Source organism: Osmerus eperlanus, chromosome 16 (genome assembly GCF_963692335.1).
Source record: "Osmerus eperlanus chromosome 16, fOsmEpe2.1, whole genome shotgun sequence".
NCBI lineage: Eukaryota > Metazoa > Chordata > Actinopteri > Osmeriformes > Osmeridae > Osmerus > Osmerus eperlanus.
The window spans coordinates 6,105,372-6,325,955 of record NC_085033.1 but is presented as its reverse complement, the minus strand read 5'-3'; the positions used below and the strand labels follow the sequence as shown (position 1 = coordinate 6,325,955).

General features: G+C 41.1%; 10 protein-coding genes and 3 long non-coding RNA genes across 25 annotated transcripts; 5 read left to right on the top strand and 8 right to left on the bottom strand.

Moving 5' to 3' along the window:
* Positions 1-23,279: 23,279 nt before the first annotated feature.
* LOC134037083 (uncharacterized) lies at positions 23,280-25,060 on the bottom strand. The gene is made up of 3 exons (XR_009932485.1): positions 24,712-25,060; positions 23,472-23,584; positions 23,280-23,402 (listed from the first exon to the last, which is right to left on the bottom strand). It is a non-coding gene; the product is annotated as an uncharacterized LOC134037083 (long non-coding RNA).
* Positions 25,061-25,407: 347 nt separating this feature from the next.
* Positions 25,408-27,806, top strand: klf2b (Kruppel like factor 2b). Its single transcript, XM_062482387.1, has 3 exons — positions 25,408-25,749; positions 25,859-26,795; positions 26,973-27,806. Exons 1-3 carry the CDS (start codon positions 25,678-25,680, stop codon positions 27,146-27,148), a joined length of 1,185 nt encoding a protein of 394 aa, XP_062338371.1. The 5' UTR covers positions 25,408-25,677; the 3' UTR covers positions 27,149-27,806.
* Positions 27,807-28,893: 1,087 nt separating this feature from the next.
* LOC134037081 (epidermal growth factor receptor substrate 15-like 1) lies at positions 28,894-42,406 on the bottom strand. Of its 6 annotated transcripts, none has more exons than XM_062482381.1 (25): positions 42,247-42,406; positions 42,035-42,153; positions 41,528-41,569; positions 41,338-41,427; positions 41,109-41,156; positions 40,918-41,013; positions 40,636-40,746; positions 40,424-40,549; positions 40,281-40,340; positions 39,902-40,156; positions 38,832-38,989; positions 38,386-38,555; positions 38,177-38,283; positions 37,603-37,688; positions 37,345-37,417; positions 37,055-37,216; positions 36,745-36,942; positions 36,364-36,528; positions 35,931-36,036; positions 35,527-35,657; positions 35,367-35,433; positions 34,123-34,205; positions 33,880-33,943; positions 32,178-32,359; positions 28,894-30,909 (listed from the first exon to the last, which is right to left on the bottom strand). In XM_062482381.1, the coding sequence occupies exons 2-25, from the start codon at positions 42,059-42,061 to the stop codon at positions 30,763-30,765; spliced, it is 2,754 nt and encodes a 917-aa protein (XP_062338365.1). In that variant the 5' UTR covers positions 42,062-42,153; positions 42,247-42,406; the 3' UTR covers positions 28,894-30,762. The 6 variants fall into 6 exon arrangements, with proteins under 6 accessions (XP_062338365.1, XP_062338364.1, XP_062338369.1 ...); XM_062482380.1 differs by having other exon boundaries at positions 42,035-42,148; XM_062482385.1 differs by lacking the exon at positions 32,178-32,359 and adding an exon at positions 31,386-31,402 and having other exon boundaries at positions 42,035-42,148.
* Positions 42,407-44,058: 1,652 nt separating this feature from the next.
* LOC134036539 (uncharacterized) lies at positions 44,059-46,451 on the bottom strand. Its single transcript, XM_062481531.1, has 7 exons — positions 46,348-46,451; positions 45,950-46,004; positions 45,754-45,866; positions 45,564-45,666; positions 44,829-45,410; positions 44,553-44,684; positions 44,059-44,439 (listed from the first exon to the last, which is right to left on the bottom strand). The coding sequence occupies exons 2-7, from the start codon at positions 45,983-45,985 to the stop codon at positions 44,059-44,061; spliced, it is 1,347 nt and encodes a 448-aa protein (XP_062337515.1). The 5' UTR covers positions 45,986-46,004; positions 46,348-46,451.
* A 1,234-nt stretch (positions 46,452-47,685) lies between these two features.
* faim2a (Fas apoptotic inhibitory molecule 2a) lies at positions 47,686-55,918 on the top strand. Its single transcript, XM_062481176.1, has 12 exons — positions 47,686-47,738; positions 50,662-50,854; positions 50,952-51,073; positions 52,005-52,069; positions 52,195-52,248; positions 52,717-52,767; positions 52,858-52,897; positions 53,089-53,126; positions 53,212-53,299; positions 53,704-53,799; positions 54,101-54,154; positions 54,250-55,918. The coding sequence occupies exons 2-12, from the start codon at positions 50,686-50,688 to the stop codon at positions 54,394-54,396; spliced, it is 924 nt and encodes a 307-aa protein (XP_062337160.1). The 5' UTR covers positions 47,686-47,738; positions 50,662-50,685; the 3' UTR covers positions 54,397-55,918.
* Positions 55,919-61,672: 5,754 nt separating this feature from the next.
* Positions 61,673-73,817, top strand: LOC134036296 (myosin heavy chain, fast skeletal muscle-like). Its single transcript, XM_062481172.1, has 39 exons — positions 61,673-61,879; positions 61,963-62,106; positions 62,374-62,530; positions 62,681-62,708; positions 62,888-62,984; positions 63,222-63,314; positions 63,430-63,493; positions 63,624-63,722; positions 63,887-63,990; positions 64,227-64,365; positions 64,478-64,596; positions 64,743-64,892; positions 65,091-65,261; positions 65,393-65,696; positions 65,864-65,934; positions 66,107-66,194; positions 66,368-66,485; positions 66,563-66,686; positions 66,903-67,039; positions 67,240-67,495; positions 67,783-68,025; positions 68,112-68,288; positions 68,469-68,614; positions 68,721-68,811; positions 68,993-69,382; positions 69,589-69,715; positions 69,843-69,961; positions 70,218-70,414; positions 70,571-70,754; positions 70,866-71,031; positions 71,097-71,221; positions 71,380-71,688; positions 71,865-72,068; positions 72,224-72,349; positions 72,688-72,858; positions 73,002-73,106; positions 73,187-73,282; positions 73,472-73,603; positions 73,785-73,817. The coding sequence occupies exons 1-39, from the start codon at positions 61,673-61,675 to the stop codon at positions 73,800-73,802; spliced, it is 5,796 nt and encodes a 1,931-aa protein (XP_062337156.1). The 3' UTR covers positions 73,803-73,817.
* Positions 73,818-74,523: 706 nt separating this feature from the next.
* On the bottom strand, positions 74,524-82,284 carry abcf2a (ATP-binding cassette, sub-family F (GCN20), member 2a). Its single transcript, XM_062481379.1, has 15 exons — positions 82,052-82,284; positions 80,632-80,822; positions 80,117-80,329; positions 79,456-79,638; positions 78,624-78,795; positions 78,184-78,279; positions 77,828-77,930; positions 77,549-77,644; positions 77,228-77,347; positions 76,727-76,816; positions 76,491-76,601; positions 76,199-76,261; positions 75,848-75,976; positions 75,496-75,699; positions 74,524-75,102 (listed from the first exon to the last, which is right to left on the bottom strand). Exons 2-15 carry the CDS (start codon positions 80,774-80,776, stop codon positions 74,986-74,988), a joined length of 1,842 nt encoding a protein of 613 aa, XP_062337363.1. The 5' UTR covers positions 80,777-80,822; positions 82,052-82,284; the 3' UTR covers positions 74,524-74,985.
* A 489-nt stretch (positions 82,285-82,773) lies between these two features.
* On the bottom strand, positions 82,774-97,527 carry smarcd3a (SWI/SNF related, matrix associated, actin dependent regulator of chromatin, subfamily d, member 3a). 3 transcript variants are annotated; one of them, XM_062481174.1, is made up of 14 exons: positions 97,266-97,527; positions 93,035-93,225; positions 91,951-92,040; positions 90,736-90,778; positions 89,932-90,054; positions 89,409-89,531; positions 88,831-88,926; positions 88,469-88,570; positions 87,899-88,060; positions 87,197-87,294; positions 86,563-86,698; positions 86,171-86,293; positions 85,428-85,529; positions 82,774-84,695 (listed from the first exon to the last, which is right to left on the bottom strand). In XM_062481174.1, exons 1-14 carry the CDS (start codon positions 97,275-97,277, stop codon positions 84,642-84,644), a joined length of 1,455 nt encoding a protein of 484 aa, XP_062337158.1. In that variant the 5' UTR covers positions 97,278-97,527; the 3' UTR covers positions 82,774-84,641. The 3 variants fall into 3 exon arrangements, with proteins under 3 accessions (XP_062337158.1, XP_062337157.1, XP_062337159.1); XM_062481173.1 differs by lacking the exon at positions 97,266-97,527 and adding an exon at positions 95,793-96,091; XM_062481175.1 differs by lacking the exons at positions 91,951-92,040; positions 97,266-97,527 and adding an exon at positions 95,793-96,090.
* A 394-nt stretch (positions 97,528-97,921) lies between these two features.
* Positions 97,922-101,369, bottom strand: tmub1 (transmembrane and ubiquitin-like domain containing 1). The gene is made up of 3 exons (XM_062481839.1): positions 101,244-101,369; positions 99,406-100,116; positions 97,922-99,026 (listed from the first exon to the last, which is right to left on the bottom strand). The coding sequence occupies exons 2-3, from the start codon at positions 100,065-100,067 to the stop codon at positions 98,675-98,677; spliced, it is 1,014 nt and encodes a 337-aa protein (XP_062337823.1). The 5' UTR covers positions 100,068-100,116; positions 101,244-101,369; the 3' UTR covers positions 97,922-98,674.
* Positions 101,370-105,669: 4,300 nt separating this feature from the next.
* Positions 105,670-132,574, top strand: asap1a (ArfGAP with SH3 domain, ankyrin repeat and PH domain 1a). 6 transcript variants are annotated; one of them, XM_062481649.1, is made up of 29 exons: positions 105,670-105,746; positions 106,881-107,007; positions 116,384-116,456; positions 117,891-118,057; positions 118,348-118,422; positions 119,170-119,219; positions 119,552-119,681; positions 119,981-120,066; positions 120,219-120,294; positions 120,494-120,580; positions 122,089-122,189; positions 122,310-122,379; positions 122,936-123,023; positions 123,430-123,478; positions 123,680-123,846; positions 124,830-124,963; positions 125,272-125,363; positions 125,726-125,912; positions 126,071-126,156; positions 126,281-126,396; positions 126,564-126,631; positions 126,762-126,869; positions 127,070-127,304; positions 128,874-129,026; positions 129,717-129,792; positions 129,988-130,052; positions 130,233-130,747; positions 130,879-131,001; positions 131,620-132,574. In XM_062481649.1, the coding sequence occupies exons 1-29, from the start codon at positions 105,685-105,687 to the stop codon at positions 131,692-131,694; spliced, it is 3,441 nt and encodes a 1,146-aa protein (XP_062337633.1). In that variant the 5' UTR covers positions 105,670-105,684; the 3' UTR covers positions 131,695-132,574. The 6 variants fall into 6 exon arrangements, with proteins under 6 accessions (XP_062337633.1, XP_062337631.1, XP_062337632.1 ...); XM_062481647.1 differs by having other exon boundaries at positions 128,874-129,041; XM_062481648.1 differs by having other exon boundaries at positions 120,494-120,598; positions 122,098-122,189.
* Positions 132,575-134,756: 2,182 nt separating this feature from the next.
* On the top strand, positions 134,757-151,968 carry fam49ba (family with sequence similarity 49 member Ba). The gene is made up of 11 exons (XM_062481653.1): positions 134,757-134,922; positions 144,269-144,358; positions 145,037-145,158; positions 145,977-146,082; positions 147,706-147,842; positions 148,736-148,813; positions 149,754-149,870; positions 150,074-150,153; positions 150,421-150,547; positions 150,769-150,839; positions 151,269-151,968. The coding sequence occupies exons 2-11, from the start codon at positions 144,286-144,288 to the stop codon at positions 151,336-151,338; spliced, it is 981 nt and encodes a 326-aa protein (XP_062337637.1). The 5' UTR covers positions 134,757-134,922; positions 144,269-144,285; the 3' UTR covers positions 151,339-151,968.
* Positions 151,944-172,589, bottom strand: LOC134036643 (uncharacterized). Its single transcript, XR_009932428.1, has 3 exons — positions 172,129-172,589; positions 166,883-167,039; positions 151,944-153,155 (listed from the first exon to the last, which is right to left on the bottom strand). It is a non-coding gene; the product is annotated as an uncharacterized LOC134036643 (long non-coding RNA).
* Positions 172,590-209,139: 36,550 nt separating this feature from the next.
* Positions 209,140-215,846, bottom strand: LOC134036766 (uncharacterized). The gene is made up of 6 exons (XR_009932444.1): positions 215,718-215,846; positions 215,311-215,395; positions 211,918-212,023; positions 211,724-211,769; positions 209,905-209,977; positions 209,140-209,811 (listed from the first exon to the last, which is right to left on the bottom strand). It is a non-coding gene; the product is annotated as an uncharacterized LOC134036766 (long non-coding RNA).
* Between the last annotated feature and the right edge of the window lie 4,738 nt (positions 215,847-220,584).

Genomic DNA, 220,584 nt, shown 5'->3' with positions numbered 1-220,584 from the left:
GCGTCGACCCAAATAACACCACACTATCGCACTGTGCAACGTTGGCGTCTGAATAGGAATGTGTTCATTGTCACATAAGATGGAGAGCCAGAGAGGGCTGGCAGGTATTTGTAAGGCCATATTTGAGGGCCTCCTTGCTGAGTGTTTACCTTCATGGACAAATGAGTCCATTGAGTTGGCCGAGAGCTGTGAATGAGCTCGTTCTGTACACACAGGCTTTTTGATTTGCACTTCAAAACAACCTCAGCAGTCCCGGGGACACATACCACAGTGCTTTAATGGGAGGCCAAATAGGCTGCCACTTCAGTAAAATACCTCACGGATAAAATTGCATAAGTCAAAAAACGAGTGGCGATAGGCTTTCCCTCCATTGGTCGAAGTGGAATGAGAGGTTGAAAGTTTACCAGTGTCTCTTAAAAGTTTGTTTGAGGAGCTGGATATAGTATGTTAACGGTTTTATGTTGCATATATACCACAGGTATGTACTGTACAGGTACTAAAACATAATTCAAACAACGTCGGCCATTACTATTAGTGTACACTCACTCACTGTGGCCTTGATACAGTCTTAGACTATATGGTAAAGTCAACTTTGGATCATAAAGCGCACTACTAAAAACGTATCAAGTGTTCAAAAGTTTCTCTTTTCACAATAAGGTTGTGAAGTCTGGAAGTCCATTCATGGGTTAATGCATTCAGCTCAAACGTCTCCTTAACCCCTATTTTTACACTACCATCGTTTTGGGGTTTTATACAATAACAAGTTGAGGCTGGTGAAGGCCATCCTATTTTAATTATATTATACCATAACTAACCCCCAGCCCACCCCCTCCCTTTTCACAACCCCTTCCCTTCACAAACACACTAAAAAGGCATCACATTACACACTAACATCCCCGCTCCCCGCTATGTAATTATACAATCTGCAGAAAACATTTTTATTTTTAGGGTCAGTAAATGTTTGACTTCTGTCAGTGTACAACACAAAGAGAGCCGGCAGTTGTTTTAGCTTTAAAGTTGTTTAACAACATGAGTCTCATTGTCCAACTAGAAGAGTTTATAGCCAGGGCGAAGTCGGTGAAAATATCTAAAACTCAATTTGAGATGGGGATGTGAAGAAGCGTCTATTTTTCTTTTCATGAAGCTTGGGACATTTTTATGGCCATTGTATCTGAAGTACAATATTTTTTATTACCTATCCCTTTCCGTGTCGCTAACTACATTTCCCAAGAATGCAAAAACCCATGTATTATACCTTGAATTATGAGTCTGTTGTGGTAACTAGTGACTTCAACCAAGAATGCAGATGGTGCTTGTAGTTCAGTGACAGAGTGAGAATAGATGCTGAGGAGTAAAGGGACTGTGTTGTAACATGTTTTCCTCCCAGTCCATATCACGTGTGCTGAGATGAGAGATGCAGCTGGTGCGCAGCTCAATGCACAACTGATTGTTTGCCAGTCTGATATGAACTGTAAGGCATGTTAACAAAGGACACAATAAAGTAATAAGCACATGTTCCACCCATGAAGTTCATGTGACTTCTGTGTGTGAGTCCTGTTGTCCTGTCCTGTTACCACACTTGTTTTATTTGCCAAATCCATTTGGGCACACTGTGTAGTTGTTCACCTTTGTCTTTATCTTTACAAAATAAAGGCAACACATGCCAATGTTGTATCTAATCTAACAAGACAGAATATTGGCGGAATGTCAAGAAGTTTTCCAGTGTAAATATGCTCCGTAAAATCTCTAACATATCTTATCATGTTGTTTGTTTGGTTGAATTGGTTGTTTGGTTTGGGAGGATACTTTTCTCTACTTGTTTAAAATGAGCCCATGTTGTAAAACCGTTGTTATATGCTTTAAAAGTAATAGAGAGAGAGAGAGAGAGAGAGAGAGAGAGAGAGAGAGAGAGAGAGAGAGAGAGAGAGAGAGAGAGAGAGAGAGAGAGAGAGAGAGAGAGAGCAAAACATCAAAACAAACAGGCTGAACTTGCGGGACCGATTTGAACCAGCAGACCTACAACCTCTAGTATCCATGCTCTCTCATCCACAAAGCAAAACATGATGCCAGACAATAGGAGGAGGACACCACCCTCGGATGTTCAAGGTCACTCATGCGTCTGACATGCACCCCTATGCCAGTGTCGTGGAGATCAATAACAAGGTGCAAACCAGGGAGACCACCTCAGCTTATACCAACTGCAGACATAACACATGTTTACTGACTACTTTCCTTTGTGGTGCTGATAATGTTTTCAGTGGCTGTTGTTTCATTTGCTGCCATTTCATGAAGGGAAATGATGTCACGTGCTGATTGAGCAACTAACTGACCTTTGAACTACAGCTGGAAAAGTGCCCTTTGAATGCCCTTGAATGCACACGCTTATTGTTTTGTGTACTCTGCAGCTAGGCCCACTGGTAAAGTAGGCAGTGGAGTGAAAGAGGAAGGGTGTAACTAGAACTACTAGGATTAACTGCAAACACAACTTCCTTCTATTCCTGTCCAAGATTCTCATGCAGCAGACTGAAAACCAGTGTCGTCCATGATCATATCCCTTGGAAATAATCCAAACAATCATGTTGTTTTTTAATGAAGAAGTCATTCAGAAGGTGGCACTGTCTTTAATAGGTGACAAAAATCTAAGTAGTCGAAAAGGTCATTATTGGTTATTCATAGAAATGTGTGTACTCTAGTTAAGCATCAGCAACGTTTTCAATTGAACATTCAGAATGTACATGTGTAAATGATGTCCAGAGTGATGTAAACACTCCCCCTTGCCCCCTTCAACAAGCTTGAATTGTTGCACCGTTCATGCTCTATCAAAAGAATGCACATCCAAGTAAGAATTAAAAAAACTCTGATGAATGAGAGTCTCCTGTAAGAGCATGTGTACTTCATTACCCAGGTGTCTGCGACAAGGAAGTCAACAGGCCATCCGGCCCCTCAGCAACCTGCATGGGTCAACCTATAAGCTACAATGATGTGGATCCCCCTGGCAGGAGGCTAAGACACGACTGACCACTTCAAACAATCCCTACATATATCCTGATTAACTTTCTAATGGATTTTTGTTTGGTGTGGAGACAGTGGTTAGACTTGGTGGGGGCTCTGAGGTGGAGGGGGGGGGGTGCAATGGTCAAAGAGGTTGATAAAAGACGTTGTCTCTGTGTCTGACCCGAGGGGAGTAGAGGGGGGAGGGGTATTCTGGCTAAGAGGAGATGCTATCAGGTGGCCGAGTGTTTACCTACAATAGGGTTTTGTCTAATTAAAGAGGTCACCTTAACTAAACTCCTCAGACCACTAATCACCTCAACCACTCTTGTTCAGGTGTCTCTAAACAACCGTGCAGAGGGCCTGTTCCTCAAGTCTAGTTGTTGGGAAAAATAAACAAACAATTGTTTCAAGCGCATTGCATTGTTAAACAATGTACTGTTTGAATATTTTAAAATGGGAATGAAGGAATTAGGGTTAAAAAATACCTAAAGTTGAAATAAAACGTTCAAGGCAGATATTGTTCAGTAATCACTAGGTGATAGACAAATCCCTTTGTGTTGTAGCTCAGGTTTACATATAGTAGAAAATATAATATAAATCAACATGCAGAATATAGAGATATTACCACATTAAACTAAAGCATTTCAAGCTCCCTACACTATCACAGTATCTGGCAGGAGCTAGCATACAACTACCTCTGGGTCAGAGACGTAACACAACAGCAACAAATGACTGAATCAGTCATTTTAATTTACTCCAACAGCAAAGGAATGCAGTGTGTCTGGGACATAAAGGCTGGTTGAGCTTTGAAATAGGACTCCACCACTCCAGCCTGCACAACTGGCTTAGGGTCCATGAAGCCCTGGACGTGTTAAGCAGGCCGGCTTATCTAGAACACATCTTCCAGGCCTCAGACTACCCAGCTATAAGATGACATGGATGTGTGAAGAGGTGAGGAGGTAAGGACAGGTGCTGGAAGGGAATGGTTCTAGGGATGAATGCATCTTTTTTGTTTTTTACTTAAAACTTGTTTTAAATGCTTCCCACAGGCATGTTCATTGCTGTGTTACAATGCAAAGAGGAATACATGTTCTTTTGGGAATCTAAGTGTTACATTCAGCCATCCATCTCCAATATTCACCTTCCCATAAAATACAGGTTGGCACTTGTTCAGCGATGGCATTAAAATGTGGCTCTTCTCTTACAAGACTCAGGCAACTCATTTGCATCCACTTGTTTTAGATTTTTGACCAGTGGTCTGGAAAGGGTCTGATTTATTCTGGTCTGCACAGGGGTCGGGTCTATCATGGTCTGGTTCATCCTGGTTTGGACAATTTTGTCCATGTTGGTCTTTCTTGGTTTTGCTAATCCCAGTCCGGCACATTAAAGTCTGGTCTATTCTGGTCTGGTTCTTCTGGTTTGGTCAATCCTGACATGGTCCTCTTAAGTCTTCCCGGCTAAATATTTATTCACCATTACTCCCTCAAATAAAAATAAAAATATGTGTAGAGTACAAACACTTACTTAATACTTACACCATACTTAAGCAACAGTTTTTTTTATTGTGTCAGTAAAATGTTCTCTCCAAAACCAGTAGTTACGCAACTTCAACACAAACATGTTGAAATGTAATGGTATGATGGCTAGCAATGGCTAGATATAGGTTATCTCTGATGGATGTTCAGAAATTCGGCTTCAGACAAACAATATATGCCAGAAAACAGGGACAGCTGTGAAAACATGGGTATTGTAAGATGATAGCACAACAGTCAGAACAGACACAATAGGTAATCATATTCTGATTCTGTCATTTCCTCTGGGAGTTGAATTGTAAATTAGACATCATTTGGAAGATTACATGCTGTCTTATGTTATGTCTCAGTACATGTCCTCCTAGTGCCCTTTCATGTATCTGACTCTATTCCCTTAAGCATAGCTGTTTGTCTCGTGTGTATGATGTAAACTCTACAGTGCGTGTGTGCTCTAGTGTTGAAAGTGATAACACCAATAGTGAGGTCAACAAAGGATAGGTTTCCTGCTGTCCTCATTCCCATGCAACACAATGCTGCAACACAATGGGACAGGCCCATTCACAGCTATTGTCCAATGACTCTCAGTGTTTCTCTGTGTGTTACCTGAGCACTTCAGATTTCTCATGGTCCCACCAGCCAGTACTTTTATTGTGAAGGGCACCTACAGACTCCTCTGGATGATGGGCAGCGTAGAGTTGCATATCAACCTGTCTTTATTACAACCGATGGGCTCCCTTTACGTGTTATAGCATCTTTCCGTAAGACCTAGCATGCCAATGCCACCTTTAGTACCTTATGAAACGCCTGTCAAAAGCAGAACAAAATGACTCTAAGGATTCTTATTGGCTATAAATATGTTGAATCTTTGACTGCAGTTTCCAAAAAGGGTAACCAACCGAACAGAAAATGAGCAGCGTATATTTTGACTCTTGGTCAATAAATAGCTGGAAGGATAAGATCTCTGCATGGAAAGCAGCAGACAGCAGACTCAAGCTGGGCAGACTGATAGGGCATCCTGCTGAGAAACATTAAAAGACTGTCTGATTTGATGTCCAACAATTCTGTGATTAGCTCAAACAATGGGCTAGCAGTAAGACAGCCTTTTTAAATAAGGCAGGCAGAGTCACAAGGATTGAAAGGTTTAATCACAGCATCCTGGGCTGAGAGATTGGAGTCAAAACATGATTGTGCTTGTACTGTGTGTATGTGTCTCTCTCTCTGTTTGTGTGTGTGTATGTAGGCCCATGTATAAAAACTGTCTGTTTTTGCCTGTGCGTTGTTTTTTTGCAAATTCAGCAGAACGGTTTGTCACAATTACGGGAAAATCTGACCGCAGTACCAGAGGGGGGGAAACTCGAAAGTGTGACTTGTGGCATACAATAGTTGTGACAGAGGCTACATGAAAAAAATTATGAGAGCGGATCTTGACAGCGTTGCACATATACTATAGCTGAGAGAATGTGACACTGCAGAAACTGAAGGAAGTAACCAAAACAGAAAATGTCTGGTCTCTGCTGCCCGCTACAATCTTGACTATTGTGCCCTTGAACAAAGCATTACAAGCACAAATTGAACTGGTAACCGAATTGAACCAAGACCATGGCTTTTCATCTGCTGCTCTCAGGAAAGACATGTATTTGCTACCTCACAATGAATGACTCCCTTCACAGTTAAGGGACTACCCCCTCCCCCCTCACAAATGACACACACACACACAAAGACAACACAAGACTCTCCCCACAATACTATCCCAGAGAGGTGGTGAGACTGGTGGCAGACGTCTGGACTGGGGATTATGCTGCAGGTAGGCCTAGGGCCATCATACTTGACTAACAGGCAACCCAAGATGGATAGGAGGGTGGAGGGAGGGAGAGGGGGGCATAGAGAGGGGAGGAAGGGGGAGGGGTGAAGGGTGGAATAGAGAGAGTGGAGGGGTGGAGGAGGGGGGAGGGCATGAGGTGTAAGGGGGGGGGGGTGGCAGAGGGTGGACGACAAGTAGAAGTCAGGCTTTTACAGCCAAAAGGAAGAGCTAACACTATCTAGACCTAATAATAAATCAGTAAGCTTCGGGGGAAGATATTTGGGTCATTCGGTCACAGACATGGCTACTCACATGAGTGATGTTCCAAACCAACTCCACTGGATCCACCCCCCCCCACACACACACACACACACACACTTTGTTCCTCCCTCACCAGAAAGGACCGACCTTCCTTTCAGACAACAGGTGACCTAAACTGGGCCTTAAAATCCGCTGACCTTCCTACATCTCAGATCCTTATCTACTGAAACATCTACCGCAAGACGGCAAAGGAATTCATTGCTACGCTTTATTCATCTCTGCCTTTACATTCACTCAATCATCACACACTATCATTTCATTGTGTCTCTGTCAATGCAAGATGTGGAGAAGTACTTTGACCTGGCCGTGTGAAGGTCAATCAACTACTTTAACCACCATGTATTTAAATACATATCTGGAAAACAACATAGAGTAAATACAAAATTCCCTTAAAGATCAGTTCCATAAAAAAACATCCGTTGTGCACTACGGACTGTCAAATGAGTGTCTTTAATTACTCGACTATTAATCATATCGCAACTGTGTCAGAAGTGGCCATGTTAATATTTACCAAGCGAGTGTGCCGGTGTCAGAGTAAAAGCTAACAATTCAGATGATAAAATAATAAGGTGGTGGGTTCAGGGAGCTTGAACACAAAGAGAAAAGCAGTCAGCAAATACAATGAACAAATATGTACAGAGAAAACTGTTTCTTTGTTTAAGGCGCTGATGCACTTTCCTAAGAAAAGGAGGTATGACAAGTTATTTAACTTTGTCAGTCCAGCCCCATTCCAATACTGTTTCATGGCACAGGTGGCACATGAGCATGTGTGTGGTAGGGCATGTGTGCGTGTGTGCTAGTGTGCACGTAAGCAGTTGCAGCATGTGTCGTCATCTCTGTGTTGAACCCACTGCCAGCTTTCACTAAAGTGTTATCACCCTGCTTATGCCTGCAGGAACATTGACCAATGGATTGTTGGAATTGTTGTTTGTTTTCATTGTTGTTCTTTGGTTTACTTTTATGCTTTGAATGCTAATATTACTAATAGCCTACCAGTATATCATTTTTTTTTACAAAATCGTATTTTCTTAATCTTTTTTTTTTTTGCGTGTGTCTGTGTTCATGTTCTCTGCATTGTGTCATGTATTTTACTTCAAGCACACACACACACACACGCACACACACACACACACACACACACACATAGACTGTACACACAGACATAAACACACACTGCAACACCTCAGGTGATTTAAAGAGCACTTACTCCACATCTCACTCCAGCAAAGACACCTCAGATGCATTATCAGATTAGGGACCTTAAGCATGAAAATACCTCATCTCACCCTGAAAGCCTTTTATACCCATGAAAACTAGAAGTATATCCCTTAAGCAGTCTGTGAACTGACCTGCCACGATTAGGTTAACTAGGCAAACCGTATCAGACGTGTTCACAGAGCACAAAAGCTCACTTCTCTGAATAAGTCATTAAGATTTCATTTGGTTTTGACTGACAAACTCCAGCATCAGACTTAACAAAATTAAACATGCCTTTGGGAGTAGGCTCACTCTATGTTCAAGTCAAAAACATGTCACTTTGCTGTTAGAATAATTTGTTGTTTGTCAAAAGCATAGTATTATCAGTGCTCTTGTACACAAGTGGGAGTGCGTAGCTTTTGTCTTCCTTAACAAGCGCCGAATCATAGGTAAAGAAAACGTCTCTCTCTTTCCTCAGTGGGGAAGCCTTCAATATAGCCCTGTTCCACTTGTATGGAATCCATTGCTCTATAATGGCTATAGATACTGTGGTGCTGTCCATATGTTATGCAGGTAAGCCATGTGCCCACGAGGATTTCCTGGATGTCACCTACAAAATAAGCAGTGATACAAGAGTGGGGGATGTTTGAAATGGACAGCATGTCCACATATTACTAGACTACACTGCATCCATAGGTTGCATCTAGGTTGTGTCTTCAATGCTTTTAATGACTAAATACATTTCTTTGAATCATACCAGAGCCTCGAGTGATTTTGAACTGTCCTTTAAACAAAGGCATTCCAAATACAGAGTCTACATCAAGCATGGTAATTACTTATAGGATCACTTATAGTTACACAAATTCCCCCACCCATCTCTTTGTATCTATAAAAAACACTGTGGTTAGGTGGGGCTTAAAATGAGACAACCTGAACCGGCAGGTAGCAGATGGAGAACGTGGAATGGGAAGATAGTTCATGTACACACACACAAAACACATGTTATTAGTCATGAAGAACAAAAAGGCACATTACTTTCTGCACCTACAGATCCCGATAATCTCACCATAGGTGTAAAGAGCAAGATTTACATTCAAAATCCGTCCAAATTGGTAAGGATTAATGCCTGTATTGCACAGAACTATGAGTCTTATAACTCATAGGCATAGGAGTGGTCACCAGAAGGTCACACATGCACATACATACAGTGCATTGCTCAGAAACGATCGAAGTATAATAGGGTGGCAACATTTATGAATTCACTTATATGGCGATAGAACATTTGTCTTAATGACTCACAGCATTAAGCGCAGCACAGCTGACAAGAGTCAACCGTCACTTCTTCACGCCGGTCTCTTGGCCAGGTGAAGTCACTGCATAACTCCAGGGTCAACCGCAGGTCTCTCAGAGTCTCCAGGTGAGAAGAGAAACCTGAAGGCCCTCCAACCCGTCCATCTAGCACTTGAGAAGGCTGCTGAGTGAGGTCAACGTAAACTAGGATTAAGTTCCTCTCTGGTCAACCTGGGGTCAGGGCTCCCTCCTTTCTCTCAACCCCACCACTTTGTGTTTTCTTCTCTTTTGTTTGGGGACAGGCATTTGAAATATTTCAGTCATTTAAAGAGCTTCTTTTTTACATGGGGGTGGGAGGGGATGGGGAGCCAAAGCAGCTGGCGCTCGATGCTCATTGGTCAGAGCCGGGTTTGTGGTGGATCCTACTCGTGAGAGCGGCTGAAAGAAGTGGAGGTGTGTGGTCAGGTGGGTTTGTGAGCCCTGACAGGAGAAGATTCTAAAGCCTACGCTATTCCTTAGGACACTTGACGAAATGAAAGGGTGAGAACTAGTTTAGATTCTTAGTATTTGTCAAAGAAATATGCCGTCTGTCATACCTGCTTTCTCGGTTCAACTACAACATACTTGACTCACACCAGTGTGTTGCACACCTTAGGCAAGACACTTGCTACAAATGCTATGGATAACCATTGCTTGCTAGTTGCAGTACTGTAAACAGAATACTGTAAATCATAGATTTATATAATGTGTTTTGTTTACTTTGTACCGTTACTGACCTGTCTGGATGGCGTTACTACTGTAACAGTGTAATATTCCCCCAGGGATCATTACCATACTTACTGAGTAAAGAATCCCCTTCTTTTCAATGATAACTAACATTTACATTTGTGCAATCTTCTACATAAAATACAGGTCCCCCTACCCCCTTTTTATCAAACGACAACAGAACATGGCTGAGGGTAAGCTCCATGTGGACACTGCGCCCTCCCAAGTAGTGTTTACTTTCCTAGCGTCCATAACATGCTTTCACTGCATCCACAAGGCTATAAAGTGCGCTAATTAAAGGGGATCCTCATGCAGAGTGCAGTTATCAGTTCAGCCATTGCTCGTTTATGACAATCCTTTCCTCTTTAGTCGTAAACTGGTGCTGGAGTAGAGGCAATGCTGTCTCAAGGAGAGGAGCCAGGCAGGAGATAAGCGACTGAGCTTCATATCTTGGCTGCTGTCTTCTGTGGGTTGCATAACCCTTGGTCGGACCCAGACATAGTTTAACCACCCACACGTGCACACTGTGTTTTTTTGTCCAGACGACGAGGCCTTGCACACACAAACACACCATGCAGACGTTGAGGATAGAGTCACGGGCTATTTATGCTGAGCCCTTTCAAGCCATAGTGACTCGTTTTTTTGTAAGCACTCCAAAAAAAGACTCACATTCTCACTCCCAGTGTCCGGTTAGACAGGTACAGTCTGTTAGGAGAAAGTGAATGGCAGTGATACAGTAGGAACACTCCGAGTTCTACTTCACCCTGAGTCACTGCTGCTTGGGTGGATAGAGCTGTCAGAGTGACTCAGTCTCATTGGCACATGGACGACCAGCACAGGTGGATAGGGAGCACAAGCCCAGGCGGATAGCAGATTGCAGATAGATGTAAGACAGTTACACCCAGCTCTCGATAATCAGTTGTTGGCTTCAACGTCCAAACATGTGTATCCAGCTTTATCCATGATTTTTAGGCATGTGTGCACACATATTGTGCATTTGGAAAAATGTTCTGAGTCATGCATGTAAACACATACACCGCTGCCCATCCACTGTCGAAAGGGATCATTCGACAGGTGTGTGTACTGTGTGATGGATCTTGTTATCTTTTATTCTACCTGCAGTAGGATCCTGCCCAGCCGCCTCAGTCACATGGCCATGCCAATTGTGTGCAAACATGGACCTGGTATGGCGGTGAGTCACTCTGTAAACATCAGGCCTTACTTCACTTGCTCCCAACGGTGCATATCACATCGTCTGGGCCGGGTTCCTCCGCACACACGTTATAAAGGCTTTGCATATCCTGTGTGTTGTACATTTGGATATTAACCTTTTTTTTCTGAATGTCATAAAACATCAAACCATCTGTCTTTTTTATCTGACAGGATGACATGTTATGTTTCGAATGTGCCAAGTATCGTGCTGACTGATGTGGTTAGTCACACAGACCTGAGGACAAGGTGTACCAGACTAATTAGACTCCTGCTCCTTTGCATCTCCAAAATCGATGAGCACACCAAACCGCATTTTCTGTGCCCAGATAACTGGTTGTATGGATTTGGTAATCCCATTTGTGCACTGTGGCAAAGTCAGGCTGGTGCATTGGAAGTCACAGAAACGCTGCTTATCCTGGACCGTATATTTGCATAGTTTTCCCACATCCACACACAACTCAAAAGAGCAGTTGATGTGGTGAGACAGACAGGTCGGCCTGTACACAAGAGTTTGGTGAGATTGTTCCTTTTAGATTGCTTTGAATGTAACTTTATTGATCTCTTATAGGAAATTACCCTCAGAGTTGAAGTGGAAAAATGTTTTGTAACTAAAAAGGTCATGTGTAGCCTGGGTTTTGTTTCGCTCAAGGTTTCTGTTTACAGTACAGGAAGATAAATGGTTATGGGCGTAACTTGACTATTTTCTATGACAAAGTGTAAAAGAGGCCCATAAAGAGGATGAAAAGTGGCTAGTCAACTTCCCAACTGGAGACTAACAGCAACTGAAAAACATACAGTGGCTGAAAAGATGCATCACTCTGATCCAGAAGAGCACAAAGACTTGACAGGACCCAAATGCAGTGCAAACATTCTGACAAAAATGTTGGTCTTGAGAATGTTTTGTGTATGAAAATCATTGACCTAATGAAAGAAGCACACATTTTTCAAGATGCCACCTTTTCCTTTTACAGTGCTCATAAAAAATAGGAAGCGAAAACAGAGCCAGAGCTGACAAGTCTAGTGGCTTCATGTTAACCTGTTTCTCTTAAGCTTCAGCTAACATTGAGTCAAAATGCTTCAGCGGTGAGGACCTTCCTGTGGTCAACCTGTCAGGGTCCGGGGGAAAGAGAATGAGGATCTGGGACAAAGGTGGATGGAGATGAAGTGTGCAAGGATGACGTCCCTTCAGCCTTGACTGCCGTGTGGTTTCACCCAAAGAATGGAAGCAGATTGTTCTTAGAGGCTGTGTAATCTCCATCTCCAAACCTGAGTGGGATCAAAGTAGTTATTAAAGTAGCCCACAACCCTGAGAAATAGCAGCCCATGGTGGCGACCAAAAAAAACTATATTTGTAACAAGGGCACACATTCATTTTCCCAGGAATGGGGTGTCTGAAGCAATTGGGATTGAGCAATGACAGTTTTTTTTTTTAAAGCTACAGTATCGAGTGGGAGTTACGCTTTGCTTAATAGAGGGGGGCAGTGTTAAGACCTGGGACCAGAACCTCCATACACATTTGAAGGAATATTAAGTTTCAGACAGTTGAAAATATGTTGTTTTGTGGTAGCTGGCGATGAGTTATTTATCATCATTAAACAATGTTGTGAAAAATCATAGTGAGAAAAAATTAAGGACACAAAACGGTTACTGTTTTCATTTAAATAAATTCAAGGTAGTTTATGAATCGTTGTCTGTCTTTAATATTGAACTTGAAGGAAATGACTGATGCCTTACAGCCAGAGTGCGAATTATACAATGTCAATCGGGGGGGTCAACTTCTTCTCCAGGGCGTAAAGTAATATTTACGATTACAGGTAAGAATGATATATAAATATATCGACCCCACGACTTGTTCTTTTTACCTATTTTGGGGTGGTCCAAGTCTTAATTAGGGGGGTCAAACCCCCACAAGCCCCCCCGTAATTCGAACCCTGCTTACAGCAAAGAACTCTGAAAATGTGTGCATTTGTATGATGACTATTACCCCTGACACAAAGTATATCAGAGTTTTCAGGAAAAATACATCTCCTCTGAGCAGAAGTCACAAATGCCAAGATGGGAGTGACTTTTGTCTTGAACACGCTGTGTTCTGAGTTTCCTCTGAAGAGTCTGATACAAATGAAGAATGAGTCATTTAAATGTGAACAAGCCCTATAGTGGTATTGTTTAATTTCAATAGATGAAGGACTTCTTTAATCAATATACTGTCTCCATATCACACACAACTAAAGTCTTATAATTAAAGTATTATCATTATGTTATGCTATGACGTTGAAGACGATTTAAATAAATTATAATCTAGAATGTGAAAAATGCTCATATCTGACTGCAGTTTTTTGTAACTGCAACTCAAGCACGATCAACAGGTCTATAAACAGGAAAGAAAATGGAAAGAAAATGTGTATTATGTCTAATTTTCATACCTCCAACATGCCAGTTTCTGCTCACTTAACAGTTTCCACCAGGCAAAAACAGTGGGCATGCTGCGTTCATGAGAGAGAAGCACAAACAGTAGGGCGTCTGTTCTGTGCTGGTTTAAAACTACAGTGTGGTATTCATATACAACTTAATTATCTTTTAGTCTCTCTCTCTCTCTCTCTCTGTTCCAGTACAGAGAGAGGAGAGGGAGGGAGGGAGGGAGGGAGGGAGGGAGGGAGGGAGGGAGGGAATGTGTGGAGAAGCCTTATGGGTCCCTCACAACACTGAGATAAAGATATTCCCAGAAGAGACTTAAAAAACATTCACCTCCCACAGATCTACACAGACCCCTCTGTTGTGTCACATGGACACACAAGGTGACCTCTTGTGCCACAGACCCAAGTATATAAAAACAGAGGAAAATAGCTGAGAAAAGGTGGCATTTCTTAAGTGAAACTGTGTACAAAAAAAGAGAGAAAGTGCACGAGAGAGAGAGACGGACAGAGAGTGAGTGAGTGCGTGTGTGTGCGTACATATGAGCAAGTACGATAACTGTAAATCTGTCAGTGTGTGTGTGTCTAACTGAGTGTGTGTGTGAGAGGAACAGAGAGGAAGAGAGTGAGAGTAGAGAGTGGGAGGGAAACCTGCCTAATATGCTAACCTCAGCTGATTACATTTTCCCGTCCAGACGGTAGACATTCCTTTCAACCTGTGGCTACTACCATAGCCCCTCTGCTCTGCTGTAGAAGAAGAGTGTGGGGCGCTAAAGAGTGTGAAGAAGAAGAATTAATTGTTTTGAAGAGTTAAACAACTCACTGTTATCACTGACAAGACACATTAGTATGAAGTAGTAAAAAGATAGCTAGGCAGAAGTGTATTACTTAAACTAACCAGAGACACCTGGTGCCTCATATTCACAGCTTTTACACACGTCAACATATCTGTACAGGTCTGATGCTGACCATCAAACCTACTACAAGAGACCCTTTGGGAGAGCAGTTGTTTGCAGTGAAGGGCTATGTGGTGTGGTCTGTTTGAACTCTGTCAAGAGGAAAGTAAGAGTCACCCATAAGAGGAAAACTGAAGCATCGTCAGTTAGACACGTACATGTGAAAGACAGCGCGATATCGAGAGGGGCGGGGGGGTGGGGTGGGGGGAGACAGAGAGGGAAACAGCAAGAAGGAACGTTTTTTTAAGGCAGCTGAATGACATGACAGAGGTAGGGATTGTTGCCATGACATGGCAAAAGTGACTCAGACCAACAAGCTGGTGGCAGATGTGTGTTTACATTTTGACCCCAACAGTGTTTATCATCAGGCCTGTGTGTGTGTGTGTGTGTGTGTGTGTGTGTGTGTGTGTGTGTGTGTGTGTGTGTGTGTGTGTGTGTGTGTGTGTGTGTGTGTGTGTGTATGTGTAGCCATATGCCTGTGAACACATACACCTCACTTAAACCAGCAGCATCACATTTTCCGCCAGTGCCGTAAAGGTCAGGGAAGCACTGGCAGAGTTTCAACAGGCCCCTCTTTCTCCGTCAGCTCCAAGCTTACTATCAACAGGAAACATCTTTCACAGAACAGGAAGTGTTACTTGCTAATTGGTCCAATGCGATTCAATAAGAGTTCTGCTCTCAGCCAATGGGAGTGGGCTTATTTCAGGAGGTGGTATAAAAGGAAAGCAAGCCCTCTGCGAATGCTCAGACCCAAGTTTTCACTGCTGCTGCTGCCACAGTACAACTTCTGCATTTCTGTGTTTGCTGACACTGTTGTGTAGAAAGGAACATCTGCTTCGTTAGTTTATAGATTTCATGGCAGGGTACACCACAAAACCAATTAGTTAAGAAAGAGGACATGAACACCCATAGTAGAAAACACTGACCTCACTGCACCTCCCATCATTCCTTGAGAGTTTCCATTTGTAAATTTGCAATCGTTGTTTTCTTATTTCTAGTTATAGAGGATACTTTTTCTGAAATACAAGAAATTGTTTTTTTTGTCATATGGCCAGAGTACAAAGCAATTTAGAAAATCAGTTGAATTGAATTATGATAAATAAAGATGTATGGGATTGGAACGAGGTTCCTATAGTTTTGGTGTTTCATCCAGGTGCCTATATTTGGAATAATGCCCTGGGAGGGCACAAGTGATTCGTTATTGCCACAAGCTCTCTTTTTAGCCTCGGCATTCCGATGGAGAATGTTCGTGCCAACTTTGTCATCTTTTGCTTGAATGGGGAAAAGCATGAGAACAGAGCCAGAAATACCTTATGCGCAGGGTGACATTACGAAAGTGCGGGTGAGCAGTAGGAGCTCTGACGGAATTCCGTAATTAGCCAGCCATGAGCCAGAAACAAAGGCCAGTGTGGAGTCGCAGGAAAGAGAACAATCAGAGAGCTTGCGCACATTCCGTGAAAAGCAGGGGACCAAAAGGACGTTCTGGAACTGACGTCTCTCATGGTAGATCACGATGACGGCATACTGAAGGTTCAGCAAAATAAGAACACGTTAAATCATCTCCCCATACATATTTGGACCCTATCCTACACTTCTAAGTACCAAAGTTGACCAAAATGGAATAACTTGAAGGATGCTTTTTGAACTACACCACCACAATTGCAGTCAAAGTTCCTTCCCCACATCTCCTTACAAAATGGCCGCTATGGTCCCCTAACATTGGTTTGCTGGATTAGAACTGATCTCCCACCACACCACCATTTTGTGGATTCCTTGTAAAGGGGCCACACCCAACCATACATTCCCAATGGGAGTTAATTTTGGTCTCGGATGAGGAGAGCAAGGAAGAAATTATCTAAGAGAATGGCCATTAAATGATACTTTAGAGAGGCAGAAGATTGAGGCCTTGCTTGTGGAAGCCACATTTGCTAAAGGTACAGAAACCTCATGCAACTTGAGTTTCTCTGTCATTTCTGCGCACTTGATACCAGTCAGATTCAACAGGACTTAAAATACCACTGCAGAGATGATATGAGGGACTTCTATTGTGAATGTTAAGTACTCTCTAAAACCAACGGGGACACTTTCTTGTGGTCTGTGTGGGTTACCTTCGGGTTGTGTGCACGTGTTGAGCTTTTCTCTCCTTCTTCCTATTCCTGTCTTTGTGTGTGTGTGTATCTATTCTTTTCTCTCTGTAATCTCAAGTTTCTCTCTCTCTCTCTGTAGTTGCTGGACTTCTCTCTCTCTCTCTCTCTCTCTCTCTCTCTCTGTTTCTGTGCGTGTATCTGCGTTTCTCTCTTCTCCTTCACTCTCACTCTCTCGATTCAACAAACAACTCAGGGGGCACCTACAACCCAAATGATTCGTATCTTACACCCAGTCTCTCCGACACTTAAGACTGACAGATTCGGAACAACCCACAGCCACCCAGCTGGCTCTGACGCTGGCTGGACCGATACAGATAGGGAAAGTCAGGAGGATGCCAGATGAGTATAAATCTTCAACACGGTCCAACTCCAAGTCTGCAACAACAAATTACGCTTGGCAGTTTCCCTGGATTTCTCCCTGACACACTGTATATACACAACTGGTGTACATGTGGTCCTGCCAATCTCTGATTTGAAAAACAACAGAGGGGCACACACACATGGGATTTCAATGGAGTGGTGTTAAAGCTGCCTTGGACTAGTGGGAGGTCTCATTCACTATCTGCAATGAGATCCAAAGGGGGATATGAATACAACTGGCATGGTATTGTTCAGGGAGGGGAGAGCAAGGGTGAGGGTGAGAATCCAAAATGTTCCAGAGTGTGAGGCAGAGGATGTTGGTTTGCTGGCAGTGGAGGGGGGGGGGGGGGGTGGCTAGAGCATCAACACAGGACTATCAGACACACAGGACCATGCTTCTTCCATTACTACATCACTCCGCAAACAGATCCACCGTGAGACAAAACACACGCACGCGCACACACACACAAACATACAGATGAACAAACACAGAGACACAAAAAAAGACAAATGGCTCGGAGAATCAGGGAGGGACTCTGATTGCCGGTTGCGAGCACACAGAACACATACGAGGCTTTAAGTGGTGTGCATATGACCACACACCACAAGGGCGCCTGCATACAAAATCGAGGAAACAATAGTCAAACTGTAAAATGATTCACATGTAGAAAAAAAAACAGGATGTGGTTAGCGAGCAGAGCACACCTCTTAACTACTCCAAGAGCTGCAGATAGATGAAATGTGACACTTTGTGCCTACCAAGGCCTACAATAATAGCCCATGCTGATGTTCAAAAGGCATGCCTCTCTCCTCTAGGTATGTCCTCTAGTATATGCTGGACATATTATATTATGTTCAACGTCACTTAACTTCCCCCAGACAATTATCCCATTAGTTATAGATGTGTGTGACATGTAATCATGTTCAAATTAAGATGTATTTAAAGGCAAGACCAGTTAATGGCTACATTTACCAGAAGCACATCTCCTCTGCTGACTTCTCCCTGGCCTGGGGTCTGATCAAACAGCTGCGGTACAGAAAGTCGAATGTCACCCAGAGCTCCGGGGGTCGCTCAAACAGTCTGCGCTTATGTCCCGTCCCCCCCCCCCACCACCACCACCACAATCCTGCCTCAGGTTGAAGAGTACGATCTGTCCTGCATTCCAGGGGAGAGACGCCCAGACATGTTATAATTTACCCCACTTAGGCCAACAATAACAACAACTCAGGGATGAATGTGAGTTGGGAGTTATTATGTGCCACTCCGGCGTGGCTTGAAGCTCAAGTGAGCAGCAAGTGAAAAAATGAAGTCTGACAGTTAGGCTAAGACCCTGGCAAAAAAATTGAGCTAATTAGTGGTTACGGTAAGTGCAGGTGGGCCCTTACGTGGACAGTCAAGGTCAAGAAAGGTCGCTTTGAGACTCTGAGAGGTCACAGACATTTTGGCTCCCTTGAGCTGCCAATTTTGACCTTTGCCCCTAAGCATGAGGTTAAGATATCTGCCTCTTTTTTTTAAGGTGGAGAAGGTTGTGCATTTCTGTTGCCATAACGATGCAAGCTGGTATGGTTTCTTGGAGGGCTTCACACAGAATGCTTTGCACTTTTGAAGAACAGGAAGAGCTTTTTGCTGAAGTGGCTGTATTTTATTGGTGTTCTATAAAAACGGAGACTGTGTCGACGGCCTATGTTGTCATTGCCATATAATGCTAAAGAATGACTACGATATCTGTCCTCCCTAATGTCCGCCCCATTGCGTGCTGTTGCTAAGCACTGGCAGTGTGTGTGTCCGACACACACTATTCACTGTGACAACATGCGATGATCACATCTTGGGAACAGTTGGGGGATGAATAAGAAACCCAGTCATGATACATACACACACACCATGGTTCATTTCCATCAGCACTGCCTGGTGTGTGCAGTAGCCTGACCTTGACACAATAAAAAAATCATAGCAGGTCAAAGAGAGAGAAATAAAGAGAACGTGTGAGAGAGATAGAGAGAGAGAGAGAGAGAGAGAGAGAGAGAGAGAGAGAGAGAGAGAGAGAGAGAGAGAGAGAGAGAGAGAGAGAGAGAGAGAGAGAGAGAGAGAGAGAGAGAGAGAGAAGAAAGAAAGAAAGAAAGAAAGAAAAAGGGTGAGAGGCTGTTGTATTGCCAGTTGGATAATGCTATGTCTGAACCCAGTTTAAAACAACAGCAAAAAAAATTGCTGGACCTCTAAGTACGAATACATAATACAAAACAAACATGAAGCAACGCACAGACCGATTTTTGGCGTCTTAAGTCAAGTAAACAATTTGTAGTAAATAGCCATCCTACTCTGACCACTCAAACTAGCCTGTACCCCTGCAATCAAACAACATCCTCTCAAAGACTCAGTGAATGACACCCTATTGAAACTAGATCAATGAGGGGTTTCTTAGGCAGAGATAAAAACAAGAGATAAAGGTTATTAACAAGCGCTGGGTAAAAAACTAACGAGGTTGTGATTGTTTTAAAGATCGGCAGTTAATTGGGAGAGTCATAATGGTACAATAATTATACCTTTTTGAAGACCGATTGATAGACTAGCCTGCTTTTCATTTCTTATAGGGACTAGGTGTGGTACATGTACATCCATTATTGGTGTGTTGTCTTTGTCGAGTATGTGACATGTGCTACTGCCACGCTTACACTGCAGTCTGGTGTAGATTGAGACTAAGATTAAGAAAGATATTTGTGACTGTTTGTGTGCGTATTTACAGCAAAACTCTACTGATCTGAACCCTGTACCACTGTGTTAGTTTATTCCAAATTGCACAGTGTATTTCTACTTATTTAGTTTGAATGACTATTTAGTTTTAAGCACATTCACTTTGTGTCTGTATACAGCAGTTTTTAATCTCTTGCTGACTAATGATTTAGATGATACAGCATTGGCTTGTGTGTGTACCCGTGGAAAGTCTGGCCCACATAAGTAACAGTAGAAAGTAAGAGAGTAAACCAACTTGTGGCCCCGTACAAACCACATTCTCTGTCACCGTATACACCCAGATAACAGTTCACTGCAATGACAGTTCTGCACACTTTTATACTTGAAATGCACAAGAACGGCCCTGGTTGTAGCTCAGTTGGGTACAAACCACACCACAGTATACACCCAGATAACAGTTTCAAGAAAACTGAAGTGATTTGTGCATTGTTGAAGCCTTAAATGTAGAAGACTTCCCCATGTGATCAACTACCTAATCATACTGCAACCTCTTGTCGTGTGTTGGGGCTCATAATGAAAGCTGGTTACATTAATATCTGAAGGAGCCTGTGCTAAAATCATGACCGCAAGCCGGATCCCGTTTGTCTGTTTACCACACTGTGACCATATACTCTACGGTACGGAAGACAAGCGACTGCAGAATTACTCAGTCATAGTTACACCCTATTGAGTTAATCCCTCCTTAAAACTGCCCTAACTGTACAATGTTTCTCCCATCTAACTGGTGTTACCTGTACTGGAGGATGAAATCAAAATGAATTTGACCTGCTGCATGTACCCATTGCTTCTTCTAATAAGACTTGACAAAATGAGTCGCCCTGCAGCTCAAGCACTGCATTTTGAAACACTTCAAAAGCAAAGGACACAAACACACAGCAACAGGGGGTATGGCTGTTGGCTTGGGGTTACTGTCTTTGGTTGATACACCTTGCTCCCTTTGTGATAACATCTGAAATGTGCCGGGGGAACCTGCCTGACCTGGAGGAAGAAACGCTTTGTGGCGGTGTTGACAAATCAGTGGGGATCGGGGGAAGCTGGTGGCGTTAGACCCATAGATACCAGGTTTCCTGCTGCCCTGGGGACAGAGAGGGGAAATGACATTAGGACCGGCCTAGGCCTTGATAGTAGTCCTGTCAAGACAAGTGGAGCCACAAGTCACCAGCCACTATAACCTCCTACCTTCGAACCTTTGAGCGAGCGTTTTTGTGGTTTGAACGTGACCTCCTTCTTTTGAAAGCCATAACTAAAAGTCCACACATTAAGTATATATTGTTTGATTATTTGGAAGATTTAAAACCCAGAACTAAGATGTGAACAGTTTAAATGCGAGGTGTGTTAGTTCATAGTTTCAACGTTTCTTTCAGGCATGTGTCCTTTAGAGGACTTGATCAATTCGATCTGATTGGAGATCTTCTTTTTGAAAAGGATATTTAACCTATGCTATATGAAATGGTTATGAAGGTTTATTGTATAGTAAGAAATTACATTTTAAGACACACAAAAGATGTATTGACTGGTTCATAATATCACTCCCTTCGTGTAAAGTGCAACCAAATACTATGGGTGGGTCCCAGTTATTTAGAAGTAACCTTAGCTTATTCACCAACGAGAGAATGACAAACCGACTCCAAGTGTTTTCAGAATATGCTTCCATGGAATATAATCCAGGTGTAGTGGAGGAAATACCATTTGCATTCCTTCGTAAAGGAATGTTTTCATTCGTGTTTCACAAATGTCGCCATTTTGAGGTGTGTACGTTATAAAGTGCAGTGCAGACTGGATCACTCAATCAAGCAGGGCATGGCCTCAATAGGTAACCTGTGTAGGAGCCAGGGAGATGGTATTTGAACAGCTGGCACAGTTTAGTCCGGCATGTTCAAATGTGCGCAGGTTTCTGGTTGTCGTCGTCCCATCTAGAGGGGCTGAAACAACACACACACACACAGGTCCCTCATGGCTTTGAAGTGACTCCACTCTACTTTCCACAGTAACATGGAGCTGACGGTGTTTATCTGTCCAATGCTTCATCCTTGTCAAATCCACGTGTAAATCTTCTGAATAGGTTATTAGGTGTCTAGAAGACACAGTCGTGGTCCAATCGGGCTGTTTCTTGTACACACACCCCTTGGTACATCTTTTGGTGGTTTATTTCTATTTCTGAAGACATGGAAACAGAAACTGACCTTTACACTTTAACGATATACCAAACTTAAGTCATTCAGTGTGCAGTGCTCAATGACAAGGCTTATATTGAGTCAGGTCAAATCTATGTGTGTATGTCTAAAATACCACATGGAATATCTTGAAGCACTGATAGACTCCAAAGCCATGAATACCCTGGGCCAAAGAGTCTGTCCATTCTCATTAATCAAATAAAAAGCGCCTTTCTTTGCACTTTGGAGAAAGAAAACATTTTCATAGCCAGCACAAGGCATGCAAGTGTGTGGTGTGTGAGGAGGTCTGTACGATCCCCAGTGTTAACAGCTAATAAATTGAGCCCATCCCCCTCACTACTAGGCCTCAACTCAATTATATCCACATGTAGCCAGGACTGCCATGTTAGCTGCATATTTTCAAAAGGTGGGTTTTCCATAACACTTTCTGAAAGCTAAGTTGGTTGCTGAAACATGTGTTTGGGTTTGGTTCAAACCAGACTCTGGTTTTGTTAACATAGATGTAATGTGGAATGCAACGTGACCAACCGGCCAGTGTAGCCACTGTTTACTAAGCTCTGTGTGTCGAGACTATAAACTTAGATGTTTACCTGTAGTGCCTTATATTAAACTTAAAGAAGGGATTATTGTGTGCTTTTTCATCAATGTCTCCCAAATATTTAAATGGAGTAAAAACCTTTATGATAACACAATGTGAGAGTAAATAAATGTTTAATATTAACTTTTTGAGTAGAGACTCGAAAATTCATGACTATTTTGGATTTTTTTGTTGGAACATTGACTCATTGTTTGGTTGGTGACTCTCAAATGTACCTTCAAGTCTGCATCCCATTTTGGATGACTATGACAAAATGTACCCAGTACACTGTGACTAAAGCAAGGCCATACTCATGTTCCCAAAGCTAAATTTAGTGCTTTGTAGCCTTAGGACTGTATTGTTTAGTGGTGGCGTTGTATGTTAATGTGGTGAGTTTCTAATGGCCAATCAACAGTACTGTTGTGGAATACTGGACACACAATATCCACTTAAATCAATAAATAGTTGCTTATAGGCAAACCAGATTATTGTGGCTGCTTTTTTGTATTCGGTCAATTTGTTTACAATGGATGTCGGTCACTGCAACATACTGGATCCTTACACTAAACTTGTATACTAAAGAAACAAAACGCTCCTTGGGTAAAATGGTCAAAAAGTGAGAGGAAAAGTCTAGGTCGATTTTTTTTTCCACAAATATTTGAGGTGCTCTGAAATTAGAGCAGGACAGGGGCCAAGTCTTTGAATCTCACGGCACTGGCACGTGCTAACCTTTTCTGTTTAACATTTCGTCCCCAGCATCCCCCCCCACCCCCCCACCACACACACACACTTCTTTTCCTAACAGGAGATGGTGAGACTCAATGCTATCATTCTTTGATTCTGTTTGAATCTGGCCGCGTGTGAGCAGGAAAAGGAGCCCAACGTGCTTCCTGAGTGGTCCAGGGAGGAAACGCTGTAATAAGCAAGGAGTATGTGGTTAAAAATAACCCGGTATATAAACCCAGAGCAGAATCCCACTCACTCTCAAACTCGCTCTGCCTCCCGCTCTGGCTGGAAGTCCCATGCTGCTCCTGCGCTCTGCATCCAGATTGGGTTTTCCATGGAAGCTCCGCACGCAGCCAAAGGCGCGTAGCCCTTTCCATAAGGAAAGAAAATGTACACCTTTGTGACATTTGTTGTTAATACTGTAAAGCAGTCAGTCACTGTGGAATCCTGATCAGGGAGATCAGAACTCTAAAGATTGAACCCCTTGTGCGGATTAAGTTATGAGTAAATATAACATTAAATGTTTACTTGACCACAATTGAATGAAAAGTTGAGTGAAGTCTTCCTTTAGATACATGATGCACTTGCGCTTAACTTATTGAATTGTGAAATGTTATTTTGAATTGCCCAATGTCACTATTGTGTAAATGTTTCCACATACTTTCCCATATATCGCTCACATGACAGTTCCTCTAATGTGCACCTCTTAAACCTGATTACCCCTTTAAAAGTTACCTGTAGCTAAATGAAATTAAGAGATTTCATCTCCTAAGAGTGATGCTTCTAGGTAAATCCATGAGGAGCATTTAAACATAAATACATCCCATCAAGGGGGCTGCACTGATACCTCCCTGCTTGCTACTGAAACCAAAGGTACGCTATCTGTTTCAATCTCCCTTCATTTCTTGAACAATGAATGCATTTTCTCAATGCTATCTTACCCACTGTCATAGTTATATAATGCCAAGAACATTATCTAACTGGACCTTATCATTCCTGATCTTAATTTTTGTTCACATAATCCTAGACACCAAAGTTTTGACATCTTGTGTGTGTGTGTAAGCAGGTCAACTGTGGTTGTGTCTTTGTTGGATATCTATTTGACCCTGCTAGGCAAGTGCTGTAGTTTATGGACACTGTTTGAACACATTGCCCCCTATAACAGTTCAGAGTGTTAGATGCAGACAGTGTGTGTTTTACAGTTTGGATGAGGAAATGGTTTGTGGGGACAGGGCCAGGGGTTCACTCTAACCAGTTCTATGTCCACTCATTCCACGCTTCTCTCCAATACTAGAATTCACACTTGTGACGCATGTTCCACAGAACTGGCATAAAAAGCAGAATAAGCAAGTCAAGGGGAAATGTATTTTGGCCGTAACAGTCATTGTGGTATGTTTAATTGTTTCAATAAAGCAGATTTTAAAAAACTATTGTCAATACTTGTAATTAGGGCCGTTATTAAAGTCTACAAGAACGTCTAACGCAAATAGGCCTACCGTTTAATGATTCTGGTGGAGGGAACAAAAAAATGGCTAGAAAATCTCGACTGTTGTGGGTGGCGTATCTCAACATGAACGAAACTGATGCTCCTGAATGAGATGCAAATTTTACACGTCTGCATTTCAAAAAAACGCCTTCAACACCCGTTATTTACACCTGAATAGAATGCTAAATAGCGCCAAAATTCCGAGTTTTGAAACTATAAGTACCGTGAAAAGAGTTTCAGACGACCCTGGCGCCTGGGAGCCGCGTGCGTTTAGACAAGCCTGCTGCGCAAGAACAATAGTCACCCTTTTACAGTATGCCTAATGATAATGACTGGGGGAGATGTGCGGCAAGCAGGTGTAAATGTCTCTCCGCGCCTCTATCTCTCCCAAACAGTTTTAATCTGCTCAGTGTCACGCACAACACTAAGCAATTTAAGATATTGGAAATCATAGTGCCAGTATATAATTTCAAGCTTTTTTCAAAACGATCATTTTGGAACTTTGTCCTAAGGGTATAGCTTACATTACGCAATGTAATGGTTGCCTACTGTATATTTCATTGCTAGTGTAACCTACAACTTCCAACTGTAGATGGTGCAGCCCCTTTTTTTTTTTTTACATAGGCGGAGCTATTTGCCACATGCGTCACCGTTTAGGAGGGAGGATCCAGTGCTTTATAGGCTTGTAGGATCGACCGTGAGCGAGTGAGAGGCAGAGCGCAAAAGCTCTTCGAACTTAAAGAGGGACCCTTTATAAACGGCTATATTTACTTATCCTAGACGTATTTCCTGGACTTGCACTATTGGTCGAGCTACGGTATTTAGAAAGTCGAGAGGACCTCCTACCATTCAAACTTGTTCATGTCTCTGAAGCGCAACTTTGGAGTAACAGTCTGCTAGGCGCACACATTTGAGTGTGACAAGGTGATCACAGGCTCTCGCACAATAAATACACAACTGTTTATCGCATCAAACGATGGCCTTATCCGATGTAATGCTGCCGTCTTTTTCAACATTCTCAAATCAGAGGGAAAAATGTTGGGATAATGTAAGTATGACATATTTACAACACCTTAAAAGTTGGACAGTGATACATTTCTGCTTTGCTTTCAACGTACTATATGGTGTCTAATGGCCTCTCTAACTTTCCTTTGCAGAGATGGAAAAGCGAAATTGACAAACCAATATCTCCCAGCTGTTCAATGCTAGAGATGGTACATAACATTGACAGTCACGGCAGAAAGGACGACGAGGATCTGAGTAATTACTTGGATTTGGATTTTATACTCGCCAACACAACTGCAGCGGATAGCGTGGCGCCGATTGGAACAGGTGCGGAATATATGGGCTCAGCTGACCCAAGCGCCATGTACACGACGGGAAACACCATGACGACCTATCCATCAGCGGAACACAGCACACCGCCTCCACCGTACAGTACCAGTCTCATGACTGAACTACACAGCGACAGTAATTATTGCATTACGCGCGGCACTGGCATACATGGAAGATTTTATGTGAATTCCACGGCCTTTCCCAAGCAGGACATACTTGATAACATTAAAATTGAACCATCTATGGACGGTTACGGGCCAGTTTTTGGCATTGCTCCTCAGAACTGCCCAAAAATCAAGCAAGAGGGAAATGTTTCTTGCATGATGTCCTTCGAGCAGCCGCGGGTTGCCATCTCCCCGCGCGCAATTAGCACCATGACGCCGCCGCTTAGCCCAGATGACCAAGGCAACTCCGACATCCAGACACCGATGTGTCACTCCATGAGCTTCCCCCAGAAGTACCACTCCTCGCCGTCGTACCCACACCTTCCTCCACCTCAAGCTGCCCAGATGCAGCTTTCATATCACGGTGCGCATCAGTTTGGCATGTACGAAGAGGGCCTGAGCATGCAGCCAAATCCGCAGAGGGTATTGCTGACACCCCCGTCATCTCCACTTGAGCTTCTGGAGTCCAAGCCCAAGAGAGGACGGCGCACCTGGCCACGGAAGCGGACGGCGACACACACCTGTACCTTTGCTGGCTGCGGAAAAACTTACACCAAAAGCTCACATCTGAAAGCGCACCACCGAACTCACACTGGTAAGAGTTTCAATCTTATTTTAGTTGACTTAGTTGATCTTAGTTGGGGGGGGGGGGGGGTAACAATATATTAATGACCATGACGTACCGAATGTAGACTAAACATTGTGTTTTAACTTTTGAGGAAAGCTTAAGCAGTGCAAATGTTGACATCTCCTTCGTTCATTGTCTACACAGGTGAAAAGCCATACCATTGCAGCTGGGAGGGTTGCGGATGGAAATTTGCTCGTTCTGATGAACTCACTCGCCATTACCGCAAACACACCGGTCACCGTCCCTTTCAGTGCCATCTGTGCGAGCGGGCCTTCTCGAGGTCTGACCACCTGGCCCTTCACATGAAGAGGCACATGTGAACCTGTAAGGCCTCGAGGGCCGGGGAAATTATAGGATGTATTTCATGACTTTTCGATTCTTTGTTGTTTTTATTTAATTTGTTCTTCACGACCAAAGCTTTTTATATTGATAAAAGTTTAGTGATATTATTTCGTAATAATGTAGCTGGTACTACCTTGGTTGTATATGAAAGCTTTAGAAAAGCTTCATTAGATATTTGTTTTTGGGCAAACAGGCCAATAAGGGGCTGGCCCTATACTGCTCTTCTTCAAAACTGGAGTGCTGTTGGACACAAAAGTGCCTTTCTATTGCGACTGTGTGCTACTGTAAAACTTTCCATAAATCTGCCAGGTCAGCCAACATAGTGGAGACAAAATAATTTCTAAGTGAAATGTACCTGTGTGAGCAAAGACAATGTTTTGTTATTTAAACTGCCTCATTGTTTTGAATGGCCTGAATAGCATAGTCAACTGTGTTCTTAATTTAAAATCACTTAGCTGAAAATTTTCTTGAGTGCAACTGCTGGGTCCAGCCCCCGTGTACACTATCAGGGCTTGATGTCCTGTGTATCTTTATTTTTTACTGAAATTTATATGGACTTGTATATGAATTTTATACTGTACATTGTGTATTTATTGTAAATATTAAAAAAAAACTAAACATAAAATACATGTGGATATTTCCTGAGTTTTCACAATGACACAATGATTGTACAAGGTTAGTCAACAAAGTAGTTCCTTTTCTAGAAACGTGTTCACACATTGTCCTTACATGAACCACATCCACCCCCTGAATATCAACTTAGACTTGAAATAGATGCAGAAGCACAGGCCTGAAAAGGACACAGGTAAACTGCATCTATTTGAGTAACTGAGGCCCAGTCTATACACCCGCAGCTGAACTCAATAGACATGGTATCACCATTTACACAATTATGTTTTCCAGCTGCAAGACACACCAGGCCAGACGCTTGTGGGCTCAGACTATAAATACAAACAGTACATTTCCATAATTACAGAGAGGGAGTGAGACGTCTGGACAGAGGGGCCTAGCAGCCCTCGTCAAGCAGCCCATAGACTCCCACTTCTGATGGGTAGAAATTACAGTTAAACATGAAAGGGGCCTTAATACTACAATTACACAGGCAACAGAACCATAGCTGCAATTTCAAACATTCAAAGAGCACATATTCCTAGGCAGTGTAGTGTCTTCTGCCATGTCTCCCATGCCAATGAAGTTGAGTGTAGAAAACCAATACATCACTATAAGGAGTACATCCATATTGACATGAAACACTGAATGGATTGGGTACATAACACATTTGTGAAAATGTGGTTGTACATTTGTACATAATGTTTCCCCTCAGTTGTGTAAATTACTATAAAAAGTTAAACAAGCTCAATTAAACCACACCTTCCATCATGTGGTGCCACTGAGTCACCCAAACTTTATTACATACTACTCTATTCAAGTGAAAATGTTTTGAATATGTTTCAAATTCCAAATTCAGACTACTGGGGCAAGAGAAGATAGCCAGTTATCATTCCAGTTCAACCGTGTCAATCATTCAACAATTCATGTAAAGTATCAAAAGAAAGAAAAAGTAGCTGAAAAGAAAGAATTTGTGAAATGCAAATTCAACATTCTCATTTCACTTATCTGCCGTTTTAGTAACTTTCAGTTGTGAAAGCAGTGTGTGTGTGCAGTGCAGGGGTGTGCCTACAGGCGTGTCCTTCTACCTATAATGAGACAGAAGTTATCCAGGAATGTTACACTTGCTTTTATTATATTAAAAGATATACATAGTATGTATCACGTATTGAAGTAAGTTCCAAAACCTGAAAGAATATTTATAATCATATATGGTATGTACTATTACATATGACATGTTGGATCTCAATAAATAAGGCAGACATTGTGTACCATTCAATGAAGCTCCATGTAGGCCACACATTTCCAGTCAACCATTCACATTGGAAGAGCAAGCTACACAGTATGCCTTGAATATGCTCCACACGCAAAGTTTTAAAAGCATCTTGGGTCAATACAATAATACAATGACATAGAAGCAACAGTCTATAAGGCATCTGAACCCACAGTATATGCATCGGATCGTGGGCATGATTCAACTTTGAGCGCAACTGATATGATGGTAGTTGTGAGGCTTTGACAGGTGACATTAGTCCAACTACAGCTGCCTTTGGGAGCATCAAGCATTTTGCCAGGAGTAGACAGGTAGCTACATCAAGCACACACAATCTTTAGTCTGTTGTAACAGTATTAGTCAAAGCAAATAGGTTTGTATCCCTATGGAAGAGGCTACACTGGTGTATTACCCTATAGAAACCTCTAAGTGTTGTAAGGTTGCCATTGTAAGACATAACCAACACATGTTTTTTGTCAGCTAACAAGTAAGGCCAGTCAGACCACTGGAATATCCTGGCAAGGAAGACAGACATGATTCTTCAAATAGCATTTATGATAGCCACACAAGCCTTTATGGAAGATGAAACAAGGCCCCAACTGTATTGGACTACGGGGAAGTTGTGATAGTGTTTTATTGCTATGCACAAAACAAACTGAGTGGAAACTGCGAAGCATAACCATTTCGCGCCGAAAAATACCAAAATGCATGCTAAATTTGATACTAAAACTAAGGGATTTCTTCAAAATTCAAAAAAAGATAAAAGCCGAGAAGGCATCAAAAGGTTGTTGTTCTAAGGGGTTTACACCTTTATCAATAAGCCATTGTTTGATAAGGAGTATTAAAACATGTCCAAAGCATGTGTATTATAAATCACACAGCTCCAAATCTAAGTAACACTTAAAAAGTTGAAAATTCTAGTTTTGGGAAAAAATATCTTTACCAACTGAAAGATAGATACAAGGGAACCTTAGATACGACAAGAATTTAAAGATAGTAAAAACTGAAAATGTAATCAAACAATAACTGTACTTTCATTTTTGATTCCCTGACCCAAAACAAGATTTGCACCAGAAATCTGGAATTCATAAGTGTCAGACCTCAAAGATAGGATGAACTTCCTGGAGAAGAACTGTTGAAGGTTACGATAGTGCATTCACAGATACTTCATAAACTACAGATGCATTTTGTATATAAATAATAAAATGAAATAAAATAGATTAAAAAAGCAGATTTCTTTACAACAAAGAGTAAAGCAAAGACATGTCTTCAAAGTTTTCCCCACCTAAACCCATGGAGCACGATTCAGGCTCTCCACTGGTGATGGATTAAGTCACTTTAGAATTGGGCTTCGCCCAGGCTTAAATCAGGCAGAAAACGGTCTTCATTGTACTTCATTACAGTTGCAACGCAATGTGGATGAGAAACACGAAAGCTGCAGAACTTATGAGCTGAGGCTTTGGTGAATATAGAAGAGTTTTGATGAAAGGTTTGTCCACAATTCTTGAGGGTGTACATCAAAGCCTGCATCCGAGCTAGTCTCAGAGTGGAAAGGCTAGAGTCTGACTGTAGAGATAATAGCTAGGCCCATTTTCTTCGTCGTAGAAGTGTTGTTCTTTCATGTGTCATCATCTCAGTGTTAAGGAGCTGACATTCACCTTTAGTGAGGGTAGAGCTGACCCAGGAAGTGAGTGCATCGTAGATGAGTGGTCAGACACTGGGCATGTCTGCCTTGCTGAGGGCGATGGCCAGGTCGAGGTCTTGCTGTTCCTGGAGGCGGAGTCTCCTCAGCCTCTCCTGCTCCTCCCGCTCACTCTCCCGCTTGGCCCACTCTAGCTGGTCGCTCTCATTTCCAAACTAAAGAGAGGACAGCAAAGAGACATCGGTCAGTGCGCTGGCATGCGGGCCGGACAGATTCACTCCAAGCCAGCCGCTAACGCAAACGCACCAAACAAAGAAACTCATCTGATGTGCTTCTGAAAGTCGTGATTAATGTGGAATTTGATTTGGAAGTTTATATTGCATAGTCATTGGATAAAAACCAAATGCATTTTCAACAAACAAACACAATTTCAGGGAATCTAATAAAAAATAGGGAGGGTTTGGAATTTCAAAATAATTCAAAGCAAAGCAGCATGACAAATCACATACGATGTACCTGAGGTACTACTGGTTTTACAGCAATGTGTTGAACGTGCCATTCTGCTATAAGTGATTACTTCGCTGAACACGCCATTGGACTTAGTGTATCAATCATAGTGCTCTCATTCTGGATATGTTCCTTGCATGCAAATAACAATACAAAAGGTCACCACACCCACAAGTAACCTTACCTCGACTTTTTCAGATCCTGGGAATAAAAAACAAACGTTCTATAATACAAAAACTAGATATAGACAATGTACAAATATCTACACATATTTCCCCAAAAGAGAATACACAAAGGGCCAAACTGCCATGCAGCTGATAGTCCCGAGAGCATTGGGGCAGTGGGAAGAGCAATAAAACAGCAGAGATGGAAAGCCAGAATTAACATGCAAGTTGATCTAAGGTTAGACTTTCTGTTCCATCTACTAAACCAGCTAATGAGACCATATGTACATTTGGCAAAATCGCAATATGCCAGATACTGTGACTTTTAACTTCCTTCTCACTGCAAATAACATCACAGCGAAAGGTCAGAGACAAGGTATGGAGATGTGAGGATGGACAAGGTCTGCCCTGAGACACAATCCCCGTGTAGACTTGTAAGGACATGTACAGTAAAAAGGAGTGCAATAAGCATGGACACCAAAAGAAACCCCGGTCAACATTCATTCAAAGGCCCACAAAGGTCCGTGAGATGAAGACCCTACCACAGTCAGACATGGTACAATCCAAGTACTATTATTATTATTTTTTTTATTGGGTCCAATTGGGAAACAGAACAGTAGCAACGTACACCGTCACGACAGACTCAGCCGTCTGGATTGACAGAATGAGGAGCAGCAATCCAAAGCCATAGCGCAGAAGCCAGACACAAGGCCACTGTTATCTACTGTGGGATGCGACCGCTAGGAGCAGAAAGCAACAACAGCAACGACAACAACAACTGGATGAAAGCGGTAACCAGCACTTCCACTTACAGATCCCACATCTGCAAACCCGCCAGAGGTGTCTTTCATAGCAGCGCCAAAAGCGAATGACTCTTTGCTGCTTGTTGAGTCTCCAGAAGCCATTTGACTCTGACTACGTTGGGCACAGTGGACCGGCTCCCTTGGGTTGTCCAAGGCAGCCAGCCCCAGCAGGTTTGCATGACTACGTTTACCTGGAGAGGGTTCAGAGAGGAACATGGAGTATTGTCAGTATCTGACGCTCAGAAATGTCATCAGGTGCCTCCCTGCCTCACCAACCAGGGTCAATGATGCAAAGGATGCAACACTCAAAACTCAGAAAGCAGGGGTGTCCTGGTGGCTCATCTGGTAGAACACACACACCACAGACGCTAAGTCCTTACAGCAGAAGGCTCAGGTTTGACCCCAGTCCGGGCCGTTTACTGCATGTCATGCCCTATCCCCCGCCTCTCTACATACTGTCACTATAAAAAATAACACAGAAATGACAAAGTATTTGTAAAAAAAATACAGAAAAACTCAAACAAAAGCAGAAAAGCTAACCCTAAACCCGCAGTTGGAGAAGTCAAGAGACTTGTGAAAGCTGCAGGAAGAGGGCAACCAGCACACACAGGCACCCGTGGGAAAGCAATAATGGTTGGCTTACCATAAAAAAGGTGCTAACCACAATGTTGATGAAACTGTCTCACATTTGGATCCTGATATGTATCCTTTGAGCAACTGGTGTGGGCCTCATGCAAAGTTCAACTCAAACTTCAGCACTACTGCTGTAGATTTCATTGATTGAATGACCGTATTTGCCAAGATTCTCTGGTTCCCGAGCAGTACAACCTGTAAATACTTCCTGTGAGATACGAGAGGGTGGACTGTTTGACCACATGGGAAGACCGGCTGCTGTGTGTGTGTGTGTGTGTGTGTGTGGTGGGGTGACCTGCAGATCACACCAGAGGAAAGGTGGCATAGCTAGGTCACACAAGTTGCAAGAGCTGTGGGTGGGAGTTCACACTTGCAAGCGCACATGAACGCACCCACAAAAGACATTGTGGCGTGCCGCATGTGCACAATGTCACTAAAAAGGCAGCGCAACAGTTCAGTGGCAGTACACTGGCTGCCAAAGTGCTGTCTTTTTCGTAACCGTGCTGTCAGTACTGATTCAAAAGTATGAACTCACATCACAATCACCAGCATCACCTGAGCAAAACCAATTCATTCAGTACACTGAACAGTCAACAATCTACACCCGTGCTTCAGGCCTGCGTTATCTGTACCAACAGCTTTCCTGTTTACGACTTCAAGAATATGAAGAAACTGATAGCTCTGCCCCCTTGCAAGGTTAGCGAGGGTGGAGTAAAGGGGAAGTACTTTCATACAGCGTACTAACAAAAACAACACTGAACTTTAATAAGACAGTGTGCCACCCAGAAATGAGTTCTCCAAAAAACGCTGACTCAATCAGCGGTTTTCTCTGACGGTTTCAACCAGCAAGAGTGACTGACATCTGTAAAAGTGAAATTAAATACACATGACGAAGAGTGAATTCAAAAACCGTTTCTATTCTATTCAAGCTTGGTTTTTTAAATGGAAACTCCACAGTCAATACATATAGTCATTTTGGAGCTTGGAGAAAAGGTATGTTAAGTGTTACATCCACAATTGAAATGAGATTTACTACACTGAGCAGGCACACACACACAAGCACATCATCAGGCCTTACCATAAGGAGGGGCTGGCCTGTTAGGTACGTTCTTCTTTGGTGGCAGCATAGGATTGTCTGGCTTCTGAAATAGAACATCACACGACAACCTATTCCTCCCGAACAAAACCTTTGTGCTAGAATGTAGATACTGGTCATCAAGATGCTTCATGACATCATCAAAGAGGAAATCAACAGGGAATCAGTTGAAAGTATTGCTCTTTGGCATCACAATATTTTCGTATCGGAGGGCCAAGAGCTCACCTTTGACATTTGACTGAAGTCAGCGAAACCCCCCTTGGCTCCGTAAGGGCCGCCACCAAACACGTCCCCCGACCCAAAGCCGTCTAAAACAAAAAACGGCACAATGAAACATTTATGGGAACGTCTAGCGTCAATGAGGGCTTGGCCTCAAGCATCCATTCAAATCCATCACCATACTTTGCTTATTCCAAAAGAGCTTCGGCTCTATTTTCAGAAGGGGGCGTACTGTTTGTGGCTAGGCCGCTTCATTTACCACGATTTTTCCGAAACCTGAAAAGTTGAGGTACTGTTATAGCCTGACGTGTGCATCTGATTAACTCATTAAAGCCGTCAGTCGGGGTACTGTTGAAGTACTGTGGTGAGCTTGTTTTTACACATTGTGGTATGCCTTTGGACTTAATGAATAAATTGCCAACTGTGCAGGGGCACCAGTGGAAAAAAAAATTAACCATTGTAACTAAATATGTTTGTTGTGAGGGAGACCATAAAGAGTAGCATTCATGGGTGTTACGCTGCGCAGCAGGTTCGTTTGGCGTTAAGAAGCTGGGCTCCGTCCCACACTCGGCTCTGTGTTCCCGCGAAGGCTGCTAGATTCAGCAGTGCGTAGGAGGGCCCTTGCCCCTAATTTAAAACAACTTACTCCTGTGAATGAAGCATGTACCAGTTCAATACCAGGCGGAGAACAGGGGACAGAGGCAGAGTTGAACTGGTTAGGGCAGTGTGTTCTGGACCTATGGTCCCACATAGTTTCTGTTATGTTTGGCCCCCAGTGAGCCTCCTGTTTTTCCAGGGGGTTATTTTTAGTTGGCCAGCAGTTAAATGCGTAGGTAGCCTGCTTAAAATAGAAGGTTCACCACAGGAAAATATGAAGCCACAGTGAGAAAAATAGTATGTCACCGCTCATGCCCCTCCTCCTCCAAAACAGAAAGAAATCTAAATGTCACCATGGTTACGTTGAATGACTGTATTTATTGAGAGGTCTTGCAGAATTCGCCAAAAGATTATAATTTTCTAAAAACCTGTAAATGAACCTGGGTAACAACACTTTTTATAGATGCAGCCCCAATGAGGCCACATCCAAACATACTTCTTGGCATGACATTTAAACGTTTTCGGACTAGGATTGGCAGTCACACAACAATGACATTCATTTCTAAGAACGGCCTGAATCTGCTTTGACTATTGTAAGTGAGCCTGATATAATTAAAGTTTATTTTACTTAAGAAAAGCTTTTGTTACAGTACCTGAGTCCTTTGGTTTTGGGCTTGGACTGTTGGAAGGGAAGTGGTCACTACTACCAAATGCGCCAGGCTGGAAAAAAAACAATCACACATATGTCTTTATTCTATTCCATATTTTCAATGAATAATAAGCAAAATACACTTAAAAGAATCCTCTTTAGACCTTGGCAGGGGGAATGGGCTTTTTTTTGAAGGGGTCCGATGATGCAAACGGATCAGCCTTTTTGAAGAAGTCTTCTGAGGAACTCCCTTTAAAGGGGTCAGTCTCTTTGAAGGGATCACCCCCAAATGGATCTGTGGACAGAAAAGGGTCCAACAGTCTTCCATTAAGTCCAAGTCATCATCTGAAACACTGGCTTTGCATTAGATGCGTAAGATTACGTGTATGGCCTATACAAGGCCACGCATGTGATAAATGTCACAAATTGGAACATTTTATAAAGTATCCCATACGTAACCGTCAAGTCTTTCCACTGAGAACTCCCTACACCGTTGTAGTGAGTTCACTATGCTTTTATCTCTCCTTTAGAAATGTAAAAATGAAAAATGTGGACTTTGAAGCATCACCTCTGAAGGGATCCGACTTGAAGGGGTCTTCAGTTTGGAAAGGGTCAGGCTGAGGCTCCCGAGGTTTGTTGTTGAACATGGCTACCTTGGACTTAAAGGGGTCCTCCTGGGGAAATCATTTTCCAGTAGTTGATCCCCAAAAAGCATAGCCACTCATCAAATTGAAAAAGTATCTAGACTGATGTCTTAAATTATGAATTTACTTTCAAATATAGGTCAACATGGAATGTAGAGGAGTCTGATATATAATACCGCAAAAGAAAAAAGATAATTACAGCAATTATAGTCGGAAGCATTTTGGAATACACCTTTGCAAAGCTAGACCTGGCAAGATTTGACCTTTCTCTTCTCAAAGCTGCTTAAACTCAAGTCACAACAAGTCACCAGATCTTCCATTGGGTTTAGGTCAGGGCTATATCCTGTATGATTTTACCATGGTTCCGAAGCCTCCGTTCTCCTTCTCGGTGAATCCCTCGCTCATGTCGGCCAGGTTGGTCATGCTGCCTCCGTTGGTGCCGTTAATAGCGCTGTTGTACTGCTCAATGCTCTTGCTCACCTCCTGCTGACTGTCCTGGATCTGAGACAACTTGCTGCGAGCCTAAGGCAACAAACCACACAGACATGAATGCGTGCACTGAGACTAAACAACACTAGCTCGCGTGGACAGTGTAGGCCTAGGCCTCTGCTAAATGCCATTTACTTGACCAGTGTGTGCATCATTTGTAAAACGTCTGAGGACAATATGGATTCCTATATGGAAACAGTGTCATTCATGAAAAAAAATGAAAAAAAGCATCTAAAACGTTTTTTGCACCTGATTGATCTCGTCCTGGGTGGCTTTGAGGGACTTGACAATGCTGTCCAGCTGGACACGGCCGGCTAGCAGGCTCTGCTCCAGCTGGCCCTCCTCCTGCTGCAGCCGGCTCAGGTCCGACCGGGTCCTGCTCAGCTCCGCCTCCTGGCTCTGCAGGTCCGTCTCCTGGGACTGGATCTGAGTCTGGAGCGACGAGATCTGGGGGCGAGGGAAGGAGGGAAGACAGACGAACGGGGGGAGACGTAAAGTAAGAGACAAGAACGCGAGGGTTAGGGGCGAGGGTTATTGGTCCCAGAGGCTGGACGCTGACCATGTGAGACTCGTCCTGGCACTTCTGTTGGACGTCGTTGAGCATGCCCTCCAGCTTGGACCTCTGCTGGTCCATCTCCTCCAGCCTCTCCTGGGCATCCTGCTTCTGGGACTCCAGGTCCTGCAGACTGCTGCTCTCCCTGTCCAAGTCATCCTGCATCTCCTGAGGACGCAGACACACGCATACACGCATGCACACAAGCACACACACACGCACGAGGACAAAGACATCAGTAAACTTGGGTCCGTTTGTTTGGACAGACTTGCAAATTTGCACAAAGGCTCGCTCACCTGAACTTCGTTGTTCTTCTGTCGGATGGCGTCCTCTTTGTCTCGGATCTCTTGCTCCAGAGAGTACTTCTCCCTGCAGGACGGCAGGGATGAGGGACAGAGCCAGGTGCAGGAGCTGAGCTCAATCCCCATGCCTACGTTAAGACCTTATTTTCCTGTCCTTCTTCAGCCCCCCCCCCCCCCCCCCCCCTCTTCCTACAAAGAAGAACACAAGGAAAGGGCCTTCTATTGGTGGAAGGGGCAGACTGGAAGGCTCACCTCTGCAGCTGAGCTATTTCCTGGCTGAGTTCGTCCAGCTCTTTCACGCCCGTCAGGTCCCCTGAGCCAGTGGAGCTGGAGCTGTCCTGGGGGGGGGAGGGGGAGAAGTCAGTCAGTCAAAGGAGCAGAAGACCTTCCCCACTGATGTGACGATACACACAACACAGCAGGAAGAAGGGCAGATCACCTCAGATCATCAATCATGCATTCAAACGGCCAACAGAATATGAAAAACTCTCAAACTTTGTATAAATGAAGCCCAAAACTTTGTCATATGGCATGCATTCCCATGACCTAAAAGTGATACATTTCAATGAAGAATTTCTCTGGAAAATCAATTCATCAATCAGACAGAGCTCTCAAGACAACCATATCCTTGAGAACCACCTGGTGGCACTGTTGCTTTAAATACGGCGTATTGGGCTGAAGACAGATCGACTTAGAATGATGGAGCAGACATGATGTGTCTACAGAAAAACCAGGAGCTGCACAGGATAGAGACGACGGCCAAGAAGCAAACCAAACTAATAAAACGGCGACAGCACACCAGAACATCCCAGCGGCGCCTACTCACTCTGCGTATGTTAGCATAGGCAGCGACGTCAGCTCCCATAGCAGTCATGAACCCAGCAAAGCTCTGAGAAACGGGACCGAGAGAGAGAGACAGGCAGAGAGGCAGAGCTGAGAGCAGGAGGCAGGAGGGCGCGCAGAAAAACCAACAGTACCTCAGCGTGGGGAGACTTGAGACTTGAAGAGAGAAAGTGGCGAAAGGGCGCCCGAGACTCACGGGCCCGGCTGCGGACGCGGCACTCCTCTCCGAGGGGGGGATCATGTCTGGGGTGATGGTCTGGGGGGGGTCCAGGCCCTTGGTCACTTTCTGCTGGATCAGGTACATGGCCAGGGAGAACTGCTCCCTGGACAGCTTGCCGACCTGCTGGGTGTCAGCCAGGCCCCTGGGGACCACAGGAACGATCTGTAGACACTTCGGCAGAACTGGGTGGCAAAGCTGTCAAAAGGCCGACGAGCCTAAATAGTATGTGTCCTCCCCCTACTGGAGAGACCTGAGAATGCCTTTATCAGTGACATTCTACTGGGACAGGCCTTCATCCATTGCACCATACTAATACAGTTAAAGACTGAACTGTGTTCAGTGATTGTCCGGGTTATGATGGTTGGGACTTGGTTGGGTTTGGTTCCTTATTCATGTCTCATTCGTACACTGTGCTCACCATATCTGAGCCAGTGTCGTCTGAGGCAGGCTGGATTGCATGAAGATCTCGATGACCTCTGTGCCCGTGACCAGGCCGTCCATGTCGCTGTCCGTTTTCAGGAAGATGTCGTCATATCGCCCTCTGTCTGCCACTGGGACGACCCAGTTCACTGTGGGCTAACATGCAGGAGAGGGGAAATTCCAAACATTTAAGAAAGGAGAGACAGAGATATAAAGAGAACACAAACATAAATGGGTTCTTTTGTGGGTGCTGGGATGGCTTTAAACTGGGTTCGTAACCGAGTGCTTAAACCAGGTGTATGAGAAATATGCATTATTGTCGCCCCAAAACAGATGCATCTAAAATAGGTACAGACAAAGTTTGATGATGTAACAGTGCAAGTGCAGCTGGTCAGGAAGTAGCATATTTTAACACAAAATGTCCATATGATGAATTGCGTCTCTGCATTTTTTTTTTTAAAGGAATCATGCCAAAAACTTGTGCTTGTCCTTGGCTTGTGGACAAGACTTACGCCCTGCTACATCTCTTTCAGTAAAGAAATACAGTGTAAGAGAAGGAGTGAGATCCGGTGTCCTACAGATAGTGTGCAAAGTATTTTGTCTGCAACTGAACTGTGATACCACATTTTATAATTGCTAATCTCACATCCACTCAAATCTTTAAAAAGTACTAAGTATTTGGCCATAATAGCTTGTGTACCTTTCAATTAAGCCAGACACTGCACTAAAGATAAATAATCGGAGATAAATCACCACGGCGACAATAGGAGATGAATGTGGAAAGACAGACTTGAGGCTAAAAGGCGAAGCTGGGCATGTGGTTGAACCGGTCTAAAGAGAAGAGGGACAAGGCAGGTTTACTCAGCTGTGACCTCAACCAACAACCCAGAAGAACAGGGGACCACATTCTTTACAACGTGCCCTGGCATGAATAACGACAGCATGCCACACAAACAAATATATGCCATCCTTTGTCTCATCCAAACCATGATAAGGCAAGAGGAAGCTGCAGTAAGAGGCCTAACGGGGAGGTTGACTCCAGGCCAGCAGCTACAGAGCTGGTCTTACCTGTGAGGCAGCTTTGAACGAGTGTTTGGGGGAGAGGCTTGTGTGGATGGGGGCCATGCTGCCCAAGGACGGCGTGGAGCGCAGGGTCTCTTTGAGGGGCAGGGAGCTCATCAGGCCAGTCAGAACGGGCAGCACAGCCACGGCACCAGGCAGTGCCCCGGCGGACTTCTTCCTCTTAGATGGAGGGATGAGAGAGGCGGGTAGAGCGGTGGGGGTGGGCTCATTCTCCATGGCACGGTACACCAGATGCATGGCCTGGAGAGCGTGAGGAGTTACATTGTCTTTGTGCATGTTTTGACTGGAGACAGTAACTGGAAACACATTCATACACTTAATAACAGAGACTGTAATGACCTGAGATTCAAACTTGTCAACTCACCACTGAAAACTCATCTCTGTCCAACTGGCCATCTTTGTCTACATCACTAAGGTCCCAAATCTACACGTATAAAAAAAGAATAAAGAAAGAGGTTAACAGTAGGTCTTTGTGTAACAAAACAGGACTAGTTTTAGGATGCTTACCCTTCCTAAAACATCCAGAGGTAGTTTGGAGTTGATCAAAACCGGCTTGACTTTATCACCCGAGAGCAGACCATTGACTGGTGAAAGGCTGTCAAATATGCCATTGAACTTCCCTTTTTCCTCAGGCTGGAGGGTGAAATATGTTACAGACTGAGTTGTGCTAGTTAACAGATGATGCATTGTTAATGTACGTATGCATAATTAATCCTCACCCTGACAGCCCACTGAGAGTCAGCAGAAGGAGATATGCTCAGCGACGTGCTCAGCGACGTGCTCAGCGGCGTGCTCAGCGGCGTGCTCAGCAGTGGACTGTTTGCATCTCTCTACAAAACAATTCACATGCAATATCACAAAAAAAGATCTGCAAGAGGCTGTATCATCAAATAATCTCAAATCTGCCAGTGGAGACAGACAATCTGCTATCCATATTAAAGATCCCACAATAAGAAGAAATACATTGTTATACAAGTGTGTGGAGTGGTCTCAACACTTACAAATTTAGGTGCAGCCAGTGTCTGGTTGAGATTATTAAGACTGATGTCATTTCCTCCTTGGGCAGACGCCACCAACCTCAGAGCAATGAAAAACCCCTGAGAACAAGGAAGTGAGGGCCTGATCAATACTTCATGTTGGAAAGCAATATGAAAAAGCTAGAAAAAAATACAACACAGAAGAATTTGTTCACCCGCTTATCCAAGAAGCCCTTTCTCTCTGGGTCGGCCAAATCCCAAATCTACACAGAAGAGTATCATTATTGATCAGATGAAATTAACATGTCAACAATTCACGGCCAAGGTTGATATCCTGACAGTATTGATACCTTCACTGTACTGGTTGGAGACACAGGATGATAACGTTTTACATGGAAACAAGGTGCACCTGGAAACATTACAGTGTGTGTTTATGTTCCTTACCTTGCCCAAGGTGCTATCTGACAGGCCAGACTTTTTCAGGAACTGAGCAGCATCAGCTGCTCTGATTTTTCCAGTGTTTCCTGGGTCAACCTACAAGATTGAAATAAGAACGCTTCTGTTGTTATGCCTCACGTTACAGTCCAGTTTTAGAAATGTATTTTAAAAAGAAACACCCCACAAGGTATATTACCTGTCTGTAATAGTTCTCGTAAGCGGAGTTTCCACTCGATAACTGTACAAAAAGTATGCATATGGGTCGAGTTAAAATACATAACGCTAGATGCGCTCTCTAAACTGGCTACAGTAGCTAGCTAAATTAGCTGGCTTGTTAAATACACATTGTGTTGGAAACTAAATATATAGAATGGAAAGGGCCACGGTAACCTCAAAGGGTATTTAACAGGCATTCGTGATCGGACTTTTGCTATGTCAGCTTTACAATAAAGTTAACCGATTTACAAACTAAGAACACAAAATATTGGGAATCGGTGCATCGGCTTGATTGCTAGCTACCGCGTTAGCTAAATCAGACAACACAACTGAGCTTGCTAAATGATCCACATCTTCCGCTTCGTTACCACTTTTGACTGAAGAGGGTTGCTATGTGTGACCTTCCTATGCAAAAGTGAATTAAAGATAGGCTAAACTCACGAAACTAACTTTGATTTAGGGCGTTAACTCAAGTATTTGAAGTTACCTGGCTGAGAGTCATGAGCGCCGCCATATTTCCTGCTGTCACGGGAGCGCGCACACCACTTAACTGACACGAGCCTAAACTTGACAGCTGTCAGTGCACAGCTCAGAACGAACGCTGCTCTTCAATGTATTTCGTAAATTCATAAAAAAGTGGTTCGTTTTCTAAGAAGTCAGTTCCCAGCTAATGTAAATTCGAGTTATGAATGAGCTTACCTTCCTGTGTTACGAGCTTATTTACCTTAATCACCGTGGAAAATCTGAGCGTTTAATCTTGATTTATCAGTTTACTGACCCAGTTTGGTCTCGACCTGCCGTATACCTGCTCTTTGACTAACCTTGATAAACTACATATCCCCATGCAACCCATATCTGCTACCAGCCTGACCACGCCTGTTACCAATAAACAGGGTTATGTTTCTGATTGTCTGGTAGGTGGCATTCAACTCATAACGAGACACCTATCAACTAGGCAGAACACTTCCCGCGCCTCGTCCATTAGTAAACCTTGACCGAGGTGCCTAATGTGCTAGGACCGCCACTCCCCTTAGGGTCCTTCTTCACAGCGTGAGAAATACAAGGTGTTGGGTGAGAGCGTGAGAAGGGGTCCTTCGGCATGTTTACTGTGATTGCGCCTCCACTAAGGACTCTCAGTAATGTCCCCATTGAGGGGACAATGGACATCACTATCATTTTAGTCAGCACACTTGTCTATTTTACCTCTCTAACAGCTAGAAAAACAAACTTTGAATCAGTGGCTGCAGACCTGTTTTAATGGCAAATGCTCTCTCCCTCTTCCAGACTTCTATCAAGTGATTACAATCTAATTTGCTGTTCTGGTGATTTCAGTGCTTCTTGATATATTTTCAAATTTAGCCTTCTGGACACTGGAAATTCATTTGATACTCTATCTGGACAAAATGTCAGCCTTCTGGATTACTACCATTACGGCCACTCGCGGCATTAAATCTCACACATGCTTTAAATATGACTGAATGGCCTGCTTCGATGTCCCAGTGTAGGCAGGCCTGAGATGGAGTTTTTCTTAAGAGAGTGAGTGGTATTTAGTGTCAAGTCAGCGGGTAAACCATGTGTCTAGAAGGGAGGATGATATGAACATTTAACCAGTATTTCGATCCGAGCATAACACCAAGATTGATTACCCAGCTTGGCTGATTTGATAGCTGGTCTTTAAATCAATAAACGAGAATCTTCCACATTCAATGGGGACACTCTAAAGCAGAGGTCTTCAACCCTGGTCCTCAGGGACCCCCTGTCCTGCAATGAATGGTTGTTACCAGGCTTCTGCTGAGCTAGATAACGACCCACTCATTTGAATCAGGTGTGTTGGAGCAGGGAAACATTTAAAACATGCAGGACAGGGTGTCCCTGAGGACCAGGGTTGAAGACCTCTGCTCTAAAGTAAAGGAGAGGACGAATGCAATCCACTTTCTCTAAGTATTTGGGTGTGATTATACTTTAATATGCTCTAAAAATACAAATCTTTACACCTGCATTTAAAAATGTTCTGTAAATATGTTGGTCAGCTGGTGTGATGACTCAGATGGTCCACATGGGAGGGTTCTAGTCTTCCTCTGTGGGGAGGCCGCAGCAGCAGCAGGAAAACAATTCACGAACACGCCTGAAGAATCCACGAATGCCTCCTTTCTTACGCTTTTTCAGAAGGTCCTGACTGACATCTGAAAATGACAACACTTTGATGATTATTCATACTCTGCATGCCACAGGAAAGCACATATCTATCACATATTACACAATAGAAACTATTTGGATGTCGAGGTCAACAAGTAGGCCCACACTCACCACGGTTCTCCTCTGCCATGTCTCTGCACACATCTCCAAGAACCTGAATGGTCTAGAGACACAGAACCGTGTAAGGGAACATAATCAACATCTACCCTACAGTAAGAACCATTGATATTATCCAGAGTGAATAACAATACGTTGCAATGCCATTTAACATGATACAAAGTTGATACAAACCCCCCCCTCCAAATATCTTTTTTTTCAGAACATCAATAGATTGTTGTGTCTCACCATGGGGTGGAGATCAGAATTGGTTGCTAGGACACAGCCGATGACCATGCTGGGTTTCTCATCTGAGAGTTCAGGCTCCACCTTGGGAGCTTCAACCTCCAGGAGGTTGCTCAGAGTCTCTTCTGAGAATCTGGATGCAGCAGTGGTCTTTGGAGACCTCGGGGAAGGCTGAACCTGGTCTGAGGTGACCTCCGTGATAACTGCCTTCATCACTTTATCATTGTGAGCCATGACTGGTTCCTGGAGAAAGTCCTCCATGGCAATTGCAAGACATCTGGCCTGGGCAGAGATCTTGGGGGCAGCCTCATGAAGGTTGTCTTTCACTGTTAAGCCTTCGCTGATGTTGTTGTTCTGTAAACAGTATAAAGGTTTACTGATTTTTGGTACACATTATATGCTGTGTTTGGCAATACATGTCACATGGAAATAGTGAGATGTTTAACTTTTGCAATTGCGGCCTTTACATTATCAGCGATAGCTCTAGCTGCTTTCAGGAGAAGGTCTTTCATGGAAACTTCAGGGGTACCAGCTGTGGTGGCGATTTCACACATCTGGTTGGAGAAGTCCTCCGGTACATCAGTCCCCCAGTCCCCCATCTTCAGCAAAAAGAGTATTATTTATGTACATGTGCCGTAGGTGTCTCGAAATTGACCACATACCAATGCCAGAAAGACCTTATCTTGAGATCTATTCACATTTATGTACTGTATGATATTAAAAACAAGACACAATTACAATACCTCCATATCATCCACGATAGCCGAGATGATAGAACGAGTCACAGCCAGACCTTCAAATTCTGTGCTGTCGTGTCCTATCAGCTGGAAGGATATTAAGGCATGCTCAAACTTCTGGAAGATGGCAACCACCATGTTTTTTACCACTCTGTAAGTGATGGAACCCAGTGCTGAGACATCCTGGGGAGTGAGCACAGAGCTGGCTGCATCCTCCACAAGCCTGAAGACATCTACAATGGCTGCCTTGGCCCACGGCCCCTCCATCGAGGTGAGGCCTGGCTGCTCAGAGTTGAACAGTGATCCCAATAGCTCCTCTTCTCTGTCCTCAAGGAGGTAGTTGAGAGTAGCTGTCACCAACTCTGGGACCAGCTTCTCAGCTCTTTGGAGCAGAGTTGATGTGCTTGGCACATGCTCATTTGGAGAACCTGCATCCCCAGCAGGTGGAGAGGACTCCATTTCGCCCTTTGTGTCATGCATGGCGCTGCACGCAAGGTTGGAAAACAGGGGGAGGAGGAGATTCCTGACCTCAGCTTCAGCTGATGGCCTGATCATGCCCAGGAACATCTCAAGTCCCTCCAAGGTGACCTAGAGGAACGGGAAAGAGAGAGTACAAAAGAGAGAAAGAGAGAAAGAGAGAGAGAGAATTAAGAGAGATAATGAAATGGTGAGAAGTCCACTCTACCAGGATTTTCCCGGGTGTCTCATGAGAAAACGTCTTGATGTTGTCTCATAGCCTACCTTCCTCCCAAACTGCTTAGAGAGACGTCGCTCGTTCTCCAGTTCTGTAAAGACCTTTTTCTCAATCCCCTCCAGCACAGGACGACGGAGGACATGGTGAGGTCTACAGAAGTGGACATGTATGACTGGACACACATTTTCAGTGAATGTTATAGAATTGTAAAATGTGAGAAACATAAAGCTTGCTTACGCTGGTCCGAATCCTGCCTCTCTCAACAGAAAATCTTTAATATGCTCCAAGTTGACCTGGTCAGGAACATCTCCCAGTTTCTTGAGGATCAAGAACTGTCGCATGATAGTTTTCTGCAAGATACATACTGAATTTACTGGTCTATGGGAATGGTTGTAATGATACTCAAACTACCAGTCCAATAGTACAATATTACCTGTCCTGTACACAAATCCATTGTACGATTCATCATCAACAAGATGACTATTGCCCTAGAGAATGAGATATTAAAAATGTTTTGAATCAACATTTGTTACAGAAACGTTAAACATTATTAGATCAGATGTCGGCCTAGAAGTATATACATATTGACGGTTTGAAAACAATCTGTAATATTACGGAAATCGAACGAAGGCCTAGACCAACCGACCACGCAAGTTGTGTTAAGCGTGATAGAGAAAGGTTGGAGCATGCCTGAGAGATCATCCTGCAGGCTAGGTTAACCAAGCCTAAAATATTACAAACCGACTCGAAATACCTCAATTAAAAAGTCAAATCTTAAATAAATGTGTGTGAAGCCAGAGTAGTCATACATAGTTGTCATGCGAAACCTACAATAGTCGACGGGTGAGAAGTAGTTTGTTATGTTAGGCTGCCATATTTCTCTGGGTTTTAATTGTCCTTTGACAAATGAGACCGCGCAACATAAAATAGTATTCAGTGTTACATGATGTGACTAATGAGAGTAGGCTACTTACCTCACACTAAGAAGCAAACGGAACCGTTGATTGGGTTTACTTTTTTAGATTAAATACAGTTAGCGCACTAAATAGGTCGTTTAGTGGTGTTGATTTGCCAGTGAATGATTATACCCCGTGTCAAAGTTCTAGATGCAGTGTTTGGAATGTTGAGTAACATTGTGACACTTTTATTATGATCCGTAAGGCCTGATGTAACGATAATGTCGACATCTGTGGATGTCATCATGTGGATAATCAGTATTAATTTCTTACAAATATTATATAAAAGGGGAAAAGCATGCAATATCCTGATTCCTCTGTGTTAATTGATAAGCGTAGGTATACGTACAATTTGGTGGCCATGAAATACTGTTTCAAATTACATATTTTTTTTACATCTATACATGTTCAGTACCACAGTGTATTACAAAGATTATTTAGCATACCATGAAGTGAGATGGTGGGATAGGATTCCAAATACCTCAACTGAATAAAACATTTCAATTAATCTCATGTGATTTATTTGGGGTTCACAGGGACCCCAGAATTCTGCTGCTGTGGATGTGTCTGGTGGCCACAGGAGGTGCTGATTGGTTATGCATTGCTGGGATATTGCATTGTCCAAGAATCCGGAGGCGTTGTCGTCGACACTGATGGATGTTTGTATCTCTAGTATTGAGTCATTAAAAACTACTTTTATCATTCTTTAACTTTTTGGTACCAAATGAAATGGTATGTAGGCTACAGGTTGCTCAGGCTTTCCCCTATAAGCGACGATGAATACCCAATTAAGTGCAGCCTTACTGGGGTGCACCAACAATGGACACGACTTTGTTAAAACAGACATTATGTTTTAAGCAATTGGCATTGCTTGTTTGTACGTTCTAACATTTTAATGCATTTTAACTTAAATTAAAATGGTAGGCCTTTACAAATGATAATATGAATATGGCTCAATTATTTGTTTGTCTATGAATTTTATAACTAGCTCTAGCTATTACAACTCAAGCCTCTCATGGAATTAATGTTATCAACCAAACAATATAATTCATTACTTTATTTTTCATTTGGGTAGCCTATATAGAAAGATTACGTTTTTGTCCTAAAAAAAATAATAAATATTAAAGTGTAGGCTATGATTGTTAATTTCTTGGGGCGATTACTTGCGAATCCCAATTGCATTGTTGTTCAATAAAGCTTGTTTTCTTTTGAGTGGGTGTACGACAATTTGGGAGGGTCTGGCAAGTGTCGCTTGTGCAACCCCCGGTAAGATTCTTAAACCTAAACATCACTGATTATTGTCTGAGTGCATGCTGTTTTGCTCTATTCTATTAGCTATCTAAATGGAGCGTTTAAGATGGTTTCGCTTTTAAGCTATTTATCATCCATCAAATAACAAAGACTGTATGACAGGCTGGGCGACATCCATATTGCTAGCCTAGCTAGCTACAGTAGCTAGCCCATTAACAGTAGTCCATTTACAATATTCCTGTAGCGAGCGATAAAGTTAGATTTAGGCTAAGATTTATAGATTGCTATCATTGAGCTATAGCCTACAAGAAAATTATATCTCTATTTCTATTCATAAATTGACAGCTATGCATATCCCCGAGTGTGATTTGCGACTGTTCCATAGTTACTGTACTAGGCTTTCCAGCTAAAGCTACAGTACATTTTCTTTTTACTGCGAAAGTGCAAAATTACTATTCATACGAGGTTTCTCCGACTGTCCACCTTGCTTTGACTCGGTAATCTTTTTACCGGAAACTTGCATAACACTTACATACAGACCATCGTATACTATGGCCAATAATACATCTCTTGTCTAAAATGTATGTATGATGACACATACATTTTAGATACAGCTTATTCCAATAAACTGAATTATAGTTAACGTTTTTAAAGAGTCACATCGCATTTGGGTCACAGATTTAACACAATTTGAATCAGATACAATGTTTCTAGTCGGGGTCAAGCTGATTGTGTATGTTAAAATAATACAATGTTTATGTTCAAAAACTTTTGGTGTGTCAAACGTTGTTCACAGCAGCAATGTTTCTTTAGTTTGGAAGTTGCACATGCAGTTAATACCCGATAACTGGGTCACCTGTTATGGGGTAGACGGGATTTTAACCTGGAGCCAAAATGGACCTTAAACATGCAGCATGTGTAATATTTCCTTAAGGCTAGATCATTTAAATAGCTATTATTATGTTATCCAAGCAATTCATGTTTTTTAAAGTGACTGACAGTCAAATTTGTCCTACTGTAGAGAGACAGATTTGTAATTTCATGAAAAACAGAGTTGCAATCTTTCCAGACTCTCGGTAGCAACTAACAGTAGTGATGTGGGCAACTGGGTTACGGTAGAGCTCATATTCAGCTCCTTGCGACAAAGGCCTAACAGGATTGCAGATGACTCTCTGCTCCGATTAAACTACACAACATGCACAATCAGGGTGACCAACAAGATTATATTAACTAACCAACAATAACATTACAAACATCTAACTGAACGAACACAACAACTGAAATCCCTCGCACGGTTGTTGTAACCAAACAATTTTCCACAAGTCTTTGCGTTTTTTGACATGCCGCACTGCATGCTGGGTACCCAAGGGTGCTGACGCTGATTATCTAGCTGTGCTAGTGATATGAGTATTAGCTTTGGTCAGCTTTTGACATATCAAGGTGAAATTGAGCATGGTACTTCAGAACGTTGTCATCCTGTTTAACTAAACAGATATTTACATTTAAGACAGGCTCAAAGACTGTGGCTGGCTTCGAACCTACAACCTTATACTTTGCAGGTCACCGTCCCAGTCCCAGCCCCAGCCCATTGAGCTATTCTCAGTGTTGAACATCATCATGTTCAGTTACTGAATAAAAAAGTAAGCTGTTTCTTCTGTGGTAAGGGTTGTTAGATTTAGCCAAAGTTGAAACTGCTTGTACATTTCCTATAAAAACGGGACAACGGGATGACCGGGTTGCTGCTGTAAAGAATAACTTACTCATAGTTTTTTTAAAAGGTTGTTTGGAGTGCCATAACTTGTCATGGAAGGAAATTTCAAATCATGCCTAGCATCAGTGGGGATGTGTCCTGGCTTAGGTTACTGAAATTAATTTGTGCAACAGGCAAGGGATCCACCTCTACAATCAATTTACTTTATTAGAGATAACCATTAGAGTTATCTCTACCATGCGTAGACTACAAGTAGCTAGCTACTGTGGTTAACCTGGCTTGTTTTGCAGTGGTTTACACAGTCTCGCTAAACAGATGATCGGAGTGTTGTGATGGGCTCAAATAAACGCGCATTGCTATATTTTACAACCGGAGGATTGATCGGAAGACTAGAAACCGTTTTGTCAGAATAAAAAATAAAAACTATGCCTCTGACTGGTTTTGAAGCTACAACCCTTTGCTTACCAGCACAACATCTAAGCCAATTAAGCCATTCCCAGACATAGTTCAGTAACTGGATAATAAAAAAAGCTGTTTCTCCAATGGCGAGCATTGTCAGATTTGGTCCAAATTCAAACAGCTGTAATTCAGTCATATTTTGACATATAAAGGTGAAACTTTGCATGGTACTTCAGGGGCGTGTCACCTTAAAGCCTATTAAATTTGAACCATCCTTCAAAAATACATTTGATTGAGTGACACAAACATATTGAGGCAATGTGGACATTTACATTTTTAAATACGTCAATGATACATATCTGTACAACATTTCAAGTCAATTAGAACTTTGGTTCAACAGAAGAGGAATTTTTAAGGTTTTCCAAAATTATCACTGTACAGGAAAATCCATCATGGCGGACCTTATGGGTCCTTGAGGCTTTTTTGTTCCTCATGAAAAATGAGGCATGTACACCAAGTTTCAGAAGAATTGGAGCAATGGGGTGGAAATGCCATCACTTTGAAAATTTGACTTTTGGGAATACTAACAAAAACAATAGGTTCCCTCCTACCGGAGGAACCCTAATAAGAATACTAACAAAAGCAATAGGTTCCCTCCTACCGGAGGATCCCTAATAATAATAATAAAACTAACAATACAATAGGTTCCCTCCTTCCGGAGGAACCCTAATTATCAATTCCTAGGTGTGTGCAGCCTATTCTTGAGGTGTTGACTTTAACACTGGTCTGCTCTTATCTTTATTTATTTTGCTGTCCTTCTTCGAACAGCTACACACAGAACTAACTTTCAACATGAGCGTTCAGGCCGCTCCACCGAGCTATGCGGAAGCCACAGCAGGGGACAAGGAGCATGTAGGGGGGACAGTGTTCATGCCCTCCTATGGTGCCAACGGGTTGCCACCCATGTCACCACCGTCTGTCCCCTGCCATGCCAGTTGGACCTACATGCACCCTCGGCCCCGTGAGTCTTTCTGTGGGACTTTCTGCATGACTTTTTAACACTAAGTCCATTTCAGCAATCCCTCGCCCTCTGTTTGTGTCATCATTCTTTCCGCTAGACCCAGGCTACACCAACCACTGCCCGTCAGATATTTCCTCCCACTTATCTGATCCCAGCACAAGCAGCTTAGATGGAAACAATTGGGAGGATAAAAACATCCGCCGCATGTTCATACGCAAGGTGAGAAACATGAAAAGTATTCGAAATACGTGTATGTTGTACATCGTATAAAGCCATTAACAGCTGACATAGAAATTGGCTTTGATCTTAATTATTATTTATTATAATAATCATTATTATACGTGGATTTGGTGTTTACATTTTTTATTCGTTTTATATGGGTAAAATGGGCCTATAATCATGTTAGTTGTTCAACTACTGAAAAAGTGCAAGGACTTTGCTAATTACTTCTTATGTAAGATTGAAAATATCTATAACTCCATTGCTCCTGCTCGAACATCTGATTCTGTAGAGTTGTTACCTCATAATTTTTCGGTTCCTGTATTCTCAAGTTTTACTGTTGTTCATTATGATTTTATTTCTAAACTGCTCTTCTGCTGTGAGCAAATGTAATAACTTGAAAATCTCTGTGGATGACGGCTCAATTACTCCTGCCAACCAAGTGCAGAACCTGGGTGTACTCTTTGATGCACCACTTGTGTCCTGACCCGCACATCTTCAAGTCAGCACATGACCCCTGTTACACTGGCTTCCAGTGTAACAGGGGTTACCATTTTAAGAATTTGCTTAAAAAATGTTAATTGATAATTAATTGTGTCTGTTCTTATTGTTATTGTATATTATGTTTTATAATTGTAATTTTTACCGTAGTGTAGCGCTTTAAGTGCATGAAAGACGCATTACAATTTTTTAGTGTTATTATGTATTGCAATTTAACATTAGCCATGTTTTGTGGGAAAAATACTTTCTCTCAGAATCAGAATATATTTTTCCAGCTTTGCGCTTAAATAACTGAATTGAAATGTAACTATATAAGCATGTTGCATTGATAAAATCTTGTTTTATAGAGGTTTGTCTTTTGTCAGTTGTGTGGTGCTCAGGAATCTGGTGAATCAGTATGTTTAATATTTCCTGGTTCTATCCTACATAGGTGTTCTGCATTCTGATGGTCCAGCTGTTTGTGACTTTTGGTATTGTGGCTCTCTTTACATTTTGGTAAGGACAACTGCAATACTTAACGTACTTAGATTTCTGTCTTTTTAATCCTAAAGCTCCTTCCTTGCAAATGAATTGACCATATATTGACCACAATATTTTCTTCTATTACCTGCCTACAACAGTGAGCCAGTCCGACAGTACGTACAGTACAACAGAATCCTCTACCTAGCATCCTAGTAAGTGTTCATTCAAGTCATTATAATGATATCCTCAAGGAAGTCAGACTTAAGTTGGGCCGTAAGTCATAATATTGACTGAGATCCTGAGTCATTGAAAAGGTTAGTTAGTTTCACATGAGGAATCCACATCTTCTCAATAATGAGGAACAGAGTTTACGAAGTGTGTGTTACGCAGGTGATATCTGAATTAACAAACGAAGATTGTATTGAGTTCATAATGTTATGCTATTTATCAAGTTGGGTAAGAGGATCCAAACATAAAGCATGTTCCTCATAGCTGCCCAGATAGTCCTAGGCCTTTCTGCCCTTATGGGTTGTAGAGCGTGGACAAAACAGTTATATACATGTATATATGGAAGGTCAGGACAATATATTTTTGTGTGTCATCATTGCAGGGAAATTGCACAGTCGCTGAATCTCAGTGCTGTCATACTGCATGTAGTGACACTATTGTCTCTCTTACAGCATCACCTTCATGGGAACATATCTGGTGCTTGTCTGCAGCACTAGTGCCCGGTAAGACAACAATGTTTTTGACCAGATATCTAAGTTACTCTTTCATCCCTTTTTTACGTGTTCTTCATAACTCAAATTTTATTTTCTCAGACGACAGTACCCCACAAACCTCATTCTTCTGAGTATCTTTGTAAGTGTCTCTTGGGGCGTTAGTTGCTATTGAGAGGACTAACTCCTCAAGTAACTCTGTAGTTGAGGTAAACTCTTTCTGGACTTGGCAATTGACAACAAACTGTTAAATAACTAAAAAACTAAACTAGTTAAATCATTTAAGGTTGTTGTGTTTGTGTTTCTTTTTCACCTTGTGTTCTTATTTTCCAGACATTAGCTATGTCCTACATGGCAGGGATGCTGGCCAGGTAAACATAATACGTGTGTTGCTATATTTGTCCTCATTCTTACTGATGTATTTAACATACAGCTATCTTTCCTCTTTGTAAACAGCTACCACAACACTAAAGTGGTGATGCTTTGCATTGGTATCACTGCCCTAGTGTGTCTGTTCATCACACTGTTCTGTTTCCAAACTAAGGTGAGAGCGTAAATAGCCAGCATGTCCAAGTATTTAACACACACACACTCTAACATGTGTTGCATATATGGACTTCCTTAAGTCCGTGACCCATCAGCATCACCCAGCTCTTGGTATATTATTAGCTGTCCCTCCAACAAGCTCATAATACAAACTCTTTGTTTCCCTGAGAATTCAGCTGTGGATCAGACAAACCAGCGTCAGACCACAGTGCACTGCTACTAAGCTTTGTTGGACTACAGATATAGATCACTATAGCAGATGTTTCTCCCAGCTGATTTTCCCCATGGTGTTCAACAATAAAGACAGCAAACTGCGTATGAGTTGTTTGAAATGGTGTCAGTGCTTTTGAAGGCAAGGCGTCTTACGTGTTTGACCTAATGTCAGTGTTTCTTTTGTTTCAGTTTGATTTGACATCTTGCCATGGTCTGCTGTTCTCTTTCATGATGGTGCTCATGATAACAGGGCTACTGCTCCTGTTTACTGTTCCCTTTGGTTATGTAAGCAATTACTCCACTCACATGCCTTATATATTTATATATATTGCAGACTTAGGTTTAGATGGTAGGTGCGGTTGTATTATTTTTATTCCAGTTTGCTTTCATGTCACACTTCTTTTAAGTGCATCTCCTAGGTAGAGGTAGATACTACAAACTAATTTGATTTGTTTTTTAACATCCTCAGAAGGCAGGTGTGGAGAAGAGAGTTATTACATAGTACAGAGAAAGTTATTCAATTTTCAATAGGAAAATGCAACGTCTGTTTCGTTTAAGTTTCTTGTGAACATCCTGTCATTCACAGATTCCTTGGTTGCAGACCATGTATGCTGGACTTGGCGCCCTGGTGTTCACATTGGTTTGTATAATTACTCCTTTACTTTGAGTGTACCATGGTCATTACAAATACAAGTTCCTGGGTCTCTAAATGTTTTTGTCTCTTTCTCTCTCAAGTTCCTGGCGTTTGATGTGCAACTGTTGATGGGAAACAGACGTTACTCTCTAAGCCCAGAGGAACATGTGTTTGGAGCCTTGTGTCTCTACATGGATGTGGTCTACATATTTTTCTTTCTCTTACAGCTTTTTGGCAGTCAGGAATGAGCAGAACCTCAGTGAAGTGTTTTTGTTTCAATGGCATCCCAAGCAGATGAAAAACTGACATACATTTTCACACATTTACAGACACACAAGATCACATTCTGAACCTTAAAGAAAAAGTGACATGCACATTTAATTTGTGAAATTATGAGCTTTATTTAAATTTCTGGATTTCAGGGTAAAGACAAATTGATTATGTGAAGACAACTTGAATACTGTGGTATTTAACCCTTTATGGCTACTAGTATTGAAACAGAGACGTATGCGTTTCTCTGCCTCTGACCTCACAGAAATTGTCTTACACTGATAACATGCACACACATACTTAAGTTGTCTCCTGCAATATTATACTCTATGTTTCATGTTACCTCCTTCATGTGAATCACCTACTGGTGATTGAGCAATGCCACCCAACTGTGGTGGTAGAGGCAAACACAACTGCCTTTTTATAGAGGTGGTGTGTTGTAGGGCAGTACTTTCAATTGTTTAATCTCTTTTCCATCAGCTGTGGACCCAATGTAATGAGTAGCTAGCTAGCTAGCTACAAGTGTAAGATGAGTCTGTCTGTGATGCAACACTGACTTAAAGGATCCCATATATGTTTAAGTCATGAAATTGGCATATATGTTTGTTTTGCGATGTTGTGTTAGTTTTTGGTATTGGTACTGTATGCAACTTTTCTCATCCTTGTTATTGCTTTATACACCTACCAGAAGACTACAGTGCATGCTTTTAACGTTGATGTACATTCACGTTATGGTACAATCCACTTTGACGCTATGTTATCTGACAATTCTACCCAATCAGCTATTTTAAGGTATTTATATTAAAAAACAAGGTTCAGATATTACATTTATGTAAGCTATGGACAAATTGAGACATTCACTATTTTCTAAGTTTTACATTATGTGGACCTACGATAGAAGTACTTTGCGAGCCATCATTGTTATGGTAACAACATGAGTGCTTATTCAGGTGCTGTTTACCAGCATTTTAAACCATTATTACAATATTGTGTTTCTAAGTTTTAAACATTCAATACGTTTTTTATAAGATATGTTGTTTTAATGTTGGTTATTATTACAAACAACAATCAATAATTGATCTATGTTCACTAATGACCAATTTTCTTCTCACAAATTTGATTATTTTGATAGATATTATAAATATTTATTTTTCCTGTGGTTTACACTATGTAATGCACTTATACTCAATGAGAGAAATCCCAAAATAATTAGATGGTTGGCTATGATATATGTATGATAAATAAGTAGGTATATTAGTAATGTGCTTTGTGTGTTGTGTCTCTGTTAAGAGAGCCTGTATGAGAGTATGATCTCATATTTTTTGCATTAAGGGATTCTGTCACAGATGCCCTTCTAAAACCCATAATTTACTATTTTAGGTTGGATTTGATCCCTCAACCTGAATAGTAAAAAATGAAAAAACAAAACAAATCTATACTCTGTTTTGTGAGATTTTATTTTTCTGTTTATTTATTAAATAAAGTAAGATTGTGAATGTTTATTGGTGTTTCCTTACACAACTGTGAACATGGAGCGCTGCAAAGACAGAGAATGTCTAGACCCACCTCATGGAGGGTCATGATGAGTTGATTAAACCTTTCCGAGGTTCTAAAAGAAGTCCAACCTGGCACAGGAGTACACCCCTCATGAAATCCCATCAATCCAATAAGCCAGCTATAGAATGTATGATCAAATACATTGTTTTCGGCTTGACAGTAATCTGTAGTGACAATGTCTACAATTGATTGAGAATGCTACATGGACATCCCAGGCTCCAAGACCCTCTTGCAGATCGAAAGCTAGTCAGATCAACAGATAAGTTGTGTCCGCATTACATCCATGTGTAAAGCCCTGACACAGCAAGGCTAACCAGGAAAGGATTAGTATCCACTGAGCCATGACATACTGGGCTTCACAACTCATGATCAACACCAAGACCTTAGGCACCGAGAACAACATGCTTTTCGGCTTTTCAACTACATTCATGGAGCATTCCACTTGGGTCTAAGATAGACCAACGCCAACCCTCAAAGGCTAAGCTTAAAGGCTGTTGTGGCTCTGGGAGCCACAAGGACCCCCTGACCTGGGGCGGCAGGTTAGGCCTCATAGCCAGTTGCCAAGCAATTCACAACGATGCGGGCTGCAGACGACTGAATGAAGACCAGGCCAATATGATGCCATCAGCATTAAACAATGGCATGGAAGCTTGATTGAGAACCTGCTTCCTGTCTTTGGAAAAACAATATAGGTTGAATAAAGACCTAATCAAGACATTCAAATTGCTTCATCCTCCTGATTGCACCCATGGCCAAGAGTGGAGACATTTTCACCCAGATAACTTCTTGAGTGGGCCGGATCTGAAAGGGAAACCATAGTAACCCACCTCATTCCATTTGGCCTTTGGTCCAGGAAGAAGCAACTGAGGCCTGGGACATGAGGGTCCACCATGTTTAGTTCTATTAGAGGACCAGTTGTCATGTGGCATTTCTCTTTTAGAGGCAACATGCCTGTTAGCCTGTGACCTCTTCTTGACAAGGGGCACGTGTCATTGTTTATGTGCAGGCGGGAGAGAGTGGTGGTCCAGCCACCCAGTTGTAGGGCGAGGGGCTCAGAGGCTTGTTGCCGATGTGAAAAAGTAAACTCACTCCTCCATAAATACAGGTCACCCTAGCTTTTCAATGCCGTAGATGGTTAGCGGTCACTCTTACGAGTCAGGGGGCCTGAGTTCGAGCACCAGTGTGGGGGAAGGTTGGGAGGAAGCAAACTGATGAGCAACTACCCCTGTTACAGAAGTATCAATCATCTCAGTGTTTATCAATTCTTTCTCACTTTCTCAGTTTGCAACAGGATGCCATCCATCTCTAAGCTACTAGTGAAGCTTGGAGTTTCTTCTGCCACCTGCAGGTAGCGCTGGCAGTAAGCTGACTCCAATATATTAACTGTTTGTTCTGGCACCTTACCAGCCTCTCTAAATCAGACTAATAGAGACTGTTGACTAGGAGTCATCTTGCTACTAGGGCATCCACTGGCAGTGTGTAGTAATGTAGTGTTGACTGAGTGTGTGACCCCTGTAAAAATGGCCAAATTAATCTGAGTGAGAGATCCGTGGATCAGATGGAAATAAGCAGCTGGCAAGGACTTCTCCTGGTGGCATTCTGTAAAAAGGAATGTGGACCATTGTTCTCTATCCTTTTTTTACTCCTTGTTTCTTATTCTCAGAAGAAGACCTATTCATCTGGCTGCTACTTCTTGCTCATTCAAACTCATACTCAGACTCAGACTCAGACAGACCCAGACTCAAAGTCAAAGTCAGACTCAGACAAACTCAGACCCAGACTCAGACTTTTCCTTGCTCTTCTTCTTCTTTCTCTCTTTCTCTTTCTGATGTAAAATAATCATGGTAGTCTAGGTAAGATGTAAAACCTTCATTTTGTAATATCTTTTCCCTTTGAATTGATTTAAATCACTTGCAATGTTATTGAATATCAGTTTCATTTTGCTCAAATGTAACCCATTGTCAAATAACTGAAATTGTAAGATGTTTGGTTCATGTTAATACACTGTCCAGTTTAGCCCTCTTCAATCAGATAGAGGGGTACAGTTTTGGTTGTTTAGCCAATATAAAAATCTCTGAAAGTTCATTAATTTATAATATTTTTTAATCTGAGAAATCATTCTTGTAATCTGATCACATTGCAAGGAGTAATATTGTATGTCAACCTCATTGTACATGTATTAGGCTTTATCATCAACAGACACAGATCAAATGGCAAATTATGTATGTTGACATGAAATGGTCTGCTTGTATTTCTGACCAAAAGTCGATATCCTTGACATTAAAAAGTGCACTGCCTGACAAACAAACAAACAAAAATTACTCTGTTGTCAACAAATAGCATGGGATCAAACAATGTTCTGCTAGACTAAATATAAAATTAATTAGTTTGCTGATTAAAATAGACTGAAATTGAGATGACTGAAAACAAAGCAGACTCATTTTACAACAACATTAAGAACAGCTGCTTGGGAGATAAGAGGGATTGACTGAGCTAAACTTGACAAGGACAAGGTTGCCGAACACAAGAGTTCAAATTAGAGTTCAAGGCTTTCTTTTTAAAAACACAATGACCACAACTACTGTACTACAGTCTTAGGACTCAGCTGCTGAAAGAGAATTGAATTCCGTAAGACCTGCTTTTACAGCTTTGAGATATCCGGTGAAGGACACGCACAGTTATTTGACCATACAAGTCCCCTCTCCTGGCGTCTTCCACTGTCACATTTCTGACATTGAAACAATTATAGATTGCCCACCATGATATTTGGCCCAGAACACAAACATGAATGAGCCAATCCCTGCTTCGCCCTTTCTTAAGGTCCTCCAAAGAAGGGCCAAGAAGGTTGTTAGTCAGTGGAGCCCTCTCATTACATGTGACATTTCACATCCTAAAGTAAAGACTTTTATAGCTCAAATTAAGTTACATAAAAATGCTGATGGGAACAAACATGTGGGGTGTCTCCAACAGAATGCTGGTAGACTTGGAACAGCTTGGCACAGCAGTAGCATTAAAACATCCAGTGCTAATTCAGAGTTACAGTGATGTGCCAGCACATGAAACCCTTTTAGAAAGATGTCTCAAATAAACCAAATGACAGTTTTATCTCATTAGATAGCAATAGGTTTTTGTTTACTTAGGGCATACATTTTTGCTGTAAATCACAGGACGATAAAGATAACATCTGTGTAGTGTAGTATTTCGCAAAATATAGTTTTAGGTTTGAATGGAGACAATAGCAAATGATCAGATACCCACAAAAGAGGAACATTTGATAACCCTCAGTGCAAATATTGAACTTTCTGTTTTGTTGGCTTTTACTCCTTTTCTTTGTCTTCATCTTACAAAGAGCACAGCATATAAAATGCCTTGGCAGTTAATAAGTACTGATTGTGGTAAAGTACTTGAACTATTGTCTTTGAATATTAATACATTTTATTAGTTGGCTGAGTTGCAATGCTGCTTGATCTTGACTTCAGCGCATGCCTCTTTGAGCTCTGTGGGTGTGATCATTAAGGTCAGCAACATGAATCGCAAAGCGTCAGAAGTTTTTCTTTGCACTTTAAATCTCAGTTGAAAAAATGTGAAACATATCCATGACTTCTTCAGCATCTTAAAGATGTTCTCAAATAACACAGGAATGTATGTCATTATGAATTGTATTGTCCTTAAATGATGTTACAGTAAAGCATAGCAAGATGAGAAGAAACACTAGGTACCGGTACTCCATCTACTAAATTGTGTCACTCATTTGTCAACTATCATTGTACAGTAGATGGACTCACATATTAGTTATACATATAGCTATTAAGGATAGCTATATGTATATCCAGATGTTACAGGTTGAAATCCCTCTCTGTACATTTGTTTTGGATAAAAGTGCCTGCTAAATGAAGACCTTATTATAAAGACTCACAACAAAAGATCAGATTAAAGATCACAGGAGTGTGACAATCAACACTTTTGAGATTCAACGTAATCCTATTTTACAGATTGGTTATATATCAACATGATGCCTCAAAATAGAATCAAAGTGCATATCAATTGACACATTTATTCTTTCCCCCTTGAAGGTTCAGTAGCAACGGCTTACAACTTCTGTGCCTGATCCACTTTCTCCACTTCTCCATCTTTGACGGGTGCTGGGTAAAAGATAAATGTATTTCCCTTGGTCAACATGAGAAGTCCAATATCTATGGCTCAAAACCAATGGGTAAAGGTCTGGAGAGAAAGCGGTAATTGTATCAGGATACAATACATAATGCTTGATACATACATTTGTATCGAGACATAACTTGGATATTTAAAGCTTAACACCGATACAAACACTGTGGCATTCAGCTATTATAGCTTATTGCTATCTGAGTTTACACCTTGGGTTGTTATGCTGCTCAGGAGTGAGCCAGGATGAATTGGTTAAACTCATCCCTCAGTTTAAATACCAACCTCCTGTGCAATTGAATTGGTAGATGTTTGGTGATTTCACTAGAATGAAATGAAAGGTTTAGAAGATGTGGTCTAACGTTGCATAAGTCAGTCATGAGTTGCAAAATCAACCCCCCCCCCAAAATATCATCTTAATCAGCAATTTATTGCTCGTAGATCAAATGCATAATTTAAATTCACAAGGAGTAATGTAAGTTACTGCAATAAGCACAATGAAATATGTTACTTTATTTAGGTAACATGTTTAATTGCACTAGTTCTCTATAAACTAAATAGTGATAACAGTTAATTCATTTGACAAAAAAGTTAGTAAATGCTTTAATCATAGCTTCCTATAACATAAATGTGACTTGTGACAAATGTGACTTTCTCCAAAGTAGTCACAATTAACATCAATACATTTCTACAGGAGAGATGGGAGGGGAAATGAAGCACTCAAATGTCTCCTCCAATCTATTTCCTTGAAAAGCAGTGGTCCATAAATAGTTTCTGCTTGCTTGGCATGCTCAACCAGATATAAGGGGGGCCTTACAGAACAGCATCCATGGACAGATAGCCTCAACCTCTGTGGTAAGTCTTAAGTTCTTACACTTCTTCACTTTCTGACTGTGTGGTCAAATTGACTGGGTTGATTCTGAAAGTGCACTCAGTAAATTTGCATTGTGTCCTTAATGCCATTTGAAATGCTTTTGTTGATTTCTTTGTGTAAAATGTTCCATTACAATTTGAAATTGTTTTAAAGCCCAAGCCACATGAAACATCAAAGGTTTATGAAAGCATTATTCAATTCTTTCAAAGGTTTCAGCTATAGTTCTTCAAATTATTTAAAAACTAGAATATGATATGATAAAAAATATGATTTGCTATAATGCTTTTTGTTTAGGAGATGTGTAATCTGTGGAACTTTTTTTACAGAGCATCACTGTTTTTTAATCTGGTAGAGAGAAACACGGTAAGACACAATAAATACTTTCTTTATCTATTTAATTGGTATTTATACCATGTATGGATAGGATCCTGTAAGTTATCTGTGTATACTCAAACTATTGAAAGAATGTCAATTCTAGCCTTTATCTTTCAGTATATACCGGTCAACTTAATACCTTTGGCTTTTACCCATGACATTTTATTATTAATGGAGAACTATTGATATGGCAAGAGGCGTAGAGAATTCGTCAGAGGCTATTTCTTTTGTGGTAGCTGTTACTAAGGTGTCTGTGTTTTCCTCTTTTCTTCCAGTGAGCCGCCACCATGAGTACAGACGCAGAGATGGCCCTATATGGGAAGGCCGCCATCTACCTCCGCAAGCCTGAGAAGGAGAGGATTGAGGCCCAGAGCAAGCCCTTCGATGCTAAGAATGCCTGCTATGTGACAGACACCAAGGAGTTGTACCTTAAAGGATTTGTTGTTAAGAGAGATGGCGGGAAGGTGGATGTTAAGATCCTCGACACTGAAGAGGTCAGTTCCATCAGCAAGCATTGCACATTGGCCTATTCACTGAAACTATTTTTCATGGAATTTTCTTTCTAAATCTGTTTCAGGTGAAAACCTTCAAAGAGGATGATGTTTTCAACATGAACCCTCCTAAGTTTGACAAGATTGAGGACATGGCCATGATGACCTACCTCAATGAAGCTTCTGTCCTGTATAACCTCAAAGAGCGTTATGCTGCATGGATGATCTACGTAAGAAACTACATACATACATACATACATACATACATACATACATACATACATACATACATACATACACTGACAAAAATCTAAAGGAGTTGACAATTATACATTGACCAAATCTGTAATCTAATGTACACATTTCTTATATGTTTTGAGGTTTTGTATCAAAATCACTGTGAATTGAATGTGGAGTTAAGGATTAAAAAGAGAAACCTCAACCTTAGCTCTAGTGTTCTCAAGGCACAAAACTTGTTTTTGATACCTCTGATGCAGACCTACTCTGGGCTCTTCTGTGCCACGGTGAACCCCTACAAGTGGCTCCCTGTGTATGACATGGAAGTGGTCAACGCCTACAGAGGGAAGAAGCGCATGGAGGCTCCACCCCACATCTTCTCCGTCTCTGACAACGCCTATCAGTTCATGTTGACTGGTATGAACATTGCAAAACATGGGAGGAGAAAGAGATTAATATTGGTCTAATGGATTATGAAATGTGTACTGGGGATGGGTGGGATAGTAAGATTCATTCATAATTGTAACGATGCTTGAGATGCCTATGAAAATGTCTATTGACTTGCAGATAGGGAGAACCAGTCTGTCCTGATCACGTAAGTTAAACGTTATTCTTCAGGGATAGCTTTTCTACCCTTTGTCATGAGGATGCATACAGCTTATAATGATCATATTTGACATGAAAATAATTGAACAATGCACCACTATATGCTCACAAAATAAAAAATAAAAAATGACTGAATCCATGACAAAAGATTTGTACTACCAAAACTAGTGGAGAATCCGGTGCTGGGAAGACTGTCAACACCAAACGTGTCATCCAGTACTTTGCCACCATTGCTGTATCTGGTGGTGATAAGAAGAAAGAGGCCGTACCAGGAAAGATGCAGGCACGTCCACTCTTCATCTCTCCCTGTCTTGTCTAGCCTGTCTGCCAGGGATAAATCCAAACCAAAATGCGTGCTGGATAAAAAGGCATTCTGTTGGCCTTGTGTGACATGTGGCCTACATCACTGTTTGGGCATGGTTTTTATGAAGCTGAAAACCTAATTGGGGGGTTTCGGCTCAGGCTGCTTCATCAAAACTGTCTCTGTGTTCGTCTCACCTAGGGTTCTCTCGAGGATCAGATCATTGCAGCTAACCCTTTGCTGGAAGCTTATGGTAATGCTAAGACAGTGAGGAATGACAACTCATCTCGCTTTGTGAGTATAAAAAGATTTCATTGTAAACATACTGTAATAGATTCTGCCATAATGTTTGGAAAGATAAGTCATATTCATGATTATTATCCTGATTCTCCCCTACGCTCTGACTTAGGGTAAATTCATCAGAATTCACTTCCACACTACCGGCAAACTGGCTAGTGCTGACATTGAGACATGTAAGCAGTTTCTCCTCATTGTCTAATTGTCTAATCCTCATCTACCTAGATCTTTCTCTTATTTGTATTTACTCCTTTGTGTACACGTTTGTGAACAAATTCTAAAAGCTCACTTTTATCTTTTTCTCAGATCTGCTGGAGAAGTCTAGAGTGACCTTCCAGCTGCCTGATGAGAGAGGCTACCACATCTTCTACCAGATGATGACCAACCACAAACCTGAGCTGATTGGTGAGGCAGACTGAAGTGCAAATGACTAGCGCCCACTTGTGGTGTATTACAGACCCCTAAACTATTATAAAGGATAAATACATTTTGTCAGGGTAGTGCCTTATAAAAAGGGCAGAGAGATAAACATTGATGTAGTGATTGTAACGAGAATTTGTTCTTGACAGAAATGACGCTCATCACAACAAATCCTTATGACTTTCCCATGATCAGCCAGGGTCAAATCACTGTGGCCAGTATTGATGACAAGGAAGAGCTGGTTGCCACAGATGTGAGTCACTTAAAGGGATTGCAAAGCGCAACCGATAATGGAAAATTACATCCATTATCTGTGTGTGTCGCTCCACTTTGCACCCTGCCAGACTGAATAGGTTGATTTGGTGTAATAAAGATTTATCTTGGGGCTATGTTGCGTGTACCCACATACATTTTGAGATAGTAACAAACACTTAATGGTGGACTCTGGACTTACTGCTAATCTGTTTTAAACGTCCTTTCCCCTTTCAGGATGCTATTGATATCTTGGGTTTCACCAATGAAGAGAAGATGGGCATCTACAAGCTGACTGGTGCTGTCATGCACCACGGCAACATGCACTTCAAGCAGAAGCAGCGTGAGGAGCAGGCGGAGCCAGATGGTACTGAGGGTGAGTGGCACAATAATTGTCAAACCTTTATCTCACATTTATTAGTGTTTTCTCTGATTTGTTTGTGATAAACTGACTGCTCAAATCTTTTGATGATTTTCTCTCCCTCCAGTGGCTGATAAAATCGCTTACCTTCTGGGTCTGAACTCAGCTGACATGCTGAAAGCCCTGTGCTACCCCAGAGTGAAGGTCGGAAATGAGTTTGTGACCAAGGGTCAGACAGTGCCTCAGGTAAGCCCTTTATTAATATCTATATTTTTGTTTTAAGAAAATATTATTAGAGCTTATTTATTCAAAAAAATTACAAATACTAAGTTACTCTTTAAAGCTACTTACACGCTAACAACTAAAGGTGTCATTACTTTTTTGTTACACAGGTGAACAACTCAGTGAGTGCTCTGGCCAAGTCCATCTATGAGAGGATGTTCTTGTGGATGGTCATCCGCATCAACCAGATGTTGGACACCAGGCAGCCAAGAAACTTCTTTATTGGAGTTCTGGATATTGCTGGTTTTGAGATCTTTGACGTGAGTTGGGATCTACAATAAGAAAAAAGCAATGGTTTATGTTGATGTTGATGAGTTTAAAATTTCAATTAGTCAGTTATTAGTTATTAACTTTAGAAGAAAACAACAATTTTGTTTTAAATCTGCTTACCATCAAATATGTCAAACCAAAAAGAACAAACCAAACACAAATGTTCTCTTTGAAATGGTTTTTCACAGTTCAACAGCATGGAGCAGCTGTGCATCAACTTCACCAATGAGAAACTGCAACAGTTCTTCAACCACCACATGTTCGTCCTGGAGCAAGAGGAGTACAAGAAGGAGGGCATTGTCTGGGCTTTCATTGACTTTGGCATGGACTTGGCTGCCTGCATTGAGCTTATTGAGAAGGTGAGGTAGGGAGGCTTTGGGGTTGATGCAAAAAGAAAAGTTACCTATCCACATACAACTTATGTTGGAAGCACAATGTTTTGGGAGTCCCAAATCTGACCACAGATGATCAAACTGGGTTTCTTACACAGCCAATGGGCATCTTCTCCATCCTTGAAGAGGAGTGCATGTTCCCCAAGGCTTCAGACACTTCTTTCAAGAACAAGCTGTACGACCAACATCTTGGCAAAACTAAGGCCTTTGAGAAGCCTAAACCAGCAAAAGGCAAGGCCGAGGCCCACTTCTCCCTGGTCCACTATGCTGGTACAGTGGACTACAATATCTGTGGCTGGCTGGACAAGAACAAGGACCCGCTGAACGACTCTGTGCTTCAGCTGTACCAGAAGTCCTCAGTCAAACTGTTGGGTTTGCTCTATGTGGCTCCTCCACCTGAGGGTTTGTACATTTAAGTTACATTTCATTAATCCCCCCCCTCCCTAAGCTTTATTCGAAATTCTAACAATAGTTTTGATCTAAGCGAACAAGGTTTTCTTAAAATGTAAATCTCACACACGTTTCTGTTATTTACACTTTTCTCACTCTTTTTATCGTACTATTTACAGATGCTGGTGGTTCTAAGAAGGGAGCCAAAAAGAAGGGAGGTTCCATGCAGACTGTGTCCTCTCAATTCAGAGTGAGTGAGAAACAATGTGTGCAAATATGTGTACATGTTCTAAATGAACAGGAATTTTTAATGGAAGTTTATTAATTTATTCTAATTTGTAGGTGTACACATAATCCTTGATTTAAAGAAACTAAAAGAACACAAATTTAACAAACAAAATTGCTTTTGAAACTCTTCACAGGAAAACTTGGGTAAGCTGATGACTAACTTGAGGAGCACCCACCCTCACTTTGTACGTTGCCTGATTCCCAACGAGTCCAAGACTCCAGGTGAGAATGATTGTTACGGTCTCTCTCTCTTTGGGGAGATGGGCTGTTTGTCTCTCTCTCGCTTACTATCTGATGCCTCTCAGGTGTGGTGCACCTGAGAGACCTACTTACATAAGAGTTTCACTTAGCAAGATTGTCTTGGACAAAAGCTCATCTCAAACTTTTGCTTCCAGGTCTGATGCAGAACTTCCTGGTTATCCACCAACTGAGATGTAATGGTGTGCTGGAGGGAATAAGAATCTGCAGAAAGGGCTTTCCCAGCAGAATACTCTATGGTGACTTCAAGCAGAGGTACACACAAACACACACACCTATATTTAATTTCTACACTGTGATATTGACGCATATCCATATTTTTTCCAATACAGATATAAAGTATTAAACGCCAGTGTCATCCCTGAAGGCCAGTTCATTGACAACAAGAAGGCTTCTGAGAAACTGCTTGGATCAATTGATGTAGATCACGAGGAGTACAAGTTTGGACACACCAAGGTATGGGCTCAAACTAGCATGACAGCTATTTAGATAATACATACAGTACCAGTCAAAATGTTGGACACATTTTCCCATTCAACTGGGAAGATTTGTCCAAACTTTTGACTGGTACTGTACATTTCTCATCCACAGTATACAGTGCATGTTAAAATGCATGAAATATCCACTGGCAACTCTTTATCTTAATCAGCTTTTTGCTAACCTGTGTCTCAGGTGTTCTTCAAAGCTGGTCTGCTGGGTGTTCTTGAGGAGATGAGAGATGAGAAGCTTGCTGCTCTGGTAACCATGACGCAGGCTCTCTGTCGCGGCTACGTGATGAGGAAGGAGTTTGCCAAGATGATGGAGAGGAGGTGAGTGGGTGACGTTTGTCTTTCTACTTTTTTTCAACCCAAAGATCAGTTAATGGCCCTTTCCAAAAGTGGCCAAACAGCTTTCCAAAGCTTAACTCAAAAGTGGAATCCATGAAGATATGCTGTTTGTTCTGATGTCATCAAGCTGTTCCACGGGGCAACACACTTTCTCACTACCTCTCTCTCTCTTTCTCAACCAGAGAGTCTGTCTTTACCATCCAGTACAACATCCGCTCATTCATGAATGTGAAACACTGGCCATGGATGAAGGTTTACTACAAGATCAAGCCTCTCTTGAAGAGTGCTGAGACTGAGAAGGAGCTGGCCAACATGAAGGAGGACTTTGAAAAATGCAAAGTCGCCCTTACCAAGGCTGAGGCTCGCAAGAAGGAGCTGGAGGAGAAGATGGTGTCCCTCCTGCAGGAGAAGAATAACTTGTCTCTCCAGGTCGCATCCGTGAGTGAACGAGATATATTCACATGTAAAGACAGTTAAACAAGCTAAAAAGACCAAGCTTAGAACATTGGGAGTCAGGTGGCTGAGCGGTTAGGGAAGCGGGCTAGTAATCTGAAGGTTGCCAGTTCGATTCCCCGGCTGTGCAAAATGACGTTGTGTCCTTGGGCAAGGCACTTCACCCTACTTGCCTCGGGGAGAATGTTCACTTAATGTCAGTCGCTCTGGATAAGAGCGTCTGCTAAATGTAAACATTGAAACAACGCTTTTCTCTACCTTTCATTTTCCAGGAATCAGATAATCTGAACGATGCTGAGGAGAGATGTGAGGGTCTGATCAAGAGCAAGATCCAGCTGGAGGCCAAACTCAAAGAGTCAACAGAAAGGCTGGAGGATGAAGAGGAGATCAATGCTGAGCTGACAGCCAAGAAGAGGAAGCTGGAGGATGAGTGCTCTGAACTGAAGAAGGACATTGATGATCTGGAGCTTACCCTGGCCAAAGTGGAGAAGGAGAAGCATGCCACAGAGAACAAGGTATCAACATCTCACCAATAGCTGACCTTGTGCTTCTCTTAGTTTGTGAGCTGCCCATTGAATCCTGTTCTTATTTTTCTCACTAGGTTAAAAACCTGACTGAGGAGATGGCATCTCAAGATGAGAGTGTTGCCAAGCTGACAAAGGAGAAGAAAGCCCTGCAAGAGGCCCACCAGCAGACACTGGATGACCTGCAGGCAGAGGAGGACAAAGTCAACACCTTGACTAAGGCCAAGAATAAGCTGGAACAGCAAGTTGATGATGTGAGTCTATCATTTCTATGAGAAATTCAGTAGATTCACACATGTATTTCTGATTGACATTTTCCTGATATATTGCAAATAGAGTAATACTTTTTGTGCAAGAAAGCCTACACTAATTGTTTGAATCATACTACCACTGAACTTGAGGTGTGATGACTAAATGTGTGTTTTGTTATTCAGCTTGAGGGTTCTCTGGAGCAAGAGAAGAAGCTCCGTATGGACCTTGAGAGAGGCAAGAGAAAGCTGGAGGGAGACCTGAAACTGGCCCAGGAGTCCATCATGGACCTAGAGAACGACAAACAACAGTCGGATGAGAAGATCAAGAAGTAAATACAAATACTAAGAATATTTCGGTCGATGTAAGTTACCTTTGATCTTGACTTTCCCCTTAGAGAACCTGAACTAAACCTCTGACATTAATGTGCTCCATAGGAAGGACTTTGAGACCAGCCAGCTCCTCAGCAAGATTGAGGATGAGCAGTCTCTGGGTGCCCAGCTGCAGAAGAAGATCAAGGAGCTCCAGGTGTGGTGTAGTTACTGAGTACAGGAATATTTGTTTCTTTGGAAAATAGAACAGTTTATCACATTGTCATATTTTGCCCTATGAGACATCCAGCAAACTTAACTGATGAGTTAATTTAGCCTTTACCAGCCCATATTGTGGATAGACCAAAACGGAGGACCTTTTATACTCTTGATTGTAGGCTCGTATTGAAGAGCTGGAAGAGGAGATTGAGGCTGAGCGTGCTGCCAGGGCCAAGGTGGAGAAGCAGAGGGCCGATCTGTCCAGGGAACTTGAGGAGATCAGTGAGAGGCTGGAGGAGGCTGGAGGTGCCACAGCTGCTCAGATTGAGATGAGCAAGAAGCGAGAGGGTGAGTTCCAGAAGCTGAGACGTGACCTGGAGGAGTCCACCCTGCAGCATGAGTCCACAGCCTCAGCCCTGAGGAAGAAGCAGGCTGACAGTGTGGCAGAGCTGGGAGAGCAGATCGACAACCTGCAGCGCGTCAAACAGAAGCTGGAGAAAGAGAAAAGTGAATTCAAGATGGAGATTGACGACCTCTCCTCCAACATGGAAGCCGTTGCCAAGGCTAAAGTTAGTAATAAAAAGAAGGGAACATCTCCTGCATAGTGCTTCATATGATCAAATATACTTCCAAATGACATGCTACAGAGTAAACTAATTGAAAATCACAATAATTAATGTGTTAGAGACAGAATAATAACTGCAGCACAACACTATGTATAGTCATTATTCATACCTTGTAATTATTCGATTTTGTTGTCTACATTGCTTAACAGGGCAATCTAGAAAAGATGTGCCGTACCCTTGAAGACCAGCTGAGCGAAATTAAGACAAAGAACGATGAGAATGTTCGCCAAGTCAATGACATCAGCGGACAGAGAGCCAGACTTCTGACTGAAAACGGTAACCTCTATAAACAACAGCATTAACCAATGTAGGTAGAATAAAATAATGTGCGGTCCGCCAGCAGAGGTTAATCTCAGTCTTAGAAAGTGCTTGGCCTAACAAGAGCCCCTTTTCTTCCCCATAGGTGAATTTAGTCGCCAGCTGGAAGAGAAGGATTCCCTGGTTTCACAACTGACCAGAAGCAAACAGGCCTACACCCAGCAGATTGAGGAGCTGAAAAGGCAGATTGAGGAAGAAGTCAAGGTGGGGCTACAGACTGGGCTCAGATACCCAGATTTTAGAGAGGAACCAAGGGCTTTTGTTGACTATAACTTTGTCACCTGAGTTAAAGTCATCCACCAGTTTCACTGTTCTTTCACAGTTGTCGTTGTGCTTTTGCTTTTAGTCCTTTTTATGTTCTGTTTAAGCTCTCAATGACACTCAACTCTTTATGCAGATTTTCATAAGGCTTTGTCAAAAAACGAAATCCAGCTTGAACTTTAACCCGTCTTTCTTCCAGGCTAAGAACGCACTGGCCCACGGTGTCCAATCGGCACGCCACGACTGTGACCTGCTGAGGGAGCAGTTTGAGGAGGAGCAGGAGGCCAAGGCTGAGCTGCAGCGCGGCATGTCCAAGTGCAACTCTGAGGTGGCTCAGTGGAGGACCAAGTATGAAACTGATGCCATACAGAGGACAGAGGAACTGGAGGAGGCCAAGTAAGTCCATGAATCTGGAAAGCGGTCTCCAAAAAGCCAATTTAATCAGTTGGCTGGTGGGCTATGGGGCACCGTAGGCTGCGATGTTAGGCTACTTATGAACCACACAGAGACAGCCATCAGGACAAGGACAGCTTTACTCGTTTGCCATAACAGGAAGAAGTTAGCTCAGCGTCTCCAGGATGCTGAGGAAACCATTGAGGCCACCAACTCCAAGTGTGCCTCTCTGGAGAAAACCAAGCAGAGGCTGCAGGGAGAGGTGGAGGACCTCATGATTGATGTTGAGAGAGCCAATGCCATGGCTGCCAACCTGGACAAAAAGCAGAGGAACTTTGACAAGGTATCAGATAGACAAAGAACTATTCTTTTATTGATTTTGTTTTATTATAAACGTTTTTATTTTTAAATCTTTCAGTAGCTCAACACTGTCGTGGTACATGTTTCCTCCTAGGTTCTTGCAGAGTGGAAGCAGAAGTTTGAAGAGGGCCAGGCTGAGTTGGAGGGAGCTCAGAAGGAGGCTCGTTCTCTCGGCACAGAGCTCTTCAAGATGAAGAACTCCTATGAGGAGGCTCTTGACCATCTGGAGACTCTGAAGAGAGAGAACAAGAACTTGCAACGTGAGTCAACTGATATTAACCCAGATTTAGTTGAGCAAATTGTAAATCTTATTTTTTTTCTACAGAGGAGATCTCTGACCTGACGGAGCAGATAGGAGAGACTGGCAAGAGCATCCATGAGCTGGAGAAGGCCAGGAAGACGGTGGAGACAGAGAAGTCTGAGATCCAGATGGCTCTGGAGGAGGCTGAGGTGCAAACTATATTTGTGATATACAAAACTATTTTTGTTATAAATTGACCGAATTACCTTTCTGAGCAGGTGTTTGCTCGGTGTTGAATTGAAAATAACAGTTTGGATTTAACATGCACTGTAGGTGTGCATCACACTCAGTATTTCAATTTCTTCAGGGAACACTGGAGCATGAGGAGTCCAAGATTCTGCGCATACAGCTGGAGCTGAACCAGGTCAAGGGTGAGGTGGACAGAAAGCTGGCAGAGAAGGATGAAGAGATGGAGCAGATCAAGAGGAACAGCCAGAGGGTGGCTGACTCCATGCAGAGCACCCTGGACTCTGAGGTCCGCAGCAGGAATGACGCCCTGAGAGTCAAGAAGAAGATGGAGGGAGACCTGAATGAGATGGAGGTCCAGCTGAGCCATGCTAACCGCCAGGCTGCTGAGTCCCAGAAGCAGCTGAGGAACGTTCAGGCACAGCTCAAGGTAAATCATCACTTACTGGTTTCTGAAGTAAAATAACCTGAGAGATATTAAAAAATACTCTGCAGTAAATGTAGCGCATGGCACATGTATACATGAAACGGTTGGTGACCAGAGCAAACAAATATGACTTTTCACCCTCATCTAATGCCTCCTATATCCTAATCTTTGCTACTCAGGATGCTCAGTTGCACCTGGACGATGCTGTCCGTGATTCAGAGGACATGAAGGAACAGGCTGCCATGGTGGAGCGCAGAAACGGCCTGATGGTGGCTGAGATTGAGGAGCTGAGAGTGGGACTGGAGCAGACAGAGAAAGGCCGCAAAGTGGCCGAGCAGGAGCTGGTGGACGCCAGCGAGAGAGTGGGACTGCTGCATTCCCAGGTGCGGACAACATCCACACGCACAGACACAAAGTATAACAAAACAGAACATAGATCCAGACTAAGGAAAGGTTATCCAATCACTTGGTTATTTCACAACAAAACAAATCTCCTACAAGTTCACAGGTTTGACTCTTTGTGATTCCTCCTGTCCAGAACACCAGCCTGTTGAACACCAAGAAGAAGCTTGAGGCTGACCTGGTTCAGGTGCAGGGTGAGGTGCAAGACATTGTCCAGGAGGCCAGGAATGCTGAGGAGAAGGCTAAGAAGGCCATCACTGATGTGGGTTTTTAAATAAGAATTACTTATTTATTTTTTCATTATTGTACTGATTTATATTTATTTGGTTTCTTATATAAGGAGTAATACACCTTTAGGTGTACCCAGCCCATATGAGCTTGTATGTCTTCAGATAATACACTTATTATGTTTTCATTAGCCCTAATATAACTACATGTCAACACTATACTAACCCACAGTATCTGCCCACCCATCATCATAATTCTTCCATACACTTCTCCTCTCACAACATATTCAATTTTGCTATATGCACTCACATCTTCATGCAACCGTATGCATCAAGCTCAATCCATTACCTAATCTCCCCACAATGGTCGCAGGCGGCCATGATGGCTGAGGAGCTGAAGAAGGAGCAGGACACCAGCTCTCACCTTGAGAGGATGAAGAAGAATCTTGAAGTGACAGTCAAGGACCTGCAGCACCGTCTGGATGAGGCAGAGAACCTAGCCATGAAGGGTGGCAAGAAGCAGCTCCAGAAACTGGAATCTCGAGTGAGTCGGCGCTGCAGTAGCTCTGAGAACCAACTGCATTTGTTAGCTATTTCAAACCGTATTAAATGGTTCGTTATTTTGTTTGTATAACCTTAGCATTTAGCATATAGAAACTGTCCATGTAATTGTCACCCTCTGAACAGGTGCGAGAGTTGGAGACCGAGGTGGATGCAGAACAGAGGAGAGGTGCAGACGCAATCAAGGGAGTTCGCAAGTACGAGCGCAGGGTGAAAGAGCTGACATACCAGGTAACAACATACAGTCAACAGTAAATGAGTCACACTTTATTCATAAAATTCCAATTCTACTAATTTCCTTTCTGTTCCAGACTGAAGAGGATAAGAAGAATGGAACCAGACTTCAGGATTTAGTGGATAAACTGCAGCTTAAAGTGAAGGCCTACAAGAGACAGGCAGAGGAAGCTGTACGTGTACACATTCACCCTCACCAGTATTTTAGTAATTGGTTTTGTGAATAAAATAATAAAATGACACTGAACTTTTATAATTTTTCCACACCAGACTAATGATAACTAGTGTGCACTTGCTGCCTACTGAGTCAGATGACTTAATTCATACTTTGAATGTTGATGTTCCTCTCCCCTGTCTCCCAGGAGGAGCAGGCCAACTCCCACATGTCCAAGTTCAGGAAGGTTCAGCATGAGCTGGAGGAGGCTGAGGAGCGTGCCGACATCGCTGAGTCTCAGGTCAACAAGCTCAGAGCAAAGAGCCGAGATTCTGGCAAAGTAAAGACCAGCTATTCCACCTAATTGTGGTTCAATTTCACTTCATAACCACATCAATAATAGGAATGCACACTAAAATATCCCTTTCAGACTTCAAATATATTGTCAAGTCAAATTAGATGACTCATGTTTGCTGTGTGAGAGGGTATTAATAAGGCTATCTTAATTTTTCTCTCCTCAGGCAAAGGATGCTGAATAGACCTGACCAGAACCTGTTTCAAAACATTCCTGTGTCTCATAAAATATGATTTTCATGGTGATATTTTGAGCAGAAATAAAGCATGTAGATCCACATGTGCCTTATTGGATTTGTGGGGGCAATTACCTAAATACAGTTTTTTTCCCAGCCAAACCATTCAAATTTCAGAACAATTATTCTCATGGTTGCTGCCTTAATATCTTTGCCGTCCAATCACCGATTTTAAGAAAACTGCCAGATACTCACAAAAAACCCCCCAATGATATGTTCTTTGATCTTAAGGGGTAACTCGGTGTGAATAATACATGTATTATCATTGTTATCTTCCATTTGCCTAAGCAGAGCCAGAGGATACCGAGATAACCAAGTGGTTAAAAAAAAACATGTTCAACTGGCCTCAACATCTTCCATATAGTCTACTGTAAAATACAACTAGTCTACAAACCCATTTTCTATTATAATTGTAGATATGGAATACCCCATCTCTCTATTCTGAAACACAACTGTATATTCTGGCTCACAAATATAGATATATAAAAGTACCCAATGCTTATCCAGATTGTATCACCTTCTACTGGATGGGTAAATGCATTACATGTGTATTGAATGTTTACAAATTATTTATGTGCCTGTATTAAATTACTGTCTGTTTTTGTAGATGCACTGTATTTAAGGCAGTCCATTTGACATTTGGAAAATACAGATTTGAAAAGTCTCCAACTCCAGTCTTTGTACTCCTTTATTCAGACAATCCCATTATTGCAGGTACAGCGTTAAATAATAAACAAAAATAAAAAGCAATGTTTGAGTAAGAGGAAACAAAACTGATACGGGTATATGCAGTTTATAGCCTACCATCTCAACTTACCAAAAATGATGAACAATGTTTAAAATTAACCATAAGTGCAGCCACATCCTTTATTAAATACATTTGAAATCCAGATTCCATATGCCTACTAATGGTTACAAGTACAGGTAACCACAACAATAAACATAACGGACTTGTCCAAAAGCCAGTGAGGTGGCTTTAAGACCTAAATGGGACGGCCATCTTGAAATGCAGTAATTGCATGCTTTTGAGAGGGGGGGGGCGGCTATACAGCGTGAAGAGAGAATGGGCGAGAAATGTCAAGTCTTGGGAGAAAGTGTCGTCTTGAACCTGGGGAGATCTTTATTTTTCTGTTTAAATATCATGCATCTGTTTGTCGATCTTGGTTTTCAGGTGGTCTTTGTAGGCCAAAATGCCCCGGGTCCATTTTGTGATGGTCTGTTTCTCACACACCCAGATCTCCTGAGCCACCTGGGAAAACAAAGATGCATCACATTTTCGTAAAAGACGACAAAGCACTGATCAGCCAAACAAGTTAGGCAACATGGCCTCCAAGTAGTCTAGCCAAATTCAAAATGGGTAAAAATGTCAACTGACAGGGGCCTAGGGGGAAGTTCAAGCCCCAGAGAGCAGAGGACGAGGCCATAAAACAGACCAATAGAAATTATTTTACCATAACAAGCAGAGGACTTGGAAAGAGGCGGGGCTCAGTAAGTGTTATGCCTGCCAGGCCACCATACGTTGAAAGAAGTTGTAAATAAAGAATGTCAAAGCCCCAGGACCCTTTATGTGGGTTTAAAACTAAAGAAATACCAATTACGGACAGATGTGCTCCCACTTGAAATCTTGACATGTTATTTATACCTGCTGGATGAGCCTGAAGTCGTGGCTGACCAACATCATGCCTCCCTCGTATTCGTTGATGGCATCGGCCAGGGCATCAATGGTCTCTATGTCCAAGTGATTGGTGGGCTCGTCCAGGAAGAGCATGTGGGCATTCTGCCCCGCCAGCCAAGCGAAGCACACTCGACATTTCTGACCGTCGGACAAGTTCCTGATGGGACTCACCTGGTGGTGGGGAGTGGACAGTTGGATTTGTAAGCAGGTTCCATTTTAATGCTTCAAACCTAACATGTTACCACGTTGGTACTAACAAATCAGCTAGGACTGTTTTCCATTGTCACCAGGCTCAGCTAACCCCAGAGGACAAACATACCTGCTGTTTGCCAGTTAGTCCATAGCGGCCAATGATTTTCCTCATTTCTTCCCTCTCCTTGATCATTGGATAACACTTCATCATGTAATCCAGGGGGGAGAGGTCCAGCTCCAGCTGTTCAGTGAGGTGCTGCGTGGGGGATCCAGAAATACATGAGACTACGTGTACATAGTACAGGTAAAATAACCCATTTGGGAAAACGGATAATTTCTGATTGACCTCTTTGTAGATACTGCATATGACATTCTGTGCTGACATGTTTTAACATAGTTGGCTAAATCCAGACCCTGAAATATGGAACCAAAGGGAGATTTTGAATATGCAAATCCTGATACCCTGACCAGAACATACCTGGTGATATCTGCCGATCTTCACATGCGAGTTTTTCCGAATCATACCATCAGAGGGCAGGAGCTATGGAAAGAACAAGGAGGGGGGGGGGGGTGAATAGGATTCCCAACCAGACACGTCAGATCAGCGCATTAAAAACATAAAACTGAATTACTCTACATTGATTTTGAACTTGCAGTATTAAGAGTTCATACACATGTCAATAACTGGTCATCACATTCATTTTGTGAAATAAAGTTCCAACAAGTTGTAAATTACATTAAATATGCATTATAAAAACCCTAATGCTTACTTCTCCGGTGAGCAGTTTGAGCAGAGTGGATTTCCCGGCTCCATTGGGCCCCACAAGGGCCACTCGAGAGTCCAGATCAATACCAAATTCAAGGTTCTTGTATATATGGGGCTACAGCATTCATAAAAAGCAAAAGAAAAGACAATTAAAGACTTGCAACTAAAAAGTGGTGAAAAGTTTCTTCAAATATTAAAGCAAAACACTCCAAATTGAGGTGATCTTGAAGGTTTACTCACAGTGTCATCAGAGTATGTGAAGCTGACGTTCTGGACCATGATGACAGGAGGGGGGATCTTCCCACAGGGAGGAAAAACAAATGACAGCGTCTAGGGAAAAGGAAGGAGTTAAGAATAAGAATAGTGTTCTTTAGATGAGCTTAATATTGGAAAGTGTAAGAAATCCACGTCATTGTCCATTAAAACACCATGTTTAAAAAAACACAAATTCTGTGTATACTCCGAGTTGGCCGCTTAGATCAGATAAACGCTTCGGTCTAGTTTTTGTCAACGCACCCCTGCACTCAGAACACACTGCCTGACAGGGGCACTATAATTCGGCCTTTTGTTCACATCATCTCAAAGCAGCACTCCAGAGCACAGAAGGCAACATTTATAAAATTAAATAAAATTGTAAAAAAAAAAATCGATCTAAACACTCATTACACTATTAAATAATACAACTGGTCCCATACTGTAATGTTTTCTGTGTCACCTCATAATTAACAGCACACTTCTTACCTTGTCATTTACAACTTTCTCAGTCAGGCCTGAAGCCACCATCTTTTGCAGGGTTTTCTCTTTGCTCTGGGCTTGGCGGGCCAGCTTGGCTGAGCCGTGACCAAAACGGGCTATGTAGTTCTGGGGGCAGAAAACATTAGAAAAAAAAGCTATAAAAATAATGTTGTTTTCTAAAGCACATTATATGGTTGCTTTGATAGCACATTCATGACTGTTGATCTAATGCCCTGAAACTAACAAAGTAAAGAAATTAACGCTGACAAGATGTCAATTAAATCAGTTACTACTCCTTTTCATGGGTTCTGATAGGTCCACCATTACCTTCATGTGTGCCATCTGGTCCTGCTCCCAGTTGAACCTTTTCATCTGGTTCTCCTCCAGCTCCTCCCTGGTCTTTATGTACTGGTCATAGTTTCCCTAAAACAAAGCCATCAAGTTACTTCACACAGCTCAACGTCCTTTCAGGTTTAGCAGAACTTGGTGGTTTCCGTAAGTAAAACAGACCACACAGGTCATGTTGAGGACTCCTATTGTTTAAATGGAGCAAATTCGAATATCTAAAACCATCTGTAACTGTGCTGGCTGAATAGTTGCTCTTACTGTGTAGTATTTCAGCTTGCGCTGGTGCAGGTGAATGATGTTGGTGCATACACCGTTGAGGAAATCTTGGGAGTGGGATATTAGGACAAGAATGCGCTTGAACCTGTAGAGTACAAACATAGTTTAATACACATAAAAGCTACAAACAAGTTCACAAAACTGGCCATAAGTGTTGATGTTGTCAAGACAGTACAAATATAGAAAGCTGAACTTGAAATGTTTGTATTGTAATTTGTATACTTAGCATATAGACAAATACAGTATGGTTAACTACAAAATAACTTCTGACATTTACAGACTACAAACATGAGTCCACAGAATCCCATTGGTGGCGGTCTAGGTACACACACACTTACTGACTAAGCTCCTCCTCCAGCCACACGCAGGCGTCCAGATCCAGGTGGTTGGTGGGCTCATCCAACAGCAACATGAACGGCTTCAGGAACAAGGCTCTGCAGACGAGGACAACACAACATTAGTATATGGTACAGTCTTACAACAGGTAGCAGGTCCTGTCTCAATCCTCTTTTCAGATTCCTGTCAAGAACTGCATGTTCTCATAGAAACACCAAGTAGCCCTTCTCGCTACAGCAACTAGAAAGATACCCCCAAAAATTAACTGCAAGGATCAGAAAAACGCTTCGGTCCATTTTTGTCACCGCGCCCTTGCACTGTGAACACACTGCTCGGCACTGGCGCTATCATTCGGCCTTTCGTTACATCATTTCCAGGCAGTTCTGTACAGACAAGTCGTTCCTTCGCGAGACCCTTTTGTTCAAGGTTAGCTCACACCAACCTGGCCAGAGCGACACGCATCCGCCAGCCTCCACTGAAGTCCTTCAGCTTCTTCTGCTGCATGGGCCCAGTGAAGCCCAGGCCGTGGAGGATCCGGGAGGCCCGCACCTCCGCCTTGTCTGCATCCAGCTCCTCCAGGCGCTCGTACAGCTCCATCAGCTTCTCGCACTCGGCTAAAGTGCACAGCGGGAAGGGAACGCATTGAGTGGATAGGTACAGAACGAGACAGCAAATGGCACCCGCGGATGAAAGGTGACGAGGTGGAGAAAGATCGGACGACAACAGAAGCGCACTTCCTGTTATCCTTTTGACCCCGTTCTCGGGTGTTGTTCCCTTGTCCAGACATGACACCATGAAAGGTTTATGGCATGACGTGCCCATCTGAACAAGGAAGCTAGTGTACCACGCCTAGGAAGGGAAGCTGCCACAGTGAACACAGTTCCCATGGTAACGTGGAATACTATACGCTACTATGACTTATCATACATTAAAACTTAAGGAGTCAGGTGGCTGAGCGGTTAGGGAATCGGGCTAGTAATCATAACATTGCCGGTTCGATTCTCAGCTGTGCAAAATGACGTTGTGTCCTTGGGCAAGGCACTTCACCCTACTTGCCTACTTGGGGAAATGTCCCTGTACTTACTGTAAGTCGCTCTGGATAAGAGCGTCTGCTAAATGACTAAATGTAAAACTTAAGGGCCCCTGGCATCTTATTGATTCTTTGTTTTAACCCATCTACTGTGCTACGACTATTAATCATGCATCTTCCATTTGGTTTATAAAAAAAGTCATAAAAAGAAACCGGGTTAACGACAGGCGATGACATCACTCACAGTCCTCTGCAGCCAGACGCTCAGCCTCCTTCTCCAGTTTGATCCTCTCCTGGTCCACCTCCATCACACACTGCAGGGCTGTCTTTTCGCTGGGTGACATCTCCCGGGTCAGGTGGTAGATGTCTATGTGCTCTGGGATGGGCACCTCTCTGTGGGCAATGGCGGACAGCAGCATTGACTTGCCTGCAAGGGAAAAAAAGTATTTTTTTATGTCTAGTCTACCCATGGTGAGGGGATTGGAACTTGTCTTTGACCAGCTACTATGCAGACCCAAGTCCATTACTGGGTCATAGACATGGCTTTAGTACTATGAAGACCAATAAAAGGAAGGGTTTCCCTAAGAGCATTAAACTAAAGAGTTGGCTGCTTAGATCAGATAAACGCTTCGGTCTAGTTTTTGTCAACGCACCCCTGCAGTCAGAACACACTGCCTGACAGGGGCACTATAATTCGGCCTTTTGTTCACATCATATCAAAGCAGCACTCCGACAGAGAACAGAAGAAAAATCAACCTAAACACTTATTACACCATTTAATAATACAACTGGTCCTATATTATAATGTTTTCTGTGTCACCAACTTGGCATTTACAACTCATTTACATTTAAAATATATATATTAAATACATGTTAATGTCCCCTAGGGAACCTAGTGTTTTTACCTGTGCCGTTGAGGCCGATAAGACCGTAGCGTCGACCCGAGTTGAGCTCCAGGGTGGTGTCAGTGAGAAGCTCCTGGCCGTGGAAGGTCAGGGACAGGCTTGCTATTTGCACATCAGTGCTGTTGGGGTGGGACGCCAGGACCCCAGTCACGGCCCGTGCCTCCGACTTCTTCAGTTCAAGCTCAGCCAGCTCCTTGGCCATGCTATCCATATCTATTGCAGCAAGGTTTAAAAAGTAATGCCACCGAATAAATTGTAATAGAAAGCGAACCCCTATATGGAATAACAGGGATGTGTGGTATTGGCCTATGTGGGGCATAAGTTGGTTTGGATGTGTAGTGGGTGAGTCAAGTTCAAGCATTAAATCTGAATGAAACATTGGAAATCTTCTAAAAGACCATGAAACACTGACCAGCAACACATGCCTTGACTTTGTGGATAATTAGTTCTTCAGTTGCTTGTTCTGGCCACCTGGAACTAAATCCCTACAAAGTGTTGTCCACACTTAGGCCTACCGTTCATATCATCTCCATCATCTCCGTTCTCCAGCCCATCTTCTGGTCTCTCGCCCTCTTCTTCTTCGGTCTTCTTGGTCCTCTGGCGGGATTTAGCAGCTTCCTTCTTCTTTGCCGCCTTCTTCTTGGCCAGGTCAGATGGCATGGCTGCTACAGATGTCAGGCAGATATTGAGACCTGAAGACAGCGAGCTGACAAAAGTAAAGGGAACAGTGACCTCAGGATTAGAATGGGGCCAGTTTAGGGTTGCCCACACTTGTGTTTTTTTTCCATGAGTCTCTTTATATCAGCCCCCCAATGATACAGATGCACATGGGAGAATTTGAGCAAGACAAAAAGTACTAATAAACTAATACAAAAAGATACCAATGCTGACAGATGCCAAATGACGAGTATCTTACTATCATTGTTATATGCCGTTTTACAGTTTGTCTTTGACAGTCCAGTTACAAGTTAGAAATTCATTGTTCTGTGTGCATATACGAGCGTCCAAAATCGGGAGTGAAAGGGGATAAAGGATTAAAGTAATAACTTAAATCAATCACTTGTCATTGCGGTAATGATATCAAATCATCCTTAGACTATATTTGGCTAACCGTGAATGGAATTCAATCTAAAGCAGTCACTCTTTTTCCGTATTGAAAAGTTATTCTGGTGATTGTTGAAGTAACAACGGATCTACCTAGACAGTAGTATTGCACAATACCGGCTTTTCAGAACAGTTAACGCTAGCCTGCTACATCATCATGGCTTGGTGGCCCGCTATGGCGGTAGGCCATCATCACGTGTTCCTTCGGTACACCGGGAAAAACTAATTAATTAGATTTGGTATAGGGCGTTTATAAAATAGCCGTGTGTGTTGCGGCTAAATGTAGCGGTTTATCATATACACTGGCTAGCATTGACAAGGAATGAAAGTCCATTATTACAAGTGACACCGGGCCCTGTGATGGGAAAAAGCAAAGGCCCCAATCTTGCTAACAGCCAGCTTCTTTGGTTGCCTACGGTATGATTGCAGCTAGCAAGTGCTGTAGTGGCTCACCCGCGTTATATAGCAAGACAGCTGGCTTAAGCACGTCTAGTAAAATGATAAAATAATTTCTAAAAACGGCCCTTTTCAGATTTAATTTGTTGGCAAGCTACAAAAAAATACCAGTCCGCGGGATATCACAATACTTAGCTAGCCACAGCATGTAGCTTACTAGCCTACTCGTGGTCCTTCTTATACTGCTTTGTCTATTCAAAAGCTAGTTAGCTAGCCAACGCGTTAGCCTAGCTATGTTAGCTAGCTAACTAACCTTGCACCCCTACGCAGGACACGTTTAAAACTATCCAGGCTATATTTTCTATTAATGTCATCAATGTTTAGATATACTATATAGTTTTGTATGATCACGCTGAAAAAAAGACTTGTTCTTACCACTCTTGTTCCTCTTCGCCGGCGGTCCAACGATGTTAGATTGCTGGAGGCTTAAGAATTCGTTTAGTGCTCGCGTGTCCCCGATACCGGCTCACTGACCAATGAAAGCCCGAGTTGTTCTACTGGCTCCACCCCTTGGGTTGGGTAATAAGGTATACGTCAAATACACGTCATAAGATGCCGATGTAAATGCTCGGAAACAGCAAAAAAAGCCTTTTATAAATCGAACAGAAGGGCGCTTCTGTAATAGTTTAAATACTTGAAATCATCCTTTTCTATTTGTGAAAAATTCAAATTCTCAATTTTCTTAAATGTTAATTAATCATTGTGAATTAAACAGAAGGTTATAGGGGTTTCACTCATCAGGGTAAAAGAGTATCCATGGAGGTATAGATACCCCTTGCACACCCATGCTGACCTTTGAACTTCAAAAGGCAAAATCTTTAGAATTGAAAGGTGTGGAAAGCAAAAACTTTAGGCTTCTCAACACACTGGAAAAGCTGTGAGGACATACTGCCAAGAGCCTAAGCAAAGCCATCACAGGTTGTGTGGGGCAGTCCAGGCTGGAGATGTGGTTTGGAGGCACTTCTTTAAAACCGGCAGGAGTTATTAAAAAAAAAATCAATACATAACAAAAATGTGAATACAAATATATAAATGCGTAGCATTTGGGAAGAAATTGTGACAAGAATTTGAACAGATGAAGCATAACACAGAACAAATAGTTTCCATTTCTTTTTTATGGATCAAAGTCCTTTCTGGCACACAACATGTGGATAAATACACAACATGCATAGTAAAATAAATAAAATAAAGAGTCAAAATCACAAATGCTTTCTGAAAGATTTCTGAGGCTATAAGTTTGTCAATTACTTGAACACCTCTCCATTTATAACAAGCAACCTTTTCACCTCACTCAAAAAATCAAGAACACTTGGTGAGATGTTTTTTATTACTTGAAAATCATCAGTAAGGTTGATTTGGTTTAATGAAGAATGATCAGCATCTAGTTGAGGGTCCAAGAAAGGATATCAGACAGTGTTTTATAATAAATTGTTTACCAAAGTATTTTTTACCTTTCCAATTTCCATTATGGTAAGTCAATAGATCTACATTTTCACATTTTGCTTTGACTAAAATATATTTTCATTATCACAGTTTGTATTCAGAGTAAAAGTCACTTCCATGTGCCAATGTCAATGCCTAAACAACATAAAAACAGATCTACATACCATTTCATTTTGAAATAAGTACTCCATTAATAAGATACTATGAAACTAGACAGTGCATACTAAATCAAGACAGTGCATTCCAAACCATGGAAACAGTTTAACTTCCCACTCAAATCTGTTGTACCTTAACTCACCAAACATGTGTATGCAACATTTCACGAGGTATTTCATTCTCAGTAATGGTCATGTAGTTATTAATCAAATAACACTATATACAATTTAAACAGTCCTTCATGAAACCTTGTGGATCATCACCTTTTACCCTTCTCCTAGACTCTGGTCCAAGATATACGATAGATTCTAGCAGTGTCATTGGCTAGAGAACCAAGCATCTTCTGCTTACCCAGCAGAAGATGCTTATGATGAGCTTATGATGCTCAAAACGTCATGTAACACAGACTACTGTGTACGGTACAGTACACACATCTACAACTCAAATTATTACTGCAACATGCAGTATTTACTAGTTCTTCTTTGCCTAGTTGTATCCTAGTTGCATTTGATGTAATATCAATAATTTGGCATCACAATTTGGGCATAATCTATTATATGTGAGTTCCCCTTCTCTTTAGACATGTGAGCTCAGTATCTTTGGAATTTCAGAGTGACTACACCCTTGCTGTACAAGACGCCATCTTAAATATACGATACAGTATATACAAATAATGTATAAAGCTTTTGCTATACAGCACATGTTACAGCAAACCTGTTCTGGTGGATACATACGGTACTATTTCAATGTAAAACAGCATCAAGGGATGGATTATTAGTCTTGAGACATTAATTACTACAAAACAAATGTTGATCATAAATGGAAAAATACATTCTGTATTATATTGACTGTTTGGATGGAGTATAACAAGCACAGCTCTAGGAAGCACTTCAGTGGGGATGACTGGAGATGGCCCAATACAAATACTGACATTCTCCACTTAATTAGACATAGAAATGTCCTATTTTGGCATTCTATCAGGCATTCATTTTCAAGACATTCCTCCATAGTTTATTGTGGAAATATGTATACTTTTCTCCCTACTAACTAAAAGTCCCCATTATTGGAGATCCATGGAATAATTGTCTTCTATTGCTTGAAAACTATGTATAGGGCCTACTGAAATAAGATGTATTTTTATGTGGTTGAGTTTTGGTTTGACGTGGAGGTGGACTAGGCTATGAATACAGGGGTTTTATAGCCCAATGGATGTTGCAGCATAATTATTTACTTAGTCACTTCCAATGACCCTCCCAAGGTCATCAAGACCAGGACATGCCGTCCTCTCAATGAGGCTCTATTAAAAGTTGAAGTGTAGTCAGTGACTGCCTATGGGTCTTACGTCACTGCTTCCTATGGGACAGCTTTAGGTGTTACGTACAGATAAGGCCTGATCCAGCTCTTGTCTGCGTTGTTGAATCTGTAGGACAAAAAATGTCACTGAGAAAGATAGGGATGACCTAAGCTATGCAGTATACTTTCCATACCATGGCAGAGTATAAACAGGGCAAAGACCACCATTAAAGGCAAGGCCTCAATTAGGAATATAAATCACTTGGACATTTAGCAGAAGCCAGAATCAGAATGGGTTTTTATTCGCCATGAAAGTTTGCACAGACAAGGAATTTACTTTGGCCGGAAGGTACCGACCGAGGCAGCCATTATTGTCGCTCCTCAGAAGGAGCAATGATGGTCCATAGACACCATTATGATTCCAATTTCTTCTGGAATGGCCCACACTAGAAACCGCAGTTGCCAGGTGCTCACATTAAATGCGAAAACAGGAAGCGTAAGCGCATAATGTTGGAGACTGAAAGTACAAAGGGCGATTTTGTCTTCTCCAAGGCTACTTTAGGTAACCTATTTTACCTACAGTAGTTTTGAATAACCCACCAATTTGAGAAGGTGATAGGTTGTATAGTAGAAGCTCAGTCAGTAGCATATCAACATTAGTAGCCAATTATGAAAACCTCTGGAAATGTAGACCGTTTGATTATTTATTTCAGTGGGAATGCCAAGTCAGCCCATGCCTCCCCACCTTTAACTTTGAATCCTTAACCTTCATGTCAGACCCTAAAACTGAAAGACATCTCCCCGAGGCACTGCAGTGAACTCTATACAATACCCGAAACTTATAAAACTGTGAACTTACCTTGCAGTAGAAGTAACGGCTGACAGCCTCTTGAGACCAGGGTTGTTCATAGAATTCTGCCCTTCTCTCCTCCTCAGGGTTTCCCATCACATCGGTCATCAACTGATTCCAGAGACAATAGTAACAGTAGTCAAACATTTGCATGGATCTAGTTGAGCTTGTTTTGTGTGCTGTACGACTGTATTAGCAGAGACCTTAATCAACCAACCCTTTTGTCCCTGGTCACTCAGACAGTCGTCTGGGACAGTCGTTCATTTACACCAAAAGCACTGTCATGTAAAATGACGATCACACCTTCTATCACACACCACTTGAGGAGTGGGCTCAACAGCTGAAGAGGAAGGTGAACTGAGGAAGACTCCGAAATTATCATGAAAAGTTGTGTTTGTGTAAATATTTTTCAAAACAGGCTTCATATTTGCTGAGTAAGCTTATGAATGGCACGCAGGGAGTGTTTAACACTACAGCTCCACTTCCACATCTCACAAACAAAGGTCTGTGTTTTTATCAGTGTTGAGTAAGCTGGTGATCGTCCTGTTTGAATCTTTCTTCCATATATCCTGTGTCCCTATTGTTGAATGTCAGTAAAAGATAAACCAGTAATCTAGACCAGGAAGATCTACCTAGTTAAATCTTGACTCTTAATAATGTAATTCATTGGATTGCAATGTATTGGTAACCTTAAGTGTTGCCCTGTGAGGTTCAGCAAAGTGGTACACAGCTATGGTACCAGATGTATTCACCTTCAGGTCTCTGTTCTGGGAGCAGAGCCAGTCCTGGATGTAGCCTTTTGGATCTTTGGAGAAGCTGAGCATAAAGTCCCTCTGGATCTTCAGCTGGTTAATGGACTCGATGGTTTCATGGATCTGAGGAAAAAATATGAATACCAGACGTGTGGAGGGCTGTTTTATTTTTTTGGCTCTGACAAATGGCATGGTCACAAAATATGGCTAAAATACTCATTTCTAATATCTAGTCATTGATATTCAAATCCTTGATACAAAACCCCTGAAGAAAATGCAGTGGTCGACTTATTGTTTTGGTACAGTATTACAGTATGGAAAACATTTTACTTGTTGACTTTTCCTTGTTGTATGTCTCCACCAAACAAATATGACAATTTGGATTAGCTAACCTTGTTGTCTAGTGATGCGATCTCCTGCTGATTGGCTGTAGAGAGCAGGAAGCCACTCATCTGACTCTTTAAGGGGTCCTCCACCTCAACATCTATGTCATAGCACGCAGTCTTCTTCTGGTCATTAGGGTCAACACTGATAAAAACACAGACCTTTGTTTGTGAGATGTGGAAGTGGAGCTGTAGTGTTAAACACTCCCTGCGTGCCATTCATAAGCCCTCCCCTCACTGGGTGTCACCCCTGACTTCAGCTCCTGCTTTCTGTGCTGTAATCCCCAATTTTTTTCAGTTTCCTTCTCTCATTCAACCTGTCTAAGAAACAAAACATACAAGAAATAAGTATTCACTGCCCAATGTCCCGGAAGAACAAACAGCTAATTAGGCTCTACTAACCTTTTCTAAATTGAAGCTTTAATGCAGTACAACAGATTTACTTGAGCCTCAAAGCTGTACCAAGTAATCTCTATTTATTTTTACATTATTATAAACTATGGATCTGTGGAGATATACTTTCATAGAAGTAGTTTAAATTGTCTAAAAGATACTCAAGAGCCTCTTTTAGCATGTGTGCCCTCTAGTACTATGTTGTGTAACTTAAACTAATGACTGAGGGCTTATTAAGGAAACATTGTACCTGATTACATGGTTGATGACAATAGGGTCTGGAGGAAGCAGCATGTTAGTCAGACGCTGAGGAATCTCAGAAAACTTTAGACGTTGACAGTCAAAGATCTATGGGAGAGAGAATGTCTCATAAGGGGTGTGCATCCACAAATACAGCCGTGGCCAAAAGTAATGGGAGCGACATACATTTTGTGTTTGCAAAGCTTGCTGGCCCCTGGCATAAAATGACTGCTAACATAACTTCAGTAAGTCATATCATCAGCACAGGGGAAAGTGTCAACTAGTTCTAGCCAGGTGAAATCACTCTATCATTCTGATTGGATTTTAAGAGCAGATTGACTGCTTTAAAAGAAGGGACTATTTGCATATATATTGAATTTTTTTTGCCCCCAAAAAACTTTAAAAATATGAAATGTGCCTTATTGTATTCCAGTATTCTATAGAAACATGTGAAAATGTTTTCCTCAAATAACGAACCAGCAAACTTTACAAAACACATTTGTCATTGCCAAAACTTATGGCCACGACTGTACACTCAAAACGCACTGTACTGTATAATACAGGCAAACACTCAAAGACACATTCTTGTAACAATATACAATATTTATACTTAAGTGTACACATACCAATGCCGAGAAATACAAATAGCAATGCGTAGGCTAACTAACAAAATGAAAAACTGTCATTAAAACACAAGATTTTGAGGGAGTACCTGTTGGAGGTACTTGTCACAGTTAATGTACTCTTTCTCGTGGGAGTCCTGTAGTTTATTGGTCTTGATATACTGCCAGAGAGCCTGGATGATACAGGAGCGGGTCTGGGTGTGAATACCCAGCAGACGGGCCAGCCGAGGGTCCAGCTTAAACTGAGGGGGCTGAAGGGGAGAAGAGGGAATAGACGTCAGAAATAGGGGATGGCTGGAAATAGGGTCAATTTAGCAATCATGACCAACTATGGTGTATATCGACTGGACAGGCACATTTCATTTACTGGTCTTGCCGGTTTGGTATTTAGTATCAACATCCCCTACAGTCCCCTATAGATTGTCTGTAAATGTACTCTGCTGATATTCACACAGATATGTTTAGGGGGTAGGAGCCAGGGTTGCTACTAAATTATATATTTATATTCATACATTTTTATTTTGAATTGAACTTCTGTAGAACATAGACATATGGATTTTCCAAATAAAGTCTCATAGGAATGTGCTTTTTTGATACTAGATTGAATTGGTCTGTGCTATTCTAGAACATTAGATTGCTATTTCCCTCCAGTTTCCTACCTGGTAGTCCAGCATGAGAAGCAGGGTGCAGCGCACACTAACGTCCCCTGGTCTCTTCACCTGGAATCCATCTGTCTCCTGCGTGGTGGGGGTCCTATGCCACTGTAAGGAAATGAAATACATATCTAACTCTCCCCTTCACATTGGTTTGGGTGAGGCATACAATTTCGGACAAACTGGATACGACAATGTTACGGCTGGGATACTGTTAATCACACCTTTGTTTGGAATTCATGGTTTTATAGAATCTAAATCTCTATAAACAAAGTACCTCTTGAAACTCTGCCCTCACACAACACAGGTATGCATGTTTAGCAAATGTTTGGTTTTGTAAGTATGTGTGTGTGTGGGTGTATCCTTACCTCCACAAGGTGGTTGTCGGGACCATACAGGTCCTTGTCCAACTCTATCACCAGGCTTTTGAAGAATGATGAGAATTTCCTTTTCAGCTTTCCTGGCTTGAGTGTAAGAGGACATAAAGTAAAAAGCTACAAATATTTCAGCAGGTGTTTGGAAGCCACAATTATCTGACCATTACTTCTAATCATTAAAACGATGGTAAATTATTCAGTAATTAACAAGGAAATGGGTAATTAAATATGCAAAGAAAGTACACAAGCCAGTCTGCAAAATGCAAAAGTTGCACGTTCATCTTGGGGTCACCTGTAGTGTTGTATTTATGAGTCTGTCTCGCATTAGTTGAATGGGCTATAAAATGCATTTTAGGGGGTCATTGTATGATGCTGAGGGACAAGCACACAGGGCTCTTAAAGGCATAGACAAAAATATAAAACTATGTATTTTGATATCCACACTGCATATTCCAATTCAGTTTATTCAAAGTGTTGGAAATATTCACAGTATAGTAAATATATATACAGACAATAACATAAAAACAGTACTCAGCAAACTTGAAGGTCTGCAGAAACAAGAAACTCACATCTTCTAGGAGTTTGCCCTCGACCCTCAGCTCCCAGGATGCAATGCTGCCATCAGAATCATCTGGTTCTAGCTTGGCAGGGTTGAATGTGTTGGATATATACAATCTCAACTTTCTTTTTTGCTGTTAACATGGATATATGAATCAGTTTTTGTACGTTATTTAATTGTATCTTAATAGTAACACTTTCCCTTTGCTGTGCCACAAGAAGCAAATACACTGCAGAGCATATACATTGCTAAACTAAATGCTTGTTGTATGATAAACATCTTACATGAACAACTTTGTGCAGCAACAACCATCATAAAGGTTTACAAATAGACTCAGAATGTTACATACATAACTGTAACGCATTTGATATCAAGTTCAAATGTAATAATCTATCTGCTTGGTTTTAATAGTAATGACATCACAATTGCTCTATTGAGAGTAGCCTACCTTACAGTACTGCAGTTAGGGTTACATGCTCTTTTACCCTTTTGACTTTCCTGGAATGATCCAACATTGGTATTGACATCAGTACCTTCATTGGTCTCTTAATTGCTTCCTGGATGTCAACCCTCTTTCTCATAATGGTTTGGTCCAGTTTCCTCTCAAATGCCAGCAAGTCCATGTAGGCCTGTGATTCTGGGACCAGCTCACGGATCTAAATACAAGTTATTTAATAAGTGGGTTTGAAGGTGAACATAGAATTGTATGCACTATTGTGAAACCCATCTATGACAAACAGTTATCTAGAGGATATTTTTTTATATCAAAGTTCACCAAAAGTATACAGAAGTTCATTGCAAGGCCAATAGGCTCACATATCTGCTTGTGCTAGAGGAATTCTGAACTTGTTGTTACTGTAGGTGAGAAGCGGTATTGACACTGAAGACCAGACACACTGAGACAGACTTTGTAATCAATTTTGATGACCAATGTCATTGATAAATGGCTGGTAGTTTCCCTTATTAACATATATTCCAATGTATGTTAGAGGTGGAAGGACTCCTCCCACCCATGAATTGTGCACAATTAATAGGGAACCGATATGGAACTGGAAATTATGTGAGAAAACTTGCTTCTTGCCTTTGGTCTTGTCTTGGACCTTAAAGTGGGTGTTGTGAGCCTGATTTCAAGACTTCTGTTCATTAACCTCTTTTGGATAAATACTTCCAGTGCCAACATACCACCCATTGTAACATTAAACGCATAAAATCTGCTCTTTACTCTCAAATCGTCAGCACACTCCTCCCCCATTCAATCCTCTACACCCTACAATAAGGTCCCCTACTTAACTGGTACACAAATACACAAAATATGTAGACAAATAACAACCACTTACCCTCTGTGGAAGAATCTTATCAGCCATTTTCCTTTTCTTGGCACTGAGAAGCAGGTTGAAGAGAGCGATGGAGAGAGAAAGAGAGAGAGAGGATATATAAATATAACATGTTTCTATGGTGACTGTAGTCCAGTCCATGGGCCATCTACTTAATGAAGGCCCAACTGTTGTTCCCAGCTGTACTGTATGTGTGTGTATGTGTTTGTGAGGATATAGATGAATTTCGAGGGGAACCAAGGGAGCTGTTCCAGTCTGAGGGGTGAGGCTGTGTGTATGTGTGAGTGTAGCTGCGCCACCAGGAGGGACTGAAATAAAGCCAATTCACTCGCCTTTCTGCATGTGCACGTGTATGTGAATGTGCTGTGAGTGTATCGATACATCCAAATCCAGCTAGAACAGGAAGTGGCTTCATCTGCCCTCAACAATCAACTTTCCCATGGTCCTCTGTGACCACCACAAGTCCCACAGCTCTGGGGGACCCAGGAGGAAGGGTTCTGTCTCAAGAGATGATATCAGTGCGGAAAAACAAGTTCTAACTGGAGACGGACAGACGGATGTTTAAAGATTTATGAGAAACTGAACACTGGGAATTGTGGCCTTGACTTTTTGGATTGCAGAAGACATCTGCATTAGGGAGGATTACCACGATTGACGTCGACATAAAATTGGCATAGAAAGTCACATACTTGAAGATAACAGAGACTGACAAATCAGGTTGTAGTCAGCAAAAAACAAGACAACAGAACCCTTGCCATAAACTCACAACATCCTGTATGAGGACATTTGTGCTCATGCTAAAAACATGTGCCTGTCATGTCATGCTAATGACAGTTTTGCAAGCATCCTTTCATGTGCCACCACTTTCATGTCTGAGAGGTGATTGGTCAAAGGCGTAAACCCAGACCCAGGTGGTGCAGATTCCATCCCTATCCAGCGCAAGGACAATCATGCTCTGCAGGGTTTGACATGCATCTGAAGAATCATTGATTTAAACTTGCACCTATCATATTATATGTATTATATATATGTATTCACAAGTAGCATCACTGAAAAAACTTTATTGTTAACATACATGCCACAAACATAAATATCCAGTAGATCAGGGGAGAATATGGGAAGGATTTCTGGAAAGTACTTAATTTTATGTTGGGCTGGCTAAATAGTGACTCAATGCAAGCTGTCAAAAACCAACATGCATCAAAAGAGACTGCCTACTTGGATCCAAGTGAGGAATCTGATTGGACCTCTCTCATATCCATCTGCCTCGCAGCAATGTCATTGGCTCCAGGAATTCCCGTTGGCTTCCTATGGGTTGATTGTTTCTATATTAGATGGCAACTGATGTGACAAGATGTGTGCGTGTTTGTATGATGCTCTGTGTGTCACTTGGTGTGTTTGTGTTCATTTGTGTGTAGAGTGTGACTACGGCTCTGTTTTGTTAATGATTTCAGATCATGATTGATGATTTTCAGTTAATGTGATTTATGACAAGAGACACAACCCACCACTGTTTTCTCTACAAGCACAGAGGCTGAAGTTCACACTGAGCACAGAAGCTGAAGTTTACAGTGAGTTAAAAGGGCACAACATTAGCATGTTAATTGAAAGAGCATTAATTTAAGTTAAGTTAATTGAAGCTAATTTAATCTCAACAGCCCTCAGACCCCACTTAATACACTGCTAGGATCGAAAACGACCACCCTAGATCACCATGATGTCCCCTCTGCAACCACGGTACTTGTAGTGTTTGGGCAACATTCTCTTGGAACGGACATCAGGACACACTGGACCTAAAATCCTTGATCACTGGAGGCGTTTTCAGAAAGAGTCTGAGCACCTATCCAAGGAGCCAAACAGTTTTTTGGTTTGGTTAAGTTTAGTTTCCGTATCTTTTACAGGGACCAAATACACAGTTTTATCGGTGTATCTGTGTAGGACTCACACGCAGGTCACACGCAGGTCACGTAAATAAATAAAAACCTTCTGTAGTTGGTGAGAAAATATTAGTTCCATAATCACTATACACAGTAATTATTATTACCTTTACTACCTATACTATGTGCATTAGTTAGCAATGGTCACTGTGGACCACTGGAGGCCAATAGACTAGAGTCCCAAGCCTATTAAAAGGTGTTAGTGAATGATAGTGAGGGATTACTGTAATTTCAACCAAAGCCAAGCCGCAAATGTATTCAACACAAATTTAAGGAAAAGACGGCAGCACACACACATACACACACTACATTCAGCCATTTTTTACTGGACAATATACTGTATATATTATGCTTTTGAAACGTACTTCCTGGATCTGCTTTGGACTGCTTGCTGCTGTTGAACCTGTTGGGAGTTTGGGGGCCGTTTCCTTATGGGCTCCATAGTGGGGGTGGGCATCCCTGGACGTATCAATGGGGCCCCACCATAAGGAGGTCCTGGGGGGCCTAGGGCAGTCCCCTGATGAGGCATCCGTGGCACCGATGGGATTCCTGGGCGCTGTACATGGCAGAGAGATGAGAATGTGTCTCATTTTATTTTGTTTTTGCATCTTTGAAGACGGTTGAGGGCCACACAGTTCCGTTTCATTCACTTAAATGTAATCACCTTCGGATCAATCGAAACACAGATTGATTCACATATACAGAGTACATGCATGCCCAAAACCAAAACACACCACCAGCATCGGCATTCATGGAGTAAATTTGACAAATACATACAATAAATGGCCTTTATGAAATGGATGAACCAAACACAAACCCATGTACACAGTATTTTTGCTCAAGGTCTGTCCTGGCTTATACTTTAAGTTGGGCAATCTCTAGATACTCGGCCCGCTCAGACACCTGTGTCTGTCTGTACAGCATTTGACAGCTGCAGTGCACACACACATTCACACACTGGGTAGTGCAAATTCACACACTGGGTAGGACATTTTGAGCCAGACCATTAAATTTACCCTTTGCATGCTTTAAAAGAATCAAGCATGCAGAATTGGTGCCCATTAAAACTGTAATACTGTATACATTTTCTGTATAACATTTTCTGTATAACATTTATTACAAGATGATGACTATCCACTATCATTCTGAAGTAGAGATGTAGGTTCAGAATTTGGTTGAATGTGCTACAAATATGAACAACAAAAACATGTGTTTTAATAAGAATGTCCTCAGATATAGCACACCACTCTTTATAACCCAGGCAAAAAAAAGGAGCTGGGGGTCTAAATGTGTCCGCCATGGTTTACTAACCACGAGAGATGACAAGAGATATAGAGGTGATATTACACCCGTGTCAGACACGACTTGGCATCTGAACACCAATGCAACATCAGCCATTTATAGGATGCAATAAGGCATGTTTGGGTATGTCTGCACTAGACAGTGCATAATGTCGGAACTTGTGTTGACGAAAGATTTAAATAACTTGTTACCAGGGATACGACTGTCACACAACAAGAACCGTAAATAAGGCATCAGTAAGAATTGGCAGGATTACCATGTCGAAATACTTCTCTCCATTCACACTGTAGTGATGTCAAAATGAAAGCAGTCCTATGTGCTAAATGTGACTTTTGTATGAAAGGTGACAACCGTGAAGCGGAATTTAACTGTAGACAGAATATTGCAGCTGACTACCAGGCCTGACAACTAGAACAGACATCACTTTCCAACAATATTGGTAATCGCTATTTACCTTATATTGACTTTAGGCAATTCTGAGAATCTCCTTTGCTCTAGGTTTTCATGGTATGGCCTTCACAAAGCCTCAAAACCTGAGTAGAATGCAGATTGCACTGTACATCAGCAGACACTACATTGTATATACAATATAATATTCTACAAGCGTCCAGAAGATACAATAGACAACAATATAGGACAGTATCTCATCCGTTCTACCTTGAAATAATTTCCATAAAGATAAAATACTGTCTTTCTTCTCTACACACTCTACATACTGTAGTACAGGATGTCATCAGTCTTCATACAACAAACACACAATCAGTGTATTGCCCCAATAATATTTATGCAGCCCTACCACATGCTGTAGTATAATGTAATGTAAAGTACATTTTAAAAGAGCTCTAGACATACAGTAAATACTACCAGTTTGATTGAATGTAACATAAAAGCCTTGCATGTTACAACAAGCCTGCTACATAATGGACTTTTACCGAGCTTTAAAGTCATTATATACACTTGTATATCACACATAACTGTCCGATTTCGATAGTGTAATAACAATGCTTAAACTCTTATGTTAGTAAACAGAAGCTGGGACTGTATGACCTGGACTGAGAATCATACAAAGCACACACTGACTGTAGTCCCATGAACATTACATACAACTGTTTAATAGGTGGGGGACTAGAAAAACACAATTCACAGTTATCTTGACACAGAATCTGCAAAAATGTCATGATATTCCAAAAAAAGTTTTTTTATGTTGGCCATGGACAGCCATTCAGGATTGCCTCATAAGAGTTAATAGTATCTATGGTACTCAAAACATAAAGGCGGTTAAACTATGTAACATGAACAGAGAGACCACACAGACAGGATTGGAGTCCATTCAAATTTGAATTCAAGTCAATTTCCAAATGTATTCTTCTATTGACATTATCTAGCCATTGACATTCTCATTTGTGCTTAGATCCCTTTAGTACTCATTTGAACATGATGCTAAGCTAAAGCCTGTAGCTCAGTGATCAAATCTATTAGCCAAAGCCTTCCACATGGTGTTTGGACACTTATGTTCTTAGGTCTGCTCTGTTTAGCCCTCCAGGAATACAATATGTATTCTTCTTCCTTTCCTCAGCTTCCTCTTCATTTTCTCTCTACCCCACTCTCCTATCTCTTCCCTTCCTTTATAAATAAAGAAAAGGAGAAATGCAAGATTCAGGGGCTCAGACGTACCCTTTACATGGCTCCCCTTTTCCTGTCTGATACACACACACACTGTAGCTCCGTGCAATTTAATACCCTGCATTAACACACACACACTGCTTTGACAATGCACATGCACACACGGCCACACACATGCAAATACGCACACACACTCACCACTCCATGGACGAGGAACTCAAACAGTTTGCTCTTGGTGGCTTTCCGAGCCCCTCCAATGCTCTCCTCCATAGCTGTCTCTAAATCCCCCTTCCCCCCTTTCTTTTTTTCTCTTTTGTCTCCCCCTCTCCGTTCCTCCTCTCAACCTCCTCTCACACACCCTCTTCTTCCTTCACCACTACTCTGTCACAACCTCTCTATCTAACCTTCCCTTCCCATCTCCTACACATGCACTCTCTCCCTGCCTTTTTATATGTGTAGCCTTGTCGAATCCACCTCCCTCTCTCTATACACCACACACACACTTTGGTGCTGGAGTGTAGTGGAGCTGTCTTCCAAGCCTGGAGTAGCGGAGAGGGGAGGGGAGCAGAGGGAAGGGGGGCGGGGGGACTGAAGGGGGTTCCTGTGGGCCAACTAGCACAACCCCCCACGGGAGAGCAGGCATGGATAGCTTATTTAATTTGTAAACATAAAATACATAGACTCTATTGCTCCCTTACACACTCATTAATATGCATGTGTGAATGACAGACCAAAAACAGAATTAAGCCACAACAGGTTAAATACAATGTACGATCTCAGGGCAAAACAGGAGATAATGAAAAGGTAATTTTAAAAGAAACTAACTAGACAGACAAACGAAATAAACCATAAGAATCCATTGCTTGTTCTAAAAACTTGCATTTGATTGTTAAGTGTTCACCCTTTAACCAACACACAAGCACCTCCCTGAGGACAATAATCAGCACTGCATATCAAATATTGTCAGCTAAGTAGAAACATGTCCACTCGACTTATTTGCAAAAGCAATTAGTAATATGTGTGCATGAAAAGTGTTTGTTTTTTTGTCTCTGAGAGAATGTCAGCTATTCATGAACGAGGAACTGTTATAAACAAAAAACCTAGACTGTTCACAAAGTGGGCCTACATAACTGCAAAGCACAACCTTGTGGATCCAATTCCAAAAATGACTTTATATGTTTATCACTATTGTTCTTTGTTATAAAGTCTACAAACATAATAGTCAACTACAAAACATAATTTCTCAATCACAAAACACAGTAAAACATAATTGTACTCAGCTTTCACTTGCCGTAGAATAAAGAAGGGAAAATGGTACTTTGTTCCTCAGGTGTCTAAAAAGTGTCGGAAACCATATTAGCCGACATAACAACATAGAAAGAAGAAACTATAAGAATACGTGTTTAACGAGGATTTACTGCCCTACAAACTGGTAAAGGTACTGGAAAAACTGGTAAAGGCTAATGATGACAAGACGACACACTCATGAAACCCATTTGTCTGATGCGCAAATCTGGATGGCCGTGGACAGGTGGGCGGCAGCGAAGTCCATCACGAATTGTGGCCCGCAAGCACTTTGGAGATCCGCATTAAAAATGACCTAGGCTATACGAGTCTACCCAAGAGAAACGCGAGTCTGTGACGAAGCGTATTGCTGAAAGTATATCCTACCTTTCTTTCCATTCTAGCCGAGGAGAAAAACTCAAACCTTGGAAAATTAAGCGTGTCGCGTACTCCCTAGTCCACGGCGCGTCTTATTGTTTCTCAAATTGTGCCTTTTCTCTACCAGTCCTCTTGTGATGGTGGCGAGCAGTTAGCAGGTATGATGGTAGCTCAATATGGGCCGGAACCTGGAATATGAACAGGGGCAGAGGATGCTTAGTGCGGCAGAAACAATGGCGCAGGCGCGACCACGACCAGAGTCCGATCAATTCAGCGGCAGATTTTGAAGGGGGCGTCGTAAAATGATCGAAGAAAACTGCCACCTTGTTTGACAACCACTATTATAAAAGGAAAAGGTTAAATGATGTCCGCATTTAGCTACAGTGAACAAATATCATGTTGCTTTAAGGGTGAAATACTGAAGGTTTTACTGTACGATATTTACCCTAACCCTATCTCAACTTCATCACAGTACCTTGATTGTCGTGTTTTTCTTAGTTTGAAACAGACATTTATTTAATCGAACTGGCAACCTTCAGATTACTAGCCCGATTCCCTAACCGCTCAGCCACCTGACTCCTCATATAGGGCCTACGTAACAGATGTAATTTGAAATACAACTTGCCTGGGTTCCCTTTTTAGAATAAAGCACACAAAACAGCAAGTAAATAGAAGAATTATTTAATATATTTTTTTCTCCTTCAAAAGCTATATTTTACACAATGATGCTTTAAGTCCCAATATACATACATAACAACAGAAGATCAATCTTAGGTGCTGCAGACATACTCAGACCAACAGACAGACAATCTGGGGTCTGGCCTAGTCAAAGTCCCATCTAAGTACACAGGGTAACCCCGCCGTAAACAGACCCTCGTCTACAGAACACATGACAAAAAAGGATAGGCACAATGAGTATCTCTATACATTAAAAGACTTAGAGCAAAAATAATCTATCATAGCACATATCCATCTGCGTGACACCGTTTTTTTGTGAATGTGATGAATTAGTAAATTAGTCAAAAGTAAGACCAAAATCTGTATGCTTCTTTAACAGCAAATTATGACAGTTTCTGACACCACAGCCTCCTTCCCACTGTAACGGACATCCAGAGGTGGACTTGAGCTTCAAGTGATCAAAAAGTTGGGGTTTGCGCCTACGGGAAGGGAGAAGGAGAAAGGCTAAAGGGTGCATCTTAATAGTTCAAGTGGCTTCCCCTCTTCATGTGCACTGAATCTAGAATAAAGGAGATTGACAGCACTTTGGCAGATCTCTTACCGCTACTTTCACCTATCCATTTCTTCGAGATAAAGCACACAAGACATCTCACTGGGAGGAAGCCCTTCTAGCCGTTTCTTCATGATTTAAGCCTAAACTCCAGCGGTCCAGAGGGCAACCGAGCCAAAAGGGCTACTTCTCAACGACGGTACACCCCAAACGCCACAAAGCTAAAAAAGATGGTGATCCCCACTAGCGAGGCGGTAGCAGGTGCGGTGAAGAACTGCCGGTACTGGATCTGGAAGTACCAGAGTACAGAGAGCATGAGCACGAAGAGCGGCAACATCAGGCTGCCCACGTTGAGCGCAACGTGGACCTGGTCGGCCGCTCTGGCGCCTGCTGGTGCTGCCCTGGTGGCATGCTGCGAGATGTGGCAGTGCAGAACACAGTTGTCAGCCAGGTTGAGGGAGGCCAAAGTCTGGCCGTCGTCCTGCAAAAGTTGACCCTGGTAAATCAGGCGCACCTGGTGCTCCTGGCCAGTAAAGTAGGTTCTAGAGTTGGGGAGAAGTGAGACAAATGTAAGGTTAAATGTCAAACAAGGTCGAAGTTTTCAAGGGTAATAGACTACTGTTGTAGGTTGTTGAAGGCAAGCTTTTGTAAGTGTAATGTGTCATTTAATACTGAATGGGTCCCGCATGTTGCTCAAATAACTCCACTTACAGTCTGTTTTTATAGCATTATGGCCTTGAGCAGAGGCCTACACCAAACCTCATCTGAAGAATATATTTTGTATGGCTGAAAGTGATCTCAATGATCCTCAATCCCAATTGGCCATGCTAGCATATCTGTTAAAATCCCTGTATTCCATCATCTAATGCTTTAATATTTCTTATAGGCCAATAAACTTTTAAATTGTCTAAACTTTACAACCTTTTGATGTAGCCAATTGTATCCTCTGGCTTGACCTGGGCAGTCCTCTCTGTGTCATTGAGGAACTTCAGGCGTAGAACCATGTTTCTCTCCGTGCCATTGGCTGGCTCACCGTCAGGTAAGGGGTTGGCACTTGAGGTACTGTCTAGCGAAGGGGAGGAGGAGGAGGTGGCAGGGGAGGGTCCAGCACCGGTCTGGGTCCCTCCAGCCCCCTCTCTGTGTCTCAATCCGTCTCTCCCAAAACCAGCTCCATCACCTTCGTTAGGGTTCCCCCTGTCTTCTGAACCTTCAGCCCCTACTTCTCCCACGGGGCTCCTCTCCTCGTCCTCTTGGCTACACGCCTCTCCTTGCGGCTCTTCCTTCCCCTCTTCCCCTAGAGGAGGGGCCAAAGTGTCCAAAGTTGTGGCGGTTGGTGGCGGCTCCAGGCCATCACCATCAGTTACATTTCTGGGGGCAGAGTGTTGATCCGGTGAGGGGGCATTCCGTTGGAGATGGATAGAAGCAGCTATAGCAGCAGAGGCAGAGGAAGGGGGTATGTTGAAGAGGTGCTCGGGGGGCTCGGTAGTGTGGGTTGAGGCCCAGGCCAGCACCAGTACTAGCAGCAGGAGGACAGCTCCAAAGAGCAGGGTGACCTCATCCCCCACCCCCTCAATGAGTGCCATGGCCCCGGGGCCCGCAAATCCCACACTAAGGCAAGTTAAGGGTAGGCACCTGGAGAGCAGAGGAGACCAATGAGTTAGGTTGTTATGGATAAAGCAAATTCAAACATATGAACAATAAAATTGGGTATAATACAGAGTCGTCAATGTAAGTGGTTTCCTAGGATGTACTCTCTACATACTAGTAGATACTGTCAGGGAGTCAGGTGGCTGAGCGGTTAGGGAGTCGGGCTAGTAATCTGAAGGTTACTGGTTCGATTCCCAGATTACATTGTGTCCTTGGGCAAGGCACTTCACCCTACTTGCCTCGGGGGGAATGTCCCTGTACTTACTGTAAGTCGCTCTGGATAAGAGCGTCTGCTAAATGACAATGTACTGTACCATTCCAAAGCAAACGATTGCCCAGCAGTAGTTCGCAGCTAAGTAAGCCTGTCAGCACCTTGGCAAAACCCTATTCCATCTTCTGTATTGTAGCTAACCACTGCACAAAGTAAAACTATTACTACAAAAAAACTACTTGTGTGTCTAGCCAGCTGCTCCTGCTACTGTATTAACGCAAGTGTGTGTTGTCTAAAAATGTCTGCCTGGCTAGTTTTATGCAGTGCTGTGTGACTGAAACTTGCGTGGAAAATGGCCAGCAAACGTTAACCCTCTAGCCAGCTTACATTTATAATATATTACAGAGAACCCAAGTATAGCGAGCCAGCTGTGCAGATAACCTAGCTATGCAAACAACAAAGCTATCTAACGTCTAAAACGAAGCAGCCAGCTAATGTTTACTAGTATACAACAAGCTTACAACTACTGTAGCAAAACATTCGTGGTTTAGATAGACCAGAAGTGCTAAATTATCTACAGCCATACCTATTTACTGGTCTCAAGCTAGCTAGTTAAATGACTGAACAAGCTAGCTAGAAAGCTATAGGTTAGCAGATTGATAGGTAGGTAGCTTGCCATGTCGACATGTCTGAGCCAGGTGACGTTAGCGACTAACGTGGCTAACACATTAGCTAGCTAATCTAAAAGACATTTAGCTGGCTAGAAACAGTCTAGAGCCACACTGGCAGAATATGTTTTTGAACACAATTATCTATTGACATATACTGCTAGATGTACAAATAACATTTGTTTGTATTGCACCACACTATTTCCAAGATCTTAATTGTTTAATGAACTTACTGTTAACATTTGAAACCGCATTTCTTCTTGGCTAACTAGCTAGCACTAGCGAAAATAACACCGCGTTCACACATTACACTTCCTGATTGCAAAACCAGGTTGAGTGAAGCAAGGAAAATAATTTCCGGTGGATGTCAAATGCTCATTTTGCAACACTGATGCTGAAAGTGTTATACATTTATATTATTCTTGTCCATATACTAATAGATTCTGGAAAGATATGGAAGGTTTCATACTAAATCAACCTGGTCACTGTATTACTATCAAAGACAAAGATGTTATTGCATATTTTGACTGTACTCTAATATCCTTAAACTGGATTGTTAACATTATGGTTCTGATAGGTACCATTCTTGTTCATAAAGCCACATTTTCAAACTCTATTCCGTGCTTTACAGTATTTCTAATAGACTGTAATCTCTTGATAGAATCTCTTAATCTGCTACGAAATAAGAAAGCCTTATATAGCCTACTATTCAATATTATAAGTAACTGTTTTCAAATATGTCTCTGCTCTAATTTATATATCTCTTTGTAGTTTTGACTGTCTTGATTGTTATCCACTATACTTATCTTATTGTTATTACTGTTTTTGTATTTTATGTTTTCATTATTGTATTTATAAACTGTATCTGTACTATGCTTCTGTATTTGTGACCTGATTGTAAAAAATAAAAATAATTTCCTGTATTTTATATGTACTACTTTTCAATATAGTACAATTGTCAACATAATAAAATTATTTGTAGAATAATTGTATCTGTATAAATAAATGCATCCTTTTAAAGGTGAAAATGTGCACTGCTGATCCAGTGTAAAATGGAAAAACAAACGCAACGAAATTGTAGGGTGTGCTTGCTTGCGTCGGTTACAGGTGGGTCCGTCCCCTTAAATTGTTCTCTTCTAGTGACATTTTTCAAGCATTTAGCCTACTAATATTGCGTAATTCATTAAGAACCCCCTTTGAAACAAACTACTGTAACAACGTTGTCACCGGCAGTATTTCAGATGGAATAGCGATTCAAACAGTACCATCTGCTAACTGAAAATATGCCCCCAAAAACGTAAATAAGCTTGATATCTATTTACATTACATTTAGTCATTTAGCAGACGCTCTTATCCAGAGCGACTTACAGTAAGTACAGGGACATTCCCCCGAGGCAAGTAGGGTGAAGTGCCTTGCCAAAGGACACAACGTCAGTTGGCATGACCGGGAATCGAACTGGCAACCTTCGGATTACTAGCCCGATTCCCGCACCGCTCAGCCACCTGACTCCCACAGTCTATTTAGGGAGAATTGGCTAATTCAAAATAGATTTGCTACGAGCAAGCTAGTTGCGGTGGCTAGCCAAACTTCAGGGGATTGTTTGACAGCGCCGGATTGTTTGACAGCGCCGGAAATGAGAATGTTTCTTTTGACATAAAGTTTAGGCTGTGCCACTGAAGCCAGCGATGCACAAGCTTGAGTTTAAATACATTATTTAATGTTACATTACTTACTGTACATGCAAGTCATGATTTGCTTAAATGTACATGTATGATGCTACTAGTACACCACGGCACGATACTCGCTGTGCAACAGCACATCTATGCACGTTGTATCCATGAGTCGTTGCTAACGTGTGCTGACGTTGTGACGTAGGCTAGCGCTGATACCCTTTGTTGACACAAGGCACTTTTTGCCACAAAAACTTAAGTTCAGCCTAAATCGTGCAACGGAACGTAAATCCCAATAGAAGCAACGCAATCGTGACCAAGACGAACATTTTCACAACGACGTTGTCTATGTAGTCCAAATATTGACTGATCCTTAGGGGTGGGAAAATAATAATAATAATAAGATGTGAGAGAACAAAGGTTGTGCCCTTGCCGAAGGCAAAGCACACCCAATTTCAGCTAGATAGATGGATATATATAGTTTAGTAATAGAATATAAAATAATAATAATATAATTGGGGAACAGTTATAATATAGTTGTGTGTCTATCTATGTACATCTGAACTACCCAGTGGGCTCTAGTTTCTGTGAAACTCAAATAGATATGCATGTATTACCTAGTTACTGTAACTTGACCCCTGAGTGTGCAGGGCCCATAAGAGATCCTCAGACTGGGCCGCTTTCACGGGTCCCCTAGAAACTTCCTTACTGCTGCCTGTCTGCCTTTTTGTTCCAGGGGCACACACAACTCCCATGGTGTTCTTACTGTATTTACGGAAAACAAATAGGTTGTTTTAGAACCACTGCCTGGCCTAGAGAGAGAGAGAGAGAGAGAGAGAGAGAGAGAGAGAGAGAGAGAGAGAGAGAGAGAGAGAGAGAGAGAGAGAGAGAGAGAGAGAGAGAGAGAGAGAGAGAGAGAGAAAGAAAGAGAGAGAGAGAGAGAGAGAGAGAGAGAGAGAGAGAGAGAGAGAGAGAGAGAGAGAGAGAGAGAGAGAGAGAGACAGACAGACAGACAGACAAATCAATTCATTGTTTTCAGTATTACAGCACCCTTTCAAATGTATTTAAATCAGTTGTTCTATACCTGTCTACACGCAGTATGGAATAGCCTACTCAAATGACTGCATGCCATTAAAGGGTAAACCAGAACCAAACCATGACACAACTGCTTCTGAGCTTTGTGGTACTCCAGATCATTTTAGCAGATGTTTCTCCTGACTTATTTTCCCAGAGGAAAGATTGTCAAGGAAAACAAAGGCTTAAGTGACCCATGCCAACAACAAACTGCAAGTTAAATTATATTCTGTAGCATCAGACCTTTGATGATTTACTTTAATTCTTATAGAAACACATTGAACTACATTTTGTTTGCAGTTTTAGCTTGGAGGAGGTCCAACTAACAGGTTAACAAGAAATGATAGGTAGGAGACTAAAGGAAAGTCAAAGCATGACTACTTTATTGTAGATGTAATGAGGGGAGTAAATACTCAGACCAATTAGATATTTCTGTATATTTCAGAAGTTCTTTAATCTGTCAATACAGTTTTTTGTGTGTAGAAGGAAATATATATTCAAATATACATTTGAATTGATACATTTATTGGAATTAATAAGTGAAGGAGAATTGTGAAGTAGGCCTATATAATCACATAAATGCATTAGTCAATAGAAGAATTACAAAATATTCCACTGGGCACCCAAAATGCAGTGCAGTTCAATGCAACTATCACAACGCCAATTTCCAATGTTGGACTGCTCCAATCAATGACTTGTAAAATATTATGAATATATATTTTTAATTCTGTAGTCCTATTTACATTTTGAATTTATGAAATGGTACGTTAGTCAAGTGGAGGCCGCAAATTACTTCAGCTTCATGGGAAGTTATTTGATGTCTTCCCCAAATTGTAAAATCTAGTTTTGCAATACAGTTGCTGTAATGATAATAAAGTTCTATATAACTTTTTTTAAAGAAAACAATGAACACACAAAAGTATTGTATTTCGTAGACATACTGAAATACATAATATTTAATTGTATAGGCTGCATTCTGCATTCTGCATGTTAGCCAGTAAGAACCATTTTACATGGACAACAGTTTCACTTATAAAAAAGAAAACTATACAAGAGCATCTGAAAGTGTTCTCATGTTAATTAACTAAATAAAAATGTGTAACAACACGTTCTGTAATGTTTTTATTCATTTATTCATGATCCTAATAATCCTTTGATTATGAAGCCTCACTCATTTGGACAACACTGTGAAATAATTGTAGTGCTTTTGATTGGTTATAAAATTACCAAGATTCCATTGAACAGCTTAAAAACTACAGGGAGGGCATGGTACAGACTTCCTGCCTAAGTTATTTTGGATATATCCTAGGTTCCTGTGCTATTCGCTCCTAGATCCTATCCATTGTAGAGACGCTATTCCCCCACCCACATGGTTGATCCCTATTTCCTGTCCACCCGCTGTAGATTTTTCCTCTCAGTTCTGATGAGGAATCATTTTGTAGACTAAATTAGTGGTAAAACTTGTTACGCTTTGAAATGACATTTTCCCTCGAGGTGCACTGTATGGATATTCAAAGGAAGTTAAACATGGTTGTACTTCATGCCATAACTTTAACGCACACACACTTTTTATTTTATTTAGTCCACTTGGCAAAGTAACGGTGACGGTGACGGAGGGGGGGGGGGGGGGACCACAGCTGTAGCCTATTGGTAAGTTGTCCAGACGTGTTTTAGTCTTTTACTGTGATAGAAATGTAGCTATGTATTGTGAAAGTGAAGATTTTATGTCGTAAGATATTCAACTTTGAATATTGATCCGTTAGATTAGCGCTATAACAAAATGATTGTTCTTTTGTATTGGAACGTATTCAGGCAATGCACATTTTACACAACGAACATGTTAATGCATCACAAAAGTCATAGTTAGGCCTAATGTTAGTCTGTCTTGTCATTTCTCCGTCTGGTCCAGAGACCTATATTGGTGTAGACATGAGGGCCTCATCCTCCCGCTTATCCAGTGTTTCGTCTCGTGACTCACTATCATGGAACCGGTAAGTTTACTGTATGAAACTGATTCCCATAATATGCCTGTAAGCGAAAAATCTTTTGCGCAACAGTTGAGCTACGTTGTTTCTTGTTCTTACAATTAAGTCATAGCCTATTGATCCACTGTCTTAAAGCCATTTGCGGAAATCAGTCGCCTCACATTACCTGTGGCTAACAAAATACATTTTATAAATTGGCATGTGCTACAAATGATCACCTCCAGGCCACGCTATTGCAGCGTGATTTAGCCTACCAAACATAAGACATTACAGATCAAAAGGGGTCCTTAAGTTTTATTAACAGGAAATCTTGGGGAGGTTTTTACACTGTTTCTCTGCTGAAATTCAATGTATGTATTTGAAATTGATAAATGGAATGCGATTAGATAAATCTAGCCTATAGAGTTGATACCCTAGCCTTTTCAATTTGCATAGAAAATAGTTGTCGATCATTTATTTTAACATGCAGACCTATAAGTGATCCTAATCTCTGAGGCTATTACTAATACAATGGAAATTGGTGTAGGCTACATTTTATGAAACGGTTTATCATTATTTTATCCCATCTTTGGTGGCGGAAGCATGCGCAAACCGCTTCCTTGTTTATTGCCGTCATTGAACGCGGGGAGGAGGAAAGTATGCGTGCGTGCGTGCGCTAGTGTCAGAAAGCAGATAGGTCTACTCAGTGCGAAAGAAAATTAAGGGAAAAGAAAGGGAAGCGAAGAGTAAATATAAGCGGTCACCCGAGCCCTTAAAATAATATCATTAACGGAATTTCCTTGCGCTAGTGCTTTATATTTTCCAACCAACACATCATATCAAAGTTGGAAAACGCAATGTGGATATTTGTCATCCGAACGCACAATTCGTTTTGGTGGAGTGGGAAGACAACAGAATCTTTGTTTTTATAGCTAAAAGCGCGGTATTAAAACGGATTGGGCAGAGGTGGTATTTGGTTGAATTTGGCTTTGGACATTTTTACATATTTTTCAATATCAATAACATTTTAATTCCACGTCGTATTTCATCAAATATCCAAGGGTAAGAGCCTACCCTTCAACTGTTAATTTCATATTCATGGTCTAGGCTCTGAATTTTTCCTCATCCCTTTTTTCGGTCGTGGCGACTTCTTGGTTGAAGGATGCCAGACCAAATCTCGGTGTCCGAGTTTCTCTCGGAAACCACAGAAGACTACAATTCGCCAACGACCTCCAGCTTTACCACCCGGCTGCAGAGCTGTCGGAACACGGTTAACGTCTTGGAAGAGGTAAGGCCAATTTGAAAATCGCTTGTTAGCCGGTTAGATGTATACTGCACAATCGGTGTTGCCTGTGCATGTAAAGCACCATGGAACGTTGTCAACATAGGCCTGATAAATGAGACAAATCCCTGTTTAAACGCAGTCGCACCATAACATTCTGCAGACGACAATGTAACGGGCAACCCAGTTCTACTCTCCCAGTTATATCCTAGTGTATGCAATATGAAAGCCCACATATTTTCCGCAGGGATGAGTGTCGGCATGCGGAAGAGGTCAGTGATAAGCTCAGTCCATTGTTCTAGGAGGCCGATGTAACATGCTTAATTATAACGCGCTTGTTTTGATAATGAAATATAACATTAGCTTGACAGCATGTGTCATACATTTTTACGTCATATGATGGAGAAATCCGCATAACTGTTTGCATTTTGTGCAGTGAGGCATGAAATGCCCATGATTCATCAGGGAGAAAAGTTTAAATACAATGATTTACAGTTTAATTTATCAAGTTAAAACTTTATCTTTAAAGATTCCCTTTATTGTGTAAAGATTAGCACACTGACAAATTGTGATGAATTTGGGGAACCTCTAAACCACCGTATTGCTTAAGTCAGATGAATATTACTACCTGTGGAAGGCTTGAAAATACTGATGATTGGTCACACCTGTTCTTGGGCAGACATAAAATGGAAGGTATATATTTCAACATTCGTAAGCACGTAAACAATATTTTAATATGATCTGGTGCTTAGTTCAATAGCCCATGTAGTAAGGTTTGTTGGAATGCTATGAACATCAATATAACATCATTTTATGAGGCCAACATCACAAACCTGTGACCAACTATCACCATGCTGAATAACCAGTCAGCTAATTAGTATATGGCGGCAAAAGCACAGGAATGTCACGAAAGACCACCTGGTTGCAATAACCCAGTTGTCTACCCGTTATATTCATTAATGAACGTCACTTCCAGTGACGTAGCCCTCTAGGAAAATCTCTGAGATTTGACTGGTAATAATCCATTAAGTGGCTCTGGTTAGTGCATAATGCACAGCAAAAGACCCGAGTGCCATGAATTTTACGTTTAGAAGCCAAGCTGTTTCAGTCAAAGGTTAATTCAGCGTCTTGACAGGTGGATCCATTCACAACAGTTGGTCCCCCCGTCTTATGTCGGTAGGAAAGGGATATAAAGACACACATAATTATCAAATATGTAAGCCTATTGCTTACTACCCACATGGTTTTGTATTAAACTACGACAGAGCCGCATACATGCATCTAGTTGTGCTGTAGCACATGAAGAAGGGATGAATCATCTGTGCCGCTGTGCTATCCAAAGTGTAACTTTTAGTTCCCCCTGCACGCACAGTACTGCATCTTTGTTTTGTAAGTCATTTAGTACTGATATTGTAACAGGAGTGGCAACACCATAGCACTGAGAACGGTTACATATGTCTCAAGGACATTGCTTTTTTGTTTTTTGTTTTTTACATCAGTGCCTGACTACCTCATCATTCGGTTTGTGCGTCTTGCTTAGTAAAGTTGTATCAATTAGGTTCTATTCAAGAATAAGGATGTCAAGGTAACCAAACACTTAACATAAAGCACAATTATTTATATATCTTTTGACAAGCTACCTTTTCAGAAGCTAACATGTAAAGTCATCTTATCCTCTGAGGAGTGGAGATTTGTGGTGGGGCTAAATATAGATGCCCGGCCATAGCGCAGTTGTGCAACTGTGGAGTGGTTTTCATCCCTTTGGAGCTACGGTATTATGGAGGGATCGAGCGAGGGATTAACCTACTTTTAGAGGCAATTGTTCTGCTCTTACCTGGCCTGCTAGATATCTGCCATGATAGGGATCCAGGAAGCGGCACAGAAGGGGAGCTACCTCCATAGCCTAGGGAGGAACTGCATCTGTGCCATGGTTATTTTAATGCTGTACACTGTGTCTGGGTAAATAATAATGAATCAATTTAATGCATTCGATCTGTGAGTATGCTAGAAACGCTTGTGGTTGGTAGTAGTAGCTATTGTATCTGTGAATGCTTGTTCAGAGACTTACTGCGTGGGCTATTGTTGATAGGTGCGAATAATGGGCAGCGTGTGTATAGTCAAATATGTTTGATCCAGTGCATCAAGAATAACCATGGTAGCGGTACATGTAGACAGGCAGGTAGCACTGAATGCAATTCTGAATGAGCACGTCGTGTCAAGCTCTTGACAGGGATTGTTTCTAAAAGGGAGCAGGCTGGGCGAGAGGGAGCGCAGCTCTAAAAGTGAAAGCAGCCTGTGATTTGAGTTAATGATGTCTCCAGTGATGCCAGGCTGGCTGGAGCACTCAGCCACAGGAATGAGTCATCCACAGTGTCAGGTTCTGCTTTCCAGTGGCTGCTAATTGATCAATTCATTGTTCCTTCCCATGTGCACATGTATGTGTGCATGTGTTTACTTGCATGAGCAAGCAAGACTTTGATGTTACAGTATATCCGGTGGTTCCTCTTCTAGCTGTATCCGTTTGCATTGGCAAACAGAAGCATTATAGGTCTTGCACTGCCAAACACAGCCACATTACATTACATCCCTCCCAAACATACTGAGCGCCCAGAGATTATGTTTGCCTTCAGGCATACGATACACCTTTGCACAGATATCCTGGATGGAGTGCAAGCTCACTGCTATAGCTTTCACAGTTACATTTCTGTGGTGAATTTGACTTGCTTCTCAGCCCAACCTTCTGTGATTGAAGATCATTTTAACTAGCATCTTAGCTCCAAACCACAAATCACAAAATGCACTGATTAATTAATCAGGAGTTATATTTCATTGTGCTGACTTGGATTGAGAGAAGGAAAGCTTTCCAAAGAGCCTTACATTTATAGCTTGTCTGTACTAACAATCCACATTTGCTTCATGGAAATCTTGGTTACCTCTGCCACCCATATCATCTAGGAATCTTATTCTGCATTTGTCCTCTTTTGGTCAAATATACAGGTATGATTCATTAGTATTGAATGTCATTGTTTTTCAGGTGTACTTTAACAGTAGGAGAGTGACCCCAGCTTGTGTATGTAGGATGGAGTTGTCCTTGTTCAGGTAGTTCAGATGACCCAAAGGTTCATAACGAACCATCGTTGTGTTTACCCAATTTTACCCAATACAAAAACAAATAAAAATAATTTTCTTTTAACCATTTCAATGTGGGGGGTCTGACACAGCCCGACAGTTAAAAGAAAATGCTTCACTTTGTTTTTTTATGAGGTAAATTTGTCGCAATACGACGGTGGGTCACAATGACTGATGGGTCAGAATGACCCGAAGATAACACAAGGGTTAAAATGGATAATGGTTTTGCTGGCGCAATTCCACATTTATTTATTTTGGGCTGTGGCAGTGAACAGACTATCAGGCCAGAAAGACTGCCAGAGATGCCTGCCCATGCCATCGACCTGAACATTTAGACTAGTTATCAAAGTATGATGGTACAATGGTACTTTAGCCTTAATCTGTTACTGGCAATAATTTGCAAATCACGTTGATCAAATACCCCATTTAACTGTGATATAATTTGATTGAAACCTAGTTACTGTTTTTCATATATGAAAAATTGCATCACATTGTTTTTTATAAATGCACAATTTTTCATTTTTGTCAAACCATTGAATGCCATCTGTCTAATCCCAAAATTTGGATCAAATTAGATCAGAAGTGTTGGCTGTTACAGTACATTAGATAGTTGTAGGCAGTCTGGTATAGACATCTGTGTTGCAATCTGTGTCCATTAAAAAGCTTGTGACCTTATATACAGCTGTCTGTTTTTTTTCTTTCATGAATGCAGTGATAATAATGTGAAATAATGTGTTGTCTATTGACAATAACTGGTTTGGGTTGTTCACAATTTGGCTTTGGGGGTAACTTGAGTCACTGTGAGACTCAGTGAGAGAGAAGATTAAGAACAGAGAGAATGACAGATAGAGACAGAGAATGCTTTTACCAAGAGTGATAACGCCCTTGAGGGAGAGAGAGAGAGAGAGAGAGAGAGAGAGAGAGAGAGAAGGAACAGCCAGACTGAGAGAACTCCAGGCAGAGACCCTGCTCTTTGAAGGTATTTTAGGGACACAGACACAGATTAACAACCTAAAGACCTTGTCCCCAGTTCCCGTTAGGGGTTCATTCCTACAGAAGGATGGCTAAGGTGGTAGGCTGATACATTAGATTTGTATTTGGCACATGCTCATCCATTATCAGCTAGTCCGGATCCAGGTCATGGTCTTCTTTATTGTCTCACTTGCAGCCAAACATTAAACAAACAAGTACTTAAAAATAACGACTTATTTCAAGTTGTCGTTTGTAATTTGTGAGATTTCTAGAACTCTTAAATATCACCAGTTAGATGGAGCTCAAACTAATTTAATTATTTAGACAAGCAACAATAAAAAGACACGTAAAACTAATCACAAACAAGAATGTACTAGATGGTTTTGTTCAACTAAACAGCAGAGGCTTCTTTACATGAAAGGCACATCTTTTGGATTTTGTCTTTATTGTGTCTATGTGAAATTGTTTGACTTAGTTGGGCTCAGCTGTGTCATTGTGGTTGACTGGTCTGATGTGGTTGTGTCTGGGGGACAGTGACTGTGTCTGAGGGACAGTGACCGTGTCTGGGAGACAGGGACTGTTCCAGACAATGCCTCTGAGGCTGAGCTACACAAGCCCGAGTCCCCTGTCTTGGGTGAGGTCACCAAATGCTACTCAAAAGTGTCAGGTAAATATTAAGATGTATTTTTGGTGCTTCAAATGTATTGCTCAAATTTTAATGGATGGTGAAAACAAGAACAAAATAGCTAAACAATATTATTCTACCAATATGAAGATTTAAAACGAAACACAAAAATATTAATCTGTGCAATAAAAACTAAATACATAATAAAACTAATAGGCTAGCATGCCAATGGATCTCCTTTTAGCGAGATCCCCAGTAGCTTTCCTAGTAATAATTCTCAGTGAGATAGGTGCAGGATACAAAACTCACCAGGCAGTTGCTCTTGTCATCTATCTAGTGAGTGTCTTCACCACTGCTGAGGTGTTGATGCTACACTTTCCAAAAGCCCCATCTTACACAGTGTGATGGTAATCGCAAAAGACATGCATTTGGCTAAATGTTTCTCCTAAGGAAATATAGGAGTTTCCTAGCTCTCACAGGGTGAGTTCTTCAGTGTACACAAGGCAGACTTGTACCTTTTTATATGAGCAGCTCAAGTCAAACTTGAACAGTTTACATTTTCAGAAAGCACTAACCTTCAACAACCTTTGACCCAGGGAAACAACCATGGTGCTGCATTTTCCATTTTGTTTAAGTACTATAGATGTTTGTTTGATCTTTCTCAGCATCAAATGTGGACTGATTTGTTTTGTATACAGCAAATGCAGAAGAGCTAATGTGTTTGAGTGCTATGAATACATGTGTCCACAATTTCAAACATCAAGGATGCAGTGAGTTTTTCTCCTCAGCTTGGAAATCTGCTGGCATCGTCAACGTGACTTCCAGGTTGTTCGTTGGATGACTCAGCAGTGCTTGGGAGTCTGTATCCATAGGGATACCTGTGAATGAAGACATAAACACAGTTAGCATGGTTTCCCCCGGAACATTTTTAAAACACTTAGTTGTAACGAGTGGGAAAGGATAACAGAAAAAGGGAGGAAGAGCAAATGCATTGATGCTACAAAGAGAGAGAAAGTGGCCATGATAGGCACGAAGAGAGAATGAACATCAAGTGAGCATGGTTTTATAAAACGGCCCAATTAATGTCAAAATGAAATGTCTTCACACTTTGTGTATCTTTTAGTGTGTGTGAGAGTGAGCAGTATCTGTGTGGCTTTGTGTGTTAGGAGTCACATGAGGAGCTATTTGTGAGCCAAACGTGCAGTAGAGATACAGTACATGGTACATGCTGAGTTTCTTTGGCCTTGGTAAATATGAAAGGCCTGTGAAGGACACTTCCAACAATGCAGTTCTCTGCTAAGTGCTGACCCAGTCCTGTGCTGTGAACTTGACCTGTCTTGGCAGGAGACAGACAAGATGTTGGCAGTTAAGTTTGGCACGCATTGCTGTAATGACCTCACTGTTAATCTGTGTGTGTACAGTATGTGCATTCATCTGTTTAACCTTTTCTTGTTAGGTTTTGGATCTCTTTAGGTCATTTGTACTGTACAATATGGGTTCAGCTTTTCTCAACCATTTGTAGTATTTTGTCAAATACATTTAGGAAAAAAGGGGCAAACATCATGTTGAAATACAGAAAAAGCCTCAGTCCCTTAATTAGTCTAAACACTATTCGTCATGAGAAGGATATTATTCTGACTCCTAGATGACTGGTCGTCATCCCTCTATAGGTCAGACCACATGCGCGCCTCACAACGACCTACATCCTTTGGGTTGGGTTGCTATGGAAATGGATGCCGCTGGCAGCGCAAGAGAAGAAACACGTCTGTCGCTGTTTAACGTGGCGTTTGCATCCCATCCCCCTCCCTTAATTGTGGAACCTGATGCTTTTTCATTTTCCATTTGTCTTTCATTTTCCAATTTTTCTCTTCCTACAGCATCGCCACTCCGTCCATATTTTCCTTGATCAGTGAGATTAATATTTGATCAGATTTAAAACTGGAATTGAACTATGACTGATGCCTTTGTTTGTAGGCTCAGAGCTCAATGGCTGAGCTGTGGAAAAAATAATGATGAAAAGGATATTATTAAAGAATCTCAAGTAAGCTGATGGTAGAGGATTGGGAAAGCTTTTGTGATATGGTCTCTGAGATAGTGTTTGAAAGGTGGAAAGAGAGAGAGAAAAAGAGAGAGGGAGTGTGTTTGTTTAGTGTCTGTGCCCCATAGCTCTGTCCACTTAACTGTGTTTACTCTGATTCTGTGAAGGCAGCTGGTAGTTCTAGGGCACAAGTCAGCAGATGTATTTTTGGGTGCTCTTAACGTGTTTGTGAAGGGCATAAAATGGGGTAGTTTGATTTGTTTCAGTGCCAGTTTGTTGATGGTGCTATATAGTGTTAGGTTATTAATATGTTTGACATTAAAATCTATCCTGTCTGAAGACAGAGCTATTTCAGATTTTTTGTAATACCCAGTTCAATATACCAAACTGTGTGTAAAGGAGGCTTGAAAGTCAAGTACAAAAAGGGCAAAGGAGTGAGGATTCAGATACCGTACCTCTTCTGCCCTCTGCTCGTCTTGGCATTTCCTCATCTGGCTGGCACTGGAAGGGACTAGAATAGTCTAGAGGACCTGAACAGAGAGGCAGTACTCCCTATGGGCACCAGCTTTGGTCTGGCCCACTTTGCTCAGCGTATCTATACCTCTCTCTAACCTGTGAGTTTCAGTGGCAGCTCATCCAGATGCCACTGATCCTGTACATGCACACCAGCAATTGATAATCCAGTTAATAATGTATGTTTTCCTGTACATGATTCTAAATGATTCCCTATTTTGGGGGGTTAGGGTTATGATTTGGCACATCAACTGACATATACCACTTTTTGGGTACTACAGGTTTGGTCAGCCTTATTCCTTGGGGTATCATGTAATTGTAATGTAAACCAAATTCAGTAAACTACATCATAGACACACTGGATTACAACACATTAGAGTAAACTGTTTGAATCCTAACCTGACAGTGAAGGTGAGTACACAGCCTACAGTTTGAAGTGCAGTAGACAACAAACCAACTCAACACATTCTGTAAAATGTAGTTTTCAGTTAGAATGAGCTAACCCTATCCTAGATTTACACAAATCAACAACTCCAATCAATATCTCCTTTATGGCAAATAAGATTTGGTGGAGAGGTTCAGGTGTTTAACCGAAGAGAAATGATTTGTACTGGCTTCAATACCACATGAGCCCCACTATTCGCAGCAGGGTTCATTAGCTTTTCACACAAATTGTTGATATATGCAAATTAGTCGAATTTAAATGACATTGGTTACAGTCAAAGTAATCCTGTCGATCTTGCCAGTTACCCACATTTTCCACGTCTGTGAACTTGTTGAACTTTCTTTTGCATATTATTTTTTATGTGAAGAAAGAAAAACATCTTAGTGGAAATAGAGCTCGAACAAGCTCTAGTATCTTTGTTTTTTGGATCACACTATTGTACAGGCCATCTGGGTTTACTAGACAGAGTCTAAGCGAAGCCCTTGTTGCCAAGATTACAATGAGTATATATACATCTGCCACTCCTATCAAGCCGCTGTCATTTAAATTGAGTTCCATTTAGCCTTTTACAAAGAGCTATATTGTATTGTTAGGCTTAGGTTAGTTTAATGTACAACGTTTAAGTACTTTTAATATGGTAAAAACATAAAAACATTATTTGTATTGTTTTTGTTTAAGTGATTATCTATGCTACCTAGCTCAACAGTGACAATATAGCAAGCCATCAGTAATGTTGGAAGTAATTCATCAGCACAATTCTTAAAGCTGTTTCTTCAAAGTTGCAATTACAGGGCCACTGCCGTGCCCTTGCGTAGTGCTGCAGTAGGCTTAACGTCTGCTATCGACTTTGTGTCCCTTACCATTTTGCTGGGAAACTGCAGGACTGTACCTGTAAGACTTGTAATGATGTATTGATCCTCCTGCATAGCCATGTGTCCCCTAAATGTGTTTTAGAGGACGATGACAGTAATGGATGCTATGTTATGTACAACTGCTTAATGTGCTTGAGGGATGCTTGAGGGATCAGTAACATAAATACACTAAGTGAAGCTGCCATTGTGTTTCTTGCTTAGGCCAGGTCCTTCGAGAAATAATTCAGCTTTCAACTTTTAGAGTAGGCACACAACAGTGGGCTCCTACAGTAACATGCAGTAACACCTGGGAGTCAGGTGGCTGAGCGGTGAGGGAATCGGGCTAGTAATCCGAAGGTTGCCAGTTCGATTCCCGGTCATGCCAACTGACGTTGTGTCCTTGGGCAAGGCACTTCACCCTGCTTGCCTCGGGGGAATGTCCCTGTACTTACTGTAAGTCGCTCTGGATAAGAGCATCTACTAAATGTAATGTAATGTAAATGTAACATGCATTGACTTGATCTACAGTATCATTTAGCTTAACAATTTAAATATGTTATCAAAAAAATCCTACAGATCCTCCCTTGTTCCATTACATTTCCATAATCTGTTCCAGATGATGATGATAATGATGATTTAGTAATATTATTATTTTTCTTAAACGAATGTAGCCATTCAACATACCTATGACACCCCTAGCCATATAGCTCTTCAACACCAGTGGAAGAATTGTGATTGGTTAAGAATGTTAAAATCAAGAATATAGAACCACTGTTCAAGGTAAGAATGTTATCCTATTGTGTTCACAGGCTTTGGATCAAGATCGAACAGCGCTTCAGAAGGTGAAGAAGTCTGTCAAAGCCATATACAACTCTGGTCAAGGTGCAGTGCATTTCATGTGGACTCAAGCCATAATTTTGCTGTCAATCTTGTTCTCGGTGTTTGCAAAAATCAGCGTTGTATGGCCACTTTGGGATTCATATTTTTTGACGAGGTAAAATCCTAAATTTCAACAGAATGCAAAAGCTTAATGGATGGCCTTTTCTTTTCATTTTCTCATTCTTTACTAGACAGGGGACCTATTGTCACTGCCTAGGAATGGTTCCATTAAACATAAGAGAATCAATGCCAGATGAGAATGGAATATCAGAGGAGAACGTTTTGGGCAGAAAGGTTGTGGAACCCAGCTCCTACTTGAGTGTTTGTCCTCCAGCCTTTTAAAACTACAACAATAATAATAATTACAGTAAAAATTATTGTGACAATTACAAGTTCTCAAGTCCTTTTAGAATATTGTTATGGTCCATTTACATTATTGTTATCAACAACATTTTGTGAATGCCATTGCTGATGATGCCGTCCGTCACTTTAAAAGTTCTGTCCTTCAGTCGGACTGACTAAGTATGTAAGAACGCATTCTGTATGCTTAATAGATTTAATTTTTAATTTATTTCTCTTTAGTAGACATTTATTGTCACAGTCCCCTTCTCTTTTGGTCTCTAACACACTGGTACATGTGTAGTGACCATGTATTGTGCACAATTTGTGTAGGAAAAACCTTCCTGATGGGGGGAAAAACAAGTTTTCATTTGATTCGAGACAGCTTTATTGCCTCTTTCATCCTCCGGGTTGGAATACAGAGATGATAGTATGTCCCAGTTTGGGGATTAGAAGCAAGCAAAGAAGCGGATTTTCCCAGGGGTGTTTAGTTGGGATCATTTGTCGTTGTGTTCACACTGGATAGATGCACACATCCCTGCTTTGATGTCATGGTTTAGCCAGCCACATCATCTCTTTCCCACGAGGTAAAGAAATAATTCAGATAAAGACCTTCGAAGCATTGCTGTTTATATTGTAGCCTGTCTAAGGAAGGGGATGTAGTAACCATTCATTTAACTTAAGCAGAGTTAGTAGCTTTGTTGTTCCCCGCTGTACCAAGTAGTCTGGTGGTCATTGTCATTTTGAGACAACAAAAGAAAAACCTATTGTCTTTGCCCCAATCATTGTAAAGCTCCCATTCAAGGTCAAATCTTGAATAAGTTGGCAGGCAACCCAGTGGCTCTGGGGGAGATTTAGACTGAGTTTAGAGTTTAGACTGCACCTGATGCTCATGCTACGGAGGATTATGGCAGAATGCAGATCCATGTACTTGTGTAAATGTGTGTTTTTTAAGTTTGTGTTGATGTACGTAAATTGCATTGTCTAAAACATCGTTTCTGAAAATGTCTCTGAAATCAAGTGTAAATATCTGCAAATATTGTATTTTGCTTAACTTTTCCGTTAAAAGGGTTTGTTTTTCTTCTTCTATCAACACAGATCATGTTCAGAATGAGGAGACCTATGGCCATGCACTGGACAAGTTTGGCAGCAACTTCCTGGGCAGGGACAACCCAGACCTGGGCAGGGACAACCCAGACCTGGGCACAGCCTTCGTCAAGTTTTCAAGTCTAGTCAAGGAGCTGTCAGCACTGCTCAAGAACCTGGTGAGGAAAATTACTTAAAATATGATTAAGACATGTCAGCTTAACTATAGAACATGGGCAAGCAGCTAGTTTTGTTTATTCATTCTGGTATTGGAATGATGGCTGGAAGTTCCTGTAACCTTGTGATAAGGCTGTTACAATACTTGGATGCCTCTATGGACCAGAGGAAAACAGAACACATCTTGTGTATCCAAGTCCATTTATACAGAGGACATGCTAGGGTGCGATAATAAAATCCCCCAAAATATACTCATTTTTAAAATGAGCTTTCTTTCTCTTTTTCTCGCCAGCTTCAGAGCCTGAGCCACAACTTAATATTCACCCTGGACTCGCTTCTCAAAGGGGACCTCAAAGGAGTGAAGGGGGTAAGAAAAACTATGCCCTGTTCCCTTCCTGCCAAGTGCTGCCACTTGGCACAGAAATAGCCCCCGTGCCACTGTTCATTACCATCTTGAAAGTCTACATAGTAAATTTTTGAAAGCACTACTCATTGAGTTTCTTTCATCTGGCTGTCACAGTCTGAAATAAACTGCTTTGTTTTGGGTTTTTATTGCGACGCTGCCATTTCCCTGTGTCCAAGGATCAGAGGAAGCCCATGAATTGAGCTGACACTTTTTTGTCTCATTTTGGGTGTTAAACTGGAGAGTGCTCTCTGGAGACTGCGTTTTTGTACAGTCTGAATGCAAAACACTAGACACCAGCAGGTTTATCACCTGCTTCATAAAATCAAGCTGTATTTGCCACCATTCCTCCTTCTGATATCCACACTACAGTTGTTATCATGTTTGCTGGGTTGTGGCCAAGTACATTCGAGTTCAAAACACTCAATTAATTCAGGTTTATGATTAAAGACCTATTTGATGTCTGAGTGTGACCTTCTACATTTTACTGCCTTGGAATTAAAGAATGGGCTATGGTTTCTACCGAGCAGCATTGAATCGAATGAGTAATCCAGAACCTTTCCATTGGCTTAATACTCTTTTCTATTACTTATATTTTCTCAATAAGTCTTACAATCTGCTATGAATATCATGTAAAATAGAGTTGAAATTGGTTGGTGGATCAGAAGATCAATGTGAAATAACTTCAATGCAATTATTTGCCATCCCCAGGATATAAAGAAACCTTTTGACAAGGCATGGAAAGACTACGAAGCGAAGTTGTGAGTCAACATTTCTACATGCTTTTGTTTGTGTGATTCAAAGTGTAATGCTTCTTTTTCCTAAGCCTTATGTTTCTTTTGGTAATGAAGCACCACCTGCAGTACTGACTGATCATTGAGTATCATTAGGCCTATGTGCTCTAGACGGTAGAATACACAGTAGGGTATTCAAACTTCATATTGTAGCTACAATGAAATAAGCTGCACTTACTCTATGCACTTTTTGTACGTCGCTTTGGAGAAAAGTGTCTGTTAAATGAATGTCAAAATGTTAACATAACATAAACGAGACCCGGAAGGAATATAATAATATTTTCAATGACTCATCCCAGCACCAAGATTGAGAAGGAGAAAAGAGAGCATGCAAAACAGCATGGAATGATCCGGACAGAGATTACTGGTGCCGAGATAGCTGAGGAAATGGAGAAGGAGCGCCGGCTTTTCCAATTACAGATGTGTGAGGTCAGTGTGGGTGTAAATGTCTGTCTGTTCAGCTACACACGTGATTTAGTTGTGTCTTTAGCCATTCTGACTGAAATTCGGACTGAAAGGGGATACTTTAAACCTTCCTTGTTTTCACTGTAACCTGTAATATCACACGGCCCCCCGTTGTTTTTTTAGAGTTATTTCTGTAAAAGCTGGACACATTATTGTAAACACATTATGAAAAATGTGTTTACTCTTATTTGATTGTCTCTCAATAGCAGATGTCTAACTGATTAGTCATGTTTTTCTTGTTCGAATAACCCTTCTCCCAACAGTACCTGATTAAAGTAAATGAGATCAAGACCAAGAAGGGAGTCGATCTGCTCCAGAACCTCATAAAATACTACCACGCACAGTGCAAGTAAGTGCACTGATGGGTACAATGTTAACCCTGCCATGGGAATTGAGCTAGTCAAAGCAAGTTTACCAAGCATACAAATATTTTTAATAAAAATGATTTAATGATCTAATCCTTGAACAGTTAGTTATAAATCGCAATCTCCATGTTCACAGCTTTTTCCAGGATGGCATGACAACTGCAGACAAGTTGAAGCAATACATCGAGAAGCTTGCCGCTGACCTGTACAATGTAGGTGACACGCTTGACTTTCATTATTCACTACTTATAACACCACTTTTTATTCCTGCACTGCTCTTCGAATGAAGGGTAGTGACAAAAGGCTTTTGACAAAATTCTGCAAGCAGTGTTTCAAATGTATCATTTGAGGTTAATTAGCACCACTAACTAGGGATTCTGCTAATGATGTTGTAATGTTGTGTCTTAACAGATAAAGCAAACCCAGGATGAAGAGAAGAAGCAGTTAACTGCTCTCCGGGACCTTATTAAATCCTCTTTACAGCTTGACCAAAAGGAGGTAAGCCACATGTTTCATGTAACACAAAGATGTCCATGATGGTGTTCTGAAGGATGAAATTCCTTATTGTACAATGTTGCTTCAAAGCACATCTGGGATCAGTTCCAAAAGTCTGAACTTAACTAAAATGGGATAAATGGGATACTCCTCTATGATATAAGTAGTTCTAGTGAGAAATCTCTTGTTTCATTTTGCTCACTTCATTGGTGATCGCACCGAGACATGACCACTGGCCAGGGAAAAGGAAGGTATTGTGTGCTCAATCTAGCAGTGCCCACTGAGTTCATCCCCTGCGTTGATCAGCTCAATGCTGCTCGCATCTCTAATATTTATTTTTAAATTCTTAGACGAGAAAATGGCAACTTGAGAACTGACTTGAGAGAACGTCTCAAATGTTAGCATTCATGTTATTATAACACCCATATTTTAGCTGTTACAGCTAAACACCTGACATGACTTGATGAATCTTTAAGACATTTGTTACTTTGTTAGTAATAGTAGTCAGAGTGGCCAGTACTGTGCTGGAAGCCAGTGACCTGTGTCATACACTAACTGTTCAGTAAAATATGAACCCAGCGTTACTTTAGCTTTTGGTTGGGCTTCTTACAGCAGGCGGATATTTTGTACTATTAATTAGGGGCTTCCTGCTTAATCTATGATCAATTAATTGCCATTGATCATTTAAGTAATTATTATTCAATTTGAGCAATATATAATTCAGTCATATATAGGGTAATTTATTTTTGATTGAACTGCATATTTGAATGGCACGTCCACCTCTACATTCTCTTCATAAGATTCTGTAAACAAAACACAAATTAAATGTTCTCTCGTCTTGTCGCCCTTGTCTTATTTGATTGCCATCAGAAAGGGCCGTGTTCATCTCAGAGCATGCACTCCTCACTCTGTTTGAACTGTCACTGTGTCTGTGATCTAACCTATATGTGTGCCTAACCTACCACCTCTCTCTCCTTTTCATTGCCCTTTCTGACTGCAGTCTAGGAGAGTAAGTTCGGTCGAGTCTTTGTAAAACATTTTTGGATAGTAGTTAATGATGGAAAAAAAAGAATTTGCATGACCTTTGCTATTTTTGTAACGGAATGATATATTTTTTCTTGATTTTTGTAGTGTTTAACTACCATGGAACTACACAGACTTTTGCAGTACAAGTTATTACACAAGTGAAACTTGGTATAGGGAAGTTGGTCTTTCCAGGGGAAAGTGAATGTTGATCTTGTTTTGGCAAAACAATCTTCAACTGCTTCTTTACAATATCCACTTATCCAACTACCTTCATCCATACTGTGCTTCTTACACTTTTGTAATAACCTGTACTACTACCTTACTATAAGTATTGCTATGTAGTTACATGGTACTCCAAACTTTGTCATGTGTAGCCCAATATTCTTTCAGTACCTTTCCCCTGTTTACATACATTTGAAATCCATAAATGGACATTGTCAATAATTTGACAAGTTGTGTTATCCTACATGGCTGTTTCTGTGCAGGACTCTCAGAGCAAGCAGAGTGGCTACAGTATGCACCAGCTCCAAGGAAACAAAGAGTTTGGGAGTGAGAAAAAGGGCTATCTGATGAAAAAGAGTGACGGGTGAGTGGAATAGCTGGTGCCACTGAATTCTAACTCAATGAATTACCATGAATAAAATGAACATGGTTGGCTATTTCCATGTAAGGATTCTGCCTAAATGAGCTGTTCTCCATTTTCAAGGCTACGGAAGGTGTGGCAGAGGAGGAAGTGTTCCGTAAAGAGTGGGATCCTCACCATCTCCCATGCCACGGTCACTATTACATCATAACTTCCTCTCTTCCCTTCCTCTCTCTCGGTTTTAGTTTCTCTCTCTCTCTGTATCTATCTCAACTGAGCTGTGACTGATCCTCTGATTATATTCCAGTGGGTTAGGTAGGGGTGAATGCTGAGGCTGGTGTCTCCTGCCACCAAACCCACAGTTCACACGCTGCAGGGGGGCCGTGTGCAAATGAGGCTGCTTCATTAATGTTCTGTCCACGTCCCTGTCATCCCTGGTGGGGTGTGCGTGCATGTGTGCGTGCGTGGGCTTTGTGAGCTACACAATGTCAACATTATGAAACTAACATTGTGTGTGTCCCCGTGTTTGTACTACATGTCTTTCGGTTGGTGCTAAAATCTACTCGGCTAGTCAACACTGGATGTTTGTTGTGGTGTTTATGTGGTAGCAGACAGTGCACTGTAGCTGTTTTTCACACCAAACATGGTTACTCACTGAAATACGTGCATTTATTAATTATTTGAACTACTGTATGTGATACTATTGCTTCTTTTTAATGCTGTTGTTCATCTTCCCTTTTGTCTTTCAGTCCAACAGACAGCCAGTAAGGTTAAACCTGTTGACCTGCCAGGTCAAACCAAGTGGGGAGGATAAGAAGTGCTTTGACCTCATCTCCCGTAGGTTACTAGTCCACCATATAAAGCCCATTTTACTGTTGCATGAACATGACAGGGTTAAAAGGGTTCATTGCTGTTTCACTATAGAAGTGAAAAATAATGAGGCAAATTTCAGATCCTCTGAATTCACTTTGAACTCCGCTAAAATGTAGGTAGCTTACTGATGAATACGTTTATTAAAACAATGTATTTGTCAATAAATAGTGCATGTGCATTTTTTATCATGTGGATAGTTTACCTTCGCTTAGAACAGGACACAGTACACCAGACTGTTGGGAACTTGGGTGGGAACTTGAACTCAAATGTGTTACAGTTGACACGTTTGTACAAGGAGTTTGGAATAATATTATGTTAATTTATTATTGTAATATTACTGTATTCACGGTGTGTCTTTTCCCTCACGCAGATAATCGCACATATCATTTCCAGGCTGAAGATGAACAGGAGTTTGTCATGTAAGATGCTTTACTGAATATTCTTGTACTACATGGTAGTGTAGGTGTATTGTGTACTGTGACTGTACCAACAGATCTTTTTCAACAGTAAATAAAAAGGTGTCTGTGTGTGTGTGTGAGTGACGTGTGTGTCATCAACCTTGTTGAAATCTCTGCCAGCAGTGTCTTTGTGCTAATGTGTAAGTGTTTGTGTGCATGTAGCTGGATCTCGGTGCTGACCAACAGTAAGGAAGAGGCTCTGAACATGGCGTTCCAGGGGGGGCAGAGCTCAGCAGGAGAGGACACTCTGGAGGATCTGACCAAAGCTATCATTGAGGATGTACTCCGGATGCCCGGGAATGAGCACTGCTGTGACTGCGGCGCTGCAGGTAAGCTATACAATCATACACACAGTGTGTGTCAGCATAGATGAACAAGCATGAGCTAGTACATGTGTGTCAGCAAATAGGGTCGTGTTTGTGTGTGTATATGTGTTCTGGTGTGAAAGAAAAGAGAAATTATGAAATGTGTCATTTCAGTTCAATTTACTTTGTTTTAGTTGCTCAAGTCATCCGTTAAGTGAGCCAGTTCCATGCAGCTGTGTTGCTGTTCTCTATTTCCTGAGTCCTCCTCTGTTACACTTCCTGTAGCCAGACTCCACCCACCATTTTGGTATCTGGGCAAATCCTGCACTCTTGACTACTTGTGTATTCTGTGAATGCAGCAAAAATTGACGCAGTTCTACCCCCCCTTGTTCTACCCCCTCCCTCTCCATCTCTCTCAACCCATCTTTCCTCCCTTAGCTCCCTCTCTCTCGTTTGACCTATGCTTTGCTTACTAATTTTATTGAATTAAGCCCAATGAAATGTGTTCATCTGTGCCTGTAACTTGTTTTTCTTTTTCAATTCACACCGTTAACATGGTGTAATGCTGCGGTTGTCACCCAATACAGTTTGGTGTTTAATTACTCCGCCATGGATTGAATTTACTGTTCAAGGACGTTGCATGAAACTATTAATCTGGAAAGGATCACGCTCCCTCTTTTTGCTGATTAAGTGAAGTGCAATCAAGCCTTTTCGTATGAATCACATCTCCAAATAGTAATAGATCTTTAATTAACTTACTTTTAGTGGGTGTGATAGATCTCTGAGGAAACTTTCAGCGGTTCACTTTTTTTTCTTCGATATGTGCAAGTTAAAACTGGAAACCAACTTTGATATTTTATAATCAAAACTATAATTTCCTTGATAGAATTTGGAAAACACACATGATTCCATGATGATTCCAGCATGAGACGTGACAATATCATTAAAATCTGTGGAGTACAAGAAAATGAACTTCTGTTTAATTTCTCTTCTGTTTCTCTCCCCAGACCCCAAGTGGCTGTCCACAAACCTGGGTATACTGACGTGTATCGAGTGCTCTGGGATCCACAGGGAGATGGGGGTCCACATCTCCCGCATCCAGTCAATGGAGCTGGACAAGCTAGGCTCCTCCGAACTCCTGGTAACACAGAAACTTTTTGGGGATTTTAGTATTTTAATGTTTTCGCTTATCCCAAAACAATGATACAAATACAATTATGATTTATAGCTGTCATACTGTTTGGCTGACTGGTATTGTGATAAACTGCTATTTACAGTTGTTAATTGTTATGCAACACTTAATATATTTTCTGCACTTTCCTAATTGGTTTAGACAGATATTCTAATGCCTTTCAAGTTACCAATCACTTCCATTACATTTAACTTTTTAAAAGATGTGTTCTTGAAGTCAGTCTCTTTCTCCCTTTACCCCCCCCCCCTGCCCCCCAGCTGGCAAAGAACATAGGCAACAGCAGTTTCAATTATATCATGGAGGGAAACCTCCCATCTCCATCGCCAAAACCAACCCCATCTAGTGACATGTGAGTGCCCACGTATTCACTGAAGCTACAGGCTATGCTGCTGATGTCTGACACGGTTGAACATTGACTGTGTCGAGCTAGCCAGTATACCTACATTTGTTTGTTCTTATAGTTTTCTTTTGCTTGATATTACTAAAAATGATCTTATAGAAATACATATTGCTAGAACAGAACACTTGGTAGTCATATTCTTGAACCCTATAGGTCCTATTGGGTTTCTATCCAATGACAAAAACTCCAAATAGGACACTCCACAATTGTATGAACACAATCAGGTTGACAGATGAAGGTAAAGGCCGGTAATGCATAGGTTCCAATCAATATTTCCCCGTTGCCAACAAACTTGTGACTACCTATCCCAGGACAGTGAGGAAGGAGTATATCAACGCCAAATACATGGATCATAAGTTTGCTCGCCGGACCGGCGTCACAGCAACCAGCAGGCAGGGAGAGCTGTACGAGGCTGTGCGCTCCCGAGATCTGCTGTCACTGGTTCAGCTCTACGCAGAGGGGGCGGAGCTTATGGAGCCGCTGCCAGAGGCAGGCAAGGTGAAAAGACCTGTCACTCAAACCTAAACAGACAAATGGAAGACCGTTTCAGAGACTGTCAAACAGTATGCCAGACTTGTACGAAAGGCTTTATGTCACAGGGCTAACCGTCTGCAGTTAGCATGATGAATACAAACCGAAAACTGTCGTTTGTACAGGAGGCTGGAGAGACGGCTCTTCACTACTCTGTGAGGACTGCAGACCAGACGTCTCTGCATCTGGTTGACTTCCTCGTGCAAAACAGGTAGAGAGGCCTAACACCAACTCTAACATAACCCTGTGCAGGATCTGTGAATTTCTATTTAAATTTGTATTTTTTTTCCTGCTGGATTTGATTTCCTCTGTCTCGCCTCTCTTGCTCCATCTAGTGGAAACCTTGACAGGCAGACAGAGAGTGGCAACACTGCACTGCATTACTGCTGCCTGTATGAGAAACAGGAGTGCCTCAAATTACTGCTGCGGGGAAAACCGGACATTGACATAGGTCTGCTTCTGGAATATTTGCAATTTTTTATTGCCACTTTGTTATTTATTTACTGTATGTTGGCTTAACTGTGTTGCAGTCTTATTATGGTAATCTCATGGAAATTATAATGTCTTACAAAATTGCAGACTGCTTTTAATGGTGATCTCATTACTTTGTTCTTTCAGCCAATCAGAGCAGAGAGACAGCACTGGACATAGCCCGGAGGTTGAGGAACTCCCTGTGTGAGGAACCAGTAAGTGCCAGTTTAGCGCTGTAGCCTTTGCCCTTAGCCACCAGGCGAGAGCACCAACCGCGTCTGTACAATTGAGCCTGCTAACCGAGTAACCCTGCTTACCTTTGGTGCTCTTTCCCTCCATCCGTAGTTGGTGGAGGCAGCAACAGGGAAGTTCAACCCTCATGTCCATGTGGAATATGAGTGGAGCCTGCGTCTGGAGGAGATAGACGAGAGTGACGACGACCTGGATGACAAGGTTCTCAATGCCCCCCCCCCCCAAAAAAATAAAATAAAAATTGTTCTTGTGTGACAGTAATTGTGTCTGTGAGAACTTGCATCTAATTATTCCGTGAGGAGATGAAACGGAATATCTCAGCACAGGTCTTGAGCTCTAGTGTAAGCTTAACAACCAGTCCCGTGAGGATAATGTTAGAATGAATCAACCTCCACCCTCAGCCCAGCCCCGTGAAGAAGGAGCGCTCCCCACGGCCCCAGAGCTTCTGCCACTCGTCCAGCGTCTCCCCCCAAGATAAACTCACTCTCCCAGGGAGCTATGCTCCGCACAGAGACAAGCAGCGGATGTCCTACGGGGCCTTTGCCCACCCCGTCTACAGCACCTCCACCGACACTCCTCCGTCACCTGGGCCCGATGCTTCTGGGGCTTCCCTGGGGGGCTGGACCACTGGGAAAGGTAGGACTCCTTGACTGGCTGTTCCTGGAGGAGTTTTGTACCTTACATTTTTTCTGTAATGAACAGGGTTCCTATTTTTGGAACAATGAGATACAGGTAACAGACACAACAGAATACACTGGATTTGGATAGCCCAAGTTGAAGAGGTTTTACTGTTTGCTTTTGTATTTAAAACTGAAAGTAATAAATCACACAAACATGTACACACTTGATCACATTCTTTGTTTTTCGAAGTAAGCAATTAAGCAGTAATTCGTCGGGCGTTAACCCCGTCAAGCTGGAGAAGCTGATCATACTAACACACAGAGAGGACTGCACTCACAACGCTGCATAGCAGCCAGAGTAGCACACAAGCTGGTACACTTGTGAAATCTACAGCGGTTAGCCAGATAAGTTTGAATGCCGAGCTGGGATGCACCTTTTTCCAGCCTTGGGCCCTTGGGTAAATGGAAGGTGCCATAGAGGGTTACAGCACTGTTTATATAAGCCTTACCTAGGAATGTAACAGTGTTCAGAGTTTGAGGGTTTTGATCCAGAGACATTTAAACGACAAACTCTTAGTCAGTTACTGTTGCTGCATAGTTAATGTGTCTAGGTTTGTGTTTAACATTTAGATTAATATTGATGGAGATAAAAAAATAAACTGGTAATCTATTGTTTTTAGACATTGCTTTGTGTTCTTGTCCGTGTCAAAAGACACCAAACCAACGTTCTGTTCAATATTTATAACTAGTGGTAAGAACCAAGGCCTAATCATAATACATATTGGGGGGCACACATCCCCCCCAATATTCAAATCTGGTCAAAATGTCCAATATATTGATATAAAAATATTAATGTGCTACGCTACGACAGGCAACCACGCACGCTGTGCGAAATGATCATAAAAATGTAATTTGTCCCCCCCAATGTTGACTCCATGGCTACGGCCTTGGTAAGAACCAGTCAGACAGAAGGCATTCACACTGCTTCAGCAGATCACACTTCACATGCTTGTTTTGCCTTCATATGCAAATGCTGCCCGCCAGCACCATGTTTCTCAACGCCTTGGTTCAGTAAACTCCAACTCAAAATGAAAGCACGTAGCTAAATACATAGATTGTTTACATTAAGTGTGCAGTCTGTGCAGCCTACACAAGTTATCCCATGTTTCCCTCATATTCAGAAACTGCAAGTTTGCATTGAGGGGAAAGCAAAAAATCTATAATAATTTGAGGATGTTGAAGCTGAAACGATTTATCTGCTTCAGACAAGCTGAGATGTTATTGACCAAAAAAATCTGCATGACTCAACAAGCCTGGCCACTGGCCAAAGCAGATTCTGCATGTTGAACAGACAGTGAAGTGAGTCCAACCCCACCTCTTCACCTCCATTGTCAACTGGCAGGTCTGAAATGTACTTGAAATTCAAGGCCCATCTGTCAGACCAGCAATGTTTTTAGCTGACTATTGGGTTGGTATGTGTGTCAGGAAGAATTTAATTGCTGGACAAACAGACTTATTTGTCTTCTGTCTTACATGATTACTTACTGATTTGTCCCTTCACATTTAATACGTGTCATTCTTCTAGGTGGCCCTCCCACCTCCCTGCCGCTGGGATCCCAGTCTGCAGGCGGAGGAGGTAGCTCCACCCTCAAAAAGAGACCCCCACCCCCACCCCCAGGCCACAAGCGCACGCACTCCGACCCCCCCAGCCCCGTCCTGCAAGGCCCCCAGAGCAAAGGTGGGGTCGCTTGGGGTGAGTGGGACTGTGGACCAGAAAGAGAAAATTCACGGCAATAACATCAGTAGTGCATGTAACAATAGATTCTTAAAATAACTAGAGAAAGTGTCTTTAGTGATTCACCACGTTCAAAATGTTATAAGTTAGTCAGCTGAATGGGTTCACTTTAAAAACGTTTCTGAGAGTTTCAAAGTGTTGTATTGCTATTAAATAGTGTCAGATTTCAAGGAATCCAGCATAATCCATGTTACAATGTTCAGCATGCACTGGTTCCTGTGTGGCTGATTTAAGCAAAGCTTGAATAAAAAGGCGTACCGAAATAGAGCTGCTCTTCCGCCTGTCCACTGGCCATGTGTGGTTCTGCTTTGCAACTTTTTAGGTTTACTTCCTCTTAAAGCATTCACACATCACCTCATGTCATGAGGCCTGAAGTCTAAGTAGTCATTGCTCCTACATAAGACTTATTACTGATACTGAGATCACTTATTTGGGATTGTGACTCAGTGTGGTTGGTTGCTTATGTACTTTTTGATCTTATTAGTGTTTGTACAGGTGAATTTTAAGACGCCACATTTCATATTTACAGATTAAAAGACAGTGTATAACTGCTATATCAGCTGTGTTGAACAATATAACTTGATGTGTGACACGCCACATGCAGCTGTGTAATATCCAACTGTTTCCACACAGGAAGTGAGTCCATTCCCCCACCAGGAAACAGGACTTCACCTGCTAACAAGTTTGAAGGAATTCAGCAGCAGCAAAGGTACAGAGCCATCACTACAGTTTTAATCAAAGGGCAACCTTCGGCTCATATCAGAATTGCCTAAATATAATGAGTACTATTGGACATCTAAAATGATGGTTTGAATTAAACAGTTTGTAAATGTAAATGTACAGTATATGTTTTACCTCCAAAAAATCCCAGACATCATACAATGTATTTATTTATTATTTTCAGCACTACCACTAGTAACACAAAATCAACACTTGGTCCAAGGGTTCTTCCCAAACTACCTCAGAAAGGTAGGGTTAATCTATTTCTATCTTTTGATTAATAAATCAAATTCAATATACTAGTGCATTTGTAAAAAAGAAAAAAAAAGTTAAATAATCTTTGTGAAGTTTGGATGTAAATCTTGTTTACAAATCCTGTCTGTAGTCTACCAACATATTTCCCCCTGCATCTCTCTCTCCTTGTTCAAGTGGCACTACGTAAGATTGATACTATCCACCTCCCCTCTGTGGACAAGCCCAGTCAGCCACCAGAGGTTTTCCAGAAGACAGAGTCTTCCCAGAAGTCCCCCCAGCCTCCTGACACCACAGCTAAACCCCCACTGACCCCTCTGGACACCCCTCAGAGAGCGCCTCTGTCCGAGAAACCCCAGCTGAGCGAGCTCCCCCCCAAGCCCCAAATCTCTGACTTGCCCCCCAAACCGCAACTGTCCGACCTCCCTCCTAAACCACAGATATCCGACCTTCCTCCCAAGCCTCAACTCAAAGACCTTCCTCCCAAGCCACAACTGGGTGACATCCCCCCGAAACCGTCCGTCAGTGAGAAACGCACCCCTCCAGACAGGGCAGGTACCAAGCCTGTGGCGGATGGCCAATTGTCTGGCCTACAAGGGGAGCCATCTCCCAGACAGGCCAGTGAGGAGACCAATGGGAGCCCACCAGGGGCCATGGAGATGCCTGTACCTTTGCCTCGCAAGATTAATACAGTAAGACGACAATTTTTCCAGTTCTACAATTGAGTTGTCCTGTGTTGTACCTAGCACTCAGAAACAATGCCGTGTTGTTGTCTTTTGTGGGGGGTTTTCATGTATTACCGTCAGTCTTTGTTTTCCTGCAGGGCAAGAGCAAATTAAAACGGGTGAAGACCATCTATGACTGTCTGGCAGATAATGAGGACGAACTGACCTTTGCTGAGGGAGAGGTCATTATTGTCACAGGAGAGGAGGACCAGGAGTGGTGGGTAAGTGGTCAGAACTAATTATCTGTAAGAGGCTTTCACTTAAAGGTAGGGTAGGTAATGTTTTTGAGAAGCACTTTTTGTCATATTTGCTGAAATAAACTTCACATCCTGATAGCAATCAAATTCTCTGACAGTAAAATAAAATAAATCCGATATCTGTGGCTGTCACAGGATTGTAATAAACACAATCAATCATTGCGTTCAGACCAAACTTAATGAGTGGACGGCATTCGGACCGAATGCAATGATTTAACGGGCTTCTTGCCTGTCTACCGACCTGTCTACCTACCTACTTGAGCGCACACTGCTCATGTAATCATTGCAGTAGTCAGTCGGTAGTCAGCTCGTTGTCTGGGGGAGTGGCTTTGAAGGGAGGGGGTGAGACATTTTAGGTTGGATACTTTCAAACTCACACCAAAATTGCTAGTTTCGCAAAACTTACCTACCTTACCTTTAATGTCATGTGAAAAGACTTCAAATGTGCAGGCTTTAAGTTTACAAACTGTAAATTAAAAGTTTGCTAATGAGTTTTTCCAATAATACTGATTGCACTCATTATATTAAGTATGGGCAACATTGTTTATTACTACTGTTGTTTTTTATTCTTTTTCTTTTTAGATCGGGCACATAGAAGGACACCCCGAGAGGAAAGGGGCCTTTCCTATGTCCTTTGTGCACATTCTGTCTGACTGACATCCGGAGAGAAAGGTGTGAGACCGCCTCCCACTAGCACAAGCCCTGCCCTCCCCTGGCTTCACATCGGACTGTGAGGGGAGTCTGTGTAAATAGCTGCTGTGGAAACCCAAACAAACATAACAACAAAGTAACATGTAAGACATATCCCACCCAGCCTCATAGTAATGAAGACTTGTTTGTAAAAATGCTGTGTTATCCTGCCTACCAGTATTACCATAGCAACCCGGCATGCACAACACTGGGTTTGCAGTAGCTATTGGAATCACGCACTTAAGAATTCTTGATGTACGCTGTATGTTTATATGTTAGCAAAAATATATGTATGTCTGTTAGTGTCTTTCTACATGTATATGTACACGTCAAGTGTATATCTATGTACTTAACACGTACATAATGTTGTACATAACCAAGTGTGCATAGTGTACTTACTGTAATTACCCTGCTTGCTTACAGAAGTAGGGCTATCTTGTTGGTGTTCTAATGTTATACCCTTTTAGATGGACTGTTTTATGTCGTCATCATCATCTCTTGAACTCCTGGAGGAAGGGCATTCATGGCCATGATAAGTTAATTAGTTATATTGCATTTATTATAAACCCTTAAAGGGATGTGAAAATATAAAAAGTCAAAGGTTTTCATACATTGAAGGTTTGTTTAATATTGATATGAGGTTATTTCCCACAGTATTGGTCATGTAGATTCACAACAGGCTTCTGTCCCTCCATTTATGGGAAAGAAAAGCACTACTACATGTCCATTTTAGACCCATTTGTTTCCCTCCATTAGCATGCTGCCTGTGTGATAACATCTAATGGAAGTAAAAGCATTTAGGAATTTATGCGAATGTTATGTTTGAATGTTTACGGTCAAGGAAAAATCCCAGTGATTGACTGTCATTGATGCTCACTTGCGCTAATATTTACTGTGACCACTCTTACAGTCATACTTCAGTACAGTATTGCTCATTTCCTTTAATTTCCTGGGACTATTTATGGTATTGTTAATGACCAAATCAAGTGATGTGTTATCAAAATGTGTTGTGTGACAGCACATTCATTGTCTCCAATCAGTGTCTAAATGTTACTTGAGACACGTGCTGAACCCAGTTTTATGTAAAACTCCTTTTGACATCTGTGCATGTACATAGACTTAGTCCACAATGTGAACATGTGCCCACCATCCATGTTGTATCACAATATAAAATGTATTGTAACCAATCCTAGAATTGTAATATGGAAGGTTTATGGTGAAAGGGATGATTGCTTCTTATACACCCCCTCACAAATTACAGATGGCGTTATAGGTAAAAAGCACCCTAATAAGACTGCCATTGTAAACAATTATAGCGGTTTCCATTGTCACAATTGAATAAGGCATCTACATGACGGGTGAGTGAGACGTCTAACTTGGCTTTTCGAACTTCCGGTGTCATCTTAAAATGACATTCACTGTTACAATTTCTTCTATGCATAAGACTGCTGGAAGGCCTGTATGATGGAAGTGCAGTCCAGTATTGGTGACTACATTGGGGATTGGAGAAACAGAACACAGGGAGGCCCACTGGCCCACAAACCCTAACCCTTGACCCTGGTCACAGACCAGTCTGATTGAAACAGGCATTCAAGGATCTGCTGAAAAAGACATATGCATAATCTCATTAACCTTCAGGACTTTTATGCTTTCTTATTGTGGTCAAATATGATTTTATTGTTTATGTTCTTACAGTGGAATCAGTTGTGACCAATGAAACACTTGTAATGAGGTAACACTAAATTGTTTTACTTATGTTTTATTGTCATAATTAACAAAGACAGATGTATTTATGAATGCCTCTTGTATTTTGGATGCTGGTATTTTTATGGACTGTTGTAAGTGTGAAAGCAAAAACAATCCAGAGTATTGACAGTTAATTGTAGAATCTTTGTTCAGACAGCAGGCCTCAGCGGTTTGCAAACTTCTCTGTTTACATTTCATTAAGCTTGTTTTTTTTCGAGAAAGTGAAAACAGAAAGAGTTGAAGTGTAAGATCTCACCAATGTTCAATTCTGACATTTACATTTAATGTGTTCCTTTTAGCTTGCGCTTTGGCAGTATCACCTCCTCAGTTTATAAAAAGTTTTGAAAGGGCCCCTCGTGAGCAGAGGCTGAAGAGCGAGAATAGTTTAGTTTAATTCTTATGCTATCACAGCAAGACTTTTACCCAATACACATGCTGTGGAATGGAAAATCCAAACATTTAGACCATGCAAAAAAAGTGGAGCCCCACTGATGTAGCTAACCTGAAGACAAGTTACAGCTGTGGCAATAAATTAACTGCTTTACAGGTCGCTTATGTATACATGTAGAAAAAAAAGTGCAGTGTTAGATTAGTTTATTTATTTAACCTATAATTTTACCTGGCTGGATAAGGGGAATTACAAATAAATGCAAATAAATTCACCATTGTCACCTCAACACTGTTCACCAGTTGGTGTTGTACCTAACATGAGATACTGGATGTGTATACGTAAAGGGTGCTGCCAAACAGTGTTTTGTTTGTAGTTTTACACGTTTTATTGTGAAATAACTGGATTCAATTGTTAATCCCTTCATATTTTTCCCCACTTTGCCCCACTTTTGGTTTACCTGTGTACTGGCTGCACTGTTTGCCACTTTGTATTGGGGACGCTCCATAATTCAGTAATTAATAAATAATTTATGGTGAAATGTGTTTGTTTAAATGTAATACCTTATATTTAATTTAATATCTTACACCAACCCATCACTTTCCTTTCCTTAATTGAATGAGTGGATAAAATCAAGCAGTGTCATTGATGTGCAATTGCAAACAGGCCTACATTTATCCAACAAAATAAAGCCCCTGAGAAAGTAAAAAGAAAAAGTTATGATATTAATCGAGCTGTGAATGGGGGCATACTGACTGTTTATATCAACTTTACCTTTAGGCTATGTATTGAATCTCTTCACACACCCAGTCAGAGTTTGGAGATTGCCGCCTTTGTCATGAAGTGTCACTTCCTACTCGTGAAATCAATGCCTTTTATAGTTATGGGCTGCTCTCTTTCAAAAGCCTTACTAGACAAGACCTGAGCAGAAGCAATTATTTTTCCGGGTTGACCAATCATCTTCATAGAGACGTACGGGACCGTGTACCTGGTTGTCTATTTACTTGATAAAACATTCATTTACCGACCAAGGTCAGGTGGAAATTGCCTACATTTCGAAGGTAAGTCAAACATGTACAGAAATGTAACTACTTTTGCGCTTGCACGTCGATTGGAAATGGTTTTATAATGTCATGCGTGTCGGGGGTTGCAAACGTGTGGCAATATCATATTCAGGTATACATTCCACGCGAATTCTGAATTGCAGCAGGATTTACCTAAATATTCTGCTTGTACAAAGTAAGTTAACAGTTTTATTTAATTATGGACTATATGTGGAAAGGGCATACAATAATGCAACGCAGCATTTTTGCCTTGTCTCTACGGAGTTAAAACAACAAAATGTGTTATGACGCCTAAAGATGTCAGTTTTATACTGTCTGATGCTTGTCTGAACTATGTTATATATTACATTTTCCGTAGTGAACTGACAAAGTATTCACTTCCTCATTTGTTTATTCAAAACACGCACAATCCATTTTAGTTCCGTCATCCGTCATTATCGTTGTGTCTGACTTCTAGTACTGCATCTTACAGTCTGATAATTAATGTTTTGCCCATCGTCATCGATTCACTATAAAATGAGAAATGTTAGGAGACAAAAATTAAGAGAAAATATTTACTTGATGTTTAGAGTTAACTCAACTTTTGTTAGTTATCAACAAATCATATCTCAATCTCAGACCAAAACATAATCTGCTTCACCTATTTAACTGGTGAAGTAACGTGAAGTAACATTTATATTATGTTACACAATGGGCCCCTTAAATTGTAAAAATGCAATAGGATGTTCAGCAACATCTTGTTTGTGTTACAGTCAAATAAATGGATAAGAGAACACTACTGAACATTGTGGACAGCATAGACATTCTCATGCATAATAGAACCTGTTGTCATTTGACGCTGACCATCATATTTCAAAAGTCAAAATAAGTAACTAGCATCTTTTTCCTAAAGAATTTAATTAAAATATGTGTCCATACAGGATTATTTAACAATAGTGTGAATATAAGTAAATACATTACTATTGACAGTAAACTTTGTGTACAGTCTATTGTCTAGGTTCACTTCTCTCACAGGCATACTGTAGACTGACTGTTGACCCTTTTATGATGTCTTAGAGACCTGCTACTCGTATCATTTGTAGGCCTATAGTAGATAAACACTTAAGGTTAAGAAAAATATACACATCTTTCATCTCAAAGGCAAGAGGATTTTCTTTATCTTGTTTTTTTGGAGTAAGCAAAACCTCCAGATGTTATAGTATATCAATCATAAGTATAAATAAGTATATATCATAGTTTTGTTATTGAGAAACTTCACTTTCTTACATTGGTGAGACTGTGTGCATTCCTGTACACATTATTGCATCTCTTCTGCGCTGCAGGGCAGGTCCGTAAGCTGTGCCACTTGTTAGACTACCCGAGTTACAGGTTGTGTTTCTTTTAAGCCTCAGGGGGTATTATTTAGGAGTCTTCGAAATGGATAGGCTTAGTCATAATAAAGTTTAGGTTATATGAAAGTTGTACTGTTACTATGACAGGGACCTTTATTAATGAAAGTGTCTTTAATGAAACAGATTAGAATAGATTAGTTATTTATTCAGACAGTTTACAGGAACAAAGCCTTTGTATAGATTAAAGATCTTTACTGCACGTCTGCAGTGTATATTTTGTTAAGTTAGTTTGAACTGTAGTATGGTCATGAGAAATTGTTTGTAAACCATCATTATATTTTCACACCTCAGAAATTGTCTTGGGTGTAAAACTTATTTTGCTGCGGCATAATAAGATGGCTTGTTGCCTTATTTGGCTCACACACTGATGCCATTATCACTTCTCATGATCAAGACAAATAGCTGCAACAATATATTTTGTGGCTTACAACGACCTTCAAGTTGACAGACAGTCAAAAAGGTACAGACAGAGAAACATAAATGCACAGGAAATACCAGCCTCTTGCTTTTCTCTACTTCCTGGAAGGCTTCTTTGAGTGTGGATCTCTGTTCACTTGTGTCTGCAACCACAAGTGTCTGGAACTGCAGCACCCACCAATATTAACGTGTGAAATTAGACCCAGAAGGCTTCAAACAACACGAGTGTTGTGTTTTTGAATAATCACTGTCATACACTGTATGTAATATATATAAGAAAAAACATGTTTATGAATACATTAACATATAGATGCATAAATGAACAAATTATCATAATAATTTTCTGTTTCACTGCTGCTAGAATACAAACCTACTCTGACTAAAGGCCCCAATTGTGTGTGAATGTGTTCCCCACATGGCCATTTAGAGCTGCTGGTGTTTGTGCTCAGACAAATAGCATGCACAGTCACGCCACGAGTGGCAAGTTCTCACAAGTTTCCCCTCCCGCTGCGCTTGACATCACACCTCTTATGGTGCAGCTCTTGGCATTTTTCCGTGCTGTTTTGTATTTTTCATTTCCATGACAGCAGTAGTTGGGTATGTGTATTGAATATATATTATGTATGAATGTGTGTAAGGGGGTCTTTTTCAGTGTGATTTGGAAGCATTAAATGGCATATATCATTGAGAAATGTGTCAACAGCTGCTTATAATGCCTCAACACCAGTAACAGGTTATGGTTGAAACCATAAGGTGTTTTTTCACCTTGCAGTTCCAGTTCCTTCCACCAGAGAGCAAAATGACACCACTGAACACACATGGAAGCGTGTGTTCTCCCGCACCTCTCTAGCATGTCAGATTGGTTGTGCACCCTTAGGGTGGAACTCCAGAAACATTGCCCTGGTTTTTGTGACCTGGTTGCAGTTTTCATGTAAAAAGTAAAAAAAAAAAAAAAAAAGATATTTTTGGAAAGCCACTAAACACTAGCACAGCTGTCTATGTAAATAGATAGATATGATAGAGGGCCCCAAAATATGTAAATGTAAATACTAAATGGTTTTCTAAGAAAGAATCAAATTAGAATTTAACATTATGCATTTGTGAATTTGGAAGTGCAAATCAAGATTTTTATTAGGAAGTATTATAAAATGTCTTATTGAAATACTGTATATTAAACTAGAAACATTTAGGTTACGTAATGTTTCTCTTGGATCTGCTATCCTATAGGGCTTGTGTATGTGTACTGTATGTGTGTGTAAGTAAATGTACTGTATTTGGTTTGCAAAGTGAGTGAATTTTTCTACTAATAATATTGTATCTCATGTTGACATCCGCATTTGTGCGTGGGTGCGTGTGTGGCATATCTGTCAAGCTTGCAATCAAAACTCTTCAAAGACACCTCTGTCTTTTGCCTCCAAGCACTGTGCTGATAATGTCGCAGGATGTCTGTGCCCTTTCAATGCCCTGTTATGTTTCCACTCACCCCCCTTTTAAGCCTGGAGTCTGGCATCTTTACACCCCCCCACTCTGCCAAAACATGGTTACAGTCATAAAGGACAACCATCACGTAAATACACACACACACACTATTACAGGGTGACGTAGAACATTACAACATATTGTGATTTAGTCACATCTGAAGTACACAGGACCACAGCATTGCAGCAGTAGTAAACAAGTTAAGATGCTTCAGTACCAGCCTTTGCTATGCTCGGAATTAGACCATGCCAAGGGTGTGTGGTGGGAGGGGAGGACTTGTTTTGATTTGAAAAGGGCTGGGTACAGGGTGTGTGTGTAGGTCTCTGTGTGTGTGAGTGTGTGTATTGGAATTGACAAGACATTAGATGTGTGTCTGAACAGTTGGCAGTGTTTGGGTGGGAGTGGGAGTGGTTGGGTTTACTGTGTGCTGATTTAAGCTGTGTTTTTGATCAAATGTCGCTAACAGTAGAGGGCAGTGCCAAGGTCAAACAAAGGGCTTAATAAAGCATGAACAGCAACGGCCAGTTGAAAAATTGCCCTGATCCCATTAATGGTGGGGTGCTTCTATTCTATCACAGTTGTATATCAATCAAGTAAAGTATAAGAAATTGATATTCAGAATGATTTAGCGATATTGTAAGACCATATATATATATACACAGAGTTTCCCACAGCACTTGCAGTTAAGGCGGTCGCCTAAGCAACACACGCCAGCCGCCTTAACTACTTTGTCCAAAAAATGAACATTAAACATAGTTTTTTTATGAGCGATATCCGCCGTGTTACTCTGTCCTGTTTTCTCCCTTTTATTCCAAACCGTGACCAACGCCAGTCTCCCCCCCCCCCTCCCTCGTCTGTCGGCAAACCCCACCCTACCACCTTAACCAACACATTTTCTGCGGGAAACCCTGATATATATATATATATATATATATATATATATATATATATGACAATAGTAACATCTTACACTGGCACAGCCAAACACCCAAATGCAAACACGAGTAAATACAAACATGTTCTACATCAATATCTTACAATGTATGTGTTTGTCTTTCCTCTTCCCTGGGGTTTTGGCTGCACCAGTGTAAGGTAGGAAGTTGCTACCAACTTTCGGAGGCAAATTTAAGGGCATAGATAATCTGGTACAGTACTGTTGGTAACCTTAAAAGGTACGCGTCTAGGTTATATATTTTTAAAAAAAATGCCCACTAAATGGAGCATACATGCCTTAATCTGTGCCAGTCCCATGCGGGTCGATATACCCCACTGATTTCTGCTTTACTGCGCTGTCGGCACCCCCAGCATGGCACTCCCACCCCGTTGAGCTAGAGGCTAGCAATAGCATGGAGGCTAATGCTACATGGCGTGTCATTGGGCATATCTGGGTCAAGTCAACCTCCTCCTTTCTCTAGCCTTGCGTCGCCCGCCCCCACGTGTCGCCTCTACTTCTGTGTGTGTGAGGGGGAGAGAGGAGGGGGTCTTGGCTGGGAATTGTGTTGTATTAGTAGTGTGTGTCTGTGTTTGTGTGTGTGTGTTTGTGTGTGTGTGTGTGTGTGTGTGTGTGTGTGTGTGTGTGTGTGTGTGTGTGTGTGTGTGAGTGAGTGGGTGAGTGAGTGAGTGAGTGAGTGAGTGAGTGAGTGAGTGAGTGAGTGAGTGAGAGAGAGAGAGAGAGAGAGAGAGAGAGAGAGAGAGGAGATGTTGAAGGGAAATGGGGGTGATTTTCATAGTGTGGTTTTAGGTAGTAGTAGTAGTTGTATGGAGGGCACGTGGACTATCATGCTGCACTGCGGTAGAGGCTTAGGAATGTACTAACACAGCTTCATTCAACATGAGTGATTCTCCTCACACACTAACAGCCCTTCCACTGTGCAGAAAGTTGTGGGTCTTAATAACCATAAAAGAATACAATAGATATACTAATGGGAAAAGCAATACCAAATCTTTGGCTCTCATTCTAAATATATTTTTTTATTGTTTTGTTAAACCAGAGCAAAACATTTTTAAATGTGAGACAAACCCCCCCCAAAAAAATATTGACAACTAAGAAATAAAACTTCATTTAGATACCTCTCACAATCTACAAGGTTTCCCTCTGTTTCTTGCAAAGCTTGTTTTTCTTAAAAACCACTCTGTCAGATTACAGAAAGAACTGCTTTTTGTTGTTTTAAAGTCATGTTCTGATTTCAAGTAGCACTCAATCTGTATGCATATATTCTTGTATCCCTTTTCTTGTCTTATTAGTGGTAGTAATCTCCTCTCCTCCCCCAAAGCTGTCCTCTGATTGGCTATTCGACTGTTTTCAGTGGAGATATATTTTTGGGGCTCCATGGATACAGTCGAATGCTGAGTTCCCCTACTCAGCCAATGGGAAAGAAGGATAGAGGAGTTCTAGACGAATGAGGGGGCTTCAGACAGTTGTAACCCGTTTCTGCCGTGGCTCACCAACCCCCCACCAATGGCAAGCTCAAAGGGGATGATGGGGTTTGGGGTGATAGTAAGGGGTGGGGCTTTCTGTTATCCTGTAAACAATAACAAGTGATGTGAGTAGTGATGTCATACACATTGCCCTGAATCTCTCTCATCAACAGTAGTCCACCTTAGAGCTGCCTCTATCATACTGGAGCCTAGATAAACAAATCACATGCGTCATGAGAAGTCACACAGGTCCACACAAACTAAATAACAATCAAACGCCCACCAATACCAACAGTCGTTCCTTGAGATCCTGTCTGTCAATAAAACTACTACTGCCTTTTATTTATAACATCTTTGAATAAGTATCAAATATAAATCCAAAGGTATTGCTATAAGTATACTACTCTTACGATCACATTATGTCTAGTACAGTCTATTGTGAGTTTAAGTGACAAGTCAAATAAAAAAGTTGTATACTTGTATTCATTTACATGTAAATGAATGCCAAGAACATCTCAAATTAACATGGTTCATATAAAAGCCACATACAGTACTAATCCATTACATGTGTATGTTTATTAGCATTACAAATAGATCAACAGATTAATAGTTCTGGTGCACATCTGAAACACCACAGCCTTTAGTATTGAAACTAAAAACCCCATCCATCTTTCTGCTTGAAGCATGTTTGGCTAGGCTAACTGCATGGATTACAAGGCCTGTTGCAGTTGTTAAACATGACTGATTTAGATGCCACATTAAAGCCAATTTGTAGTAGGCTCATTAGCCTAATACAGTGTTTTGCCATGTTGCTAAAATGCAATGACGGATTAGCCAGGCCCAATAGCTGATTGGTTTAAGCATATGGTAAATAATTTTCTTTGAGTTATCCAAATGTACTTTAAGACATTGCTCACTGCATGTCACCAGGCAGAGCAGATTTCAGCAGGTTCAGTTAGTTTACAGTTATGGTTCATCAATAGATAGCTAGAATCAATTAGAATAGTTCAGTCAAAATTCAGTTTCAGTTTCAAAGTACAGACCATTTCTAAGGTACTGTGTACAGTAGCAGGGTATGTTTAGTTGAGTGCAGGGCCTCAGGTCTTATCCTTAACATTAAAGAGATATTACTTCATTTATTTACTTATATATTACTATATATATTACTTTCTGTATTAGTTTACCAGATGGATGATCCTGTAGTTTAAGCCCATGTACATTACAGAAAAAGCTACAGAATAAAAATAATAATATTAATCCAGAAAACAATTTTTAAGCACACTGATGACATTGATGAGGCATTTTTAGGTCAGTGTTTTCTTGACCAAAATTCTCTCTGCACACCTTGTAGTTCTTTAACCATGATAGACGTACAGTAGAACTGATTTCTTAAGCCAGTGTGTACCAGCTTCAGTTAGTTTTAGTGCCTCTCCCAACTGCTTAATCCTTTTCCTGAAGAGCTCCCATCCTGTGGCCTTGGACTCCAACCCCAGTTGTAATTAATCAGATTAATCTCATCAACCAGATCATTAGTAGGTTCAGGTGCATTAGATTAGGTTGGAGGAAAAACGACTGCCAAGACAGCTACTCAGGATCCTGTTGTAAACAATGGCAGCTGACCACTTAAACGTTCAGTGCCAGATTGACTGCCAGGGGGCAGTGAAGGACAAACTAGCAACCACCCCGCAACCTATTGTAGTAGGAAGTCATCCAGTCGCCCCAGAGATGAAGATCTGACCAACTAAGTTAGTCATTGCTGTCCACTCACACTCCTAAAGATTCCTAAACTTGACTCATCATATATGAGTCAAGTTTGTGTAATCAGAAAGTGTTGTGCCCAAGGGTCGTCTTCGATGCTCATACATTTCACTTTTATTTGATTTAGTAATACATTTTTATCAGTGACCTTTGTCAGAAAATATTAGTTCTGCTGTAAGCAAAACATTTGTGTGTATTCATTTATTTTTCCATGCAGGGAACCATAGCGACTGTCTATGACAATAGTATGTGGTCTGCCTGTACTAAAGCCTGTCGGCACTGCGGCTGACAGCTAACTATGTCTCATTGTATGTGAATCATGATTTGACCACCACTAGATATTAAAAGTCAGGGTTTGCACCCAAGTTACCAACTGTAGATAACTCAGCTGTAGACAACTCAATGTTCATTTTTAAAAGAAAAATAAATCTTTGTGTGTGATTGTAGCGCCCCATGGATTGTCCTCTGCCTCACCCACTCCCACACATGCACCCAGATGTGATGGCAGTGAGAGAGCAGGTGGGGCTCATGGCACAGAAGGGAGTGTCGGTGATGCGCAATGACATTTGTAAGGACAGGCTTCGTTAATAACTTGAAATAGCCAATGCCAACTGACAGAGTTGAGTTCCTTATTTGAAAACAGCGCCCATCCTTAATCTGTCAACCAAAAAACAGCAACTCAATCGTTTTTACAACAACGTGATGACCTAATGTCAGGATAGTGCTCCATGAAAGGGTTATTTTCAGTATTGAGTGTAATTAATGTATTTTCTACACAACCTCTGTTTGGTGACAAAGCTAAAAAGTAAGGGATAACACTTCTGATTCATTATAGGGCATCAGTAAGTACGAGGATTCCTCGATATTATAAACATGTCATACATACAAAACACCCTTTCTCCCATACGTTTTGGCAATGACAAATGTTGTGTTTTGCAAAGTTTGCTGGTTCAGTATTTGATGAAAATGTTTTCACATGTTTCTATAGAATACTGGAATACAATAAGGCACATTTCATATTTTTAAAAGCTTTTTGGGGGTAAAGATTTTTAATATACGTAAATAGTCCCCTTTTACAGCAGTCAATCTGCTCCTAAAATCCAATCAGAGTGATTTCACCTGGCTAAAACTAGTTCACACTTTCCCCTGTGCTGATGATATGACTTACTGAAATTATGTTAGCAGTCATTTTATGCCAAGGCCCAGCAAGCTTTGCAAACACAAAATGTATGTTGCTCCCAATACTTTTGGCCACGGCTGTACATGTCTGCCGTTTAACGATACAGTTTAAGTTTTTTTGTTTCCTACCCTCACCTATGGTCACGAACTGTGGGTAGTGACCGAAAGAACGAGATCGCGAATACAAGCGGCCGAAATGAGTTTTCTCCGCAGGGTGTCCAGGCTCTCCCTTAGAGATAGGGTGAGAAGCTCGGTCATCCGGGAGGGGCTCAGAGTAGAACCGCTGCTCCTCCGCGTCGAGAGGGGCCAGTTGAGGTGGCTCGGGCATCTGATCAGGATGCCTCCTGGACGCCTCCCTGGTGAGGTGTTCTGGGCACGTCCCACTGGGAAGAGGCCCCGGGGAAGACCCAGGACACGCTGGAGGGACTATGTCTCTCGGCTGGCCTGGGAACGCCTCGGGGTCCCCCAGGAAGAGCTGGTGGAAGTGGCCGGGGAGAGGAAAGTCTGGGCCTCCCTGCTTAGGTTGCTGCCCCCGCGACCCGACCCCCGGACAAGCGGAAGATGATGGATGGATGGATGGATGGATATATAATTTTGTTACCATGTTAAATTTAAAATACAGACAAGCACACACACAGTTTGGTAGGAAGCAGTAAATGTATGCATATCTAATCTGACCAATTCCCTTCCACTCTTTGTAGGTGGTTCATTGTCCATCATGGGGAACCTGATCAAGGTGTTGACGAGGGACATTGATAACAATGCGGGAAACTTCTTCCTGGACTTTGAGAGTAAGCAATAAGGGTACACCCACAGCAACCCCAGAACACACACAACACCTATCCATCCAATCCACCTATCCATCCATTCAGACATTCAATTTGAGGGACAGGTATGTATAGGGGGCAGAAGTGGTAGGAGTGATCTGGTAATGCCCTTTCAGCTAGGGAAAGCAAAAGGTTTCTGCGACAGAAAAAAACATTCTCAAAACTGTGTCTCTCATTCTCCTTACATCACCCCTCCCTTTGCTATCCATCTTTATTCTCCCTTTATTCCTGCACACAACTTGGATTATGTGTCCTCACTGCCAAGTTTGTAACCAGGGTTGTAGGATTCACTTATCCAGCCTATTTACCTTCATCAACACACAAGTCTCCTCATCCTAGCTTAGTAGGTAGAACACTTTGCTCACATTTCCTATTCATTTCCCTCATCCATTCAGCGTCTGTCCTGTAGACTATGCTCGGGCCAAGGGGTACACTGCTTTCAATGGGTTTTTCTGTTACTTTCACAATTCCGAAAATCTCCCTTGCAAACGACTAATATCTCAGTTGTCACATGACACTGTTCATCCTTTTGACTAGTCTCACACATTCATTTCGCAGACATAAAATCACATTACAGATGTCCTCCCAACATCCTATAGCATCGTAAGGCTTCTGTTCACTGCTACTTTGCACCGTCCCCAGATGCCAAGCCTACAGAAGCAGAGAGGCAGCAGTGGGAGCAGGTGAACAAGGTGCTGCTGGAGGCTCTGGCCATACTGGATGACCTGCAGTCCTACCGTGGAGCAGGAGAAGAGATCAGACAGGTGAGAGGAACAAGAAATATAAACGGCATCGACATTTAACGGTTCCTAAATCTCTGACCGTGGCTGATGCTCAACAGGCTACGATAGGAAGCAACCCTGACTGAAATAGAATGTAATTTGAGGTTGAACATTAAACTGGTGTTTTAACAAGAATCACTGTGCAGTTGTCTTGGTAGGCTTGAGGTAGTGACAGGGTTTTGACTGTATCCATGGTTTTTCGTTCGGGCAAAGCAGTTTATTTTCAGCTAGATACTTTTAATGGTTGCCGTGGTAACAGCAGGAACCAAGGGGCAGCATGCGCCAAGCTGTCAATCATGTATTCCTTTTTTATTTTTTTGGTCCAAAGGTTCCTGAATTATTTTGGAAATAGGCTCCTACTCTTGTATTCTTCCCAATGCTTTTGTTCTTTTGATCAAAATGTGTCATTTTGGAGAAAATAAAAGCTACTGAACTTTGTGCAGATTAGAGAAAGCCCATACCCCCCCCCCCTCCTCACCAGCTTCATTTCCTCACAGCACAATGTTGAGACAGTAGCAATTTCTGTCAGTTTTATTCTATTCTTAGTTATTTAAGTGAATTGCATTTCCCAAGACAAATCAGCCCAACCCCTTTCTTTCTACCTCTCCAAACCTTTCTCCCTCCCTTTTCTTGATTCCCCTCATTCTGCATTTCCAACTGTCTCTAATGATTTCATATTTCCTCTCCAATATTTCCAAACCTCATTTGGTCTAACCTCCACCCTCATCTCTTCCACTTCATTTCCATCCCTTTCTCCATCCGTCCACCGTTCCCTCCATGCCTCTCCTCCCCCCCTCCAGGCGATACAGAATCCTAGTGTGGACCAGGTCCAGGAGAGAGCCTGGGCTGCCGTGGTGCCGCTGGTGGGGAAACTGAAGAAGTTCTATGAGTTCTCTCTGAGGTTAGGTATGTACATCACAACAGCCACAAACACTGTGGTGATGAGCTTCTCCTGAGAAAACACTGGAACGAATCACAAAAATATAGAAATACAGTCCTTACAAAAAAATATTATGTTGAGTGCATTGACTTAAGTCTATATCAAAATTGATTCAGCAATCAAAGAGCAAATGTCCAAAAGTACATTTGGACAATAGAAGCAAATGTGAGGCATTATGTTATGTGTTGATGTAATGGGTGGAAAGATATGATTAAATTATATCACAATATCATGACATTAACATTATGTACTACCAACATGGATAATACTGAGTTGATTGTATTCTCTGATTGTATCTAGTTTCTCACTTGAGCAAATAAATCAATGTATGAAAAAGATTAAAGTAAACTTTAAACGCGTTCAACAATCACGTTCGAACACGATCAAACTTCCTTATTAAAGCTTAATAAAAGTTGATCAAATATATCTATATCACTGTCCGTTGTACGCTACAGTATGTAGGGGCTCTGTATTTAGGCAGGATCATTATGACACTGATCACTGTGCTTCTGCAATACCGGCCTGCCAATATGCCAATAGGCTAATGGACATGAGCAAAATAGGGCTGATCCATAGTGTACACCACCTCTGTTGCTCCCACCGGTAGCTACAGAGACATAGACCACCTTCTCAGTTGCAAAGCTTTTTTCAGAAGCAAAAAAATAAGGATTTGAATGTGCTGCGGTAACTCTCAACTGACAAGCATGCGTCCGCTCCCAGGTAAAGTACAGGCCTGTCACTTGCCTTCTAAAATCAATATACAGTCAACAGCACCATTTTTTTTTTTTTACAACTTGATTTAACCGGGAAGATGATCTTATTGACAAGGATGTATATAGGTATAATTGAATGTAAAACATATGTAGCACACATAGTCCATGAGATCTCATTAGTCTCTAGACATGAATGGCCTTAAGTGAAAGCTTTTCTATTCACTAAATGATACAGGCGGAAAAGAGGGGGGCTGCCTCTGAAAAACTGGAGTGACCTAATTATCTGTCACATGCTCTGATCACGTCTAGACCTCGGCCAGTGGCGCATCACTCAGGAGATGGGCTGTGACAGCGAAAAGCTAAATCTTTGCCATGAAATCCCAACAGAACTCAGCAACTGGGTTGGTCTGTCATCAGGAGAGAACCCAGACTAGTCTGATCCATTAAATATGAAGTGTCTCGGCCCCAGATATGTGATGCGGTTACGGGTGACCAAGAAATGTTCATTTTCATTATTCCTTTTTCCTTTCCAACGTTTAATGCATATGTAATTGATACAGGTCATCGTTTCTGGTAAAAACCAAATAGTAAGGTAGAAATGTCATCTTAGATGGGTCTGTATGGCACAAAAATTCAGATACGCATGAGAAATGTGCTGTGGAGATTTGCCTGTCACTTGCAGAGAGCGGAAGGTGAACGAGAGGACTCGTTTGCAGATCTCCTGCGATCCTCTATCCGTCCTGATCCCATATTCTCATTCTAACCCTCCTCTCCCTCTCTCCCCCTCTACTCTACAACTCTCCATTTCTTTTTCTCTCTCTCTCTCTCCCCCACTTTCCCTCCCTGTCTCTGTGTGTCTCTCTTTCTCCTCCTCAGAGGGGTCGTTGCATGGTCTGCTAAAGTCTCTGACCAGCGCACGCTGCAGCCCCACACAGCATCTGGAGCAGGAGCAGGCCCTGGCCAGACAGTTCGCTGAGATCCTCCACTTCACACTGCGTTTTGATGAGCTAAAGGTCTGGTGTCTTCCTACTACTATTGTGTTTGGGTTCGGCTATTTGTAATTTATTTGGTTAACTCACTCCCAAGGTCGAGATGAGGTCAACTCTCTCAACTTGCAGTTCATTGAAACAAAATAAAAAACTAAACGGAAAAGAAATACAGTACATCCGTCTTGGAAAGAAAACAGCACGTATTCCAGCTCTACTACTACTACCACATAAAACCCACCTGACTAAAATGTCCCTGTACCTTAGCATATTCACCATCCTTCCTTCTTTAAGAACTGCTGACTCCTCATCTTCCCCTCCCCCACCCTGTCCCTCCTCCAATGCATATTCAACTCACCCCTATCCTCTGAGCTACTGTGTCACTGGCACCACCTACATATGCCATGGAAATGAGACTGGGATCTTCGTTCTCTTTGAACTGCATGTTTATTAATGGTGAATCAATAGAGAGGGGAGAAAGTCCCCATGGGATCCTCTCTTCTCTTTTTAAATGATCTTACTGTACCCTTTAGAGGTCATGATTTGCATAACTCTGGTAGCGAGTAAGAGAGAGTAATAGCAAGTAGGTATGAATGAAAGGGAAAGTCAGGAACATGAAGAGATCAACCCTTTTTTCACCGTTTTCTCAATAAAAAAAACTACAGAAATGTAACACTGAAAGAAATGTAAGGTATTGGAATTATACTTTGCCAAGAGAACTGATTACATGGAGATACATCTACTATAGACTCTTATATAGACTCTTCTATAAACTCTTCATGACAATTCATCTGTTATAACCGTAATACTGCTCACATTTCCAGGCATACACTGTACATAACTTGTGTAAATGTCAAGCACAGGGTAGGAGCATGTTTTTATCAAGTTTTTTGTGGTGATTTTGTGTCTTTCCATGACAGATGACAAACCCCGCCATCCAAAATGACTTCAGCTACTATAGGAGGACACTGAGCCGAATGCGCATCAACAATGTCGCTGTGAGTACAAATTACTGATGGATTTGAAAATGATTTCTCAGAAAAACATATTTTATGCAATAAAATGCCTATAATAGTATTGTATATATTTATGCATCAACTGCCCTAACCTTAATTATTATAAGAATAAGTTGTGGTGTATCCACATCCTGAAACCTTTAGATTTATTGGTTATTTAATAGTCAAATTAAATCAATCCATTATCTTTGGGCATCGCAGGACAGTAATAAACATGACCAATGATTAAGTTCAGACCAAACAATGATTGGATGGCATTCGTACCTAATGCAATGATTGGACGGGCTACTTGTCTGTGTACCTACCTCCAGGCAGCGCGTTCATGTGTTTTGGGGGAGGGGCTTTGAAGGGAGGGGGTGGGATATTTTGGGTTGGATCCTTTTGTACTCAAGCTAAAATTGCTGGGTTCGCAAAACTCGCCCATCCCGCCTTTAGCCACCTTAAACCTCCAAGGATGATCAAAAGAGAACACCAATGAACAATGGATAAGGATGAGACAAGGGGCTCGTTGACCTTGTATCTCCCCCATTAGGAGCACTCACTGCTGGGGAATAATTCATTAAGTTCCCCAGGCTCATTACACCAACATACTGTACAGCTTCATGCATGAGGCATACAGATTGCATGCTGACTGCTTCCTTTTCTATAAAGCTTTGATATAATGAATTGCCTTCACTTAATGTAATGAGTTGGCTCAGCTGTAAATGCAGCTTTTTTTTGTCAATTTGGGAGTCCGTCTCATGTTGATTTACATTTAAATGAGCACACCAATTTAAAAAGCAGAGGCAGCAAAAGCCGAATAGATTTAATTTGCAATGCCAATGGCCTAACCTTGGGTCCTAATGCTCAAAAAAGTTCCTCCATCCTAGCTTTTGAGAACACCTGGGTTACAAACAATAGTAAAAAGTAATTCTATTTTCAGGCAGAGGAGCAGAACGAGGTCAATAATGAACTGGCCAATCGGATGTCTCTGTTCTATGCCAATGCCACGCCGATGCTGAAAACGCTAAGCGACGCCACAACAAAATTTGTCTCAGATGTGAGTGTGGAAACTTGGGAACTTGCCGGATAAAAGTTTGTTTTACATCAAACACCTCCCATGTACAGGATCCAAGAGAAAGATAGGTCATAGCTATTGACAGTACCCATAAATAAGTACATTTTGGTAACATCATACTTTAACAAGTCTCTCTGACATACATGTCCTATTCCAATGTTTTAATGTTTGCTTATATTTTTCAGAACACTGACTTACCCATTGAGAACACGACAGACTGCCTCAGTACAATGGCCAGTGTGTGTAAAGTCATGTTGGAGACACCGTGAGTTGGTTGCCTTCACTGTGTTTTGCTCACAATTTCAATCATCATTGCTGTGTCATTGCATCCTGTGTATTAAAATATAATTTTTACGAACTGTTAAATACCCCTTTTTGTCAACACAATCCTATAAACACCTTTGAATGCAGGATTCTGATAGCAGTATTATGATTGTTCACCTGGTTTGTTCACCCTGGCTACCACTGTTATGTAAATGTTGAGTGCTTACTTTTGATGTGTGTGCTTGTATATACACTGTGTGGTCAACAGGGAGTACCGTAGCCGCTTTGCCAACGAGGACACTGTGTCCTTCTGTTTGCGTGTGATGGTGGGGGTAATCATCCTTTACGACTATGTCCACCCTGCAGGAGCCTTCACCAGGTCCTCCAAGATAGACGTACGTATAAACAGGATCAAATATCGAATCACTGCTATTGTCTTTATCAGGCATTCTGACACTGTTTGGATATGCCATCTGTGGATGAAGCTTAACTGAATAAACCCACATTTTTATTAAATGTGAAAAAAGACAGTTTCATAGTCTTTCTGTGGCCAAAACCCCAAATGCATCTAGATTTAAGGCAACTTTTTGTATCTTCTAAATGATATTGTACATAGATGAAAGGATGCATCAAAGTCCTGAAGGATCAGCCTCCAAGCAGTGTGGAGGGCCTTTTAAATGCTCTCAGGTAAGAGGGCGGGAACCTTTCTTCTACAAACTAATGTCGTTATTGTGATTTTTTTGCGGGGGTAAAACTACCAATGTTACATGCATACACAATTTTTTTACTGGTCAATGTTTACATTACCTGTAGTGATAACATTGTAGATACATATAAATGGTTATGTGAAGGCAACATTATATTACAGTATAGAAACATCAGTAGCTACACAAGTAAAACAAAGTATTGGGGAGGAGGATTTTAGTAGGTGCTTAGTAGCTGAGCTTTAGGAGGTGTTTTTCCTACAGGTGTTGCTATAACACATCATACATAATGATTCATGTTAACTAAGGTAAAATGGTTACCATTTCACGTCAATAATCATAGATTTGTGTATTTGGTAACTAGTGACTTACGACTGCATACCTATTACTTACAACTCTCTTCTACACACAGGTACACAACAAAGCATTTGAATGATGAGACTACCTCCAAGCAAATAAAGAATATGCTACAAGTCAATTAACTGAAACGGTTCAGTATCAGGAGTTGTCATTATCTGACATAAGAGTTAATTAAACTGCTGTATTTTGTATAATTTCAAAAAGGCAGTCTTTTAATTAACAAAACAGACATCAGGCCTTTAGTTGACTTGCAGGTAAGTAGTAAGGCCCTAATTTTCCATAAGTCATTTCACTGGAGCAATTTGACTGTAAAATATGGTTTTGTGCATTACAAATCTATATATTCAAAATATTTTTTGTTAACTTTACTTGACATTACTCATGCAGAAAAGTTCAGAGGAACTTGTAAGTTGAAAATGCATTCACTGTCATACATGTTAAATGACAGTGTGTAATTACATATGGTTCTATATTCAGAACAGATTGCAATTCTTGCAACAGTGTGCTTATACATCAAATTACACTCCTAACAAGAGTGCTGTGAAGTGATGGTACCCATTTTCGAAAACAAATATCTCTGGACAACGACAGTTTAGTATTAATTATAACTGGAAGCACTCAACAACAAAAAAATCTTTTTATACTTGTATGATACAGTGTCAGCATTTTTTTAAATGTAAATTGATTTTTATTTTTGCAAGAGGTACAGAATGTTTGAGTTGACAAAATAAAAATAAATGTTTTTTTTTTTTTTTTGGGTTCTGTCTCATTGCTCTTTGGCCTACAGTACTGTTCAGTTTGTTCAGTATTGAATGGCTGAGTAAATGTAAGCTTTTGATTTGGAAATAGCCCAAGTGTAAGTAATATACGTATATACACTAGATAATATTTTTTTAAGCAATTTTGTAAAAATGTTGGCTATTAATGGGTAAATAAGAAGAATAGTATTACTATTCAATGTCATCTCTCTGACTAAAGTGAGAAATGTTTGCCCTAGTGTACACTACAGTCTTGGAGGTTCTACTTTCCATTTACCATCTGAGGCATGCCTCTTTTACACACACATTTAAACTATTTACCCCCACCCACATGAGTAAGACTGTGGGCTGAAATTTAGGAATGAAGAATTTCCGTTTTACACACATGTAATAAAGTCGGTTGGGAGACTCAACTCTCTCCCAAAGCACATAGAATGTGGAACAACCATTTGGCCTCCCATTGGTTCCTGCCTGTCAGCTGTTTCTCCCTTGGATTATGATCATAAAAGAAAGTGGAGGGTGATAGTTGTGTTTCCTCCTGGCTGAACCCCGGAAACACAGAGTGCGTGTGGAGTGAGTAATGCATTCCACATTCATGCGTGGCTCGGACCAGAACTGTGACAGTGAGGCGAGTTGGTTGGCAGGCTGGCTGGGAAAGGAAAGTTCATACATGCCACTGATTGTTTTGGCATCAGCAGAGAACTTAATCACTCAATTATTTTGGTGAAATTAGTTGTTTCGCCCCATCCCTAGGCCCCACTGCTGGCCACTGCGTTTAGGTAAATGTGGTACCAGCGTACAAAATGGACAGCATTTGGTGACCCATATTTTGGTTAATTCTCAAACTGAATTGAGGTTAAACCATATTGGTGACCTAATTACAATCCTATGTACCTTATTGTCACTGAATCATCATATCATGACTGCTGCCACGAGTTCCATGATTGCATCCTCATCTCCATTCTCTCCTCAGCTTTTCCACGAGCCCTCATTGTTCTCTCCTCCCTCTCTCTCCTTCTTTGATTAGGATGAGCTGCAGTATGTTTTCCTAACAGCTTTCCCATCGATTCCGGTTCCGGACTAACGTTCCCACGCTCTAAGTTCCGGCCCCTCACTGTCCCTTGGATCTTCACCCAGAATCTGTGTGCACCCAGACAAAGCCTGGATCCAAGTGTGGCTTCCTGCCAGAAACCAAACAAAATGTGTCAGCCCCAGGTCAGGGATGATATCACCACAATATGGCCTCCTTTAACGCCAGACTACTGCACAGACGGCCATTTACGTTACACATGATTGTACAATTTCTGCTGCTGTCTGCACAAACAAATAAACAAAGTAATAAAAGACATAGGCATGCATGGCCAAATAGACACCAGGGAATTCACACGCAAACACACATACTAGGCTGGGCAGGAGGCATAATATTCACTCATCCTTAAACCTTTTAATGTTATTTATCTGACAATGCACATTTTCCGATCGTGACCAGTAATTTATATTTAAATGTACCTATTTCTTCAACAAAGAAAAATATTTGACCATATAGTTACAGTATATCAAGGGAAATGTATACATCTTGACATTAATCTACATTCCGCATTAATGTTGGGGCCTTTCTATAGGCTGATTCAGATGAATGAGGATTTACCCAGAGGGAGGTTCTCAGAGGACATGAGTAGGAAACGTCTTAAAAATGTTTCTGGCATTTATCCTCATACAGAAAGTGTCCTCTCCACTTTACGTTAAATTCATATAAAGAATGTTGCAGGGGATACTAACTCCAAATTGTCCATTGAAATGCATTTCATGATGGCCACAGAAAGGTTGATATGGACTTTTCAGAGCCTCAACATTTTTTTAAAGGTTAATTCAACGAAAACCGAGCCTCGATTACAGTTTATCATATCTTTAATGAATATTGCTTTGCCTTCCCTTTTTCTTTGATTATTATCTTTTTTATTACCATGGCATACTACTCTTGCTTTCAAGAGACATCTGATTCCATTACTTGACGTACAAATAATTTACAATTACAAATTCCCAACAGACTATCTAAGAATGCTCATCTGCAAGTACACAAGGCCACTTTCACTTTAAGAATTATTTTACACAAAATGCATTTTTTTCGTGGCGTAAAGCACAAACACTTGTCAAATCATTGCACCAGCCCATAGAACATTTTAGAATGTGTTGCATCAGTATAACAGTTTCCACAAAATCTATATGTGACACTGGAGTTGTCAACTCACACCTTCCACAAATACCCCTCACAGAAATCCATCTGATCAGGGCAAATTCTTTGATAGCACAAAAGGTCCTCGTTAGTGTGAGACTGAGTGGAGAGTCAGGGTGGGACCCAACAGAGTGTGAAGAACTAGGCCAAGGCTCGTCATCCAACAGCCATCTCACACCTCCTGCTTGGCAGCAGGGGCCATGTTTAGAGGTGGTCCTCAGACACTCCTCAGAGTACCTAAAGAGTGAGCGGAGACACTGTGCCACGCTGCCTTTTCCACTTCAATCATGTCTGTTCCCTATGAGGGGAAATTAAAACCCAAAGTGGACCTTGTTTAAAATAATTAAACTACGAGGTATGAAACACTGTTCTCGATGGGAATTTTAGGAGAGATGAGGCGACTGCTCACTGTAGGCGCGTATGTCTTTGTGTGCCTGTGTGTCTGTGTGAGAGAGAGTCTGTGTGTGAATGAATGTATTTATGAGCAGTGCGTGACTGAGTGTGTGTACTGTATAGTTTGACAATTGTGTGGGACTGTTGGCACCTGCCCTTTAGCAATAAACTCCATCAATTCCAACAAGGATCTGTAAGTGGCAGCAGATGCTTGCTGTTGTCTGGGGACAGTCACACGCATGTGCTGCATGCACTATGCGCCCCCACCTCCCCCTGCCCCATCTCTAACACATCAAAAGCAGAAAATCCTCATTGACGTTCACCCAGTCTGGCACACCAACTGTAGTCTGCTACAGAGTAAGCTATTAATAGATCTGTCTGGCCAGTAGTTAGTGGATTTTACATTAGGCTCAATGACACCAAATGTGTTATAAGCTTGAGGTACTACAGAGCCTTGTGTGCAGAACCTGGATTCATTCTCCGAGCCTTGTTCCTTGTAGGGTGTGTCCACTGAGATAAACGTTGCTTTGACAATGAATTGTAAAAAGCTTTGAAATGCATAACTACATTTGATTTCTTAACAGTATGACCCAAAAATACCACTCAACAGTGGTGTGGTTCCCAGTACAGGATGCCCACCAGTTCATTGTAGACTACTGTACACCACAGGCACTCGTAAAGGGTAGAGACCCGGAGAGACTGTTCAGACACTGTAGACACCCCCTCTACATAGATCTAAGGGGACCAGCTGCCAAGGTCAGGGTTAGCTGATCCCTCCTGTATTTTCACGCCAGGACCATTAACTTAATTGCATAATCTATTGTGCCAAGAGACACTTTTTTTTTTCTTTTTTTTCTGAACATTTGATTGCAATTTTGAAGTTAGACAAACACCTCTATTGGTTAAGGTTAGGGGCTGCACTGGTGTAGTTAGGGTCGTCTTACTAACCAGGACTATTATGCATGATGGAAGAATCAGACTCTGGATGCTCTTACGTTCTACTCCTTACTCCCCGCGCCCTAGGCTCTTTCTCAACCTTTAACTACAGGGCTGCCTTGCTTGCTGCTGTGTTTGGTCTGGTACTGTATATAATTGACCAATTCATTCAGTCAACATTGGTGATCAGCATGTGGAACTTGGGTGGACAACCTTCTCACAAAATACTTCAGTACAAAAAAAGGGTGACAGGAAATGGGCATATTTGCTCCTTGCTTTTGCCCTTTGATTCAGCTGTGAGTCATGTCTGCACACTCTCATGAATAAAGAAGTGTATGAAAAGCAGATGTGAAACTCACTCAGTAAAGCCCACATGGAGCAGTGCTTCACTAGTGCAGGCTGATTCACAGGGTAGACCACTTCCTGTTTTAGTATGTGGTCCAAATGAGACAGTAAGAGGAAGTTTGTCATCCAAAGGCAAATAAATAAACACACTGTAGAGCAAAACAAAAACTGTAGAGTCCCATAGTGTGCACGCACAATATCTATAGATGGGTCTTTGGGTCATCTCAAATTAAGCATTAAGATACAATAAATTCACAGTTTGCCGGTTTACATCAACATGTTTGATACAGCTTTAAGATTGAAATTTATGTTCAGAAACTTCTGTCATTCAGCTTGCAAACATCATGTATAGCTTAGAATGCCATTTTGCTGTCATTCGTGGCACTTGGATAACAATGCGCAGCATGCTTGTCTACTCACTATTCTTCTCCATGCTGTATATGACCAGCATTTCCAAAAGCTTTATTTCTTTGAATGATGTGAGGACATTGCTGCCAGTGCATAAGGAATTTGTCGTCATTTCTTTGAAATATTTCCAATAGAAACAGTATACACTCCCTCTTCCCAGACAGACCAGACCCTCCCTGATACTGTGGCACAATGCACTCAAATTAAATTCAATTAAAGCATGTGGGAACAGATACGTTTCCAACCAGTTGGTTCAGAGCAGGGTTTTTTCAGGATAACCATGGAAGCAAATGTACAGTGACATAATGATAAAACCAAGGACTGCTCTGGAGTCTGGTTATCATGGCAGCTGTTGTCTTGTAATCATATTACTGTAATCAGGCACAAGACCTGGCACTGGTAATAATATTATGGTACAGTCATAACTGGGGCCAATATCTCAGCCTGAAATGTCATTGCCCCCTATAATGAATCAAGCATGCACTGCAGACGGGATTGTTTTTTTTTGCTTCTACAATACAGTGGTAGATTTAGTGTGTTCTTCTGCCATATTCCCGTCTCCAGAACGGATTACTTGTGGAGAAAGGTAGAGATTGTTTGGGAGCCTCTAGATGGCTGAGGAATAGGCAGACACAGCCATGGTTGCTGGTTTATATTGAAGTGTTCTTTTTCTTGATGCAACTAGTTGTGTAATTTTTCCTTTGTTATGTTCAGTGGTTGGTTTGGCTGTTCAGGTTTACACAACCTTTTTCTAAGAGACATGATGACATGATGCAGGTTTTGTGTGGATGTATGTATAATAAAATGCACATATTAGCCCACATTCAAGATCACATTGTTAAATCCTTAACAAAACAATTTTAAGACAAAATAATGAGAAATAACATTAAAAAGTGTTTCAAAGTCTTGTGTGAATGTGATGTTCCTGCAGGTGGAGCAGTGGTATCAGATAATGCTTGAGGCCTCTGGCCAGGACATACAGCTGGTCCCCTCAGAATTTCCAAAGCTAGATAGACCATCTCTGCCACAGGGGTGTCTGCACTGCAGGGTTCTATTCATCCTCTTGTATTGATTCTGCTTAGTTCTCATGTACAGTACAGTAGGAGTTTCAACCTGCCTGTTCAATTAAATAAAGACTAATCTTTTTGAATACAAGAGTTTATTTCTGTGAATACTAATATTCTTTCCAATCTATTTAACCTTTAGGTAAACCCCAGCATTTACAGACCTATCCTATCTTACTTACCCAATAAGTTCAATTGGTAAAAAAAAAAGAAGCAGTATGTGTGGCTGTTCTTTTTGAATGCGTACAGAAAAGAAAAATGTACTTTCTCCTGGATTCTTCCACCTTCCAAATCAATTCACATCAACCCTTTTTTACCTCTACTATTAACATTTATATGGCTCTTTGTTCTTTATAGTCAAATTACTGATGGGGCCCTTAAGCTGCAAGCAATGCAAATATTACTGCAGATAAAGAAAGGCCTTTCAAATATTAATATCAAGATTTTTACAGCTTCCTATAAATTGCCTTTTATGTGCAGACATAAATGGTTACAATCCTACACTATTTAGGGTCACTGGAATGTGTAGCGCGAAGGGGGATTCATCTTAAACTTATTTAGACTTAAACTTGAATATTTATTTAGTTCAGTCAAGACAATCACGTATTAGATTTGAGCATTTATTGTTACATGACATGGACATGTAGATTAACTTTGGCGGAGTGGATGATCTAAGGGAAGCACTCCCTGCCTCCTCGATGCAACACATACATACATGACATATGAGGCAGGGAGCAGTAGAGATATAATCCCCCTGGTGGAGAGAACATACAGACAGCATGGGGGAGAAGGGGATGGTGGAGGGTGGCAGCAGCACGGATCATGCAACAAATGGGCTGAGTGTGTGCGTGTGTGTGCGTATCCGCGCGTCTTTTAAAGACGACTTATCGGACGTGGCCTAATGGATATGCGCTGCTAACATGGGTGTGGTAGTGGGCGGAGGAAAGGAAGGTGGAGTAAGATGCCTTACGTCCCTGATAAATGGATGACGCGCGCTGCCCGATTGCCCTGCCTGAACTAGCTGCGGTTATTTATTTTTGAGTTCTTAACCATAGTGTATAGCTGTGGAAGTTATGGAGAAGCAAAATGGCAATCAGAAAGGAAAGTGTTGGAGCCATCAGTCTTTTCACGCATTAGTTTGTCTGGGTCGACATGTAATACATCAATTATGCTAAATTATGTTGAAAAAATTTTAGAAAATTCAATTGTGCATGACATTTTTGGTGAATCTGCAAGTTTCCATTTTTATAAGCCACACTACTATAGTTTTGTGGATGTACTATCTGTATATGGTAACTATACTCACAGAAGTGCAAAAAATGAGAAATGGTAAAAAAAATACAAGTAACACAGATGGATAGCGAAGATATAGCTCAGTCCCAGTCTCTGTCTCTTGGGAAACAAGCAAAGGATGGGTATTGATTTGAAAGGGAAGAATGAGGTTTAATATAAGGTAATCACTTTGGCATTATCTGATCATAAATTGCCTCATTCAAGACACCTCCTGAAAAAATGTGACATGGCAGTAGTCTTAGTCCAAAAAAAAGAAATTATTTTAACCGGAAACCGACACTTCCTTTTTTAACTTTAACCAGAGGTCATGTTTAATTATTCAACAGTGAATCTTGAAAACAGTAGGTTCTGAAGGCAGCATTCAGGCTTGCAGCAGAACTAAAATCAACAAACGCCCTAATTGCTTTTAAATGTCCATCTCCTAAGGCATTGACATTTGTTCAGTGTGTGTGTGTGTGATTCAGATGTGCAAACATGTGTACTATTTCAGATATACCCATGTCAATACAACAAACACATATTTGTATAGAAGAACTTCTAGTTCCTGGGTCCCAACAGTGCAAAAGAGGAAATAAGGCTTATTTGACAACAAATGCCTCCAGCATAATGACAAAGCAGTGTGTGAGCCCACACAAACCACACACACACACACACACACAAACACTAACTGACAGGTGAAGCGAGGGTGGGAGGTATAGTCATGGATCAGTTCCCTTTCTTTAGTTCGTGCAAATTACCTTGAAACACAATATTAACTCTTCCTGCACCCTGCCTCCACTTCAACACATATATAAGGAGTATAAGTTTATAATGCACGTCTTTGTCTAATAAGGATATTGTGAGACACCATTGTCACAGGACAATAGTATTTCTTTCCATATAATTGACTGTTCGTTTCTTATACTTGATATATGTAAAACTATACTACTGTAGGCATCTGATACTACTGTAATGCCTTGATATGTAAGCCTACTGAATGACTGAATTACACTTTTACTGCTAAACAACCACAAATATTTTACACACTACCCCAGCCAAACTGTCTCCCCCTTCTCACCCACTAGAAATCAAAGACGTTAGTTCATGTTTGTTCCAGCAGCTCTGAGGCAGGGTTCAATTTTCCTTGTAAATCAGTTAAGGTTTCCCCTTTTAAATATCTCCCTCTCTTTCCCCCTCCTCTCCTCCACTCACAGCCAGAGGACTCCCTACAGATGATAGATTGTCCTGACAGAGAGAGACGGTCACTTGCACAAGGCTCCAGCTTACACTCCTCTGACCCGTTCAGTTCCTCTCCCCCTTACTCTGTCTCTCCCAAGTCCCACAGGGGACATCCTGTGGCTGCACAGCCTCGCAGGCCGGCCCCACTGACACGTGGGTAAATAAGCAAGGTGGTGGGCTCGGCGTCTCACCAGAGGACAATAAGGGATTTCTCCTACGCTGCAACAAAGACCGTATTGATGCTTGAGGCCTAAACTCAAAATGGAGGGGGGGGGGGGTGCTTGAGAGGGAAGAAGGGGATAAAGTGTATGTGTTTGGAGAGCTGGAATTCAGTAGCGCCGTTTCTCGTCCTCGTATGCTTGTTTAAGATAAAGGGGATGGGGGCAGCAGGGTGTCCATTTGACTAGTGGTTATCAGGCCCATTGTGCAGTACTGTAGCTATTGAAACTAAAAGGGGAGTCTTGGTGAGTGGGGGCATTTATGCATGCATTAAAGAAGGTATGTCAAAGTGAACGTGTGTGTGTGTGTGTGTGGTGGGGACACTTTTAGTCTGTAGTTTCCAATGAAACAGTCGCACTTGTGGGACAGCCCCATTATTTGTTTTCGGAAAGATGTTAACCTTAGGCTGGGTGGGAGAGTGTCATGCTGGAACTGTCAATTAAGCAGGGAAATCCCCTTTATTTCATGCTGACAGAAACTGCTCGAAGGCGGTGGTGATCTGCATCTTGAGATTGCAAGACATCATTTAACCATAGCTGTTCAATTTCAAATTTTGGAGCGGCCCGCTACTTTCCAGCAAATTATGTTCCAGTAATCCTGTTCCATCCAATCGCCTTCGGTGAGGTGGGCCTTCCTCCTTGGCTCATTTTGTGAAACCCCTGTCAATCAAAATTGAGCAAACTTGGGCTTTTTCACATTTGAATTTATTTCAAATTTTATTTAGATCAAAAATCTTACCTTTTGCAGATTTTAGGTTTGCCGTTTTGGACTGTACAGACTCCACACAGATGACAGTTTCTGACCACACTCGTCATTAGCTTTAATGGTTGCTTAGAGTAGATCTTTCCAGAGACATTGGTGCCTTAAAATTGTGGCAGTCCTGAATAGTGTGAATCTGAATAATTACTACTCCCAAATACTTTTTATACAACTATATATTGATATTATAAATTATATATTGATATTACAGTACAAGCAGAAGCTTTTATGGATGCCTTCACTTAAGTATTACATTATTAATGAATGGCCCACAGCTTCAGCAAACACGATAATGCAGACTATAATACCGACCCTACTGTGCAGGGCCCTAAGTTACAGTACATAGTTTAGCACATGTACAGTAGTTGGAACCTTTACTCAATATTGTGTTTTGTGTCCGTTACTAAGCACAATAACTTTTGAATATTATGTTACAGCAGTTATTGAGCAGTTAACTCTTGCATTTATAGAAAAATAACAGTCTCATGATCTCCTAGGATTCTACAGTTAAAAAGGCTATAATGCAACACTATGTCAGCACCATGCAGAATTTGATGATTCTCATTACAATGGGAGGTCGAAAATATAGAATGGGTACATGGTTTTGAGACCGTAAACTGCAGAGTCTTTAACTGTGACATTGTTTACAATTAGTGTTCATTGACCGCTTGTGACATTGCTTTCGATTACATGCAGAAGATCCACACACATTCAAGTTCTGAATTCTTTGGGTAGTTTGTGTATATGCCATAGGTTTACAATCAAAAATACATTTCATTTGAGGTTTTCTGTAAAATTATAACAAGCTACGTGACCTTTTTTTGACTTGGAAAGAGGTCTGTGGCTGAGTTTCTATGGTTGTAGTCTTAACAATCCACCCAGTGGTTAACTACTCCCTGACTGTGTCATACAGTTTACACTGTACAGTACATTACTGCTCTCTTCACCACAGCCCCACACACCGTTTTTATGTTTCCAGATGTTGCCACCAACAGTGCTTAGTCTGAAGTGCCACACACACCCAACCACACCTCTTTCTATCTTGTTAACTTATGATCATGTTGACAAACATGCAATCATATGGTTTATTATCAGCATGACACATTATGGTGGACTTGATGACCAGGATCCTCATCTAGTCACACTTCTCTGATTTAGTGTGTTGGGCAATATCTATTTTGGGGTTAGTTTCTGCACATTAGTTTAGATTTCCTTTGAAATCAGCTTTTTCGTTTTGGATTCAGTTTTCAATTTCATTTCAGTCATATTACGTAATCCCAATTTATGCATTTGCACATAGTTTAAAATAATATAATAAAACAAGTCTACTTCTCTCCCTTGTTTAGATGTACTGTTTGGACACTTCAACTGGAATTACTGTGTGCGGTTTAGATTAGATTTACTAGTTAGGGAAATAATACCGGTATCTGAGGAACTATAATGTGAATTACGTGTGTAAATCATATTACATTATTTATTAAATACATTTTGATGTATGTGGGTTTAACTGGGAATTGATTTGATGTTAATATTACATTCCATATTTGGTGGAATGTAATATTAATGTATCATATAAACGGTGATATATCAATTAATCTAATTAATCTAAATCTACTGACTAATTACTTGACTCTAGTATACTATGAATTCGAAAAACACTCAGTTGTTTGCACGGGTTAAATAATCTGTGCTATAGTGAGTTCTGTGATGACATTCTTTACTGATCTGTTCTGATCTCTCTTGAGTCTTTAACCACATCCATGCCATTGTCTTCCAGCAACAAGGAACAAGCTGATGATAGGATTAAGAAAAAATGCACATTCACTGTTCACATAAGTCACCTGTATTTCAAACAACTGCAGATAAAGATCCTTTGATCTTTTACAAGTTTTTTTTATTGTTCCCATAAACCAAAGGTCTTCAAACATAACCCACTTCCCATACCCAAACACCATAAAGGGCCATGTTATAATATGATTCAATAATACTGGTTTTATTTAATCCTATTCGCTTTTATCCTCCTTTACTGTATAAATGTGATCAATGGTCAATGTTAAAATTGTAAACATTTTTTATGCTCTTTTGTCCCACCACAGACGATCCATACAGATTCACAGTTACTAAAGGTTATACTGAAGTAAAAATCTGGGAGGAAAAAAGAACACTATTGACTACTATTGTCTACTGCCCTTCACCTGAAAACTGCCTTTCACCTGAAAACAAAATCTGTGCATTGTATGACAATATTGCTTTATACTTCCATTCAATACTGTTCAAAATTACTGTTAAGTATGCAAGGTGTCATTTGCCACCACTAAATCATGTTGATTTTATTCCTTACATTTGACAACATTAACACAGAGTCTATGTCCTCATACTTCAGAGAAGTGTCACTGTTTGTTTTATAGATTTATTCTCGCACTCCTTTTTCAGCCCTCTTAAACCAACAGTTGGTCTCACAGCACGTCATGACATGTTCTTCACTTTCACTGGTAACTTCTTCCCTGCAGCTCTATAAAATAGTATGTTTGTTCTTTGTCTGGGTCCTCTGAAGAGATTCTCTCATAAAATAAGAATAAGGATGCATACAAGTCTAAACTGGAAACTTGAAATTAGAAAAAGCTTAAGCTAAATCTTCATTAAGAACATGAGTCATTTCCAAGCTCTGTTTGAACATGCTTGTAGGTACTTATCCATTCCCTTCGAACAATGTGAAGTAGGGAGCTGAGAGCCCCACCTTTGCATGTTATGGTTGCCTCATCAAAGAAGTGAAACGTTTTCTGAGCGTGGGTGACATGTGTACCCGTGTCAAAAGGTGTGTGTGTAAAAAAACAACAACTAGGAAATAGACTTGGAGATTAGGTGTTAACGTGCATGTGCATTTTTCTATGAGAAGTTACGTAGAAACTGTGAGCATAGGTACCCAATTGAGCAAGCACAGAAGGTTGAAGCATTAAGCTTATCTTTACGGCTGGTGTGTGTGAGCGGCGGATATGATCTCCACTGAAGTCCTTTATTATCCTGACACTGATTTGTGACTCCCTTTCAGTCGGAGACAGAGGCTCAATGGCTGGCCACCTAGGGCCTCTGGCCTAATATCAAATGAATGAGTTTCCTCCACAGCTAAAAGTGAGGTATTACTGGAAAAGTGCTCATTCTGAAACCAAACTGTGATAGTGACAGGTGTGCCCACGCTGACATTTATGAGCCCAGAGGCCAATTCCTTTTTGGAGGTTTAAAGTTAACAAGTTTTCACTTCTTTCTCATTGTTGAAACATATCACTGTAGGTTTGGTAGAAAGGTTGTAGAACAGCATGTGAAACAGGTGTTGGGAGCATGTGCATTTGACCTTTCTCTCCCCCCCACAGACTGGTCGGGACAATGGTTTTAGCAGCTTATCATGCAATTGATCTAAAATCCTTGACTTGTCTTGCCGTGTTAAAGATGATTTTAACACAACTGATGAACCTACATGCTACACTTAACACCAATAACGATGTTATATGTCAATATATAACTATTCTTATTTTTATTACAAATGTGTAAATCACATTTGGATACAACCTTATGAACCATGTCAAGTCTGTTCAACTCAAATCAGCTGACTGTCCACTGCCATGCACTGTAAAGAATATGGATAACTACTGTACGTACAGAGTAGTAAGAACACTGGTATTTTTAAGTAAAAGGAGTAATAGCAAGAGTGCACCAATTACACTATGCATTGTAGGTAAGTAACTGCAGTTGAATTATTCAATACCAAGGACATGTGCCACCAACTGCCCCCAAGTGTGGACCTGAATAGCCTAATGACCCAATGTGCTGTTTTACTGCTCTCTCACTCTCCCTTCTACCCTCCACTCATCAGCTTCCTTGTCAAGCTGCCATTCTCATCTTAGTTGCCATATGCTGCAAAAGTAAACAAACAAATGGCTCTTGGTGCTACAGTAGGATTTCCCTATAATTGAGGATTCCTGGAGAAGACAAAGCTCAGCCTCAAGGATTATAAAATACATTGTAAAACATGTCTAAGAATCTGTGCCAAGCTAAGCCTTCTTGGAAATGGAAAACAAACTTGAACTAATGGCACCTGTGTTACAAACATGAACAACACCATGTTATAGCTAAGAACTCTGAATGACACTCCACTGGTACTGAACTGTCTATGTTGCTAAAAAAAAGTCTCAGAGGGCCTTCTTAGCTTACGCAACAAATGTATGAAAGGGAAAGAAAATCCACTGAAAAGATCTTCCCAATTGTACCATCAACCTTTCAAAACAGAATTCCCAATAGACTAATTCCAATTTGCTAGGTTGTAGCCAGTCAAGGAGAATGGGAGAATCAGCCATAAGCAATGTTTGGAAGCCATTGTGTGGTTGTCTGTGAGAGTAAAATAAGTCATTTTTTAAATGCAATTTTCAAATGACACATTACATGATATTATTGAGCATTGGGGTTGCAGATGTGGAGGAGTTTGTCTGGTGTGCATTTTGATTGGGCAACTATGGAAGCTGATAGGGTTGAAGGACAAAGTAGCTAACATCATACGTCAATGTGACAAGCAGCAAGAGTTATTGGCATGAAACATTTCAGCAGAATTGGGTAAACTGTGCACAAACAACATCCCGTGGGACTTGGGAAATGATTTCTCCTGTGACATGAAGGCAATGCATCATTCAAGCTTGGTTCAATGTCAATGGTTAAATGATATTTGAAATAAATTTCCAAACAACAGCTCAAAAGGCTATTTTAAGGGACAGGCAAGTGATTGTATAAAATGTCTCACATCCCACATAAATCAATGTGTGTCTGCGAGTCTGCGTGATTGCATACAACTATTGGTCTGATAATGTAGTATAAATAATGCTTGTGTGTGTACTGTAGGTATGGCACATGTAAAGTATGTCCCTAATAAGGTTTTGAACTTGGGCACCGTCCTGCTGTCTTTTTGACCCCTGACTGGTAGTGTAGGTATCATACACAAGCATGACCTCTGGAGTTTACTGCTACTGCTGCCTAGCACAGATCTCTCTGACCCAGACATGCGTGTCCCTCGGGGCTGGTAAGGCTAGCACTCAACCTCCAGGTTCTACCCCACGTGTTCCTCAGCCAAGATTGAAGCCGTAAACAGATATCTTGCCTCCCCTCCTTTTTCTTCAAAAACATGAAAGAGCAAGGAGTTGTCTGAGTGGAGCAGAGTGGGTTCAAAGGAGAAACTGGAATAGGAGACAGTTGTGGTTGAAGAGATAAGGTGACAGAGAATTTGGGGGTGAGGTTAGAGAGGCTGGAGGGTTCATGAGTGGCATTCAGGCCCAATTGGGTGTTACAAGTCATAGTTTGATTCTGGATGACATTACATTTACTACAAGAGTTGTAATAAAGCGTGGGTTGTCATAAAAATGTGTTGACCCACAGTTAACCCCTTATGGGGGTTGAATTCTTATTACATGTGCTATGGGCATAAACTTTTTCTGTTTTAAGTGTTGCACGTGAACAGGTATTGGGTATCAACAGCATGCAAAAGCCAGCCAGCAAATTTATAGTTTGAGACACCTGAGAAGCTCTCTCGTGTAATGCTGTCAACCACTCCCCCTTACTCTGATTCATGGCATTCACTCACTCACTATCACCGGAAATGTAATGCAGTGTGACACCAAGGAAGCAGGTTCACAGTTAAAAGGCTTACACTACATTCAATATGGAAATCTCCGGGCAGATTCTGATGACCGTGTGTGTTTTTGTTTACTTTGCCTACTTGTCTTCACCTCATTTCTTTGTTGTATGTACTGTAAACCTAAACCCCAAACCCTTGAGCAAATGTAAACACTGGAAGGTAAAATCGTAATTCATTTACTGGAGAACATACTGTACAATATGGCCGTAGTCCTGTACAAACACAAAAAAGTGTGAAGAATGTATACTTGAACACAGATACATTCATGTACCCCCTGCCGCAGTGAAGAAGACAAACGCATGCATTGCTGCAGCAAAAACTCACAGAATTCTCCTTTTGTAGGGTTAAACAAAACCATACACATACCATTTAACACAATGAGTACCCATATAAGGAGTTTCCTTCCTCTACCAACTGTAGCGACTGTTGTCTTGGTGCCAGTCTCCACGCCTCCAATGTTGGACCGATGCCAGGAGAGGGCAGGAAATCATTCATCTGTTTTGGCGATAAGGCACGACAGCATCTTGGGTACACAAAGAACAAAGCCCAGCTGTCAACATGGTTTCCTATCCCTGCCCCCCATATAAACCTTATCAGCCGTCCTAGAGAAAGTGGTACAGAGAACACTTATCAGCGTACACAATGCAGGTGGAGTGCTAAAGTTCGCTAAGGTTCAATTCACCGCCAAAGGTACATGGTTAAGATAGTGCAGGTGGAGATAAAGTATGGTTTCAGGTGGAGATCAAGTATGGTTTCAATTCCTTTCCATCATTTCCTTTCGTTATAAAAAGATTAACAGACTTTCTACTGTGGCTAGTTTGGAGCTTGGGAAGTCAAGTATGGTGTTGCCCTGTTGGGTTGCTCCTGCATGTGAGGGAAATGATGGGATACACTTCACCTAGGATCATGGTATCTTACTATGAAGTTTTATTATTCATCCTAAGCTTACTGTGTCAACCTCAAGCTGCACTTGCAGGGCAGTTGTTTAGGTGGCAGTACATACCACGGCTCATTCAAACGCATCCATCACACCACACCTGTTCTTAACAGTTACATTGCCAACCAATGACAGTGGATTTCAGCAACACAACCAACCATGTGGTATGTGTTCTCCTCTTTAAAAAAAAAGGTTTAAGGACCATTCACGTGAGACGGACGGAACGAGAGAGCTTTCTTAGCTCTCATGCACAGCTGCGAGTTTGCCAAGTAGACCAGGAAGTAATGCTGTGAAAGACGTTTTAGCATTGCTAATGCCAAATGTTACTTCCTCTGAAGGCGTCTGTAGTGCCATGCAACAGCCTTTTTGTTAAGAACAACACCCAAAGTTTCTCTCACAATGCACACACACACACACACACCCTTCTTGTGTTGTGTCACGTGTGCTAACTACAGTATACTCTCCCTTCTGCTCACCCTCCTCCTCGTGACCCTCCAGCTACTGATGCTAATTGTTTGCAGGCCCCCAACACAGAAAATAATGATTCATTCCAGTCTTAATCTTAACCAGAGTCAGAACTCCTAACCGCTCTCGCAGTGTTTTAATTGAAAATGGAACGCAATGTATCACAAACTGTTTCACTGTGTATTGGAGTTGCAAGGAAAACATTCAATGTCACAATTATGCAAGGAATTTGTGAGTTGATAGAATTTTATAAATATAAACTTTACCTAGAATATTCTGAAAGTAGAAAAGATTTTTTTTTACTAGCATTTGTACTTGTATTAACAACATCCCACATTGTCACAAACATAACTGACAATTACATTTTATATATAGGTATGCAGTCCCCGGCATGGGCCTCTTTGCCCAATGGCGCCCTAGGCGTCCCACCGTGTGACACAAGTCTCGGACGTTCACCCATGTGTGACAACAGTCACTGTCATCACTGGAAGTCACCTGTCCACTCTCACAGCTCAACACATTTCTAGAGTTCCGCAGAGGTCATCAGTGTCCATTGATGGCCCTCTGTTCCTGTCACGGGACTGACGGGAACTACCAAGGCCACCACTCTCTCCCTGCCTCACTTTGTTGACTCAAAAACTAAATCCAGATGATCTAAACCGTGATTGGGCCCAATTATAGATCATTTTCTCAAAGAAATATCTTGGTGACCTTCTATGATTCAGAAATGTTGGCAGCAACACAGATGGTCTGTATTATAAGCATATAACTACTGCTGTTTAACTAACCCATCAAAAAATGAACAAATGACAGTATTGCTGTTGATCCATGCATTTTTTTCGAAGCAACCACAGCCTGAAACTCTTCCTACAGAATGTGTTAGAGAAATTGGGGTTGTTAAATCCTTGTTGTGTGTTCCTCCTCAACAACAACAAAAAAGCCTGGCCTCTCACAGTTGAACTTCTGTAACTCTTCCTCCTTGCCTTCAAATCTCAATTTGCACTAATATCACCATCTAATACCACACTATTGACACCTACATTTGATGTTTGCCTAGGCCGAATATTCATCTACTTTTGACTGCTTCTGCTAAAGCTAAATCAAACTTCTGTCATGTTTGACCATCAGTATTAAACTATTGAATGAATTGTGCTACTTACGTTTTTTAATTCCTTAAGCACTTCAATTCGAACCATCTTCAATCATGGCTGAAAAAAATATGACGTTTGTGGTCACTTGGCCCCAGTCTCTCAACTCTATCTGTGTCATGTCAAACTATAGGCCTTCTTCTACAAAATTGGATTTACAACCAAGGAAGCACTTGGAAGTGGTGCAAATCCAGACCTCATGCCTTCTTTGCTCATTGTCCTATTTGCTCGGCCAGTAGCTTGCCATTTTTCACTATTAGAAATATGCTAGGGATTATAGGTAAGTGAAGGTGCCAAAGAGCGAGGGGGCCTCTCGTTTCATCTTGACACTTGCAAAGCACCTTCAGTGCCTGTCCCCACCGCTGTGCCTTGGAGGCAATGCAAGTGATCGTTAAATGGCCAAGTGTTACCATTTATGAGGAAACTATGACACTTGACCTCAATTTAAGATACATTTAGTCCCCTCTTAAAACAAGCCACATGTTAAGAAGAAACCCCTCCGATAGGGCTGCTTTGAGGGTTATAATTGTTATTTGCCATTTATATTGAAGACTAAAGTAAATTTTTCTCTCCTTTGGCAAGGGTCTAATTAATTTTGAGGTCCTTTATTGGATGTGGTGTGAAATTGCACTAAAAGTAGTTAATGTCATTGAAGAGATAAGGTCATTTGAGCCATCAACTTTGGCCTTAGATGTTGCTTATAGAGCTAAAATTATTAATGACGTTACCTGCATAGCAGTCCCATAGGACTGATGAACCCTGTCATAACTCATGAAGGAGCTCAGAAAGAAAGCCACACTCAATTAACTATTCACATTTCCAATTTCATCATCACATGCGACAGTTCATGACAGTTAAGATGGCTAAAATCAAAAATGACTATTGCTATAAAATGATGTCATTGTTAACTTACTAAATGTTTGATGCAGTGATAGGAGGTTGAAGTAATGGATAGATGATGAGCAGTTCAGAGTGATGCAATTCCAGCACTGTTCCCCATTGAAGACATGAAATATGTATTTACAAGTGCATACCTAAAATATATTTAAATATTTCATGAATCTGAAATATTGACCCAGTTGTATTTGTGTACTCCTGCCTTAAATATCAGGTATATGGCTTTCTTAAATCATCTTGAAAATGTCCACCTTACATAACAGACAATGGTAGGAAATATGCCTACAAATAGTCATAATTTTACTTTTAACAAATTGGTTTTCCACTCAAACTATTTTATCTCTTTTCATGTATTGTTTTCCCTCCTTTCATCTTGGTGATAGGATGCACATTCAGAATGAGTGCAGTTTACAGGAGAGGATGAGAGAACAATGTTGCATCTTCTTGTGACCCAGACTGAAAATAAAAGCCACAGTCTAGTGACTGATTACAGATTCACTGAGAAGGAATAATATTGGTCCATTTCATTATTTGAAAAATGCCTCCTCTCCTAAATCACCATTGACTAATTAACTACAAAATCTGCATAATTGTCATGAATTTACACATTCACAGTGCTTGATGGCCCAATACTGGAGGAGGTGAGCGAAGTTACCTTCAAACTGTAGACAAACGCAACAATACAGGTTGCTGAGACAGACTGGGGGGGGCTTTTTTTTACCTTCAAGATTAGCCTAATCAGGTGTTTAGTGTGTGACACACTCATGACAAAGTAATCCATTGTTGAAAAAGTGATATTTCAATATTTTCCTTTTTTTTTTTTTTTTCATTCCATTATATAATGAATTGCCAGGTATGTCCAGTAGGTCTGTAGTACCAATATGAAGTTACAACAGTGCCTTGTTTGCACCAATTGCTGTAACATCCTACAGATGTCAGCCACAAGGATCTATTTTGTTTCTTTCTGGAGTGCAGCAAGTCTGACAGCAATGCAGTCTACCTCAGACAGGGCCATATCAAAACACCTCATCTACATCCAATTCTGTGCCTTGAAGAAAGTGTGCATTCAGAACCCACCATCTGATCCCAGCACGGTTCTTGAGCAACAAAATTACAAAACTCCAGAAATATAACTTTAAAAAAAGTATTATACACATTTTTATTCACATTTCTGTGGCTCGTGCTTGTTCACTGTTTAATGTTAACATTACATCCATCTAATGGTTAAAACATGACCATGCATCTCAACGAAGATCAAAAATGAAATTGTTGATAAAATATTAACTATTAAACACAGTTGCGTGTAATCCTCAACAACCTCAAACATGAGGTTGTTGAACTATGGTTAAATCAGGAGTTGACTATAGAGTCAACAAAAAATGGCAGTAGCAGAAAGAAGGGTCACTAACTACTTAACCCCAAAGAGCCATGATCCTTCACCCAGAGACAAGGTATAGCAGAAAAAACAACATGGGTTGTAGAAGGAGCAAAGGGATCAATGAACACAGCCAGTCGATTGTGTATAAAAATGTCCAACTGTTCAAATGATAAAATAAAGGCCATTCTTTCTTCATGCTGTTTCAATGTAGTAGCTATCATTTGAGTTAAACCCACACACGTAGTTTGAATGTGTATATTGTGACAAAATCTCAGTTGTTGCCACCATTACTTACTACATATGTTATATGTGAAATAACAAATGTTTTATAAAAAAAAAACTTGTTCTTGTTTTTTCTTTGTCTTTAACAAAGAATTTAACATTGTAAAGAGGAACAAAAACAAGGTTTTGAACAATCATAAACCCAGATTGACTCCAATGGCTTTTAGAGTCTGGTTGTGATCCTAACAGCCTGCAAGCCTTACATAATTCATGTTAATCAGTTAACCTACGGCCTCTGCATCCTATCAATGACCATGTTTGACATGTCAAAGATACTGTTACTGATAGACCGAAGCAATAAAGAAGCTGAAGGGGAAAAAGACTGGGCCGTGTATCGATGAAGCCATGTTAGCCTAAAACAGAAGTCCCATTGGCACAGTTTGAGGTCAAATAAAATACAATTACAATCAGTTCCACAGAGTCAGGGAATGAATGAAGAGGTTGTTTAAAACAGAAAGGTGTGCTTGTGTTGTACTGTGTCAACGATTAAGTGTAATTTACTTACCGCTTCTTTAATGGAGCTTCTCATGTCAACTTTAAACAGTCCCCATGGACGTAACTTCGTCTGGCTATCTTCCAGACAGAGTTGGATAGATTTGATCATAAAGGGATAATAAAAACCATGCTCACACTGTCTCAACAGTAGTCGCTTCATTTGCAACTGGTTATGAGCAACTTAGGAACAACGCCTCAATCCAAAGACTCTAATCAAAGTTGTTCAAATTAATGTCTTCATATTTTTACAGATATTCCATTCACACGGATAAAGGACTTTTGTCTTGTGACAGTGCATAAGCCACCTTCTGTGTAAAGTCCAATACTGTATCTGCCCTTCCCTCCAACCTTAATGTCGTTCAAGTACTTCTTTCTAATAGAAGTGAAGTTACACATGTCACAGCCGTGCCCCCTTGTTTGTTTGATTTTGCCCTGTGTCGGTCATTGTCTTCACCTGTGTCTCGTTGAGTGGTTTCAGTTTTCGTTAGTGTTATTGGTTGTCTCCTGTGTATTGTTTGGTTCTGTGTATTTAAGTTCCTGTTTTGTGTCCAGTCTTAGTCTTGTCCTTGAAAATGTTACTGTTGAATATCCTGCCTGTTTCCGAGTTTACAAATAAAACCCTTGATTTCAGAACCCTGTCCATCTCTCCTGCGTTTGGGTTCTACCCCTGCACTCATCCGTAACAACACATACATATATCCTTTATTCCAGTCTTTAGGCAAGTTCAAATTAGGTTAACCCTGTGTGTGGTCACTGGAAGATAATTATCCCTGGCCCCCTCTTTGAATGAGTGTTCCACTGAGTTTTCCATTGCCCAATGGGTCAAACTGATTTTTGAATGAAAGGACTCGTCTCATACAGTATGAAATGTCTGGTAATAAGTTAACTAGCAAGTTTTGTTTAATGTGTGAGTCAGTAAAAGCATACCAAATGCTGTACATAGTTAAACCTTTGTGGTAACACACTAATGTCAATTGTAATGTATTTGAGTGCATTATTGTACCATGCCAAGACTTCCTGCACAAATGGAAACATCTGACTTCACTAATGCTTTGATCCCCTGAGGAGGGACCTGAAAGCAGATGGGCTTCTACAGAGCATTGTAATATTAATAATAAGCTTAAAGAATCATTAAATAAAGTCAATATGTCACTCATTACACATTAACAAGCATTGGGTCTCATGGTGTGAGAGGGAGATAGAACCGAAACTGGTTAAATTGCTCACTATGCTGAGGTGTAATTGCTTTTCAAGTCTGAACGGATTCTGTGTCTGAGTGGTGGTACACATTCCAGAAAAAAGACTCATGTCAATGGTTGGGTGCATTGCTGTTTTCTTGAAACCATTGCTCTATTATGATGAACTATAAGAAGAGGTACAACATTATAGTATACACAGCCTTTTTAAAATCTGTTCTTTGACACCGATTTGTTTCTTATTTTGTCATCATGGTTGGACTAGTCACTGCTCTTTTATAACATAGCTAAATGCACAATTTGTTTGTACATGTTGAAAGTGATTAATTCAGCCTTCCTGTTCCCTTCGGCAGTACACAGAGAAATCCTATATTCTGAATTTAGATTTATGAGGATTATTTTAATTTGAGGCCCATTGCAGGAGCACACAACCTTTTTTGACCCCTCCCCCCCTCCCCCATCTTGTTCACTCCGTCTCTGTCATTGGGCCTCACAAACTCACTCTCTTCTCTCATCCCAAGGTCTGTATAGAGGCCACAGAGATGGATGTCAAAGGGAAGTTTTATTGAACTACATTTGGTCAAGGCTGTTGAAAGTGGACATGTTGCACTGTAATTTAAGTCAGAACGATGTATTTATCTGACAAAATACATTATGGTCGCCTAATGTTCCACTTTTGCACTCCTCTTCATGTTTTCATGGTAACTATAATCCCAAAACGTTGCCTTTGGCAGCAGTGCACAGGGAAACCAAACCTAACAGCACTAAGATTACATAGTTTGGCCAGAATCTGTATGAAAAGCGGAATATTCCTCAGGAAGGAATCCAACAGTGCAATCTGTCTGGGTTGCAACAACCTGCCTTCTCTGCAATAGAAGTCAAATTGGAAAGCCTCATGTATTTATATTATGTGCATGTGGTAGAAACTTCCCACAATGTCAAAAACAATTTTCAATGGTCTTTCTAAGATTGAATGTGATTACCCTACAGAAGGGGTTTTAGAGAATAAAAAACTCAAAGGACAAGCCATTCACCAAGACATTCATAAGACTCTCTGCCATCTTCAACAGAGGGCATTCCCTACTCCTCAAGACAATGGTCTGATAGGGTTAGAGCCAGGCAAATGTAAACTCACTGACAGAACTTTCACTAAGCCATACCATCCACACATGTACTTGAGATTGATTTAGCACATTGCACAGCTCTTAGCTCAGCTATGTTAAAATGCAGCTTGCCCAGCAAGAGGTGTCTGAGTTCAGTCTCTGTTTCTGGGCTTCCCACAGCTGGTCCTCACGTGCTCTACATTCCTGAACCACAGCCAAGGTCTGGTTGTTCGCATGGTGTCCACAGTAGCTCCACGTGCAGGCTGCTGTAATGCAATGCCCTATACCATAGCGGGATATGCTAACGCTGAGGTATTTTGGGCTAAAGATGCTAACACTACCTAACCTATGATTTTCCTGCTAGGAAAGGATGGAAATGAAAGGACAAGATTGGCTTTGTTGAGAAGCCAATGGACTTTTGGTCTTCAATCCAGCAGATGGAGAGTTCATCTTTGAATTAATATGCGGAAACTGTACTGGGATGGCTTTAACACTATCAACTAGGATAGCATCTCGTCAACATACGCTATGAAATGTTGAGGCAGTCACTTGCATACACATTCTTATGCAGCACGGATATGTAGTAATGTGAGATTGAACAACAGACACTGTTATATCTCCAAAGCTTGTCTGTGGAGCTTCTCAAATTATTATTTCTTAAAATGCTGTTCAGGACTGGATTGGAAGTATGTGTGTGTAGTTGCTGGTATGGCCTGTAGCAATAACAGTGTGTGAGAGTAATGCACTGGGGGGGTAGGAGTGATTGAAACTCATCCATCAGGTTCCAGCACGAGAGGGTGGGAACACAGAGGTTGGAGAAGGGAGGAAAAGAAGAAAAGAAGGAGGAAAAGAGGGCTGCATCTCAGACCTCAGGCTTTACCTAAGAGGGTACTGTAAAAATGACTGGGCAACAGGAACATTTGTAATTGGACACTGGCCATAGAGCTTCCCAATGTATTTCCTCAACTTTTTTTTACTCCCAACACACAAAGGTGTGGTGAGAACACCACACTCTCTTTGTCTATCCTCTTCTCCACTCTCACATTCCGTTTCTCACAGGCAGGCTGGGAGTTGTTGAAAGCTGGCTTTGTTTCCAGTTGGGTAACATTATGTAAGACTGTGAGAGGCACCTAGTCTCTTACAGAGGATGGCTGTTAATAATATAAACCTTCTGTATTGCTGTTTGACATAGAGTCAATTCACAATGGAACAAGGGTCCTTTATTAAACATAACATTTTTTGATTCCAGTACAATTAAAAACCGAGAAAGAAAAATTAAAAAGCAAACCACAGGGAGATTTGATCAACAAAAGATCAAAACCTAATTAATGCAGCGGGAGGGATTATAAAATAAGACTTGACAATCCATCATTCTCACTTGAGATGAAATGCTGAATGAGCATTCTCTCCAGCAGCGTCTCCTGTCTATCTGGCACCCGAGATTCAAACATTTTATTTTACTAAAATATAATTGCGCCCAATCGATGACTGCCTGGGTTGCCTATGCCTATAAACGTCCTTGACACCCTCAGTCTAATTCCTCTACAACTGCCAAGTTCTCCTTCCACCATTGAATTATGCCCATGACATTACACAAGTCATGAATATAACGTTACTGCCATTGAAGCATGCAGTGTTTTCTATTAAGCGACAATATGTTTAATCACTTCCTGACACTCGATAATTTCTAATACCCACAGTGATCCATGGTAAACTGAATGCGACCTGCCTGGACAGCTATCCTGGGCGCACTTCTAGATGTTTCCTCTTGAGGAGAGGAACTGTATAAATACTGTATATCAACAATCCTGATCATCTTGAGCCAAGCATCGACAGTGTTTTATTTGCCATTCATGAGAAGTGCTTGCTAAGCTCATACAATACAGTCATTGTACCTCAAGTCAAGAGGCAGACAGAGTCAGAGGGAGAAACATAACAACTTACTTGACTGGGAAAGGGTCCTTTTTTTAACATTTTGTCTGGTGAATAGAGGGTCTGTATAAGAAATGTGTTTCTAATGCTAGTGTTCCAAAGGAGTATTTCTGAACTCCTTTCCACTGTTGAAGAAACTATAATTGAGGGGACCCTCACCCCTCAAAATACAATTCATGATCTTTAGATGACTAACCTTAACCATACTAGTGGACATAACAACCCAGACACAAATATACATTATTCATTGGGTCATCCCCTAGGAAACGTGTTGAGGTTTTGTGGGGCCCTGAAAATAAGGCACATCAAAACCTCTTCCTGGCGCTGAATCTGATTAATTTCATCTGTTCACAATTTCTCTATAGGCACAGCTGGAGTGGAGGATGTTTTACTGTAAATAACCTCTCAGTCCCTCATCCCATTCCATGTTCAGACTTTTTCCTCGCCACATTGGACAAGGTTGCTGTTTCTAAACCGTCATCTCGCAATGACTTCTCTTCTAAGTCTGCTTAGTCTCTGGCTGACATCTGCTTACTATCCCCTACTAAACTTGACTTGCTCCTTAAGGATGCTGAAACCCGACAGACTCTAAGACATTACCCAAGAAGGCAGTCCTTACACATATGCAGTGGAAAGGCCTAGACTCTCCGAAGAGGAAACAATAAATAAAAAGATTGGGAAGGCCTTAGCGGGAATTTAGCAACACTGTCAACTTTGTGCTGCCATTGGCATTTGTCGTATCATGTTATAGGTCTACTGTATTTCAAACAACCATTTTGAACATTTAGGACACAGGTGTGTGTGGTGGGTGAGTACTACAACTGATATGTCAGTTCTCAGTAAAAATAATAAATATTACAAATCAGATATATGGATGGAACTAAGATCCGTTGCACATGCCAAGCCTGTATCAGCATGTACCACTAATCTTTACCCCTCTCTTATTCACTCGTAATCTCTCATTCACTTGTTATCACTTTTCTATTTAGTCTCTCACTCACTCTTTTTAATCTCTTTCCATGTCTACCACCACATTGGCAGTAAATACCGTACAGCAAACAGTTTTAAAATGTTTTTATAAAGAAATGAAAGAAAATACTAGATTAACAATGGAAAATACTAGATTAACACTTAACAATGGTGATACAGTAGTTACAGTTGTAATGTGAGGTAGTGCAGGAGGTGTTGTGTTAGGACTGCTCCCTCAGTCACATTCATTCTCTCTGTCTCGCTCGCTCAACCTTGACTGTTTTACACGTGACCTTTGCATGCCTGTAATACAGACTCACTTGGCTTTGAAGATTGCCGGTTTGTGAGAAACTTTGTTGACTTTGGCAGAGATAGCGCTTCCACAGATGACGGGCTCTCACATCATGGTTAATGACTGAACACCCTACCACTGAGCCCTGTGACCCAGAACAGCCCTCATTTGTGGAAGATATAATATGACGGGCTGGTAGAAAGACAGACATTTTTCCAAGAATATTGCAATATGCAATATTGTGCTCTAGTTTCCGGATGGCGCAAGGCCAATGGTAGCTCTAAGGCAGACGTAGTGATTTTTGTTGGCCGCAAGGTGGGTTTTCTTGACCTTGCGAGACAGCTGCATTTGCAAGATTACGACCAAACTCGAAGTTATTCTTTTGTTCAGACCAATCAGCATCTTATGAGGAACAACTGGCATCTACCGGTGACGGGCTGGGGTGAAGTAAGCCTGTGATAGACAGTGATAGACAGATGGTTCATCCAATCACCTGCCAAGTATTTTGTGAAAGTGCCTGCCCTTTTCCAAACTGTTTCCAAGGACTACTTCCCAGAGACTCCTTCTGGCGCATCAGTTTAGGTTTTTCTCCCACCTGGGCGCTGTTGCTAATTTTCTGGCTCGCCATGACATTGCATGCACCAAAATGGTGGTGGGGGCACACTAAGGGGTATGTCAGTCAAATTTAAGAGGCTAAGTGCTAACTTGGTGATAATAAAACCAAATATTGTGCATGCGTCAGACCACATTGTGTTGTGTGGTGTTGTGTTTCCAGGCTTTAGGTGAAATTGCACTAATCACAAAAACGTATAACATCACATCTGCCACCTTTGTAGATGTTGTATTGACCTATTTCAATAAATATTTAATGAAGGACCACTGTATGCACGTGTATTATTGTCTTCCAACACAAAACAGTCAATAACCATCATCATTATGCATGGAAAACAACATGGTGCACTTGCCGACAGTTCTCATAGGACCAGAGGAACTATTATTCACTGTATAAACCACTTCCTCCTAAGCTAATTTTACATCATCTGACCTCAGTAGTTCTTGGTAGTTTGAGGATCAATGCGCAATTGGTGCCTTCATCTCCTGGACAAGGACATTGGTTTCCTCCTGGCAGAAGCTTTTCTGTCTGAGCCAGTTCGCCATGACAGAGAGCACGCTGTTTTTAATGGGAATGAGTGGAACTGCTTCGGTTGGATGTAAGTGAAGACCCCCACCACTCTTACTGATACTTTATTCAATATAATCCAACCCGTTTTACAACCACGCTGCCTTCATACACAATTACCGCCATCAACACATCCCAAATGTGCAAAAAAGTATTGGATTCGATTGACTTGCGCCGTGAACTTGCATCATGCGCCTCCACTTGTGTCTTGATCCAGAAACTTGGCCCAATTATGTTAAGTCAAGACATTTCCTAGAGCTGTTAAACTCAGGAACCGGGCAAAAACAGCCTGGTCAGAGAGATATTAAGAGTGTTTTAGGCTGATAAAGGGGAAAAACTCAAGTGATTGTTGACAAACTAGATGCATACAAACAAACAAACATGTGCACTGTACACATACTGGAGAGTGGAGCCTAAACAGAGAACAGCCCTTGCAAGCAAAGAAGTCAATCTATTGTTTTACTTTTTCTTTACACAGTGACACACACATACTACTCAACCACTACTGAGTGCAAGCACAGGCTAGCCAACAGCTGTTGAGGGCAATTGGGGAACGTGACTTGCATGTTACCTCACCACTTCTCCTCCAACAGCCACTACGCATAGACCTTGGCTTTCATTGTATTACTGTGACAAAACCATACAGATGAGAGAGAGAGTAAAAAAAAGAAGAGCGACCAGATGAGTGTGTGTGAAAGAGTGAGTGCCATAGAGGCCATTAAAAGTGTGTTAAGAGAGAAGAAACCTGATAAATCCTTAAATAAGAATAAAAGAAGTCCAGTGCCAACTTGTTACCCTGGCGATGTACCAAACTCCTCCATGTCACTGGCTCACCCGAGCATCGCCACGTAAACCCTGAAGCAAGAATGCCATAGAGACAGCTGGCAAATAGGTGGCATATTATCTGCCAAACAGATTTAGTGCCCCCTTGGATGCGTTTGGGGGGGAATAAAAGGGATCTGTTAAATTAGAAGACTCTGCAAAAAGGGCTCGTTATTCACAAACATTGACTTTTAGTGGCATGGCCCTTGGGGCAGGGAAAGGACTGTGAAAGGAGGCATCTTTTGTATGCCGCTCCCCCCTTGTGTGTGTGTGTGTGGGTGTGTGTGTGTGTGTGTGTGTGTGTGGGTGGGGGGGGCAAAAACTGTGGCATGCAGCTGTCAGATGTTTGGTCTGTGTGTGCTTGTGTGTCTCTCTTTGACTATGGAGAATGGACAACATGGCCTTGTTCAAAATGATGTCTCTAATCCAGCAAATTGCAGGGCAGAGTCTTTAAACCATGCGTCTACTGAAACTTGTTACTTCTTTAAGCAACTTTGCATGACAATTCATATCTAAGTCAAATCATATCTGGACTGAATTCTATTTACACTTTCCACATCCAAACAGGACATTACATAATCAAATGATCATGACTTTTAAATGCACGTAAAGCTTTTTCAAAGCATGAAGTACAGAAACATTTGCATTATAAACACACAAGGAACTTCTATGATTGAATCCGATGCATCAATAATGTGTAGATACAGTGTGCATTTATTATTTCTCTACAGCTGACCAAGCACCGGCTGTTCTCATGGTGCTCTTCAGCAAAGAGGCATGGGGTGCTGGGAATCTGTGCTCTCCAAAACGCCCTCTGAAGATGATTGGGAGATCATAATCCTATAATCTGTCTGTTCTCCCAAAAGCAAAATACCCTTTATTCAAATACCTTTGAGGACCGTCTGAAATTTGATAAAGAATGTCTTGAGGCTGCTATCATATAAACGGTTTTTAATATTACTACTGAAGCCTTATTGCAAAGTGTTCCAAAAGATAAAATAATGTGAAAGGGAAAATGTTCTGAATGTGTGTATGTATGTACATGTTTGTGTTGGTGTAAGAGACAAGAAAGAGAATCATGTGTTTTATAAGAAATTGTAGAGTCATGCCTGGTCCAAATTGAGGAGTATCATGGTGTACTTTCCCTTGCTGGTCCTGGAGATCCTGGACATTGTGTTGGCCCCTGGACTCAACCATGCTTTAAATATAATATATTTTAGATGTGGGGAATTATAAGATTATAAGACATTGCCAAAATGTTCAACGGACACTTGAAGCTTCTCAATTGCACCCATCCCTCTCTTCCTTCCTCACGTTCTCTCTCGAACTAAACAATTTATTAACTGTGTGTCGTCAGAGTAAGGTGTAAGGTTCCGGAGTTCATTTATATTGGAAGTAAACTGTCATTTGAAAGAGAGTGTGTATGTGTGAGAGCTTCAATCTTGTTTGAATGTAATTGGTTCCGTCCTCCCTCCTTTTGCATGTGGCACGGTGGCATGGTGGCATGGTGGCATGGAGCTTTGCACCGCAGCCTCACAGCAAGAAGATCATAGGGTGGATTCCTGGATGGGGCACTGTTGGCACTTGGGGCATGTTCTCCCCTGACCTGTGGGTCCTCATAAGGGCTATCGCCTGGGCCTCTTGGTGCATTTGGACTTGGTCCCGCTGATTCCCACACAGTGTCAGGACATGAAATGTCAATGGTACATCTAAAGTCATGCCTACAAGTTGTGACTGCGTTTGATTGCAGGCCAGGTTTCTTTTAGTTGTTCTGCTGGCATATTGTGTCATAATAAACTAAACAGAAAAAGGTATTGACGAAATGCTGTCAATGCTAAAATATTGGTTGTGTAGAAACAGTAGGCTGTGAAATGGCAAAGAGTACATTTGCATCATCTGAAATTGCTTCATGCCTCATGTATGCAGCGGTAAATAATGTAGTGATGACAGTTGTTAGTCAATGTAGCCTTTTACCACAATTGGGCTCATTCCACAGATTGAAGGGAATCTTAGGGGATTTTAATGTTTTTCTTGCAACAGTGCTTCTTTCTTTCTCTCAGTGGAGCATGGAAGCTTATCTGTTGACATGCCTGTGTACTTCCAGGTAAAGAAGAAAATGTTGAGCAATCCATTGCAATCCAGCAGTCATACATCATTTGTAAACATAAATCAGTCAGGAGAGGATAGCTATTCATCCGTCACGTTTACTGCTAACTCAATTCAAAACATGGCACTGGGGAGCAGGAAAGGGACTGGGACACTTTTGTGCAAGCCTTGCTTGAATATTTACAGTTAAGCCTACTCTTGGAGAGTCAGGGTCCAGGGACTGTATCTGTGTCTGTGTGTGTGTCTGTGTGTGTCTGTGTGTGTGTCTGTGTGTCTATGTGTGTGTGTGTGTGTGTGTCTGTGTGTCTGTGTGTCTGTGTGTCTGTGTGTGTCTGTGTGTGTCTGTGTGTCTGTTTGTCTGTTTGTCTGTGTGTCTCTCTCTCTCTCTCATCCTCTCTCTCTCTCTCTCTCTCTCTCTCTCTCTCTCTCTCTCTCTCTCTCTCTCACACACACACACACACACACACACACACACACACACACACACACACACACACACACACACACACACACACACGCACGCACACACACACACACACGTCCCTCTAACATTGTTCACTATAGGGACAGAGATACCATCAGTCATCATCCTCTAAGCTGACAGGGTTGACTGCGTCTAACTCCAGCCAGGGTAGTTGTGACTTCTGCATGAGAGTGCAGATTTGGTGACAATGCAGCGTGTGGAATGGAGACAGATGAGCAAGCATGTGCAAAACATAAACTCCAGTCAATGCTGTCAGTCACACAGCCAAATGAAAAACCATCCATGTGAAATCGCAAGTACAATCCTATTTAATGGTATGTTCACACAGATGTTGTACAGTTTGGGTTTTGTTAGTGCAAATTACATATTCCTAACCATATTGTAATTTCCAGTAAATGCAATGTATGAGAATCACTATGTTCATATAAAACCAAGCAAAAAATAATTATTAGGATCGATCTGTAGGATTATGAGATCCAACTTTTGGGCCAGGTCCCAATTGCCCTCTAACAAGGAGGTCAACAAATCCAGACAAGCCCTAGGATAACTGATGAGGAAAGCATGTCCACATGAACAAACAAGACAGGCGTGGAGGGACAGAGGTTTTGATAGGGAGGGGTCATTCCCTTACTGTACGTCACATGTGCTTTGGTTTTATTCATATTGTATTTCAGCATGTCCAATTTACTTTGATATAATTTTCATATGTTTTATATGTCCATGTCTTCATGTTTAAATTGTCAACCTAGGGGGATTGGCGGGAAGGGGAAGGTTCAGAATGGGAGATGCTATCGAAACTTTCTGCCTATTCCTTTAAACTACAGCAGTACATGGTGTGGTTTAAAGTAGGTAAACTTTTTTTTACTTACCTATTTCGCATTTATTGATATAGGCTGTCTCATTGATTTAAATGGTTAATTGTTTCATAAGGAAAGCCCTGCACATTTCATGAAATGGAAATAAGGGGAAACAATCATTTGCTAATGATTCTGATTTCAATCAAATGTTTTCAAATACCAATATTTGTCTGTAATGTCTTAGTAACTATTGCATGTTGAGTGTACAGTGTAAACATATGAGTAAACAATGCACTCTTGTCATCTTGGGGCAATTGCCTGACTCAGATATGATCATTTCAGAAGTTTACTACTGGTCTATGCCAATAAAGATTTGTAGATGTTAGCATAATAATAGGTTGTCTGTATTAATGTGAAAGTTTACAGATGTAATACAGAATCAAAAGTTGAGAGACTGTCTTTCTTTGTTTGTATGAGTGCATAAAACCAATTAGAGAACGGATGTTTCCAAACCCCTGCACAGTAGCCTTTTGGTATGTGGCACAAAAGTGAAGAGACCCCCCCCTCCTCCTCCTCCCCTCGCGGACCGTAAAAACATGCAGTAGTGGGAACGTGCTGTAATACTCTGGTTTCAAAGTTTTAAGAAACCCAGTTTTTTCCATGCTTTTTCATGGAAACTATCATAATATAACTCCATGACACCATTGTAAGACATAAATAGTATACGGGAAATACACTGACCATGTGATGTCATTAACACTGAAACAAAAACTGCTGAATTTAAAAGTTAAAATATTTATAACCCTCTTGGGGGAGGACTTCTCCTTGGGCAAAAAGTATGTTTACAATTCAAAACTGCCCCCATTCCCTGGTTAAATACACTCTGTTTTTATTTTCCTCTGCTGTGAAGTTATATAATCCCTATAGTCTCTCAGATGTGGCCCTATAGGAAGGCATCTGGGAAGTACTCCTCGCCCCCTTGCTTGGCTGGCGTCCAGTTCCTCACACAACCCCTCTGTGTCAATCCCTCCTTTACTCTCTCAATCCTCCTCTCTCCTCCAGCTGGTTTTTAAATACAGCAGCTGACTCCCTCACATTTCCCTATTTGTCAAGTCAATGGCGTTTTCTTTTGCTGGTGTTTGAGGTAAATGGATATGTTTATGTCCCGTCTCCTTCCTTCGGCCTGTGTTGAGAGTTTTGCACAACCATTGGTTCACTCCAGGAAATATGGAGGTGGGGAGGATCTGACAGACTGACCAAGTGACAACACTACACTTGCTTTGTGGATATCTGATGGGCTGGGTTTGGGGGGGGGAAATGTGCCACAGGATTGCCTTTCAGCAAATGGTCACCCAGAGCAACTGCTTTGTCGCTAAAGGATATTCTTAGGATATTCTTTAGTGCCACTGAGATAGAATGGCATTCTTAGTATTCTCTCTGTTGTAGAAATACATTTAGGGTAGAAAACTTGGCCCCAAACATGCTTGAGGATATGGTGTCAAGTTGGACTGAAAAACTTGAAAAAACGTGGACTGAAAATCTATTAATGGAGCACAGATTCCCTCTCTCAACCCTGAGGCAAATACCTACATTTTTATATCAATACAACTGCTTACATTCATTTGCTGCTAAAATGCTTCAAATTCGCACATGAAATACAATGCCAATTAAAACTTTTGTAACCAAATGGGAACCAAATGGTAAGGGTTAGTTTGGTTAGTGGAACTGTACAACACTTTTTTCCATGCGAAAAGGATGTTGGAGACGTCATAGCTGGCTCAGCTTCTCTTCAGGGGGGAAACCAGACAAATACAATAAATACAATTAAAGAGTAGGGTAAAACATAACTGAGGGAAAAAATGATCAAAGTAATAAGATTTCTTTCTCGCAAGCCTAACCCCCTCAGGTAGGATGTCTATGAATCTCTACCCAGGAATCAGGAAGCAGAACGGCTCATGAGGGGTTGATATATCACCATCCTTGTTGTTGAGCAAATAGCAGCATTCAACTCATAACTCTATTGCTAAGGCATGCAACTTGAACTGCTGTCGTTAGGGATGGGGTTAGTTGGAAATGACAGTGCATATCCACAGTGATGGAAAAGTGCAGATCTGTCAATTAATACAGCAGTGTGCAAGAAATGTGTGACTAAGGAAGGCTTCAGCAGAGTGGGGATCATCTGTGGCAAGGAGAGAGGCTTGTACTAACACAGTGTGGAAAGAGCAACACAGACGTAGATGCTGTCATCTGTATGTGTGTGTGCACGTGTTGGAGGAGCGGTGGTAGTTCAGCACAAATGTAATACATCTATGTATCACTGGGGCTTTGGGAATACAGTATGTATGTGTATCTTGTTCGTATCATAACCTAAGCTGGAACGTTAACTAATTAATGTCTGTATGCTTTGTAAAAGTAAGGAATCATGGGAGACACTTGCCTACTGTACCAATAGGAAATGTCTTATATTGTTCTTTTATGTATTCACCTGACCTGGACATTTGCAAGTTTCAAAAAATAAAAATAATAATAATAATTTAAAATGACTGTCAACTCTTCCAAGCTGATGAAAGCAATGAGAGCAGAATTTCAGTTATAAATATTAAAGGACGATTCATAATAAAAAGGAGAAACACACATCAAAGATTCAATGGGAGGATTGTGTTCTGCATTATAGGGTGAGTTATGATGATTGGTGGCCACTCAGCATGAACTGCTAGTGGGCTGGCTGGCTCAGTGAACTCTCGCAGGGATCAGACATACATACGTAAACATGCTTCCTACCCAGACTCCACAGGGAAAGGGTGAGAGGGAGCGGGTGGGCGTAGTGGATTGAGGGGGTGGGGGTGGGGGGGGGGGGGCATTATTAATGTAGCTGTCTAGTCTTTTAAAAGATACATGCTGAAATTACTTGCTGAATGTTTGATGTGGCAACAAGCCTGAGGTGATGAAGTATTTTTGTGGTCTCTATGTTATGATATTCATGCTGTTTTGCCAAAGAAGAGAATACTAAGGTCTATGACGATAAATTCATTTACAATAGGCCACGGTGGAGTGTACAGCCAGCTTATGTACAGCCAGCTTTAGGCATACCTAAACATCTAGAGGCTGCCCGTCTTATGGACCCTGTGACATCCTAGCCACTAGATGAGTTTGGGTAGAGCTGGCCTACCTGACTTGTGTGCAGGAATTGAGATAGATCCAGCCCTGCTAGTCATGCTGCCTGTCTTTCTGCTGGACATACATTTATTGTTTCCATGGTCTACTTGATAAGAATTCTACTGGTCTGTCACTGGTCTGCAAAAAAGGTCAGATGATCAAAGATTCTGTGCAGTATTATTTCATAATGTTCAGAACATCGTCACTCATTGCCACTCATAACTTGCAAATCTCATATTCAACATTGAATAAAATGTTCTACCTTAATCAGGGCAGGACCTCGGTGAGTTCAAAGCCAATTTGCATATCTTATCCTTAGCGGTCTGGTCCCTCACAATCGATATAAGCAGGGAGACATAATGAAAGGGCAAGATGGGATGGAAGACAGTGAAATGCCAGCGAAAGGTCACGGCGACAACTGAGTGACAAATCACAGTCGTCATCCTGCCCTCTTTACCACCCCAGACCAGTTGCCATGATCACGACAAATCAAATCCATTGGCCGTGTCCTGTGAGCCATCTGTGGAACTAACAGAGAGGAGGAGAGGTAGAGAGAGGTAGAGAGAGAGAGTCTGGAGCAGGGTGGACGCTCATGATCGAGGATACAACCAAACAAGAGAAAATTAATCATCAGGTTTCGTGAATGACTGGAAAAGGAGAACAGAAAGTCAATGCCTGGTATGGTATCCCAGACTGATAAACCTATCAAAAACAGTGGCCTGCATATGCAGGGAATCTGGGGTTGCAAGGTCTTGACCAAAAATTTAAGAAAAGATTCAAAAGATGCTATTTCTTTTGTCTGTTTGTCAGTCATGTTGTTGCAGTACATTGACAGATTTGTGGCAATTAATGCCTACCTAATCATACGGTATGGTCTGTAAAAACAGAGCTTATTCCCTGCTCCTTAGTTGCCCATCCGGCCCATCATCATGACAATTAAACCAGCCAGGGACACTCTGGGGCTATTTAAAGTCACCGGGACATGAAATGTGAGAGCACACCGGATGCTGGGAGGCTAACTACCACGCCGGCTTTGATAGAGGTCAGGGGTGTTATGCTTTGATCAATAATTCACCAAGGTCAATTCTAATGGCCTAGCCAAGCATTTTGGCATATATTATTCAGTAGAGAGAGCCTTTGCTGGGAAGAAGTGGCAGAGAGGGCGGGTGGGGAGGAACCATGAGGATTAAAACTGCTGAGAAAAGGGTATTGATTATTTCACTGTCTACACCATGCACAATGGGAAATGTGAGGCAGTGGAAATATTTCTAATATCATGAGGTCAAGGCTTTGCTGTAGATCTTTCACACCTGTATCTTGTCAGACTAGTAGATTTTCAGTCACCCACATCATGTTGGTTGCTCATCATGAATGGATGCAATATATATATTTTGTTGCCTTCAACCACTTTTGCCTTTCACAAGAAAATAATAATCCACGGTATGTCATTAGGAAATACATCAATGTTAATATCTGTTCTTTTCGGGACCAGGGTGTTCTGTTTATTCCTGTTAACTAACTTATGTCATGAAAGCAAATCTGACTATTGGCAGTAGACTGGTGATTTTGCTTCATCAGTAAATTATTGGATCTTAACCATCAAGAGCTGCTTTCAGGACTCACTTTACCTTTCCTTTTAAAGCAGTCACATTTTCTTGTAAACTGTTTTTGTTTTTTAAACAAACTTGGACCAGTTAGAACCAGAATACCCTTTTTAACTCCTAAACTGCCCTGTCACTAGTCCAGGATTGCTCATCGCCCAACACGGCCACATTTCCAGTCTCCTGCACTTCTGGCACACAGTGAAGTCATAGGCAAATATTTGTTGGCCCTTGAGTACTTTAGTCCCTTTTGATGTGTGTTTGCAATAATGTGCCCTCTGAAACTGAGAGGCCCCATGAGTTAGTGAGTTTTGTTCCATGTGTGCCTGCCTGATAAGGACAGGTTAAGGAGGTTGGAGGGTGTGAGGAGGAGGGAGGAGGGTATTCCGGACTGGACACAAGCTCTCATGGAAATTACACACACTAATAGAGGCGTTGTTAGACATAAAATTCTACTGGGGCACAGGCCCCTATTCCTATCCCTTTTTTTTCTTTCAAGCTTGCTGCGCACAATGCACTACTAGGCTATAGAAACTCCCCTTGCTTAACCCACTATACAACACTTCAGGGATGCAAGTTTGATATCAGTGTTGGCAGGGACATCAATAGTAAATGCGAGGGCGCACATTTTTTTCGTATTAATTTAAGCGCAAATACTGTTATTTTGAGCTTCATGTAATATTGTTTATGTTTTAGTCCAAATAAGATGATCGGTAGGCCTTTCATTTAGAAACTATCTTTAGCTTTGTAATGTTTTCTTAGCCTACCTTAATTCTGACTTGTTTGCCAAGTCCAACACCTGGACTTCTGTGTGCGTGCAGTGGCTATTTGGCAAGCTCAGAAGAGCGCGCTGACATGGAATTCTGTGTGCATCGGTTTGTGTTTTCGGTTAAACACTTTTACAAACGTTGATTGGGATACTGCGTTTATTTTTTCCAGGATTATCAATTTAAATGAATGCACTGACTAATATAGTAAATAGTTAAAACTCAAACTTTTGATTTTACTGGGGCACAGCAGATTTATACTGGGGCACGTGCCCCAATAAAAAGGGTCGAACGACGCCCCTGCACACTACAGTAAAGATGTTTTCCAGAAGGCACTATGGCAAGTGTCACTTTCGGTCACTTTAGCTTCCAAATCATTTCCAAACTAACTAATGTATTTGGACTTGTATGCACACATGAATGATTTACATTCCACCCATAAACAAGCGAACAGTTTGAATTTAACAAATGAATCATCGCACTTTATATATTTCCCTGTGGGCTGGTTGCAAATCTGGTCTTTCATGCATTTGTGAAATCATCTCAGTGATGATCAATTTCATGAATGGCTCTCTTAACTTGCAAATCAGGTTGCATTAGTGTGGCATTTTACTGTTCAACCGATACTACACTGAAGCCGAAGGAGCACAATCCCTGGTGTGTATGAATGTTATGTGTGTGCAATGTCCCTCGGCCTAGGCTATACCTAGAAAATTTGAAATGGTGTCTCTTATCCTCTCATCTTGTCCTTTAGCAAGGTCAAGGTGGATAGATAAGTGGTGCCCTGTCATAACCTTCCTATGCCTGTCACCTTCCAAAAGAGAGATGGTAGGGTGGGGCACAGGGTTTATACAATGACTAGGAGAGTCCAATGCTCTGCAGTGGATATTCTATGAAGCTATACTAACCATTTTAAATAAATAAAGTATGTGTTCAAATGAATGATTAAAAAGATGGTGTGCCAGCCTCATCCACTCACCTGTTTATTAAGAAATGCAACACTATTTGAGGACCTTTGATTGTAAGCATATTGTCAGAATTGTTCAAGTGAATATATTAAGCCAGCCTTGTGTTGCACAAAGAGATGCTTCATCTAATTTTCTTTTGTCATTGATTTGGGATAGCTCGATGAGCCAAGAACTAGATGATAACCATCTATGTTTTGTCGTGTGCGTAGTTTGTCCTTTTTGTGCCCATTTTCCTTTTCAAAGTCCCTTCAGCTCAAGGTCAGCCTGACCAATGTGGTGTCCTACATCATCCGCTAGTGGAAAAGAGCAAGAAATTAGAGGCAGCAGTAAAAAATTCTGTCATGATTTTGTTGATTTTTTTTCTTTTAATTGTCTAATTAGCTGTTAGATGGCTGGTAAATGTCCGAAATCATTATTTAATCATGTCACTGGAGAAGTAATTACTTAACTAATGTCTTAGTCACCGGCTAACCCTCTTTACTTACTCACTGAGATGAACACACACAGACATGCACATACACACACAGACACACACACTAAGGTGATTAACACACCCACGCACACAAACTGCATCAAGGTTATGAACATATCTTAGTTTAAATTCCTGCTTCTGTTTAATATTTGTAAGTGAGAAGATTGTGTTCCTAGTAAAATACTCATGTTGGGTCCCCTATGCTTTTTTAATCTTATTATGGGGGATGGGACCTTTATAGTTTTTTTGCCTGATGGGGGAATAAAACCCACAACCAAGACTTAATCATTAATTATTCTGATAGTAGAAAAACCCTAAGGCTAATTTCCCATTTGCAATTCAAATCCCCAGCAGAGTCTGAGGTAGAGGGTGAAATGGATGGGATCATTGTACCTGCATCTGTCCACCATCCCCACTACTATTTATGTCCCTTAACACACTGACATTCTGATACATAGTAGCTGACATTTCTGCCAATCCAACTATATCAACACACCCCACCATACACATCTCTACATGATGATCACTTCACTATATCAACACACCCCACCATACACATCTGTATATCAACACACCCCACCATATACATCTCCACATGATGATCTCTTCACTATATCAACACACCCCACCATACACATCTGTATATCAACACACCCCACCATACACATCTCTATATCAACACACCCCACCATATACATCTCTACATGATGATCTCTTCACTATATCAACATACCCCACCATACACATTTCTCAGTGTTTCCCCTACCATTATATTAGGGGGGCGCCCCGCCCCCCCAACGGCACCCCCCGCCCCCCCTGGAAGGTCAAGTTAATAATAATAAAAATAATTAAAAAAGCATTTTTTATTTTTTTTTATTTTTATAGAATTTATTTATATATATATATATAGCGCCGGATCACAAAATAAGTCATTTAAGGTTTTTGGCATTATGCAATGTTGGTTCAACATATTTCAATCAGACAGATTTCAGTTCCAGAATTTGTAACTGATAATGGTCATTCCTGGATTGACTTTGGTACAAGGCACTGGGCTAGCCAAGTATCAGCATGGACAACATTTTCCCTTGGTAACCACACTCTCCAGCGTCTGGCTTTGCTACAGTTGCCATGACAACTGCCTGAATCGGCTGACACAGGCCTACTGCAGTCTGAGCCAGAGAAGATGAAGTGGCGGACCATGGTATGGGCTGTTCTGTTCTCTGCATTCCTCTCACGCTCTCTCTCCCTCCACATCTTCTCCTGTCTCTTGCCCAGCCCCTCCTGAGTCAATCCATCTTTATTTTACAATGTCTTTTCTTAATTTTTCCATGCACAATATCCTCTATTTTTAAAAATGTTACTTGTATTTCCACATGTCTATATACTTTTCTTTAAATACTTACTTGCTGTTATTCTCTCTTTCTCCCTCTTTGATCTCTGCTGCATGCTGTCATGTCCCCAGACAAAGGCTAAAGTGACATGGACTTTGACAAGTGTCCTAAAACACAACCAAACACAACAAGGCTGATCCTCTCCTTCTGCCTACTGTTTATCTTTCCAAGAAATCACAATTTCTGAAACTGGGGGTCAGTCTTTGAACTAGAGGCTAATGACGACAGTATAGATTTTCCATGTATTACATGAGTCAGGTTTGTATTTTCTCATAATTTGTATAGGTGTTTACTTGTACAGTGAACTTGAATATGTACAGTTAAGATCTGTATTGCTTCAGTATCCATGAAATCCCTAATAAGTTCAAGGAGTAAAGTTAATTCAATTCTTTAATTGAATTAAGTATATCTGGAAAAATTACTCATCAGACGGGGGGGGGGGCATGTTGATTTAATACATTCACAGATTTGGGCAGCTTTAGCTAGCAGTGACAGAACATGTATTGTATTATGTTAATGAGCAGTGACTGAGCTGTCAACATCATCATTTCAGCGGATTTGGACAAAGGGTGTGCAAACTGCATCAAAATAAAGCACAAAACAGTTTATGTTGTAGGACAAAGAGTTTCTAGTTGTTGAATTAAAAACACTACTACATTGTGTCCAGTGGCAGAAACAAAGCAGTATGACCTTGTGGGCCTTGTGTTGTAAAAGAGCTTGGTCTGAGGCAACTCAATTTCACTTCCACAGAGGCAGGGGGAACCAAAAGCTGCATCAACAAAATTACATTTCTGTGTCTGAGTTTCACTACTGAGCTGAGACAACGCTTAGAGGTCAGAAACATCTGAATTTATAATATGAGTTTTATCCTAAATTCAATTAAGATGGTCAAAGTGAAGGGAAAATACCAATTTAGGTCTTGAAGAATAGACAATGTTTGGTTTCCCACTCACAAAAATATTATATGGCCACATAAAAACAGGAACAAACATACATCTAAAAATGAAAGTACATATGTATGTATTAATAACGTATCTTGGGATATCGATATGTAGAAATAAAATATTAACACTAATACATTCTTGAGCTCTTCATTTATCAAAATGGAAATAGTTCAGGGCCATAATGTACCTATCACATAGTCTCTCTTGGTTTCAGTTGTTAACTCAGACAAACCTTTAAATTCCTGGGGTTGGTAAAACAACATTTTCAAGAAATCCTTTGTGGACCAAACAACGCAATCATCAAGCTTTCTCTACACAGTGCAGTTGCAAGTTCAAGTTGTCATCCTACTGTACAAACAAAAGCCCCTATTCTTTTTTCTTCTCATCACAAATCATTTTCAGCTAACACTCAAAACGGTTTTCATTGTATGACCTATCTGGCAAATAATAGAGTGAAGTACTGTAGTGTTTTTTCTACTAACTACATTCCCATTCCCATTCAGGCTGTGAGTAATTTAAATACTGTTAGACACAGGGGATTTCCTAACACCTTTCAGTGTGACAGTTTGTGAGTGAATCAGAGAAGATAACAGCTCTCTGAAATACTGCTCGCAAGTTACTCTTTCTTGTTGAACGACTGTCAGTCATTTTGAAAATAAATGAACTGAATACACACATTGTGCAAATAGGATATGCATTATGAAATGAATTGTAAATTCTATGAAGTTTTATGCTACGGCATGTCTCAAAAGAAGAGGGAAGGAGTTGCAGAGTTCTGGTGAGGCACAGTCACAGACAAACAACCACAGCATAGTGTATATGGAGGCTCAGGGGTGGGGTAGATAAAGGGAATTAGTGTGGGCCAGACTGCAACCCGGGACAGCAGACCACTGGCGCTGGTTAAACAAACACAGGGTCACATGACAGGGAGGCAGGCAGGCCTGACAAGAGCCAACCAACATCCACAGCAGCAGGTTGGAACTCAAAAGATTCAGTGTGGGTCAGCTTCAAACAAGGCGACAACACTGAGAGGACTTTTTCCTGATTAGACTGCATAGTTAACCAGAATATAGGGCTCTAAAAGGTAAGTAAAAAATGCACTTAATGTACAACCAGGCCAAGCCATGACCAAACCAAGCCAAAATGTTGGAGGCCAAATCTTCCTCTAAACAGCAGACACAGTAGTGCCAATTAGGCTAGCCTACTGCCAGGACCAAGCTCCCTTGGAGCCGGCCATAACAAGCATTGCCAAATACAATAATGCGGCCAGCGCAATATTATTTTACCCCTGCCAAAAAAAAAAAAAAAAAATTGTCAAATACAAGCAAGTACTACATGTCATAGTAACAGAGCTTTGGTAACAGATCTGCAGTATTAGTGTCACTGTGAAGTCAGTTACATTATATTAAAAACAAACAACCATGGTTAATGTAGTGGGACCACAACCCAAACTCAACGCTAACACACTAACAAGGGTTTTAATATAAACAGCTTTCCTACCTGTTACAGAATTGTACACATTTTGGTCTACTGTTCTTTAACCCTTGTGTTATCTTCGGGTCATTCTGACCCATCAGTCATTGTGACCCACCGTCGTATTGCGACAGATTTACCGCATACAAAGACAAAGTGAGACATTTTCTTTTAACCGTTGGGCTGTCTCAGACCCCCCACATTGCAAAGGTTAAAAGAAAATTATTTTAATTTGTTTTTGTATTGGGTAAAATTGGGTAAACACAACGATGGTTCGTTATGAACCTTTGGGTCATGTGACCCGAAGGCAGCACGAGGGTTAAACTGCACTCATCACTGGACAAGTTGCTTAGGAAACCTCTCCAGCAGTTTAATTCACACATGATACGGATCTACGATTACTCCTGTGTTTTATATTTTCGTATAGTCTGAGCATGCTAGCTTCCACCATGTCCTTACTACAGTGTACACAATACACAGTGATTATTAACCAGTGCTGACAGTGCAGTTAGATCCTGAAAAAGGAAACATTGCTTATCCATACTGCTACATGAGCGAGGCCTCAAAACTCTACAAAAACATTCCAAGAACACCTTTCATTACGCATAGCTTCAGTTCGCAAAATCTTTCATCAGAGAAAAAGGAGGGGAAATGTTGGCTCATTGATGGGTGTAGATAATCAGCACAAAAAGAGAATAAACATTTGTGCTATTCAGACAATATACACTACCGTTCAAAAGTTTGGGGTCACTTAAAAATGTCCTTATTTTTCAAAGAAAAGCACTGTTTTTTTCAATGAAGATAACGTTAAATTAATCAGAAATACACTATACATTGTTAATGTGGTAAATGACTATTCTAGGTGGAAACGTCTGGTTTTTAATGAAATATCTACATAGGTGTATAGAGGCCCATTTCCAGCAACTATTACTGTATGTGTTCGAATGGTACATTGTGTTTGCTAATTGCCTTAGAAGACTAATGGATGATTAGAAGGATTAGAATTAGAATGCCAAAGGTCTGCAATGTTGTAATTGCTGCAAATGGAGCATTATTTGACGAAAGCAAAGTTTGAAGAACAACATTTATATTTCAAATAAAAATAATTATTTCTAATAATAATAATTAACCTTGTAAATGTCTTGACTATATTTTCTATTCATTTTGAAAGTTATTTAATAAATAAAAGTGTGAGTTTTCATGGAAAACACGAAATTGTCTGGGTGACCCCAAACTTTTGAACGGTAGTGTATGTAAGACCTGCTACATGCCATGAAAGATCTGTTATGAAATATATGACTCATCACATTTAAAATAGCTTACTAAATTGCCAGATATGGAGAAACATACCATTCTTAACTACACAGGTTCTGAGGTCATGTGGGCTTCTTCTCTTCGAGCATTATTTTCTATGGTGCTTTACACAAGCCGAGGCTGGGGCCTCAAGCGAGGGAAATTTCCCCAGAGTGTATCTTTCAAATGAATATGTTTGTTTCCCCATTTTGTCTTTCTTGTGCATTTTTCAGTAATCGTACAATTGTTGTATGATTGGCTTCAGCCACCTTCATGTGAAAGCGGTGCTGCCCCTTTTACACTCGTCTCCTTCCCTCCTCTGCTTCCTCTCACCACCACAATAAACAGACATCAAGCCCTCCCCCTACATCTCTCCTCTTTTCTTCCTGCCCTCCGTGAGATTCCACACGTCATGCCTAAGCTATTCAGCTGGCTCTCTGGGCACTGTGTGCTAAACGCTGCCCGGGCACTTTAATGGGTTTAGCTTCAGTCTGGCTGGAAGAGGATCATAAGGATTCTGCTGCTGTTCACTCTCTCACTGCAGCCAAGCAGCAGACCTGGCTTGGTGGACAAGGGGGACACAGTATAGACGTTTGATGAGGCAACTATCGTATGGTGATGGGGAAAGACAGTTCATGGCTTTCAATCCATAAAAAGTTGATCTGTACCATGAACACTGAGAATAACTAGAACTATTTTAAATGTGTTTTTGAGAAACAGTTCATTTCAATAATGTCTGAAATGGTCAGAGGAGGATAGTGAAGCCCGTTTCTATTGTTTTATAAATTGCATTGGTCTGCAAGGATAGTCAGGACTGAGGATTCCAAAGATCGAGCACACAAAGCACAAAGTGTGCCCTTTATTTCGAGTGTGGACACTAATAGCCTTGTTACTGAGGGTCATGGTGCTGTAGGTATGGATTACCTTAGTGTTTGTTTCTCTTGACTAATTGAACTCTGGGAAAATCGGTCAGGTGAAACAACTGCTACAGTGATCCATACAGACCACAAAGCTCAGTAGCAGCAGTGTCCTGGTTTAAGATTATTTTGCAACTTCACACCTTAATTATATGCATTCATTACGTATATGTAGTCAACACCACAGCTTCACTGCTGTTCTTGTTGTTCTTCTGCTGTGATTGTATACTTTTGCATTCAATTGAAAAGTCCCATATGTTTGCATTGCTTTCATAATTAGTTAGCGAAACACAAAAAGATAGAGACAAACAGATAAATAAGGTATTTTTCATCATTATAATCTTATGCCTCACATCCATGTTTCAATCTTTTAGTCATGAGTATATTTCACAAAGCAATTTTAACTTCCCTGTCCCGATACTTACTCCTAATAGAGGTCACTGTACATCTCCAAACAAAAACTATCCCAACATTCTCTTTACATCATTAGGTAATAAAATAAATAATTTAAACTCTAAAAGTCTGGAATGCTTTCAACAGAGCCTGCCTGCTAGAACAGGATAGAGCAGTCCGTTCTGGAATTTTAAAATAGTTCCTGAATCATTGTGCTGGTATAGTATCTCCCCATATACAGTAAACTGTCATGTTAAAATACAACTTGAACTCATGTCAACATGTTGCAGTTTGTATATAGTAAAGATTACCATAATATTACCCAATATCCAATCAAGAAATGTTTCCTTGTGTTTATCTGTGCAAAGTGGTGGGCTCTTGAGGGTGGTTTCCAACCTCGGTGCTGGTTTTATTGGATTTCATGCATGGGACATGTATACCTTTCCCCAGTTCTGAACAAGCAAGTCAGTTGAAGGTGTGGGAGCCTGGGGTATGAGAGCATTATGCTTGTGTTCCAATTGACCCGAGTACAACCCTTTATGTTGTGGTACAGCTCCTTGTTGGAGGAAGCTTAACTTTAACCTCAGTCACTGAAGAAGAAGGGTTACATGTAGGACCACGTTCTCTGCATTGGGGTGTCCCTGGCAGACTTTCCCTCTAAGCTGTTCCTGTTGATCATCACTGCCTTTTCTATATATAGTATGACATTGATCGAAATGGGTTCACAGAGGTAGAACTGTATACGTACTGTATAGGTACTCGGCTCACTGACCCATACAAGGCAATAAACTATATTACAGTACATAGAGCACTGTGGGTGGATTCTTTGCATGTGTTGAAGATACGTGTGGCCCATACTGTATCTTAAGACTGATAACAGCTGATTAGGGTTATCTTATACATGTCGAACATCCCCCCCTTGCTCTAGTTTTGTCATACTGTCATGTCATACGTATGTCATACAACACTGCACAGACCACATTAATATATAACAACACAAGTCTAAAACAGGTCTACCATGTAAACTACTAATTATTTGGAGTAATACATATTAATAAAATTTGCAATGGACATTACAAAAGCTTTAATATTTACATTTGATAAACTTGCCAACTAATATCCACAACCACAGTGTAGAATGTTTATCGTCTTTTGCTTATCTAGCTTATGCAAATGAAGACATTCAGTTAATTTATTCTATTCACCTTTGCAGCATGCCTGGAATGTCAATTAGAAAAAATAGGCATAATCTTTTTTTTTTTTTTTTTATCTTACGAGGAACAAAGCAGTTCAACAAAACAGAATGAAGATATGGCATTCCCCACAAGGCCTGTAACTGGCCAGTTCTTGAGTATGGCCCAAGCAAGCCTCACTAATAGGCAGGAATGGCTCATTTGACCTTTAACCCACCTTTGACAGGTTTACATTTACATTTAGTCATTTAGCAGACGCTCTTATCCAGAGCGACTTACAGTAAGTACAGGGACATTCCCCCGAGGCAAGTAGGGTGAAGTGCCTTGCCCAAGGACACAACGTCAGTTGGCATGACCGGGAATCGAACTGGCAACCTTCGGATTACTATCCCGATTCCCTCACCGCTCAGCCACCTGACTCCGGGTTAGGGTTAAATGGTTTGGTGACAAAGGTCAGCAGGTGTTATGAAGTTGAGGGTCAGTTTCCTTGAGAGTCCTAAAATGAAGGGAAGGAAAACAGGCCACAAGAACAGAAGGGTTCAACTGGGATTTCCAAACTTGCGAGAGAAGGATAACTAAACAGATGCTATGTGAAATACCTCATTCCAACATTTCGATTTTACTATATATAAATATATATATATAAATTTCACATTGGTTGTTGCACAGGTAGTGGTCTGTTTTTTGTTTGTGCAAGTAGCTCCACCTTTATCCAGCTTTGTTGTCATCTGTGCCACCAGTACTGGGGGAAATTTAGCACTCCTTGAAGTATCACTTCATGAACAAGCTGCTGACTGGAAAGACAACCTGGTGTGGAGACTCACTGGCTGAGAGCAAAACAATAAAACTGAGAGAACAAAACACAAAAAGAAGTGTGACAACTGTGTAAATGTTTATTATACCCCTAGGTCATCAGTACTCTTCTCTTCATTTCATGCGTTAACCCCCCCCCCCCTCCTTATTAATTCAATGTTTACAATGGGTAAATGATGTAAGCATGACAGTGATATATATATATATATATATATATATATATATATTATATATATATATATATATATATATATATATATATATATATATATATATATATATATATCTATCACTGTCATGTGTTATAATCTGACCACTTTTTTCAGTAACGAGTAATCTAACGCGTTACTATTTCCAAACCAATAATCAGATTAAATTTACTTGTCCAAGTCACTGTGCGTTACTATTTTGTCATTAATAGTAAAATATATATTTGATTTCTTCTTGCGTCTCTGGGAGTTAAGCCTATGCGACAATTAAGTCACGTTTTCAGCACGAGGGTCACGTCACGTGTATATACATAGACCTACCACTCAGCGACACAAACAACAATGTAGCAGGAGAGTGAGAGATGCGCATTTTCGAGTTGGAAATAAAATCACTATTTTAAGTATTTGTTAGCTAAAGATGGAAATATCAAGGTTCGTTGTACGCCCTGTGCTGGTGGCGACAAAGTGCTATCAAGCTACAAAAACACGACGTCAAATTTGAAGAAACATTTGGAGTCGCAGCACTGCACAGTCAAACTTATAGAGACGGTTGTCAATAGGTGTGTGAAGTCGAACGCACCTATTTTTATGTTGAGGCGGCGGGGGTGTTGTCGGCAGCCGCTGAATGTAACTAATAAAAGTAACTTGTAATCTAACTTAGTTACTTTTAAAATCAAGTAACTTGTAAAGTAACTAAGTTACTTTTAAAATCAAGTACTTTGTAAAGTAACTAAGTTACTTTTAAAATCAAGTAACTTGTAAAGTAACTAAGTTACTTTTAAAATCAAGTAACTGTAACGTAACTAAGTTACTTTTTCAAAGTAACTGTGGCAACACTGGTTATATATATATATATATATATATATACACATACATACACTGTCATGCTTACATCATTTACCCATTGTAAACATTGAATTAATAGGGGGGGGGGGGGGGGGGGTTACCGCATGAAATGAAGAGAAGAGTACTGATGACCTAGGGGTATAATAAACATTTACACAGTTGTCACACTTCTTTTTGTGTTCTGTTCTCTCAGGTTTATTGTTTTGCTCTCAGCCAGTGAGTCTCCACACCAGGTCGTCTTTCCAGTCAGCAGCTTGTTCATGAAGTGATACTTCAAGGAGTGCTAAATTTCCCCTAGTACTGGTGGCACAGATGACAACAAAGCTGGATAAAGGTGGGGCTACTTGCACAAACAAAAAACAGACCTCAGTCCACTACCTGTGCAACAACCAATGTGAAATTTGTGAATCTTATACTGTACACACACAGTAATACTCAACAGAAAGCATCACTAAATACTTTTGGCATTACTTTTATTGACTTGGCAGGGGTGGAACATTGTTGAGATTATGACCACACTTGTTGACATTCCTTGCTGTGACACAATGACTGAGCAGGACAACACATTTCCAAAAGCAATTATATTCATTCAATAAAACAACACCTTATTTCATTTAATATGCATGGTCCAAAAGGTCAAGAGTTTTTTTTAGGACTTGGTTTACAATAACACTCAAATATCTGGCATTTGAAAGTCAATTTTAAAGCTTGTCAATTTGACACATCAGCTCACAACTCACATACAGTACATGTACCTCACCACAGCTAAAATATTAAGGTAATTGTACTGTTTTCATGTTTCACATGTCATTTAGTTATTGGACCCTAGCCCTCCATACAAAGCTACTCTACAGAGCATCTTTATCGCCAAAATTTGGAACGTGAAAGAAGATCTCTATTACTTTCTGAGATGCAGGTATGGATTGCAGCCATATTCACTGAAAGGCAAGCGAAAAAAATAAAGCTTTGGCTTCTTGAAATGGCCTAGTGTACCTGCTCACTTACGGGAACCGTCCAAAGGCAGATTATTTGGATTTGTGCATAGAGTTCGGTAAACAGAGATTTTTTATCTGAAACTAAGAGCTGACACAGGTCTTTTTTGCTATTTACAGCTGCAGGGCTGTACCTTCATCTAAATGTCTGGCTTTTCAGAGCAGACTTGCCACAACCTGTTGAACTACAGTTAAAGGGGTCATATAATGCAAAACCGAGTTTAACTTGTCATAATTGAATAACGACAGTTCGTGGGTAAAATGGACATACAGGGAACCTCAAATCCCATTGACACCTCTTTCCTATGCAAATCTCACAATTTGAATCTGCCGCTGTAAAATGGGAGATTACCAAAGAAGCAACGAGTTGACGTCAACTGGCTGTATCTTATTTGGCTCTGGTCTGTACCTTTGTCACGCCCCAAAATGTACATACAGCAAATTAATAACTTATGTTGCTTAAAATGCTAAAAAGAAACCTAATACAAAATTATGCTTAGGCTACGACACTGAAGTGTGAGTTTTACACTACTATTACAGCTAAAGGGTGCTGTTGGCCATGTTGTGTCTTCGCTCCGCAGCTTCGCTCGTTGTAAACCAACCAATCAGCGCGCCGCTCATCTAAATATTCATGAGCATACCATAAAAGGGAGAAAACCTCTCATTTCACTCTAGGGCTATTTCACAGGGTTGCATTAGGGCGCATAGAACAATACCCGGGCCATTTTTAGTACAACCAATGTTACATACCCTATTCGGAGACCTTAAGGAACAGTGTGAAATACCCTATAAAATCATTCTATGACCCCTTTAAAGCTTCAGGGTCCCAAACACACAACTGTAAAAAAGGCACGTTTTCTTGAGCCCCTATTTAATACCATGTAAGGACATTCATGTTTTTAGAGTTATTTAACTAAACTAGGCTGAGATAACTTGCTTGGATGACTGAATGTACTTGGACAAGCCTGAAGACCTGAGTTATCTACCTATATCTAACAAGTTAAGTTCCACACATTCACATAAAGGTGTGTACATTTGTGAAGGTGAATTGTATGGGGAGGGTAGGGAAACAGGTGAATTTCAGGTGGTTGTGAATAGGTAACACCATCTAGATGATGATGAATATATACTATAAAGGAGACATGAGGAGTTATAAGCCATGCAGTAGTAGCAGTGTTTAGTTCAACACAAGGGTGGATGCAACTGACTAGAGGTGAGTACCTGACTGAAGCTCTAGCAAGTACGTGTTTTGTCCAGATCAATCCCTTGCCCGTAGCTTCTTGAAATGGCTTTAATGAAATTAAACTAAAAATAATCTTGAAAAATGTTGAATTTGTCAGATGGATGCAAAAGGGGCAAGACAGTAAACATGAATTCAATTTCAATTGAATAAGTTTCTAGAAAGTGATGTGTGCTTCCTGAACATTTACAATATAAAATGGAAATTATTTACTTGCACTGAAAGGCAAGTGTGGCAAGATACAACTTGCTCAAAAGACAGTTGGACTTGTTTCCCTGTTCCTACCCTGAGGCATCAATACTTTGAAGCCAAAAACTTGTGGTGAAAATGAGGTGAAGTGTTTCAATGCATTCAACGCTGAACAAAGTAAATCTATAAAATAGAGAACAGAGAGATCATGGCAGCAAAAGTGTAAGCAAAGTGAAAGCCCAAACATGACTTGATCCAGTTCAAAGCATTCGTCAAAGCAATGGTTGAACAGTAGATGCAGTATCATTATCATGCATAAATTAAACAGGAACATTTGGATTCAGTTTCTCATAACACATTTTGGCCTGGATGGGATTGAATTTGTTAACACTAACAAGGAAACGTGAAGCAAAAACAATGGCAAGGTTGGAAAGCACCATGTGTAGCAAAACTATGCAAATTCACTCCTGTGCACCTGTTTGTTTGGATCCAGAGAGATAGTCAACCACTTTGACCTTCCACCCCCCCTCCCTCCTTTTTTTCCCTCTGCATCCTTTTCTTTACATCTGGGCAGTCTTATTTTAACTCTCTCACGTTCTCTTTCCTTCTCAGTTCTGTGACATTATATCAACTGAAAAAAGTCTTGACACTGGTCACCTCTGCATTTATTGGTTTATTTGGTAACGGTTTCAGCTGTCACTCACTATTTGGTCTGTAAAATTGATACATATTGATACACAAGGGCACATTGCAGTAAAAGGCAAAACTAATAATAATCTTTGCCAATATGCCTTTGTTTGACCAAATACCTTGTGTGACATAATTTATTATACAAGCTGTAACTGTTAGAACAAAGGAAACAGTTTGAACAATCATGGTTAACTAAATTGATGCAGACTTGAGGAAGTTAAAGTGAAATGTTTCCAGTTATATAGATTTAATTACTTGTTATCATCTTTTTTCAATCTTAATTTCTGTTAATTTTTTTTTTTCAATAAATCCACTGCTGCACGGCAGCTGTGCTTTGTCAACATCCACAAATTGTCAGTGGCATGTTTTGTGCTTGATCTTAACACACCTGTAAAGCCTTTGTATAGTAATTCTGTAATGACGTGATAAGTATCATTTTCATCAGTTTCACAGAATTGTGGAACAGAAGACTTCATTACGGTACAGTGGTGGTGGGCTTGGAAAGCACTGTATTCAAATCATGTAGGTGTGTGCTGCATGTGGTTTGTGTGAGAACCGGAGCAGATCAGAGGAGTGGTGTCCCAAGAGAACAGTGTGTGCACTGCACCCTTAACAGATGTAGCATAGATGGGGTGTCCCCAAGACCCACAATACTGAGTAATCTACGGTCTGCTTGAAAATCCCCCGTTCTCCATAACCTGGTACAATACACAAAGGTGTTTGTCACAGAAACCTGTTTTCTGTTCTTTTTTAACAGAAAAACAGCAAAGATCACAGATTTGTCATTATTACAGAGGGGAAGACAGCAATTTTTGAATATGTTTAGCTTCATAATGACATATGAAAAATAAATAACTTAAGACCATCTAAAATGCAAGTATGACTGCAAGACTTCTCTCTTATCTCATGTTACAGTATTTCACTGTGTTTAATTTTACTACACAGTTGTTACACATCTGACCTTCTACGAAATTGTTTGCATCCAACCTTGGAATTCATGGAATTCACCCTAAACCTAACACTACTCTAACCCTTAACCCTTTCCCTAAGCCTAACCCTCAGGCTATAAAGGGGTCGCTATTAAGCCTACATTAATTGCCGTTCTATAAAGCACTTGCTATTTTAACACCTATATCATTTGTTGTTCTATAAACAGAGAAACACAGGTACTTGATAATATACAGAAATGGTAATTTTGCCATATTGGTATTTGTAATTTCTTTCTTACAAACCATGCAGGAAACTGCACAGTAAATAGAGTGGAATTAGTGAATGTTATACTGGGGCATGTCTGAAGAAAATGACACCAAAGAGTTTTCCTTTTTGGGGTTTTTGACAACTACACTCAACCACTTTAATTGAAACATACTTGCTGTGCCAAAACACATACATTTACATTTAGTCATTTAGCAGACGCTCTTATCCAGAGCGACTTACAGTAAGTACAGGGACATTCCCCCGAGGCAAGTAGGGAGAAGTGCCTTGCCAAAGGACACAACGTCATTTGGCACATTTCCATTGTCTGAAAACAGTAAAAATAAACGGTGAATAATCGATACAGATGTTTAGTTGGAGGAAGAAGAACCCCCTTTAAATATGTCACAGACATATTTAAATAGAATCTGCACTTCCTTCTGGATAGAGCTGAATCATTGCTGTGGTTCGCTGGCATGCCTCCAAGTGTCTAGGCCTTTATTGAACTGTAGAGTAATAATCTCTCCCAGCCAGCACTCTAGGTCTATTTTAGGACACCCCAAACATTGGTTTTGTCTGGCCATAGTATGGATCTGATGGCTCAGCAGTGAGAGAGCGAAAGAAAGAGAGAGATTACATTCAGACGAAGTCCCCTTGAGTGATAGGGAATCATGGAGGAAATATGATGAGATTAAAAAGGAGAAAGGGGAATGTGAGTGCCGGAAAATGAAGACTTTGGGAGAGAGGAGAAAAAGATGGGCGCTGCAGAAGTGATGGTATGTTGAGCGCATACTAAACACAAGGCAGATGGGAATGATATAGCTTTATCGACTTCCTGTTGAAATCATGCCCACGTCTATATTAGCCCCTGCAGTGAGCTCTGTTTCTCCATACCCTATATGACTACCACTGGGATACACATAATGCCATCCCCATGTCACCTAAAATAGGGCAGCTTTATTACACTATGGTGGCATCAGAAATAGTCTGGCACGAGAATGGGATGGCATCAAAAATAGTTCCACTGCTGGTCTTACGGCAGCAGATTCTTTGGGAGTTGACTTTGGAGTGTGATTCACTCCGAGGTATGTTGATGTGAATGGTACACGTTTTTTTATAACATCCATCATGCAGTGTCTGCCTAATATAGTGCAAGGCTCCAACATGTATGTGTGAAGGTACGGATGCTTGTGTGTCAAAAAGAGAGATCAAGAAAGAAAGGAAAGAAGTATTCCTACCAGTATGCAAATGTTGACCTTTATTCTAGGTTGTTCCTCCATGGAGAAGAACATCCTCGACTCCGGTCTAGCAAATCATAGATAGCAATTTCGAAACAAGCCAAACAAAAGAGAGAAACAGTTAAACTACTGATACAAACGGGATAAATGCATACAGAGTACGCATTTGTATTCAATTATTTGTCAACCTTCTTCAATCAACTTTAGTCACTATTAGTCATCCAAGCAAGTCATGAGCACAATAATTTATACAGAGTGGTTGAACAACTCAAAATGTAAGACATTGGATGGCAACCTCTATTCCAAAGCTCTTAGATAATGTCACCCAATAAGAAAAAGCAAAGAGCGTGTATGCTTAATGCAGAGGCAGAAAAAAGAATGAAAGATATAAAATAAACTGTGAATATGGTCTTACAGCATCTGCCACGGACAATAACAGAAAGCAAATTCATCCCAAAAGGACATTGTGAGGGATCAGAGGTGGAATGAAGAAAAGGGATGTAGAAAGAAAGACAAGAGGAAGCTGTCTCCCAAATAATGGCTCCAACTGACCATAGAAAAGAGGAAGTGCCTATTCTGTTCTTGTCCTACTGGATGAGTCATGGTTGGAGTCAGGGTAACGATTGTCCCGCAACTAGAAATATGTCCAAACTAAATGTTTTTTTTCTCCCCATGCATTAAAATAAAAGAAATATGACACTCCTAAATGACAAATAGTCTGAAAGTCAACCAAACTAAGTTCATATGAACAAATTACCTGCCTCCTACCAGGCGTATGTTTAGGAGGTCTCTTATAAAACTGACAGATACTAGACGATGCCCAAAGTCTGCAAACAAAAGAAAATACATTCATCTGGTTCTAATTCACTTGAAGCTGTTTACATATACCAAATCATAGAAATTACAGACTATTTTTTTTTTTTTTAAATGGTTGCCCTAAAATTGTATTCTAGTCTCCATCTATTTTATTTACAGTAACAAAATGTTTTTCTAACTCAGCATCCTGTTACTGATTACTTGCTTATATACTGAATTGTTAAATCAAAGATGATAAACTGTATGGAAATCCGACCCAATCATTTGCAATGCAAATTTTTCAACTGCCACAGTACCGTTCCTCATAACTTCCAAATCAAGATAAGGTGTGCTTGTGAAAACATGATCCTGAAAATGTCCACACTTTCCAGAAGGTTCCACCCCAACACCATAGTAAAGAAACTTTATGGGAGTGGAGTCTGATGGTTTCAGTAACTTCAGCTGTATTTATAATATATAAATTCTTAGTTAATATAAAATACTTATTTAAAAAGAAAACATGAAACACATAATACATACCCAATATATAATCGCATTCTATTTAACCAAATCAGACACTTTGTATATCTCATTGACTCTTTACCATGGATGTATATACAGAACTATTTTAAACGATAGTCAAAACCTTGTTTTGGCTATCAGTTCATTCATGTTTACGTTACTGTCTGGGGAACTTATGGGAATCATATGAAAGCCCTTGCGTGTGTAATGTGTATTTTGATAAACTGTCAGCAAAGGTTTAAATAGAAGACATTTTATCAGTCTTACGCATTCATTCTGTGCACCCACTGCTTGCACCTGATAGGGGCAGGACCGTAAGCTTGGGGCATTAGACACGCTAATAGTTTTACCCCACTTGGCAGCCGATGCACTGTACAGCAGCATGCAGCAAGCAACAGTGCTATGTTTACAAAGAAGATCTGAATCTGAATTGTGTGTTGATGCTGTAAATGTTTTATTTGACACAAAACTCATGTCAAAAATGAAATATATGATTGTTTCTTCTATTTGATCCCTATTCAGCAAGCTACCAGCTAATTTCAATTTTATAGCCATCCAAGTATTGTTTTTTTGTGTTGATATGTCAAGTGTATGTGAATAATAATAACTTTTTTTAGTAAAAGTTCAAGTAAATAATGCAAACAAATGGGGAGTGTGATTTACCATGGCAAAGACTCATGAAACTCAATGAATTCAGTTCCCTGCACCCCTGCTTGACCTCTTGCTTGGGTGCTTTTATGAACGGGATGTGTGTGAATATGAGTTTCCCGTCTGTGTGCCCGCTACTAAAAGCTGTGCAGGGCAGAGTAACAGTGGTACAGTACTGCCTTGTGTCAGGGTTTTATCAACACAGGGAGACAAAGTAGGAGGAGAGGAACAGACCTGCTAGACTACTGAACATATAAGGCAACAGTACATACCAATATGTTACAGTAAATGTAATAAAAATAATTCCACATCTCTGCAGCTCTCTAGATTTATTTCTCCTTTGTAGTAAAACTGTTAACATGTGTACAGTACAAAAGGCTCTCTGTCCTACAGAAAATTGTAGATGTGACTCTGCTGTATGTATGAAAGCAAAAAGAAGCTGCACGGTAAAAGTGATGTCATCCTCTTTGAAGTATTATTTGGGTTAAAGCAATTTTCTAGCTACACACTGGAAAGTGTTAGCAACACAAGTTGCGTGTGGGGACTAAAACATGGGGGATTCATTGTTCTCTGAAGTGATTGTGGGGAAAAAAATTCTACCTTCTCCTCATCAGACCAGCTAATCGACAGCCAGGCAGAAACAGGAGTTTTTCACTTCAGGTGACCCACCCACCCAGCAGGCCAGACCAGACCAGATGCCTGTCAAACACATGGAAATGCACACACAAAAATGCTAGGGTTGCTGATGTCTGGAATCTCTTTCAGCTGCTGCCTACAATGATGTTTAGGATGAGAACAGCACAGAAGCAGAGGAAAGGAGATCATTTTTAAGGGGGCCCTGATTTTTGAGTGAGCTTCTATTTTGTCTGAGAGCACATATGAAGGCACTACATGTGTATCTGCATGTTTACACTTTTTTAAATGAAATGTTTAATCACATTCTCCTATGGGTAATTATTAACATGGGAGCTGTGTATTATGAATGTGTGTTGCAAGGTTGACAGTTTCACTCAACAATACAATCTTTTCAGCACTGAAAAAGAAGATTGTCCGTAAACCAAGATGGGGTATTTGTATTGACTATTACCACATGCTACCGACAGAACAAGTCCTCTCTGTGAAGCGGAACAGAATACAGCCAAAAGACAAGCCTTAGAGTAGGGCGAGGCCTTGTGTTCTGACAGGATCGCCTTTGACATACCCTCACCAGCTGTGTGTCACCGGCTGCTGTGCTGGCCTCTTGGCCTTTTTTACGGCGTAAGATGATCCTTGCGCTTATCGCCCCTCCTCGACCCAATTTCACTACCCCTTGTCCCGCCACACACACAGTCTCCACTCACACACTCATAGGCCCCCCAACCCTGACACAGCAGGAACCGTCCCACTCGCTGCTGTATAAATAGATTGTGTCTTCTCAGAAAACTCAGAGTAATGCTGCCTTTAAATAAGGAAAGGGTGTAGAAAGCAAGGAGATGCTGTGGCACTGCCCCGATGTGCTAAGTCATGGGAGCTCACACATGATTTAAGATGACCTAAGGATAGGTTCACAGTTCATCATTGCCTTTTCTGGGATAGACTGAATATAAAGGGAACACTGTATTGACCTAAAGCATTCCTAACTAATCGGGGAGATTTAGATAATAGCCTTCACCCCCTCATAAAGCTGTAAATGGGGGGTATGTTCACAGCTCAATCTGATTCAGCACTGAATAGAGCTGTGGACATGGTGAAGACTCGGGACTAAGTCATCTGCCTCCAAATTGCATGTGACACTCTCAGAGTGTGTGTGATTGTGTGTTAGAAGTGTTTTGTCTGAATTAGAGAATATGCTGTCAATCTCTAATTTGTGTTAACAGGTGTGTTACCACTTGTAACTAATTTGCCACTGCAATTCAATCTCATTATAGCTACCATCCAATCAATTGCGTTTCTTGTAAACGATTATAAATAACTTCATTTTGTATTATTGATACACCTCAAATAAAACATTAAAGGTCTTGCCTGAAAGTAAGGTACAGACATTGTTTAAGAAATTAGAGATACCCCAGTATCCTCACAACAGTGGCAGGTTGACAAGATCAAATGTTTGTGTTGAGTACTTTATGGGGTTTCTTGTCCTCGGGCCTTACTCATAAAGCATGCACATACAGAAAATGGTGCGCACACAAGACTTTCCAGAAGTTGACGTTTACTTTATGAAAGCTTGCCTACTTGCTACTATGCACACTTACACACAATTTTCAGAATATGCATATGTTACAGTTGAAGTTACTTCTAGACAATCAAAAGGTGGATCACAATGCTTGTTGACAATATTTAAGGATTTGTTTGAATTTTAAAGTAAAAACATTTGAATATGTGCAGTGTATGACATGTTCATGAATCGATATTAAGCCCCCTGTTGTAGATTTAGAGGGGCACAAAGGCAAGGGGGAATTACTGGCTTGAACTGACTTGTTTAATAAATAAAATGCATATACATGTGAACTGAAACATGAGTATAGTGAGTATAGTATGAGTGATGTATAAAGTAGAAGTCATACTTTTGTAAATATGTTTGTGTGGGGGGCATAGTGGTGATGCAAACACCATGTTTAACGCAACTGAGCCATCTTAAAAGGGTTTGCTTTTTTGGAAAAAGAGAGCAAGAGAGAACAATGCTGCAACATCCATCCAGAGGACCGCCAGACTTCGAAGCAGGGGTTTATTCTGGTTTTACCGTTTTGAAAATGGCCTCTCTTTTAGTCCCTTGATCTCCTTTCCCTTCTTCTGACCACTGCAGCTGTTGCCTGGATTCCAACTTGGGGCTGGCCAGCGTTACCACACTCCTTCGTCCTGGAGTTTCCAAGAAGCTGAAGGAACACGGCTCTGGGAAAGACTCAGACAGAGACATGCTGCACATGTCTCCTGGGAATGACACTGCCAAAATTACGTTTTGTTGAATTGTATTATGATACTTACAGACAGAAGCATTTGGTTAATTGTCTATGTGACAACTAACCAAAGTGACTGTTTGCTTTGACGTAAGAGTGATCTAGTGGCAACACAATTGAATTGTTTAAGTCAAATCAATCAAACACAGATGGTGTGTATGCTGTGATGTCAACTTGATTGTGGATAAGAAAGGCCAAATAAAGATTAACAAGTTAATTTATATTATATACTCGACACTTAGGAAAAGCATCCTAATATACACCTTGGGGACATTTGAAGAACAAATTTGCTCGCATTTCCAGATTTTGTCCGGCTTAAAGTGTGAGAGGTCATCACAAGAAGCTACATGACTCAGGCCAACAGCTGTGGTCTCATAAATTAGGACGTGAGTTGATACCCCTAGCGTGACAGGTGTTGCTCTGGTATGGTAGGAGGGTCGGGGGTCAATGAGTTTGGACTGGAGATGAGTGGTATTATAGGGTTGGCTTTCGAAGTGGTGCTCAGAAAAAGGAAGGTTCTATTTGTACACTGTAAGGGCATGATATATGAAGTGTGACCTCTGCGGGTTTTTTTACCCGCTGCCATTGGCTAATAATAAATGGAATGGGACTTTTCTATGGTTGAGTTTTGCATTTGGATGTAAGGCTTGAACTAGTCTGAACTTCAGAGTTCTATCGTAAGGATATGAAGAGGAATTGTACTGCCATGGTTCAATAATAATTTCTAATACCTGAGAGTAAAAAGAAATATGTAGATGTTAGTGTTATCTATTTCAAATAATTGTTTCAACTGACTTCTTATTAGAAAGGTTTTAATTCAAATTCAACATATTATTGTGTTTTTTTTTTTTACAGCTGACTGTTGCTATTCCAGTCAACAATATCTTCACTCCTATCACTCTTGTTACTTTCTGTCTCTCTCTATTCCCTGATGTTTGTGTTATCTCTAACAGCAACAGATCACAGGGGCTGACTTGTCTCTTCCACAGTGAAAACTTTAGCGGTAAGGGACCAATACCCTTAGCTGTGTTCTCTGCCAAAGTTTGTGCATGGGCGGCCAAGAATGCAGAGCTTCTTTCTCATCGTTGTAGGCTATTGTGTGAAGGCCACATTTCTCAGAAACACCCAACCAGAAATACCTCCAGTAATCTCTAACACAAACCCGTCTGTCTCTTTATCAAATCTAAACTTTCCCATTTCCGTGCTTTTTCCCCTTAAAAAAAGTTTCTTTTTGAGAGACTCAATCAATATTACCTAAAAGGGAAAAAAGCAGTCATGATATTCACATAGTTACTCTATTTTTTAAAGTGGCGTAATGGGACAGTTGGGTTGGACTTAGAGGGTTGGCAAAGAGACAACATTGTTGGAATTGCCGCCAAAATTCCTGGCTGTTTACGGTAAAGGGGGTGTTAAGTCCTGCTGTCAGACAGCTATTGGGCTGGGGCTTGGCACAGGACTTATTTCACCAACTCACCCACCCACAAAATCAACCCTCTACCTCCACATCCTTTGGATCTGAAGCCACTGATTGTTTTCAGGTCCTTATTTACTGGAGGGACATCATTTAAAAACTAAAAGGTTTTGGAAACTTTTTTCCAACCGCACACAATTTCACATTGTTTCTCTGTCTGGCATTAGCAGTATGTCCCAAAGAAATGGCCAAGTAGAGAAATTAAAGAATTTCTAAAAGAGCACAGAGATAAGGGAACAGAACACTGTCGAGGACAGAGAAGCATTGAACCACCCAGAAGAAAGGAGAGAAGAGGGAGGGACAATGGAATACAGGGAGGGAAATACCCAGTAACACATTTGGCAACATAGAAGTCTGTATTACGCACATCACATACCAGTTCAAATCAGGCACGGTCTCCTCCACTTTCTATTAATGTCACGCTAATGAACTCAGGGGGAAAACAGAGAGTGTTTGGAGGTTTCTCATCTACATTTGTATATAAAAGTTAGCATTAGTCTAATGCATTAACAAAGTAGGTTTGAAAGATCAACTTCTTTTGCAATATCATCACTATAATCAATTTCTTACATTTCACTGTAACACACCCAGAGGAAAAGTGTTAAGGTTGGCATGTTCTTTAGCAGGGCCGGGGAAGGGACGTTTTTTTTCCTGAAGGGCTCTTGAATTGATTAGCCTTACAGGTCACACGCCATGGAGACACCACCCAGTGAGAGTTAGTGAGAGAACATCTCGTCATTATTGCAGTGAAATACAGAGTCAGGAATGTATACCCGTTTCTGTGGGAAATAACACTCTCACTCTCTACAGACCTACAAACAAACAATGCATAATCCCTTTATAATATATCAATGTAACTAGCCTATATCCGTATAGCACAAAGTATGACTGACACATCACAGACAAATGACAACCTACAGTACATAACCTACATAACTCTTTCACTTCATATTATTCTTAATGGCTTTTCCATCTCCAATATCATAGTAGGATCATGTTGATAGGAAAAATAACAATGACACAATTCCTCCTGTCTCCATGACAACATGATTTACTTTGAATTACATCTTTCCTTGTCCGGTAAACCCTTTAGGCTTAGAAAGCCATGTTATGCTAATTGAGCCATCACCATTTTAAGCCTCTGACTGTATTTGATTAAGTCTATATAACATATAAATTAAACCAGTCTAGTTTACTTTGACATGGTTGTGCTTTTCCATCCATGTCTGATGGGTGGGGACAGTTGGTGTCTGCCAAAACTGAGGCAGGTTGCCAGGTTATACTTAAGGACTGTAATGGACCAAACAACAAGGGTCTATCTCAACATCCGATTGTTGTGGAGTAACAAACTCTCTTGATTTGTTTATTCTTGCAAACAATTATAGCTACATCTGTCATCTGAGTTCTGTGTTACTGACTAGCATTTTGGTTAGCATGGCCCAGTCTATAAATAAAGAATGGAAAAGAAGGTTGAATAATAATGGCACTTTGCCCACAGTTAAAATGCTTTGCTTTCCACATGAACAATAGGACTATTGTTAGTGGGCTGGCATGCAGATAAAAACACCCCTAAATATGAGCAAGCTTCCCACTACCAAAACATTCATAGGAAATGGAAAACACAGAGTGCAGCACACAAAGGGACAATGATTTGGGTCCCGTTTTTTCCAAGGGAAGCTCAACTTGTTTGATATGTGGTTCTTTGTCTTCAGCTCTCGTCTCCAGAACGAAAGTGTATGCTTGGTCAGTGATTTCAAGAGATAGTATTTCTGTGATAATGATGGCCTGTCAGTATAAAGTATGCTGACATGTCACTTTTAATGTGCTACCATCAATGATCCTTTTTGACAAGACTGTCTGTCATAAAGTAGAATGATCATTATGTTGTCAGAGGGTAGTTATCACTTCTTTTGATGATGTAACCCTGTACATGCTTACTTTCCCCAACACAGCATGTTAAATGTTAACTTCATTGGCACACCTGCTAAATCACAGTAACACTGGACAGCACAGGTTGTATGATCCATTTTGAATCACTTCAATAAGCTGTAATGTGAAATGAACTGAGAAGAACATGAGGCAGCAGAACATGAGAAATTACACTTGTTAAGTATTACGTACAAAACATAACACACCTCCTCATCCCTTTGTCCCTAAAGATAGTAGAAGGTTGTGAGGGAATAGTCTACATCCCAGCGCCAAGGTCAGAGTTCATGGGACTGTCACTCTGAGTCATTTGGGGTCACAGAGTTCATGACCCCTTTTGTATGGGTGAGAGACGCAATGGTGCACGACCAGGGTGAAAGTTAAATATACTCTCTTGGGGGGTGTGGTTGCTGTGTTGCACAGCTAAGACAGTTAAATAGTAAATTGTATGAATTTCACATTGTGGAATACATCATAAACCTGTCAATTGGCCTTTCCATCATATGTATACCATACTATGATGCCTTTGACAAGAGGGACCTCTCCAAAAAGTCATTATCTCTCTACAAATTCCACCTTATTTGTGTGGCCTGTGGGACTTACCGTTTAATTAAATCAGCAATGTCTGCTTAATCTTATTCATGAAAATAGGTCCCATTTTCAGTTCCAGATTGGGTGTAATTTTAATAAGAGTGAGTGTTAACCTTAATGAACACAGGCAAATACCATTCTCAAGTACTTTTTACACTAGCACAAGAATTTATCACTCCTGGATTTGCTGTGCTGTTACCAATGTTGTCAAACTGACATGCCTTAAAGAAAAAAAGCTATGTACTGTTGTTAAGTGGAACTACGTATTATTGAAGGGCTTTTATCTTGGCTGGTTTATAGTTGCAACCTAAACTATACAAAGAATGTACATACTCAGCATTTAGCATCAATGTTGGGACATTGGTCCTAATAGTGCAGTCCCAATAGACATGGGTCCCAACAGTGAGGCAAAACCAATCTGTCAGGTCACTTTGGAGAGCTATAAAGACCTTATGTCTATCCCTTTTATGACCTCTTCTCTCTCTTTACTTTTTAAAGCACTTGCCAGAGGTCTGGTGGTTTTGCCCCTCCTACTTCCTCCATCCCCTGGGAGGGCTCAGCTGTCGGGAATGTAGCCATTCTGGACGAAATGACTATCTGCCTGGCAAAAAAAGAGCTGAGTAACCGGAAGTGATGTCGACCCTGGGGTTAAGGGCGTTTGAGGAGGTCAGTGTGGGGAGGAGAGGGGACTTGTGTGACTCTTGGAGGCAGCTGTGTGCATACAGACTGACTGTCTGCCTGTGTGCGAGTGAGTGTGGATCACCAACCCCCGGCCTAATTTATGTGGACTATGTTAGGAGTGTTTGATCAAAAAGACTATGTTTTTCGTAAAGGTTTTGTGTATGTTACTAAGGGTGTGTGCATCTTTTGTCTGCATTGTGTGTGCATGTGAGGTATGCATGCCTACGTAATGTGTGCACTGTGTGTCCTTGCACAATGAAGCGGATGTGCATGTGTGTGCCAACATGAGTGTGTGTGTACATAGCGTCGGATCATATTGATTTTCTTATACAATTTTGTGTTGTTGAGATAAGGATGTTGTGTAGACCTGGAGTCCAATATCTGCTATTATTTTCTGGTATTGTGAAATTGTCCAAATCTCTTTGTCTGTCCCTATTGTTGAACCCGCACACATCATAAACTAATGTAGAAAATGAAAGTAAATAACACAAATACCAAAATCATAAAATGTCAAATGAGCTGTTGATTTGTTTTGAGGTATTTCTTTGGTGGGACCCTCTTAAAAAGTTTGCTGATGGTGACCAAATGGAGCATTTGGCACAGTGCAGAGACATTTCACAATGTGCTCTTCTCAACTACCATGGAACTGCCCTGCAAGGCCATAAAGTACATCAATACTAGGAGGAATAGTTAACTATTACAGCTCTTCCATCAAAGAGCTTTTATGGACACAGGAAGCACAAGGTCTCTCAGTGATGTCTTTACCTGACCCTGTCACAGGTGTTGTTGGTCACCCGTCAGTATTGCTTCCTCCTGATCTTGCCCACACCGGAGTTTGAACTCAGGCCCTCTGACCTACAAACACAATGACAACCTCACATAAACACCGCTTTCACCAACTGTGCCACCGAAACGCTAGCTCTCTGATGGTGTGAGTGGGGGGGATTTATACTGAGGTGTATGATTAACCAATTCAACTCAGTTACACTTGAATGTCTAGGGTTAAAAATAGTTTTTGGAGGAAAAAAGAGAATGGCATGCGAGTTAGTGTGGAGCGAAATCCAATTGGTCCCTTAAGGCCAGAACACACACACATACAATAGACACACACATGCAATTCAGCTAAATAATCCTACACACTCACTTCCATTGAAATAGAAACACACACATACCTAATCAGTTTAAGTCCATTAGAGAAGCCATTTGACATAATTGATCTGGCTCGCTCCTGTTCCTCCAAGCTTCCGCCCCAGCAGCACTCATGACTAATTGAGAAGGAAGTGTGTGTGTGTGTGTGTCTGTGTGTCTGTGTGCGAGAGTGTGTATGTGTGAGTGTCTGTGTGTGTGTGTGGGGGGCGCACAATCTTTATTTGTGACATCAGATGAGTTCAAGGTCCTCCAGACACATGTATTTGCTTTCCGACCCAATTCTTGACAGTCTGAACAAAAGCTGGCACTCTGTATTGCTATGGTTCTACTGTATGACAGTGTCAACCACAGTGACTATGTTCTGAAAATGTATTTACCACATACATTGCTTGACCTTCTACATCTGAAAATGATCCCTTGCTTTTACATGGGTACACATTCCTTTTTACTTTTTAATTGAGACTATATCTAAGTAACTCTATACATTATTTTGTTTTAGGTAACATGATTCATGTAAAATATGACTCATATTACAATGGGACTGTCACGCAAGGATGATTATACTCAACATTAAGTAGGGACATTAAACCAAAAAAGGTCTTAAATCAACCAGAAATACAAAGATGAGCCATGTTTTAGTCATCAGTCTAAGTGGACACTGTATTTCTAAAGCTAAATTACTCAACATTCTCAAGGGAATCCTTTGTCTCAAATCTTTCCTGTCCATTGACCAAATCCGCAGCACTTTTCTGTAGTGCTCATGTTACAGTGTTGCTCACAGTGTTGGATGGCTTGTATTTCCTTTTCTTGAACAATCCTGATTACTATGCTATTAAAAGAGGTTTTCATAATGAATTCATGAATCACTATCAAAACAATGTATTTGTCTTTCATTGTGGCTACAACATTCACTACTAATGTACTATTAATAGTACAATCCTTATTACAAACAACTGTCCCAGTGGACTATGGACCACTTTAAATTCATTATACTCAGGTAAACTGCAGTGCTAGACAAACGTATAGGGCTAACCCCCAACATATTTTTGCTTTGGTCGCAAGGATTTTACACCCTATTCAGTTGTGAAATTGAAATGAAAGCTTGATTAATAATGTTGTCTACGGCCGACATAAGCCTGCAGGTGTGGGGATAGTTATTTGCTGTGTGGATAGTGAAACTCTGTCCATTCAATCACAGTTCCTTCTAAACTCGGAGGTAGAAAGCCTTAAAAAAAGAGATGGACACCCCTCATTCAGTCAACTCAAGAGGTCAATTATTCTTAAAGAATACAGATTATTCTCTAGGGGATTGGGAACCTTCCCCCTACTGGAAACCACTATCCATTTGAATCCTGGAAACTGCCCACCTTACAACCAAATGCTCTAGTCCACAGGCATCTAGTCAATATGAATCAAGGGGAAATGTTTGTTGTTGCCTGAGGGCAGACATATTGGCTTACATGCTGTGAGGTGTCAATGGAAATGGCAGGGGGTCTGGTTTCCCATGTCTCCATCCCCCAACTTTGTCCATATGTTCAATGGTAGTGACACACGCTGTCTCATGTCCTCCTATTGCAAATCAAACAGACACACACAAAGACACAGTAAAGAAAAGCCTAAATCGTCCCATGCGAGGGTAGACAAACGTCCTTGTTTGCTCTCCAAACAAGGTGTCACATTCAGGATTTCACACCGATTCACCGTTATGCTTCTTGTTTGTTGCTTTTGACTAAGCAAACAGAGGGGTGTGTGAAGTTTAGCTGGACTTTCATGGAAATGCAGAGCATAGTATGGATGTGCCGATGTTCAAAAACATCGGCACATCCATGGACAAAACGTCCAATACCTGGTAAGGGAGTATGTGGTTATCTGCCCTTGGGTTCAAATATGAACGAGAGGAGATTACGGATTACAGAAGGTGATATTTCTCTCTATTGTCATCATATTTACTGGGTACATGATCTGACTACAATAATCCATTGTGGATTTTTGTTGACAAGGCTGCTTTGGAACGGTACAATGGAGTCAGTGTGTAAGACAGAGTAGTGTGACACATCTTGTCTTCTTCATGCACGAGAAAGGGCAGGGTAAGGCTAGCAGTGGAGAGAAAGAGAGAGTGACAGTGAGAGGGGAAAAGAAAAAGGAGAAAGAGGCAGACAGAGAGACAGAGGGAAAAACTGAACACATCTCATGTTACATGTCACAAGAGGATTCACCTCACAGTCAGTTCATCAGGCACAGGAACACGTGATGTGGGAAAGAGTGGTGGATAGTGTGTATGGAGGGACATCTCTTAACGACATAAGTGGTGATGGGATCGTTTTCTCCAGATGGCTGGCAATCTCCTAACTCCGTTTTACACATGATGGATGGGGCTATGAGGGACGGATAGAGCCGGGAGGTGGGGGACTGAATCACTTTCAATGGGACAACACAGTGCGTAATGGTCGAGGGGGGGATGGGGGGAAGGGTCAGAATGACCATCAGTTGGCCATCAAGACTCCACCAAGAGGGACTGACTCTCTGTATGGACTGATTTGAGTTGGTCCATGATGTAAATCTCTGGGGAGCCATTGGCTATACAACCTTATTGGTTATTACTAGTTTTCCAAATAGTGTCTTCAAATTCTGGAGCTGCCAAACAAGTGTTTAATGAAGGAACTTTTAAAGACTGGATGATGAATACCTTCAAATGATTGAATTAATGATTTTGAATGAATGATTTTGATGAACTACATCAAAATACGTATGAACTGCCATTCTGTACATTTTTTCGCAAAAATGTTTACAAGCTTGCAACACTGAAGCCGAACAACAAGTTCTGCGGGGCTTGCCTTTCCAAATGTGTATTTATTGAAACAATGAGAAGAGCTAATCCAATAAAAATTCTGAGAGGAATCGTTGAATGGGTAATTATGAGCCTGAGGTAATGAGAATTGTCTCTGTGCTTTCTTCAGAAATGTGCCTAAAACACACAAATTTATCAAATAAAAACCCCCAGAAAGGGCTGAGAGCAGTTACCTACAGTCTTGGGTGTTGGTGTGGCATGTGTCCATTGTGATTGGGAACCTGAAGAGCATGTTGCTGACTCCCAAACCTGTGAAGAATTGAGTTGAGAATTGTTTTACTAACTGACAAAGAGAAAGATAACCGTTAACTCACAACACTTTGGTTTCCTTACAATGACCCAGCCACCCTGAGGAGGGAGGGGGTCCAGGATAGGACAGGAGCTACTTAGGGTACGTACACACCTTTGCATAGGCACGCTGTACAGAAAGGATTTGCATCTGTGTTATTGAAGCAGTGGCTGCATATTTTCCATGAATGCCATGGAACACCAAATTTTTCTCATCTCCAAATCATTTTGAGCACCTACACTCTGGATCGCTCTTATAAACATACACGCAACACACACACACAAAGATGTACATATAAATATACAGACTTATTCACAGGCCTTTGGTATTCATACACACTCAAAAGCAGGCATACCTAAACATGCACTGATGCACACACACTTGCATTCTGTTGATGTCGAGATGACCCACTGTAAATTGGCCACTATGAATGAGAACAAAGCTTTTGCAGGAGATTAGCTAGATGATTTGTAGTCCACAGTGTTTAGGTGTGCGAGCTCCTGTGTGTGTGAATATTAAACAAAAGTAGAAGACAACGCACACATTGTATACAATAAATGGCTTAAGGAAAGTTCCTGAAATGTGTTTGAGAAAAGTAACAATATAGATCATCGTTGACCTAGCCTACCTTCATGCTGCTGAACACACTATGTTCAAATTCTGATCTGGGGGTTGTTCTATAGATTTTTATCCAAAAGGTGCTGGTCTTAGTTATTGAAAAAAAAAAACTATTATGCAACAACCAAGTATCACTCCATCTCTAAACTTAATTATGCATCTTCATGGCTAAATTGAACTGGCAGCCGGCTGGTCATCTTCTTTAACAGTGCTTGGGTCTTTAATCAAAGTCAAATCAAAATATTACTTCTGACAACACTACTATTACTTAGTGATGTTGCACTGACTGTCCTGGTTAACATCTCAAAATCTATTGTCAGTAAAAGGTTCTTCCAAATTAAAGTAATTGCAACATTCTACATGCTCATTCTGGAACTATGCAAGACTTGAAGATTAATAACAAAGATGGACTTTCATTAATAACTGTGAGAGACAGAATTATAGGAAAGTGCATTGTCACATTGGGACAGTGCTATGATGTATTATATGTTACGGCAAAAAGGGACGCAACCATTGACATGGCTCAGTTCAACCCGGTAACAATTTAATTTCCTCTGTCCAAAAATCAAGACAAATTGAAACCTTGCAGCTGCTCCAATCACAACAGCTACTATCGAGGACCGCCACCTGGTCCCCCTCACATCTGTGACACACTGCCTTGTGAGTAATTTTCTTGCATTGACAAGACATACACTCACAGTGGCACACACATACACACAGGTATTGTTGTTGTCATAAAACATGGTTAGTGTTCCACATGCGAAGCAGGCATAGAGTATACAGCAAATCTTGACATACTCACTCATATGCACAGACTTGCAGACACAAGCAAGACAAATGACATGTCACTTTTCCAATAACTCACAGCTCTGATTTGACCACCTTTTTAACACACATGTACACACAAGTACGGACAATGGTTGCTGCGCTTGACCTCATTTCCTCAATCCAAGCGTGGACAATTTAGGTTGTGTTGATAGGATGCACTCTGAATGTCACCCAAATGATAAATTATGTGGTATTGTGAATTTGAGACATAGATGTAAAGCCAAAAAAAGGTCATATTCATACATTTGTAAAAGGGATGTGTGACACTACCCATCAGATAGAGAGTAGCAGAGTAGTGTAGAGTAGA

Excerpts from the sequence above, each read along its gene's own strand:
- asap1a (XM_062481646.1), top strand. The coding sequence starts at position 105,685 with ATGAGGGCCTCATCCTCCCGCTTATCCAGTGTTTCGTCTCGTGACTCA. Across the intron at positions 119,682-119,980 it reads TCCAATTACAGATGTGTGAG|TACCTGATTAAAGTAAATGA; the intron begins GTCAGTGTGGGT and ends TTCTCCCAACAG. Across the intron at positions 125,913-126,070 it reads CGCTGCCAGAGGCAGGCAAG|GAGGCTGGAGAGACGGCTCT; the intron begins GTGAAAAGACCT and ends TCGTTTGTACAG.
- tmub1 (XM_062481839.1), bottom strand. The coding sequence starts at position 100,067 with ATGGCACTCATTGAGGGGGTGGGGGATGAGGTCACCCTGCTCTTTGGA. Across the intron at positions 99,027-99,405 it reads ACAATTGGCTACATCAAAAG|AACCTACTTTACTGGCCAGG; the intron begins GTTGTAAAGTTT and ends CCCCAACTCTAG.
- abcf2a (XM_062481379.1), bottom strand. The coding sequence starts at position 80,776 with ATGCCATCTGACCTGGCCAAGAAGAAGGCGGCAAAGAAGAAGGAAGCT. Across the intron at positions 79,639-80,116 it reads TATCGGCCTCAACGGCACAG|GCAAGTCAATGCTGCTGTCC; the intron begins GTAAAAACACTA and ends TTTCCCTTGCAG. Across the intron at positions 78,796-79,455 it reads GCGTCTGGCTGCAGAGGACT|CCGAGTGCGAGAAGCTGATG; the intron begins GTGAGTGATGTC and ends TGTGCACTTTAG.
- faim2a (XM_062481176.1), top strand. The coding sequence starts at position 50,686 with ATGAGCGTTCAGGCCGCTCCACCGAGCTATGCGGAAGCCACAGCAGGG. Across the intron at positions 50,855-50,951 it reads CTACATGCACCCTCGGCCCC|ACCCAGGCTACACCAACCAC; the intron begins GTGAGTCTTTCT and ends TCTTTCCGCTAG. Across the intron at positions 51,074-52,004 it reads GCCGCATGTTCATACGCAAG|GTGTTCTGCATTCTGATGGT; the intron begins GTGAGAAACATG and ends TATCCTACATAG.
- smarcd3a (XM_062481173.1), bottom strand. The coding sequence starts at position 95,864 with ATGGAGGAGAGCATTGGAGGGGCTCGGAAAGCCACCAAGAGCAAACTG. Across the intron at positions 90,779-91,950 it reads GATTCCTCACTTGGATCCAA|TGCCAAGAAAAGGAAAATGG; the intron begins GTAGGCAGTCTC and ends CCTGCTTCTCAG. Across the intron at positions 84,696-85,427 it reads GCCGTTACTTCTACTGCAAG|ATTCAACAACGCAGACAAGA; the intron begins GTAAGTTCACAG and ends TTTGTCCTACAG.
- LOC134036539 (XM_062481531.1), bottom strand. The coding sequence starts at position 45,985 with ATGATGAATCGTACAATGGATTTGTGTACAGGACAG. Across the intron at positions 45,667-45,753 it reads GAGGCAGGATTCGGACCAGC|ACCTCACCATGTCCTCCGTC; the intron begins GTAAGCAAGCTT and ends CCACTTCTGTAG. Across the intron at positions 44,685-44,828 it reads CTATCGTGGATGATATGGAG|ATGGGGGACTGGGGGACTGA; the intron begins GTATTGTAATTG and ends TTTTTGCTGAAG.
- fam49ba (XM_062481653.1), top strand. The coding sequence starts at position 144,286 with ATGGGGAACCTGATCAAGGTGTTGACGAGGGACATTGATAACAATGCG. Across the intron at positions 148,814-149,753 it reads TGCGCATCAACAATGTCGCT|GCAGAGGAGCAGAACGAGGT; the intron begins GTGAGTACAAAT and ends TTCTATTTTCAG. Across the intron at positions 150,840-151,268 it reads GGCCTTTTAAATGCTCTCAG|GTACACAACAAAGCATTTGA; the intron begins GTAAGAGGGCGG and ends TTCTACACACAG.
- LOC134037081 (XM_062482381.1), bottom strand. The coding sequence starts at position 42,061 with ATGGCGGCGCTCATGACTCTCAGCCAG. Across the intron at positions 40,157-40,280 it reads ACAGAGATGAGTTTTCAGTG|GCCATGCATCTGGTGTACCG; the intron begins GTGAGTTGACAA and ends CACGCTCTCCAG. Across the intron at positions 35,658-35,930 it reads CAAGTCGGATCCCTTCAGAG|ATCCATTTGGGGGTGATCCC; the intron begins GTGATGCTTCAA and ends TTCTGTCCACAG.
- LOC134036296 (XM_062481172.1), top strand. The coding sequence starts at position 61,673 with ATGAGTACAGACGCAGAGATGGCCCTATATGGGAAGGCCGCCATCTAC. Across the intron at positions 65,262-65,392 it reads GCATTGAGCTTATTGAGAAG|CCAATGGGCATCTTCTCCAT; the intron begins GTGAGGTAGGGA and ends TTTCTTACACAG. Across the intron at positions 69,962-70,217 it reads AGATTGAGGAAGAAGTCAAG|GCTAAGAACGCACTGGCCCA; the intron begins GTGGGGCTACAG and ends TCTTTCTTCCAG.
- klf2b (XM_062482387.1), top strand. The coding sequence starts at position 25,678 with ATGGCCTTATCCGATGTAATGCTGCCGTCTTTTTCAACATTCTCAAAT. Across the intron at positions 25,750-25,858 it reads GGGAAAAATGTTGGGATAAT|AGATGGAAAAGCGAAATTGA; the intron begins GTAAGTATGACA and ends TTTCCTTTGCAG. Across the intron at positions 26,796-26,972 it reads GCACCACCGAACTCACACTG|GTGAAAAGCCATACCATTGC; the intron begins GTAAGAGTTTCA and ends TTGTCTACACAG.